Raw genomic sequence first — 280,888 nt, 5'->3', positions numbered from 1 at the left:
AGGGCACCCACTGCTGATGACAAGAAATCCTTCTCCATCTATCATTTGCCTGCTTTAGCCATCCAAGAGCTCTGCATTCCCAGATATGGCCACAAATCACAGCAGAATATTTTGGCCTTAAGAAGCAGTTGACCTTCTGCTTGTTTGGGACGTGTTGTCTCTCTGATGAATCACTGCCTGCACTTCCTTCAGGCAGGGAACTAAAACTGCCTAGGAAATCCTGCACTTGCAAAGGCAAGGAAACAACTTTGCAGGGCCTGGGAGAAACTGATGATTCAAGCTGAGCAAAGGATGAGAAAGCTCTTGTGACAAAGCCTCGACGACCCCAGCCCTCGCTCCTCCCGTTAAATACCAATCCCTCTCCAAAGAGTCTTCAGAAACAAACTCTGGACAGCCATGTGAGCTTCAAATTATTATTTTTCTTTAATTGTGGTGGTTTTACATCTTCTTTGGTGTGAGGAGGACCAGCTCCCACCCAAAGACAGAGAAGAACAGGATTTTCTGACAAGCTCACAAGGGAGGTCAATTGGCAGAAGCTTTTCAGCCTCGTAGGTCACATCTTTTGCAGTGCTACTTAAAACTGCTGAAGAGCAAGGTGCCCTTCAAACCAGCATCATCTCCCCCAGAGAAGGAGACTTCACAACCCCTCTGGGCAGCCTGGGCCTGAGCTCCAGCACCCTCACAGCAACTAAGTTTCTTCTCATGTTCAAATGGAAGTACTACTGTCAACCTCTCGCTGGCTCCTAATCACCACCCCTCAGGAAATGCTAATAACAGCCTTGCCTGCATTTGCAGCCCTGCTAGCACAGGACAGCCCCTTTGGAGCACAGAGTCACTCCTTAGTGGTTGCCCAGGGAGGTGGTGGAAGCCTCATCCCTTGAGCTCTTTTAAGGCCAGGCTGGATGTGGCTCTGGGCAGCCTGATGTAGCGTGAGGTGTCCCTGCCCATGGCAGGGGGGTTGGAACTGGATGATCCTTGAGGTCCTTTCCAACCCTAACAATTCTATGATTCTATGACTCCATGACCTTAAACCTTATCCAACAGAAACACTTCTGTGATCCCATGGCTCTATAGAACCAGAGAATTGTTTAGGTTGGGAAAGCCCTCTAACATCAAGTCCAACGGTTAACCTAAGACCACCATGGCCGCTAAACCATGACCCCAAGTGTCATGTCCAATGTTTCCTGAACCTCTCCAGGGATAGTGACTCCACCACCTCCCTGAGCAGACTGTTGCAATGCCTGATCACTGTTTCAGCAAAGATATTTCTCCTAATATCCTGGCTCAATTTCAGGCTATTTCCTCTCATTCTATCATCATTACTAGGGATTCCTTGCAAGCTCAGCTGCCACTTCGCTTTACTTCTGCATCCAGCATCCTTGCCATCTTCCCCCTATCTTCTCTGGCCTTTTTGCATTGCCCAGGCCGGTCACAATCCATGTTTTCCTCTCCAAGACTGTCAGCTATTGTCCCTGTGCCAGAAGTGCTGCTACAGTTTACCACAGCTCCACATCTTGGCTCTTTGCCTGTCACTGAGCTGCTGGAGCTCACGTGGGTTTGTTGGTGAGCACCTTGAGAAAAATCTGGAGCAAAGGAGCTGATTTTATCAGCGCTACCCCAGAGGGCTGGCTGCAGAGAGAGAAGTTATCCCTGCCTGATGCTGCTGCAGATGAGTTCTGGATGAATAAACGCTGAGGATGAGCCCTCACGGATGGGAGCCTCAGGCTGTGCTGCTGCCACAGCAAGCCCCAGACACGGAAGGGCTTTGGGCAGTGGGAGAGCAGAGAGCGGAAAGCTGCTGGAGCAAGAGGCTGCTGGCATCTTCTGCCAGTGCCCAGGGACTGGTGAGGAGCAGAGAGAGGATCTCTGTCCTTTCTCAGCATTTTCTGAGCTGTGAGAATCAACCATAGAAGGGTTTGGGATGGAAGGGACTTTAAAGATCATCTAGGTCCAACCCCCCTGCCATGGGCAGGGACACCTCACACCAGCCAGGTTGCTGTTCAGCCTGGCCTTGAACACCTCCAGGGAGGGGGCATCCACCACCTCCCTGGGCAACCTGTTCCAGTGTCTCACCACCCTCACTGTCAAGAATTTCTTCCTAATATCCAGCCCAAGTCTCCCTTCTTCCAGTTCAAAGTCATTCCCTTCATTCTATCACTTGTAGAAAGTCCTTCCCCAGCTTCCTTCTAGGCCTTCTTCAGGTATTAGAAGGCCACCATAAGGTCTCCTTGGAGCCTTCTCTTCTCCAGGCTGAACAGCCTCAAGTCTTGCAGCCTGTCCCCATAGGCCAGGTGCTCCAGCCCTCTCTGACCATCTTCACAGGCTCCTCTGGACCCACTCCAACAGCCCCAGAACTGGACTCAGTGCTGCAGGTGGGGTCTCACAAGAGCAGAGCAGGGGGAAGAATCACCTCCCTTAACCTGCTGGTCCCACTTCTTTTTATGCAGCCCAGGATAGGGTTGGCCTCTGGGCTGACAGAAGGGTTTCTGAGTTGCCCTGACACACCTGCCTGGATGAGAGATGTTCCACTGGGCTGACTTTGGGGAATGTCCTCTTTGGGACATTGCATCTTGTCATTTTGCCAAGGCATGTTGCCAGCTCTCCTTCCACAGCCAGCACCAGATACGACAAAGCTGGTGGGGGACAGTTCAATCTGATGTGGGTGCTGTATCATGGGTAAGAGAGAGCTGTGGCTTTCATGGTCTCATCACAACGTGGAGAGTCTTATGTACAGAGCAGAAACTGGTCTCCACTACCAAGTCTGCACAGAGCCAGTCCCTCCAGGAGCATAAGGGGGCTGTGGGGACAACAGGCATTTGTTGGTGCAGCTGATGTGATTCAGCCTACACAGAGACTTCAGGGTGAAATGAATCATCCTGAAGGTGTCTTTCCATTTACATCAGCTACAGAGAAGCCTCCCCCCCACCTACCCTCCAGATGCAGAGGTCCATGCTTGGGCAGATGGATTCCATATAGGGGAGGGCTGCTTTCCCAGTATAACTTAGGTATTTGACAGCAGAGACTCAGGCAAAAGTCAGCTGAGCAGAGCAGAGATCTTGCTTTTCCAAATGCCTCTGCCAGTCTGGCTCAGCACCAGGGCATTTTGATGCTCCTAAAATGCCTTCAAAGCACAGGCACAGAGAAGTGGGGACACAGACCCCTTTTATGATGCTTTCCTTTTCATTCAGTTGCTGAGCTCAGACTGTGGCTTCAGCAGGCAGGAAAGAGAGAGGATCCATGACCATGGTCGGCTGCTTTAAACACAGCAGACATGTCCACATAATGTCATGCTTGCTGCTTGAAGCCCAGCAGGTCAGATGCAACTTCTGCTCCAAACCAGCAAGGGAGATAGAGTAGAATAGAATTAACCAGGTTGGAAAAGACCTTTGAGATCATCCAGTCCAACCTATCACCCAGCACCATCTGATCAACTAAACCATGGCACCAAGTGCCTCATCCAGTCTCTTCCTAAACACCTCCAGGGATGGTGACTCCACCACCTCCCTGGGCAGCACATCCCAATGGCCAATCTCTCTTTCTATGAAGAACTTCTTCCTTACCTCCAGCCTAAACCTCCCCTGGCACAGCTTGAGACTGTGTCCTCTTGTTCTGGTGCTGGTTGCCTGGCAGAAGAGACCAACCCCCACCTGGCTACAGCCTCCCTTCAGGGAGTTGGAGAGAGCAAGAAGGTCTCCCTTGAGCCTCCTCTTCTGCAGGCTAAGCAACCCCAGCTCCCTCAGCCTCTCCTCCCAGGGCTGTGCTCCAGACCCCTCCCCAGCTTTGTTGCCCTTCTCTGGACACCTTCCAGCAACTCAACATCTTTCCTAAACTGAGAGGCCCAGAGCTGGACACAGGACTCAAGGTGTGGCCTAAGCAGTGCTGAGTACAGGGCAGAATGACCTCCCTGCTCCTGCTGGCCACACTGTTCCTGATGCAGGCCAGGAGGCCATTGGCTTTCCTTCTTCTCCTTGACCCCAAAAGAGCAAGGCACAGCTCCTGTTCTTGGCTCTTTCCTGCTTCTAGGGAGAGAAAACCCCCACAGTGAGCATCTCTGCATCTTCAGCCTTGATTTAGAGGAAGACAGGTTTCTTCAGCCCCAGAGTTTTACCGCCCAGCATGTGCCAGCAGCCGGGCAGAGCGCGGTCCCTCGCCAAGGTCACCCCCAATCGCCTCCGCCGCCTGCTTTCATGTCTCCACCTGCTCTGGCAACGCAGCTGCCTGGCAAACGCTGCCTGTGAGCAGGGCCAGCGCTGGGCTCAGCAGCAAACACGTCACAGCTCTCTCCCCCACCGGCAGCAGATCTGTCCCCCCGCACTCGGGGATCCGTGATAAGGTTATCGCTGCTGGGGCACGCGGGGGAAGCCTGCGCCTGCTCCAGGACCAGCTGGCTGAATGTGCTGCCTGCCAGCCTTGTGTTTGCAGAGCCCAAACCACAAACCCCTTTGCTGAGGGTTTTAGGTTTGGTGAGTTTGGGGTCAGGGCTCAGCACCAGCAGGTTTTAGGTTTGGTGGATTTGGGGTCAGGGCTCAGCACCAGCAGGTTTTAGGTTTGGTGGGTTTGGGGTCAGGGCTCAGCACCAGCAGGTTTTAAGTTTGGTGAGTTTGGGTTGGGGCTTGGCACTGGTGGGGTTATGTTTGATTTGGGGCTCGGCACCAGCAGGTTTTAGGTTTGGTGGGTTTGGGTTGGGGGTCTGCACCAGCAGGTTTTAGGTTTGGTGGGTTTGGTTTGGAGCTTGGCACTGGTGGGGTTTAGGTTTGATTTGGGGCTTGGCACCAGCAGGTTTTAGGTTTGGTGGGTTTGGGTTGGGGGTCTGCACCAGCAGGTTTTAGGTTTGGTGGGTTTGGTTTGGAGCTTGGCACTGGTGGGGTTTAGGTTTGATTTGGGGCTTGGCACCAGCAGGTTTTAGGTTTGGTGGGTTTGGTTTGGAGCTTGGCACTGGTGGGGTTTAGGTTTGATTTGGGGCTTGGCACCAGCAGGTTTTAGGTTTGGTGGGTTTGGTTTGGAGCTTGGCACTGGTGGGGTTTAGGTTTGATTTGGGGCTTGGCACCAGCAGGTTTTAGGTTTGGTGGGTTTGGTTTGGAGCTTGGCACTGGTGGGGTTTAGGTTTGATTTGGGGCTTGGCACCAGCAGGTTTTAGGTTTGGTGGGTTTGGGTTGGGGGTCTGCACCAACAAGCTTCAGGTTCGGTGGGTTTGGGCTGTGGCTGGGCAGTGGTGCTGCCTGCCTCTGAGGACTCCTTTGGCAGGGTTCATTCTGGGCCAGGCGAGCCCGCTCCCCGCAGAGCTGCACATGTGCTGGTGTTGGCAGCAGCAAGGGGCAGAATGGCCTCAAACCGACTTGCAGCAAGCAGAGGAAAGCAATCGCAAATGACAGGCATGACTCACGGCCGTTTCTCCTACTCCGGGATGAATTCCAGCGTAATGAGCTGCAGCCAAACCCGGGGCTACCCAGGCCCTTCAGACTCCACTTCCCACAGCCCTAACGAGCGTTCAAGAGGCAAGGGAACGGCACCTTCAGCTCCATGCTTTTCAACACAAGGATTTCACTCTCCTGTCATGTTGCTTAGCAGAAATTGCCACCCTCAAACACTATCATTTACTGCACAACAACGGGGCTACTGACAGGTTTTCCAGGGGTGTTAAAAGAAGATAAGGGCAGCATCCTGGGGTGCATAAACAAAGCCAGTGTGGCCAGCAGGTCGAAGGAGGTTCTCATCCCTCTCTACTCTGCCCTACTGAGGCCACATCTGGCTTAGTGGGTCAGTTTTGGGCTCCCCAGTTCAAGGGAGACAGGTATCTACTGAAGAGAGTCCAGTGGAGGCTACAAAGCTGCTGAGGGCACTGGAGCATCTCTGTGAGGAGCTCCAGGGTGTTGAGCCTGGAGAAGGCTGGAGGTGAGGAGAAAGCTCTTCACAGAGAGAGTTGTTAGCCTTTGGAATGTGCTGCCCAGGGAGGTGGTGGAGTCCCCATCCCTGGAGGTGTTCAAGTGGGGATTGGATGTGGCACTTGAAGCCACGGTTTAGTAGTCATGAGGTGTTGGGTGACAGGTTGGACTTGATGATCTCTGAGGTATTTTCCAACCTTATTGATTCTGTGATTCTGTAAGAGCTCAGATCCCCCAGAGGGGATCTGATCAATGCTCAGCAAGACCTAAAGGATGGGCAGCAAGAGGATGGGGCCAGATTCTTGTCGGTGGTGCCTAGGGACAGGACAAGGGGCAATGGACACAAACTGGAACCCAGGAAGCTTCCATCTGAACCTGCTGAAAAACTTCACTGTGAGGGTGCTGGAGCCCTCTCCCAGGCTGCCCAGAGAGGTTATGGTGTCTCCTGCTCTGGAGAGATTCCAAACCCACTCGGACTTTGTGATCCTAGGCAAGCTGCTGTGGGTGACTCTGCTTTAGCAGAGGGGTTGGACTACATGACGTCCAGGAATGGCTAGGGGAGAGCAGGGGACAGCTGGGTTTATGTCGGGCGGTTTCCTTCACTTCCACAGCAGCTGCGTGCCCGGGGACCAAACCGGCGCTCCCGGCGCTCTGTGCAGCACGCAGGACAGCCGTGGGCGCCCTCAGCAATCACTGCCCATATGTGTGTGCGTGCGCTTCCCGCACCCTGCGACCGCCGCTGCGGAGCCGGGACCGGCGCGGCGGAGGAGGAGCAAGCTGGCAGAGGGGCGGACCCCATGCTGCCCCCTCCCCGCCGGCAGGTGGCGCCCTCCCGGGGGACGCACACAAGATGGCAGCGACGGCGTTAGCGAGAGGCAGCGACGGGCCCCTCTGACAGCGCTGCCGCCATGTTGGTGAGGGCGGGAGCGGCGGCAATAACGGCCCTGCCCGGGCTGCGCCGGTTGTGGCGGGGCGGGGGGAGCGGGGCCGCCGCCTGCTTCCCGCTGAGCCGGGCGCTGCTGGACGTGCGGGGCGCGGAGGCCGCCGTCTTCCTGCAGGGGCTGCTCACTAATGACGTCACGCGGCTGGTAGCGGAGGGCGCCCCCCCCGCGGCCGGTGGCTCTCCCCCCGCGGCCGATGGCGCCACCGCGGCCCCGCCGCGTGCCCTCTACGCGCATGTGCTCAACGTGCAGGGCCGCTGCCTGTACGACGTCATCCTGTACAGGTGAGACCAAGCGGAGGGAGCGGGGGAGGCCGGGCGAGGCCACGGCGGGAGCGGAGGGGGGAGCGCGTCGCGTTGCCGTGGGAACAGCAGCGGCCGGCCTTGGCGCGCTCGCAGGCCGGGCCTGGCGGCGGCCGTCTCACAGCCCGGGTTCTGAGGCATTTCTGCCTTGTCTCTACAAATGGGTCAGCGAAAAAGCGCGCTCTGCGCCTTTCTCATGCCTGGCTACCGGCTCTGTGTGCTACCCAGCAGGAAAGGCGGGTAGGGAGCTACCGGAGAGACTCCAGCGGAGGCTACAAAGGTGCTGAGGGGGCTGGAGCTGCTCTCTGAGGGTTGGGCTACAAGGCCTTTACAGGTATCTTCCTGTGGATGAGCAGATGTGGATGTCCCCTCCCTGAAAGGTGTTCAAGGGCAGGTTGGATGGGGCTTTGAGCAGCCTCCTTTAGTGGGAGGTGTCCCTGCCCATGGCAGGAGGATTAGAAGTAGGCTCAGGGGAGACCTTCTTGCTCTCTACAGCTACCTGAAGGGAGGTTGTAGCCAGGTGGGAGTTGGTCTCTTCTTCCAGGCAACCATCACCAGAGCAAGAGGACACAGTCTCAAGCTGCACCAGGGGAGGTTTAGGCTGGAGGTGAGGAGAAAGTTCTTCCCAGAAAGAGAGATTGGCCATTGGAATGTGCTGCCCAGGGAGGTGGTGGAGTCCCCATCCCTGGAGGTGTTCAAGAGGGGATTGGATGTGGCACTTGGTGCCATGGTTTAGTAGTCATGAGGTGTTGGGTGGCAGGTTGGACTTGATGATCTTTGAGGTCTTTTCCAACCTTATTGATTCTATGATTCTGTGACCTGTTTCTGCTCCAAGTTGAGGAGAGGGAAATATTTACTAGAAAAGAGTGGGATGGGTGGCTGAAAAAGTGCAGGTATTTGCACTCTGGGGAGCTGAGTGCTGCTCTGGTGCACACCAGCAGCCTTTGGGGAGATTTCCCAGATGTCTGGACTCATTCCAGGATGAAGATAAAGCGTGCTGGCTTCCGCTGCTTTGAGGGTTTGTTTTCCTGACCTTGTAGGTGTTACTTTTTTTAGGCTTCACCAGAGTGCAGAAGAAGAGCCACACATCCTGCTGGAGTGTGACAACGGCGTGCTGGAGGCCCTACACAAACATCTGAAGCTGTACAAGATCCGGAGGAAAGTAAACATCGCTCCTTGCCTTGACCTCTCTTTGTGGGCTGTCCTCCCCAGGGAGGGGGCTGGAGACATTGCCAGTTCCCTCACTCAGTGTGCAGACCAAGCTCTGGTTTTAACTCCTGACCCCAGAACAGAAGTCATGGGCTGGAGACTGATTACAAAGAAAGGGGCAAATCTATCAGAGATTATCCCTGGAAGTCATACTGGAAACACTGAGGATTACCACAGGCACAGGTATAAACAAGGTAAAGCCAAGTCCTGTTTTGTACTCTGTGACACTGGATTTGATGCATTATCACAGTTCCATTGTATTACCAGAGTCCAGAAACTGATACAAGACAGAGGAATTGAATTGAATTGAATTGAATTGAATTGAATTGAATTGAATTGAATTAACCAGGTTGGAAAAGACCTTTGAGATCATCCAGTCCAACCTATCACCCAGCACCATCTAATCAACTAAACCATGGCACCAAATGCCTCATCCAGGCTCTTCCTAAACACCTCCAGGGATGGTGACTCCACCACCTCCCTGGGCAGCACATTCCAATGGCCAATCTCTCTTTCTATGAAGAACTTCTTCCTTACCTCCAGCCTAAACCTCCCCTGGCACAGCTTGAGACTGTGTCCTCTTGTTCTGGTGCTGGGTGCCTGGCAGAAGAGACCAACCCCCACCTGGCTACAACCTCCCTTCAGGGAGTTGTAGAGAGCAAGAAGGTCTCCCCTGAGCCTCCTCTTCTGCAGGCTAAGCAACCCCAGCTCCCTCAGCCTCTCCTCACAGGGCTGTGCTCCAGACCCCTCCCCAGCTTTGCTGCCCTTAAAGTATGAAAGCCACACTGCTATGTCTCAATGTGCTTAACTTGCTTAATTAGTATATCATGAATATTTAATATGTCATACTATCATCCCTGGGGACACTCAAGGTCAAACTTGATGGGACCCTGAGCAACCTGATTGGAGATGTTGGATATTGGAGATAATTGGAGATGTCCCTGCTGACTGCAGGGCGGGGTGGACAAGATGACCTTCAAGGGTCCCCTCCAACCTGATGCATTCTATGAATAATATGGAGAATATATAATTTTATTTGCTACTTTGAGGCTAAAAGTGATCTGGCAGTTATAATTCTGCCTGCTGCCAGGAGCAATATTTGTGTACAGTTTCCTATGACTAAGACTTTTGGGCATTGGGTCAGGAATGCTCACAGCAAAAGAGAACCAAGATCATTCCTTTTCTTACAGGGAAGCTTTTTGTGGTTTGAGTCATTGTGATTCTTTGGGCATCAGACACAGTCTGTGTGTTTCCCATGTTGCTAAGAAAGGAAAAGGAAACACCCCAACTGGCTTCCCTTAGGATGAAGGACTGGATTTGCAGAGTTAACTCAGAGGCCAAGGGGTGGGTGATTGCTTGAAGAGGGGACTTGGTGCTGGGAGTCTCTGTGCCTGCACAGGGCTCCCACTGATTTTACTGTGTCCACACAGAGAGTGGATTAAATTAAATCAACACCTGAAAGGTGATGGTCCTCTGCTTAAACCTGAGTCCATCAGGTTCTGTAAAGCAAGCTGCTAATGGGGCAAACTGGGCTGGACTGCAGAGCTATGCTGCCTCCCTTAAACACCAGCACTGGTCTTGTTGGGCTGATGTGGAAGGCTGGGTCCAACACTCCACTTAAAAAAACCCAACAACCTGGTTTTGTGTCATTGGTCAGAAGAAGAAATACTTGGTCAGACATTTGGCATTTTGGGCTTTGACAAAGACAACTTAGGTCCTTTAGCTCTGAATAAAGTAGCTTACTGCAGTAACCTCGTGGGGTGTGGGTGAGAGATTTTGCTGTTGGCATTGCTGTGTGTTGGTGTCTTTGTAAGGGAGTGTGTCTAAATGATTCTATGATGCTGGAGCACTGGGAAGGTCAGTACTTCACCCAGCTTCTTGTGTGGGTCCTCTTGGTTTTGCAGTCCCCAGAGGAAGCATTTCCCAGGTATCTTAGCCACTGAAAGTCTTCCTGCGTTCACCCCTCGCTTTTGCTCTTTTCCTAGGAATTCCTGAAGGTGTGAAAGATCTGCCCCCTGGGGTAGCCCTCCCACTGGAATCCAACCTGGCCTACATGAACGGTGTCAGCTTTACCAAGGGCTGTTACATTGGGCAGGAGCTGACAGCCAGGACCCACCACGTGGGCGTCATTCGCAAGCGCCTGCTGCCGGTGCGGCTCTCGGCTCCTCTTCCCAGGGACAGCACTCCCGAGGGGGCTGAGATCCTCACCCAGGCAGGAAAGTCGGCTGGCAAGTTCCGTGCTGGAAGAGGTGAACTTGGCATTGCTCTGCTGAGGTTAGCCAATGCTAACGAACCTCTCAGCCTCAACCTGGCAGGGGGCAAAGTGAAGCTCACTGCAAGTATTCCCCAGTGGTGGCCAAAGAATTCGGGTAAATAAATGAGGGATGCATTGCACATTCGCCTTACTGAGAATAGAGTTTTGTGGGGTGAGTTTGGGAAGGCAGCTGTGCCCTCAGGTGCTGCTTGTGGTGTATGATGGGGAGGGGGCATTACAGGATTCCTCAGTTTAGGACTGAACAGCAGGAACCCAAAGGTTTTGTGTTCAGAACAACCATTTTGTGGTGCTCTGTTGGGTCTTGTTCATGGACATCATGCTGCTCTTGCCTTGCAGATGATACATACTCAGGCTGAGGTGAGCAGATCACTCCTTGCACTGAGCTGCTTCTTAAACTTGCTGATTCTTGAGGTTTGTTCCTCCCACTCTAACTGCTGATGGTGTTCAGGAAGAGGAATACCTGGTACTCTGCATTTCAGACTTGGATTCCCTGGTGGGAAAGCTCTCAAAGATCCTGGTTCCCTGGTTCAGCACCAGCAGCAGCCAGCTCCTCTGGCACACCTGACCCTGGTCCTGCACACTTGCTTCCTTAGATAGCCATTTCAGAGAGGGAAGTGCTATGCTACAGAGACAAGGTTCACTGATGCCTGCCCTGGGTGACAGTTGTGTGGGTGTGCTGGTGCTTGGCAGACAAATCTCTCGGCAGCAGCATGCCCTCTGGTTGCCAACAACAGTTGAGGGGTGGATTATATTGTTTTTGGCATCAACTTCTTTGTTTTTTCATCTTGTAGAAAAACCTTCTGCACTTCCCTGAAGCCTTTGGCAGGAGTTACCCTGCTGGTAACTCCAGCCTGTACCTCTCTTAGACCTTTGATCCATCCCTGAGCTTTTAGCTGCCGTCCCTGGAGAGAGGGGTTAAAGCTCCTGGCTAAGCCTGAAGTTCCTGAGGGTTTTCACCCTGCTCTGGTGCTTCACCACCATGATTGTTCTGAGAGCTCTTTGTATACAAAACCTTATCCCTTCTGCTGTCTCTAGCTGAGGTTTTCTCCATCCACCATCCCCTGTGGGTCTTAAGAGCAGCCCACTACTTCAACATTTCTTTGCTGCTCTTTCTGGCCCCTGCTCCTCTTCTCTCTTCACACTTGCTCTTGCTTCTGCAGTGTCCCTCTTTGCTTCCTCAAAGCCAGCCAGCTCTGTGCCTCCTCAGCCTGCAGGGATTTCCAGGAGCCCTCTTGGACTGGGATGTGTGTGTGTAAGGGCATGATGAGAAAGGGAAGCAGGCAAGATCCCAGGCAGACTGAAGTAAAACCCTCTTGTGTGCATATTTGTGACAAAACCATCCAGAGCAGGTTATGCCACCACTGTGGGAGGAGTTTACCTGTGAAAAATGCTCATATTGGTTAAAACCTGATGCTTGCTGTAAAATGAGTTTGTGAAGTATCTCATTAAAAGTTGATTGTAATTTAAATGTGAGTGGTGGGGCAGAGGTTTTATTTGCCTTGTGTGAAAGGACACAACAAAAGAAATACTTTGTTGGCTTGCTTGCTGACAAGAAACATATCTCACAGTGTTCATCACCCTTTGGTCAGCTCTGAGACTGTTGGCCAAGTCTTTGTGAGGGAGAAAAATAAACACTAAATGAAGTGCTTCATCCTTTCTGAGTCCTTCAAACGTGACAAAGGTGAGACTGTGCCACCTGTGTTGACACAAGGAGCCTCCTCTCTGCCACCCATTGTGCAAAGCCTCCTCAGAGCAGTCATGTTGTACTGCTGTGTGCAGCCTGAATGAGCACCTTGCTGCTTCTGTAAGGGGAAGCCCTGCGTCTCTTTTTCCTGGCACACACATTTGTCTTCTTAACACATTTGAAAGGCTTTTCCTTTGCCAACAGCTGCAGGTTACAAATGAGGGTGGTTAGACACAAAACACACGTTTGGGTTGGTTTTTCAGAGGTACTAGATCATATCTGGAGGAAGGATGTGGCAGGAACTGGAGAGGGCAGCCCCAGTCTGTGCTATCCATTTTTGTTCTCCCTCATAGCCTGCTCCATTGTCAGTGGCTTTGGCTGGGAGGACAGGCTATCAGCTCTGTTGGTAGGAGGTTGGGTTTGCAGAGGTGTGTAGAATCATAGCATTGCTTTGGTTGGAAAAGACCTCTAAGATTTGAGGAGTCCAACCATTGCCCTAACACCACCCTGGCCATTAAACCATGTCCTGAAGTGCCATGTCTACACATTTCCTGAACCCCTCCAGGGATGGGGACTCCACCACCTCCCTGGGCAGCCTGTTCCAATGCCTGACCTCTCATAAAGCAATTTCCCCTAATATCCAACTTAAACCTCCCCTGGTACAATTTCAGGCCATGTCCTCCCATCCTATCACTTGATACCAAGGGGAGGATGCCTGGGCAAGCTGCTGTGGGTGATCCTGCTTTAGCAGAAGGTTGGACTAGATGAGGTCCCTACCAACCCTCCCCCAGTTTGTGATTCAGTGTCAAAAGGAAGTTGTACCAGGGGAGGTTTAGGTTGGACACGAGGAACGATTTCTTCTCTAAGAGGGTTGTCAAACCCTAGACCTGACTGCCGAGGGCGGTAGTGGAGTCCCCATCCCTGGAGCAATTGCAAAGCCACGCAGATGTGGTGCTGAGGACCGTGGTTTGGTGGTGACCTGGCAGTGCTGGGTTAACAGCTGGACTCACGGCTGGATGCCCTTCAACCAATACCCTCCTGTAACTCCATGCCTCTGCGTCGCTGCCTCAGTCTCCCCTCCCCGCTACAGCATTTCCCCCTTCCACTCCGCCGTGGTTCACCTTTCCCCGTTCCCGCTCCCTTTCCCGCTCCCGCCGCGGCTGGCGCCCGAAGCGGCGCGGAGGAAGCCGACTCCGCTCCCGCCCGGTCGCGCCGCCGGTAACGGCCGCGGGGCGGGGGAGGCGCAGGGGGTAGCAGGGCGGCGCTGCGACTCGCACCGCCCCCTCCCCTGCGGCCGGGAGGGCCATAAGATGATGGTGGGTAGCAATCAGCCTCCAGCCCTTCAGCCTGGCGGGGCTGCCCGGGCAGAGGTGAGGCGGTAGGGCTGGCCGCTGCTGGGATGGGGCTGGGGACACGGAGGAGTGAGAGAGCTGGAGGCGATGCGGTGCTTCGCTTCTCTGCCCTGCGAAGAGCGGAGCAGCGTCTGCGGAGGGAGGGGAAGCTGCGTGACCGCTGCTAGAGTAGAGCTGTGTTAATAAAGGAGGTATCTGCGAAAGTGGGAGGCTGTCGTCCCGTTCCACTGCTGTGCTATACGCAGCCTGCCAGAGGTCTGTGTGTGCTGGGAAGTTAAAAGCGCCCTGAGCCCTGCTGACACACCACAAATGAGTGAGAGCGGTGGAGTAAGGAGGTGTTGGAGCTTGAAATTCCAGTAGGCTTGGACAACCTCCCTTGGCTTGGAGGGGGACTGGACTTGATGATCCCCAGAGGTCCTTTCCAACCCCTATCGTTCTGTCACTCTGAGGCTGCGAAGGGGAATGGTTGGTTTCATTGGGGGGGGGGGGAGGGGAAGTTGTTTTCTTCTCTTTCTTTTTGGCCTTCTTTTGTCCTCGTTCCTGATCTTTTTCTTTCCCCTTCTCGTTTACTGGAAGCATTAATCTCATGTTTGTTTTATTTGGGGCGGGGCAGGATTTTTTGTGGGGGTGCCTTTGGTTTCGTTTAGTCGGGTTTTGCTTGGTTGGGGAGGAGAGGGCTTTGGGTTTTTTTTGTTTATTTGGTTCCTTTCTTCTTTTTGTTTGTTTTGGGTTTTTGTTTCGTGTTGGTTTGTGTTCTATGTCTGTTTCCTGCCGCTCTAAACAAGCACAATTGCCTTGGTGTGGTGATGCAGGAAGGATGACTGCTAATCCTTCACTCTCCTCTATAAACATGTGATGCTGAGTGCTTAAATCACTGCAACGATGCTTTCCCCCTTTTTTTACCGTCGACACACTCGTTTTAAGTGTATCACCCTGTTTTACATGTATCACGACTCTAAAGGAATTCACTGTGTCCAGCTGGATGCTGAGGTTGTGTGCGAGCTGCCTCTTCACAGAGTGGCTTGAGGCTTTAAGAACTCCTTGGGAGGTATTTGAGGCTGAATCTTTCGACTGTGTTTGCCCACTGTTAGCGTCTGGCCGAAACCTTTGAAATCTTTAGGAGGTATGCAAACACTGGACAGCTGGGGGTCACAAACCAGGGTGTTCTTCACAGCCTGCTTTTCCAGCAGCATTGTTGTCTCCAGCGTTCTCAGGGTGGAGGAATCTTGGCAGCTTTTGCCCCCTTGTTCACAGCCACTGCAGCTATTCACATGCACTGGGGGCATGTTCCATGTTACTTTGAGAGGAGAACCGTAGTTAACTCCTGGCTACTTTATGAGCATATTGTTGGGGCACAGTCTCTGCTGGATGGTGACAAAGGTTGCCTGGGAATCCAGGTACACGTTGGACTTGATGACCTTTGAGGTCTTTTCCAACCTTATTGTTGTTGATTCTGTGAAAGAGAGATGCTACATTTTGACTTCAAATGGTTCTCTGTTTGCCTGTGAGGCATTTTGCTGTTATGTGGAGGCTGAGCCCTTCAGAAGAGGTTGTCTTGTTCCTTCTGTAGCACACTGTTCTCCAGCTAGTGGAAATCACTTATGCTTAAACTGTCTATGTGGGTGTCTATCTGGATTTCCTCTTCCCCTCTGTCTTGCCCAGGCCAAACCAGTGTGGAATTCTGCTGTCAGACTTCATTCCATGCTACTGGGGTCTGCTCATCACTAAAATTATTGCACATACTTTAGTACTGTGCTGTCACAACACTGGAAGTCACAGAATGCTTTGGGCTGACCTTAAAGATCATCTAGTTCCAACCCTCAAACATCACTTGGAGAAGAGGAGGCTCAGGGGAGACCTTGCTCTCTGCAACTCCCTGAAGGGAGCTTGTAGCCAGGTGGGGGTTGGTCTCTTCTCCCAGGCAAGCAGCACCAGAACAAGAGGACACAGTCTCAAGCTGTGCCAGGGGAAGTTTAGGCTTGAGGTGAGGAGAAAGTTCTTCACAGAGAGTTGTTAGCCATTGGACTGTGCTGTCCAGGGAGGTGGTGGAGCCACCATCCCTGGAGGTGTTCAAGAGGGGATTGGATGTGGCACTTGGTGCCATGGTTTAGTAGTCAGGAGGTGTTGGGTGACAGGTTGGACTTGGTGATCTTTGAGGTCTTTTCTAACCTTATTGATTCTATGAGAACTCTTGTACTGTAAAAGGTGATGATGTTATAGTGGTCAAACTTTCCTTGCTGGGATGGTTTGGGGAAGTACACAATCACCTGAGAATAATTGCTTAGTAATCACTTCTTGAGTGTAAAGGAGCAGTTCAAGCCCTCCCACAGACTTCTTTGCCATCTGATAAGGGCTTTCTGGCTGAAGAAAGCAGCTGAGCTGTGTTTCCCCTGCTGTCCCCGCTAGCCCCCGCATGCAGGAGCGCGTTCCTGGCTCAGCGTTTGCAGTCCTGCAACCCCAAGCCCGTAGCTATTGCACAACAGAGGAAAGACTACAATTCCCATAGTACTTCCACATACTGGTACTCCAGTGACATCAGACATTACATGGCTGAGACTGGTTGTAAAGCAAGAAGACCAAAAATGTAAGCTTTGGTGTTTCTTTCACTTCTGTGGCAGGGCCTTTGGGCAGTGCGAGAGCTTTGCTTGCTTAGGGGAGGATCTCGGTGGCTGCAGAGGTGTTCGCCAGGTCGTGTCGCTGCAGAAATCGTGAGGTGACATTTAAGGGCAGGCAGTTTGTGCTGTTTCTCGTAGTGTTGGTGCAGCTGAGCGACTCCTCCGTCTCGTAACAGCCGTGTGGAGTAACCGCTTCACGCCAGCGCTGACACTTGGTCTCGGGGGGCTGCCCCCCCGCCCTCAGCCCAACGCCTGCTTGCCGCTTTTCTGCCCTTTTGGGTTTGTTTGGGGTTATTTCTTGTCCTGCAGCTTCCCGGGGTGGAGGAGAGACGCTCTCCAGAGCCTGGCAACAGTGTGCGCCTAGTAACTGGGGTGTGCAGCCTGCGTCCCATGGCAGGGGAGCGGAGGGAGGTGCGGCGGCAGCGCTGGCTCAGCACGCTGCCCCGGGCTGAGCGCTGCTGCAGTGCTCCGGGCTGGCACCTGGCAGCCGCCCTGCTGCCCCGCTGGCCTGTGTCGGTGGGAGGAATGCGGGCAGGGAATGGCTGGTGGGAACGGCGCTGCAGGTTTGTCTCGGTGGAAGTTGATTTCTCGTAACGGGAGGAGGTTTCTGTGTTGTGGGTTTGGGTTTTGGTGTTGTTTCCCCAGCGTCTGCAGTAACACTGATTTTTCCGGGATATAAGCCGGCCGAAGGCTTTCTGCAGGGCGATAGTGGCTTAGGCTGCTGCGGTGCTGTAGTTTAAAGTTAGTGTAATGATTTATTTGCCTGCTAGTGCCCCCAAGCCTTTCAAGTCGGCGCCTGACAAACACATAGCTCTCCAAACACGTCTGGCTCTCCGCGTTAACCAGCAGCCTCCTCATAGGGACAATGAGGAGAGACTTGGGAAGTGGATGGGAAACTTGGGAGCACTTGCAGTGGTGCTTTCTCCGAGAAAGGTAGTAACTGCTCGAGCGGGTAATAGATTCCCTTTCTGTTTCCCCTTCAGAAACAGTGAGGCTGTTTGCTCACTCGGCAGTCTTGAAGGCAGTTACTTAGTGCTTGAATTTCACAAAGCAAGGAGCTTGACAAGTAGGGCAAAGTAGCTTTTCATCTAATCGTGGTAGTCTCACGATATTAATATCCAGATGTCTTCATAATGATATGTAATGTACAAAATGTATTAAAAAAAATCCTGTTTCTTGGACCCCATGTGCTGTTTTGTAACTTCAGGGAGCTTGTTTTCACATGCTCAGTAACTGTCCGTTTCAGCCTCTTTTGTTTGTTTGCTCCCAAAGAAGACATTTCCGATGTAGGGGAGTTTTAAGTGGTGCTGGATTGTCCATCTGTCAAAATGAGCCCGGAAAAATGCTTCTAACTTGAGTTGGAATTCTGTATTCCTAAACAAAAAGCTTCCCTGAGAGTGCATTAATCCAAATAACCCTGGTTTGGCAAGGACATCGTCTGCAGTTTGTGCATCTTGGCTGCCTTTGGGACATTTCACTCTGAAGTGAGTGGAAGTTCAGTTTAAACTCTTGTTTGTTTAAGAGTCCTTCGTGTTTCCCTGCTCTGTTGGGAGCAAAGTGTTGCACGTGGTAAGAATGTTAACTGAAGGTGACTATGTAGAGGAAGCTGGCATTAAATTCCCTTTTATTTCCATGGAGCCTGCACTGAACACAAATAAGCCTTCCAGATACTTACACATGTGTCTGCTGAGTGGATGTTTTGAATCCTGGAGTGCCAGGTGCCTTTTGCCACCTTGCCCTCAGCAGCCCCAAACTGGAGCTTTTGGGTAGTGACATCTTGCAGCTGAGCTGTGTTTGCTGTTTGTACAACTGACAACAGCTTGAAGGATATGTTAATTTATGTTTTTTTGTTTAATTGGGGATTAATTAAGGTCTCCTGGCTTATATCAAGGAGAAGCATTGTGTGAAACTCCAGAGGAAGGGCAGCGTGCAAAAGTACTTGGAAACAGTAAGGCTTAGGTGTTCCAAGTGGCTTTGGGCCACAGTTAAGAATGAGTAGCTCTATCTAAGACTACCCCTAAAAAACCAAACCCAGAAATTGCTGACTTTGGGAAGGCTGAAGTGAAGGTAACTGCACATAGGCAGCCACGGGTCCTGGTGGTTCAACCTGTGCCATGTGGCTTCCCAAGTGCTTACTGTGCTCTGTTTCTTGTCCTTGACAAGAAATTGATCTGAGTGTTGAGGAAATGCTCTGTGTGTTCCAGGAGGCTCAGGAAGAAGTACCTCACAGGGGTACTACATCAAGGGTAATGCTTTGTGAAGGTGGAGTTGAGGAGCAGGTTGAAATCTTTTTCCCCACCAAACTCTGTTGTCTAGCTTTGTAAAGCAGATCGACCTTAAATCTAGAAGAAGTTCAGAACAGGTGGGCTGCAGACAAGTGTGGATCTTTCAGACTTAGAAATTCTCCCTTTTAACCTCATTCTGGAACTTGTAAACCCTCAGGTGGCAGATTTTTAGGCCTTGCTCAGGATCTCCCTGCAATATTAAGGTCATGCTTCAAACCATTCCTTTTCCTGGAGGATTAGATGTACTGTAGCACGTGGAATTGCCAAGCCTGTGACGTGGTGACCCTGCCAGGATGCCATCAGTGTGTGTGTATGTGCACACTGTGCCTCTCTGAAGTGCAGTGTAAATCCGCCTGAGGATGCCACTGTTTGTGTAGCTCGGAAGAAGAGCCATTCAGATCAGCAATGCTACCCTGAGCTGGTGAGGAGTCACTCAAAGATGGGTTTCATCTTCACTGTGGCTTCTGTTTCTGAGAAGTGCAAGAAGGTGGTGGTGGAAAGTGTATCTCTGCCCGTATATACATACATGGGGAGAACATTGTCCCTGCCCTCAAGGGTCAGAAGACACCAGAGTCAGTGTGGTGCTGGGAGGACTCTCTGTTCACAAGGTTCATTCAGAGATTGTAGTGCTAATTCAAAAAGCCTTTCTGGGAAGATGAGTGGCCTTGGCACTCCTAAGGAATCCCAGGGAGATTGCACTCCCCCACCCCCCCCCTGCCCCCCCAGATATTGAATGGTTCTGGTTTTGAGGAGTCTGTCATTCCTCCAGTAAGCTCTGCATCATCCACCAAATCCAGTGGAACTGGGGTAGAGATGGGCGGATGTCTTGGTGGGAATGAATTTCTGTGCTGTGACAGCTGACAGCCTCACAGAGGAGAGGTCCTTACAGAGAGAAAGGCTTTAAGCATGGCCCAGTTGTCCAGTCACATAGTGGGCTCTTCCCTGGGAGAGCAGGGAGGGACTGGGAGAACCAAGAGAATGCAGTTGGAAAACTGCTGTTGCTGTTACAATGAGCTCGGGATGGGACATGGACATGTAGGAACCCATCAGTTTTCCTGACTGCTGGAACAGCCTCTTTCCTTCAGATGCTGTGCTGTGGTCATTGATCTTTTTGCTGAAAGTTCCTTTTGAATGACACAGAAGAACATAAAACTCTTTAGACATTCAGGCTGTGATATGAAAGTGCTCTGTGGGAACCTCTCTTTTTGTCCACGTAACACAGCGCCAGCTGGCAGCGCTGCTTTAACTAAAGCTTCTACCAGGGCTCTAATGTGGCACCCTTGGATCCTGAAGATATCCCAGAAAGCCTTTCCAGGAATGAATTATTTACCAGCAGTGCAATAAGCACGTGTTTGTATCAACTCCTAAAAGCTAAGTGACAGCCAGAGAAAGCTACCACTGCAAACCCATTTTCTGGAAGGGGGTACATTGCCCTGGCACAGAGGTAAGGCCTCTGGTGAGCAGCTGCATGAATGTGAAGCTTAGGCTGGACTCTGCCACGGGTGCTAATGCAGCACCTGCAATGCTTTGGGATAGAATAGAATAAACCAGGGTGGAAGAGACCTTCAAGATCATCGTGTCCAACCTATCATCCAACACTGAAGTGTCCCATGGCTTGAAGTAGTTCCTGTTTGGAGATCAAAATGGATTGTTGTTTGAACTTTGAGATACCTGCTGATGCTTTGTCAGATATCAGCTAATGCTCTGTGAAACCCACTTTGAAAACTGTCAGTAGTAGTCACAAAGACAGTGATTAACCCACTGGGTATCACTAAGTCTGCTTTGACAGCACAGCTGATAAATCACAAATAGCTGAAAGCTCAGTGGAGGGTGGTGGCTTACTTTGCCAGTAACAGAAGCTATGAGTCTGAAGATGGAGTGCAACACTCAAATGGGGACAGTCCCCAGTGCCTGAGGTTTGTTTGTCCTGTTATGTGATAGGGGAGGATGTTCAGGTCTGTGGCAGGTGTGTGCAGATGAAGAGAATCGTGGGGTGAGCTTATGTACTGGCGTGGCTGATGTGGACCTCTGTGATCATAGAATCAATAAGGTTGAAAAAGACCTCAGAAATCATCAAGTCCAACCTGTCACCCAACATCTCATGACTACTAAACCATGGCTTCAAGTGCCATGTCCAATCCCCTCTTGAACACCTCCAGGGACGGTGACTCCACCACCTCCCTGGGCAGCACATTCCAATGGCTAACAACTCTCTCTGTAAAGAACTTTCTCCTCACCTCCAGCCTAAACCTCCCCTGGTGCAGTTTGAGACTGTGTCCTCTTGTTCTGGTGCTGCTTGCCTGGGAGAAGGGACTTGTGTACCTGTGTGTGACAGGATACAGCTGAGGAGAAGAGTCCTTCCAGGCAGTGTGGTTCTGGCTGCATGTCCCTAGATGCAGAGTTCTTCTGGGACTCTGTGGCCTGTGGTCAGCAGCTCTTCTGTGTGCTGAGCTGGTCTGCCTTGTGGGATCTGCCAGTGATAACATCTCTGCTCTTCAAATGTGTAAGATGTGGGTGGTGCTGGAGGAGCTGTGGCTGGTGTGAGATGGTGGAAGATAGAGGCAGCTAGAAATGAGTTTCTTGCATTGTACAACTTTGACAACTAATTTTTTTTTCTTCTCCTTTTTAATTGCTTTTAAATAGGCAAAGCCTGTCCTTGAGAACTTGAATTTCTGCTTGGGTGGCAATGCTGCATACTTCAGAGAAGGCAACTGGTGGACTGATAGCAAGGACATGGTCAAAGAAAGTGCCGCCTCTGGTCGTTGCAACTCACAGGTGAGTCTAAAAAGAACATTTACTTAGATGTAAGAAATGTTTGGTTTCCTAACTCAATGTAGTGAATAATCACAGTATAACTGAGGTTGGAAGGGACCCCAAGGATCATCAAGTCCAACCCCAGCTCCCTCAGCCTCTCCTCACAGGGCTGTGCTCCAGACCCCTCCCCAGCTTTGTTGCCCTTCTCTGGACACCTTCCAGCAACTCAACATCTTTCCTAAACTGAGGGGCCCAGAACTGGACACAGGGCTCAAGGTGTGGCCTAAGCAGTGCTGAGCACAGGGCACAATGACTTCCCTGCTCCTGCTGGCCACACTATTCCTGATGCAGGCCAGGATGCCATTGGCCTTCCTCCCTGGGCAACCTGTGCCAGGCTCTCACCACCCTCATGGGGAACAACTTCTTCCTAACATCCAGTCTGAATCTACCCATTTCTAGTTTTTTCCCCATCCCCCCCAGTTCTATCACTCCTGACGCCCTAAAAAGTCCCTCCCCAGCTTTCTTGGAGCCCCCTTCAGATAGTGGAAGCTCATATTTAAGCACAGAAGTGAAGTTCTCATTCAGCCTGGAGGTCTCTTTCAGTAGGTGAAACGCCAGACTCCCGCTTGGGAAGCGCTGAGTGACGAGGCTGTATCCAGGGTACACGAAGTACCTCCTCTGCTGAGCTTTAGCCACATTGTCCTGCACAGCTCACATTAGCAGTGATTAATGGCTCTGAAAATAAAAGATAAATCCATTACTTACAGGTCCTATTTTTAATCTGTGCAGGAGCATTTTACACTCCAGCCCAGGAGCATAACTTATCTCTGTGTGTTGCCTCCTAGTAGACTAAAGGAGACCAGAGCAGGGGCATCAGCATGTGCTTGCTGATAAGTACTAAATGGTTGCTAAAATGTTGGCCTTGCTGCTTTCCTAAATGATACTTGGGTGGATTTGTGTGGGGTTTAGGAGTTCTTTGTAGGAGACAGTTTGGAACTCGCTCTCCTTCCCTTCTGCAGTGTTAAGAGTTTACCTGTAGCACGGATTTAGTCTCTGACCAGGAAGTTAGAATAGAATTAACCAGGTAGTTGTAGAGAGCAAGAAGGTCTCCCCTGAGCCTCCTCTTCTCCAGGCTAAGCAACCCCAGCTCCCTCAGCCTCTCCTCACAGGGCTCTCCCCTGCTTTGTTGCCCTTCTGAGGTGGCAGCTCCCCATGTTATTTGTATCTATTGTTTATTCACTGAATAAATGAATTTTCCTAACAGTCTTTTCTGGACCAGTACATCAAGACAGATTCCTTTCCCTCTCCACATTTTGCTCTGTGAGGCTCACAAATGTCTCTCCCTGCTTACTGTGGGCTCTCTGTTGGAATACTGTGTGGTGATTTCAGGGATCCAGCTGGGATAATCACTCTTCCCTTTTTCTCCAGCAGCCTAGAAGATTTGGAGCTTGTGAACCTGGCTCACAAACACCTACAATGTGAAATCTGTAGAGAACTCCTCTAGTCGTGAAGTAAGTAATTGGCATTGCTTGTTTATTTTTTAGGAGGTGAGAGTCTGTCTATTGTGCCTGAGGTGAGTCTGCTGACACCTTGTTTCTTCCAGCTGTTACTGACTGTGGCTTTTGGTCTAAATTCCCCTTCCTGATATCTTTCATGAATTAAACTCCTGGGTACTAAAGACTGAAGAAAAAAAAATACATTTACTGTGCTTAGATTTGCCAGATTTGGATGATGTTGAGGCAATGGACTGCATCCTGTGGTCATTGCTATGTCTCTGAACATGAGCCAGCAGTGTGCCCAGGTGGCCAAGAAGGCCAATGGCATCCTGGTCTGGATCAGGAACAGTGTGGCCAGCAGGAGCAGGGAAGTCATTGTGCCCTGTGCTCAGCACTGCTTAGGCCACACCTTGAGTCCTGTGTCCAGGTCTGGGCTCCTCAGTTTAGGAAAGATGTTGAGATGCTGGAAGGTGTCCAGAGAAGGGCAACAAAGCTGGGGAGGGGTCTGGAGCACAGCCCTGGGAGGAGAGGCTGAGGGAGCTGGGGTTGCTTAGCCTGGGGAAGAGGAGGCTCAGGGGAGACCTTCTTGCTCTCTACAACTCCCTGAAGGGAGGTTGTAGCCAGGAGGGGGTTGGTCTCTTCTCCCAGGCACCCAGCACCAGAACAAGAGGACACAGTCTCAAGCTGTGCCAGGGCAGGTTTAAGCTGGATGTTAGGAAGAAGTTCTTCCCAGAAAGAGAGATTGGCCCTTGGGATGTGCTGCCCAGGGAGGTGGTGGAGTCACCATCCCTGGAGGTGTTTAGGAAGAGCCTGGATGGGGTGCTTGGTTTAGTTGATTGGATGGTGTTGGGTGATAGGTTGGACTGGATGGTCTCAAAGGTCTTTTTCAGCCTGGTTAACTCTGTATTCTGTTTCATTTTTCTGAAGGGAAGCTCAAGATACAAGAGGAAGGGGTGGCTTTTAAACATGTGATATTGAAGGTACTTACTGCTCTTTTCAACAGGTAAATAGCAAGCAACACAAAATGGATGCTCAGTTGTTTTCCCCATTGCTGGGAGGAATCAGTAGCACGCCGCCTCCGCTGGAGTCCTCCCGGCTCTACAGCGACTGGGCAGCACGGGAAGAGGAGATCAGCTCCAAACCTTCCTTTCAGGACTGCTCAAAGAAACGGTATGAGCGTTCATGGTGGTGTTCTGCAGCTCTGGGATTGTTATGGGGCAGCAAAAAGGGGATTCTGGGTCTTCTCTAGGAAGGGCTTGTGGGATAAACTCTGCTGTTTGGGGCTGTTCAGCCTGGAGAAGAGAAGGCTCCAGGGAGAACTTATATTAGCTTTCCAGTACCTGAAGGGCCCTAGAAGAAAGCTGGGGAGGGGCTTTTTAGAAGGGCTTGTAGTGGTAGGTTAGGGGCCAATGGCCTCAAGATGGATGAGGGGTGTTTTAGACTGGAGAGTAGGAAGAAATTCTGTACAGTGAGGGTGGTGGAACACTGGAACAGGTTGCCCAGGGAGGCTGTGGGTGCCCCCTCCCTGGAGGTGTTCAGGGCCAGGTTGGATGAGACCTTGATCAACCTGGGCTAGTGAAAGTTATCCCTGTTCATGGCAGGGGGGTTGGAACTAGCTGATCTCTAAGGCCTCTTCCAGCCCAAAGCATTCTGTGACTCTATGGTAACTGGAAGCTCAATGCATTTTCTTTGATGTATAATAGTTATTATTGAGGCTGGGGAAAAACGTTGGTGAGGGGGCTGTGTAGGTGTGTATTTGGATGTTAAAAACATGCTAGAGTTTGGAAAGAATGCTTCATTTAGGAAATGAAATGGGGAAGTGCTCTATGGAGTTGAGAACTCCTGCAGGAAAAAGCCCCTCTCCTTCTGTGCCTCCTGTCCCTCAGTGCTCAAGATGATCCTGCTGGATAATGTGGAGTATTTCCTGGAACATGAACAAGGCAGACTGCTGGGCACAGGTCGAGTGCCAGTGGTGCCTCTGCCACTTCAAGCATAAATCTCTAATACAATAGAGCTCCTCTTGAGCATACACCAACCTCCTCTCTTACTGTGCCCTTGATATAATGCACTCAGATTTGACTTTATATTAAAAACTTTGCAGGTTTGGATGCTGAATGAAAGCCAAAGTCTTTGTTACTTGAATCACACAGCATTTTTATTTCCCTGGAGAAACCACTCTGCTCTAGTCTTGACTACTGCAGGCACATCTGATCAATCACTCTTAAAAGTGCAGTAGAATGATTAAAGGTCCAGATAAGGGCAGTGAGGCTGGACAGGGGTTTAAAAGCTTTTCTGCCACTGGAGAGCAAATTAGACTCCCCTTCAGCTTGGGAAGTCAGCTCTGCAGGGGAGGGATTTCTGTGAAGTCATTAGTGGTATGAGGATGGCAAGGAATGGGGAATGATTAGAGAAACCAGGGGAAACCACTGAAAGAGTTGGTTCTCTCCTTCATATTGATCATTTTATGGCTTGTGGACAGCAACTGAAATGGTAGCATTACAGCTGTTCCACCTTCATAGAATCAGTAAGGTTGGAAAAGACCTCAAAGATCAAGTCCAACCTGTCACCCAAGACCTCATGACCACTAAACCATGGCACCAAGTGCCATGTCCAATCTCCTCTTGAATAGAAGAGTGTAAACCAGGACTTTGTACTGGGATTCCCACTCTCTCCATTCCATCTTAATGCCAAGTGCTGGGGACATAATGCTGCCTTTTGGGGGGGGCTGGTTAGCACAGCTTTTGACACTGATGCTGGTTGTGAGGAGGAATAGCCCCCTGCACCAGTACAGGTCAGGGGTTAACCTGCTGGAAAGCAGCTCTGCACAGAAGGGCCTGGAAGTCACAGAATCACAGAACATTAGAGGCTGGAAGGGACCCCTGGAGATCATCAGGTTGAACCCCTCTGCCAAAGCAGGATGCCCTTTTGCCTCTTTCCTCCTGAGCAAACTTCACTTATCCAAGTTCAACTTGTTTGTTTGTTTGTTTTCAGGGCACCAATTAGCCTGTCGTACTCTGGCAATGCCCCTGATATGTTTGGGCTGGTTTCAAGCATTTTAGAGGAGCCAAGCAAGCCAGAACCAGTTACAGATTGGTAAGCTCCTATATGTTGCATGCTGCTTTTTGCCCCCTTTGTCACACAGATCTGATGCATATTGGAGGCTATTACAAGGAGTTGAATGACAGAGGTCTGATAAATCCCCTTGAACTGTGGAAGTGTTTTTCTTCACATCAGTTGCCACTTAAAAAAGCAACCAATTGTTAGAAATACATTTGCTGATGTCTTCCATCAACCTACAACATCTGGGGGGGGAGGGAACCCCAAACATCTCATTTTAACCAGTTGGGAGCTCGCTGAATGCAGTTGGATCTCAGTTATTTAGGTTAAGTGGATCTCAGCTCTTTGGGTCTCTTTTGGTTAAGTGGATCTCAGCTCTTTGGGTCTCTTTTGGTTAAGTGGATCTCAGCTCTTTGGGATATACACATCAGAGAGCAGCCTTGAAGGACAGACTTCACCCAGTGCTTACTCAACTGTAGCAGGAATATTCCCCTCCAAGCTGATGTGTGGCTGTGTCTGGTTAGCCAAGAATGGGGGAGGCCTTTGTGGGTGGAATAAGCATGACACATGAATTGTTTTCAAGTAAGAAATGATTTAAATCATTGCAGCAGGTTCCTTGAACTTCCTTGCAGGAATTCTCTTTCAAGATTGTTTCCCCCAATATGGGCACCTGATCTTGGAAGCAATGGTGAATTCTCAGGGCTCCCTTCTAAGCACTCTAGTGAAAGCAAAGATTTTTCAGACCTGCTGGGCACACAGAGCTACTATCAGGAGCACCTGCAGAAGTCTCATGATGTGGAGATGTTGCACAGAGGTTTGGAAGACCTTCATCTCATAGAGTCTTGGCTTTCCCCATCTGGCACTTGCACTCAGCCTGATCATACTCTGAAGGACTGTTACCCTGACAGTTCCTCTTTGCTAAGTAACAGCATGACTCACCAGGAGGGGTTCTTGTGTCCCAGTGCAGACTACACTCAGCGCCTGTGCAGCTATGACCACGTGAGCTTAAATGGAGACTATGAGAAAGTGGCTTCCAACTTCAGTGTTTTTTCTTCTCAGAACACAATGAAGGATGGCACTAGCATTCAGAAAGAGTACTGGAAGATTGAAAGAACAAGAGGCAAAGCTCTGCAAAATGGTGCTCAAGAACAAACTAAGTATTCCTGCGATCTTCCCAACCAGCCTGGTGATAACTCTTGGGATAAAGTGTCCCAGGACAACCACTTCTTCTCTAAAAGATATGAAAACTTAACAGCTGCACATAAACTGCAGCCATTAGTTCATCCCTCTCTCTGTTTTTTCAATCAACCCTCTAAAGATAATAATTCCTCTGGAGGGACAAACAGGAAACCGCAGGATACCCACGTGCAAAATGGTCAGCACAGCTTTACTTTGGGGGATGCTTTTAATAACAATGAATGTAAGGTCCAGGCTAGTCCTAAAGAATGCTCTCCTCAAGTCCCTGAGTATGATTTCTCTGCCAAAAATGTTATGCAATGTGGGAATTATTCATCACACCAGGGACGTGTGTGGCTGGAGGGGAAAAGTCCGCAGTCGTCCTCAGGGGTTTCCAGCATGTCCAGTGGCTCTCCCACCCATCAGTCTGTGACACAGTCATCCTACTACTCACAGATATTACCTGTCCTCCCTCCAAGGAAAGATGGAAGGTTACACATGCCAAATGGTGTTTCTAATTGTTCAGGAGTTCCAAATTTCACCTCAGCAGCTCAGAGGCAACTGAGAGCCTTTGGGCAGCCCCAGCACAACTCATTGCCTCCTAAGAGGGGGCAGCACAGTAAACTCCGCAGCGGTTTTTCACCCGACTGGTTAATGCAGAGGAATGCTCTGAGTGAAGACTTGGAAAAATACCACAGGTTTCCAAAAAAGGAGACCCCAGAGAATAATAACAGAGATGACAGGAGAGGCAGAAGGAATTGGGTTCCTCAGCTCGGCTGCACAGCCCCGAACCGGCAGCAGCCCATCGCGTTCCGCACAAAGCAGGAGCAGAGCGGCGGTAGCGTGTCGGACTTCCTCAATCCCTCCTTCCTTCCTTCTTTCCCATTAATGTCTGATTTTAAACAAAACCCCAAGTTTCCCCCATTTAACCACCACCTCTTTTCATCAGCAAATAACTTTGGGTTTCCTCCATCACCGTTTCCATTCTCGGAACTGGTTGACCTTTTCCGTTACGATGACTTCAACCACTTGGGTCCCTTCATCAGCGATCTCTTTGGTGGGGAAGTAGCTGCTCCTTACTTTGCCTTTCCAACACCATTGAACAAGTACAGACCCCCAAGGAATCGCAGTGGGCCTGCTAATGAGCTCCACCTGCGACTGGAGGAGTGCTATGAGCAGTGGAGAGCTTTGGAGAAGGAGAGAAAGAAGGTAAAGTAACTTCCTACCTGCGGTGGTGATCACAGTTTATAGAGCATCATAGAATCAATAAGGTTGGAAAAGACCTCAAAGGTCATCAAGTCCAACCTGTCACCCAACACCTCCTGACTACTAAACCATAGAATTGTTGCAGGTGGAAGAGCCCTAAAGGAGCCCTCAATGTGCTGCCCAGGGAGGTGGTGGAGTCACCGTCCCTAAAGGTGTTCAAGAGGGGATTGGATGTGGCACTTGGAGCCATGGTTTAGTAGTCATGAGGTGTTGGGTGACAGGTTGGACTTGATCTCTGAGGTCTTTTCCATCATTACTGATTCTATGATCAGGAGCAACTGTCAACCTGACACCACCATGGCCATTAAACCATGGCCCAAAGTGCCCTGTCCACACATTTCTTGAACACTTAGATCCTCTAGGCTCTCAGATAAGTCACTCCTTGAGTAGGTGACAATTCTTAGTTGGAAACACCTAGAACACCACCTACAACATCTGCTTGGAGTATAACTCTTGTGTTGTTTGGCATGTCTGGTTTTAATCCGTGGGTGCTTTCAAATTCTGACCTCCCATCAGGCTGGGACTTGGTGACTGGGGAACACTCTTCTGCAAATACAGAAGTAAATACATGCAGTGCAGACCTAATTGTGGCCTTCCAGGATCTGAAGGGGGCCTACAAAAAAGCTGGGGAGGGACTTTTGAGGGTGTCAGGGAGTGATAGGACTGGGGGGGATGCAGCAAAACTAGAAATAGGTTGATTCAGATTGGATGTTAGGAAGAAGCTCTTCCCCATGAGGGTGGTGAGAGACTGACACAGGTTGCCCAGGGAGGTGATGGAAGCCTCATCCCTGGAGGTGTTTGCAGCCAGGCTGGATGTGGCTGTGAGCAACCTGCAGTGGTGTGAGGTGTCCCTGCCCATGGCAGGGGGGTTGGAACTGGCTGAGCCTTGAGGTCCCTTCCAACCCTGACAGTTCTGTGATTCTGTATCAAAATCCTAAACAGGCCTCGAGGTACAGGTTGCAGCTCTGTACTGGTTTAAAGCATTTAAAGTATCTGTGTGATTTTTTTTCCCCCTCAGACTGAAGCTGAGTTTGCAAGAAGCTTCCCAGGGAAGCGTGTGTCAAGCTCAAACACCACTCCTGTGTCCCGGCTGCCTGCGAACCCATCCCGAGTCGATCGCTTGATTGTCGACCAGTCACGGGAGCAAGCCAGGGTAAGGAGGACTTGCTGTTGTCTGGGGAGGAGTAACCCTCTGCACCAGTGCAGGGAGAGGGTTAACCTGCTGTGAAGCAGCTCTATGGAGAAGGATCTGGTAGTGCTGATGGACAGCAAGTTCACCGTGAGCTAACAATGTTCTCTTGTGGCAAAGAAGGTCAATGATCTTCTGGAGTGCATGAAGTAGAGTGTGGCCAGCAGGTCAAAGGAGCTTCTCCTGCTCTGCTCTGCCCTAGTGAGACCACAGCTGGGGAAGTGAGTCCAGTTATGGGCTCCGCAGTTCAAGAGACAAGGAACTACTGGAGAGAGTCCAGTGGAGGCTGGGAGGCTGCTGAGGCACCTGGAGCAGCTCTGTGAGGAGCAAAGGCTGAGCAGGAGCCCCCAGAGGGGATCTGGCCAGTGCTCAGCAGGAGCCCCACGCTTGGGGAAAAAAGGATGGGGCCAGACTCTTGTCAGTGGTGCCCAGGGACAGCACAAGTGGCAATGGGCACAAACTGGAGCCCAGCAGGTGCCATTTGAACATGAGGAGAAACTTACTTGCTGTGAGGGTGCCAGAGCCTTGGCACTGGCTGCCCAAAGAGGTTGTGATTTCTTTTCCTCTGGAGAGATTACAAACCCACATGGGCACTTTGATCCTGGACAACCTGCTGTGGGTGACCCTGCTCTGGCAGGAGGGTTGGACTGGACGATCTCCAGAGGCCCCATCCAAACTCCACCATCCTGTGACTTCATGTAAGCCTTCTTGAACTAGAATTCTTGTGTTTCATTAGTTTGGGGTTTTTGGAGACTTGCCAATGGTCTTGGTGCTTTCACTGTCTCTGGCAGGTGCTCACTCTGATAGGGAAGATGGAAAGGCTTTGTGGGACCCCTGTGCACAGGAACATTTCCACCGCTCTGCAACAGCACATGGAAGCCATTCAGGTGACGCAGGCCAGGCGCAAGGATGAGATCATTAATGCTGCTAACCCCCAGAGACAGGGGGCACCCCGTTACAGTAATGAGAAAGGTAACTGCTTCCCCTTCCTCTGGCCTGGAAAGCTTTGTCAAAGATGTAATTGTGAAAATGTTGGAAATGGGCAAACTCGACATCTAGAGTCCTAGAATAGAATTAACCAGGTTGGAAGAGACCTTTTGAGATTACCAAGTCCAACCTATCACCCAGCACCATCTAATCAACTAAACCATGGCACTGAGCACCCCATCCAGTCTCTTCCTAAACACCTCCAGGGATGGTGACTCCACCACCTCCCTGGGCAGCACATTCCAATGGCCAGTCTGTTTCTATGAAGAACTTCTTCCAAACCTCCAGCCTAAACCTCCCCTGGTGCAGCTTGAGACTGTGTCCTCTTGCTCTGGTGCTGCTTGCCTGGGAGAAGAGACCAACCCCCACCTGGCTACAACCTCCCTTCAGGTCTTGTAGACAGCAATAAGGTCTCCCCTGAGAATCCTTGAGGTTGGGAAAAAAACCCAACCCTAAACCCAGCACTACCAAGCATGCAACAATTATTGTGACTTCAGCAAGACAGGTTGGTAAGTCTAAACCTGTTACTTCTTACAAGACTTTTCATCCCTTCAAGAGATCTCCTGTTCTGCTGTTTTGTTACTAAATACTTGGAAGCATTTCTATCCTGACTAAAAGGAGAGCTGTAAAAGCTGTTCTGTGGTATTCTGTTAAGGTAAGTAGTAGTTGTACTTGCTTTTAAGCAGGTTAAATTTCTCTTCAGCTTATAAAGTGAAAGGAAACAAAAGTAGTGGTGCTGTATTGAATGGTAATACTAAGGTATGATTGTGTACCTTATTTAAGTGATAAAACCAGCAGCAATTGCATGTGATGATTCTCCACTTCTGTGGAAGTGAAGCCCTGCAGCATGCTGCCCAGAAAGGTTATGGAGTCTCCTTCTCTGGAGACTCCCAAGTCCTGTTGGGATATGTTCCTGTGTGACCTGCCCTAGGTGATCCTGCTTTGGCAGGTGGGTTGGGCTCTATGACCTCCAGTGGTCCCTTCCAATCCCTACCATTCCATGATTCTATGACTGCTGATGGAATTCAAGCAGTGCAGCAGAGGACACAGCGTTAGCACTTTGTGTAGCAGTGATGGTTTGAACAAAAGGGTAACAAGGCTGGTGAGAGGCCTCAAGCACAAGCCCTAGGAGGAGAGGCTGAGGGAGCTGGGGTTGCTTAGCCTGCAGAAGAGGAGGCTCAGGGGAGACCTTCTTGCTCTCTGCAACTCCCTGAAGGGAGATTGTAGCCAGGTGGGGGTTGGTCTCTTCTCCCAGGCAATCAGCACTGAAACAAGAGGACACAGTCTCAAGCTGTGCCAGGGGAAGTTTAGGCTGGAGGTGAGGAGAAAGTTCTTCCCAGAGAGAGTTGTTAGCCATTGAAATGTGCTGCCCAGGGAGGTGGTGGAGTCACCATCCCTGGAGGTGTTCAAGAGGGGATTGGATGTGGCACTTGATGCCATGGTTTAGTTGTCAGGAGGTGTTGGGTGACAGCTTGGACTTGATGATTTTTGAGGTCTTTTCCAACCTTATTGATTCTATGAAATCATCCAAATGTTGGGGGTTGTTTTTTGCTGTTTCCACGTTGCCAGCTTGCCTGCTGCTTCACCCTGGGGTGTGTGTTTCTGTTGTAGATGTCCTGGCTCTGGCGGCTGCCATCAGAGAGCTGGCTGGCTCCACACGCAAGGCTCGCACCGCCTTGTGGTGTGCCCTGCAGATGGCCCTGCCGAAGAACTCCTCGAGCCCTCCGCTGAAACAGGAAGCTGTGGAAAGGGCTTTGCAAGAGCTTTGTCCTCCAAACACAAGCACACAAGAGAAAAGCTGCACGGAGCATGAAAACAAAGGGAGCAAAGAAGAAAAATCCGAGGAACCCGCGAAGATTCTGGAATAATCGCAACTAATCATGATGCTATGAATGACAATAGTGATGATGAAAGGGAGACGGAAGGGCAATGCTGAGGATGGGGAGGGAAGGACGAAGTGCCCTCCGCAGTGCCATGGAAGGTGTTTTTGACAGGTTATCAAAAAGCAGAGGGGTTGAAGTAACTGACGGGGGCTGTGATGCTGGTGTCGAGAAACACATCTTGTAGTAGTGTTAATGCGATGTTCATATTGCTGGTATTCCGTGTCTGCTGCCTCAGAGTGCTGCTATTAGGAGGAACTAAACAGTAGCTGAGCATTTCCTTGTGTGCTTCTACAGAGCTAAGTATCAGCAGTCAAGTCAATCCGTGGCCTGAGAAAGCAGAGGGTGGTAGAACCTCATTCTCTTCTCTTCTTTGGTGAACGACACTATGTAGCATACTTCTAAAATCCATTTGAAAGGAATTTTGCACTTGTTCAGGGCTTTTTCCCCCCCCCTTTTGTTTTTGCACCGTTCTAGAGCTCTTTTAAGTGCCAAAGTGATCACTGAGCAGTTTGCCTTGCAACGCTCCAAGCCAGAGCAATCCACGCTCCTGTGTTGTGGTGATGGGGCATTCAGGTTACCTCCAGCGGCTGAAGAGGAGTAACCGGTGGTTCCTGTGGGTTGTGCGAGATGCTTCGGCAGTTGTGCAGTTCGGTTGCTAACCGAACCGGTGTCAAAGGAGCTTTCCTGTAGCATAGGCCACTTAAAACAGCCCCCAACCCCCAAGGAAAAAAGGTTTGGTGGGCGTGCAGCGAGTTCTGCCCTGCAGGAGATGGGAAACTGTCACTCAGGATTAGAAATGAGGTTTATTGATTCCTCAGTGGGTGGGGGGAAAAAAAGCCCCACCAACCTGTGACTGTAGAACATAGTATGCACTTGATGAACAAATTAGTCCTTGTTGTTTAAATGTCACGTCGTGGTACTATTAGCTGTTCAGAGGGCAAACCCAAAGCCACCAAAACATTCCATATTTATTTTGAATGCGTTTGTTGAATGTTTATTTAAGGTCCTGTTTCAGCAAGGTGGAGTCGAATCTCTTGCCAAACCTTCTGAACTGATCCAATGTAAGGATTTACTCAGGAACTCTGTATATTGCTATACAAATATACACAGAGAGGGGAGGGAGGAGGGGAGGGGGGAAAGGGGGATGTTTGCAAAAACACTGACTACTAGGTTACCAAAGCTCTTTGATTCTTTTTCTTTGCATGGAAGATTTAATGTACTGAATTGCTGTTAAGGAGTCGTCTTCATTCTGTGGCTTCGACAATCAGAAGTGTTTAGGTGTTGGGGTGTGTGTGTGTGGGGTGTGAGTGTTCAAGCTGAGAATGAGGAGAGGATCAGTGATTGCAGTTGTGTTCTTGGGGCACTTATAAATGTTTTAATGCTGTAACGACTGTCTTACTGTTACATGTGCTGACAACCAAGTCAGGTTCTTAGGTATCAATGTATTAAGAAGTGGCTGTGGGGAGCAGTTACCTCGAAAATGAATTAACTTGGGGATATAGAAGTTGGACAAGACAAAAAAATCACATTTATTTTTGTCTGGAGTTTTTTTGTCTTGATTTTTTTTTGGGGGGGGGGGTGATTATTTGGGTTTCGTTTTTTTGGATCTTAATTATTGAGGTTTTTTTTTTTGGGGGGGGGTTGATTATTGTTTTTCTTGGGGTGTCTTGATTATTGGGGGTTTGGTTTTTGGGTGTCTTGATTATTGGGGGTTTGGTTTTTGGGTGTCTTGATTGTTACTCTTTCCCCCAAACGTTCTGTGGTGTTTGCTGTTGAATTCGACATTTTTGTGGGGTAAAATAGGTATAACTGTGTCCGTAGGATATGTACCTGCCAAATGTCCTAAGTGCAGGTCTGTAGCTTTGGGGCTGTGGATGCCCCTAGGGCAGCGGTAGTCTCGGTAGTGCCATCGCTAACTGCATAACTCTGTAGCAAGAAGTCACACAAGCCTCGTCGTAGTCCACTGAATTAAGCTTAAAACCAAGGGGCAGTAGAAATGAGAATCTTAGTGTAGCAAGATCATGGCGTGTTGATTTTTTTGTGTGTGTGTGTGTGTGGTGGTTTTTCCCCCTAAAGAAAGTGAATTCAACTTAAAACACTATTCCCAAGGCTAGCCTAAAAAGCAGGACGTGGGGAGAGTTATTTGAGTGTGTGTTCCCTGCTTGCATTTGCAGTTTATTTGCACAAACTCGATGATGATGATGATGATTTATTTTTTTTACCAAGAAGGTTAAATGTGCATTCGTGAAACTCATGAACTCCACGGTTTAAAAGGTGGAGCCTGCAGTATTTCGGTTAATGAGTAGGTTGGAGGGTTAATTACCCTCACTGCGTTGACAGGAGATCAGCATTTGAAAGCCTTGCTCAGCTTTTTGTGTTTACAGAGCCCTGGGAGTCCCGCGGGACTGCTGCCTGCTGGTGAAGGGCTGGGGCGTGGTAGGTCCTTGTCGAGTGGCTTCTGTGTTAATTATTCTCCTGCAGGAATGTGGTCTTAATGGGCTCCCCATAATAGAGTTAATGTGCCTTTAACAGTCTCCTTTTCCAGAGCTGGTGAATCGCTGCCTGCTCACTTCTGTTTCCATCGGCGGTTTAAAAAATGCACTTCTTAGGGCGGGCTTGCGGCGAGGCTGCTTTTGACTCTAGCAAGCAATTAGCCTCCGCTGCTCCTGCTGTTCTCACTTTGCTGTTGGACCGTTCCGTCTTGGGCTCTGCCAGAGTGAAACCTCCTGGCTGTGTGTGGAGAGCTGCCGCAGGTCAGATGTGTTAGGATCAGATTGCCCTTGTCACGCCGCGCAAACGCCGCCAGCTTTCACTCCGCCTTGCTCTCTTCGCTGCAGAAACTCTCGAGGTCTTCATGCCAAAATGGTTTTGTGTCCATTTCTTTAAACGGTTTGATTATGGACAGCATTTTACCTGCAATGGCAGAAGTCCTTCAGAATGCTCCAGCTCTGTTGTTCTGTCACAGACATTTTTGTACTGCAGGAGAAGAACCCACTGGGTTTTGTTCCATAGCCACCTGGGCTTGCAGCAGCTCAGTTGCCCTCAGAACGTTGTTTTAGCTGCTTAGTGTTTCATTTGACAATAAGGTCAGCGTTTTGTGAGTATTGCACTGAAGTGTTTTATGTGAATGAGCATAATTCTTCTGGGTTTAGGGACTGATCTAGTCACTTTTTACTGTCTTCGGTGGAAGCAGAGTGTTAGATCACAGTTAAGCCAGAGAAGTAGTTTTAGCTGGGAGCTGGGTTCGATTTAGTTGGTTTGATTTGGGGTTTATTTATTTATTTGCCTTTTAAATTTTATTGTAAAGCCTCCTCCTGATTTGTGGATCAGGTAAAATTCAGTTGAATTCCTCTTTCTCTTCCCCCAGCTTTGAAATTGAATTTCTTCCTGGTTTGATTTATGCAGTTTACATTTTGGGGTGAGGTGAGGAGGATCACAGAGTTGCAGCTGCTCACAGTAGCTGCGGTATTAGATGGCTACAGTTAAAGAGAGCAGGTGCCCTGAGTGCCTTCCCATGTCAAGGTCATTACCAGGTTGTATGTTTTGGTACTTGCTGGAGAGTCTTTGATGCTTTAAAAATCCCAAACTGGTAGTTAAACATGCCATGGATTTAAGAATCTCAACTCTTTCTCTGGAGGCTTCTGGTGATTCAACCTTCTCGACTCCCAGAGGGGAAGCCAGTGTGAGAGCAAGAAGTTGTTATTCTGGTCATAGGCTTGGGATCTCTGCTTTTCTTCTGTATCCACAGGGTCCCTCTGGTGATCTAAGTTAGCCTGGTGGTTTCTGTGTGAGCTAAACCTAAGCAATAGGTGTAACTTGGTCACTGTTTTTTCCCAACAGCCTACAGGGAGCTTGTCTGGGTTCATGGTGCCTGTCTTGCTGTGGCCTTTCCAGGAGCGTGTATAAGACTGTCTGAGGCCAAACCACTGCTGCTGGGTTTGGCTTTGTCCTTTCCAAGCTGGCTATTCTTTGCTTTTGGTGTTTCCTCGGGCTGCAAATCTCCCTGACTTCATTTGGAAGTCATTTGCCTCACAGCTTGGAAGAAGCTGCTGCTCTAATCTTCATCTTAAATCTCTTCTCATTATCCTTGTTACCTTTTCTCCCTGGAGAAGTAAATGAATAGTAGCAGGTTGAGATTATGCTAGAGGGAGGCTTTGCTGAAGGGCTTCCTGTTTTGGAGAAGTGTGGGGATACTCCAAAGTGTTGTAGCTTTCCTATGCACCTTTGCAGAAATGACCCTGAGCACAGCTTCCTGAGACTGTCTGATGTGGGGAGAATAAAGCAGGAGAGGGCAGCTGAACACTGAGCCCCAGTGGACAGGTCCCTGCTTTGTGCTCAGAAGGGTGCGGGCGGAGGGGCCAAGGGTCTCTCTCCTTATGCTGTTTGCCTTTTCCCCATCTCTTGCTCACACATGCTGTCAGGGGCCACTGCTGAGAACTGTGGCAGAGTTGGTTTGTTCTCATCCCTCTCTGGTAGCCATCCTGCCACCCTCCTACCTTTTAATCATCTAGAACCGAGCGGTGGACCAGCTTGAGGGGCTACAACAGGGCTTGGGAACAGCTAGGTCAACCCAGTGGGGTCAAGATCACCATCTCTTGCCTCTCAGCTGCTGTCAGGGAGGGAGAAGGTTGGATTTAGGCTTTCTGGAATTAAAGTGACAAAGGACAAGGAGAACTTGGCAGAAAACTTCAACCACACTGTTTAAATACCGTGCTTCCTCAGCTGACAATGCTCAGCTTTGCTCAGTGTGATGCTCTCAGATACACAATATACACTAGGCCCAAGCTCTGAGTCTGTTGGATTTTTGTTGGTGGTGTTTAAAAGCTGTAAAGATTGTGCACACCCCAGATCTGTAGCCTATATATATACATATTTCTCTAAAAGTTGTTTTTTCTTTCCTCCATCCTGTTTGGGAGCTGTGAGATCCAAATGCTGAGTGTTGGAGCAGCCCAAAGCAGTGGGGTTTGGAGTTTTCTTTTCTTCATTGCTTTGCCAGTGTACAATGACCATAGTTGGAGCATTTAGCTTTAAATTCTGCTTTATGGCCACAGCCTTCTATAGATTTTTGTTTGTTTGTTCTAATAGTCTTAAAATGGATAAAAACTTGAGCTGCTGATGGCTTAACTCTTTGTGATTGTGGATGGGAATGCTGCATAGCTGTGGATATGAGAGCAGTGACATAGGACTGTATTTGTTATTGCTGCTCTTTGTATAGAGGTGCACTTGCAATCAGGCTGCTGAAGTGATGGGTGAGTCCTGCTCCCACTGAAGCCAGCAGCCTTCACAGCTTGCTGTCTTTCTCTGGCTTGCTTGTGTTCCTGGTGGGGTATCCCAAGTTAGGTACAAGCCTAATAGCTCACCTTGAACACTTCCTGCTAAGAAACTCCAGCAGGACACATTCCCAGCCTTCTACAAGGCTTCTCACTACATCAGCAACAACTTGGAATGAGCAGAGTAATTCTGCTTTCCTTGCAAGCTGAGGAATGTACCACAGGAACGTTGGCTGATTGAACTGGTGGCTTTCTGAGAACTTTGCACCTTGTCTGACCTGCTTTGGTGGAAGGGCAACCTTACCCATCCCGAACCCTTGATGTCTGTCTTATGCCATTTGCCAGTCTCAATCACCAGCACTGCTTGGATTTGTAGAGCAGATGAAAATCAGGATTCTCTCTCTTTTCCTTTTTGTAGCTATCACTTTATCATTAACTTTGGTTCCTAAACCAATAACAACTTTGCCAATCAAGCTGGTCAGTTCTGTCCAATGGAAGGTCCTTCTTTCTCTTCATTAGCAATACTGTAATCAGAGGTGCAAAAAATAAGATGCATTTAATGCCTGTACTCTGTGCTGTTAGAAAACCTATCAGGAGCAACTCCTACAGAAATCAAGGAGCTGGAGCTCTAAATCCTCTCTGCCTGTTTGCCACATGAGCTTTAATGAGGAAAATACTTCTCTAGTGTGTGAAATGCTTGTTAGAGGCTAGATCAGGATCACCTTAAAATCATGGCTTTACACATTTTTGAACTGTATAGAATACAGCCAATGTAAAAGGTGTTGCTGCACAGGTGTAGTTGTTTGGGGCTTTTTTCCCCCCCACAGGATTAGGCTGTTTCCAATATAGATGGGGAAAATAAGTTTCCTTTTATTTTTTATGGGAGAGGATAGGATACAAAGATGACTAGTGTCTATATTTTAATATCCTCTGTGGTGTCTGAAGTGTCTTTGCCATGTCTGTTGGCCCAGCTCATCTGCTGCAAACCGTATCTGCTAAGTGAAATGGTCCTGAAGGGGGGTGTAGGGAGTTGATCCCTCCGGCAGGCCCGAGGGGAAGGTGTGATGGTGTCATTTAGCTTCAACAAGTAAAAAGGGCACTTGTTGCTTGCACAACTTCTTAGCAATTAAGTAGCTGAGGCTTATTTAAGTATTTCTGTGACACAACTGTGGCTGTCTGACCGCTGCAAAAATCCTTCTACCTCTTGTGCCACACTCCTCAAGCTCTCCTCTGCAGATCTCTTCGGGCTGTGCTCTGATGCCACGGGAGGTCAGCACATCTTAACTTGTAGCTTCCATTTGCTTTTCCTGGTTTCTTTTGCTTTTCTGTCAGGGTTGGGTTTTTCTTTGGCTTGGTTTGGGTTGTTTGTCTTTTGTGGAACACCGGGATGCCTTGTGGCTGGGGCTCAACTCCCTTCACCCACCCGGAGTCGCTTCAGGCACACCCCGCGCACCAACACTTTGCTTTCTGTTTAGCAGAAGGTACAACAGCAAAAGCAAAAAGCAGCTCTTAAGTTTTGTGTGATGTGTGTCCAAGTCTCAGAACTAGGAGAATTCTGTGAGCAATCATGGCCAGTGTAATTTTCTAGTATTTTTATGTGTGTGATGGATTCCTTTTTATTTGAATAAAGCCTGTGTTGTCTGTATGGCCCTGACCGACAGTTACCACTTCAGTTCCACTCCCACTCTTTATCAGCTGCTCTTCTCCACGTGAAATGACCTGGGGTTTGTATGTTCTGCCTTGAACAAGATGTGGTTTGTGTTCTGCTTTCAGGCAGTTACAGAAATTAAAGAGTCCTTCATGTTTTGTGAGACTTGGTTTTGTTGCTTTGGCAAAGGCTGTGGGAGAAGAAGGGGCAGCTTCAGTTAGCGTTTGCTCTGCTTGGGTCTGAGGGGGGAATAGCATGAAGGTTGGAAAAGACCTTCAAGATTGAGTCCAGCTATAACCCAACTACCCTGACCACTAAGCTATATCCTGAAGCACTACTGCCACACACTCCTTGAGCACTTCAGGGATGGTGACTCCGCCACCTCCCTGGGTAGCTTGTGCAATGCCTCACCACTCTCTCAGTAAAGGAGGTTTTCCTAATGTCCAATCCAAACCTCCCCTGGCACACCTTCAACCCCTTTCCTCTTGTCCTATCCATAGTTACTTGGGAAAAGAGACCAACACCAGCCTCACTGCAGCCTCCTTTCAGGTAGCTGTAAGGAGCAATAAGGTGTCCCCTTAATCTTCTCTGTACTAAACAACCCCAGATCTCTCAGCTGATGAACTCCAGAGCCCTCACCAGCCTAGCTGCTCTTCTCTGGACATGCTCCAGGACCTCAATGTCTTTCCTGTGCTATGATGCCCAGAACTGACCTCAGTCCTCAACCTGTGGCCTCACCTCAGATGAGTACAGGGGCACCACTCTGCTCCTTCTGTGCTGTGGGTGCACTGATAATAGCTCATAAATTCATGAGTGCCAAAACCATGAAGTTCTCTGAAAGGGTTAAACAATAAGTTAATGTCTAATGGCAGCACAGGAAAATGCTGCTCAGTTGTGTGAAGGGTTGGGGGATTACTGGGAAGCACAAGTGGGGCTGGGATCAGCACCACCTGACCACTTTGAGAAAGGGCAAAATCCATCCTGGGATGTACAAAGGCAGCAGTAGGCAGCGGCATGTCCCAAGTAATCCCTCTGAGCTTCCCGGGTACAGCAGGAGCCAGAGGGATCTGCTGGGGTTTGGTCCTTGCTCTTCAAATGAATGTTGACAGCTGGAGTAGGTCCAGCTGGGAGTGACAGAAATGATCAGCGGGTCACAAAAGAATTAGGGACGTTGGGGCTAGAGATGAGCAGGCGCAGTGGCCTTCAAACATCTCCAGGCATCCAGCCAGGATGGAAGGGCACCCTGTGCCTTTCCTGTGCAGGGTACAGAGGGTTAAATTACAGGAGGGAATTTAGGCAGGAAAAGATTCAATGTTGAGAGCAGGGAGACAGAAAAAGATGTAAGAACCTCTGTAAGCTGCTTTTGTGGGAAGCCTTTAGCAGCAAGCCAGGCAAGCAGGTCTCACCTTGGCCTTCTGGATGAATATTGCCAGGCATATGTAACATTTTTTTCTTATAAGGAATTTGCTCCCTCACCTTAGGAATGCTTTAGGGAGCTGCTCTCTTGAGCCATCTGAGTCCAGCAATCAGTTGCCAATAGTCACTGAGCTGCTCATCATGACAGTGATCAAAATGAGCCTGTCATGACCTGGTAATTCTAGTACATACAGCTGGCCCCTTCTATACACTTAAAAAGCCCACCCTAGGAGGTTCATGAAGAGTTGTTTCTGAGCTCTTCCTTGAGGACAGTAAAGTGTTGAAGGAAAGACACTGTTTGCTCATTTAATCCCATAAGAATTCAGCTCATGCCTCTGGCAATTGCTCTGCCCCACAGCTTGGTGGATCTCTTTGTGCAGGGAAGCAGCTGAGGGAGCTGGGGTTGCTGAGCCTGGAGAAGAGGAGGCTCAGGGGAGACCTTCTTGCTCTCTCCAACTCCCTGAAGCCAGGTGGGGGTTGGTCTCTTCTCCCAGGCAAGCAGCACCAGAACAAGAGGACACAGTCTTAAGCTGTGCCAGGGGAGGTTTAGGCTGGAGATTAGGAAGAAGTTCTTCATAGAAAGAGAGATTGGCCATTGGGATGTGCTGCCCAGGGAGGTGGTGGAGTCACCATCCCTGGAGGTGTTTAGGAAGAGACTGGATGAGGCCCTTGGTGCCATGGTTTAGTTGATTAGATGGTGTTGGGTGCTAGGTTGGACTGGATGATCTCTGAGGTCTTTTCCAACCTGGTTAATTCTATTCTATCAGCAAGGAACTCTGTGCTGGGGATGATGAGGAACATGTAATTTGCTTGGGTTTCCTCCAAATGGGACAGGTTTATTCCCAGTTTCAAACCTGAAAGTACCCAGCAAGACTTGATAGGAAAGAATGCCTTTTTGTGTTCAGCCTGTGCAATAGGACAAATGAGCCTAGAAATGAAACCCCATGGCTTCAAAGATGTGGTGAGTTTTGTTACTGGCAGCACTTGGGAAGTCTTTCCCTGGCTTTGGAAGGTCTTTGCAACCCTGGTGGTAGGTATCTGCTACTGTACCTGCAGCTAAAACTTGAAACTGTCTTCTGCAGGTAAAGAAGAACACAGGATCAAAGGATGTTAGGGGTTGGAAGGGACCTCAGGAGATCATGGAGTCCAACCCCCCTGCCAGAGCAGGACCAGAGAATCTAGAACCTTAAACTTTAAACCATATTTGACAGGCAAGAACCTAACAGAATTACCAGGGGCTCTAAAGGGGAGGTGAGTTTCACAAAGATACCCCTAAACATCAGATTTATCTTTCTCCTTATATATATATAGACTGGGGGTTGGACTTGATGACCTTTAAAGGTCTCTTCCAACCCAAATTGCTCTGTGCTATTAGGGCATTGGATGGTTTACTTCATGTGGCAAAACAAAACACATCTCCAGTGAGGGCACAAAGTAGGTTGAGCAGGGGATTTGAACAAGACTCAGCAATTCTCCAAGTCAAAAGTGGTCAGATGCAGGTCAGGTTTTAAGTGGCCTGGAGAGGGAGGGCAGAGGGTGTTTGTGAGAGCTGAATGTTTTGGATCTTGTTTAGAGTCCTTGAGGATCAGATCAGGCTTCCAACACACCCTGTGCAGGGAGTTCAGATGTCACCTGAGATCTAAGCATCTTCCCTCCCCCACCCCTCCCCTGCTATATTTTGCCCACTCTGGGTAAATTCTGATCCTATTCAGAGTCAAAAGGAGTGGGGAGCACGAGGCAGGGATGTGGCACCTTTCTGCAGGGCCTCAGATTTGGTCTCTGGTGGCCAGCAGGTGGCTTTATGGTTAGATTGGAGAGGTGGCTCCTTCCATCTCCCTCATCACTGTGGCAGCAGCAAGCACTGCCCTTTCCCTCCCCTCTTGGGAGATGTTGGTGTCTTACACTTGCTGTGGCTTTTCCATCACTGGGGCAGTTGTCCAGCAGGTGACAGCCCTACTCTCAGCAGGTCACTGCACAGGATGAAACCTGACCTGCTTCTCCACCAAACTATTGCTCAGCTTCTTCCTTGTAGAGAAGCAAGCCCCAGTGCTTCAGTGTCTCCTGTTTGCCAGCATCCATGTCCTTGATCGTCTCATGGCATCAAGGTAACAGTGTCCTCCTGAGCTCATTGCTTTTCATCCTTGTCACTTTCTTCTGGAGCTCTGCTTTCAAGGAGGCTTCACTGGCACTCCTATCGTGCTGGATCCCTTCAACTGTTTGTTTCAGTAGCCAAGCACTTCATGAACCCAGTGCAAGATTTGGAGGCTTCAAGACTCGAGATTCCTCGTGTGTGTGAGGCAGAAAGAGCTTTTCCTCCGCTCTGCTGATGAGACACTGCAGCTGCTGTGTCCCTGTCGTTGGTCAGCCCTTGCTTTCAAAACCCTGAACAAAACTCTGTTTTGCTCCTCTGCTGCTGTTTCTGTGCCCTGAAAGGTGAGTAGGCTCAACACACGGCCGTGTCTTCAGCTGATCCACACCTCCAGCCTCTCCAGCACGTTGTCTGCTTTGTTTACTGCCATAAATAAGCCTATCTTGTAGTTCACTGCTGATAGCCGCCCGGAGGTGAAGTGATTGTGGGGGGAGCCTGCTGGGCTCTGCTCCAGCTCCTCTGTCATTAGAACAAGTGACTTTCAAATACTCTGATTGCTGATGAGGGCTGGTGGGAGCTCTGTGCTTAGGAAACTGTTTAAAACAACAGAACAAAACCAAACCAAAGCAGTTTTCCTGGTAAGTAGATACAATATGGGCCTGAGCCTCCGAGGTGGGCAACTGGTGCTGCTTTTGCAGATGCTTCAGATTCATGCTGCAAAAACTTAGGAGAGAGATGTTAAAGTTAAGACAAGGAGAAATAGACTTTGGTTTATTAACTTGCCATTTATTCACCATTGTATCAGCTCTCCATGGGAGGTTATAAATAACCCCACTATTGATCTGATGCCTTTGGGAAAGAATTCCTCCCTAAAGTGATGAGAAGTTGGCAGCTGCCTGTCTCTGAGTCCTCACCTCCCATTTGTCCACTTGGCTTTGGGATGGACTCTTTGAGGAGCAGTTCTGGCCCACCCTGTCACCGCAGTCTGTCCCCTTCACCACCAAACACGCACATCTTTGAGGGGTTTTTCCTCCCCCTTGTTGCTGGACTGTCCCAGCCAGTCCCTAAAATGATGCCCTTTTGCCCCTCTCCTGCAGGAAACTTTATCTCCCCGGTAAATGACACCCGGAGCTATTTTGGAGCTGGGCTGCAGAGGGAAAGCAAAGCACGTCAGCAATTTGACTGGAGGAGGACAACCCAGAGGAGGGGTGGGGAGGGGGGGGTGGGCCTGGCACAGCCTAGCCTCAAGCAGCAAAGCCACAGCCGGGGGACTCGGGGGGACCTTCTGCTGCACGTCCCTGCATCGCTGGGGTTTCTGTTTTATTTTCCCGGAGGGGAAAGGGGGGCTGGGAACCAAACCCAACATGGTGTCCCCATGTCCTCTGCTCCCCTTTTGCCCCTTCCCCCTTCTGTCATCTCAGTAGGAATCGGCTTTTTCTTACCCTGCCCAGAGCTTTGTTTCTCCTCAGACTCTGACGAGAGCCCAGGTAAGACCTAATCCTTCAGCTCAAGAGAAGTGGACTTGGGGATGCTAACAACCAGCAGGAAGTGGAGAAGGTTTGTGGTAGCTGAGGGAGGGGTGAGGTGATTTCTGTCTCGGTGTTACTGTGCTGGAGGATGTCTTGCTTTGTGGAATTGCTTGAAGATGAAGCCATAGGTGCAGGTAGTAAATCCATCCTTCTTCTGGGCTGACCTAACTAGGGGCTGTTCTGCTTAACTGCTCCTGGCCCTGTTAGTAAAAGAGCAAAGATCACCCTCTGGATGAGGGGGAAAACCAGGTTTCAAGCTGTACTTGATGCATTTTTAATCCCAGATTAGACATGGCAGTGTGCATGGAGAGCCTGGGGGAAAAAAAGTATTTCTAATTCCTGTGGAGAGGAGGCAGCAAGGAGTGTTTAAAAGGTTTTATTTCCAGGACACAATCTGAGTGCTGCTTCCCTCCCCCCACCCCCCCAATGCTTCTCTCCTGCATCGATACCGGTTCACACCACAGCCCCCCACCCTCCTCGTGTTTCTACAAATGGCTCTGAGGAGAGATGGAGAGAGATGGAGCTCGACAGCTGAGGCTATTTTCAGCCCTACAGCTCAATGGGGCGGAGTGGCTGTAATGACAATGACGTCCACTTGGTAAAATACAAGGGCTTAGCTTGGAGCCTCGCTGCTAATTGTCACTAGGGGAATTCTTTGTCCCTGTGGGAGCTGTGATCCTGCAACACCCTGGGGTAGGAAATCACACGTGCTAAAGCTGGAGGCAGCTTCCAGCTTAATGTAAGGGAGTTTCTTCTGATGATGGAAAGGAGTTGGGATGATTTGGTTCAGTGCTGGTAGGAGCTCGTTTTATTTGGGCAAGGGAAAAAAGCATGGAGCTCTGGTGAGGCCACACCTCAAATCCTGGGGTCGGTTTTGGGCCCCTGACTCCAGGAAGGACACTGAAATGCTGGACCATGTTGAAAGATCAGTGAGGAAGCTGGTGAAAAGTCTGGGGCAGAAGTCATGTGAGGAGTGGCTGAGGGAGCTGGGGTTGTTCAGCCTGGAGAAAAGGAGATTTATGTGAGTGGAAGATGGCCTGACTGCTTGCCTGCTGGTGGGCACAAACCAGCTGACTTCTTGCTGTTTCTTGTTGGAATTTTTTGGTGGTTTGACTCTTCTTTTGTTTGAACATGTGAAACTATTCAGGTTAGTTGATACAGGGTCGATGCTGGGAGGATGAGGTGGTGCAGGTCCCTTCCTAACCAACTTGTGAGTGTTTAGCCCTAGCCTGAAGGTCGGAAATTAAGAGTGTCTTGCCTTGAGCTCAGTCAAGTTTTGGCTGAGGGCTGCTCAGAGAGTCTAACACCATGGCAGCCAATAACCCTTAACATCTCCCCTAGACTTTGGCTTATTGTGGAGGCAACGGGTGACAAGGAATGAAAATGAGCCTTGTTCTGAAATGGTTTAGAAGCTTATTGCAGTAGGGTTAGTCCAGTGCAGAATGATGGAATGGTTGGGGTTGGAAGGCACCTGAAAGACCATCCAGGTCCAACCTCCCTGCCGTTGGCAGGGACACTTCCCACTAGACAGTTAGATCAATGCAGAGTGATAGAATGGTTGGGGTTGGAAGGCACCTGAAAGATCATCCATTGGCAGGGACACCTCCCACTAGACCAGGCTGCTCAAGGGCCCATCCAGCCTGGCCTCCTGGTGTATGGAGTCTTGTCTGTCCAGCATCTCCTGCAGCAGGAGGAGGTCAGTCCTCCAAAGCACCACGGGAAGCTCTTCCATCATCAAATGACCTTTAAGGATGCCAGAATCTGTTGTCCCTCACTGATGAGGAATTTCGAGTAGCCCAAGCTGAGCTCCAAGGCCAGCTCCTTGGTGACAGATACCCTTCCTGCTCTGATGAAATGGGTGTCAGATAAATTCTGCCATCTCAGATTAGTGCAGCAGAGCTCTCACTCTGCTTACACCTGATTTGGAGATGCAATGGGCCTGTAGCACTGGCTGTGCTGGTGTGCATTTCACCCCTGCAGTGGGTGCTCTGGTGGCTTGTAGATGTCCATCAGTGCTCATCTGATGTCACTGAGCTTGCAGCTGACACGAAATAATCTGCACTGTTTCGAAGTTGTCCATTCCCTGGGAGGCTGTTAGAAGTATCAGGGCTGCTGTTTCCCCCTCAGTAGAACTTTAAACATCAAAGGAAATCTGCACTGCCCATCTGATGACCCATCCACTTCCCTTCCCACCCACAGATGCCATTTCCTGATGTTTTCAGAGGGAACAACACATGCAGATAGTCATCTAAAGGGCACTAATCCCTTGATTCTTATCGAGAGCTGCTGCTGCAGTGGTGCTCTTTGAACGCTTGGGAAGCAGAGATGGGAGGTTCCCTGTCAGTCTTGTCTTTCCCAGCAGGAGAGGTAGGAGTGCAACACCTAGCAGCTGGCATTCTTGAGGAAATCTGAACTCTGAAGGCAAGGAAGAGACCCCAGATGAAGCTTGCTGGGAGGTTGTAGCCAGGTGGGGGTTGGTCTCTTCTCCCAGGCAAGCAGCACCAGAACAAGAGGAAACAGTCTCAAGCTGTGCCATGGGGAGGTTTAGGCTGGATGTTAGGAAGAAGTTCTTCCCAGAAAGAGAGATTGGCCATTGGGATGTGCTGCCCAGGGAGGTGGTGGAGTCACCAGCACTGGAGGTGTTTAGGAAGAGACTGGATGGGGTGCTTGGTGCCATGGTTTAGTTGATCAGGTGGTGTTGGGTGCTAGGTTGGACTGGATGATCTCAAAGGTCTTTTCCAACCTGGTTAGTTCTGTTCTGTTCTATTCTGTTCCATTCTATTCTCAAAGAAAGGGCAAAAGAGGATTGAGGACATGAGCAAGCAGGCATGGGATAGGTCTTAATGTGGTGTTGGAGAGGACCTCCACGCTCCAGCTCTATATTTACTTCAGTGGTCTTTATATGGACTTCAGTGGTCTCTTAGGTTTAGGTTTCTATCCCTGCAGAGGTCTTGCATCCTCAAAGTCTCCAGTCATGCAAGTGTGCAACTTGTGGCCATGTTTGTCTTGGGAATATGTTACTAGATGGATCTTGTGGTGCTTTGTGCTCTTTGCACAGAGGCACAGGGGACAGGGTTCCCTTGCAAACCACTGAATTGAAAGGCCTGGGCAGAGAGCAACCTTCCACTCCTGTCCTCTCTCAAGCCAGACAGTGTCACCACAGGCTGCTGACTGCTTGGGGTGCAGTATGCCATGGTGTGGGACCTCTGTCTTCTCAGAGGGTGTGAAGGCTTTCCAGATGCAGGTCAGCATTTGTAAAGCAACATGGAAGAAGGGCAGTGAAGATGGTGAAGAGTCTAGAGCACAAATCTCGTGAGGAGTGCCTGAGAGAACAGGGGTTGTTTAATCTGGGGAAGAGGAGGTGGCAGGGAGACCTTCTGGCTCTCTCCAAGTCCCTGAAAGGAGACTGGAGCCAGGTGGGAGTCTGTCTCTTCTGCCTAGTAACAAGTGACAGAACAAGAGGAAATAGCCTCAAGTTGTGCCTGCAGACATTCAGGTTGGATGTTAGGAAAAAATGCTTCCTTTAAAGGGTTTTCCAGGCCTGGAACAGGCTGCCCAGAGCAGTGGAGGAGTCCCCATCCCTGGAGGGATTGAAAAGCCATGGAGATGTGATGCCAAGGGACATAATGCAGTGGTGGGCAGTGCTAGGTTGAGGATTGGACTCGATGACCTTACAGGTCTTTTTCCAACCTAAATGATTCAATGGTTCTATGAAACCAGCCCATCAGCCAGCACAGCACAGTGAGCCACAGGAGATGGAGAGAGTGATGGCACCACCACCAGGGCTCTGTCAGGATTCTGCCTTTCCTCATGACTGGCATGAACTGCAGTAGTCTGTGCTTGTTCCCACTTTGAGGGACTTGCTTGCAGGAGTAGGGCAGAGATTGAAAGTGGTGAGGACAGGAGTGAGTAGGAGCTCTTGACCAGCTGCGTGGGTCCTGGAAAGCAGTTTGATTTCTTTGCATTCTCTGACATTAGCACAAAGTTGTGCCTCTTTCCCCCAAAACACAGACCAGTGCAAAGTTACAGAATCAGTTTGGTTGGAAAAGACCTTTAAGATCACCCAGTCCAACCATTCCCCAACTCTGCCAAGTCTGGTGCTACACCATGGCCCTTGGCATCACACCCCTGTGTTTTTGCAGCACCTCCAGGGGTTGGGGATTCAACCACTTCCCTGGGGAGCTTGTTCCAGCCTTTGAGAACCGTGAAGGAGTCGCTTCAACCTAAACCTCCTCTGCTGCAACCTGAGGCCATTTTCTCTCATCCTGTCACTTGTTACTAGGTAGAAGAGAGCAAGCCCCACGATATTTGAATGAAAATAAGGACACACATAAAGTGACAAGTGGCTTTGCTGTGCTCAGAAATACCCAGATGGGAATCATCTGCTGCAGATGATTAATCACAGAAGGATTATAAGAAGGAATATGACACTGGTGGATGTCTGAGATTAATTGGAAAGGGCATCTGCATTGACGAAGTTTATTCATGCTTTGTGGCTGCTCCTGCCACTTCCAAAGGAGCTGTCCTGGCACTTGCAGAGTTACTAATTTATTGTATTAGTTTTTTTCCCCAAGTTTGAATGTACTTATTAAAAATATCAATTGATCACAGGGTGTCAGAGGTTGGAAGGGACCCAAGGAGATCATTGAGTCCAACCCCCCTGCCAGAGCAGGACCGTACAATCTAGCTGAGGTCACAGAGGAACACATCCAGATGGGCCTTGAAAGTCTCCAGGGAAGGAGACTCCACAACCCCTCTGGGCAGCCTGTTCCAGTGCTCTGAGACCCTCACAGTAAAGAAGTTCCTCCTTGTGTTGAGGTGGAACCTGCTGTGCTGCAGCTTACATCCTTTGCTCCTTGTCCTCTCCCAGGGAGCAAGTGAGCAGAGCCTGTCCCCTCCCTCCTGACCCCCAGCCCTCAGAGATTTATAAACATTTATTCCATCCCCTCTCAGTCTTCTCTTCTCCAGACTAAAAAGCCCCAGGTCCCTCAGCCTCTCCTCCCCAGGCAGTGCTGCAGTCCCCTAATCATCCTCATAGCCCTCTGCTGGACCCTCTCCAGCAGATCCCTGTCCCTCTTGAGCTGGGGAGCCCAGAACTGTAAGGATTATTCTCATTCTTTGCTAAATTGATGAACAAGTTGCATTTAACAGCCATATAAAATCTTGCCCATTCAGTAGGTCCAGGAGGCTCTCCTCTCCTAAATTTGTTCATCCCCCTGGCCTCATGGGATGCTTTTTATCCCCTTTCAAGTTACAGAAGTCATGCAGCATATCTAAACTGCTTGATCTGTCTTAGATACAGGAGTAGGGAACCGATCATGCACCTGGCCACTGGGATCCTGGGTAAGATGCTGTGGGTGCCCCTGCTTTGGCAGGGGGTTTGGACTGGATGATCTCCAGAGGTCCCTTCCAGCCTCCACCATCCTGTGGTAATGATCATAGAATCAATACGGTTGGAAAAGACCTCAAAGGTCATCAAGTCCAACCTGTCACTCAAGACCTCATGACTACTAAACCATGGCACCAAGTGCCACGTCCAATTCCCTCTTGAACACCTCCAGGGATGGTGACTCCACCACTTCCCTGGGCAGCACATTCCAAGGGCTATAAACTCAATGAGGTTGGAAAAGTCCTCCAAGATCATCAGGTCCAACCTGATAAGGACAATGAAGCTGTGCCTAGACTGTTCTAGATGGTAGATACCCTGACACCACAGCAGAGCACCAGTGCTTTGCCTGCACCACCTGAGCTGCTCTCTCTCTTTACATTTACCTGTCTTCCTTTCACCCTGTAGCAACCCAAGATGGATTACAGCTCCTTCAGCGGCGTCCCCAGGTTCCTGACCCGGCCCAAGGCGTTCATGGTGTCAGTGGGGAAGGACGCCACCTTGAGCTGCCAGATCGTCGGGAACCCCATCCCAGTGGTGAGCTGGGAAAAGGACAAACTTCCAGTGCAGTCTGGGGGGAGGTTTAAAACCACAGAGGATGGAGATCTCTACAGGCTAACCATCTACGATCTGAGCCTGGAGGACAGCGGCCAATACATCTGCCGGGCCAAGAACACCATCGGGGAAGCTTTCGCCGCCGTCAGCATCAAAGTGGGAGAGGAGACCACGGTGACCGAGTCGGCTCCCTACTTCATCCAGAAGCCCTCCTCCATCAAGGTGACGCTGGGGGAAGACGCCATGTTCCGCTGCAAGGTGCAGGGCAGCCCTCCCCTCTCGGTGAACTGGGAGAAGGACGGGAGGTACCTGCGGAACCGAGCCGACGCCGGCCGCTTCCAGATCGAGTCCGCCGGGGAGTCCAACGCGCTGACCATCCAGTGCGCCCGCCTGGGGGACAGCGGCACCTACACCTGCCGGGCGGAGAACCTCATCGGCGCCGCCAGCGCCTCGGCCGCGCTGGTGGTGGAGACGCAGGGCCCCTCCAACCCGGGCGGCGGCCCCCACTTGGACGCCAGCTGCGGCAAGACGGCCTCCTTGCTGTCCCACCTGCAGAAGAGGCGGGAGGAGATCCGCAAGATGGACGTCTCCCACGGGACCCTCGACCACCCTTACTCCGCGGCGGAGGGGCTGTCCGGCATGGGCTACGGCCTGGCCCGGGACTACGAGAGGGCGGCCAAAGCGGGGCGCAACGCCACCCTGGGGGCCTTGACTCGCACCTGCAGCGTGACGGAGGGCAAGCACGCCAAGCTCAGCTGCTACGTGACCGGGGAGCCCAAGCCCGAGATCGTGTGGAAGAAGGACAACCAGGTCATTCTGGAAGGGCGGCGCCACGTCATCTACGAGGACGACCAGGAGAACTTCGTGCTGAAGATCCTCTTCTGCAAGCAGGTGGACAACGGCCTCTACACCTGCACCGCCTCCAACCTGGCAGGCCAGACCTACAGCTCCGTGCTCGTCACCGTCAAAGGTGGGTGCTGGCCGTTCTCACCGGCGTGGGCGAGGGCTCGTTGAGACAGGGTGAGAGGGAATCAGCACAGAATCAACCAGCTTGGAAAAGACCTCAGAGATCATCAAGCCCAACCTATCACCTAATAACTAACACCTCCTGACAACTAAACCATGGCTCCACGTGCCACATCCCATCCTTCTTTGTGCACCTCCAGGGATGGTGACTCCACCACCTCCCTGGGCAGCACATTCCAATGGCCAGTTACTCTCTTTGGGAAGAACTTTCTCCTCACCTCCAGCCTAAACTTCCCCTGGCACAGTTTGAGACTGTGTCCTCTTGTTCTGGTGCTGCTTGCCTGGGAGAAGAGACCAACCCCCACCTGGCTACAACCTCCTTTTAGGAAGCTGTAGACAGCAAGAAGGTCTCCTCTGAGCCTCCTCTTCTCCAGCCTAAACCTACCCTCTGCTTCTCTTAAAATCCAATGATTTTAAGCTTGAGGAGGGTAGGTTTAGACTGGAGTTTACAAGAGATTCTTGACAGTGAAGGTGGTGAGACACTGCCACAGGTTGCCCAGGGAGGTTGTGGATGTCCCTGCCCCTAGATGTGTTCAAGCTCAGGCTGGATGAGGACTTGAATAATCTGTTCTAGTGGGAGGTGTCCCTGCCCGCAGCAGAGGGGTTGGAACTGGATGATCTTTAAGGTCCTTTCCAACCCAAACCAATCTATGATTCTATGAGGTGCTTGCAAGGAGACAGGCAAGGCACTTCTGAATTGGGGTGGGAGCATGAACAAAGCATCTGCCACCAAAACTACTGCAAAGGAGAGTGGGTTAGATGTGAATGAAGACCTCCATCTATAAAAGGGTTTGGGCACTGGAAGATTTGACTTGGGAACAGTTTTATCACCAGTCAGAGACAGATGAAGTAGAGCTGGCTAGTTGTGGGGCAGATGGAATGAAGCAGATCTCCAGAGCTTCCATCCATTCTGGTTTCATAGCAGTTCAAGAGATCCATTTCCATTCTCTGGACCAGTGACTGCTAAAGCCCATCTTATCCTCCAGACTTTCATCACATCTGGGTTTATGTTCATCAGAGGGTTTAGTCAAACTGGCACACATGTGCCATCTAAGCAGTAGTAGAGGAAACTCCTCCTTGCAAGCTGAGCACATCCCTTGGGGACCTACTCCAACTCCAGTTACAGTCCAGCTCAGTTTTCCTGTTCACAGTGACCCACCAGCAGCCTTGTTCTTGCCAGGCTTTTCAGCCTTCTCCCAGCTTATGTTGCTGGCTAGCCTCTAGTCCCTGCATGCCCCCAGAACTCTACCTGGTCTGGGATGCTGCTGTTGGCTGTAGTCACTGGTGAAGGACTTGCTTTCAGAGGGTCCCTCCACACTGGTGGAGGTCAGACCACATTCCTCAGAATGGTGACCAAATTGTGATGTGCATTTTCACAAAGGGGGCTCTAACCTTCCAAGCTGCTCTCCAGTTTGGCAAGGTTACAGCAGACAGTTTGCAACCCAGGGAGCACCTCCAAATTAGCTCTCAGATGGAGAAGCCTTTACCAGTTAAGTGTCAAAATGAGTGTTTTTTGGCAGCAAAATAAACAAGGAAGCCAAATGGGTAGGAAAGCTCTGAGTTTCATACTCAGTTTAAAGACTCTCAGCTTTGGTTTTCTGCTTTCCCTTTTCTGGACCTCTCTTTTCACACTCACTGTGTGACTCAACCCCCCACATCCATCAGTGACACTTGATCTGTGGAACTCACTGGCACTTGTCCCACTCATTGCTATCCCTTGGAGGTGCTGAGTGGTGCTGGGAAGGGCATTTGTCCTCTTCCATAAAGCTCTGATTACCTCATGAGTTGGGACTCGGAGCTGAAGACCAAGGCTGGCCCTTGGGTGGTTGTTCACTTTGAGGGTGGCTCAAACTCTGTTACTTGCCCAACACCTGTCTTGCAAAGACAAACACCCTCCCATCTGCCCATGCTTGTTCCAAAGCTGATGGGGAAAGCATGTGAAGCAGCAGGCACCGTGGGGAAAAGTTATTGATCAATGTCCATTGTCAAGAGACACCAGTGAGTCAGAGTGGAAATGTTTATGGTTTGTTTCTTTGTTGTGCCACAGCATGTTGGGCTTTCTGACCAGGCCAAGGCTGCCATGGAAAATCTCTCTATGGTGGTTATAATTAGGCTCTGAATAATGACCCTCCTTGGTGTCACCAGAAGTCCTTTTTAGCCCTTCAAAGAGAGCCCAGAATGTTATAGCAGTGATGGGAGCTTTAAATTCTGTTGTTTGTGTCACTGGTGATGCCATTAGCTCATCTGCCACTGGGTTTAGGGAGCTAGGTCATCTTGCCACACAGCCTTCTCTTTGCTCAGTCATGCAGAAGAAGCCTCATTGTCCAAGGAGCCACTCTTGGTGAGCAGCACTGCTGTGTGGGGCTTTCTGCCTGGGACACTGCCTCTGTCTCGGGCAGCAGGGCAGACAAGCTCCATAGGTTTAAACATGGAACCCACAATTCCAGTGCAAGAGTCTGAGTGAGACTCCCAGAATGGCTTGAGCTGGAAGAAGCCTTTAAGATCATCCAGTTCCAACCCCCTTGCCATGTGCAGAGACACCTCCCACTAGAGCAGGTTACTCAAAGCTTCATCCAGCCTGGTCTTAAACACTTCCAGGGACGAGGTCCCCACAACTTCTCTGGGCAACCTGTTTCAGTGTCTCAACAACCTCATAATCAAGAACTTTGTCCTAATGTCCAATCCAAATCTAACCTGCTCTAGTTCAAAGCCATGGCTCCTTGTACTTAGCACCACATGCCCATTGAGTTAGTCCTTTTCCAGCTTTCCTGTAGGCCCCCTTCAGCTATTGAAATGCTACTCTGAGGTCTCCCTAGAGAGTTCTGCAGGCTGAACAGCCCAAACTCCCTCAGCCTGTCCCCTTCAGGGAGGAGCTCCAGCCCTCTGATTATCTTTGTGGTCTTCCTCTGGACCTTCTCCAACAGTTCCACGTCCTTCTTGTGTTGGGGGCCCCAGAACAGGATGCAATATTCCAGGTGGGGTCTCACAAGAGCAGAGTAGAGGGGTAGAATCATCTCCCTTGACCTCACTTCTTTTGATGCAGCCCAGATGATATCTGTGTGTCTTCTGAAAGTAATACTAGTAAAGACTGCCCAGTCCAGCATCCTGTCAGAAAGGTGGTTCTAGCTCTCTCTCAGGGTATAGAACTGGGTATAGGTCAAACCTCCTCTAGAAAGCCTCCTGTATTCTGTCAGTCTGCAGCCTAGACACAGGACCTCTGCTGAACTCGCTCCATAAAGATCACTGAGCTAAAAAGAGAGGTTTCTGAGCTCTTCCTCGATGAGATGCAATGGATCAGATGTAAATCTCAAAGGAGGAGCTACAGGGCAGAATGTCAGCCTCACAATTAAGGAAAACCAGGAGCTGATTCCTCTGATTTGGAAATCATCTTTGTTAGGCAGAGGGAATTCTGGTGTCCAGAGCAGGGCTGAAATGACAAGCCACACACTGAAACCTGAGGTGTGGAAGAAGTTATGAAACACTACCCAAGAGCAAACCTGTATGCCAGGGGAGCTTTAGACTGGACATTAGGAACAGTTTCTTCCCCCAAAGGGTTGTGAAGCCCTGGCCTGGGCTGCCCAGGGCAGTGGTGGAGTCACCATCCCTGGAGGCAGGGGGTTGGAAGCTGTGGAGATGTGGTAGAGAGAGACATGGTTTAGTTGGTGAGCTAATGGGTTCAGTGGTTGGACTTGATGATCTTCAAGCTCTCTTCCAACCCAAAGGATTCTATAGTTCTAGTGGTTTGGTTTTTGGTTGTGGGGGTTTTGTTTGGTGGGTTTCTCCCTTTTTTCCCCAAACCAAAGAGCAGAGGGGATGGGAGGAACACAAATAACCAACTTAACATTCCTAAAGGCTTTAGAGATGTCCTGAGGCCACGTGTAAAGCTAGTGAGAGCAGTGTACAAGCCTCCATCCCTGGGCTTGGGCCAAGCAATGTTCATCTCAGTCCCTGAATACAGTAATCAGATACTGTATGAAAAGGTTAAAGGTTGCACGCCAAACAGGAGAGAGACTGGAAAAACAGACTGGGGCTGAGGCCACTTTATTCCTCTGAGCTGAAGGGATTTTAGATGACCATTGTTATGGCAGTCACATTTGGGACCTGAACTAAAACAGGAGGAATGTGGAGGAAGAAAGGAAACAGGGAAAGCACAGAAACTAGGAGGAGGACCAAAGGCACAAAGTGCTGGAAGCTTGTCCCTGCATTTCTAGCTAGCTCCCTTTGGAAGGATTCTCCATGTTCTTAGTCTCACTGGATCATATTTGTGAGGCAGAGGGAAAACTTGCCTCTGGAATAATAAATGAGAACAGCCAGGAGAAGGCCAGGACCAGACAAGAGGAAACGTAGGCGAGTGAGCAGACCAGGTCAAGCCTTGAGAAGGTTAAGAAAACATTGGCTTCTTTGCAGGCTGTTCCTATTCTTAGCAAAATATGTGTTAGCAGGGCCTGCTTTTAAAGACAACATCATCTTGTTGCTACTTTGGTTGGTGTGGACCAAACAAAATGCCTGTGATGTTCTGGGGAAATATGTTCTCAAGACAAGCAGCCAACTTCGTGTCTGATCTAAGCTCCTGCAGTTTCCCACTGACTCCATGAGCTGCTCTTGCTCCCTGCTCCCTCAAGCTTTGGCTTTGCTGTTTCTGCCTCACATTTTTTTCCCAACAGGCAAATTTTTGTGAGTGATTCTATTGCACTGCTTAGTGACTGTAAAGGGAGTAGGGTTAGTGACCTGGCCAGCTGCTCCAAGGCTGGGAGTACACTGGTGTGCTTCTCAGGTGCATCTCCCGTTTCCTTCTGGCCTTTGGGATGTGTTCTTGGTGTCTTCTCAAGACTCTTTCCTATCTCACCCAGCAAGACTGCATCCAGCTCCTGAAGGCTGGCATCCTTCTGATGAAGGCTTTCTTGATCTTGCCCTCTTGCTTGTTTCCATGGCATCAGAATTATAGCTGCTTCACTCCTCCTGGCCACATGAGTTGCTTCCAGAGGAGATATTGGTGTGGGCTGCCCAGGGAGGTGGTGGAGTCACGCTGCCCTGGGAGGTGTTCAAAGAACATGTGGGCATGGCACTTTGGGATGTGGTTTAACAGCCATGGTGGTGTAAGGTTGACAGTTGGGCTTGATGACCTTGGAGGTCTTTTCCAGCTAAAGCAAGTCTGTGAGTCTCTATGGAATTCCCAGGCAGAATCTGAGTTGCCTGTTGGTTAAAGCAAAATGGGTATTTGACATAGGGAGTGTGGGCAGAGCAGGTCTCTGTAACCATAGCCCTTCAAGGCAAGAGGTTCTGGCCTTGAGTTGAGGTGCATTGAGTCATCACCAGGTTGATGTGGTGAGCTAGAGTGACCTTCTTCTTTCTGAAGGTATTGTATGGGTTCCCAGCCAGGTTTTAATCTTGAGATACAACCAAAGCAGTAGATAGCATTGCTCCCCCTGTCAACCCCTTACAGTCTGATATCTCTATCCAGGCTGTGCTCAGCTAGAAATGGTTGGAGGTGTTTATGTAACAGCTGCAACCATGGCTGTGCCAGGGCTGGAATGAATGACCTGCAGAACTGAAGGCATGAGTTTCTAGGGCCTGAGCTCATAAAAGAGCAAACCAGATCGAAGACAGCATCCTCCTGTCCTAGTGGTGGGGAAGGAGGTGATAGTCTCAGAGGCTAAGCTATGAATTTTGCAGAATAGAGGTTCCTGGACATCAAAGTTTGGATGTGGGATGTTTGAGGGCCTCAGTTTGTGTTTCTCCAGCCTCTAGAGCACTGAGTGGGATGTGTCACTGTGGGCATGGGTTTATATATCTATGACAAACCTAATCCTGTTTGGCTTTCAGTCTAAGACCTTCTATTACCCACTGCTAGTGACCACAGGGAATTACCAGCCTGGGAGGGTGAGTGGTCAGGGAGAGGGAGAATGGAGGCACAAAAAAAAAAGGCTGTGAGGTGCTGAGGAGTTCTTTGAAGATGAAGGTTCATGTCAAGATCTGATCTCTCATGAAGCATAAGTGGTGATGTATCACCACTGGCTAATCCAGACCCGAGTGTGGCATCAGTCCTGTGGCTGTGACCACTGCCTGTCCTCCTCAGTCCAGCTTCCCTTTCTCCAGCTGGGTGGAGAGGTACAAGGATGATTTCACAGCACAGCTGTGGCTGGAATTAAACATTGTTCTGTCTGTAAAATGTCTTCCCACACTTCCATGCAGCTGTTTTGCATGTTGGACTACATTCTTGTTTCTCTCTAAGCTGGAGCACTGCAGATCTGTTCCTGGAGGAAAGCAGAGGCAGTTGGGATGTCTGGGCTCTTCCTTTAGTTCTTATATTGTCATTGACAACAGCTGGTGAGGAGGATAGAAAACTCCTCCTTTCATCACCTCTGTGCTTCCCCCCACATCTGTAACTCTGTTCACAACCACTCCTCATGTAGGTGTGCTGAGGGATGTGGTTTAGTGCTGACCTGGCAGCGCTGTGACCTGATGATCTTAAAGGTCTCTTCCAACCAAAAGCATTCTGTGATTCATCTTTCTGGGCATTTTCAGATACCTTTGCTGAACTTGCTTCTGCTGAAAGACTTTTAGAACATGCCTGTACCAGCTGGCCAGCTCAGCTGCTCACACCCACCTAGAATTTCTGCCCTGTGCCTTCTCCCTGTGAGCAGCTTGTTTGCTCTTCACCCACCTGTAGCATCTTTAATGACTTGGATGTGCAGGGGCTGCTGCTGTATCGAGAGTCAGGCTGGTTGGCTTCATTATGTTGACTTCACTAAGTGAGAAAGTACAACACAGAGATGTTCACAAGGGCAGAACTGATTAAGGTGATGCTTCACCAGCTTGCTCAGGCTGCCTGGGATTAGAGCAAACTTCTCTGAGTGGTGTTGTGGGGCAGGTACTGCAGTTGGGGCTTGCTCATCTTTAGGTAGGACCTCAAAATTCTTCTTCTGGGATCCAGGATTGCTTTCAGATGACAGCAGAATACCTCCTGTAGTAGGGCTTGGGTGATAGTTCAGGACAAACCAATCTCATTCATGAGAACTGCTACTTAGTTTAGTTTTATTCTAGTGACTTACTTACTTGCATCTCCCACTGCAGACCTCCATAAACTCTGCTTTCTCCTTTCTGGGTTTCTCCTCTTAAGAGCCCTCAATACCCTTCAAGAAAAAGCTGACGGATCTTGAAGTGAGGGAGAAGGAATCTGCCACCTTCCAGTGTGAAGTGCCTGTTCCTAGCACGGAGACAGCTTGGTTCAAGGAGGAAACCAAACTCAGGCAGAGCAAGAAATACAGCATCGAAGAAGAGGGCACCTATCGCCGGCTCACCGTCCAGGACGTCACTGCAGACGATGATGCTGTCTACATCTGTGAGATGAAGGAAGGCAGCAGGACCATTGCAGAGTTGTCTGTCCAAGGTAAGAGGCAAGGTTGGCCAAGTCTCACCTGCCAAGAGTGTGAGTCTCACATGTGAGACTCCAGACTTGACCCTGTGAATAACATTCACCCCACACATGTGAAGAGCAGAGGATTCCCTCACGGTGTGAGAGGAGAGCCACCTGTGGACAGACAATGGGCCCCTGGCTCTCCTGCCAGGGTGTACCTGGGACACAGGATCAGAGAGCAGGGACAGATTGTGTTGCTGCATAAGCTGTGTCACCTTGTGGGGAGCTATGCTTCAAGGGGCTTCCTAGAAGGCCAAGTCCTTGAGCTGTAACCTAGCACTCTAGAATTTCCTTAACATGATCCCAAACAAGACATATGTCTCCTCCCACTGTCTTACACTTGTCTTTTCTGTGGCCTGGTGAACACAAGGGTGAATTCTGCCCAAGAGTGGTGTTGACTTCACTGGGAAGCTGATTTAGGAGTTGTGGTTTATGGTCCAATGTGTGGTGCAAGCTGCAGTCAGCACCACTGTGGTTTCAGACTGGAAACCAGATCCATTCTCTGGATCCCTGAGAAGTAACCAGTTGCTTACTGCTAACTTTGATGGAGGTAAAATCCCAAAGGCAGAGCAGAGACCTCCCTGGTTTAAGTCTGACCTGCTTTAGCAAAGGTTGGATGTGAATTCCCAGCTGCTGTGGGCAGCAGAAGCTGCACTGCTGTCAAATCTGTTCTGGGCAAGGCCACTTAGCTGGTGTTTACCTAACAACAGACTCCACAGGGTAGGCTAGAAACAGGAGTGGCTGCAAGCCAGACAAGACTGCTTTTCTCTCTTTGAAGACCACAATGAGTCCTTGGGATTGTCTGTTCTGTGTAACTTGGAGCCCAGGAATTCACTTAGGGCTGTCTGCATAGTGTCCACAATGTTTTGATTAGGTGGAGGAACGGCTGAGGGAGCTGGGGGTGTTCAGCCTGCAGGAGATGTAGAGAGGACCTTATCACTCTCTCCAACTACCTAAAAGGAAGCTGTAGTCAGGTGGGGGTCAGGCTCTTCCCCCAGGTAACCAGTGACAGGACAAGAGGGCATGGTATGAAGCTGTGCCAGGGGAGGTTTAGATTGGATATTAGAATAGAATAGAATTAACCAGGTTGGAAGAGACCTTTTTGATCATCAAGTCCAGCCTATCACCCAGCACTAATCAACTAAACCATGGCACCAAGCAACCCATCCAGGCTCTTCCTAAACACCTCCAGTGATGGTGACTCCACCACCTCCCTGGGCAGCACATTCCAATGGCCAATCTCTCTTTCTGTGAAAAACTTCCTAACCTCCAGCCTAAACCCTCCCTGGCACAGCTGGAGACTCTGTCCTCTTGTTCTGACACAGGAATCACTTCCTCACAGAAAAGCTGATTAGGCACTGGGATGGAGTGTCCGGGGAGGTGGTGGAGTCACCACCACTAAAGGCCTCGGGGAAAAGCTTGGATGTGGCACTTGGTGGCATGGTTTGGTTGATGTGGTGGTGTCAGATCATAGGCTGGACCCAAGGATCTCAGAGGTCTTTTCCAGCCTCTCTGTGATTCCGTGAGAGCTGTTGGCTACTCCTGTTGCAGTTTGGAAGGCCCTTTGCTGTCAGACTTCAGTCTCTGCTGCTCTGTTTGCTGACCACAATTGGTCTCTCCTTGCCAGGGAACATCATCAAAAAGCTGCCCCGGAAGACTGCAGTCTTTGTGAAGGACACAGCCATCTTCTGCGTGGAGCTGGACAGCGAGTGCCAGGAGGTGCACTGGCTGAAGAACAAGGAGGAGGTGAGAGCCGGGGGCCGCATCTCCATCACGCGCTCCGGCAAGCAGCACACCATGACCATCCGAGAGTGTGAGATGGAAGATGCTGGTGAGATTGCCTTCCTGGCTGACGAGAGCAAGACCACCACCCAGTTCACTGTGACCAGTAAGCTTCACTTCTCTTGGGCCTTGGGTGTTGTGTCTCCCCCAGCACGCAGGCACTGCGCCAGGGGAAGTTTAGTCTCAAGGAAGCTCTTCACAGAGAGAGTTGTTGGCCATTGGGATGTGCTGCCCAGGGAGGTGGTGGAGTCACCATCCCTGGAGGTGTTCAAAAAGGGATTGGATGTGGCACTTGAAGCCATGGTTTGGTGGAGTCACCATCCCTGGAGGTGTTCAAAAAGGGATTGGATGTGGCACTTGAAGCCATGGTTTAGTAGTCATGAGGTGTTGGGTGCTAGGTTGGACTTGATGATCTCTGAGGTCTTTTCCAACCTTATTGATTCTATGCTCCAGTGGTAGGACTGTTGTTTTGAGTACCATCATGGCAAGTTTGTTGTCTAAAGAATGCAGAAGTTTTTGATGTCTGCCAGGAAGGGCCAGGAGGATGAGCAGAGGGCTGGAGCACCTCTCCTGTGAGGAATGAGGGAGTTGGGGCTGTTCAGTCTGGAGAAGAGAAGGCTCCAAGGAGACCTAATTGTGGCCTTCCAGTATCTGAAGGGGGCTACAAGAAAGCTGGGGAGGGACTTTTGAGGGTGTCAGGGAGTGATAAGACTGGGGGGGATGGAGCAAAGCTAGAAATGGGTAGGTTCAGATTGGATGTGAGGAAGAAGTTGTTCCCCATGAGGTGGTGAGAGACTGGCACAGGCTGCCCAGGGAGGAGGTAGACTCCCCATCCCTGGAAGTGTTCAATAACTGTGTGGCTGGGAGGACCCTGTGAACTGATGCCAAACATAAACCTCTTGCTGTGTTCTTTCTTTTCCCCTGTGCAGCTCCCAAAAAGCCACCCACCCAAGCCCCAGCTGACCCTGTGGTGAAAAATAAAACAGAAACCTCAGTGACGCTAGCCTGGTCCCCTCCGAAGACAGAGCGTCCCATTCCCGTCGACGGCTACGTCGTGGAGCGCAAGAAGCTGGCTGGCTTCACCTGGGTCAGGTGCCACGAGGCTCCTGTCCCTGCCCCTGAGCTCACGGTGAGCAACCTGCCAGAGGAGGCTGACTATCAGTTCAGAGTGTCTGCTGTCAACACCTACGGACAGAGCCCCTACTTGGAGTTCCCCGGGAGCATCCACCTTGGTGAGCACAAACCCATCACAGAGTCAAGAAGGTTGGAAAAGACCTCAAAGATCATCAAGCCCAACCTGTCACCCAGCACCTCATGACTACTAAACCGTGGCTCCAAGTGCCATGTCCAATCCCTTCTTGAACAGCTCCAGGGATGGTGACTCCACCACCTCCCTGGGCAGCACATCCCAATGGCCAATCTCTCTGTCTGGGAAGAACTTCTTCCTAACATCCATCCTAAATCACAGGATCATCATAGAATCACAGGATACTAGAGGTTGGAAAGGACCTCTGGAGACCATTGAGCCAGAGCAGGGCCATAGAATCTAGGATAGGTCACACAGGGAAACTAAGAACTCTCTTTCCTGCACTTACTGTGCTCATTCCTCTTTGAGTTCAGGCTAGGGACTCAGTAACCATAGAATCAGTAAGGTTGGAAAAGACCCCAAAGATCATCAAGTCCAACCTGTCACCCAACACCTCATGGGTACTAAACCATGGCTTATCTGCACATAGGTGCTTTAAGTAGTTATTTTACTGTTTCCCACATCATGGAATGGTTTGGGTTGGAAGGGACTTTAGATGGGCTAATTCCCACTCCCCTACCATGGGCAGGGACACCTTCCACTAGAGCAGGTTGCTTAAAGCCCTGTCCAGCCTGGCCTTGAATGCTTGCATGGATGGGGCACCCACAACTTCTCTGGGCAACCTGTTCCTTAGTATAAACAATTTCTCCCCAAATATCTCATCAAAATCTTCCCTTGTTCAGTTTGAAACCCTTACCCCTTGTCCTGTCACTGCACTCCCTGATAAAGAGCCCCTCCCCATCTTCCCTGTAAGCCCCCTTTAAGGACTCATAGGTCACAGTAAGGTCTCTCTAGAGCCTTCTCTTCTCCAGACTGATCAACCACAACTCTCTCTGCTAGCCTGGCCTCACAGCAGAGTGCTTCCAGCCCTCCCATCATTGCTGTGGTCCACTATGGCTCCTCTCCAACAGGTCCCTGCCTCTGCTGTGCTGAGGACTCCAGAGCTGGCCCAGCACTGCAGGTGGGGCCTCAGCAGAGAGGAGAAGAGGGGCAGAATCTCATCCCTTGGCCTTGATCTCTAAGATCATCAAGTCCAACCTTCTATAAGGCTGCAGGATTTTTATCCTCATGTCCTGTTTTCCTCAAAAACCCTTGTTCCTGGGAAGAGCTCTTTTCCAGTGTGGCTGCCTTGTGTCCTTTGGTCTCAAAGGAAGATGTCATTTTGCTTCCCCAGAACCAGTCCTGGCTGTGAAATGTCCCCTGACAACCATTGAAGCTGTGCCTGGTGGTGATGCTGTGTTTACTATCGACCTTACAAAGACCTGTTCTGGCAATTGGTACCTTAATGGTAAAGTCCTGCAGGAAAGTGAGACCTGCATCATGAGGAGAACCCAAACCACTCACACCCTAATCATAAAGAACGTCACCAAGAGCCAGGACGGAGCAGAAGTGAAGTTTGTTGCAGATAACATTGACACCAGCACCAAGATGAGAGTGAAAGGTAACCTGGATCATTGACCTTCTTCCAGTCAAGGGGCAGCTGCAGTGACCTGATGATTAGAACTGAGGGTGGAGGCTTTCAGTGATGACCTGAAATTGCAGCAATGAACTCATCTGGTTTCTGATCATGACCTCACCATGGTAGCCCAGAGGTCAGAGTGAGTCAATCTAGCCAGGTGGTTGGTGTCTGAGCCAGCCTGCCCTAACAGCTCAGGAACTGCTGTAATTCACAACCAGTCAGTGGATTCTGGCACCTGATACAATAGAATAGAATTAACCAGGTTGGAAAAGACCTCAGAGATCATCCAGTCCAACCTAGCACCCAACACCATCTAATCAGCTAAACCATGGCACCAAGTGCCTCATCCAGGCTCTTCCTAAACACCTCCAGGGATGGTGACTCCACCACCTTCCTGGGCAGCACATTCCAATGGCCAATCTCTCTTGCTGGGAAGAATTTCTTCCTAACCTCCAGGCTAAACCTCCCCTGGTACAGCTTGAGACTGTGTCCTCTTGTTCTGGTGCTGGTTGCCTGGCAGAAGAGACCAACCCCCACCTGGCTACAACCTCCCTTCAGGGAGCTGGAGAGAGCAAGAAGGTCTCCCCTGAGCCTCCTCTTCTCCAGGCTAAGCAACCCCAGCTCCCTCAGCCTCTCCTCCCAGGGCTGTGCCCCAGACCCCTCCCCAGCTTTGTTGCCCTTCTCTGGACACCTTCCAGCATCTCAACATCTTTCCTAACCTGAGGAGCCCAGAACTGGACACAGGACTCAAGGTGTGGCCTGAGCAGTGCTGAGCACAGGGCACAATGACCTCCCTGCTCCTGCTGGCCACACTATTTCTGACACAGGCCAGGATGCCATTTGCCTTTTTGGCCACCTGGGCACACTGCTGGCTCGTGTTCAGCCTACTATCAACCAGTATCCCCAGACCTCTTTCTTCCTGCTGCTTTCCAGCCACTCTGCCCCCAGCCTGTAGCACTGCCTGGGGTTGTTGTGACCAAGGTGGGACAAAAAATCCAAACCAGACAAGCAGCTCATTATTGACATGAGTGTGAGGGCAGGAACAGGACATAATGCTTTGTCAGAGATCCCAGACTCTCCAGCAGGCTCATGTCAGGGACATCTTGATATAACTTGAAATAACAAAAGCTTTGCTCCTGCCAGGTGCTGCAGTGAGGTTTACCAACAAGAGCAGAGATGTAGAGAAGGTCTCTGCCAGGCTGCGGGAGGAAGCCAAACTTCTGGCTGAGCTCTCAGACACAGAAGCTGCTGTGAAGTGGATGAAGGATGGGAAAGAGCTCAAGGCCAGTGACAAATATGAGCTTCAAACTGTGGGGAAGAAGCATATCCTGAAAATCCTCAACACTGCAGCAGAGGATGCTGGAGCTTATGAGTGCACCTGTGAAGGGGATAAAATGGTCTATCAGCTTACAGTGAAAGGTATGTGACTGTCTGGGCTGCTTTGCTTTAGTGACTCTAAGCCTCCAGAGTCATCAAGGGATGGAAAGAGAGTGCTCCAGAGGCTGTGCAGGGAGTTTTGTGGTTTGGTTTGGTTGCTGTTATTTGGTTTTATTTTTCCCTTGCTTTTGTGTTTTCTGTCAATACCCTGATGAATAAGAAGAGATTTTTCCAAGGCACAGCAGCTGGCTTGCTCTGTGCAGGGTATTCAGATGGAAGGCTGCACAGAAAGACAGCTAAAGGTTCTTTTGTCTCAAAATTTGGTAGATTTGAACCAGTACTGTGTCATAGCTGCCTCCTTTGGTTATCCTTGCCTTCATGGCAGTCCCTTCCCTCCTGATGACCTGGTACCTAGCTAGTGGGCACAGCCACTCCCACAGCAAGACACAGAGTCTTCAAGCTTTGCACTGGAAACCAACAGTTGTAGACAGCAAGAAGGTCTCCCCTGAGCCTCCTCTTCTCCAGGCTAAGCAACCCCAGCTCCCTCAGCCTCTCCTCCCAGGGCTGTGCTCCAAACCCCTCCCCAGCTTTGTTGCCCTTCTCTGGACACCTTCCAGCAACTCAACATCTTTCCTAACCTGAGGAGCCCAGAACTGGACACAGGACTCAAGGTGTGACCTAACCAGTGCTGAGCACAGGGCACAGTGACCTCCCTGCTCCTGCTGGCCACACTATTGCTGATCCAGGCCAGGATGCCCTTGGCCTTCTTGGCCACCTGGGCACACTGCTGGCTCATGTTCAGCTGCTGTCAACCACTACCCCCAGGTCCCTTTCTGCCTGGCTGCTCTCCAGCCACTCTGAGCCCAGCCTGTAGCACTGCCTGGGGCTGTTGTGACCAAAGTGGATATCTCTCCAAGGGGATTGTCCAGAATGATCTTTAATTTCCTTTTTACACCCTGTAGTGACTTACTTACATTTTACTACTTATCTGCTCAAGATCTGTGAAAAAAAGTGTTAAAGACATAGCCACAAAGTGTCTCCCCCCTGCCAGTCCGAGGCAGCTCGCTGGGGCATCACCTGACGTGCAGGTCAGCTGTGTGTGGCACATGGGCATCACGTGGCTGCCAAGAGGCCACCACTCTGAGCCCTGGCTGGAGTCACTTGCTGGGCTTCCTGCCCAAAAAAAGCCCTGCTAGGAAAATGCACTTCCCATTTATCACTGCAGGCCCTCCCTGCCCTGCCACGAGCCCTCACGTGCCAGGCGTCCTCTGACACATGACCGCCTGCCTCAGAGCAGGGACACCTGAGGAGCTGCCTCCAGCCTGCTGGGGTTGTGTTTGGCACTCTGGTTTTCTGAGGAAGAGAGAAGTGCACGAACCAACTCATCTCCTTCTTCCTCAATCTTTTAGCCTGTGGTCTCAGTCCCAGAGGTGCTGGTGAAGTGGAGGTCTCAGCAGGGTTCGAGCCCTGCAGGCTTCATGGGCATAGGTGGTTGAGTAGAGGAAGGGGACTGCAGTGTTTTCCTCCTGCACTGTTACAAGTCATTAGAGAAACAAGTGGAAACAGGCTGGGGGAAAAAAAGCCAAACAGACAAACCCAACCCAAACAAACAAAGCCAACCCCAACCCAAACAAAATCGACCCAAACAAACAAAACCAACCCAAACAAACAAAGCCAACCCCAACCCAAACAAAACCGACCCAAACAAACAAAGCCAACCCCAACCCCAACAAAACCAACCCAAACTGACAACCGTACAAAAAGAAACAAACAAGAATCAAGTTCTCCATGGTTTAAATGCTTCACCTGCTCTGCTTCTCTCTGTATAAGAAGCTGTTGCTTCTTATAAGCAGAACTAGTAAAGCACAGTAAACAGGGCTGGTAGGGACCTGGAGAGGTCAGATGCAAACTCCTGTCCTTGCCAGAAGCTGATGATTGATCAGAGGCCCTTGAGGACCAGAGCTAAAGTGGCCCTTAAGTCCCTTTCCCTCTCCCCTCCCTTCTCCTCTCCCCTCCCCTGCCCAGAGCTGCTCTGACCCACGTGCAGGACTTTGCACTTGGCCTTGCTGAACTTCATGTGGTGCACAGAGGTCCATCTCTCAGGCTTGCTTGGAGAGCTTGCTTGCTTCATTTCCTTCCTAACCTCTCAGCTCTTTTCCAGAAGCCCTATTGCCCAGGGCTTTCTCTCCTCTGGTCTCAGCCTCCTGGGCTGTCTGTGTGCTCTGGTTCTTGAGACATCATAGTCAAGTGTATGGTTTATTAAGGCTGGAAATTTGTCTGCTTGTAATTAGATCCATAACTAAGCATAAGTATTTGGTCTTATGATAAATGAATACCAAAGGTAGGTCATAAAATCACAGAATGGTTTGGGTAGGAAGGAACCTTTAGAGGCGAGCAGGGATATCCTCAGCTGGACAAGGCGTGGTGACAGGTTGGACTCAATGATCTTTGAGGTCTCTTCCAACCGTAGTGATACTGTGAAGGCTGCTCAAAGACCCATCCAACCTGGCCTGGAATGTTTCTAGGGATGGGGCATCCACCACCTCTCTGGCCAACCTATGTAAGATGTACCTACTTAGGTCTCAGTGCATGCATTTGCTGATGGTCACACCATTCCTGACCACCACTGTGTGTCTGTGTCCTGTTTCAGCACTTGCAACCTTCATAAACAAAGAGAAAAGTGGAGGAGTTGTCAGGGCCACCACTGGAAAGCAGGCTGAATTTCTTTCTGAGACCTCTGAGGCCAACCTCATGGTTAAGTGGTACAAAGATGGCAAAGAGATCACAGCCAGCAAGAAATTCACGGTGGAAGATAAAGGAAAGATGCACAAGCTTGTGGCTTCAGCTGTGACAAAAGAAGATGAAGGAACATACACGTGCAAAATAGGAGATGACACTCTTACTTTTGATTTAAAAGTCTCAGGTAAGTTTGGGGTGCAAAGATTGGAGCAGAGTCTGTTAGAAACTCAGGACTTTTCTGACTGCCATCCACAGTTTATTGCCAGAGCTGTGACTGCTGTCTCCAAGCTGTGCCAGGGGAGGTTTAGGCTGGGTGTTAGGAAGAAGTTCTTCCCAGCAAGAGAGATTGGCCATGGGAATGTGCTGCCCAGGGAGGTGGTGGAGTCTCCATCCCTGGAGGTGTTCAGGAAGAGCCTGGATGAGGCACTTGGTGCCATGGTTGAGTTGATCAGATGGTGTTGGGTGAGAGGTTGGACTGGATGATCTCAAAGGTCTCTTCCAACCTGGTCTATCCTATCCTATCCTATCCTATCCTATCCTATCCTATCCTATCCTATCCTATCCTATCCTATCCTATCCTATCCTATCCTATCCTATCCTATCCTATCCTATATGTGCAGAGGATCCTGAGCCCAAGCCATGAGCTGTTTCTCTTTCCAGATGAAGCTGTTAACTTTGTCAACAAGCCCAAAACGCCTCCAGAGGTCTCAGTCAGTCCTTCTGACACCCTGGAGCTGGTGTGTGAGGTGTCAGCCGCGAGTGGAGCTGTGGTGTGGAAGAAGGATCAAAGTGAGGTGAAGCAGGACCAGAGAACAACAGTCATCTCCCAGGGGACGCACCGCAAGCTCATCGTCAAGAAGGTGACACAACAAGACCAAGGGAGCTACACCTGTGAAACAAAGGATGACAGAACAACATTCCAAGTCAAAGTCAAAGGTGAGAAAATGCTAGGAATGCCAAAACTAAAGAAACATTCACTTTTGGGTGGTATCTTACCTTTGGAGGATCACCTCACAGCCTCTCTGGGGTGAACTGTTTCAGCTGTAGGCCTTCATTTCTGGCCAGCTGCCCTATCAATGTTTTAAAGGTGCACTTTGGCTCCCATGTAACCATGAAAATTGAAGGGCAAGGATGGTGACTTGTGCATCTCTCTCAGTTATCTGGTGTGCCTGCAGAGAAGCTCCTGCAGAATCATAGTGTGAGGCCATAGCAGAGGTGCAAGGACAGATAAAAGGCAAGGAGGAGGTGCTGAAAGAGCTCTGATTAGATGGAGAATAGCTGAATGGCAATGATCCTAATAAAAGAAGTGGAACAGTTCATGGGTATGAAGACAGAATGAAGACTGAAGCTTCATTGACTGGAAGCTTTGGAAGAAGAGGGAGGAGGGTTCAGGTAGTGCATGTTGATGCTCTAAGACCCAAGTCCAAATCTGAGCTCAAATGATGATTTTTTTTTTACCTTTATCCCAGCATTCCCATGCACTTCTTCACTGTCAGTAAGATGGAGGTGAAAGTGCTTTCTTGTCTTTAATGGGCTACCAGGATCATAGAATTGTCAGGGCTGGAAGGGACCTCAAGGATCAGCCAGGTCCAACCCCCCTGCCATGGGCAGGGACACCTCACACTACAGCAGGTTGCTCACAGCCACATCCAGCCTGGCTGCAAACACCCCCAGGGATGAGGCTTCCAACATCTCCCTGGGCAACCTGTGCCAGGCTCTTACCACCCTCATGGGAAACAACTTCTTCCTAACATCCAATCTGTATCTCCCCACTTCTAGTTTTGCTCCATACCCCCAGTCCTATCACTCCCTGGAAGCCTCAAAAGTCCCTCCCCAGCTTTCTTGTAGCCCCCTTCAGATCCTGGAAGGCCACAATTAGGTCTCCTGGGAGCCTTCTCTTCTGCAGGCTGAACAACCCCAACTCCCTCAGTCTGTCCTCACAGGAGAGGTGCTCCAGCCCTCTGATCATGGTGCCACCTGGCAAGGGCAAGCACAGTGAAATAGGGTTGATAAAGAACTGGAGAAGACACTTGCCAAAAGAACCCAAGGGTGACTGCTGTGGCTTTCTTACAGAGACAGAAGACATGTTTACAAACAAGGAGAAGGTACAAAAGGAGGTGAAAGCTGCACTGACACAAAATGCCACCCTGAGCTGTGAGGTGGCCCAGGAGAAGACTGAGGTGAAATGGTACAAGGAAGGGAAACTGATCACTGCCAGCAAGAAGTTCAAGGTGGAGGCAGAGGGCAAATCTCGTCGGCTGGTGGTGAGTCAGCTGGAGAAGAAAGATGCTGGGGAGTACACCTGTGAGGCTGCTGGCCAGAAGCTGACCTTCAGGATTGATGTCACAGGTGGGAGACACATTTTGGTTGGTGTTTCATTGCCTTTTCATTGCTGCTGATTGTCTTCTGGAGGTGTTCAAGAGGGGATTGGACGTGGCACTTGGTGCCATGGTTTAGCAGTCATGAGGTGTTGGGTGTTAGGTTGGACGTGATGACTTCTGAGGTCTTTCCAAGCTTATTGATTCTATGATTCCATGTTATGATTCTATGATTCTTCTCCTGTTTTCTCTGTCAAGAGATTAGAAATGCTGTTAATGTGCCTTCTGATGCTGGTCTAAGCCATCATTTCAGTGAGGTTGTCAGGCAGATCTAGTGGTTGTGTGCAGGTATCCCAACACCAGGTTCTCAACTCCCTGCTGTCTTCTTTGGCCCAGATAGTGAATGAAGGATTTCCATTAGCAGGCACATTGGTCAAGGGCCTCTTCCAATCTGATCACCACTATTGCTGTGTTCCTCCTCTTGTTACTGATATTCTTGCCTCTTTGTTTCATCTTTTCTCTGTACTATGTCCTCCTTCCCTCCCAAAACAGGGAATTGCTTCAGCTAGTCCATAGTCTGGCTGTGCAAACATACAGAGGTGAGCAACAGTTCCACAGACCATGAATGTTTCATGGCTGATGGACAGAAATAGATACAGATAGAATAGAATTAACCAGGTTGGAAAAGACCTTGGAGATCATCAAGTCCAACCTATCACCCAATACCATCTAATCAACTGAACCATGGCACCAAGCCACCCATCTCTTCCTAAACACCTCCAGGGATGGTGAGTCCACCACCTCCCTGGGCAGCACATTCCAATGGCCAATCTCTCTTTCTGTGAAGAATTTCTTCCTAACATCCAGCCTAAACCTCCCCTGGTGCAGCTTGAGACTGTGTCCTCTTGTTCTGTCACAGATGGTTTGTGTTCAACAACCTGTCATCCAGCTCCTCCTCTTACCACTTCTTCCATCTGCTGTTGGATACCTGGTTGTGATGTGTCAAGCTGGTGGGCATGTAGTGATGGGACAAGAAGTGATGGCTTTAAACTGAGAGTGGTTAGGTTTAGGGTAGATGTAAGGGAAAAGTTCTTCACTGTGTGTGGGTGGTGAGACACTGAAACAGCCTGGCCAGAGAGGTTGTAAATCCCCCATCCCTGGAAGTGTTTGAGGCCAGGGACTTTGGACATGATCTAGTGAAAGGTGTCCTTGCCCATGGGAGAGGGGGTTGGAAGCTGATGATCTTTAAGGTCCCTCTCAACCCAATCCATTTTATGATTCTATGTTCCCCCCACCTTCTATGTGCAGTGTGGAACCACTGCTGTAGGTTACAGCTTTGCTACTCCCCATAGCACACACTGTAAGCCATCAGCTGCTGGGTGCCCACTCTGCATGGGGCACACAGGTTGTGAGTTGGGGCACTGGCTCTGTTTCATGAATTGTGCAGCTCATGCTCTTGGCTCAGGGAACTGCCAGTTTCAGTGGGGGCAGGGTTACAACAAGGCTAGACCTGAGAGGCATCGTTCAGAGAACATACAACATGAGCACTGGCAGAAAGCCCACTGGTATGAACCCAGTTCAGCTCAGCTGCTGAAACCAGCCCATACATTACTGCAGAGAATCTTAGAATCCTAGAATGGCTTGAGCTGGAAGGGACCTTGAAGATCATTCAGTTTCAGCACTCCTACCATGGGCAGGGACACCTCTCTCTAGACCAGGTTGCTTGAACCCTCATCCATCCTGGTCCTACACACTTCCATGCATGAGCCATCCACACCTTCTCTGGGCAACCAGTTCCAGTGTCTCACTACACTGCTCTGAGGAGTCAGAAACCACAGTAACTTGGTGCTTTTATGTTTGAATTCCTTTACCTGAGGGCTGTCCTTAGCTGTCTGCCTCAGAAGCCAAAGGATTTCAGCTCTCTTTCAATGCAGATGACCTCATGGCTGGGCAGGGTAAGGTAACACTGCTCCCCCTGTGTCACAAGTGGAGAGTCCTTGCCTAGCTACCGTTGCTGTATTCCTCCTGGGTACAGCTGTAACATGACATTGCAAGGCCAGCACTCCCTGCAAGATGATCCAGTGTGAAAGTCAGGAGGGATTATGAGTACTCAGAGGGGTTGGCTCTGCTGCTGCAGAAACCCTTGTCTCCCTGGAGCGTCCCAAAGCTCAGTGGCTTTCTGGGTTCTTAATTTATCCTGCTACCATTGCACTCAGAAGAGTTTGCAGGGCTCCTGTGCTCCAGGGCTCCACTGGTCACACAAAACCTTCCCTGCTTGAGGGCCACTTGAAGGTTAGATGCCAAGTGTTGAGTGTTGGGATGCAGCTATGGATTTGGGGCTTTGAGGGAACCAGGTGCTGCAGGCTTTGGGAATGAGCTGGATGTGTAGCTGAAAGGTCTGATGCAGCAATCTCATTATTTCAAGTGTGATGGTGCCAGTGAAATCCTTGTTTGAAATGGCCAAAGCCACATGTCCTGCAAAGGGTTTTTCATCCAGTTCCAGCAGGACTTCACTAAGCAGCTGCAGCTGGGGCTGGAAATGCTGTTTGACTATTTTAACCCTAGAACACATTTCTGAGGCAAAAGGCTGGGTGGTGTAAAACGCTTTGTGAGCTGATGAAAAGATTCAGTGACTTTCCCTATTGCTATAAAAATGGTTTCATATGAAACCATTATGTGGTCTAATAGTATGGTATAAGTATGGCTTGGATTAAACCACCAAAACCATTTCTATTAAAGGGCAGGAATGCAGAGGATGAATAACCCACCTGGGATACTCTTCCTCTGCCAACTGGTCCTTTCAGGTACAGCCCCCATGTACACATTTGGTTTGTAACTCACCTCTTTGGTGCCCATTCATGGCTCCTGTTGCAGACAGAAGCTGAGATGTTCCATATTTTCACAGCCCCTTTTGACTGTGAGCTGTGGTTTGAGCTGGAGCTATTTTAGCTCTCAAAATGCTGCTTAATCTGCAGTGGGTTGAGGTTTGCCTTTGAGGAGCTCTGCATCATGCAGTACAGGCCACGTCTGCTGCCTTGTTAATGACAACTTAATGACAATGAGACCTTCTTGCACCCCTTCTACAGCTGATGCAGCAGAGGAGCTCAAATTTAGAGTGTATAAAATGGGTTCCTGCTTCAGCTTGCTCCCTGCAGGACACTTCTCTGTCCATGGATTGTGCAGTACCCGTGGCCAGCCTATGATGTGGCTCCAGGGATTACAAGGAGTGCCATGGTCAGCAGAGTAGGAACATGACCTGAAGCCACCCCTACTCCTCACCCTCCCAGGCAGCTCCTGCCACTCAGAGTACAAACATGACAGAGATGGTGTGCAGAGAAGAGAGTCTTCAAGGAGGGGAAAAGCTCTCTGTAGGAGACTGCAGAGAGTGTCTGAGGGAGGCAGGCAGTAACTGCTTATGTTTTGAGGGTGCAGTGTTCTATGAGATATAAGCACCTCCAAAGCAATGCTACTTGCAAGACATGATCCTGTAGAACCTCTACACAAAACACATGTAGGATCTTCCACTTGCAAGCTATTCAGATCTTGTGTATTTCCCCCCCTAATGTTTCCCTATTTTAGAGGCAGAAGATGCTTTCATCAACAAGGAGAAGGTGCAGAAAGAGGTGAAAGCTGCACTGACACAAAATGCCACCCTGAGCTGTGAGGTGGCCCAGGAGAAGACTGAGGTGAAATGGTACAAGGAAGGGAAACTGATCACTGCCAGCAAGAAGTTCAAGGTGGAGGCAGAGGGCAAATCTCGTCGGCTGGTGGTGAGTCAGCTGGAGAAGAAAGATGCTGGGGAGTACACCTGTGAGGCTGCTGGCCAGAAGCTGACCTTCAAGGTTGATGTCACAGGTGGGAGACACATTTTGCTTCTCATCACATAAAGGTCCATGAGTTCCCTTTACTACAGAGCAAGATGAATCATGCTCTAGGCTCCAGATTCTCTGTAGCTTAGAACTTCACCGAGGAGACAAGCTGATAAAGCAACCAGCTTGTGTGAAACCAATGTCATGAAGGCCACTAACCACAGGTCTCTCCATCTGTGAGATGAATCCCACTCAGGCAGCCTTGTGGTTTTCTGCTTTCCCAGTAAACAAACACCAGGCAGCTTAACTGATGCTGTGCAGGGATAAAGGTAGGATCAGCCCCAGGTGTGTAGGACAGCACATCTGGAAAGAGTAGGAAACCTGAACTATTCAAGAAGCACTTAGATTGGAGCAAGCTTACATATGGGTCCCAGTAGAAAAGGAGATTGGGAGGTTGTTGGTGTGTTGTGTTATGGAAGAAGAAGTTGGCTTTCATGTGGAGAGGAGAAGAACCTTAACTCCTGAGGCCTGGATCCTTCTGTTCAGAAGTGGCTGATCTGTTCCCCTCAGGGTGTGCAGGGGATGATGTCCTGTCTGAGTGCATCTTTGCTGTGAGTGGGACTGTCCTAAACTGAGAGGGCTGTGGAGCTTGTCAGAGGTTCCATTTGGGCTTGAGCACCTTGCACAGTGTGTGGGTTTTAAATTGCTTCTCCCACTCTGCAGAAGCAGAAGATGCCTTCATCAACAAGGAGAAGGTGCAGAAAGAGGTGAAAGCTGCACTGACACAAAATGCCACCCTGAGCTGTGAGGTGGCCCAGGAGAAGACTGAGGTGAAGTGGTACAAGGAAGGGAAACTGATCACTGCCAGCAAGAAGTTCAAGGTGGAGGCAGAGGGCAAATCTCGTCGGCTGGTGGTGAGTCAGCTGGAGAAGAAAGATGCTGGGGAGTACACCTGTGAGGCTGCTGGCCAGAAGCTGACCTTCAAGGTTGATGTCACAGGTGGGAGACACATTATGCTTCTCATCACATAAAGGTCCATGAGTTCTTGCTACAGAGCAAAATGAACCACTCTCTAGGCTCCAGAGTCTGTGGAACCCAGATCTTCACTGAGTAGCTTGTGTGCATCCCCTGTCTCAGAGATGCCTGTAGCTTCATCTGTGAGATGCATCCCACTCAGCCATCCTTGCTGGCTTCTGCTTTCAGAGTAAAGGAAAATTAAACAAGCTTACATGTGTTATTGTGTTTGGTAGGTCCAAAGGTAGGGTCATCTCCCAGAGATGTAGGAAAATACATCTGCAATCATGCTAAAGGAGTAGCTAGACTGGCCAAGACTTAGGCTGGAGTCTCAGTGGTGGCTGAGGTGGAGTTCTTGTATGTGCACTACATTAAGGGACAAACAGATTTCCTGTGAATCCCTGGGGATGTGTAAAACCTGAACTTGTGAGGCATTGCTTCATTTTGCTCAGAAATGGCTGATGTCTTGTCCTCAGGCAGTACTGAAGGGCATGGCCTCTTAGTGTGTGGTGTTTAGCTGGGGGTGGGTGGGGGTGACCATTCCCAAACAACAAGAGCTGGGGGAAGTTCTTGTAAGCAGGACTTTGCAGCTGGTTGCAAACATGTTTGGCAAGAGTGAACACACCTCTGGTTTTTAATTTGCTTCTCCTCCCCCCCCAGAAGCAGAAGATGCTTTCATCCACAAGGAGAAGGTACAGAAGGAGGTAACAACTGCACTGTCAGAAAATGCCACCCTGAGCTGTGAGGTGGCCCAGGAGAAGACTGAGGTGAAATGGTACAAGGAAGGGAAACTGATCACTGCCAGCAAGAAGTTCAAGGTGGAGGCAGAGGGCAAATCTCGTCGGCTGGTGGTGAGTCAGCTGGAGAAGAAGGATGCTGGGGAGTACACCTGTGAGGCTGCTGGCCAGAAGCTGACCTTCAAGGTTGATGTCACAGGTGAGTGAATTTGCTGCACCTCTGGGTTCTATCCTGACAAAACTGCAGGAGAAGAAAGTGACTTTGGGATAAGATAGAATAGAATAGAATTAACCAGGTTGGAAAAGAACTTTGAGATCATCCAGTCCAACCTATCACCCAACATCATCTAATCAACTAAACCATGGCACCAAGTGCCTCAGCCAGGCTCTTCCTAAACACCTCCAGGGATGGTGACTCCACCACCTCCCTGGGCAGCACATCCCAGTGGCCAATCTCTCTTGCTGGGAAGAACTTCTTCCTAACCTCCAGCCTAAACCTCCCCTGGCCCAGTTTGAGACTGTGTCCTCTTGTTCTGGTGCTGGGTGCCTGGGAGAAGAGACCAACCCCCACCTGGCTACAACCTCCCTTCAGGGAGTTGCAGAGAGCAATAAGGTCTCCCCTGAGCCTCCTCTTCTCCAGGCTAAGCAACCCCAGCTCCCTCAGCCTCTCCTCCCAGGGCTGTGCTCGAGGCCTCTCCCCAGCCTCGCTGCCCTTCTCTGGACATGTTCAAGTGTCTCAATATCCTTCTTAAATTGAGGGACCCAGAACTGGACAGCCCATGAGGGCTGGCTAATTTTCCTTCATTAGGGAAACATGTTTCTAGGATGATGAAGATTTGGGAAGAACAGACAGAATAGGCTCCCAAAGTGTGTTTCCCAAGACTAGTTTTGTTTTTACTGGCACAGAAAATTGCTTTTCTTGGGGTTTTTTGGACAATGTAGTGCTAGCCCTCTTCCAGCATGCAGACTTCTTACAGCCTGGTGTGCTGCTGGACACTGGAATATGAGAACTTCTTTTCTGCAGGCCTTGGAGAATGCTAATGATGGTAATGAAAGCACCCTCAGGGCTATCTAAGCTGTTTTGGAGTACCTGCAAAGCAGCTCTGCACCTTCAGTCATGCAATTCAAATTATGCCTTCAGCTGATGGTGCTGGCAGGGAATGTGACTGGGAAGCCCAAATCCAGCAGGGCACTGGTGTGTGCATTTGGGAAGGCGTGTGTGTGTGAAAGACCCCTTCCCTGAACCTGCCCTTGTGCTCTCAGTTCCAGAGCCAGAAGATGCTTTCATCAACAAGGAGAAGGTGCAGAAAGAGGTGAAAGCTGCACTGACACAAAATGCCACCCTGAGCTGTGAGGTGGCCCAGGAGAAGACTGAGGTGAAATGGTACAAGGAAGGGAAACTGATCACTGCCAGCAAGAAGTTCAAGGTGGAGTCAGAGGGCAAATCTCGTCGGCTGGTGGTGAGTCAGCTGGAGAAGAAGGATGCTGGGGAGTACACCTGTGAGGCTGCTGGCCAGAAGCTGACCTTCAAGGTTGATGTCACAGGTGAGAGAAGATTCTTTGGCCCCCAGTTGCCATTTCTGGAACATCTAGAGAAATGAATATTATTATCTTCTATGTAAAATAGGATAAGGTAGTGAGATCCATCATTGAAAGCATTTGGTGCCTACCCATCTCTGCAGGAGCAAGCCCAGGGCTGCCTGGCTGCTGAAGAGACTGCAGCACTGCCCCATGAGGAGAGGCTGAGAGCCCTGGGGCGTTTTAGTCTGGAGAGGAGAACACAGAGGGGAGCTAATAAATGTTTATAACTATCTAAGGGCTGGGGGTCAGGAGGGAGGGGACAGGCTCTGCTCACTTGCTCCCTGGGATAGGACAAGGAGCAATGGATATAAACTACAGCACAGGAGGTTCCACCTCAACATGTGGAAGAACTTTTCACTGTGAGGGTCCCAGAGCACTGGCACAGGCTTGCAAGAAGAGGTTGTGGAGTCTCCTCTGGAGACTTTCCAGCCCCATCTGGATGCATTCCTGTGTGACCTGTGCTGGATTCTATGGTCCTGCTCAGCAGGGGGGTTGGTCTTGATGATCTTCAGAGCTCCCTTCCAACCCCTATCATCCTGTGATCCTTTGAAACTGTGAAAGTACTGACTGCACATCTCCATCCCCACATATTGGTGCAACCAGAATGTCTCTGCAGGGCAGCTGATTCTCAGTGAATTTCAGAGCAGGTCTGCAGTGGAGAGCAGTAGGCTGTCTGCACTCAGCAAAACACAAAACCTCACCACAGAGCACTTTGAATGTTCTACCAATGGCTTTAGATGTTTATTATCAAGTCAGACCCTTGGTTTTCAATCCTACCTGTAAACCATGATAAGGGCATTGGGCAACACACATCTTGGAGACACTCTGAATTTCTCTGTCTTTTCAGAGCCAGAAGTTGTCTTTACAAACAAGGAGAAGGTGCAGAAAGAGGTGAAAGCTGCACTGTCAGAAAATGCCACCCTGAGCTGTGAGGTGGCCCAGGAGAAGACTGAGGTGAAATGGTACAAGGAAGGGAAACTGATCACTGCCAGCAAGAAGTTCAAGGTGGAGGCAGAGGGCAAATCTCGTCGGCTGGTGGTGAGTCAGCTGGAGAAGAAGGATGCTGGGGAGTACACCTGTGAGGCTGCTGGCCAGAAGCTGACCTTCAAAGTTGATGTCACAGGTAAGAAACAACTGGTCTGAAGTACAGGAGAGGATAATAACTGTAGTAGCTGTTGCACAATGGCTCAGTTGCAATAGTCTGTAGGCTTCACCTGATCTCCTGTACCTCCTTGTCTGGACTTGCAGATGTGGGAATGTTTGTTTCTAGTATGGCACAAAGGCTGATCTCATTCTGTTTGAATTAAAAGAGGGGTTTGCATGATGATTTCCCACCACAGGATTGCTGTCAAGGACCCTCTTGGTGATAGCATAGCATAGAATGGAATAGAATAGAATTGAATTACCCAGGTTGGAAGAGACCTTTGAGATTTCCTCCACTCCTAGGCTCCTGCTTCCCTAGTTTCCACACTGCAGTTTGGATCCATAGAAGGGTAGATTCTGCCCAGTGAAGCCAACCTGTTTTGGCAGGTGACAGCCCAAATATTTCCCAAGTGCCTGCACAGAAATGTGCGAGCCTGATCTCATTCACTGCCTCAATCAATATTTGCTTCTTGCAGAGCCCAAGCCTGCCTTTATCAACCAGGAAAAGGTCCAGAAGGAGGTGAATGCTGTCCTGACAGAAAGTGCCACCCTCAGCTGTGAGGTGGCAGAGGACACAACCCAAGTGAAATGGTTCAAGGATGGCAAACTGCTGATTTCCTCTAGAAAGTTCAAAATAGAAACCGTGGGCAAGACGCGGCGCCTGGTGGTGGAGCAGCTGGAGAAGAGAGATGCTGGAGAATACATCTGTGAGGCTGCAGGCCAGAAGCTGACCTTCAAGTTGGAACCAACTGGTGAGCTCTCACCTAAGCAGCTCTCTGTGTGGCTTAGAGGAAAAAAAAAAAAAAGGAGGTTCCCTATCTAGTAGAATAGAATGGAATAGAATGGAATAGAATTAACCAGGTTGGAAAAGACCTTTGAGAGCATCGAGTCCAACCTATCACCCAACACCATCTGATCAACTAAACCATGGCACCAAGCACCCCATCCAGTCTCTTCCTAAACACCTCCAGGGATGGTGACTCCACCACCTCCCTGGGCAGCACATTCCAATGGCCAATCTCTCTTGCTGGGAAGAACTTCTTCCTAACCTCCAGGCTAAACCTCCCCTGGCACAGCTTGAGACTGTGTCCTCTTGTTCTGGTTCTGGTTGCCTGGGAGAAGAGACCAACCCCCATCTGACTACAACCTCCCTTCAGGTAGTTGTAGAGAGCAAGAAGGTCTCCCCTGAGCCTCCTCTTCTGCAGGCTAAGCAACCCCAGCTCCCTCAGCCTCTCCTCCTAGGGCTGTGCTCCAGACCCCTCCCCAGCCTTGTTGCCCTTCTTTGTGGTAAGGATTTGAGATGGAAGTTGTTAATTTTCCCTCTTTTCATGCCTGTCCTAGAACCAGAGGCTAAATTTGAGAACAAAGTTGTCCAGAAGGAGCCTCTTGTTGTTGAAGAACACGAGAGCATCACACTGACCACCTCAGTGACGCCTGAAACGGCTGCAGTGAAGTGGCTCAAGGATGGAACAGAAATCAAAGCGAGCAAGAAATATGTGATTAAGAGTGAGGGGGCATCCAGGACCCTGACAGTCAACCTGGCTGAGAGCTCAGACACTGCTGTCTACACCTGCCAGACAAAGAATGACAAGCAGGAATTCAAAGTGCAGGTGAAAGGTGAGGAGAGAGCAGCGCATGTTGTGTCCCAAAGCCAGCGGCTGTACTGTCTTGGGAGGTTGGAGGACACTGCTCTAAAACTGTTCCAACCTCAAAGCTTGAATTGGTGCTGCAGCTGCTGTGGCTGCCCCAGCAGAGGCCAGCAAAGTTCTCCTGCTCCCAAATACCCAATTGTAGCCTTTTGCTGGCTGCCTGAGGGAAGCCAGCCGCTGGCTGATGCTCGAGGTCCCTTCCAACCCTGACAGTTCTATGCTTCTCTGATTCTTATGATGATTTATTTACTACAGTTGCCCAGAGCCAGCTTCTTGGAACAGGCTTTTTACCCTTTCCTTTCTCCATATCTTTTCTCTTCTGCATCTCAGCCATCCCAGTGAAGTTTACCAAGAGACTGGAAGCTGTTCCTGCTGAGATTGGCGGCAGCATCTCTCTGAGCTGTGACGTGAGCCACGCCAAGGGGCAGGTGGTGTGGCGCAGGAACGGTGTGGAGCTCAGAGCCAGCAAACGCTTCCAGATTCACCAGGAGGGCGTCAGAAGGACCCTGACCATCACAGGCATCCGGGCTGAGGATGAGGGAGAGTACTCCTGCGAGTCCAGGGATGACAAGAGCAGTGTGACCATCACCCCCAAACGTATGGCTCTTGTGGTGGCAGTGTGGAGGGAGCTTTGGGGTTGTCCTCAGGCGTTGCACCTGGGGTGGGTTGAAATGACCCACCCCCACCCCTTCCCCAATGAACATTGCCAGACCAGCTCAGCTGGAAAGCAAATGAAGCTCTATTTGCAAGCAAAACTCCAATCCAGAAATAGGGAATGCAATGAATATGTACAACATACACAACAGTTACAGTTACAATTTACAAACAACACAAGAACCCCCCTGGACAAAACCAGGGTGTTACCAACAGCTTCCCCCTCCCTGCTCCCCTCCCTCCCTCTTGCAGTAAAGAAATCTTTCCTAATACCCAACCTAAACCTCCCCTGGTACACCTTGAGCCCATCTCCTCTCATTCTGTCACTCAAGCTGTGCCAGGGGAGGTTTAGGCTGGAGGTGAGGAGAAAGTTCTTCCCAGAGAGAGTTGTTAGCCATTGGAATGTGCTGCCCAGGGAGGTGGTGGAGTCGCCATCCCTGGAGGTGTTCAAGAGGGGATTGGATGTGGCACTTGGAGCCATGGTTTAGTTAGTCAGGAGGTGTTGGGTGACAGGTTGGACTTGATGATCTCTGAGGTCTTTTCCAACCATATTGATTCTATGATACTAGGGAGCAGAGACCAACACCCACCTCATATTGCATTTGAGGCTGGCTGGGATTAAGTATCCCAAATGTAAAATGGGATTTCCCCTCCCCCCATTTGTTTTTCTCTCTTCTGGCATCTTTATGCACCAAACTTAGTCATGGTAAACATGAAGATTCATTTCAGGCAGGCCTACAGGAAAGCTGGGCAGGAGCTATTTAAAAGGGGCTGTGGTGATAGGACAAGGGGCAATGGTTTTAAACTAGAGCAGGGTTGGTTTAGATTGAATCATAGAATCAATAAGGTTGGAAAAGACCTCAGAGACCATCAAGTCCAACCTATTACCTAACACCTCATGACTAACTGAACCATGGCTTCAAGTGCCATGGGCATAAGAAAGAAGTTCTTTACTGTGAGGGTGGTAGAACACTGGAGTGGGCTGCCCAGAGAAGTTGTGGATGCCTCATCCCTGGAAGCATTTCAGACCAGGCTGGATGAGGCTCTGAGAAACCTGCTCTAGTAGGAGGTGTCCTTGTCCATGGCAGGATGGTTGGAAATGGATCATCTTTAAGGTCCCTTCCAACTCAAGCCTTTCTATGATTCTATTGTGATCCTTTGCTGTAAGTACTGAAAAATTGGTATTGTCAATAAAATCATCCAGGCCTGTGCCTCTTTGAGGGTGTTTATGCCATACCTCTAAGTCATGCTCCTAAATGGTTTATTCCCATCCCTCAGCTCCCAGAGTGGTGAAATTCGTTACGAGTCTCAACAGCGTGGTCTCTGAAGAAGGAAAAGAGGCTGTCTTCAAGTGCACTGTCTCTCCCAGTGATGCTGTGGTCACTTGGCTCAGGAATGGAGTCAAGATTGAAGCCAGCAAGAAGTATGTCATCTCACAGAAGGACACCAACCACAGCCTCACCATCACTGACCTGACGCTGGAGGATGCGGCTGAGATCTGCGCCAATGCTGAAGGCGTAGAAAGCACAGCCAACCTCAGAGTCCGAGGTGAGAGGAGATAATGCCCCTTTCACAGGCTGCCAGGGGTGCTGGGGCCTTTGTAGACTAGACTGGACTAGACTAGACTAGAATTAACCAGGTTGGAAAAGACCTTCAAGATCATTGCATCCAACCTCTCATCCAACACCACCTAATCAACTAAACCATGGCACCAAGCACTCTATCAAGTCTCCTCCTAAACACCTCCAGTGAGGACTTTCCTGTGACTGATCATATTAGAGTAGGGAAATTGTGCCCAGTTCTGGGCCCCTCAATTTAGGAAAGATGTTGAGTTGCTGGAAGGTGTCCAGAGAAGGGCAACAAGGCTGGGGAGGGGTCTGGAGCACAGCCCTGGGAGGAGAGGCTGAGGGAGCTGGGGTTGCTTAGCCTGGAGAAGAGGAGGCTCAGGGGAGACCTTCTTGCTCTCTCCAACTCCCTGAAGGGAGGTTGTAGCCAGGTGGGGGTTGGTCTCTTCTCCCAGGCAACCAGCACCAGAACAAGAGGACACAGTCTCAAGCTGTGCCAGGGAAGGTTTAGCCTGGAGGTTAGGAAGAAGTTCTTCCCAGCAAGAGAGATTGGCCATTGGAATGTGCTGCCCAGGGAGGTGGTGGAGTCACCATCCCTGGAGGTGTTTAGGAAGAGCCTGGCTGAGGCACTTGGTGCCATGGTTTAGTTGATCAGATGGTGTTGGGTGACAGGTTGGACTTGATGCTCTCAAAGGTCTATTCCAACCTGGTTAATTCTGTTCTGTTCTCTTATAAATTCTGCTTTGTCTTCATTAAGTAGAGATGCCCAGAATGCATCTGGAGATACATGTGACACCATCTAAATGTTCTCTGAAAGCCTGTGCTCTGGATGCTCTATGTCCTTACCGACATTTCTTCTCCTTTGGCAGAGGCCTCAATCTCATTCAAGAAGAAACTGGAGCCCAGAACAGTCGAAGAAAGAGACACAGTGACCTTGGAGGTAGAGCTGACCAAGTCTGCAGAGGTGAAGTGGATGAGGAACAGCATTGTACTGAAGCCCAGTGAAAAAGTAGAGATCAAAGCTGAGGGAACGAAGCACACCTTGGTGATCAGGGACATCACCTTTGCAGACAGGGGCTTCTACTGCTGTGAGAGTCCTGATGACAAGACCCAGGCCAAGATCAATGTGGAAAGTAAGTTGAATGATGTCCACTTCTAAAATACCCTGAATAGGCTTTGGAGGTGGATTCTGGTCTCTTCCATTATCCCAATGACCATTGCCACCAGTCAGATGACTGAGAGGGGGTGAAAGCAAGGGCAGAGAATGGCCCTCATCTCACTCCACCAACTTTCAGGCATCTCCAAGCTTCTTAGCTGGTTCTTCTCTCTCCTCTGAAGTCTCTCACTCTCCAGCATGCTCTGTTTGTTCCTTTCTATGGCTTTTGGTGAAGCATTCCCTCCTTAGCCACCCATTGCCCTGGTGGTTCTCTGTAACCTACTCTTTCAGAACACCTCTGAGACAGGGTTAATAAAACTACAAGGCAAATCTTCTCTCTGAGGGTGCTGCCCTTCCAAGCAAGCTAATAGTGTCTTAGCTGTAGCTCTGTCCTTCTGTCCTCTTTCCATGATCATCAAAGGATAGATGAAGGTAGAAGATAGATGAAGCACTTAAAGACTACCTAATTTTGTCTGTAAAGTCCTTGCCACAAACTGGGGCTGTGTAGGGCATAAATAATAGGTAGGCAGGACCTTGATAACAGACTTCAAGCACCTGCAAGGCTGTTATAAGGTGAAGGCAACAATCTGTTCTCCAGGTGGAAATAATGGCAGGAAACAATGGACTTGGGCTGCAATGAGAGAGAGTCAGCTTATACAGTCAAAAAGCTTTTAATGCTTGGATGACTGAATAGGTTGTCTGGAGTGGTCTTGGGGTCTTCATCATGGGTTTGGGAAAAGGCTGGTGAAATACCTGCCTGGGATGATGCAGAGCTGAGTGTGCCCTACAGCAGGAGAGAACAGGTAGCTTTCTGATAGGCCCTTTAAGCACTGAAAGGCTACCAGAAGGTCTCTCTGAAGCCTTCTCCAGGCTGAGCAACCCCAACTCTCTCAGCCTGTCCTCACAGCAGAGGGTTTCCAGCCCTTCCACCATTGCTCTGGTCCCTTCTGGCTGCTCTCCAGCAGACCCATGTCTCTGCTATGCTGAGGACTCCAGACCTGGCCCCAGCACTGCAGGTGGGGGTCTCAGCAGAGTGGAGCATTGGGGCAAAATCTCTCCCTTCACCTGCTGGCCATGCTGCTTTTGATGGTCCTGATTTAGAGCTAGATTTGAGGTTTGCTCTCTCATAATTGGCAGACTGGGTGCACAGAAGATGAAGAATGCAGCAGTTCCACAGATGCAGTGTGCTGGAGGCATGCAGTGCAGTACAGGGTGCTTTGCTGCTCCAGCCTTTCTCACACCTTGCACCCCAAGGCACTTTTTCAGTCTCTAGGTGATTTTTATTCTCCTTCCAGCAAGATGTTTCAGCAGCTGGTGGTAGGTTGAGTTGCACCTGCTTTGGGGCACTCACTGTTGCTCATCACCAAATGGTGAACCCAAAACTGATGGAGCAGTGTTTGCATAGGAAGTAATTGGGCAGTCAGCTGTCAGCAGGGTTTTGTGCAAAGGGAGTCATGCAAGAGTACATTTCTGCCTGTCTGCTTTATAAACTTCCTTTGCTGAGGGAGAGAGAGAGGCTTTTGCTTTGTGCTGCCCAGGCACCCAGCTGCATTCTCATCACTTTACCCTTAGTGTCACTGGTAAAAAACCAGCTCCTCTGATGATGAGATAGATTCATGCAGTGGTGGAGACTCAAGGTGGTCATAGAATAGAATAGAATTAACCAGGCTGAAAAAGAACTTTGAGATCAAGTCCAAGCTGTCACCCAACACCATCTAATCAACTAAACCATGGCACCAAGCACCCCATCCAGGCTCTTCCTAAACACCTCCAGGGATGGTGACTCCACCACCTCCCTGGGCAGCACATTCCAATGGCCAATCTCTCTTTCTGGGAAGAACTTCTTCCTAACATCCAGCCTAAACCTCCCCTGGCACAGCTTGAGACTGTGTCCTCTTGTTCTGGTGCTGGTTGTCTGGGAGATGAGACCAACCCCCACCTGGCTACAGCCTCCCTTCAGGGAGTTGTAGATAGCAAGAAGGTCTCCCCTGAGCCTCCTCCTCTCCAGGCTAAGCAATCCCAGCTCCCTCAGCCTCTCCTCCCAGGGCTGTGCTCAAGACCCCTCCCCAGCTTTGTTGCCTTAGAAGGACCATGTTCAAAACCAGGGATTCAGCTCATAGTAGTAGGGAATTCTTTTTGTGTGTGGTCATCCAAGCCTTAGTTATGAGATGCAACAGGAAAGGAGATGCATAGAAGAGTCTCACTGGGCTAGGTGTATTTTGCATCCAAGTCCTCCAGCTGTGACAGCACTGAGCTCTTGCACTGCTTTACAGCAAAAGCAAGGTGCCATGGTTTAGTTGATTAGATGGTGTTGGGTGATAGGTTGAACTTGATCATCTCAAAGGTCTTTTCTAACCTGGCCTGGCCTATTCTATTCTAACCTATCCTATCCTATCCTAGACTCTAGAACTAGAGGCCAAAACCTGAAGCACCATTTCAGACATGTAAGCACATAGCCTCTTTTCAGTGAATGATTCTGTGGTTGGCTTGTTTGTCCCTGCTGAAGGCATCCATGTAAAGAATAGCAGCCATGGCCATGAACAGGTTTTGCCTCCTGCAAAGGTGGTTGCTTAGTTGAAAGATAGGAGGCAATTGTCAGGTACCTGGATGAGGAATGGGGAAATGATGTGTTTTGGAAGTCCTCAGGCTCTGTTTCACAGCTATTGGTGTGAGATCTCCAACTTGTCCTTGTTGTTTTTTTCCAGTGAGGCAGATCAAGCTGGTGAAAGGTCTTCAGCCCCTCCAAGTGTCTGAGAAAGGGACTGTCACCTTTGAGGTGGAGGTGTCACATGAGGATGTGGAAGGGACGTGGCAGAAGGATGGCGTCCGGCTGAAGCCTTCACCCAGTGTCAGCATTGGTGCTCAGGGCAAGAAGCACTCACTGACTCTTTCCTCAGTGACTCTTGAAGATGCAGGACTCATCTCCTTCAAAGCAGAAGGCATTCACTCTTCAGGGAAGCTCACTGTGACAGGTACATGAAAGTCTGTGTCTCTGGTTGGTGTGGGCTGTGGCTGTCTCCTCCTGACTCTCAGAGCTTTCAAGAGAGGAAGACATTTTTCTTGTAAGTGCACAGGCCATGGGGAGCACTGGGCAATCATCACACAATCACAGAAACATGCAGGTTGGAAAGGCCCCTCAGGATCACCAAGTGCAACCAAGACCCCTGCTCTACAAGGCTGAACTCTAAACCACATCCCCAAGCACCACATCCAAAGCACTTTTAAACACATCCAGGGTTGGTGACCCCACCACCCCCCTGGGCAGCATATTCCAATCCCTGACCACTCTTGCTGGGAAAAATTTGTTCTAATGTCCAGTCTAAACCTACCCAGTGCCAGCTTGAGGCCATTCCCTCTTGTTCTATCACTAACTACCTGTGAGAAGAGACCAGCACCAACCTCTCCACAATGTCCTTCTAGGTAGCTGTAGGGAGCCATGAGGTCTCATCAATAAGGTGTCCTTCTGATGTCAATGGGGTTACTGTAACATCATCATCATCATCCACAAAACAACTCTTGATGATGTGCTCAAAACAGGAGGATTTTGTTGGCACAAGGTTCATTCAACATGGAAGCTAGGCTGTGCCTATTCATTAGAGAAACGGAGGCTGAGGAGGGACCAGCTCACTCTGCAGCTCCCTGAAAGGAGGTTGGATTGGGGTGGAAGCTGGTCTCTTCTCCCAGCTAGCAAGCTGGGACAAAAGGAAACAGCCTCAAATTGTGCCTAGGTTGGATATTAGGAGAAATTTCTCGACCAAAAGCATTGTCCAACCCTGGGAGGGGCTGTGCAGGGCAGTGGTTGAGTCACCCTCCCTGGAGGGATTGAAAAGGTTTGTAGGTGTAGTGCTGGGCAGCATGCTTTGGGGGTGGATTTGGTAGTGCTGGGTTAACAATTGAACCTGATGACCTTGAAGGTCTTTTCCAGCCGAAGCAGTTCTATTAATCTGTGAATATTGTTTGAATCAGATGGTCCTGGAGACCTATTTCATCACTAACTGGAAGTTATCCTTTTTTTTTTTGCAGAACTGCCTGTGAGAATCAGCAAACCTTTGACAGACATCAGTGCAACTCAGAAGGACAAGGTCACATTTGAGTGTGAGCTGTCCAGGCCCAACGCAGATGTTAAGTGGTTCAAGGTACACCCTTCATGGATAGTGGCATTTCAATTCCTGACTCCTCTGGAAGGAAATGAGAGCTTTTCCTTTCACTTCCAGGGGATGAGAGTCTGAGCCTTTGCTGTGCACTTCCCCCCCTCATGTCCATTTATTTGCACAGCTCATCACAATCTGTGCTGTTTCTTTACTGGGTATGCTTACTGGGTTAAAAGCCAAACTGCTCTACCCTGCACAGAAGGTGAGCACTGCTGTTGCTAGTAACACAGTCCTGTGCTTGACCTCATGCCCAGAAGTTCTCACCCAAGGATTTAAAGCCTCAAAGGGAGCTGCTCTTTAAGATGCAGCCTCAATTCCCTTTGAACCTGACAGGCATTTTGGGGATCAGCTCAGGTATTTCATGTACCCTCCTTGAGGCTCAGCTGATCCTTCCCTTAAATGGGGCAGCATTTCTTCAAGGTAATGTTTGAAGGGCTTACTCCCTTACTATACAGCACCTTAAGCCTTCAAATCGGTGTCTGAGGTCGACCAAAAGGCAAGTGTGCTCTTCAGCCATTCCTGCTTCTTGAAAACTTTGCACTATGCTGAAGTTAAAGATCATCTGGTTGGAGATGTCCCTGCTGAGTACAGAGGGTTGGACTAGAATCATAGAATTGTCAGGGTTGGAGGGGACCTCAAGGCTCAGCCAGTTCCAACCCCCCTGCCATGGCCAGGGACACCTCACACCACAGCAGGTTGCTCACAGCCACATCCAGCCTGGCTGCAAAAGCCTCCAGGGATGAGGCTTCCACCACCTCCCTGGGCAACCTGTGCCAGTCTCTCACCACCCTCCTGGGGAACAACTTCTTCCTAACATCCTATCTCAATCTCCCCATTTCTAGTTTTGCTCCATTTCCCCCGGTCCTATCACTCCCTGACACCCTCAAAAGTCCCTCCCCAGCTTTCTTTTGGCCCCCTTCAGATACTGGAAGGCCACAATTAGGTCTCCTTGGAGCCTTCTCCTCTCCAAACTGAACAGCCCCGACTCCCTCAGTCTGTCCTCACAGCAGAGCAGCTCCAGCCCTCTGCTCCTCTTCATGGCCCTTCTCTGGACACCTTCCAGCACCTCCAGATGCTTCCTGACACAGAGTCTCCAGAACTGGACACAGAGCTCCAGGTGTGGTCTCAGAGAAGAGGGGGAGAATCACCTCCCTCAACCTGCTGGCTGTGCTTCTCTTGCTGCAGCCCAGGATCTGATTGGCTTTCTGGGCTGCAAGTGCACACTGCTGGCTCATGTACAGATGACCTCAAAAGGTGCCCTCCAACCCAAACCACTCTGTGATGCTAAGTGTCATCTTATGTTCAAGGAGGCACAGTCTCATGATGTGAGACAGGTGAATTAAGTCCAGAGCTGAGCATCTGCAGGTGTGGAAGAGTTGATGGTGATCTGGTTTGGCATTTTCCCTTCTAGGATGGGAAGGAGCTCCGGCCCAGTCAACAAGTGGGGATTGCTTCCCAAGGAAATAAGAGAAGCCTCATTATTCACAAGTGTGAATATGAAGACCAGGGCACCTACATGTGTCAAGTAGCTGAAGACAAGACCTCAGCTACGCTAAAGATCCATGGTACGTTTGACTCAAGTAGGAAATGTTATCTACTGCAGTAGCTTTGACTACACAGAACAAGTAGGACTGCACAGAACAAGTAGGGCTACACAGACATCTGCTCTACCCTGGCAGATGTTTTTTTTCCACAGCTGCATCTGAAGGGAGGTGAAAATGGGAGAGCTGAAGCACTTCCCCTGGGAGGATGGGCTGAGAAAGTTGGGGTTGTTCTGCCTGGAGAAGATAAACTCCAGAGGGACCTCAGAGTAGGCTTCCAGTTCTTAAAGGAGCCCCCAGGGAAGATGGGGAGGGACCTTCATCAGGGCAATGTCATGATGGGATGAGGAACAAGGATTTTAAGCTGCCAGAAGGCACGTTTAGATTAGATATTAGGATCACTATGAAGATGGTAAGACACAGGAACAGTTTCCTAAGAGAGGTTATGGGTGTCCCCTACCTTGAGGTGTTCAAGGTCAGGTTAGATGGAGTTTTGAACAACCTCATCTAGTGGAAAATGTCTCTGCCCATGACAGAGGGGTTGGGAGAAGATGATTTTAAGGTTCCTTCCAACTCAGACTGGTCTGTGATTCTGTGATCTGAAAAGACAAAGTGGCATTGTCCTATTTCTTACTAGATGCTGTCCTCATGTGGCCACTTAGGTTTACCAAGAACTTCACACACACTTGTTCTGTTCCACTGCTCTGTTGAACTCCTCTTTCCTCCCTGACTTTGTCACTGGGATGAGATGCTATTTGCATGCAGGCTGGTTTACATCTGAGCCCTGGTCCTGAGGATGAGTCAAAAGGCAAGGGCTGCAGTAGCACAAAATTATGAATTGGTTCTGATGAGTCAGTGCAAAGGTGCAGAGTTAAAGAGGAATATGCTGAGTGCAAGAGACTCTGAAGCAAAGATACAGCTTGGGCAAAACGTGTGGCAGATGTCCCTGTGGCTGATCCTGTCCAGACACACAACCAAGGATGTAAGCTTGCAGAGAAGTATGTGAATGTGACAGGTTTCATAGAATCAAAGAATGGTTTGGGTTGGAAGGGACCTTAAAGATCATCCAGTTCCAACCCCCCTGCCAGGACAGCTCCCACTACACTAGGTTGCTCAAAGCCCCATCCAGCCTGGTCTTAAATACTTCCAGGGATGAGGCATCCACAGCTTCTCCAGGCAACCTGTTCCAGTGTCTCACCACACTCACTAAAGAACTTCTTCCTAATGCCCAATCTAAATCTACCCTGCTGTGGTTTAAAATCACAGCCCCTTGTCCTGTCACTGCAGTCCCTTATAAAGATCTCATCTCCAGCTTTCCTCTATGATAGCATCCTTTGGGGTGCAAGAGACCTTTAAAGATCATCTATCCCAACCCCCTTGCAGTGCACAGAGACATCTTCAGCTGGATCAGGTTGCTCAGTTATTAGGACACAGGAGATGGGAGGCTTGTGTTTAGGAATCCTTGGCAGATTTTCACTCATGAATGTGTTTAACTTCTTCTGAAGCCTGTGTAAAGCTCTAGCATCCATAAAATCCTCTCCTGTAGCTGGTACTGTACCTCTAGGGTCAAGCATAGAATGTAATTACTATGTTGAAGAAGGAAACTGCCCAGGAGGGGATGTTGGTCTAGAATAGCACACAATCCCTGTGCTCTGTATGCAAGCATGCAGAAGGTGATCACACCAGAGCCAGGCATGATGAAGCTCAGGGAAATCTTCCTCTCTCTCATTTCACAGCCCGAGATATCAGGATTGTTAAACCACTGGAAGATGTGGAAGTGAATGAATTTGAGAGTGCATCTTTTGTCTGTGAAATTTCACATGATGAGGTCCAGACCCAGTGGTACAAAAATGACAACAAGCTGAAGGCTGCCGACAACATCAGGATGCGTCAAGACGGTAGGAGGACAGAGGGGCATCTTGTTCTTGAATGGGGGTGGGTTGGAGTAAGTGCTGAGAAGGAGGACTGAGAAGAAGGGTCTGACCTTCAAAATCAAATTAGGAAGGTTACCCTATTGTTTTGGAGGTGCAGCTAGGCTGGAACTGTAACATGGTGAGAACTTAAGGCAAATTCGGTGTTGTGACCCCATCCCATGCTACCAGCAGTGGGTAGGAAGTTGTATCTTCTGATAATGGGTGGGATCCTTCTCTTTCAAGTACTTCCCAGATGGTGGGGACCACATTCAATCAGTCCATGGAGGAGTTGAGGTTAAGCTATCCTTTGATGGAGGGATATAGAGTGGGAGTGATTTGCCTTGCTGCTGTGAAAGCAGGTGGTGAGGCACCGAAACCAGATGAGTGATGCTCAGTCTGCCAGCATGCCTTGGGGAGTGAAGCTGTTTGCCCAGGTCAACCTATGTCTGGTTGTGTCTCTGTTCCCAGGCAAGACCTATTCACTGACTTACACACGTGTCCAGGTCCAAGACGCAGCAGAGATCAAATTTGTAGCAGAAAAGGCAGAGTCTCGTGCCCAGCTCACTGTGAAAGGTAATGCTGCTTTTCCTGCCTGTGCTGCTAAACCTCTCTCACGCTACCAATCGACCAACTTCCCTCACTTCTAGCATGAAGAAAGTTAAACAGCACCCAGAGCTCTCAGGGCAAGCCCTGTGGGGAGAGGCTGAGGGAGCTGGGGGTGCTTAGCCAGGAGAAGAGGAGGCTCAGAGGTGACCTTCTTGCTTTCTACAACTACCTGAAGGGAGGTTGTAGCCAGGTGGGGGTTGGTCTCTTCTCCCAGGCAAGCAGCACCAGAACAAGAGGACACAGTCTCAAGCTGTGCCAGGGGAGGTTTAGACTGGATGTTAGGAAGAAGCTCTTCCCAGACAGAGAGATTGGGCATTGGAATGTGCTGCCCAGGGAGGTGGTGGAGTCACCATCCCTGGAGGTGTTTAGAAAGAGCCTGGATGGGGTGCTTGGTGCCATGGTTTAGTTGATTAGATGGTGCTGGGTGCTAGGTTGGACTTGATGATCTCTGAGGTATTTTTCAACCTGGTCTATTCTATTCTATTCTATTCTATTCTATTCTATTCTATTCTATTCTATTCTATTCTATTCTATTCTATTCTATGCCTCTGGAAGTTTCTGAGGCACCAGCCTGTAACTGTGAGGGCACCTTGCAGGGAGATGCTACTGATTGCTCAGGGTTTGTGTTTGTTTGACCTTTTCTTGTTTTCCCCTCCTTTTAGAGCTGCCTGTGAAAATTGTGAAGCCATTGAGGGATAAGATAGCCCTGGAGAAGCACCGGGGCTTCCTGGAGTGCCAGGTGTCTCGAGCCAATGCCCAGGTGAGGTGGTACAAAAGGGATGTGGAGCTTCACCCCGGGGCCAAGTACGAGATGGTGAGCGACGGAGTCTATCGGAAACTCATCATCAACGATGCAGGCTATGAAGATGAGGACACCTACACTTGTGATGCCTTGGATGACAAAAGCAGTGCCAATTTCTTTGTGGAAGGTAGGGAAGCTTTTTTTTTTTGGTTGGGGTTTTTTTTGCCCCTCTAGGATGCTTTGGAAGAAGGACAGGCTGGTCCAAAAAGCCCTTGTCGTTTACTTTGATAGCATAATACCACTTAAAATCTATTTAATAGGTTTCTCTCTCTCTCTGTCTCTCTCTCTCTTTCTCTCTCTCTATATATATATATTGGGATGGGCTGTAAGAGTTGAGATTCTTCACCCTGGAGAAAAGAAGGCTCTGGAGAGACTTCATAGCAGCTTTCCAGTACTTGAAGGGGGCTGCAAGAAAGCTGGAGAGGGACTTTTTACAAGGGCTTGTAGTGATAGGATGAGAAGGAATAGATTGAAGCTGGAAAAGGGTAGGTTCAGAGTGGATAGTAGGAAGAAATTCTTTATAGTGAGCTTGGTGAGATGCTGGAACAGGTTGCCCAAGGAGGTTGTGGATGTCCCCTCCCTGGAGGTGTTCAAGGCCAGGTTGGATGAGGCTTTGAGCAAGCTGGTCTAGAGGAAGGTGTCCCTGCCTATGGCAGAGGGATTGGAACTAGATGATCTTCAAGGTCCCTTCCAACCAACCCATTCTATGATTTTCATTCAGTGCTGATGTCTTCTGAAGGTCATTGATATTGCTTCCTTTTAGGACTTTAAAGACAGCAACATCTGCCTTTATGGACAGAAAATGACTACATGGTACTTTCTTCTAAGGACAGCCCTGTTCCAGAGCAGTTGTTGTTCAAAGCAGCTGTAGCTACCCCAAATATCTTCTGCTGTCAATACCTGCATTTTCCCTATTCCATTTTATATAATGCCAAGTGTTTTATATCAGAGTGGGAAGGTGACTTCAGAAATAGGACTTGGACTCAGAAGATCTGGATGCTCTTGTAGCAGTGTCACAGTCTCCCTCTCTGACCCATAACCAGCAGTAGATGTTTATGTTTATGCCAAAAAGGAGAATGTTTGAAGGCTTTTGGAGCCAATAAGTTCAGTAAAGGTTGTAGAAGTGTGCAGAATGCTGATGAGTGATTCCTAAATCCCTGCTCTCCTGTTCCTTCCTTCACCCAGAGCAATCCATTAGCATCATAAAGGAGTTGTGTGACGAGGATGTGACCGAGCCTGAAGAGGCCACGTTTGAATGCGAGATATCCATTCCATCTGTGAAACCTCCCAAATGGTTTCTGTGTGGAGAAGCCCTGCAGGCTGGCAGAAACATTATCATGCATCAGGAAGGCACCATCCACAGGCTGACCATCGTGAAAACCAGTGCCAGCATGACAGGCACCGTGCAGTTCTCCATTGGCAAGTCCAAATCCACAGCAAACCTACTTGTCAGAGGTAAGGTGTCCTGGCTTGGTTGCACCATGAAGAGATCCTCCCTCTCACAGTTCCTGGGAAGTCATTTTTTTCAGGCAGCACTGTCTAATGTGCAGGTTCCACTCTCTGGGGTCCTGGAAGTGTAGGTGTATGTGGAAGGTCTGGTCAATTCCCAGCTACCAGTTGTTGGTTGGAACGTTGGGACAGGCTGCCCAGGGAAGTGGTGGAGTCACCATCCTTGGAGGCACTGAAAAGAAGTGCAGACATGGCACTTCAGGACATAGTTGAGTGGGCATGGTGGTGTTGGGTTCATGGTTGTACCTGCCTGTCTTTGAGGTCTTTTCCAACCTTAATGATTCTGTGATTCTATAGATGAGAGATCCATGTCTTAGGAAAGGATTTGGCTGAATGAGTTTGGAGTGCCTGGTATTCAAACTGAGCCAAGGCTAGGGGTTTGGGTTGGTTTTTTTTCCCTTCTTGACTTTACCACAGAGGACAAAACAAAAGAAATTTGCCAGGAGAGATTATTTTGTCCCATTTCTGAACTGGACAAGTTTGACAGCTCATTTAGTTAATCTGCTTTGTCATTGCCTTGATCTGGGACAAAGCTTCGAGGCTTTATGTCTTCTGCTGTCACCATAGTAAATATCTCCAATCCTATTCTAAAGTCCTTGTTTTGACTTTTCATTTGCTCATACTTGAATACCAACTCTAATTAGCAAGCAATTCAGTAAGTATTGATCCATGCATCTGGTAGCTAATGTAAAGTTTTGCCCTGTAGAAACCAGCATTCCCTAGAGGTCATGATGTTGGGTTAGCTTCAAAGCCAATCAGTTCTGTAACAGAAACCCACAGCATCATCTGAGCAGTTCACAAAGCAGCTGGGAGTGACATACATGAAACAAACTGACATGAAATACAGACCAGAAACTTTCCTCTTCTTCCCATTCACCCTTTCTTCTTTCCTAACCCTGCTTTGCAGATTACCACATACAGATCACCAGGAAGCTGGAGGACAAGAGAGCTCTGGAGCGCCATTCGGTCATCTTGTCCTGTGACTTCAGGCCTTCTCCAAAGATTGTGAAGTGGTTCAAGGACCACACACCCATTGAGCCCTCTGAGAAGTACAAAATCAAGCGGGAGCAGCACTCAGCAGAGCTCAAGATTTTGAAGGTGAAGCCTGAAGATGCTGGTGTGTACAAGTGCAGGGCTGGAAACGCGGAGACTGAAGCCACCCTGACTGTTGAAGGTACAAATGGTTTGCAGCAGGGAGGTTTGCCTGCTGATGATCTGGATGAGGGGATTGAGTCCATCATCAGATGGACTGCAGATGACACCAAGCTAGGGCAGGAGTTGATCTGTTAGAGGGTAGGAGAGCTCCGCAGAGGACCTTGACAGGCTGGACAGATGGGCAGAGTCCAAGGGCAGGAGATTGAACACATCCAAGTGCCAGGTTCTACACATTGGCCACAACAGCCCCAGGCTGTGCTACAGGCTGGGGTCAGAGTGGCTGGAGAGCAGCCAGGCAGAGAGGGACCTGGGGATAATGGTTGATAGTAGGCTGAGCATGAGCCAGCAGTGTGCCCAGGTGGCCAAAGAAGGCCAATGGCCTCCTGGCCTGTGTCAGAAATAGTGTGGCCAGCAGGAGCAGGGAAGTCATTGTGCCCTGTGCTCAGCATTGGTCAGGCCACACCTTGAGTCCTGTGTCCAGTTCTGGGCTCCTCAGTTTAGGAAAGATGTTGAGATGCTGGAAGGTGTCCAGAGAAGGGCAACAAAGCTGGGGAGGGGTCTGGAGCACAGCCCTGGGAGGAGAGGCTGAGGGAGCTGGGGTTGCTTAGGAGGCTCAGGGGAGACCTTCTTGCTATCTATAACTGCCTGAAGGGAGGTTGTAGCCAGGTGGGGGTTGGTCTCTTCTGCCAGGCAAGCAGCACCAGAACAAGAGGACACAGTCTCAAGCTGTGCCAGGGGAGGTTTAGGCTGGATGTTAGGAAGAAGTTCTTCATAGAAAGAGAGATTGGCCATTGGAATGTGCTGCCCAGGGAGGTGGTGGAGTCCCCATCCCTGGAGGTGTTTAGGAGGAGACTTGATGGGGCGCTAGTGGCATCTGCTTGTGGCAAGGCTGGTGATGGTGCCCCTTGCTCTCCTACAGCCCGCGATGTCCAGGTGCTCAAACACCTGCAGGATGTGGAAATCGAAGAGGAGAGTTCCGCTGTTTTCTCCTGCGAGCTGTCCCACGACGATGAGGACGTGGAGTGGTTCCTCAATGGCACCCTCCTTTATACCAACAATTTCAATGACATCAGGAACGTTGGCAACTGCTACATGCTGACCATGAAGCAGGTCAAGCCTGAAGACGCTGGCACAGTGACGATGAAGTCAGACAAGGTGTCGGAGAGTGTGCGCCTGAAGGTGATAGGTAGGTCCTGCTCACACACCTCTGACAGGTGAGGTCCTGGTCACACACCTCTGATAGGTGAGGTCCTGCTCACACACCTCTGATAGGTGAGGTCCTGCTCACACACCTCTGATAGGTGAGGTCCTGCTCACACACCTCTGATAGGTGAGGTCCTGCTCACACACCTCCTGAATGTAAACCAAAGATGCTTAGGAGTTCTTACTGATCATATCCATGCAGCAATCCTGTTGGTAAGCTTCCCCTTTCTAGGGCCAAGTGCTGAGTGTGTGAGATGTGGACCAGTTTCTACTGTAGCAGATGATTTTTCTAGGGGAGGCTGTTTTGGTCTCCTGCCAAACCTTTCCATAGCTGTTCAGCAGCATTTTAGTTGCCAGCAGGATAGTCAAGAACAATTTCCTCTTTTTTTTGTAGGGCTTTCCAGCAGCCTATAAACTGTTGTTGCTAAAGATTTCTGTCTGCAGGAAGCTGAGCTTCAGTATACCTCCAGTGGTAGGGCACATCTTCAGTACACCAGGTCTGGAGCTGCACTGATTCAGCACAGAGAGAGCAGTTTGCTGCTGTCCTTAGTATGCCACATGGCTCCAGAGATGGAGATTCCTGAAGAACATTTCTGCTCCTGATGATGCAGAGAAGGGCTTCCTTAAATCTAGCCTATCTTGATGAGTAGCTACTCCATGGAAGTGTGAAGCTGTCCCTCTGGCCTTCACTACATGCCTGCTCCAAGCCCTGTTCCCTGTGATGAGATCTCCTTTGCCTGACAGATGCCCCAACACAGAGAAAAATATGTCCTTGCAACCTCACAGGTGCACAGTCATAAAGAGACTGCTGTTGTAGCACTGGATACCATTCCTTATCCATGGCAATGCTTCTCTCCTTCCTTTCACCCACCCATGAACAGGCTCTGGTTTCCCTAACACTCATTCCAGTCAGGAGGTGTGGGACTGCTTTGGGTTCTGCATCGGTATCAGCAGCATTGCAAGGGTTTCCTTCAGCTCTCTTTAAATATTTGGTAGCAGCTAAAAATGTCTCAGCTGACATATCCTGGTTGTGCTCTGTTTTGGCTGTTAACCTTCAGAGAAGCCTGCTGTCTTCATGAAGGCCTTGGATGATGTCTTTGGTGAGGAGCGTGGTGTGATTAAGCTGGAGTGTGAAGTCTCCAAAGAAAAGGTCAAACCTGTTTGGAAAAAGGATGGTGAGAAGATCACTTCTGGTGCTAAGTATGAGCAGATACAGACTGGGAAGACCCTGTGCCTCCTTATCCATGACCTAGAAAAGACAGATGCAGGCTTATACACCTGTGATATTGGCACTGATGTTGCCAAGTCGAAGGTCAGCGTCCAGGGTAAGTACTGTAGATGATGGACATCCAAAGAGTGCTGTAATTATTGGTGGGCTTGGTCACTTGGTCTCACAGCTGTTCCTTCTAAAGCCTCCCATTACAAGGTGGTGTCTGAACAAAGCCCAGTTACTCTTAAAGTACAGCCTGGAGCATTGTTGATGGTTTCACACTCACATTGATGAGACAAAATTTGAGTGTGTCAGATTTGAACATCAGGAAGCAGTTCCATTAGACATTAGCAAGAAGTTCCTTACTGTTGAGGGTGGTGAGACACTGCAACAAGTTGTCCAGAGAAGCTGTGGATGCCCCATCCCTGCAAGTGTTTAAGACCAGGCTGGATGAGGCTTTGGGCAACCTGATGAGGGGGTGTCCCTTCCAACTGAAGCCATTCCATGATGATTCCATGGATATTAGGTGGGGGTAGGATGGTAACAAGTGAACAAACAACCCATTTCTCATATCAACATGGAGAAATACCTCAGACAACATCCCAGAGGCTTCCTACCTGACCACTTTTCTCCCCTCTAGCTCATTGAGTCTTGACTTTTCTCCATTGAGTTCTTCACGCAGCCCTTCCACACCAATGCCCTTCTCTGTAGCTTTGTGGTGACTCTGAGTGGATAATGTTTGAGAAACCCTTCCCATGTCAGACCCACCTGTAAGGAATGCAGTGGTGTCTTCCCAGCTGAGTGGACAAACCAGTCTGATGAGCTCAAAATGTCCACACCCCTGCCCCTGTCATGGTACTAAGCCACTTTTTGTCCTCCAGAACTCAACATCGGCATCACCAAACGGTTGAAGAACACAGAAATCCAGGAGGGAGAAGATTGCACTTTTGAGTGTATTTTGTCCCATGAAAGCATTGATGACTTCAACTGGACACTGAATGGGAGCCAGGTGGAAAGCGGTGGCCGATTTGAAGCCTCCAACGCGGGGCGGAAGTACACGCTTCGCATCAGGGACGTGGCTCGTGGGGATGCCGGGGAAGTCATTTTCACTGCCCGTGGTCTGACCTCCAAGGCTTCTCTGGTTGTGAAAGGTAATGAGATCAGAAAGGCTCTGGGGGTTTGCATTCTTGGGTGTCTTTCCATAAGGTTATGTCGGTGAATCATGAAGGCAAACTTCAGTCGTGATCAAAATGAAGAGCAGCCTCTGCTGTCAGCCTCGAGGCACTGAGGTTTCTCCTTGGAAACAAGGGAAATGCTGAAATGTTCTAGAGATACTTGAGAAGTGCAGAACACACTGAGCTGTCTCATTGCACAGACAACTGCTACTCGCACTGTGTGCATGTGAGATAATCACCCAAGGCTCTCTGTGCAGTCAGCAGACACGATGACATCCCTTGAAATGGATGCCGTCAGGACAAGTCCTCAGGTCCTGTAAGCAATTGTGGTACCACAGAATGGTTTAGGATGGAAGGGACCTTCAAAGGTCATCCAGTCCAATCCCCCTGCAGGCAGCAGGAACATCTGCAACTAGATCAGGTTGCTCAGAGCCCTGTCCAACCTGACCTGGAGTGGTTCCAAGAATGGGACTTCTACCACCTCACTAGGTGACCTGGGCCAGGTCATCACCCTCAGTGCAAAACATTTCTCTCGTCTATCTAGTCTACTTTCTTCCTTATATCTGGCTTAGCATAATCCCTAATATCCACTGAAACTCCATAACTGCAATTACTGTGCACTGAAGATCTGATTTTCTCCACCTTTCCCTAGCCTGATATCAGCCATTCTGGACATTTGAGTTGTGAAAACCTTCATAATATATTGGGCATGATTTTTATTCAAAGTTCCCTTTGGTGGTGGTTGGTTGGTTTGTTTTGGTGGGGGGTGGTTGGGTTGGTTTTGTTTTGATTTGGGTTTGGTTTGGGGTTTGTATTGGCTTTGGTTTGGGGTTTGTATTGGCTTTGGTTTGGGGTTTGTATTGGCTTTGGTTTGGTTTTCTTTTGATTTGGTTTGTTAGAATCATAGAATTGTTAGGGTTGGAAGGGACCTCAAGGCTCAGCCAGTTCCAACCCCCCTGCCATGGGCAGGGACACCTCACACTGCAGCAGGTTGCTCACAGCCACATCCAGCCTGGCCCTCAAAAACCTCCAGGGATGAGGCTTCCACCACCTCCCTGGGCAACCTCTGCCAGTCTCTCACCACCCTCGTGTTTTGTTTTGTTCTGTTCCACTCTTCAGAAAAGCCTACTGAGGTTGTAAAGCAGCTGGAGGACAAAACAGCAGCAGCAGGACAGGACATCAGCCTGAGCTGTGAATTGTCAAAGCCTGAGGCCACCATCAGGTGGTACAAGGACGGCAAAGCGATCCGGAAAAGCCAGAAGTATGACTTGCACCAAGAGGGCACACGAGCCACTCTGATCATCCATGAGTCCACAGTCAAGGACAGTGGGGAATACACCTGTGAGACAGAGGTCTCTAAAACAAAAGCCAGGATCACAGTGCAAGGTCAGTGGAAGCATGCGTAGGGGACAGGGTGTACAGAGGTTGGGCTAAACATCTGCAACCTGGGGGAGATGCTCTTCTCTTCCAGCTCCCTCAACAGGAGCAGTTTTCAGTTTTCATCATGTGCCATGGATTAAAATATTAAAAAAAACCCAAACACCACAACTGTGAGGAACTTCAGCACCTACAAGTCACTGAAGTACCTCTTGTGCTGCTTCACGAGCCCATCAAAACTGGCAATTTCAATTAGTCTGCCTTGAACAATGGTGATCAGAGCTGCCTGGGCTCTGCAAGATGAGACCTCACCCACACCTGTGCAATGGCACTTTGCTGGAAATGCTCTGCCTCCTCTGTTTTGTGACAGCAGTTAGGATAGAATAGAATAGAATAGAATAGAATTAACCAGGTTGGAAAAAACCTTTGAGATCATCAAGTCCAACCTATCACCCAACACCATCTAATCAACTAAACCATGGCACACAGCACTCCATCAAGTCTCCTCCTAAGTACCTCCAGGGATGGTGACTCCACCACCTCCCTGGGCAGCACATTCCAATGGCCAATCTCTCTTTCTGGGAAGAACTTCTTCCTAACATCCAGCCTAAACCTTCCCTGGCACAGCTTGAGACTGTGTCCTCTTGTTCTGGTGCTGCTTGCCTGGGAGAAGAGACCAACCCCCACATGGCTACAACCTCCCTTCAAGTAGTTGTAGAGAACAATAAGGTCTCCCCTGAGCCTCCTCTTCTCCAGGCTAAGCAACCCCAGCTCCCTCAGCCTCTCCTCATAGGGCTGTGCTCCAGACCCCTCAAGCCCTGTGAGGAGAGGCTGAGGGAGCTTGAGTTGAACTTGGTAATCCTCTAAGATTCATTCTTCATCTGATAAGATGAGAGCAAACAGCCTCAGGATGTAATATGGATATTGGGAATATTTTCTTCACCCAAAGGATTATCAAGCTTTGGAACAGACTGTCCAGGGAAGTGGTGGTTTCACCCTCCCTGGAGGGATTGAAAAGCCATGTAGAGGTGGTGCTAAGGCACATAGGTTAGTGGTGGACTTGGCAGGGGTAGGTTAAAAGAGGTAGATTTGGTGATCTTAAGGACCTTTTTCAACCTAAATGATTCTATATTCTGTAATTCTCCAAGTGAGGGCAGAGGAGATTCCAGAGCACTCCATGCTCAGCACTTGTTTAGTTAACAGAGCTATTTATTTGTTTGTTTGTTTGTTTGCTTTTCCCTTCCAGAAAAACCTAATTATTTTGTCAAGGAACTCTCAGACCTGAAAGCTGATGAAAGTGGAACTGCAGTCTTGATTTGCCAGAGCGAGAGAGCTGCATCCTCTGTGGTCTGGAGGAAAGGCATTGCTGAGCTCAGGGCTAACAAGAAGTATGAGATCACACAGAAAGGACAAGTGCTCCAGCTGACCATAAATGACCTGGAGAAAAGTGACAGTGACACTTACACCTGTGACATTGGTGATGCCCAGTCCAGAGCCAAGCTTGTTGTGCAAGGTATGCATGGGATTGTGCAGCTCATTTCTCCAGCAGAATCCACTGTGTGCAGAGGCAGATCCATTTCATAGTGGTGAAAGGTCTGGAGCACAAGTCTGAGGAGCAGCTGAGGGAACTGGAGATGTTTAGCCTGGGGAAAAGAAGACTGAAGGGATACCCTCTGGCTCTCTGAAGGGAAATTGGAGTGAGGTAGGGGTTGGTCTCACAAATAACAAATAGGACAAGAGGAAATGGCCTCTGCTTGTACCAGGGAGGTTTAGGCTGGACACCAGGAAAAATTTCCTCCCCAGAAGGGTTGCCAAGCCCTGGAACAGGCTGCCCAGGGCAGTGGTGGAATCTGCTTCCCTGGAAGGACTTAAACACAAAGATGTGGTGCTGAGGGACATGGTTTAGTGGTGATCTGGCAGTGCTGGGTTAACAGTTGGACTCCGTGATCTTAAAGGTCTCTTCCAACCAAAATGATTCTATGATTCCATGGAAGCAGCAGATCCACTGATTTCTGGCTGTGTCTCACTCATGACTGGAGACACTGCATGTAGCTGGGGTAGAGCTGTGTACAGCAGCATGGAGCTGGGCACACAGAGCAATTTGTCAGCTTGAACAAGTTACACCCTGAGCACTTCGGATGCGATTTGAAACCTGAAAAGCTGGTGTGAGGAGAGGAAAAGCTGATGCTCCTGGGTGAACATGTGCTGAACAGCATCCAGAGTGCCTGCTATTAGAGGAGGGAAACATTCTGCCTCCAGGCTTTTCTCCCTGTCCCTTGGTGCCTCTTTCCAGTAGTGATTTTGAAGACAGTCTGGGTGAATGAGTGGTTCAGGGATCTTGAAGTGCTTAATGTCCCCCTGCAGCTTGGAGATGAGGGGTACAACCCAGGCTTCAGCTGAGGAGCTTTTATTGGATGCTATGAGCAGTTAAATGAGCTGTAGTGGTCGATGTTAAGAGCAGGGCAGTGTTGAAGGGGAAGGGGTGAGGTCTGGTTGTTGCTGTTCTTCACAGTTCCCTCGCTGGAAACCCAACTGGGAGGAAACCTTGAGCTGAAATTGGTGGGACAGCGAAAAGAGTAGGAGTACCAGTTCAAGATCAGTCACATGGAGATGCAGTGGTTCTTATTATTGTAGTTAGCTGTTAAAGACTAAAGGGTAAAGCCAGACTTGAGAAACAAAGTGTGCTTAGTCCTCATTGTGGCCTCCAGATCTGAGCTCCCTGGAGGTTTCTAAGAGCAGCTTTTCTGAGGGGAAGAATGCTTCTCTGTCACAAAGCTCAAGATAAAAGGGAAACCTTCCTGTGCTGGGTTTTGTAAGCAGGAGCAACATCAGATGTATCTTGGTGCACAGCAGTAGCCCTGTTGTATTACTTTATTTCCAGTCAGGTGTGTGCTTACCTACACCCACAAAGGCAGCTTGTCTGGGCTGCTGGGTTTGTTTCTGCTCACTGAAGCTGCAGTCAGGTGTTCTCTCCACTTCCCACTGTGTTTAAAGTTGGACTAAGCTCAAAGAAGATGGGAGCTGGGTGGTCCTAGTCCATAAAAGTCAAGCTATGCTTGCTCTAGAGAAACCAGAGGGCTTGTCATGGGAGGGATCATCTGCTCAGCACTGCCTAGAGCCCAGTGAGGCTGCCAGAGCTTCAGCCTTTCCAGGTAGTTCCCTTAGGAGAAGCTTTATAACCCTGGATGTGCATTGTTCTTGGTGCTTGTCCTGCTACCTGCATTCTGGTGTTTTGGAGTTGTCTTCATCATGGTTTGGTGTCTGTCCTGCATTTATTATCTTCATGTGGAAGGGGTTTTTTTGTGCTCAATAATTGTGCTCCAGTCTTCTGTTTGATGAATGTATTTCTCTCTTGGAATGCTCACATGGCAAATCTTGGATCTGTCCACCTTGCTTTTCGTGCCAGAAATGGAAGGTTCCAGTAATTGATGTGTCTATGTTCCTTTCAGGCCAGAGAGTGCTAATAACAGAAGACCTGGAAGATGTCACTGTGTTAGAAGGAGAATCTGCCATGTTCAGATGCAGAATCTCTCCTGTAGACTATAGCAAAGTGCAGTGGTTTTTGGATAAAACCCCTCTCCATACCAATGAACTTAATGAGATCCAGTTTCAGCCTGGTGGATATCACTTGCTAACGCTGAGAAAGCTCTCCCTGAAGGACTCGGGGGTCATTACATTTGAAGCTGGTGATAAGAAAACCTCTGCCAGTTTGGTTGTTAAAGGTAAATCAACCCTCCAAACCACAGGAGAAGAGAGAATGGGTAAAAACAAGTCTGGGTGAATGTGGGTAGGTGGAAAAAAAACAACACAACAAAAAGAAAGGCAAAGAAAAGAATAAAAATGCAACAAATTTGGTCCCATCGTATCTAGAGCTGTATGTGTCCAAGTGCAGCACTAACTGTGTGATGATCCAAGGGCTGGGCAATGCAAACTGTAATCTAGGACAACTCTCAGAGCGCTTGTTGGGCCTTAGATGGGAAGGTTATACTGCAGTGAGGGTAGATTGGATGCTCCTTGGGCCAAGCTGATAGGATGAGCAGAAATCAGTTAGTCCAAGGGGAGGGGAAAAAAAGGTGCAACCCAGAAATGTTTCATGTAGTTGTTATTGTTTGAAAGGCAACATCACATGTGGTCTCTGCTACTCTGCTGCTGAGGTTTTGTCTGGAAAAGCTGGTGGGGGTTGGTCTCTTCTCCCAGGCAACCAGCACAAGAGGGCACAGTCTCAAGCTGTGCCAGGGGAGGTTTAGGCTGGATGTTAGGAAGAAGTTCTTCACAGAAGGAGAGATTGGCCATTGGGATGTGCTGCCCAGGGAGGTGGTGGAGTCACCATCCCTGGAGGTGTTTAGGAAGAGACTGGATGGGGCCCTTGGTGCCATGGTTGAATTGATTAGATGGTGTTGGGTGATAGGTTGGACTCAAAGATCTCAAAGGTCTTTTCCAACTTGGTTAATTCTATTCTATTCTATTCTACTCTATTCTATTCTATTCTATTCTACTCTACTCTATTCTATTCTACTCTATTCTATTCTATTCTAAATGGAGTGTTAGTCTGCCTTGCTAAGGAGGAAATTAAATGAGTGACCAGAACTGGAGAGGTGTTTCCCTACCTACTGGAAACATGAATATTCCTCATTGCCCAGAGATCAGAAGCACAAAGTCTTCACTATGTTAGATGACATCCTCATTCTTTTCAGGATCACCACATTTCTTGCAAAGAACTTCTCATAGGATTCTATGATTCTATGTGGCCTTCCAGTATCTGAAGGGGGCTCCAAGAAAGCTGGGGAGGGACTTTTGAGGGTGTCAGGGAGTGATAGGACTGAGATTGGATGTTAGGAAGAAGTTGTTCCCCATGAGGGTGGTGAGAGCCTGGCACAGGCTGCCCAGGGAGGTGGTGGAAGCCTCATCCCTGGAGGCTTTTGCAGCCAGGCTGGATGTGGCTGTGAGCAACCTGCTGCAGTGTGAGGTGTCCCTGCCCACAGCAGGGGGATTTGAACTAGGTGATCCTTGAGGTCCCTTCCAGCCCTGACAATTCTCTGATTCTATGTTTTTCAATGTTTGAAAATTTGCCCAAGTGTTGCCAGGCTGCAGAAAGGCAAACAGACTCTTCCTGCAGGCAGCTGAAGGGATTTGTTTGCAGAAGGTTGATTCTTTTTGGTAGAACAAATTTGTGATGCTGTAGTACCACACTCAGGGTTTGGTCTCCTGACTGATTGGGCTATTTTGTATTAGAAAGCAGGAAGCCTGGGAAGATAAGACCTACCTTGGCTAGTTTAGCCATTGGTATCTAGCTTAGGCTACCTCTATAAGCTGTATAGAAAGACAAGAACCTCCAGAGAGCTGTTGATATTCTCTGTCCTAATGGTATATTTTGGAAGTGACTTTCTGGTCTCTGGAGATGTCATCTTCCAGTGGTTATAGAGAGACCCTGCATGACCAATCTGAGCTATCTGCCTTGATTTTAGAGGGGTCATGCTGATGAGCTGAGACCTGGCCTTGCTGGCTGGCTTTGATAAACCTGTATTGTACCTCACTTCATGCAGAATTGACTTTCCCATATTTGCTTGGAAGGTTCAAACTAATAGGCTCACATGAAAAAGGGCCTAGGAAAATCATGCCTCCATCTTATTGTGGCTTAATGAGATTGGAAGGAGTGACTCTGTTCCTCAGCAGGGACATTGTCTTCTCAGTTTCTCCCAGATGGCATTAGATGTTCACCAAAGATTTCATGGCATGACTGGTGCCTGCCTGAGGTCTTCATAGTCACAAAGCCCAAATGATTTGTTCCTGACCTTGAGCTGTAGTTTTGATATAGGTAATCTTGGCTGGTGAGAGGTTTGGAGCACAGCCCTATGAGAGAGGCTGAGGGAGCTGGGGTTGTTCAGCCTGGAGAAGAGGAGGTTCAGGAGGGACCTTCTTGCTGTCTGCAACTCCCTGAAGGGAGGTTGTAGCCAGATGTGGGTTGGTCTCTTCTCCCAGGCAAGCAGCACCAGAACAAGAGGACACAGGTGGTAAAGGTGAACAGAAGGTTGGGCTGTAGTTTTTCAACAGCCACAGGACAACTGCATCACAGATCAATAGCTGACTTGCATACTCATAAGATAGCAGAAGCCAGGAAGGGTTTGTTTATTCATTTATTTATTCCTTCCCCATGAACTGAGGGTAGAACACTTCAGCTGAGTTTCCCCCCACCAATAAGCACCTTTCCTACTCTAACTCACCTTAAAGCCTCAAATCCCAGGCAGCAGTGGAGCCTGCACAGGTATCTCCACAGGGATTCTTTAACACACTGCTGCTCTTTCCTCTCTGCCTTTGCTCTGTGCTGGTTTTAGGTCTGTCATTCATGTCAGTTCAAAATATGTTGTGGGGGTTTGTTTGGGTTGTGTATGCTGAGAAATCACTGGTGCTGGTTGTGGCAGCAAGTGCTTTGCCATTTCTGTGTCCTCTGTATTATGTGTGAGCTGACCTGAGCAAAAGCTTGCTGTGTTTTGTGCCAGTGGTCCAGCTCTGACCATGCATCTGCCACATGCTGCTTGTCCTTAACAGCAGGGTAGCATCTGCCACCAATGCTGATGGTGGCACCACTGATGGTAGCAATGGCTTCAACAGTACAGACAGTGGTGAAAAGGATGCTAAGCAGATGGTCTCTCATCTTGGTTTTTGCTGCTGTAGAGTGCTGGCAGGCAGATGTGACTTGTCAGAACCTCTTTGCTGGAGCTTTCTATTTGTGCTGTACCTTTCTATCTGTGCTGTTTGGTATCTTCATCAATGACACAGGCAGTGCACCCTCAGCAAGTGTGCAGGTGACTCCGAGCTGCATGGGGTGGTGATATGCCAGAGGGACCTGGACAAGCTGAATAAGTGGGATCAGGTGAACCTGCTGAGGTTCAACAAGGCCAAGTCCTACAGTGTCAGGAGAGTTCCCATTATTAATACAGGATGGGGCATGATGTGATAGAGAGCAGTCCTGTGGAGAAGAACATGAGGGTAGTGGTGATGAGAAGCTGAACATGACCCAGAGAGGTGATTCTGCCGCTCTGCTCCAGTGATATCTCACCTGGAGTATTGTGTCCACCTCTGGGGCCCCCAACACAAGATGGACATAGACCTGCTGGAGCAGGTCCAGAGAACAGCTATGAAGATGGTCAGAGGGCTGGGACACCACCTCTACAAAGACAGACTTGGGAGAATTAGGGCTGTTCAGTCTGGAGAAGCAGAAGGCTCCAGGGAGACCTTAAAGCAGCCTTCCAGTACCTACAAGCCATGTGGGGAGTCTCTCTTTCCAAAGGCTTGCAGCAACATGCCATGGAGCAGTGGTGTTAAACTAGAGCATGACAGATCCAGATTAGACACCAGGAAGAAGTTCTTTTCTACAGGGGTGGTGGAAAACTGCAGCAGATTGTCTAGGAAGGTGGTGGAGATCCCATCCCTGTAGACATTTGAGGTCAGGCTCGATGGGGTCTAGTTGAGGATGTCCCTGCTGACTGCAGTGGGGTTGGACTAGATGACCTTTAAAGGTCCTTTCCAACCCAATGCATTCTATGATTCTATGATCCCAACAGTCTGGAACAAAAAAGGAAAACATGATTTGCTGTCTGTGTGTTTCCTTCAGTGTGTTTTGGTTTTGTTTTCTTCTTCAGAACTGCCAGTTCTTTTCAAGCAAGAGCTCCAAAACGAGGAAGCTAAAGAAGGAAAACAAGTCAGGCTGAGCTGTGAGCTCAGCAAGCCTGGTACCCCAGTGAAATGGATGAAAGGAGACACTGTTCTCCATGCCAGCGAGAAGTATGAATTCAAGCAGCATGGCACTGTGGCAGAGCTCATCATTCGAGATGTCAAGTCAGTAGATGCTGGGGACTACACCTGCACTGCTGGGGGGCTGAAGACCACAGCCCAGGTCAAAGTGAACGGTAGGCAGAGGTGGATGTGTTGCCACCTTTCTGAATGCATCACTTAACAGAGCCTCTGCTTGAAAAAAAGCCATGCAATCATGGAATGGGAAGGGTTTGAAAGGACCTCCAGAGACTGAGTCCAACCCCACTGCCAAAGCAGGGGCGCTTAGAACACATTCTGGTGTGTCTTGAAAGTCTCTAGAGAAGGAGACTCCAGTGTAGCAAAATACTGGCTCAGAGCCCTGCAGCAGCAAGGAGCTTGTGAGGTGAGGATGCCTGGAGGACTCTGAAGGGGTCCTTGGCGTCAAGGTGAGGAGAAAGTTCATCACAGAGAGAGTTGTTAGCCATTGGAATGTGCTGCTCAGGGAGGTGGTGGAGTCACCATCCCTGGAGGAGTTTAAGAAGAGCCTGGATGAGGCACTTGGTGCCATGGTTTAGCTGATTAGATTTTGGTGATAGGTTGGACTGGATGATCTCAAAGGTCTTTTCCAACCTGGTTAATTCTGTGTTCTGTAATCCCTGCTTCTGTGTGCTAGCTATACCTGTCCTCTTCAAACAAGCCCTGGAGAACACAGCCACGGAAGAGGGGAACTCTGTCTCCTTGCGCTGCGAGCTCACGAAAGCTGACGCCACTGTGGTGTGGAAGAAGGGAGAAGCCACACTCCAGGCAAGTGCCAAGTATGAAATGAAGCAGAAGGGGACAGTGGCAGAGCTGGTGATTCATAATGCAGAGCCAGAAGATGCGGGAAGATACACCTGTGACACTGGAGACCAGCAGAGCACAGCCCAAGTCAAAATCCATGGTAGGAATAAGACACCTGCTTGTGACCCTTTGTTGTTGTTCTTGCCATGGTTCTGCTAACTCCTGCACACTTACAGTGGAGAGAGTGTCCAGGGGGGGTGAAAAAAGAGGATCAGTATAAAATGCAGCTCTGGTTGGGCCCATGATGTTCTTTATTTTCTAGGGTCTCATGTTAAAACTTATTAATCAGATCTATCTGGTACCAAGGTAGCTTTCCTGCTGCTGAAATAACTGTTCTGCTTTCTGCTCTGGACAGAGGTGCTCTACTGAGCTCCAAGAAGGTAAGAAGGGCCTCAGCTGCACATGTTGGTACAGAATGTGCAGTTGCCTTCTGCATTTTCTCAGCAAGTCTGTGACCATCAGCATTTGGGCAGCAGAAGGCTAATCACCTCCACACTGTAATTACTGAGAAATGATTGGTTTGGGTTGGTTTCCTCCCAAACTCACTGTGTGCTGTTGCAAACACGAGCAGAGGCTTGGGAGTGCAGGTAGGTCAGAGCTGCTGAGCTGTGCCAGGGTTGGTTTTCAGTCCCATGTGAGGTCACCAGCTGGCAACGATGCTCCCAAGGTAAAATGAGGACGCTTCATTCCTCAGCCGCCTCTGTGCTCATCAAGGAAGAGCTGAAGAGCCTGGAAGCTGTGGAAGGTGGGACAGCCACCCTGCAGTGCCAGCTGAGCAGAGAGGCCTCTGTAGAGTGGAGGAAGGGCCACGCTCTTCTTCGGCCGAGTCACAAGTACAGGATGAGGCAGGAGGGCGCCGTGGCCGAGCTGCTGATCCACGATCTGGAGCCACAGGATGCTGGAGACTACACTTGTGTAGTGGGGACCCAAAAAACCACAGCAGCCTTGGCAGTGAATGGTAAAATGTCACAAGTAACCTGTGCGGCTCTGCGGCGGTTTTGTCCTTCTCTTCCCTCCTTCTTTCTGTGCCCTCAAGTGTCTGCCTTCGTGTCCTGCTTCCCCATCCTTCCTCCTCCCGCTCGTCACGTTGCCCTGCCACTCCTTGCCCCAGCCTCCAGCTGTTGTTGTGCCCAGTCTTGTGTGTGCCCTGTTGTCTCCTCGCCTTTCCTCAAGGGTGCTCACGTGCATGCTGTGTTTTCCTGGATTAATAGGGAAGCCCAAGATTCCTTGGGATTTTCTGCAAAGGAGGGTTCCCCACCTTTAATGATGAGGATGTTTGTCATTTGGGTGCATGATCCCTGTCAGGATCTCACATACTCTGCGTCCCACAGCACAGTTTGCTCAGAGATGTTTTGTTACTGAAGCACGCAGAAGTGTTTAAGGATGAGGGTGTTGGAATATGGTTTAGGCAGCTGTACAATAAGTCACGATTCAGCCTCTGAGCAGAGATCTGGGCAGGGCCTTGGGCTGCAACCCCTTTTCGTTCTGCACCTCTCAGCCCTGCCAATCCGCTTCAAGAGGGAGCTGAAGAACGAGGAGGGCACGGAGAGCGGGACGGCCACGCTGCAGTGCGAGCTGAGCCAGGCCGGGGGCTCGCTGGAGTGGAGGAAGGATGGGAAGGTGCTGGTGCCAAGCAGCAAGTACAAAATGAGACAGGAAGGGCGTTTTGTTGAGCTGGTTATCCAAGAGCTAGACCTATCGGATGCTGGGAGCTATACCTGCGTGTGTGGAGACCAGAAGACCACAGCCGCTTTGACGGTGAATGGTAACCATTCTCCCCCTCTTACTCATTAAGCTCCAAACTTAGTGTATTTGACAGCATTTCCTGCTCACCTCAGGCTTGGTCACTGTGATTTCTTAGTGCTGTTGTGTTCTTAACAATGTGGTGCCAAAGAATCACCCTGCTAAAGGATAACACCTGCCTGGACACCGTCCTGTGCATCCTGCCCTAGGTGAACCTGCTCTGGCAGGGGGGTTGGGTTAGATGATCTCCAGAGATTCCTTCCAACCTCTGCCATTCTGTGATATTCCCTTGTGCCTTTCCCCCCCACACTTTGAGAAAGTACAACTATGCTGGATGCTGTTTTCCCTCATTTATTTCTCCCCACTTTAGGAGATTTTAGCCCTTTTCACCTGTATCCACCCAGCAGTAGTTCAGTTTTGGTTAAACGGACACTCTACAGCCCAGCAACTCACAGCAGATCCCAGGTGATTTTGATCCAGTGCTGATACCTTCTCTGTTGGTATTGCATCCTTCAGCCTTGCCCATCCTCTTCCAAGAAGGACTGTTGAACAAGGAAGCTACAGAGGGTGAGGCAGTCACTTTGCGGTGCAAACTGAGCAAACCGGCCCGGGTCGAGTGGAGAAAGGGGAATAAGGTCCTCAAGCCAAGTGACAAATACAAACTAGAGCAGGAAGGTCCCTTCGTGGAGCTGACCATCCAGGATGTGGATCTGGCAGATGCTGGTGATTACAGCTGTGTGTGTGGAGATCAGCAGACTGCAGCTGCCTTGGCAGTAAATGGTAAACAGCAACTCTCAGCACATGCCCTGAGCAAGCCTGTCTAACTCCAAGATCTCTTCTCCCTCTCTTTCTCCTGCTTCATCTGGCCCCTGTATACTTCCTATCCTCCCTCCTGCTGATTAATTTTTCTTTCCTCCTTTCCTTCTTTCTCCTTCCTTTCACCTGATGCCTTATTGGTGAGCTATTTGTCTTGCTAGGAGATGTTCCAGTGACAGGTAGGGTACAGATCCCCAGCTCAGCACAATCTCCCTAGTCCAGCAGGCCTGCTTGTTTAAAAGTTTTCCCATAGGGATGATCTCTGAGCTCTTTTCCAACCTTATTGATTCTATGTGATGCTGAGGGACAAGGTTTAGTGGTGACCTGGCAGTGCTGCTAATGATTGGACTTGATGATCTTAGAGGTCTCTTCCAATCAGAATGATTTTATGTTCCTATGAAAATGCTCTGGGTGTCATACTGAAGTATGGCCTCTGATTTCATCTCTTTGTCAACCCAGCCTGTAGACAGGCAGGCTTGCTTTTAAAGCACATTTCAAAGTGAGGACAAAAATCAGACTGAAATCTCTTTGAAATGATAGAGATCAGTAAAAAGTCCTGGAATGGGAAGGAGATCTTGTGGTTCCAATGGCATGCAGGTTCAGGGAGATAAGAGAAGGCAGCGAAGAGATGATGGGTCAGGCTTTCTCAGCTTTGATGCCCTGTCCCTGTTGCGTTTACTCTGCAGTCCTGCCTGCTCTTTTCACCAAAGCACTGACAGATGAAGCAGCCACAGAAGGCAAAAGTGTCTCCCTGCGCTGTGAGCTGAACAAGGCTGCTGCCAGCGTGGAGTGGAAGAAGGGCTTCAAGAGCCTCCGCTCGAGTGACAAGTACCAAATGAAGCGGGAAGGTCTCACTGCTGAGCTCACAATCCAAAACCTGGATGTGACAGATGCTGGGAATTATTCCTGTGTGTGTGGAGACCAGCAGACCATGGCAGTTCTAACAGTACATGGTAAACCAAACCAAACAAGACACAGTAACTCTCCTGTTCTCTCTGTTCCCTTGGATAGACCCCTGGTTACCATCTCCTTCCTACTGCCAGACCCTCAGTCACAGCTCACTGGTGCCGGTGTCAGGAAAGCTGGCACCCATAGCACTAGAAGGGTAGGATTATGCAAACTGAGAGTAGAGGCAAGCAGGGTCACTGCTGCAGTTTTCATTAGGGTCCATCATTTTACTTTTCCCATATAAACTCCTTTATCAGACTCCCCATTGTGCTCAGGGCCATTACAATTTGTTGTCTCATAAAGGGACTATGATTTAGGGATTTGAAGGTATCATAAAATTCCCAAAGTATAGTTGGTTCCCTGCAATCTCCTTCCCATACTTCATTCCTTGGACACTGAGGTGCTGTTATACATGCAGACCAGCTGTCATTGCCTTCAGTTTGTGTCCTGTGTGAAATCAGCCCAGACCTTCTAAGGGACAGCCATTCCCAGGGAGAGCTTTGATTTTTGCTGTACCTGACATGCTTGAAAGGTTATGTCAGTGCAGGTGGCAACAATCATCTCTGTTTTCCCACCATGTCTTGAAATGGATGATTTCATTTCAAGCTGGCATTTAGAAGGAAACTCCAGTGTTTCATTTAGGCTAACACACAGTGTCTTTTAGTTTGCTGAAGGGTGTGAAAACAGAACAAACATCCTCCTGTTATGGTTTAAAAAGTCATACAAGAAAACTCTTCTCCCCACCCTGGAATTTCAAGTCAGTGTTGATTTCTTTTTTTTGCTTGGAATTTCACAGGGGGTTGGAAAAAAAGGGGTTTAGCTTATTGATTCATGACTCTGTGTACAGGTAAAATACCTGTATGGATTGCTGCAAGAGGTGAATCCTTTCAAGGGTATTCAGCTTGTTCATCCATGACTCTGAGTGCATGTAAAATACCTTCATGGATTGCTGCAAGAGTTGAATCCTTTCAAAGGTATTCAGCTTACCCATTCATGACTCTGAGTACATGTAGACCACTTCTGTGGCTTGCTGCAAGCACTGAATCCTTTCCTGGTGAAGTCATTTCTTTCCTCATACTGATTCATGGATGTTTCTGAGGATCTATGTTCTTGTATTGATAAATCAGGTCAAGATAAGAGGGACCACGTAAGTTAAGCCTGGATGTTTGCTTTTAACTCTTTGGAGCACTACCATTCACTGCTCATATTGCTGTCCTTCAGCTTTGCCTGCCTTTTTCAAAGAAGGACTGAAGAACAGAGAAGCCACAGACGGTGGAACAGCCACTCTGCACTGTGAGCTGAGCAAGGTCGGCGTCCCAGTGGAGTGGAAAAAAGGGGGCAAGGTGCTCAAACCAAGCGATAAGTACAGGATGAGGCAAGAAGACACTGCTGCAGAGCTGCTGATCCGAGATCTGGAGGTGGAAGATACAGGAGAATACACCTGTGTGTGTGGAGATCAGAAGACCTCAGCTGTCTTGACAGTCCATGGTAAAAAAGCTGTTCTTTATTATGGAAGCAGTGTCTCAAGGAGATCTCTTCTCTCTGAGAGGTTTCTTTCTTACTTTGCTGTCCTCATTCTGCAGCATTTTCCCATTACTCTTTTTCTGGCTGGGCTTCGTTCCATCTGCCACCCACTGTCTGCTGGTTTGAAACAGGTGGCTTGATGGGAAAGTAAATGTGGTGGGTTGCAGTTTTTCCCCCTAACTGCCACAGTAGGGTTGTGAGAATTTGTCATCTTCATCCTCAGTTTATGAAAGTGAGGAAGGAAACCAGATGTAAGACAAGAGTGAGCAGACTTCCAGCAGCAAGCTTGCCCTCAAAGGGTTTGAACTGGTGTCTCCCTGGATTTCGGTGCTTAACTTGAAGGAGTGATCTCTAAACAGGCTGAGCTCAGTTAGCAAGAGGGTTTTTCCACCCAGGGGTGACCTGTCCTCCTCATTGGTAGGACTGTGAGACCTTCTTCCAAGGACGTGGTGCTTTAACAAAAAGCAAACCCAGACCCAGACTGTTCTGCTGTAGGTCCTGGCTTAGGGAGCATTTCTGACAGATTTAGATTCCTGTCTCTGCCAAGGTGAACATCAATGAGCTTTGGTTGTCTCTTCAGAAGCAGCAGCTCACATCCAGTCCCACCAGATGACAGAATGGTTTTTATTTGAGATGTATCTTAAGGATAAGATGTTTCTAAGGACAGGGGCAAAACTGTGGAGGCAAAATTCTCTTCTCTGAGATTTTCTGCATGCTTTTACTTCTTCTTTCTCTCAGTGCTGGCATCCAGGGCAATGACTTGCAAGGAAAAGTCAGGTCAGTCTCATTCAAGATGGGTGGTTTCAGGCTGAACTAGCAAGAGAGGGAATCAGATGGAAAGTGATGAGCATGCTGCATAAGGGTAGAAGCAAGTCATGGGGGCAATTATCCAGCAGTAGTTTTCTAACAGATGCAGTTTTCAAGACTTAGTGATCTGTCTTCCTTTAGTGGTGAAGAACTAACCTCAGGACATAGTCCTGAGTCCTTCAAGGTCAGTAGAAGCCCCATCCCTGGAAACATTCCAGGTCAGGTTGGATGGGGCTCTGAGCAGCCTGCTCTCATTGAAGATATCCCTGCTGACTGCAGGGGGGGTGGACCAGATAACCTTTAAAGGTCCCTTCCAATCCAAAGCATTCTGTGACTCTGTGGTTAATGCTTTTGATGTCCTCTTTGTTTACATTATGTCCTGTAGCTTTGCCTGCACTGTTCAAAAAAGAGCTTGTCAATGTGGAAGCCACTGAGAGCGGGGCAGCTCTTCTGCAGTGTGAGCTAACGAAAGCCACTCCAGTGGAGTGGAGGAAAGGGCAAAAGGTGCTCAAGCCTAGTGAGAAGTACAAAATGAGGCTGAAGGATGCCACTGCTGAGCTGACAATCCACAGCCTGGAGGAACAAGATGCTGGAGACTACACGTGTGTGTGTGGAGACAAGATGACTACTGCATCCCTGACAGTGCATGGTAAAGCACCCACGTTGAATAGGGATTTCCTGTTCTGTCATCGGGGATCCCATGCAGGATCACAAACTGCTCTTGATCCCATCTCTTATTTTAAGTTGTGATGACAGCTGTGTCAGCCACTGGGAATACCTTCTGCTGCAAATCCTTCTCTTAGAACTGACAAACAGCACCACAGAGTCCACTCTGTCCCTGTTCTTTCATGCTAGTGGGATCTGGGGGCAGATAGGGAGGACCCCAGTGAAAGCATCAATAGCACTTTCAGTGTTTTCATTAATTAATAGCACTGAGACTTCACGTGTGTTCTCTTGCATGGAATGAAGAGATGCTCTCTTATGGTAGCAGCTGAGAAAGACAGGTGAGAATGAATTCCAGGGATGCAGCTTGGAACTGTGAATAGCAGAGTGTCCATTTTAATTGTTCATCTGATGCTGCCTGGTGCTGTGACGTCTTGGGAGCAGTTTTCTCTTGTTAGATCTTAAAATGCCCTTGAAGCCTACCTTCCAGTACTGGAATCTGAGTTTTAAGAGCTAGTTGTGGTGTGTTTCAGACCATAAGGCAGAGGTGGCCCTGCAATCATTGTTAGTCTCTCAAGTGCTGAATATTCTTAAGGCTGTCCCTACTGACTGCAGGGGGGTTGGACTAGGTGGACCCTTTGAAGGTCTCTTCCCACCCAACGTGTTCTATGATTCAAAAAACTTGTAGTGATTAAAGGGTCTTAATCCAGTGGAGCAGTGAGGATGGAGTATTTCCCTGGTTTTAAAGTGCTCTCTCTTCACCTGTGATCTTCAGCCCTTCCTCCACACTTTATACAAGAGCTGAAGAACGTGGAAGCCACAGAAAAAGGCACGGCCACTTTCTGCTGCGAGTTGAACAAGCCTGCAGCCTCTGCTGAGTGGAGGAAAGGAGACAGAGCCCTGGAGCCAAATGACAAATTCACCATGAGATGTGAGGGCACAAGTGCTGAGCTGCTGATCCATGATTTAGACCTGACAGATGCTGGAGATTACACATGCTGCTATGGAGACCAGAAAACCACTGCTGCACTAAGAGTGAATGGTAAAAAATAAACACATCCAATTTAGTGGCTTGTTCTCAAACAGCTGCTGTTTAGGAGCATGGCAGTTTGGGCTTAGAAATTGCAGCCCTATGTCTGAGGAGTTGATAGCAAAAGGGGCTGGACATGGGCATAAATACATGGCCAGTATCAGACACCAATCAGGGGTTCACTGCAACAATTGCAGCTATTCTTCTTGGTTCCAACTTAGCTCTTTGATGCTCCTGTTCAGCAGTAGCTGCTCAAAAAGGTCAGTCATGTTATGGTTGCAAAGGTGTCACAGTCCTGAAGTTGAGAATATTGCAATTTGATTGTGAGATTCTCTATTTTACTTTTTTGTTAATCTAGTTCTCAGTGTTTCAGCTCAATTTGAGGGTCAAGTTCTATTAGGCCATTATCAGAGGAGGAATCTCTCAGGGAAGTGGGACTGGTGCCTCAGTGGTGGTTTCAGTGATGAACTTTTTCAGTAATGATTTGTGACTGCAGTAGAACTTAACAGGGCTTCACTTGGGCTTTGTTTTTCCTTTGTGCCAGAAAATACCCAAGGCAGGGCAGGGCTCAGCCTTGCAGAGTCTGAAATTGAGGCTGGTGTGGTTCTCCATTTTATGCCATAGACCACACCATAAAGAAAGCTTTAACTTGTGACCAAGGGTGTTCTCCTCCTTTCTGAAGTCAGCTTTAACTTGTGACCAAGGGTGTTCTCCTCCTTTCTGAAGTCAGCTTTAACTTGTGACCAAGGGTGTTCTCCTCCTTTCTGAAGTCAGCTTTAACTTGTGACCAAGGAGTTCTCCTCCTTCCTAAAGTCAGCTTTAACTTGTGACCAAGGGAGTTCTCCTTTCTAAAGTCAGCTTTAACTTGTGAACAAGGTGTTCTCCTCCTTTCTAAAGTCAGCTTTAACTTGTGAACAAGGTGTTCTCCTCCTTTCTAAAGTCAGCTTTAGCTTGTGAGCAAGGTGTTCTCCTCCTTTCTAAAGTCAGCTTTAACTTGTGACCAAGGGAGTTCTCCTCCTTTCTAAAGTCACCATCTCATGTTTCCCAGAGTGGTTAGCAGTCCTATTTGGTTAGGGAAGGCTTTGTGGTTGATAGACACAGCTAAATGGTTGCTTGGTCATACATTCTGATCATTTTGAACCCCTCAGCCTTGCCTGCACACTTCAAGAAAGAGCTGCAGAACGAAGAAGCCACAGAAGGTGGCACAGCCACACTACAATGTGAGCTATCTAGGGCTGCCTCTGTGGAGTGGAAAAAGAAGCACAAAACACTCAAAGCAAGTGAAAAATACACTATGAGACAGGAGGGTACTACAGCACAGCTGCTGATCCATGCTTTAGATGTCAAGGATGCTGGGGAGTATACCTGTGTGTGTGGAGATGTGAAGACCACTGCAGCACTGACAGTGCATGGTAAGGAAAGAGAAATGAGAAGTCTTTGTCTAATGTTTCTTCTGTTTTCTCTGGGAGCCTCAGTACTGCCTCACAGTATCTTCCTTCTGCGAGCTGGTCCTCCTGTCAATAACTAGGCATGGATGGATACTGCTGAACATCAAGGGGTGCTGGTTTTGGTGGCTAAGAACTGCATAGGGTGAAAATGTTTGCTCCTTTGTTTCTCAGCCCTTCCTGCTCTCTTCAAAGAAGAGCTAAGCAATGAGGAAGCCACGGAAGGTGAAGCGGTGACTCTGCGCTGTGAGCTGACCAAGGCTGCGGCAGTGGAGTGGAAAAAGGGACACACAGTGCTCAGACCTAGTGAGAAATACAAAATGAGGCAGAAGGATGTCACAGCAGAGCTGGTGATCCATAATGTAGATGAGAGTGATGCTGGTGATTACACCTGCGTGTGTGGGGAGAAGCAGTCCACAGCTTCCTTGGCAGTACATGGTAATAACCTATTTCCTCTCTGTGGCCTCACTATTGAGAGTATGCTTTGGGTTTGCATTCTTTTTTTCCCCAGGCTCATTTCCTCTGGCTCCATGTTCATTAGCTCTGTGTAGCTCCTGACTTTGCATGCCATGGGCATAAAAATTCATTTGCGTTTTGTGATGCAAGGGAAAAACGTTCATCCCATTTCCTAATACAAAGTGCTTTTAAGACCTGACCCCCAAAGTGGAAGTGAGATCAGGCCTGGAGATGGCTCCTCACTGCTCTCACCTCTCCTTCCCCACCCCTTGGCCATGTTTGCCTGGTCCATTTTAACCCTCTGTCCATTGCATCCTCAGTGCTGCCTGCATGCATCAAGGAGAGCCTGAGGAACGAGGAGGTGACAGAAGGCCAAGCAGCCACTCTGCGCTGTGAGCTGACGAAGGTTGCTCAAGTGGAGTGGAGAAAGGGAAGCAGGCTGCTCAAAGCCAGTGGCAAATACAAAATGAGACAGGAGGGCACGGTTGTGAAGCTGCTTATCCATGATACAGAGCTGAAAGATGCTGGAGAATACACTTGTGTGTGTGGAGAACAGGAGACGACAGCTGCCTTGACAGTGCATGGTAAAAGCCATATACATAGGGCTGTATTATTGGGGTTTCTCTCCCAGCTCATCACTGTTGGTTGTGTGCTCACCTGTGGCTGAATTTGTTCCTTTAAATTTGTCAAACTGTCTCCAAGATCTGGCTGCAGCCAAACTGCTTTTCTGTTTCTGTCTGTTGGTTTGTCCCAGAATGGTGAGGAAAGCAAACTCTTCCCACCTTCAAATGTTCTCCGTTCCTGTTGCCCTCCCATCACCCGTGTGCCACGTGTCATTTTTAATGTCCTCTGTCCATTTTGTGACCTTCAGCCCTGCCTGCAGTTTTCAAAGAAGAACTGAAGGACCTGCAAGCTGTGGAAAGCCAAACAGCCACCCTGCACTGTGAGTTGACCAAGGCTGCAGATGTGTCGTGGAAGAAAGGAAATCAAATACTGAGGGCAAGTGGCAAGTACATCATGCGGCAGGATCGTGCCCTTGCCGAGCTGGAAATCCGAGATCTGGAGCTGCAGGATGCAGGAGATTACACCTGTGTGTGTGGAGACCAACACACCACTGCTTCTCTGACAGTGAATGGTAAATTCATCTTGCAGATGCCTGCTCATCCCTAGTTTCTCTAAGACATCCTCTTGCTCTACAAAGCGGTCACCAACCAGCTTTGCCCTAGGAACTAGCTTGTGCTCAGCAAAGGACAACTTCATAGAATCATTAAGGTTGGGAAACTCCTGTAAGATCACCAAGCCTAACTCCCAAGCCAGCACCACCATGACCCAAGGGCCACTTTTTATGCAACACTTCCAGGCGTGGTGACTTCCCCACCTCTCTGAGCAGCCTGTTCCAATGCCTGGCCACTCTTGCAGTGAAAAAAACCATTCCCTAGCATCCAATCTAAACCTCCCCTGATAAACTCGAGGCCATTTCCTCTCCTCCTGCTGCTGGTTACTTCTTGTTCTGGCATTTAAGTTTGGTCAGATGCTTCTGACAAGGGAGCTGAGGACATCCTTCTGTTTTCATATTACCATGTTGTAAGATAAGGGAAGAGCAGCTAGGACCTGTTCTTGTCCTGTCCTCATGGAGGGTGGCCCTATGATAAGTTCTTTAGGTTGCAACTTGAGTTAATCAATCCTGTTGTACTTTGAGCTGTCAGCTCAGCAGTCTCTGCTGGATATGGTTTTGTAGATCATCATTAGAATAGAATAGAATTAACCAGGTTGGAAGAGACCTTTGAGATCATCCAGTCCAACCTATCACCCAACACCATCTAATCAACTAAACCATGGCACCAAGCACCCCATCCAGTCTCTTCCTAAACACCTCCAGTGATGGTGACTCCACCATCTCCCTGGGCAGCACATTCCAATGGCAAATAACTCTTTCTAGGAAGAACTTCTTCCTGATATCCAGCCTAAACCTCCCCTGACCACCTCAAACTCAATGGCTAAATTTCCTGACTTGGTCAGATATGAGCTCCAGTTCAGACTGTATGATGCTGATCACAGCTGCAGAGGTCTTGGTTTAAATACACTCTCTCTTGGCTTTCCATTCCCAGCCCTGCCAGTGGTTTTCAAGGAGGAACTGCAGAATGAGGAAGTCCAAGAAGGAGCATCAGTCTCTCTGTGTTGTGAACTAAGCAAGGCAGCTCCAGTGCAGTGGAAAGCAGGGTCCCAGGTGCTCAAAGCAAGTGACAAGTATGAAATGAGGCAGTCTGGCACCACTGCAGAGCTGGTGATTCATGGCTTAGAAGTAAAAGATGCTGGAGAGTACACCTGTGTGTGTGGTGACCAGAAGACAACAGCAACCTTAACAGTTCATGGTAAAAGTACCCTGTTAAAATTGATGACTGGCTCTGTAGAGAGACATCACTCTGGAATCCAGCTGTTTCTGCCCTGGATCAGTAACTTGTGTTGGTTTTTAACCCCTTTCTCTTCCTTTATGTATGGATCACTTCTTACTGAGAAAGAATAGCTCAGGGCAAATTTGGGGTTGTTATTAATCATAGAATCACAGAATTGTTAGGGTTGGAAGGGACCTCAAGGATCAGCCAGTTCCAAGCCCCATGCCATGGCCAGGGACCCCTCACACTACAGCAGGTTGCTCACAGCCACATCCAGCCTGGCCTTCAAAACCTCCAGGGATGAGGCTTCCACCACCTCCCTGGGCAACCTGTGCCAGTCTCTCACCACCCTCATGGGGAAGAACTTCTTCCTAACACCCAATCTCAATCTACTCACTTCTTCCCTCCCCTTTAAAAAAGAGAAAATGAGATGTTTCTTTCTATCCAGGTCCTGTTTTGAACACTTCTATTTCCCACCTCTTTCTCCACCCCAGCCCCTATGGTTTGCTTCAGCTAAGCACAGTTTTCTCCAAAGCACACAAGTATGTTCTGATGAGCATTTGTCCATGTTGCATCCTTCAGCTCTGCCACCACTCTTTAAGGAAGAGCTAAAGGCTGAGGAAGCAGAAGAAGGTGCAGATGTCACCCTGCACTGTGAGCTCACCAAAGCTGCTCCAGTAGAGTGGAAGAAGGACCAGAGGATTCTCAAAGCAAGTGGAAAGTACAACATGAGGCAGGAAGGGACCAAGGCAGAGCTGGTGATTCATGGACTAGCTGAGGAGGATGCAGGAGACTACACCTGTGTGTGTGGAGAGCACCAGACTACAGCTGTCTTAACAGTACAGGGTAAAAACCACCTTGACCTCCTATTTCCTCACTGGAAATGTCTGTCCTTTACTCTCAGGTGTTCCATTTCCCATGGCTGTTTGCTCAACCTCATTAACTGAAATTCCCACCATTTGAAAGTGTTCCCTGCCTTTGGATACCTGCAAGCTGTCTCCCTGGGCAAAGTCTGCATTTCCTCTGTGCCACCCTTCTGGGTTTTTCCCTTTCCTTCGACACAAACCTGCTGCCCTTGCATCTTTCCCTTCCTTCATTCCTTTCCCAGCACATAAACCCATCATTCTCCTGTCTCTCCTTTCCTGCTTTTACTCTCTTAAGGCACAAATCTGTTTATTCTTTGCCATGCCTTTCTGGAATTCTTAATACAGAGAACTTCAATGCACTTTAGAGTGTATATGAAAAAGCACTATCCAGAGTAAGGCTGTTGGGTGTCATTTCTGTGCTGAGTTCTGGTTATCTTGGCTTCTGTACAAAAGAAGGTTTGCACTGGGAGACTGATAATTTTTTTTTTTAAAGCAGGACAGAATAAATTCTTTCTGTGACCTTCTGATCTTAGTTTCTTGGAAGAACCAGTTTGCTGCTCAAGCAAAACTGGTGCTTCAGCTTAACAGTGCTGGAGATGGGAAAAGGGCCACATCAAGTAGGCTAAACCTGGTTTTGCTATGGAGTGAGATGCTAAGTTGGAGAGCTGAGACATCCAGTCTTGTTAATCCAGTGGAATACCCAATTATCCCTCCTAGTTCATCGAGGGATATAGCATAGAATCATGGAATACCAGGTTGGATAGGACCTCAAGGATCACCTAGTGGGAAAAGCACAGCCTGTGTGGAGGTCACCAAGTTTATTTCAAGGACACAACTGCAGTGCATGCTAGAATTATGCTAAGTGAGGAAGAATGTTCAGAGGCAAAAAGAGAGGATCTGAAGATTTTCTTTGGGGTCAGGAATGAGCCTGGCTGAAGCTTTGCAAGGCTATCTGAAGGAAGAAGGAATGATGATGAGTAAGGAGCTGAACCAACACTCAGAGCTCATCAGGGCTGCTCTGTGAGTAGGACTAAAGAGCAAAACAGCAGGAATTTTGTGGAAGAGACCAACAGATGTGTGAACCAAGTTGCTCAGAGATGATAGTCTTAGTTCTTACATGGAAACTGGTAGCAAGCAGGTGGAAGTCTTTGGAGGACAGTGCAGTTTTGCTGATAGCAAGCCAGCATAAACCCAATAGGATTAGGAAATGTCTTCCAACTAGGATGCTTTGGTTTCTCTTTCCCCTCCTTGTTGCTGATGCCCACCCTTCCATAACTTTAGCGGCTTTCCCTGTCACTTCCCATTCTCACCCATCCCTGGAGATATCCTCAGCTTGTAACACTTTTTACCTGCATCCTTCAGCTGTGCCTCCAGTTTTCCAAGAAGAAGTGACCAGCAAGGAAGCAGTAGAAGGTGGAACAGCCACTTTGCACTGTAAGCTCAGCAAGGCTCCTGCCCATGTTCAGTGGAAGAAGGGCCATCACATCCTCACCTCAGACAACAAGTACAGCATGAGACAGGAAGGCTGTGTTGTGGAGCTGGTGGTTCATGATTTAGACTTGAGTGATACTGGAGATTATACCTGTGTGTGTGGAGACAAGACCACCACAGCCACCTTAACAGTGCATGGTAAAGTAATCCTTGGGACTGAGGTCCTCCAAACCTCAGACCTGCCCAAGTCTTTATTGCTTTGGTCTGTTCCTGCTCCTTTTCTGTTTCCCTGGGCTCTTGTGTTCCTTTGGACTGTAGTTATGTGCTTCTTTCCTGTGTATGAACTGGGGGAAAAGTTGCCTGGTTGGTGTTTGTCCTCCTCACTTGTGTTTGGTTCTTCTTGCTTCCCTTGCCCTGATGCATTGTGCATGGAAGCTGAAGGAGATTTTTCCATCATGTTCCAGTGACCTGGATCAGGGCTCAGAAGTGTGCCATGCCTCCTCTGCCCCAGCACCTCATCTAGCTGCTTCATAAGGAATGTTCACAGTCTCTCTGGTAACTCTTTTACTCTTCAGCACTGCCTCCAGAATTCAAGCAAGACCTAAAGGACCTGGAAGCTGTGGAAGGTGGGACAGCTGCTCTGTGCTGCGAGCTGACTAAACCTGCTGTGGTGGAGTGGAAGAAAGGGCAGAAGGTGCTCAAAGCCAGCAGCAAATACAAAATGAGCCAAGATGGTGCTGTTGCAAAGCTGATTATCCACGAGCTGGATGTGGAGGACACTGGAGATTACACCTGTGTGTGTGGAGACCAGCAGACAACTGCTGCTTTGACAGTCAATGGTAAAAGGAAAATAAAAAAGGAGAGTTGGGTGGAGGGGAAGCTAACGAAGTTCCATGAGGGCAATGCTGGAGCCCTGCACCTAGGGAGGAATAACCCCCTGCACCAGTACAGGTGAGGGACTGACCTGATGGAAAGCAGCTCCATGGAGAAGGACCTGGGAGTCCCAGTGAACAAGTTCACCATGAGCCAGCAATGTGCTCTTGTGGCCAAGAAGGCCAATGGGATCCTGGGGTGCCTGGAGAAGAGTGTGGCCAGCGGGTTGAGGGATTCTTGCACTTTGAATCTAGAGCATTGAGGTGTAGAGACGTCTGCCAAAAAGAACCCCAACAACCCTTGGTGCTTGGTTGTCTTTCTGCTTTCTCTTTCCCAACCCCCAACTGCAGCATGTTTCAAGTTCTATTTCTGTTTTATAGCCCTCCCAGCACTTTTCAAACGAGAGCTGCAGAATACTGAGGCAGAAGAAGGTGGCACAGCAACACTGAGGTGTGAGCTTACCAAACCCAAGGCTCCAGTAGAGTGGAGGAAAGGAGATGTTACTCTCTACCCTGGTTTGAAATACGAGATGAAGCAGCAGGGCTGCACTGCTGAGCTGGTGATTCATGACCTAGGACTGGATGATTCAGGAGGGTACACCTGCAACACTGGCCACCAGCAGACAGCAGCGGTGGTCACCGTACAGGGTAGGCAGAGTGCTGACCCTTGGCTCAATAGAGATGAAGTGAAAGGAGGATTTCTCAGGCATCTCTGCAACCATTTGTTGGTTTTGCTGCTGGGCCATGCCAGCATCCATATCCTAGTTGACCATGGCACATGGTCAGGTTAGAAAGGTTCTTCCTGCAGTCTCTGGAGTGGCTTTCAACATCAAAGCAATTAAATGTTGACAGGGTGGAAAAATAGGAGGAACTCTCTTGCCCTTTGAGAGCAGGAAGGGTGGCTGCATATGGGAATGCATAACAGAGAAGAAAGCAGGAAGGCTGGTGGTTAAGTTGGCTTGTTGGCTTCAGTAGGCATAAAGGATGCTTCACTGGGCACAATGCCTGATTGGGATGACAAGAGATGCAGCATTTGGGGGACAAAGGATTTCTGTGACATGTGAATGTGCTGTATTTTCACGTGAGGCTTTGAGCCTCAGGCTTAGACTTTGACTGCAGACAACTGCATCCACGTGTTTTCCTCCACCCCTTCTACCTGAATTGCCTGAAACCTGCATTTCCCGTTCCTAGCCTGAAATCTGAATTTCCTCTTCCTAGCCTGAAATCTGAATTTCCTCTTCCTAGCCTGAAATCTGAATTTCCTCTTCCTAGCCTGAAACCTGAATTTCCTCTTCCTTGCCTGAAACCTGAATTTCCTCTTCTTTGCCTGAAACCTGAATTTCCTCTTCTTTGCCTGAAACCTGAATTTCCTCTTCTTTGCCTGAAACCTGAATTTCCTCTTCCTAGCCTGAAACCTGAATTTCCTCTTCCTAGCCTGAAACCTGAATTTCCTCTTCTTTGCCTGAAAGCTGAATTTCCTCTTCCTTGCCTGAAATCTGAATTTCCCCTTCCTAGCCTGAGATCTGAATTTCCTCTTCCTTGCCTGAAATCTGAATTTCCCCTTCCTTGCCTGAAACCTGAATTTCCTCCTCCACTTATCATTTTGTTGTCATCTTTTACTGTGCTGCCTCTTTGTGTGTGTGTGTGTTTTGGATGCTAAATTCCTCTTCTCTGCGTTGGGGCAAATTGCTCAAACACCCTTTGCTTAATGTTGTCAACTGCCAAACCTTTATTAAGGAAGAAAGGTCCACGTGCAAGAGCACATGTCCCAGCGAGCCTTGACTAAATCACCCATAGCTGGCGTGGAGGCCCTTCCATAAACTACTCTGAAAAACACTTCCCTTTCAAATTTTGCAGCACTGCCTGTCACATTTAAGCAGCCCCTACAAAATAAGGAGTCAGATGAAGGAAGCACAGCTACGTTCTGCTGTGAGCTGTCAAAACCCAACGTTGCAGTGGAATGGAGGAAAGGAGGATTAGGGCTGCGACCCAGCCAAAAATACGAGATGAGGCAGAGGGAATGCCTGGCAGAACTCTTAATACATAATCTCAAACTAGAAGATACAGGAGAGTACAGCTGTGACTCTGGGGAGCAGGAAACCAAGGCATCTTTAAATGTGAAAGGTAGGTGCTGTGAGCTGGCTCCTAAAGATAAAGATACAGAATACAGAATTAACCAGGTTGGAAAAGACCTCTGAGATCATCCAGCCCAACCTATCCCCCAACACCATCTAATCAACTCAACCATGGCACCAAGTGCCTCATCCAGGCTCTTCCTAAACACTTCCAGTGATGGTGACTCCACCACCTCCCTGGGCAGCCCATTCCAGCATGCAAAGCAATGGCTTGAATATGAATATTTTAAGGTAGATGTGGTGCTGAGGGAGAAGGTTTAGTGGTAACCTGGCAGTGTTGGGTTGCCAGCTGGACTGGATGAGCTTAAAAGTCCTTTCCAACCAAAATGGTTGTGTGATTTCTCTCTCTTTTTTAGGGTTTGGCTTTTGTTTTGTTTTGTTTTGGTTTAAATTCAGTGGCATGGGAGAGAGTGGCTCTTCATTGACTTTCAGCTTCTGTGAAGAAATACTTTCTAGCTTCATGGCTGGGGAGAGGGTAAAGAGAACAATGTCTTGACTTAGCATCTGGGCATTTCATGTGGCAGGTTTCAGTATTGAAACCCAGCTCTTCCTCCAAATGCTGCAAGATGACTGACAGCAACCTTCCTAATCATACAATCAATAAGGTTGGAAAAGACCTCAGAGATCATCAAGTCCAACCTGTCACCCAACACCTCATGGCAAACTAAACCATGGCTTGCTGGTGCAGCAAGGCTGCCCACAGAGTTTTGAACTTCTTTACCCTTGAGGTTTTTGTTTGATGAACTGAAGGAGAAGTTTATAGTCTTCAACCCTGGGAAGGATTGGAATCAAGGAACAGAGGAGATAAATGTTAGAGGTGTGCATGGCTGCTTCTGGTGCAGCAGGATGATCCACTGTCTCCAGGGAGATTAGAAAACATGGATCCTGCCTAGGAATATAGCACTTGTATCTTGTTCTCCAAAGTGGTATCCTGCCTGTGCTAACCAGGACTTGACCCAGGCTCCAATCAAAGCTCCTATTCCTTCCTTTTCTCCCCTTCTAGCTCTGCCAGTTCTTTTCAAAAAGGAGCTCAAAGATGAGGAGGCAGAAGAAGGAACCTCGGTGAAATTCCAGTGTGAGCTGACAAAGGAGGATGCGACAGTGGAGTGGAGGAAAGGCACCATGGAGCTCTTCCCATGCTCCAAATATGAAATTAAACTGAGTGGTCACACAGCTGAACTTGTGATTCATAAGGTAGAACCAGAAGATGCCTCTGATTACACGTGTGACACAGGAGACCAGCAGAGCACAGCAGCCCTCAGAGTGAATGGTTAGCATTGCATCACGATGGAACAGAGGGTGAAAGGGAGGTGTGGTCTTGGGAGAAGGCAATTCTTTTATTTCTTGGGGAATAAACCTCTCCAAAAGATAAGATAATGAAGAAAACAGGTGGCCAGCCATAAACCAGCCTGTAGAAAAGTGGAGCTTGCAGGGCAGGCTTTGTGGAGTGGCTATTTGAGGCTGTAAAGCACGGTGCAGAGCGTACAGGCCCCTTGCTCTGATATGATAGAGGCAAAGAACTGCACCATGAGGACTTAGAAATTCTGATAGACCTTTGGTTTTGGCACTTTGCATTCATTGCTGGCTTAGCTGGATCAATAACTAATCACAAGTCATCTCATTTCAAAAAGATTGACCCTATCCACATTTCACTCTGCCTTCTCCTGAGGCTCCTGGGAACAGGAGGTTTAAACAAACCAGGGACAATGCCTCTGATCAGTCACCATCTCTGAAATGTTTGTGGTCATCTCAAGCTGTTGGGTGGAATTTGTGGCTCTGGTCTGAGCCACAACTTTTCAGACTTCATCCTCTTGGCTGAATCTGACCTATGAAGTAGCCGCTGGGTCAACTACAAGCCCTGTGCTTGCTTTAGGTGTACCACAGTGGGGTTCAGGCACAGGAACCACAAGCACTGAGATTCTTGTTTGCTCACACATGGATGATGAGAGTTCTCTTCTCATTTGCATCAGTGTCAGGCTGTTGTCTGAGCTGCTCCATGCCCTGCTTGGCTAAATGTGGTCTGTTTGTGTGTGCATTGTCTGGAAGGACTCCCTGTTGATGGCCTGGGGGGTTGAAAAGAGAGCAGAGATCAGAAATTGGCTTCAATCTTTATATCATTGACAGCATTGGAAGCCAGGAGTTATTTAACACTAGTTTTAATCAGAAAGTAGCAAATGTTGCTTAGCCAGAGTGTGTGTGTGTGTCTCAGAGCCTCCAATATCTAGAGCAGATATATAGAAGGTGTAATCATAGAATTGTTAGGGTTGGAAGGGATCTCAAGGATCATCCAGCTCCAACCCCCCTGCCATGCTCAGGGACACCTCACACCAGATCTGGTTGCTGAAAGCCACATCCAGCCTGGCTGCAAAAACCTCCAGGGATGAGGCTCCCCATATCCCTGGGAAGCCTGTGCCAGTGTCTCACCACCCTCATGGGGAACAACTTCTTCCTAGCATCCAATCTGAATCTCCCCATTTCTAGTTTTGTCCCATTCCCCTTAGTCCTGTCATTACCTGACACCCTAAACAGTCCCTCCCCAGCTTTCTTGTAATGTGGATCATAGACTGGTCCAGGCTGGAAGGGACCTCCAAAGGTCACCCAGTCTGACCTCCCTATAGTCAGCAGGGACATCCCCAACTAGGTCAGGTTGCCCAGGGCCTTGTTGAGCCTCACCTTGAATCTCTCCAGGGAAGAGGCCTCAACCACCTCCCTGGGCAACCTGTGCCCTTGATTTTATGGGAAGTGTATATTTGCAGAACTCCCTGATCCTCTCCTCATCTGGTTGTGCAGAATGTAGGTCTGTTTATGGAGGGAGAAAAGGGTTCTTACTGTCATAGGACCATGGAATGCAACTTTGCTCTGCAGCAGCAGCCCCCGCGGTGCCTGGGGCTGAGCCGTGCAGACCTGGCGTTCAAAACCGCTTCTGGATTAATTGCTTTTCACTTTGCAGCCATCAAACCCCGGCTGAAGCAGCAGCTGAAGAATGAAGAGGTGGAAGCAGGAGGGACAGCCAAGCTGCGCTGTGAGATATCCATTAGCAAAGCAGAGGTGGAGTGGAGGAAGGATGGAGTCCTCCTGCAGGCCAGCTCCAAGTACGAACTGCGGCAGGAGGGCACCGTCCGTGAGCTGCGTGTCCATCACCTGGAGCCCAGTGATGCTGGAGAGTATTCCTGCAAGGCTGGGGATGAGACCAGCTCTGCCAAACTGACTGTGACAGGCAAGAGACTTGTTGCTTGGGGCAAGGGGATTTTCGCTTTGAGGTGCTAAGGTTTGCAGCCTTGGTGCTGCTGTTGTGATAAATGATTGTGCCAAAGGATTGTGACTAACACAGAGCATAGGAAGGGCATTGTGGAAATCTTGTGGCCAATGAATGCACCAAGGCAAAGACTCGCTTGGTAAGCAGCAGAGGATGTTGATGAAAAGCTGGATGTGAGCCAGCAATGTGCACTCACAGCCCAGAACCAGCCCTGTCCTCAGCTGATCCCCAGCAGCATGGGCAGCAGGTGAAGGAAGGAAGTTTGCCCCTCTGCTCTGCTCTGCTCTGCTGAGACCTCATCTGCAGTGCTGGGGCCAGCTCTGGAGTCCTCAGCACAGGACACATGGAGCTGTCCAACTGGGGCCAGATGAGGCCACAAGAATGATGGAAGGGCTCGAAGCCCTCTGCTGTGCAGCCAGGCTGAGAGAGTTGGGGTTGTACAGCCTGAAGAAGAGAAGGTACCAGGGAGACCTTCTGGTGGCCTTTCAGGACTTAAAGGGGGCAATCAGAAAGCTGGGGACAGACTCTTTAGCAGGGTCTGTAGTGACAGGACAAGAAGTGATGGCTTTAAACTAAAGAGGGAGATGTAGGCTAGAGGATAGACTTACAGTAAGGGTGATGAGACTCTGGCCCAGGTTGCCTAGAGAGGCAGTAGAAGCCCCATCTCTGGAATCATTCCAGGTCAGGTTGTCTGAGGCTCTGAGCAGCCTGTTCTGCTTGCAGATGTCCCTGCTGAGTGCAGGGAGGCTGGACTAGATGACCTTTAAAGATCCCTTCCACCCCAAGCCATTGCATGACTATCAAGAAGCAGCTGTACTTTTTGCCTCACGGCTTGCAGCACTTGCTTGACATCATATAGATGTGAGGGAACAGATGGCTCACCCCCAGCTGCCAGTCACGTGGCAGCTGCAGCTGGCCTTAATGTCCTTACAGACAGAACTTGCTTCCAGGTTGGACCACCAGTGTGGAACGATCACTGCTAGCATCTCTACAGGCTACCCAGTACTACAGCTACTCTGCACAGCTGCACCACTTTTTGTGCAGTGGTATGACTGTACTGTGCTTGCTCAGATGAGGGTTGGGCTGCTTCCCTTTTGGTACTTCCCAGCAGAATCAGGGTGCATGCAGCTTCTGCCTGTTGCAGGTTGTCTGTGTGATCCTTGCACAGATTTGCAGGGGCTCAGGCAAACCGCAGCACAAATGCCCTGTGCTCACACTAACCCAGAAAGTCCTGCTGAGAGCCAGCCAGGTCACAGCCAGCTGGGATTGCCAGCATGGAAGGCATCAATTCTGCTTGCAAAATGCTGGGATTGATGTCATTCTGTGATGATGTCCAAGCTGCAATGTAATAAGTTTTGAAACCCTGAATTTTGCTTGGAGGTTCTTAAAGCTCAGCTGGAGGAGGAGCAGAGCAGCCTGCTGTAAGCCTGCTGGCCTCTGCTGTGAGGGAGCAGCTAACCTCCAGAAGTCTCCAGCTTACACTAGTCAGTGTTCCTATGCTTTGAGCCATCCTTTGCCCTTCATGGAGTGATTAATGAGGGACTGTTTGCAGAGCCTGACGTGACCATCGTGAGTGGCCTGCAGGACATGGTGGTGTTCGAAGGGGACGATGTCACATTCCGGTGCCAGGTCTCTCATGACAATGCAAGGGATGTGGAATGGAAGCTGCAGGATGTTGCTCTGCAAAACAATGAAATGAATGAGATCTCAGTGGAAAAGGGGAAGATCCACACCCTGACCCTAAGGAAGGTGACCGAGCAGGACATTGGCACCGTCGCCTTCCGAGTGGGACCCCACACGTCGACAGCAGAGCTCACAGTTAAAGGTGAGGGCTCTCTGTGGTGTGGGAGAGGAACAGGATTGGTGATGGTTTTGCTTATGCTAGTAGCAAATTCCAGTCCATCACTCACCCCTTGTCAGCTCCTGTTAGCAGGGTGCTTGTCTTTCAGAGGGTACAAGATGCACTGAAGTGCACTTGTAGACTGTCATCACCAGGGCTAAACAGTGGAAATGTCACCAGGGTCCTGAAGCTAACTGGTTTATAGAGAAATGACCAGGTTGGCTCCAGCAGATGGGATGATAGATCTGTAATGTTCATTGCTTCCACTTGCCCTTCTCTTTCTATCATTCCCTTCTTTAGAGTCTGTCTTTCTCTACACTCAGACAAATATCCTTCTCCTCCTCTCTGCTGGTTTGGTCAAACTCCCACTCACCCAAACCAAATCAAATATCTGTAAAGGTTTTGCTTAGTACTTCAGCAACTTCAACAAATATGGGAGTGAGTTTCATCCCAAATCCATTCACGTGTTTTAACCCTCAAATATAGAACACAGAGGTTAAAGTGAGTTTTAATGCTTAAGTGTTCAGCTCAAGCTTTAGCACTGCAGGGAAACAAGATCTAGTGAGACCCCACCTGCAGTGCTGGGTCTGGCTCTGGAGACCTCAGCACAGGAGACAGGGACCTGTTGGAGCAGGTCTAGAGGAGGCCACAACAATGATGGGAGGGCTGGAAACCCCTTCTGTGAGGACAGGCTGAGAGAGTTGGCAGTGTTCAGCTTGGAGAAGAGAAGGCTCCAGGCAGATCTTCTGGTGGAGAAGGGGGCAGTCAGAAAGCTGAGGACAGACATTTCAGCATGACCTGTTGTAGCAGGGCAAGAGGTGATTGGTTTAAATAAAAAGAGGGAGATTTAGACTAGGGAGAAAGGAAAAAATGTTTACAGTGTAGGTGATGAGCCCCTGGTCCAGGATGCCTAAAGAGGTGACAGATGCCCCATCCCTGGAACCATGCTGGGTCAAGTTGTTTGAGGCTCTGAGCAGCCTGCTTTTGAAGATGTCCCTGCTGACTGCAGGGGGGCTGGACTGGATGACCTTCAAAAGTCCCTTCTGTGATAAGATGCAGGTGACTGTAAATGCCTTTGCTACATTTACAATTTCAGTGCCACCTCCAGTCTTCAAGGAGAAATTACAGAGCATAGAACTTCAGGAGGAAGAAACAGCCACCCTCTGCTGCGAGCTCTCTCAACCTAATGCTGCAGTGAAGTGGAAGAAGGGTGCCCAGGTGATTTCCTCGAGCTCCAAGTATGAAATCAGGCAGGAGGGAACGGTCCATACTTTGAAGATTCATCACTTAAAACCAGAAGACTCTGGCAAATACACCTGTGACAATGGAAATGAACAAACAACAGCCACCATCACTGTTAAAGGTAGGTTGGTTGGGTTTTTAAGATGACAACATAGGATAGGATAGAATGGAATAGAACAGAATAGAATAGAACAGAATAGAATAGAACAGAACAGAATAGAATAGAACAGAACAGAACTGAACTGAACTAGAATGGAATAGACCAGGTTGGAAAAGACCTCAGAGATCAAGTCCAACTTTATTCCCCTTCCTTAGCTTTATTCCCCTGTCCTTGGCTTCAGATCTACTTTGCTGGCATAAAGCAGCTGAGTCTTTGCTTTCAGAAGTTAAGTCTTGTGGGGTTCTGAGCAATGAGCATGGATGGATGCAAGCACAGTAACTGCTTCCACAGTCCTGGACCCAAGGACCAGTTTCTGCTCACTCAGGAAACCAAAGCTGAAACTAAAATAAGAGTGAGACTTTATTTTTGGATGCTTTGAGCTGTAGTTTCACCTGGGGAAATGGTGCTCCAAGAGTCAGCTGGGCACTCAGCTCCAGCTGATGAGTAAAGGCACCTAAATAATTCTAGTTCCTAGGGTTTTAAAACTAGCTGCAATGTGGCAGTATACCAAATGTTCACAATCTATTTGGGAACAAGTCCTTTGTGGTCCTGGAAATCCACCACTTTAGGTTTTTAAGGGATTTTGGGGTCGAGTTTAAACCAAATCCGGAATGACACCACGAGGCTTGGTGGCACAGCAATGAAACAGCACTTGTTAAACCTCTGATTTACCTTGGTTTAGCTTTGCCAGCAACCTTCACAAAGCCACTCCAGAGCCAGCAAGCTGAAGAGGGTGGCACCGTCACTTTGAGCTGTGAAATCTCAAAAGCAAATGCCAGTGTGCAGTGGAAGAAGGCCGGGGCAGTGCTGCGACCCAGCAACAAGTACAAGATGCATCAAGCTGGATCGGTGGCTGAGCTGACAATTCACAACCTGAGTGCAGCTGATGCTGGGGAGTATGTGTGTGACACTGGAGACCAGCAAACCACTGCAGCTGTGCTTGTGAAAGGTGGGGCTTGGCGTGGGGAATGGCTCTAGAGAGCTCGGTACAGCGGTAGGGGCACAGGGTTAAGTAATTTGATAGCTGGACATTGTCCTGTGCCCAAACTGAGTCACAGGCATCTCAGATGAGAGTGATTGGGTTCCTCATCACTAGAAGTGTTCAAGGCTGGGTTGGATGGGGCTTTGAGCAGCCTGGTCTAGTGGGAGGTGTCCCTGCCCTTGGTGGGGTGTTGGAACTCGATGATCTTTAGGGTCCCTTCCAACCCAAGCCATCCTGTGATCCCCCACGTGGGCACACACAGAGATCCATTATGCATCTGTACAAACCTAACCTGTTGCTGCCTGCCTGTGTTAATGCTTGGCACTGCTGGTAATTCTTTCAAATTCTCTATCACTGTGGAGAAAGAGCATAAAGAAATGTGTAACCCAGGAAGCATCACTTGAAGGTAGATACCCAATTCTTCTTGTCCTTTCCATAAAGAGCCACCAGCAACCATTGTGGAGATGCTGAAGGATGTCACTTCACATGAAGGAGAAGATGCAGTGTTTGAATGCAGGCTGTCCAAGGAAACAACTCAGGATGCCCAGTGGTTCCTAGGAGATGTTCCCCTACAATCCAATGAAATGAATGAGATCAGAGTCCAAGGGGCACATCACACTTTGATCCTGAGGAAGGTGACGTTAGAAGACTGTGGATCTATCAGTTTCAAAGTCGGGCAGCACACTTCTGTGGCACAGCTAAAGGTGCAAGGTGAGCAACCTCCTAGGAAAAGGGACTGAGGGAGGTACTGGTAAGCACTGTCAAGAGTGCTTTAGGTCCTGGAGAAGTATATTTGGAGGGAGGAGACCTTGGAAATTTGGGGAGATTCTGTTAATATAAATTAGGCATTTAAGAGTTGGATATGTACCTCTGAGCTAGTCATTGCACTCCTTTTTATAGTCCATGGAGTGAAGCAAACAAACATCCTTCAAAGCCCAGCCAACTTGTCCTGAAACTAGCAGCTAAGATAAGTCAGGATCAGTGCTGAAGAACATCAGGAGTATGCTCTGAAGGAAACTTCTACTTAGGATGGGTTTAGAGCATATTTACTCAAAAGAAAAAACCCAAACAAACAAAGTCCAACAACAAACCACCCAAACCAAACACCACCACCTCCCCCCAGACCATCCAGCCTCCCTGAAGAACCTTTCCAGTAAGTTATAGAGGATGATTTTGAAAGCTGGGCCACGTCAATGCCTTCACGTGTTTGCTCCTCTTTGACCTGGTTCAAAGCGTAGCTAGAGGCACCCAGTTCTGGTCTGGTTGCAGCACTGTTGCTATCCTCTTCTCCACAGCTGCTCCAGTTGCCTTTGTAAAGGCACTCCAGAGCTTGGAGCTGCAGGAGGGTGGCACAGCCCATTTGTCCTGTGAGGTGTCCAAGCCTGATGTGCCAGTGGAGTGGAAGAAAGGCACATCCCTGATCCACTCCAGTCAGAAGTGCAGCATCAAGCAGGAGGGGAATGTCCACACCTTGGTCATCCATGACTTGAACCCTGCAGACTCAGGGGAGTACAGCTGCCACACTGCTGATGGGAAGACCACTGCCAGGCTTGAGGTGAAAGGTATGATCTCCTCTTCTGTCAGCATTGGTGAGAGGTGTGTGTGTGCCAATTTTTGGAGCTCTCTAGTTCAAGACAGACATTGAAGTAGTGGAGCAAGTGCAGCAGAAGTCACCAAGCCTGTCATGGGGCTGGAGCACATAAAGTGTAAGGAGAGGTAGGGACAGGTGAATTTGTTCAGCCTGGAGAGAAGGTTGAGGGAAGACCCCACTGATATGTGCAGTTTCTTAATGAAGGTCTGCAGAGGAGGGACAGAGAGACTTTCCATGGTGTGCTCAGCAAACAGATGAGAAAACAAGTGCAAGCTGCAGCAAGAAAAGTGCACCTTAGGAAAAAGGCCCAGACTTTCACAACAAAGGGGTGGTCAGATACTGGGACTAGAACCCAGAGTGGCAGAGGAATCCTTACCCGTGCAAGACCTCTAGAGGTCCCTTCAGCCTTAGTTATTCTGTCACTGATCCCTGCCTGCATGATCTTAAGTTGTGCCTAACATTGCAGGGGTTGTTCACCCTGGAGAAGAGAAGGCTCTGAGAGAGAGAACTTCTTGTAGCTTTTCAGTACTGAAGAGGTCCAGTAAGAAATCTGGAGACAGAGTATTGAGCAGGGCCTGTTGTGACAGGACAAAGGGTGATGCATATAAAAGAGGGAAGATTTAGACTAGAGAGAAGGAAGATTTTTTTACAATGAGGATGACAAAACATTGGCCCAGGTTGCCCAGAGAGATTGTAGATGGCCCATCCCTGGGACCATTCCAGGGCAGGTTGTCTGGGGCTCTGAGCAACCTGTTCTAGTTGCAGATGTCCCTGCTCTGACAGGAGGGTTGGACTTGATGATCTCTGGAGGTTCCTTCCAACCCCTAATATCATCTCCAAATAGAACAGAATAGAATAGAGTTAACCAGGTTGGAAAGACCTTCAAGATCATCCAGTCCAACCTCTCACCCAACACCATCTAATCAACCAAACCATGGCACCAAGCGCCTCATGCAGGCTCCTCCTAAACACCTCCAGTGATGGGGACTTCACCACCTCCCTGGGCAGCACATTCCAATGGCCAATCTCTCTTGCTGGGAAGAACTTCTTCCTCACCTCCAGACTAAACCTCCCCTGGCACAGCTTGAGACTGTGTCCTCTGTGATCCTGTGAACTTTTCTCCCTCCTCCTCCTCCTCTCTTTGGCTTAGGTGTAGACATTCCCACCCCTGGCAGCTCTCCCTAGATAAATGCATCCAGCACTGTGCACGAACTCCCCAAATGGCATTATCAGTACCTTCAAAAGAAAGAAACCCCTCATTTTCTGTTGTTTTTTTAACTTCTGTTTTCCCCTTTGCACCATTCCCCCTCCCCAGCCCTGCCTGTGCTTTTCAAACACTGGCTGAGGAACGAGGAGGTGGACGAGGGGCGCACGGCCGTGCTGCGCTGCGAGCTGACCAAACCCAACGCGCCTGTGGAGTGGAGGAAAGGGGATGTGGTGCTCCAGCCAAGTGACAAGTATGAGATCCACCAGGAGGGGACACAGGTTGAGCTCTTCATCTATGATGTTGAAGCTCAAGATGCTGGTGACTACACCTGCGACTCGGGGGACCAGCAGACCACTGCATCCCTGCAAGTCAAAGGTAGGAGAGGCCTTGCTTGAAGGCAGAGATGTTTGGACTGTGGCTGTTCTCCAGAGGGGTCATAAGGAAGGTTTATCTCTGCATTATCATCAACAACACTATCTGGGTCACAGAGCACTGGAGCAGTGCCCAGAGAGGTTGTGGAGTCTCCTTCTCTGGAGACTTTCCAGCCCCATCTGGATGTGTTCCTGTGTGACCTGGGCTGGATTCTATGGCCCTGCTCTGGCAGGTGGGTTGGACTCCATGATCTCTGGAGGTCCTTTCCAGACCTATCATCCTGTGATCCTCTGAACTGCAGTAAAGGGTTTGGTCATAGAATGGTAGAATAGTCTGAGTTGGAGGAGACCTTTGAAAGTTATCTAGTCCAACCTCCCTGCAGTCAGGTTGCTCAGAGCCCTGTCTAACCTTGCTTTGAATGGCTTCAGAGGTGGGACATCTACCAACCCTTTGGACAACCTGCATTCTTCAAAGAAGAGTTTAATGCCTTTCAAACCAAATTTTATCTCTGCAGTTGCAATTTTGATCTCACTGTGAGAGCTGGGAGCAAAACTGCAGCTGCTGCTAATTGAGGGTATGTACAGGAGCAGAAAACTTGCCTGCTGCCTGACCATGAGGGGCTGGAGAATTTCACCATACCTAGAGCTGGACCTTTTTAGATGGAGCCTGAGCAGCCCAAGGTTTATGGCTTTTTTTTTTTCCCCTAGTAGCTATATTTTTCTTAATAGCTTTATTGTTATTTTTGTATACTGATCTTACAGTTTTATCAATTTTAAAGAAACACAACCATGCTTTTAGATCCTCAGTTTAGTCCCCATAACCTTCTCCTGCTCCAGGTATGTGGTTTCCAGCCACTAAATAAATTCTTCACTGTGGAGGTAGGGAGCCACTGGAGCAGGTTGTCCACAGAAGTTGTGAGTGCACCGTCCCTGGAAGTGTTCAGTGCAAAGGTTTGATGAGGCTTGGAGCAACCTGCTCTAGTGGAAGGTGTCCCTGCCTGTGGCAGGGGGATTTGAACTGGATGACCTTTAAAGTTCCTTCCAACCCAGACCATTCTATGATTCTATGAAACATCCAAATGTTGTGACTGGCACTGTTGTGCCTCTCACTGCTTACACTGAAAGTGCTGTGTATGCCACATGCCACTCCTTAGAGGTCTTCTGGTATTCCTTTATGCTGCAGCAGTGAACTCCACCTCTGTGCCATCATCTGATCCCTGTGAGCGCCTGGCTGTGGCACAACCCAAAGTCCTGCTGTGGGCTTGGCATTGCCACCAGGCTAGCTGTGGTTCAGAAAGATGGGAACTCATGGCAGGGCAAGAGGTGATGGTTTTAACCTAAAATAAGGGAGAGTCAGACTAGCTAGAAGGAAGAAATGTGGTGAAACACTGGCTCAGGTTGCCCATCTCTCTCAGGTCAGACAGGGCTCTGAGCAACCTGATCATGAGGTCTTGGGTGACAGGTTGGACTCGATGATCTTTGAGGTCTTTCCCAGCCTTATTGATTCTATGATTCTATGTCCCTGCTGACTGCAGGGGGATCAGACTAGAGGACCCAAAGCACTCTGTGAACTACCAGGCTGGGGGAGTTGCAAGCGAATTTCTCACCTCTGAGCTCTGTCAGTGATGCAGTTGCTTCTCCACCACAGTACTGCCTGTGCTCTTTAGTGAAGAGCTGAAAAATGTAGAGTCTGAAGAAGGGGGCACAGCTGTCTTGCACTGTGAGATCTCCAAACCCCATGCCCCTGTTGAGTGGAGAAAAGGAGGGGTGGTCATTCAGCCCAGTGACAAGTACGAGATGAAGCTGAGAGGCCACGTTGCTGAGCTGATCATCCATGGTGTAGAGCCTGATGACTGTGGGGATTATACCTGTAGCACTGGATTTGAGATCACCACAGGTTCTGTGTATGTGCAAGGTAAGGTGAAGGGTGCTGGAAACGCTGTGGTTTTTCTGCCTGGATCTCTCCTTCCAAGAGTCTTTGACAGTAACTGGCCAAACTTCTCTCAGGTACAAGCAGGGGAAAGTCCATTCATTCCTTTCCTGTTTTCAGTGATCCAGGCTGAGCTTGGACCAATGTTTATAGGCTAAGGTAGTTCACAGTACTCTCCATGCTGTGTACCACAGCAGGAGGTGGTACTGCTGTAAAACTCTTTGCTTGGAAGTGGCTGTAAAAAAAATACTGAAAATCTTGAGGCTAGTGCTGATTACAACTTCTAGCCCTGATGAACTTCTTACTGCTCTTTTAAAGCACCCCGAGTAAATGTTCATTTCCTGAGCTACTACTCTGCCTTGCACCTCATCCACCCTCAGTGCAGATGGTTGCAACACACAAGGAGAGCCAGTCATGACCTGGCCATGGAGCAGAGTTTCCTCCCAGTGAAGGTGTTTGCAGACACAGACACTGCACTTGGAAGCAGGTGAAGGCTGAAGGGTGATTTCTTAATCCCTCAAAGAGATTTACAGCTGGTTTTTCCCCCCACCCCCCTCTGGAACACCATGGGAAGTTTAACTCTCCCAGGCAACATTCCCTGTTGGTCAGGCTAGCTCTGCAGGAAGCAACATGTGTGTGTTTTTGCTTGTGTTCTCCTTTGGCACCTTCTCTTGCTCTGTTGTGCAGAAGAAGCAGCAGTCATAGTTTGTGGTTTAAAGAACACAGATGTCTTCGTGGGGGAGTCCGCCACGTTCACCTGCGAGCTCTCGCACCCGGGCGTGAGGAACGTGCAGTGGTGGCTCGATGGATCTCCCCTGCACAACAACTTTGTGACTGAAATCTCTGAGCAGGATGGGAGGATCCACACTTTAACCCTAAACGATGTGGCCTGCCATGACTCAGGCACTGTCACCTTCCGAGCTGGCTCCCTAATATCTTCAGCTAAATTATTAGTCAAAGGTATTTTGTGGTTAGAAAGACCCCCGTGGCCACCTCTGGACTTGCTCAGTGCACTAGTGCTTCTGCCTTCCAGGCTACCCTTACTAAATCCCAGCACAGTTCCTCTGTATCCTGCAACCCTCCACTTCTGCCAGTCACCCATGCTTACCCCAGGGGTCTCATTTGTACAACAACCACACTGAGTTTCTGAGTGGTTCGGGTGAGAAAGGGTTGCAGGGTCAGGGCTGCTGCTTTCACCTCTCTTCACCTGACATCTGAGTAGAGCTGAACCTAAGCCACTGTGAGAGCACATGAGTGTTTTTACCCCCTCTTCAGCTGTTTTTCTAATACCACAGCAGCTCAGGCTGCCTGGAGAGGTGGTAGATGCCCCATCCCTGGAAATACTCAAGGTCAGGTTGGATGGAGCTCTGATCAACCTGATCTGCTCAAAGATGTCCCTGCTGGCTGCAGGGAGATTGGACAAGGTGGCAGATAAAGGTCTCTTCCAACCCAAAACATTCTGTGATTGTGTGCCAGCTACCACTGTGCTGCCCCATAGCCAAGCTACCAGCACTGAGCTCATTATGCTCCCAAGATAAGACTTTGAGTTGTTGTGTTGATGGCTCCAGATTTCTTCATGGAAAACAAAGGGTTTGGGGTAGCACAGTGACTAAAGGAGCCTCATTTATTGACTGCCATAACAGTAATGGGCATCACTGCACTAGCAAAGCCTTCTGGTCTGTTGAATAAATGATATTCTTATTTGGTAAGGGTAGCCACATGCTGCAAATAACACTGAGCTCCAGACTTGATCCAGAAAGCTCCCTCACCTCCAGCCTCTTTACAGCCACTGGGGGAAAGCTGCTATTTTTCAGGCTAAAGTAACACTTGTTCCTTGCTTGGAAAAGGGATTTGTCTCTATGGAGAGAGAAAGGGTTAAGAGTTCTTTATTGAAATCTACCCCCAGGCTGTAATTGCCGTGATGGGAATGATCCATAGCACGGAACTGCAGTCAGGGCTTGACGCCTCCTTCTCTGCAGAACGTGTCCCTTGCACAATCAGACAATTTAACTCCCTGCAAATCACTCCTTCCTTGTATCAGAATGAGGCAGCAGCACAGGGTGCAAGCCCCATAAAGCCCACAGCCCTTTCTCTCGGTCTGGAGTTTCACATTTTCAGAGGCAGAAGCTGGTTCTGAGCTCTTCAGGCAAAGAACTGCAGGGCACCTAAAATGTAAATTAAACATAAATGCCTTGTTAGGTGCTCTGCTCAGCTGAATGAAGGGCTCCTGGGTTTTTAGTCCACAGAATTAGAGCATCACTGATGTGGGAAGGGACCTCTGGAGATCATCCAGACCAAGCCCACAGCTCATGCTGGTACCTACATGTGAGGGGAGGTGTTTTGTGCTTCTGCTGAGACATGATTTCTTTGTGTGAACCTGAACCACAGGTAAGCTAGTACGTGGCTAGAATTGGATCAGGAGGAGAGACGTATTTGAATAAAACCCAGTTGCATTGTGCTCAGTAAATTTGAGTAAGAAAGCAAAACACTAGGAAGATTCTAACTGTGAGTCTGGTAACAGCCAAGTTCCTACACTTGATTTTGTCCAGAAATGGAAAAGTAGATCTGTCTTTGAATTAGGCATTTCCATCCATTTAGCTGTCCATGGCTTGCTCTTCATCGAGGAACAAGCTGGCTTTGTCTCTGTTCCATGTGGCCCTTTCTCCTGGTGTATCACTGGATATATTCTAGAATAAGTGAAATCTCATGGCAGATTTTCTTGTTGAGCCTTCACAATGCCATTGCCCTACCTTCACTCATGGCCCACCATGATGGCATCTTCATGCATGGGCAGAGGGGGAAAGAAAAAAGCTTGAAGAAGCTGCCACCTTCTTCTGCTCCCCTTTGGCAGGGTGAGAATTACAGGTTCCAGGGTGGCTACGTGCTGGTTCCTAAGTCCCAAGGAGCTTTCTGCCATTCAGCATGGGTGAATAGGGCCACAAAGGTCTTCACCTAGCAGTGGGAAAGAACAACAGGTCAGTGGAACCTTCTCTGGGACCACGAGGTGACGTTTTGCTGTGAGGAGTACATCTGCATCTTAAAGGGGATGGCAGTGTGGTCCCCACCTGCACAGATACCTTCTTGCTTTCCCAGTCCCTCCATGAGCTGCCATTGATGCCTCCTGTCCATAAACCCACATGCAGACACACAAGGTGGTAGAGGAGCCTCTGAGAGCAGGATCAAGGCTTGCAACAACTTTCCAAAAGACTTACTCAAAGCTCTTTTTGCTTCCCAGGGTCTGAAAGTAGCATCCCAAATCCTCAAGCTGATGCACCAGTTTCAAGGGGACCATTCAGGACAGAGGTCCAGTGTAGTTTGTTCTAGCTGGCTTCTGATCAGAGCACTTCTTTGAAAGCTAAAGACTGGTATCAGCTTTCTCTTACTATCATCTTTTAATGTCCCACTGTAGCCCTATCAGTCTGGGGGGACAGCTGACGTAGTTGTGCTGAGAAAGGTGTTGCAGAGAAACTTCCACTTTCAGACTTCACTGAGATTTTTCTTTTCAGCCTGTGTATCAAGCTGTATGAAGGTGGTCCAAGTGGCTCACAGCTATGGTGCTCTACAGCTGCCTCCTGAGAAGCAGAGCTTGTATTTTCAAAGAGAGACTGGATGCTTAAAAGCAGCCTTGTGGATTTCATCTTCAGTGATGAAGCTTCTATGATCTGCATATCCAGCTGCTCCCAGCATCTTATGGGCTCTCAAACTGAAGTTGCAATTTGATGCTGCATCTCTAGATCAGCTACTGTCAAGGAAATTACACTGTTTCACCCTGGGATATATTTTTGCTGCAGAGGAACACATGGTTAATGAAAGCAACCCTCACAACAGCCCATCCGCTGCATTTCAACACCTCAGACCTGCCCTCCTCTCCTCTGGGAAACAGAAACATTTCACATACAGTGCTTCCTAGTCTAGAGGGTCTCAGCAGTGTTGGGAGGGTAATCAGTCCTGGAGGGAATCTTAGCAGATGTTCTGCAGAGGAGTTCACATTCAGGGCTGTTACAGCTCAAGCCTTACTTGCTGGTGGCTCATTTTCCAGTGTGATAGCTATGCTCTAACGTGTGGGCTTTGCTTCAGTCCTGCTCGGTGCTGCCAGAAGCACAAACTAAACTGCTAACCCCTGGTGTGCCCAGCCATCTTCCTGCTTGCACTGTCACACTGCTTGCTCAACACAGGCCCTGTGCTTGTCAAAAACAGATCTCTAAGTTACCATTTCCATGAGGATCTACTAACGCATGTCCTTCCTGACGTGTTGGTTAACAGATCCGACCATTGAAGTGGTCAGTCCCATGCAGGACATAACTGTTGATGAAGATGGCACAGCAGAGTTCATATGCCAGTATTCTAGGCCAGTGCACGCCATATGGAAGAAAAATGATCAGGAAATACATGCAGATGGGCAGCGAGTGATTATCGATCAGGACTGGAATGTGAGCATGCTAAAAATTAAACCCACGGTCCCAGAAGACTCTGGCATCTATTCTTGTGAAGCTGAAGGCACTCAAGTGATGGCTACCCTTGATGTTCAAGGTGAGGTCTTCCAGCCAAAGAGGAAGACTATGATGGGTTCCAACTAAAAGAGGTGGAAAAAATTCTGGCAGCACTTGACGATAAGAGCCACATCAGATCCCAGCTCTTTGGTGTCCACTCCAGTGCTGCCAAGCGATAAATGGGAGATCATGGGAACTGAATATGAATCTGAGCAGCATTTCACTGGAGGTGGTAGATGTCCCATCCCTGGAAATACTCCAGATCAGGTTGGACAGGGCTCTGAACAACTTGCTCTAACTGAAGATGTCCCTGCTGACTGCAGGGGGATTGCGCTAGATGACCTTTAAAGGTCCTTTCCGACCCACACCGTTCTATGCGTGCATCACTTGCACGTCACACCTCTGCAATGAACTGCAACGTCATTGCAGTGGGATGTGTGCTGCTGAACTGCTGTAAAATCACAGATGCAATGTTAGGACCAAAGGAATGACAAGAGTGGGGTTTGCTGCTACAGAATGCTTTCGATCTCACCATGTGCCTTAACCCCGAACGGAGAGTGTGAAATTCCATCTTGTTCTCATCTAAGCTACAGCAGCCTGGCTTTTGGCTTCTTTCAAGTGCTGATTGCTCAGGAATTGCCTTCTCACTTGGCACCAGCATTTGTGAGGGGCCTGAGAAGCAGTAACAAAATATTAACAATAAGCTTAGAATTTTATACTGATGGTCCTGAGGTTTTGGTTGGTTTGGGTTGGGGTTGGGTTGGGTTTTGGCTGGTTGGTTTGGGTTGGGTTTTGGTTGGTTGGGTTGGGGTTGGTGTGGGTTGGGATTTGGTTGGGTTTTTTGTTGGCTTTTTGTTTCTTTTTGTTCTTCTTTTTTTTGGGGGGGGGGAGGGGTGGTTGTTTGGGGTTTTTTGATTGTTTTGTTTGGGTTATTTTATTGTTGTGACTGATTTTGGGGTTGGAAGTGTTCAAAGTCAAGCTGAGTGGAGCTGTGAGCCACCTGGTAGAGCTGAAGGTGTCTCTGTCCACAGCAGGGGGTTGGACTAGGTGATCTTTCAGGTCCCTTCCAACCCAAACCATTCTATGATTAATTTTTTCCCCTGATGTGTATGGAGTTACCACTTTTTGGCCAGCAGATGAGCAAGAGTTCTGATTTGGTTTCTGAATCTTGGGGTTTTGTTGGACAGTTCCTGCTTAACCAGAAGAGCAGGATGTTATTGGTTATATTTTTCTTACCTCAATAAGCACTTCCCATTTTCACAACTTAAAAAGGTATTAATGAGTAGAGTCTCAGAGCAGCCCAGAGGAGGCACAATTTGCAGCTGACTGCTTTTTTGTAGTTTGGGGCACCAGTGCCAACCAAACTTATGCATTCTCTAGGGATTTACAGACCTTTCATTGCTCTCCACAAGTGTGGCTATTGTAAAATACATCATGTTGGGGTTCTTGTAACTTCTGGTTATTGTTGTTCTTCATGAGGGTGATGAGACAGAGGAATAGGTTGCCCAGGGAGGTGGTGGAAGGCTCATCCCTGGAGGTTTTTGCAGCCAGGCGGATGTGGCTCTGAGCAATATGATTTAGTGTGAGGTGTCCCTGCCCATGTCAAGGGGGTTGGAACTGGATGATCCATTTCTGGGCCCCTCAGTTTAAGAAGGATGTTGAGTTGCTGGAACATGTCCAGAGAAAGGCAACAAAGCTGGGGAGAGGTCTGGAGCACAGCCCTGGGAGGAGAGGCTGAGGGAGCTGGGGTTGCTTAGCCTGCAGAAGAGGAGGCTCAGAGGTGACCTTCTTGCTTTCTACAACTACCTGAAGGGAGGTTGTAGCCAGGTGGGGGTTGGTCTCTTCTCCCAGGCAACCAGCACCAGAACAAGAGGACACAGTCTCAAGCTGTGCCAGGGGAGGTTTAGTCTGGATGTTAGGAAGAAATTCTTCCCAGCAAGAGAGATTGGCCATTGGGATGTGCTGCCCAGGGAGGTGGTGGAGTCACCATCCCTGGAGGTGGTTAGGAAGTGACTGGATGGGGTGCTTGGTGCCATGGTTTAGTTGATTAGATGGTGCTGGGTGATAGGTTGGACTGGATGATCTCTGAGGACTTTTCCAAGCTGGTTCACTCTATTCTATTCTGTCCTTGGGGTCCCTTCCAACCTTGACAATTCTGTGGTATGAAAACTGATGCTGGCCATATTATGATGCTTGTGTAAAGTGTATTTACTCATCCCTGCATTCCCACTTTGTGCATGCAATTTATCCATCTAGCTGCTCTAACACAAATTATATTCCCATGCACCAGCCCCTGACTAATTTTGCATCAGGCTGCTTGCCTGTGTACAAAGCCCATTGATGCATGACTGCAGGCAGATGGAGTGTGTTTGTGGCCACACACAACTGTGGAAAATAAACCTTGTGCATCACCACTGAGCTTTTGTAATACTCCAGCAATTTACTCTTCCAAATATTTGTGATGCCTGTTTGATGATTTTGTTTGTGTGTTTCCAGACTTGTAACCATGCTGTTAACTCAGACCACAGTCGCTGTTGTTTGGCCAGCTGTAATCTTCTCCTGCATTTGCTTTGCATGCAAGACACTGAAATGTCATCATGAGCTACCAGTGGATTCACATCTCCCCAGTTAGGACGCTAATGACACTGCCTGGGAGATGTAAAGGAAATGTTTCCTGCTGTGGCACAGAAGGAATTTGATTTAACTTCAGCTTCCTGAGCCATCCCTTCTCATCAACTGTTGATTCATTTAAAACACCAACATTTTTTCTCCTCTGGCTGTGAAACCAGAAGTCAGGTTTCTGGAGGGAGTCTGGATGAAATGCTGGAGGTCCTAGAGGTTTATATAGGTTTTAAACTATCTCACTACTCAAAATGGTTTGAAATACAGCTTTGTGTTGAAACAAATAGCTAAACCTATGAGCATAGCCCATCACCATCCACACCTTTTCCACTGGCTTTCCAGCAGTGGGAATCAGCCAGTGCACCAAGGCTTGTTAGTATTCAGAGCTGCATGGCCAGACAAATAATGTTGCTCATTGTCCTTCTTTGGTAGCCAAGAACAGCATTGTCCAGGGCTTGGAGAATGTGGAAGCTGTGGAAGGAGGGGAAGCCCTGTTTGAGTGCTACCTTTCCAAGCCTGAGTGCTACAACTACAACTGGCTGATTGATGATGAACCTGCCAAGACTACAGAGAACACTGAGATGGTGTACTTTGAAAATGGCCTCAGGCATATCCTGCTGCTGAAGAACCTGACACCCCGGGATAGCTGCAGGGTGACTTTCACGTGCAGTGATGCGGTGACCTCAGCCTTCTTGACAGTGAAAGGTAACTGAGGAACTTGTGCATGGGATGCCTTGAATTTCTGACTGGAAAGGGCAAACAAAGCAGGAAACAGGAGTGGCAGAGAGGAAAAGTTGCACGTGTTGGTTACTTCTTACTTAAATCTTCTACCCACACCATAAATGGATGACATCTTACCCTTGCCTTTTTATCCTCCTCCATGTGCTATGGAATGGAGATAACATCATCAGCTGGCACTGACTCAGCAGCAAATGAGTTGTGCTGCAAATGAGTTATCCTGCTGAGTTGTGTCTATAGGGATGTCAAGGCTCTAGAGATGAGAGTTAGAATGGCAACAATATTCTGAGTTATGCATTTCATGTTTTTACTGGAGACCACTGTGAGGATCTGAAGTCCCAGAACAACCATTCTCAGTCATCCATGGTGACTCCATTGTAGTGTTCTGCTACTTAGGAAAGAAAGAAAGTCCTTCCTAAGCTGGCATTTGCTGCTGAAGGTTTTGGAAAGTCTCAGTCCCTGCTGATGCCTTCTGTTGTAGTGCCACATGGAACTTCCCTTTTAGTGATCTCCTTGGTCTCCGAGGTCTGGTGGTCCAAAGCATCAACACAAACACTCACAGAATCTCTCTCCTGTGTTTTATTCTCTAACTGAACTTGGAGGTCTCTCCCAAGCAAAACTATTCCACTATTCTAACTGAGGGGGTTTGATTACCTGTCTTTATCCATAGGGTGGCGCCTACAGATCTTGCAGCCCATCAGAGATGTGGAGGTCTCTCCAGGGCAGAGAGCTACATTCAGCTGCGCTCTAAGTGAAGCTGTGCCAGCTAATGAAGTTACCTGGTACAGTAACGATGCTGAGATCCAGTCAGATGAGGACTGGGAGATACAAGCAGATGGAAACAAATACACACTTGTTCTTAAACAAGCCCAGCCACATCATTCTGGAGAGGTGACCTTTGCTTCCAGGGAAGCCATTTCATCAGCCAAGTTATCTGTGATAGGTAAGTGGCCGTTGCTCTGGCCCAGTGGCACTTGAAATCTCAGACCTTGGTACTGAGCTGCAACACTGAGTTTTCTAATCTTTGTGTTGATTCTTTCCTCTTTGCCTTGCATGCCTCAAACTGTTGTTCTTAGACTGAGAAGATGCTGCTGGGCCACTTGTCCTTTGACCAGAAATAGTCCACCTCATCAAAAGAAAATGATTGTGCTGCTTGGGAACATAGCTTAGTGGTGGACTTGGTAGAGTAGGCTTGATGGCTGGACCCAAAGATCTTGAAGGTCTTTTCTAACCTAAATGATTCTACAATTCCAAGCTAAACAACCCCATTTCCCCCCAGCCACTCCTCCCAGGACTTGTGATCTAGACCCTTCACCAGCTTCATTGCTCTTCTTTTGACGTGCTCCGACAAGTTCCTCGATAACAGCTTTGGGTCACTGTTATTCTGCATGGGACAAAGCTGTAGGGGGAAAAAAAATCATGCTAATATGTGACATTAAGTGTGTGAGATGACAGTTGGAAAATGAATGCTTGTCATTAGCAGTGTAGGTCTGGGCAGACAAAGGAGAACTCAGTGGTGCACAGGTATGTCTCACGGTCGTGAGCATGTTCTTGCTCAAGTTTGCAGTGAGATTAGAATCTGTTGTGCTTCCTTCTCGTTGCTTGTAGAAGGCTCTTGGTTGTTTTGGTTGCAAAGCATTATTGCTTATGTCATACATCATGGGACCTCTGTTGTGCCTTCAGCCCACCCTGATCCACCTGAGGAACCAGAAGTTCTAAGTAAGACCAGTCACTCTGTAACTCTGTCTTGGTGCAAGCCGTTGAGCGACGGCGGTTCTGACATCCTAGGCTACAACGTGGAGAGGAAAATCCCAGGTCTTGGCTGGCAGTCCTGCAGCAAGGGCATTGTTCCAAACATGGAGTTTGTGGTGGACAATCTCAGCCCAGGTGAACCCTACAGGTTTCGAGTCTCAGCTGTGAACAAAGTGGGGGCCAGCGAGGCAGTGCACTTCCCTCAGATGGTGCAGCTAGGTGAGAACCAAGAGATGCCCCCAGGGAGGACTGCAAGCGGCTGCAGACCTTGTGTTTCGCATGGCATGCCTGCTTCACCCGTTCCAGGCATCTCCTGGAAGAGTTCACTCTCTACAACGTCTTTCAGTGCTTTGCTGCCCACACAATAGAGGAGAAAGAGCTTGGAAAAGTTGTTCTGGGCTGCCATGGGCAAAACCTGCTGCCTTGTTAGTACTCAGCACTTATTTTCTCCAAACTCCATCAAGCTGCCTTGCAGTCTGCACTGTATCCATGTGTGGTGGGGTCACCACGAGTTCCTTTTCTGGTGGACTTTGGATGGAATGAGTGAAGAGGAGCATGTTGGAATGCATTTGGGGTGACTGAGACCCTGGTGCCAATGCAGTGTGCAGGGCAATGTTGTCTTCTTCACCCATCTTTCCCTCTCATATTATTTGGATCTCTTTTTCCACACACCCCCCCCCCCAAAGAAATACTGGAGGACACAGTTCCTGCTGTCTGTTGGTGAAACTTTGGAAGCTACGGTGGGATGGAGAGCCCCTCCCTCAATCTTTCTTTTCTTGCAGCTCATTCTGTGATAGCTGAGTGCCCAACAAATTCCTTGAGGTGAGTCTCCTCACCTCACTGACATCTGCAGCGGGGCAGATGATGCTCAGGAGTGTGCTGTTTTGGGGAGCTCAGCTGTGTGCTCTTCCATCCCAGTCAACATCTTCTTGTTCAGTGCATTTGTCTTGACTCCATTTTGGGTATGACAGCCATACAAAGTCCTTCCAAAGTCAAGGAGATGCAGAGAATTTTGGCTTTTTAAACTCTTTATTCTTTTTGAGCAAGTGTAAATATTTATTATTATGGATTTATTCTTCCTTTCATGCCTGAGTCAAACACCACTTTTAACTATGGCTTTTCTTTTTGTATTAGTTTCACTCTTTCTTTCTCTTCTTCTCACTTCAGAACCACTTCACCTCTAACCCTTAAGACCTTCTAGAATCTGTAGGACTGCTTGAAAGCTGGTGATGGGTAAATGAAGATCAGCAAACACAGCCAGGAATGCGAAAAATGCAACCACTTTTGCATGCAGATGTGTCGGTGGAGCTGGTTTCACTGCTGGGAGGGCTTGCAAAGTTAGATGTATTCTTTGGAAGTGCAAACTTTGGGTGCTGCCACTTGTTTGGTTGGTTTGGTTGTGGTGGTGGGTTTTTTTTCCCCTTTGGTTGTCTACAACAGCTAAAGAATCTATGAGTGAAGGATGGGATGCTTGGGTATTTGACAGAGTGCTGTCGAGTGCCTTAAAGCCAGATGATGACATGTTCTTTCTGTTAATTGTGGGTTTTTTGGGTAATTGCAGAGCCCTCAGTTACAGTCAGCCATCCCTTGGTGGGAGGATCAGTTGCAGAAGGGGAGGTGGCTCGCTTGGAGTGCAGCTTGTCGAGTGAAACTGAAGAGGGAGTGACGTGGTTCAAAGGAAAAGAGCAAATAAAAGCTGGAGGGAGATACGAGATCCGGTCTGATGGAACAAAGCAGATACTCATTATTCATGCCTTTAAACCTGAAGACCAGGACACATACACCTGCATGGTTTCTCCTGAAGTGAAATCTGTTGCCAGCTTGTCTCTTGAAGGTAGAGAGCTTAATCTTGTGGTGTTAAACCAGTTCTGCTTATGGACATCCAAAGACAGCTCCACAGCTTGGACTGGAATTCATTTTCTTTTACAAGCTGTGTCTGAAGTCCACAGAGAATTGTTGTCTCCCTGGCAGATACTGCTCAGTATGTTTCTGAATCCCTAAAAACTTTGAGCTGCTCAGAGGAGAATTTTTTAAGCCTGATATTTAAGGTGGGATGCAGTTCTTTCTGCATGGCCTTCTGCTGTCTTTTGAGAGGTCTTAAGGGTATCTCCCTTGGTCTTCAGCTGCCACTTGAGGAAGGGAGGGCTTTCTATGTTCTGCATGGTATCTGCTGGCCCCTGCCCTAGACATGCCAGATGGCTTTAGCTCACAGAGCTTAGGAAGCTGGATTTTGTCCCTGTAGTGGGATTAGTGGCCCACACAGGTATCTAGCACTGTTGAGGCACATCAGGATATCATCCCATGCCTCCAGCTCCTTCTCTGCTGAGACCCAGAGCCCTCATAGTTTCTGTACATTCTCTGAGAGCCACATGTGGATGTCCCAGACATCCTGGAGCATCTCAAAAGGCACTGGGCAAAGGCAACTCAATGTGTCACAAAGGTGGAGTCACAGCCTTCACACTTAGATATACCTAACCTGAGGTATGTACCTCTATATGAGGCGAGAGTCTCAGCTCCCATTATGATCAGTGAAGGGCTAAGTTAGTCATTGAAGCCCTGTCTGGCTGTAAAATAGGATGAACCTGAAGAGCTTTCCAGCTCCACTGACAGTCTTGACTGGATATTCACCAACTGCAACATTCAAAATGGGTAGAAATTGATTTATTGGGTTCAGATTTGCAAGGAGTAAAATTGTTTGGCCACCTCTTATGCACATGTATGGAATCACAGGATGCTTGATGTTGGAAAGGCTTCTGGAGATAGTGCAGTCTACCTTCCTGCTCAAAGGAGGGTCGTAAACTGCCCCTGACCAAACCCAGCTATTAATTTCACATGATATTCTCAACAGAATGCTTACTTAAATGCCCCTGATATGCCTCTGCCCAGGCTTTAGAGTGATGTGTCCTTGTGCTTTCTCACTGTTTAGTCACAGACTTTGCTTTTTAACATCTTATCAACTTAATTCTCCTCAGTTCCCACAGCAGCAATGCTCAAAGAGATCGCCAGGGAAGCACCTGCTGCAAGCCAACCAGAAGAGATGGTGGATGGCCATGTCCAGCCCAGCTTACCCCCTGAAGCTGCTCAGGAGGGAGACCTTCACCTCCTGTGGGAAGCCCTGGCCAAGAAACGCCGGATGAGCAGAGAGCCCACCTTGGATTCCATCAGTGAATTGCCTGAAGAGGATGAGAAGCTTCAGAAGCTGAGGAAGGAGGAAGCAGAGATGTCTCATTATTACTCAGAGGAGTACTCAACATGTGACGAGCTGGCTAGGACCGGAGAAGCGGATTTCTCTTTCACGAGCTCAGATGATGAGTCTAGAGCTGGGACTCCTTCGCTCGTAAACTACCTCAAGAAAGCTGGGAAGAAAAGTATCAGTGTCACTAGCAAGGTGCAGTCAGGCAAACTGTGGAAGCAGTGGGAGAAATCCACCGTGGAGACCGTGGTGGCTGCCCCAGCCGCTAAGCCAGCTGAACCAGAACTGCCGGATTTAGACGATCCTTCCATGAACAAGGCTGCCGTGAAGATCCAAGCTGCCTTCAAAGGCTACAAAGTGAGGAAAGAGATCAAGCAGCAAGAGTGCCCAGTGTTCACCGAGACCTTCAAAGACTTCTCCGGGGAGCCCGGCAGCACTCTCCACCTGGAGTGCGTGGCCCACAGCAAGAGCGACATGAGCATCCGCTGGCTGAAAGACGGCCAAGAGCTTTCGGACGGCCGCTACTACCACATAGACAACTACAACGATGGGACCTGCTCGCTCATCATCACCGGCCTGGACAAGAAGGACGCAGGCAAATACACCTGCGAGGCCTCCAACAAATTTGGCAAGGTTTCCCACAGCGCCAAGGTGGTGATTGGCGCTCAGGAAGCTCAGGCCCTTCACAAGGAGCAGCAGGCCAAGCAAAGCGCTGACAGCGAGACGGAGAGCTCCTCCGGCAGCGAGCTGGACGACGCCTTCCGTAAAGCAGGAAGGAGGCTTCACAGACTCTTCAGGGCCCAGATCTCCACCCAGATCTCCGACGTGGAGGAAGAGCTCTTTGTCAGCGCAGACGAAGGGGACATAGAGGTGGTGGACCATCAGACGTACCGCGAGGACGACCAGTACATCTACATCAAGTTTGAAGTCCTGGCCGAGGCCAGGGGTGCTGCCACGCGGTTCAGGGAGATGTTTGGAGCGCTGGGAATCCCTGTGGAGATCGACATTTTGGAACAGGGCCCGAAAAAGATCGAGCTGCGCATTGGGAAAGCAACACCACCCACCCACGGGAAGTTCGCACCCTCCATGGCGAGGCCTCCACCACCTTTGCTGACCTCGGATACAGGTGGGTGCAGCAACCCTATTTATGTTTGTGGAAAAGAGAGTGTGGTGGGTTGAGATTCCTCCCCCCCGCCCCCCCCAAAACATTAACTTTGCCAGACCAGCTCAGATGAAAGCAAAGGAAGCTGTAGAATCATAGAATCAATAAGGTTGGAAGAGACCTCAAAGATCATCAAGTCCAACCTGTCACCCAACACCTCATGACTACTAAACCACGGCTTCAAGTGCCACGTCCAGTCCCCTCTTGAACACCTCCAGGGATGGTGACTCCAAATACATGTAGAATACAGATTTAACCAGGTTGGGAAAGACCTTTGAGATCATCCAGTCCAACCTATCACCCAACACCATCTAAGCAACTAAACCATGGCACCAAGCACCCCATCCAGTCTCCTCCTAAACACCTCCAGTGATGGTGGCTGCGCCACCTCCCTGGGCAGCACATTCCCATGGCCAATCTTTTCACAGGGTCATAGGGTGTCAGGGGTTGGAAGAGACCCAAAGAGATCATTGAGTCCAACCCCCCTGCCAGAGCAGGGCCATACAATCTAGCTCAGGTCACAAAGGAATGCATCCGGATGGGCCTTGAAAGTCTCCAGAGAAGGAGAGTCCACAGCCTCTCTGGGCAGCCTGTTCCAGTGCTCTGTGACCCTTACAGTAAAGAAGTTCTCCCTTGTGTTGAGGTGGAACCTGCTGTGCTGCAGCTTACATCCCTTGCTCCTTGTCCTCTCCCAGGGAGCAAGTGAGCAGAGCCTGTCCCCCCCACAGATGAAATCTCTCGCTCTGCAATTAAAAATCCCTAGAAGCCAGAAATTGTCAGGCACTGGGCAGCAGAGCTCTTAGAACACAGCTTTGAACACAACCAAGCTTTGCTTTTCCTCTCTCCTAACAATCCTGACTTCAGCTCCCATGTTCATGACTGAGCTCCAAAACCAAGAGGTCCAAGACGGCTACCCGGTCAGCTTTGACTGCTTTGTGGTTGGCAAACCACTCCCCACGGTTCGCTGGTTCAAGGATGGGAAGGCCATTGAAGAAAATGATCATTACATGATCAATGAGGACCAGGAAGGCTGCCACCAGCTGATCATCACAGCTGTGGTCCCCACGGACATGGGTGTTTACCGTTGCCTCGCTGAAAACAACATGGGAGTCGCTTCCACCAAGGCTGAGCTTCGCGTGGACTGTGAGTCTCCCCATCACTGTACCCCAGGCAAGGGAAGGGTCCTGCTGAGAGATGGAGAGAATTTTATTTTCTAGAAAAACATGATTTCCTTTTTTGTTAATGCATGCATTGTCCACAACATCAGAGAGTCATGGAATTGTTGTGGTTGGAAAAGACTCTTAAGATCATCAATAGTCCAACTGTTAACCCAACACTGCCAGGTCACCACTAAACCATGTCCCTCAGGTGTGGGTCTGCAGGGCTTTTCGGTTCCTCCAGGGATGGTGACACCACCACTGCCCTGGGCAGCCTGTTTCAGGGCTTCACAACCCTTTTGGGGAAGACATTTTTCCTAATATCCAACCTAAACCTCCCCTGGCACAACTGGAGGCCATTTTCTCTTGTCCTGTAATTTGTTTCTTGGCAGAATGGACTGAGCCCTACCTTGCTGCAGCCTCCTTTCAGGCAATTGTAGAGAATGAACAGATCTCCCCCCAGTCTCTTTTTTTCCAGACTAAACCACCCCAATTCCTTCAGCAGCTCCTAAGAATTTTGCTCTAGGCCCTTCACCAACTTTGTTGTCCTGGTCTGGACCTGCTCCAGCTCCTCAATGTCCTTCTTGTAGTGAGGGCCCCAAAACTGAGCCCAGTATTCTAGGTGTGGCCTCACAAGTGCTCAGTCTAGGGGGACAATCCCTGCCCTGGTCCTTCTAGCTACACTATTGCTGACACAAGCCAGGATGCTCTTGGCTGCCTTGGTCACCTGGGCATGCTGGGTTTCACTGTGAACCTCTCAAGGCTCAGAGCGAAGCACTGTGGCATCCTCCTGCACTGGCAATGTGAAATCTACCTGCCAGAACAGTAGGGAAACTCTAATTATGGTAAGAAAAGCAATTTCAAACCTCAGATTACATCAAACACTTCATTTTTCATTTAACAGTGACCAGCACTGACTATGAGACAGCAGCAGATGCAACAGAGACATCTTCTTACTACAGTGCCAAAGGTTATATTTCAAGGTAAAATATTGAGCTCTAGCTCTTTGTTACTTCTGACTTGAGAAGGTCAATAGGTGTGTTTATGCCAAGCCTGGCTGTCCTCTGTCTAGCAGGATCAGTTTAATGTCCTAAAGGAACAAATGAAGCAGCTGAGGTGCAATAACTGCAAACACTGGACATGTATCATGTGCAGACTTGCTCTGGCTGCCTTTGGGTGAGCCTGGATAGTTCTTCATGGTACCACTCTGTTACTTCCGATGTCAAACAGTGCTGAACCTGTTGTCAGCATGACAAAACCCCACAGACTGAATTAAGCTAGAACTGGAGATTCTGAGTCTTGACTCCTTTCTGGCTTGCTGACTTTCTCCTTTCTGTTTCTAACTGCTTCTTAGCCGAGAACAGGAGTCGTCTGCCTTTGAGGAGGAGCAGTTGCCCCAGATATTTGATGAGCTTCATGATATTCATGTGGCACCTGGAGCATCGCTGGCTAAATTTCACCTCAAAGTGAAAGGTGAGGAGAGCTCTGAGGGTTGTTCCTGTCTGGCTGTCAAACTGAAGTGTTGGACGTGGTTTCCTGATGTTCTCTTCTGTAGCTGTGATCTCAGCCCAAGCATCTTGCAGCATGCTAGCAGAAACCAGCTAGAAGAATGTGTTCATGCTGATGGACGTTGACTTTTGCAGCAAATTCAGGCAGATTGGGTGTCTCATTCTGTGTCCATGTCTCCAAGCAGAAGTTTCTGTAAGCTGTGACCTGTAATTCTATGAGCACTTTGGTTATGGAGGAGAAATAAGCAATAGAACAAAGTAGTGAGGGTGGCCTTTAGGGAAAGAGTCCTGGGTTTGTCTTAGTCTAAGATGAGGTTGGTGCAACAACCTAAAAACTGCAAAAACATTTTCCTCTTGTTGACTGTCTGGGATGGGGACAGGTAGGAGTTCTCCTCTTTGATTGCTGCCTGTAAGTAGGATGAGAGCTGCTTGGGCCTCAGCTTTTCTATTTGTGTACATTGCAAGTCAGACACAAGTGTTCCCTTTCCCACCTGGAAAGCTTTTCCACATGCAGCCAACATGAGAAGTGCCAGAACTGAAGAGGCAGAAAAGCCTTTTAGCGGATAAACAGCACTTCATGACTTTGCAGCCGTTCCTAATTGGGTATATTCTGGCAGCATCAGCCCTGGGAAGAGCTGAGGATTCCTTGGCTCTTACTTAGAAGGACCTGGCCTGTTGGGAGATGCTCCCAAACTGATGTTGGGAGATGCTTTGAATTCTGCATGCCTGTGTCTCCTCACAGGGTACCCACAGCCTCGTCTCTATTGGTTCAAAAATGGACAGCCCTTGAAGCCCTCAGATCGCATCCTGAAGACTGACAAACGAGAATTCCACTCCCTGGAGATCCGAGACGTCACCAAGGCAGATGCTGGCCAGTACTCCACCTTTGTCATCAACAATGCTGGCTCTGCATACTCATCAGCCAGACTGGTAGTCAAAGGTAGGCACTGGACTCTCTTTGGCTCTTGCTTTCCTCTGTTCCAGTGCCTCTTCCCATTTTAGCCCTCCAAGGTGAGCCGAGTGAGGTGGGGAAGTCTGTAGCTGAAAGATGACACAGCTCAATCTTGGTTTCCCTGTCAATGTGCTGTGTCTCCTGAAGGTGAGGCATGCCACCTCTCTAATGATTGATGTAACTTGAATAATTGATTAATTGATGTGACTTGACAAAACAAATCCTCCACTGGATCACAGGATGTTAGGGGTTGGAAGGGACCTTTGAAGGTCATCGAGTCTTTGCTCAGTTTCTTTATGTACTAAACCAGTCATAGAATCATAGAATGGTCCAGGCCAGAAGGGACCTCCAAAGCTCATCCAGTCCAACCTCCCTGCAGTCATCAGGGACATCCCCAACTAGATCAGGTTGCCCAGGGCCTCATCCTTGATATCTCCAGTCTTAGAGAACTTAAATTTGGGAGAGAAGGGAGGATGGGACAGCTGATTTACTCATGTGCTAAACCTGCTGGGAATCAGTGTTGGTATGACTGAACTTCAACTGTATCCAGGACCATGGAATCTAGCAGTGGAACACATCCAGATGGGTCTTGAATGTCTCCAGAGAGACTTTCAATGGATGATCCTCTGGAACATGTACATTATCAAGTTACCATTTAAAAGGAACTTTGCAGTGCATTCTTTAACCATGGCATGAGTACTGGCTAAATACTCCTCCTGACAGTTATTCATCTTTCCCAACTGCTACTGAAATATTTCACCTCCATCTGGGATCAAGATCCTTTGTTAAGTAATGAGCTATGTGTCTGGAACAAGCCCAGGCTGGATGGGGCTTTGAGCAACCCGGTCTAATGGATGATATCCCTGCCCACAACAGGAGGGCTGGAACTAGATGGCCTTTAAGGTTTTTTTCCCAACCCAAACCATTTTATGATTTATAAGCATCCATTTCATTCTTGCCCAACATCCTTCACTTTAATGCTTCATCTCATTAGTACTGATGGCCTCTGCTACTACCAATTCTCCCATTCATTTCTCAGTTCTCTCTGATACTAACAATTCTCTGGCACTAACAATTCTCTGTAGTCTCTCCAGCAAGCAGTGATCCCCTGGAGTCACTCTTATTTATGGACACAAAGGTATCTGTACTTCTCATTTTGGTTTTCCTCCTTGTGTTACAGATCCTTATGAGAAAGAAGAGCCAGCAGACACAGGTAAGAGAAGCTGTGGCAGGTGATAACAGAGCCCTTAGGAATGTTTGTTAGTAGCCTAAGCTCACACAGCAGGGGTCACACCATGAGTCATCAATAATGTCACTTTCAGATTCCCGTGAGCAGCTGATCCCACCCAGGTTCTTGGAAAGGTTTACTAATAAAAAGGTGAAAAAAGGTGCCAGCATCACATTATCTGTAAAAGTGGAAGGTAAGTGGATAGCTACTTTGCCTCTCTGCCTGACACTTAAAAACTTCCTAACATCATGACACATTCTGGGCTCTCTGACCCAACTCATTGTAACCTCATCTCCTGTATCTGAAGTCTGGGGCTCTACTCTGTGAGACTTTTTATGTGCCTTACACAATAGCATCTTGCTCATCTGCAGCTCTACAGCCCTGTGTGTAAAAACAGGGGTAACAACACTTCCTACTCTTATGAAGATGTGTTGATTAACAGTTTTGGTCTTACAAAATGGTTTCATGTTCTTTGGAGTGTGCTGCAGAAAGCTTTAATGCCCCTTTGTTATGCATCTTGCCTGCTGTTGTTGGGAAAGCATCAGGAAACAGATCAAAACAGCATTTATGCACAGCATGGCTCCTCACTGTAAGGAAGGAACACCACTAGGAACCTTAAAGCTCATTGCATTGGCTTTCCTTTAGGACATCCACCACCAGAAATTACTTGGCTGAAAGAAGAGTCTCGAGAAGGCATCCTGTGGATCAAACCAGAAACTCCTGGGTATAAACTTGCCAGTTCAAATCTGCATCACAGTCTGATCCTGCTGGATGTTAAAAAGAAGTACAGTGGATCTTACACCTGCATTGCCACCAACAAGGCTGGCCAGTCCATCTGCACTGCCACCCTGGAAGTCGCAGATGGTAAGTCTTTGTGACAGCACAAGCACTCTGTGAGCCTTTATACAGTGCCCAAGAGAAAAGCAGCCATGACTGATAAAGAAAGGAATCAAACCACAACTGGAAGCAAATGCATTTGCCCAAGATTAGCCATGGCTCTGCTTGCTCTTTACTACCATAGTTAGTTTAGGTTCTTGTGTGAGCTTCGATCAGTTTAGGTTCTTGTGTGAGCTTGGATCAGTTTAGGTTCTTGTGTGAGCTTGGCTCAGTTTAGGTTCTTGCGCTTAGTCTCTTGGATTAACAGCAGGCTCTCTTCTGCATAAAGAGAAGACAGGTCTAAGAGACAACCAAATTCTGCAGGAAGGAAAAGGACAGGAAGAAAGGCAATGCAGAGGAACCAGAAAAAGTCACCCTTTGAAAAATGGTTTTAAGTGCTTCACTCTGCTAAGGTGTTTTGTATTATAGGTTTGCCTTAAAGCAGCTAGAATTATTTGATTCCCCCTTTGCAGAGCTTTCCAAGGCCCCTTCCCACACAATTGCTTCAGTAAGATGAAGGACAGGGAAATACAGACTGGGAGTAGGGGCAGCACTGTGAGGGACTCCAGTTTTCTGACATCCCATACTTTTTCTGTACTAAGAGACACAGGAGCATAGCTTGAGCATTTCTGTGGTGCAGTTTTACATCTCTGTGAACAGGGAGAGGAACAAAATATTTGCATCATCTGAGGGGGTTGTATGATATTCCCAGGGCAGGAGCTGCCAAGAGGGGAGATTCAGCATGGCAGTGCTCCCAGTATGCACTATCCTGCATTAAATACATTTAAACCCCATTCTTTTCATTCTCTGCTCTAATTATAAACCCTCATCTCACAGTGAAAGAGGCTGCAGTTCTGACCCAGGAGCGTGTGATGGTGTCAGAAGCCATCATGACCACACTGGGGTAAGTGGTTGGCTGCCTGTGCTAAAGTGGACCAGTGCAGGTACCACCCTGCAGACGTTCCCATGGGTCACTTTTAGGCAGTGTTTACTTTGAACACCTTCTGCTCATGTCTCACACAGGCACTCTGATGCAATAGGAGCACATCTCTTGGCAGGACCACAGCATTTGGTGTCCAAGAGGGGACTGGAGGTGGCACTTGGTGCCATGGTTTTGTAGTCGTGAGGTCTTGGGTGACAGGTTGGACTTGATGATCCTTGAGGTCTTTTCCAACCTCACTGATTCTATGATTCCCCAGTCCTTGGTTTCCTGAGGAAACCACTGGAAACTGTTGAGCACTAGCTCACTGTAACCTGGCCAAGACTTCAGATTCCCACTTGCCATAGTGCCTCAAACTGTACTAGCTTTATTTCAGAGTCAGCAGAGATTAAAGTCCCAGCAGAACCAGAGAGATGGAGGCTGCTCTGTTCTGCAGCCTGCTCCCTGAGCAGCCAGGTCTTCTCAAGTGAAATAAAAGTCAGGAATAAAGAGAATTCTCAGATAGCATTAACTCCTAAATTAAGGCTTAAATCCTGAAGATTAAGACCTCCCCCAGTGTTTCTGTGCCTCTATGAGCCAGATGGCCCAGTTCTCGTGTTGGCCTTGGCGAGTATCACCTGCCAGCAGCTGTGGCCCAAACCAGTGTCCCAGTCTAGATATTCCCAGCCTTCACACAGAAGGTGTGAGAGGGATGAGGTGTTTCTCATTTAGCTCTCCTTACTACACATTTTACTTTAACTTTTAACTCTGTTTTACTCCTCCTTTTCCAGAGATATTCATCCCTCTGAAGGAAGAGAAGGTAAGAGAAGCTCTCTCATCTTTCCTGCTCCTACCCCTCACATCTACAGCTGAGATTGGCTGTGTATTTCATGATGACCACCTACTTCTGCCCTGTTTTCCTGGAACTGTCTGAAATGATGGAGCTTTACAGGGCTGGTCTCTGTTCAAGGGTGAATTTTTGGGGGGTGAAATGTGAGCAAGCATACTTTTAAGAACAGGGGAAGTGACCAAAATTAGAGATTCCTTCTCCAGAAGGAATTTATTACTCAAACAAGAGCTGGCTTTCCAATGACACTGCCTGCTTAATAACAAACTCTCTCATTTGCAGGAGACCTTGAAGCTGGAGTGCCCAAAACCCCTATTTCATTAGCTGATGTAGGCTCAGAGGAGTTCTTCCAGAAACTCACCTCTCGTATCTCAGAGATGGTGTCTGCAAAAATCAGTCAGGGTAAGGAACCTGGCAAACTCACTTTCATTGATGTGGAACAATGTGTAACTTTTATTTAGGCATCACTGGGGCTTACTCCAAACATCAGTGAGATTTGTAAAGCAGGCATTGAGACAGTCATCCTGCATAAGCGTTTCACACTTTGCTGCTGCTCTGCTTTTTCAGCTACGCTCCGAGTGCCAGGTGCAGAAAGCGATGATGAGTCCAAAACTCCCTCTGCATCTCCTCGCCATGGACGCTCCAGACCTTCATCCATTGCTCAGGAGTCCTCCTCTGAATCTGAAGATGGGGATTCCAGAGGAGAGGTGTGATAACTTTGTGGACAAGTTTAATAAAGGGAGGGGAGGGGAGGGGAGGGTAGAGTAAAGTAGCGTAGAATAGAATAGCATAGAATTGAATTGAATTGACTAGATTGGAAAAGACCTTTGAGATCACCCAGTCCAACCTATCACCCAACACCATCTAATCAACTAAACCATGGCTCCAAGTGCCTCACCCAGGCTCTTCTTAAACACCTCCAGTGATGGTGACTCCACCACCTCCCTGGGCAGCACATCCCAATGGCCAATCTCTCCTAACATCCAGCCTAAACCTCCCCTGGCACAGCTTGAGACTGTCCTCTTCTTCTGGTGCCGGTTGCCTGGGAGAATAAAACCATTTCAGGACCATCATTTGCTTTGCTTTAAAAGAAAATTTCACTGGTTCATGATGCCAGTCCAAAACATCACTGGTAGTGCTGAAAACATGGCCTGAGCCTCCTAGAGAATCCTAGCTTTCTGCTTGCAAAAAGCAAACTGTGATTCTTCTTGCTGTTCAAGGGCTGGGAGGAGAAACCTTTAAACATTGAATAGATAAGCTCTCATGCTCTGCTGCTGTTGCTGTACCCTGGTTTCAGAGCTCCAAGTGACTGTCTGTCCTTTCCTGCCTGCAGATCTTTGATGTCTACATGGTCACAGCTGACTACGTGCCTGCTGCTCCTGACAAGGAGGCCATCACTTTGAAGGAAGGTCAATATGTAGAAGTTCTTGATTCAGCTCATCCTCTGAAGTGGCTGGTCAGGACTAAACCCACAAAATCCAGCCCCTCTCGACAGGGCTGGGTATCTCCAGCTTACCTGGATAAGAAATTAAAGGTGAGGATCATGCTGTGTTTGGTTTTCATGGGAAAGAAGGGTCTTCTTCTGCAGCTTTGAGCCACCCCTTTTGCAAGGAGTGGTGGAGGAGGAGCTTGTTGAAGGTGTCTGTAACATGACTGGACATTTTGGTGTTCTGATTAGACAGCACTGGATGCACTGAGCCAGACAGATGCTCTGATGAGACAACACTGAGCTAGATTCTATGGTCCTGCTCTGGCTTGGGGGGTTGGACTCGATGATCTCCAGAGGTCCCTTCCAACCCCTAACATCCTGTGAACATTTCTCTGTGTGTGCAGGTGGGGGGCTGAGTTCAAAGGACCAATCATCCCCCAGCAAAAAAAAGAGACCCCATGCTGGTTTAGGAATAGGTGAAAGGGGCTGTGAACACACAAGGGACATTCCTCAGTGTGCATTGACAATGTTAAAGAATAATGTTTTATTCTTGTATTTTAGTTGTCACCAGAGTGGGGAACAATGGAAGTTCCTGAGTTCCCTGGAGAGTTTGTTACTGAAGATGAGTATAAAAGGAAGCTAAGGTGAGCTGCTGTCATCTGGTATTTGCACCTTGGGCTTTTTCTGCCTTCTGAACTAAGGTGAATGCTGGCATCTACATCCCCCCAGTCAGTCACTGGTTTTGTTCTGCTGAGTCCTGCCACTTCCCTGCTCCTAAATTCAAGCAAGCTCATGATTCTCTCAGACTTGTCACTTCTTCACTTTGATTGATTTTCCCCTGTTGATTTCAGCCTAGAAAAATCTCAGGCAGTCTAAATCATGAGGTGACCTGAAAGAAGGAATTTGCATGATGCCCCTCTGAAACCTGATTTCCCCCAAATCATAAACTTCAGCACCTTGGTGCCTTTGGGTGCCCCAATGTTGGAGGAAGTCTCAACATGCCAAGGATAATTGTGGTGTTCTTTGCTTTCTTTTTGCCTCTTTGTCTTCTCCTCAGTGTTCTTATTCAAGAGCTGTTGATCTCAGAAGAGGATTACATTCAAGATCTACTGTTCCTCCAGAATCATCACCTTAAGTTCACTGAGACCTGTCCCAACGTCCCAGGAGCTGTTGCCAGTCAGAAATCCACCATCTTCAGAAATGTTGATGACATTGCTCACTTCCATTCCAGGTGGGCACTCCCATGCAGTCCAAGGAGTGGCTCACACACCTCATGTCAGATGCACTGTGAAGCACTGGCAGTACTGAAATGCCAGGGCTGAGCAGCCTCAGTTCCCTCAGCCACTCCTCACAAGGCTTGTGTTCTAGACCTTTCAATAGCTTTGTTGCCCTTCTTTGGTCCCACTCCAACACCTCAGAATTTAGAATTAACCAGTTTGGAAGAGACCTTCAAGATCATCCAGTCCAACCTATCACCCAACACCATCTGATCAACTAAACCATGGCACCAAGTGCCTCATCCAGGCCCTTCCTAAACACCTCCAGGGATGGGGACTCCACCACCTCCCTGGGCAGCACATTCCAATGGCCAATCTCTCTTTCTATGAAGAATTTCTTCCTAACCTCCAGCCTAAACCTCCCCTGGCACAGCTTGAGACTATGTCCTCTTGTTCTGCTGCTGGATGCCTGGCAGAAGAGACCAACCCCCACCTGGCTACAACCTCCCTTCAGGGAGTTGGAGAGAGCAAGAAGGTCTCCCCTGAGCCTCCTCTTCTGCAGGCTAAGCAACCCCAGCTCCCTCAGCCTCTCCTCCCAGGGCTGTGCTCCAGACCCCTCCCCAGCTTTGTTGCCCTTCTCTGGACACCTTCCAGCAACTCAACATCTTTCCTAAACTGAGGGGCCCAGAACTGGACACAGGACTCAAGGTGTGGCCTGACCAGTGCTGAGCACAGGGCACAATGACCTCCCTGCTCCTGCTGGCCACACTATTCCTGATGCAGGCCAGGATGCCATTGGCCTTCTTGGCTACCTGGGCACACTGCTGGCTCATGTTCAGCCTACTATCAACCAGCACCCCCAGGTCCCTTTCTGCCTGTCTGCTCTCCAGCCACTCTGAGCCCAGCCTGTAGCACTGCCTGGGGTTGTTGTGGCATGGGGTCAGTGTGGAGGCATTGTGAAGTTTAATGCTAGCATGGCAACATGCCTCCTTTCCTGCTAACCTGAAATGTCCTCATTCAAAGATCTGGTTGCTGGGGCTGTGTTTTAGCCTCATTCCATCACCTTCTCCTCAAAAGTGCTTTTTTTTCCTGTGTCTCCACAGTGTCTTCCTCCGAGGCTTGCAGAAATGTGACACTGATGATGATGTGGCCATGTGCTTTATCAAGCATGAAGCAGAGTTTAATAAGTACATCCAGTACCTGGTGGGAAGGGTACAGGCTGAGTCAATTGTTGTCAGCAAAGCAGTCCAGGATTTCTACAAGGTATAACAGGAGCCAAAGTGCCTGCTGAACCCCCTGCATCTAGAAATGGAGATATTAACCACAAATGTGATGAATCCTGACAGGATTATTAGATGTTTTTGTGGGAAATCACTCCTAAATAGAATGCTTTTGTATTCAGTGCCTAGCTCTTCCTGGTTGGTGCAGGTTCCCATAGGCATTTCATGGAATCATAAGAATCAATCAGGTTGGAAAAGACCTCAGAGCTCATCAAGTCCAAGCTGCCACCCAACACTTCATGACTAACTAAACCATGGCTCCTAGTGCCACAGCCAATCCCTTTTTGAACCCCTCCATCACACAGATAGGGATGTGGCTGTGATTATGTAACTGTAATAAAAAGATGGTTTGAGGTCCACCACCTTTGTAAGACCAAGCAGCATCACATAAAATATTAGTGTAGGAAGGGCAATCCTGTTTCTCCTCCAGCTGATTGATGTTCACTAATGAAAACACACACACAACACTGTAGATGGATGAGCACATGCAAGCTCATGGATTCCTTGAGCATGAACCCTGTCTCCATCTGATAGCCCCTGCCCAGATCCTGAGCACTTTTAGCCTCTCTGTGAACCTCCTACTCACCAGCTAGTCCAGCTCAATGCTTGCCAGAAAGCTCACACCCACCCTCAAATTATCAGCACAACCTCTCAGCTTCCCTAATATCGATGCCTGGATCTTGGGCCTCCTACCTGCAGCTAGTCCAGCTTGAAGTTCGCTGGTGAGCTGCACACATTTGCACCCAAGTGCATGGGGTCACTGGAAAGGATAAACATCAAGTTCAGTGTCTGATGTCCTAGCACACAGACCCCATGAGCTGACCTATGAACCATTTTATGCCCATTCTAGATGACCTTCAGAGGCCCCTCCCAACCTCAGACATTGTGGGTTTGGATGTTCAATACAATACTAGCCCTGTGCTTTCCACTCCTGGTGCCGGTGCCAACACCTTCGCTCGCTCTGGTTGCTGGTGTTGCAGACGCACAGACCTCTCTTGACCAAGGTCTGGCACCAGTTGCTGGCACTGAGCTCAGTCTCTCCTGCACTCACACTAATCTTTGCTGTCACACCATCTGGTTCTGCAAGCTTTGGCTCATGTTTCCCTAGCATCAGTCATGCACTGGAAAACCAGACAAATGCAGCAGCTGGGACAGTCATGGGACTGTTTTGGTTGCAGAAGATCTTTAGGATCATTGACTCTTGCAGTCTGAAATAACAACTAGCTGGGAAAGGATGGAGAAGGCTTACAGATGTCCAAAATATGGGGCAGTAAGGTCTGCAAGAACTATCCAGCTTTGGCTCTAGTGTCTGTGAACAAGCATCACAAGAGTATTTCCCAGGGGATAATCTTTTCCACTGCCATTTATAACAACCCTTCCTCACTCTTCCATGTGTTTTCTTTTTTCCAGAGATACACAGATGAATTTTTAACTGGTGAAGATCCTTCACAGCCACTTATCCCACCACTGCAGCACTACCTGGAAAAACCCATCAACAGGATCCAGCAGTACCAAACTATAATCAAGGTGAAGTGCTTTAGTGACATGCTTAAATCTGATAGCTTCATGTTCTGCTTTGTGTGGACAAAGGTTGCCTTTTTTTGTTTCATGCTGCTTGGGGTCCTTCTGATCCCACCACAACTAACAGCTGCTTGAGTAAGATAGGCAGGAGTCATCACCAGGGATGATGCTCTCTGAGTAGTTTTGCAAGTGTAAATCCAGGTAAACAATCAGAGTTTTCAGCCCCCTTGATGCTCAGCAAGAGTTCTCTGAGTGAGCTTTTAACACATATAACTAGATATAAATACATTAATATAGATCAAGATGTAAATAGATGTAAATACATAAATAGATACAAAGATGTAAATAGATGTAAATACATGAATAGATAACAAGATATAGAATAGAATAGACCAGACCAGGTTGGAAAAGACCTTTGAGATCACCAACTCCAACCTATCACCCAACACCATCTAATCAACTCAACCATGGCACCAAGTGCCTCATCCAGGCTCTTCCTAAGCACTTCCAGGGATGGTGACTCCACCACCTCCCTGGGCAGCACATTCCAATGGCCAATCTCTCTTGCTGGGAAGAACTTCTTCCTAACATCCAGCCTAAACCTCCCCTGGCACAGCTTGAGACTGTGTCCTCTTGTTCTGGTGCTGGTTGCCTGGGAGAAGAGACCAACCCCCACCTAGCTACAACCTCCCTTCAAGTAGTTGTAGACAGCAAGAAGGTCTCCTCTAATCTCATCTTGAAGACCTCCAGGGAGGGAGCACCCACAGCCTCCCTGGGCAACCTGTTCCAGTGTCTCCTCACCCTCACTGTAAAGAATTTCTTCCTTATCTCCAGTCTCAACCTCCCCTCTTCCAGCTCTCAGCTGCAACTCTCTCAGGCTCTAGCCCAGACCACAAATGAAAGTTTCAAAGAAGCAAGGATTTTTTTTAATGGCATTTTTGTGGGAATAGTCAGAAAACAATCTCTGAAGCATACCTGGAGTATTTGCTCAACTTTGCTGTGTAATACCAGTTTGGGAAAGGAAGAAAAGCCAGACTGGGCAGTCAGGGAGCCTGCAGAATGGGTAGGAAAGAAGAGACTTCAGTAGCTAAAAGCACACCGGGGAAAGATGGGATAAAAGTGGCCCAGACTGGGAGAGAGAGTGAGAAACTCTTTCACTGTCAAGGAAATGTTATTGGGTTGGGGTTTTTTTGGGGGGAGTTGGGGACAGGCCAATAACTTTTTGTTGTTCATCTACAGGAATTGATCCGAAACAAAGCAAGAAACAGCCAAAACTGCACTTTGCTGGAGCAGGCTTATGCCATTGTGTCTGCACTCACACGGAGAGCAGAAAACAACCTTCATGTCTCACTCATTGAGAATTACCCAGGGACCTTGGAAAGCCTTGGGGAACCCATCCGCCAGGTAACTGGAATTTCTCAGTCGGTGCCATCCGTGCTGCTGCTACTTCTAAGCAGCCCTTAGGTCCTACAAGAAGGTCCTTTAGAAATCATATGTGAAAGGGAGAATGGGCTGCATCAAAAGATAGGTGCCCAGAAGGTCAAGGGAGGTCATTCTGGCTCTCTGCTCTTGGGAGACCCCACCTGGAGTACTGCATCCAGCCCTGGAGCTGCCAATACAAGAAGGACATGGAACCCTTGGAGATGGTCACAAGATGATCAGAGGGCTAGAGTACCTCTCCTGTGAGGGCAAGCTAAGGGAGTTGGGGCTGTTCAGCCTGGAGAAGTCTTCCAGGGGGACCTTATAACAGCCTTTCAGTACCTGAAGGGGACCTGCAGGAAAGCTGGAGAGGGACTTTTCATAAGGGCATGTGGGTAATGGTTTTAAACTAGAGCAGTCTCAGCATCCTCACTGTAAAGAACTTCTTTACATCTAGTCTAAGTCTCCCCTCTTTTGATTTGAAACCATCACTCCTCATCCTATCACTACACTCCCTGGTAAAGTGTCCTGCCCCACCTGTCCTGTAGAACCCACGTCACTAACATGTATGTGTAAGGAATGTCCTGCCCTGGTGAGGAGGCAAGTGGCTGTGTAAAGGTTCTGCATAACACACAGGCTATCATTTTCCATTCTCATCACTACTGGTGGAGCTTGCCTGCTTGACGTGAGCTCTGTATTTTCCTGGCAACAAAGAACACCATTTAAAGGTCAAAGTAATGACAGCCACTGTTGGTGCTGTCAGTCTGATGCATCAGCTTTAGCACTGGAAGCAATCTGCTCTGCTGCAATAAACCAGAGGCACACAAAGTGGTGATGCAACAATAAACATCTGGCATCTCTTCACTGAAAAATCATGGTGAGACATCATTGTGGTAAAAATCCCAGAGGTCTCACAATGTGCTTTTCCTTTCCTCTCTTTCCTTTTCTTTTCATTATTTTCCTTTTCCTTTCCTTCTTTTCCTTTCCTTCTTTTCCTTTCCTTCTTTGCCTTTCCGCCTTTGCCTTTCCGCCTTTGCCTTTCCGCCTTTGCCTTTCCGCCTTTGCCTTTCCGCCTTTGCCTTTCCGCCTTTGCCTTTCCGCCTTTGCCTTTCCGCCTTTGCCTTTCCGCCTTTGCCTTTCCGCCTTTGCCTTTCCGCCTTTGCCTTTCCGCCTTTGCCTTTGCCTTTCCTTCTTTTCCGCCTTTGCCTTTCCGCCTTTGCCTTTGCCTTTCCGCCTTTGCCTTTGCCTTTCCGCCTTTGCCTTTGCCTTTCCTTCTTTTCCGCCTTTGCCTTTCCGCCTTTGCCTTTGCCTTTCCGCCTTTGCCTTTGCCTTTCCGCCTTTGCCTTTGCCTTTCCGCCTTTGCCTTTGCCTTTCCGCCTTTGCCTTTGCCTTTCCGCCTTTGCCTTTGCCTTTCCTCCTTTGCCTTTCCTTCTTTTCCTTTACTTACTTTCCTCCTTCTCTTTTCCTGTTTTCCTTTTGTTTTTCTTTTTCTGTTTCGTTTCTTTCCTTTTTTTTAATTATTTTTTTCCTATCAGGGCCACTTCATTGTGTGGGAAGGAGCTCCAGGAGCTAGAATGGCATGGAAAGGACACAAAAGACATGTCTTCCTCTTCAAAAACTATATTGTGATCTGCAAACCAAAGAGAGACACAAAGACAGACACCTACAGTTACATCTTCAAGAACATCATGAAGGTCTGATCATTCTATCCTCACCCACAGCACCTCTCTGTCATCAAGGGCTTCATGTTTATGTCCAGCTTCTGGTCATCTAAGTGGGGCATCTCACTAGTGCTGTTGTGCTGTTCCTGGGCCCAACAGTGCTACACTGTAGGGTTGCTGTGTCCCATCCCTGGGATATCCTTTCATGCTGGCTGCTATGTTCCTGAAATCACAGAAAGTTAGGGGCTGGAAGGGACCTTGAGAGATCACCTAGTCCAACCCCCCTGCCAGAGCAGGATCACCTATGCCAGACCACACAGGAACTCATCCAGGCAGTCTTGAATATCTTGAAATGTGATAATTCCGCCCAGGAAAATGTCTCTTTGGGAATCAGAAACTCAGGTAGAGCAGGGAAAGGATGGCAAAGTGACCCTGATTGCTACTCAGCCAAAACCACACTGCATTGCTCACAGGGTCTTAAAAACTCTTTAAAAATGGTGTAAATTGTTCCTTCTGCTGTTGGAGCATCTCGTGTAGCTTTAATGGGAATGGCAGACCTCATCTCCACTGAAGAGGGCACACACTGGTAGCAGGACACTTGCTGATGTTTAAGAATTGTTTCCACTCAAACCTTGACTGAAGATGGAGTATTGTGTGCAGTTCTGAGCTCCCTAGTCCAAGAGGGACAAGGATATACTAGAGAGTGCCCAACACAGGCTGTGAGGGTGATTAAGGGGCTTCAGACCTCTGTCTGGCAAGGAAAGGCTGAGAGACCTGGGGCTGTTTAGTCTGGAGAAGAGCAGCCTGACAGGGGATCTCACTGATGTTTACAAATACCTGAGGGGTGGATGTCAAGAAGGAGCCAGGCTCTTTTCAGCAGTGTCCTGGGATAGAACATTGGGCACACAAGATGGTGCTCACGAAGTTCCACCTTGACATAAGGAAAAACTTTAGTGTGAGGGTGCCATAGCACAGCAATAGGCTGCCCAGAGAGGTTGTGGAGTCTCCTTCTCTGGAGACTCCCATGACCTGTTGGGATGTGTTCCTGTGTGGCCTGCCCTGGGTGCTGATGCTTTGGCAGGGGGATTTGACTCGATGATCTCCAGAGGTCCCTTCCAAACCCTACCCCATGCTTCTCTGGTTCTGGTTCACAAAGGCTAAGCCCAGCTCTGAACTGTCCTAAACTCCAGCATTTCAGCTGTGGGAAAGGTTGTGGCCAAAATTCAGCCCTAAGAGCATGGGGTGCCTGTTGAGTTTGGTGTCCTTCTCTCACACAGCTGAACAACATAGATGTGAACGAGCTGGTGGAAGGGGATGACCGAGCCTTCGAGATCTGGCACGAGAGGGAGGACCTGGTCCGCAAGTACCTCCTGCAGGCGCGCACCGTCAACATCAAGAACTCCTGGGTCAAGGACATCTGTGGCATACAGCAGCGGATCAGTGAGCCACTCTGGAGTGAGTATGGTGCAAGACAGCCCAAGCCTCAGAGTATTGTGTCCAGTTCTGGGCCCCTCAATTTAAGAAAGATATTGAGACACTTGAACGTGGAGGAGAGGCTGAGGGAGCTGGGGTTGCTTAGCCTGGAGAAGAGGAGGCTCAGGGGAGACCTTCTTGTTCTCTCCAACTCCCTGAAGGGAGGTTGTAGCCAGGTGGGGGATGGTCTCTTCTCCCAGGCACCCAGCACCAGAACAAGAGGACACAGTATCAAGATGTTCAGGGGAGGTTTAGGCTTGATCTTAGAAAGTTCTTCACAGAGAGTGACTGCCCATTGGCTTGGGCTGCCCGGGGAGGTGGTGGGGTGATGTCCCTGGAGGTGCTTAAGAAAAGCCTGGATGAGGCACTTAGTGCCATGGTCTGGCTGATTAGTTAGGGTTGGGTGATTGGTTGGACTTGATGATTTTGGAGGTCTCTTCCAACCTGGTTGATTCCATGATTCTGTGATTCAGTACCTCCAGACTTTGAGGAAGAGCTGGCAGACTGCACAGCTGAGCTGGGAGAGACAGTCAAGCTGGCTTGCAAAGTCACAGGAGCTCCCAAGCCATCTGTCAGCTGGTACAAAGGTATGAGCAGCAAGTCATGGGACTCATCCTCCACGTTTGTTCTCCATCTGTATTATTTGTGCTAATTGGTTTTGTGTAATCTAACAGTCTAGAGATATCCTAGATGCCTAGAAGCAACCCTGTAGAGATGGACTTGTGGTTGCTGGTGGATGAATATGGACCAGCAATGTGCGCTAACAGCTCAGAAAGCCAGCTGCATCCTGGGCTGCACCCCCAGCAGCGTGGGCAGCAGGTGGAGGGAGGGGAATTCTGCCCCTGTGCTCTGCTGAGACCCCACCAGCAGTGCTGGGGCCAGCTCTGAGTCTCTCAGCATAAGAAAACCATGGATCTATTGAAGCAGGGCCAGAAAAGGCCACAAAAATGATGTGAGGGCTGGAAGCCCTCTGCTAAGCTATTGGGGCTGAGAGATTTGGGGTGGTTCTAGCCTGGAGAAGAGAAGGTTACAGGGAGACCTTTTTGTGACCTTAAAGGGGACCTGCAGGAAAAACTGGAGAGGAATTCTTTATCAGGGAGTGTGGTGATAGGATGAGGAGTAATGATTTTCACTGGAAAGAGGGGAGAGCTAGATGAGACATTAGGAGGAAATTAGGAGCTTCCTACATTTCACAGGAAACAGCTTTGCTCTAAGCTCACACCTTGGAAAGATCTGCTCTGCATGTTTGCAGTCTCTTTGGAGGTGTTTCTTGACTCCTCAACCAGAGCTGTAACTGAACAGCTCATACTCTGGAAGAATTTAACCTTTAAAAGAGGACTGATGGTATATATGCTATATGTGATACATGCCCAGAGGATATTTTGCAGAGATCTGGATGAAGATGAAGAGCTCATGCATCAGCTACTAACATCCACTGCCATAAACCAGATACAACTCAGTCCTCTCAAGCCAACAAAAAAATAAAAAGCTGGATGAAATTCCCAAGGAGAAAGCATTAATGATACTAAACTCTTCATGAAGACCTTTTGTCCTCTATGTCTTTCAGATGGGAAGCCTGTGGAGGTGGATCCCCACCACATTATAATAGAAGATCCAGACGGCTCCTGCACGTTGATCTTGGACAACCTGACAGGCATTGACTCAGGGCAGTACATGTGCTTTGCTTGCAGTCCTGCTGGAAATGCCAGCACCTTGGGAAAGATCCTTGTTCAAGGTAAAGTCCTTCCACAGATGCCTTGCTTTGTAGGGGTCTTCTGTTGTGGTGGCTTGAAGTTGTCCCCCCCAACATGACATTGCCAGAGCAGCTCAGTGGAAAGCAAACAAAGCTGTGTTTACAAGCCCAACTACAGTCTGGAAGTATGGAATGCAATGAATATGTACAAAACACACAATATTTACAGGTGCTTACAATTTATAAACAACACAAGAACCCCCCCTTGGATAAACCCAGGGGGCTACCAACAGCTTCCCCCTCCCTGCTGCCTTCCCCTGCCCTGTGCAAGGCAAAAGAGTGCTTGTTGAGCACTTGGCCAGAACAAAGCACACAGCCAAGGTTAGCAAGCCAGCAGAAGCCCCAGCTAGAGTGAAGAAGCCCAAAGGAGAAGGACTTGATGTATACAACTGACTTTATGTTGGTTTTAAGACCAATGGGGTTATTTAGACTTTCTCCTGCAAGGCAAAAGAAAAGAGGGAGAAGAGCAGAGAGTTGCTTGTTAAGCACTTGGCCAGAAAAAAGCACACAGCCAAGGTCAGCAAGCCAGCAGAAGCCCCAGCTAGAGTGAAGAAGCCCAAAAGAGAAGGACTTAATGTATACATCTAACTTTTATGTTGGTTTTAAGACCAATGGGGTTATTTAGACCTTCTCATTATTTTCCCTTTTATATCCAGTGGTAATTTATTTACCTTCTGCCACTTTTCACTCAAGATCTGTGGAAAATCATCAGCCTGCAGCTATGTGATACCTTCCACAGGAATATGAAAACATATTAAAACCTCCCAGAAATTCTGCACAGCACTTTGAAAAACCCACAATTATTTGATGCACAGCTGTGCTCAGCTGTTCTTAGGTCCCAACATTTGGCCTTTTCCTGTCTTGTTTGCAGAGATAATGAGAATTGTCTGGTGAGGGGCCCTCCTGTCCCTCCTGTCTGCTCACATTTCCAGCTCCTAGCTAGGTCTGTGTTTGCTTTGCAGTGCCCCCACGGTTTGTGAACAAGGTCAGAAACGCCTATTTTGTGGAGGGTGAGGATGCTCAGTTTACCTGCACTGTGGAAGGAGCACCAAGGCCTCAGATCAGGTCAGTTCTGCCAGCCACACCTGGAACAAATCCTGCTTTCCCCATTGTGCATGGTCAGAAGAGCCTGCTGCCCTATCTTTCAAGGTTATGACCTTGTCTTCTCAGGGCTTTCCACCTTGGCCCCGTTGTAATACTGACTCTTCCCAATCCCTGCACTCCTGAGATCCTCAGCAACTTATTCTAGTCCACATCTGAAATGAAATGCCTGCAGATAATCCCTGCCATGGGATTGCAACCAGATTCCCCCACCCTGACAACACTTTATCAGTCCTTCATCCTTCTTGAATTGATTTAGTCAGCAGCCAGTATGGGTTATTCAGGCAAAAAAAAAGAAAGAAAAAAGCTCAGCCTATCTTCTCCTGATTTTAAGCCCTTTTCCCTGCATTGACTGATGAGATTGCATGAGAAGAACCTCATAAATCTCTGCAGTTTGGGATCCATGTGTGATAGAATAGAATAAACCAGGTTGGAAAAGACCTCAGAGATCATCCAGTCCAACCTAGCACCCAACACCATCTAATCAACTAAACCATGGCACCAAGCACCCCATCCAGGCTCTTCCTAAACACCTCCAGGGATGGTGACTCCACCACCTCCCCGGGCAGCACATTCCAATGGCCAATCTCTCTTTCTATGAAGAATTTCTTCCTAAACTCCAGCCTAAACCTCCCCTGGCACAGCTTGAGACTGTGTCCTCTTGTTCTGGTGCTGGTTGCCTGGGAGAAGAGATCAACCCCCACCTGGCTACAACCTCCCATCAGGGAGTTGTAGAGAGCAAGAAGGTCTCCCCTGAGCCTCCTCTTCTCCAGGCTAAGCAACCCCAGCTCCCTCAGCCTCTCCTCCCAGGGCTGTGCTCCAGACCCCTCCCCAGCTTTGTTGCCCTTCTCTGGACACCTTCCAGCAACTCAACATCATTCCTAAACTGAGGGGCCCAGAACTGGACACAGGACTCAAGGTGTGGCCTAACCAGTGCTGAGCACAGGGCAGAATGACCTCTACCCACCTGTAGACCTGTATCTTGCAGGATCCAAATATTTATCTAATGATGAACTCCTGAGCTGGTTGCCCACTGGTCTGGCAGCTGGATCAGTGAGCTGAGGACTTCTTGGCAACACATTTTGTCTTCTCCTGTCTAATGCTCAGTGTTTTCTATGTGCAGGTGGTACAAAGATGGTGTACTCCTGACAGACACCAGCAAATACCAGACCTTCAGTGAACCACGGAGTGGCATGATAGTCCTGGTGGTCAAGAACCCTTCCAATGAAGACATGGGACACTATGAATGTGAGGTAAGATTGGAGAGTGATAAAGATCTGCCACCTGATAGGATATGGGTTGGAGAACTCATTGTACTGGGAGGTATCCATTGGGTGGGGACTAGTGGCTGAGGAACTGCTGCTGCCTGGCACATAGAAAAGAAGTTTAAACAGAGTCAAATTCTCCTGAAGCATGGATTGTCAACACCCAAAAGCTTAGAATATTCTGATCTGAGGGTTTGGTGGCTCAAGTAATAGTTGAGTAAGCTCATCCTGCAGCTTAGATCCAGATCTCTGGAGGAACCTCTTGAAAAGTTTAGGTCTAATGTGATGCTTTGTTTCTGGACCATCTTTAAATGAGGACAGATGGAGATGGCTACAAAGAAACCATCCAAAACCAAAAGAAAGAAATGAAATCTAAAGAGAAGCATAAGCCACTGAAATTCCTATTCAGCAAGCATATGTGAATGTATCTGATAAATCAAAAGAAATGGTCTGTAAAATGTTTTCCAGTAGCCAGTCATGGTCTGTGCACTGGTTGTAATAAAGTAGTAATAAGCTCTCAGGGTTTGGCAATAAAAGCAAGCTGCCCTTGGGTTACAAAATGAGCATGGGTCAGTGCAGCTTCCAAGCCACTCCACAGAGATGTTTAGGAAGCTTGATTCGTTAAAATATTTCTAGCAGAACTTCAGCAAATCACATTGCATTGCACTGGCCATTGGCTAAGATCCCCAAGGTCTAGGATCACCTTGGCTGAGTAACAGTAGATGAATGGATGATAAACAAAAGAAAGTTCTTCACAGAAGGAGTTGTTGGCCATTGGAATGTGCTGCCCAGGGAGGTGGTGGAGTCACCATCCCTGGAGGCGTTCAAAGAGGGATTGGATGTGGCACTTGAGGCCATGATTTAATTAGTCCTGAGGTGTTGGGTGACAGGTTGGACTTGATGATCTCAAAGGTCTTTTCCAACCTTATTGATTCTATGATTCTATGAAAAGCCCCTTGTTAACTAGCACCTAAATGCCATGCAGCAGGAATCTGGCACAGAGCTACCTCAAGGCTGAGTCCCAGGCTGCAGAGCAAACTGCAGACAACCAAGTTGGTTGATGTGTCCTAACTTTGAGCAAGTCACAGAACTGGGAAAGACCTCTAAGAACATCAAGTCCAGCTTCCTATCCAACAGCTCCACGACAACTAGACCATGAAGTGCCACACCTATTCATTTTTTGAACACATCCAGGGACAGTAACTCCAACCCCTCCCTGGGCAGCCTGTTTCAAGGCCTCAATGCCTGACCACTTTTGCATGAAAGAAATTCTTCTCAATATCCAACCTAAACCTCCCCTCTTGTAGCTTGGGGCCATTACCTCTTGTCCTGTCATTAATTACTTGGCAGAAGTTAGTTTCCAAGTTAGTTGGAGATGTCCCTGCTCACTGCAGGGGGACTCCATGACCTTTAAAAGACTGGATGACATTTAAAGGTCCTTTCCAACCCAAAGCCATTCTATGATTCCACGTTTCTGTGAGCTCCACCGAGCAGCCACGTGTTCACTCAAGCTCCAGCTTGGGTTTGGGGTCCCACCTTCATCCATTGCTGTTGTGGTGCAATTGCAGTGAGTTTGTAATGTGCAGTGGGAAGGCTTCATTACACAAACCCACCCTGTGTTTCATTTGGTGCTGCATCGTTCTCTTTAGCTGATGAACAGATTAGGGGTTGCAAAATGTGGAGCAGAACTTTACCACCACACTGCTGCAGCCCTCACCCAAGAGAGGAGAGGAGACCAAGCCATCACAATTGAAGGTATGACCCTTGACCAGCTATGTAAGTATGTCAGTGAACTACTCTCAAACCACCTCATTGAGGATCTTGGAGGATATTTGCCATCTTATCCATGTTGGTTGTTGGTGTACCTGTATCTGTCTGTCTCTCAAGATGTGAATGGGTATACTGCAGCTCAGCTCTATACCCATCACCATCTGCTGATTTCCAAGCCTGGCAAATCAGCTTCATCATATAATGTTCAGAAAGGGCATTATATGATAAAGGAGGAGCAAATGAAGGGTATGTCACACCACCACTAGTGCAAGAAAGATGTTTTTATTCCTCTTTGGAGACTTGTGAACGTGTGTCAGCCTGGTAGAACCTGAGTTACCTGCTCCTGAGAGCAGTCAGGAGCCAGCAGGGAAAGCTGCAGGCATATTGTGAGCATTTCTGAAATACCACTGAAGACCACCTGGAGTGACTGAGAAAGCAGAACTGACAGCAGCTCACCTTGAGCACTCATAAGCAGCTCATCCATCATCTAGGGCTCTTCAGGTATTAGACAGCACAGAGTCACACAACCTGTTCATTTTTTTTCTGCATTTTGCACCTGAGTTGGTGAAACAACTCATTGAGTTTTGCACCTATTCAGCAACACATCTTTTCCTTAATATCTTGAGGATGCCACTGCTTAGTTACCTTCATCCCAAAGGGATTTCCACAGGTAGTGTGTTAGACATGCTTCTTGTAAACCCATCACAACTCAGTTTAGATCAGTGGCAGCATCACCATGAGGAACATTTCCTGGCATAGGGAACTGGTTCTTTGTGCATCTCAGTAGTGCCTTTGGCTGGCTGAGCATGGGCCAGGCAGTGCTCCCTCTCTCAAACAGTTCCCAGCAGTGGTTCAGGACACAATACAGCAACAGGAACTGCCTAGGTCCCTTCAGTACCAGGCCAATCAGATAGCTGGGGACAGACTTCAGCAGGGCCTGTTATGACAGGACAGAGGGTGAAGGTTTTACACTAAAAGACTAGAGAGAAGGAAGCCATTTTTTATGCTGAGGGTGGTGAAACACTGGCCTAGGCTGCCCAGAGAGGTGGTAGAAGCCCCATCCCTGGAACTATTCCAGGTCAGGTTGTTTGGGGCTCTGAGCAACCTGCAGGTGTCCCTGATGACCGCAGGGGGATTGGGCTGGGTGACCTTCAAAGGTCCTTTGTAACTCAAACCATTCTACAATTCTTTGATTCCACAAGTGTTTCAGCAGAATAAACCTTGAAGTGTTTGAATACTTTGTCCTTGCTGTGCCCTGAAGACAGAAAAATAGGTTGCATGAAGGATGTAGAGGAACACAAACAAATCTCTGCTAGGGTGGAGAGAAGTCTTGATGAAGTTCCCTTGGACCGAGGCAGAAGGTGTTGTAAGAACACACAAGAGTTGTCCAACAGCATTAGGAGCACTGCTCAGCTCTTGGGGTTGCAAATGTGTGTGCTCAGCCCCAAATTCCTTATGTGCTGTTATTCTCTCAGTCATAAATGAAAAGTCTCATGAGCTTGGTTGAAGAAATATGATTGGAGTTTGCCTGGAAGCTTCAGAAATGTTACGAAATAGTTTTTGGTCCATGATGTGCAATTGCTTGAACTTGGTAATAGGGAAGGGACTAGATCCCTGAGGAGGAGCAGAGGGAGAGCTGCTTCAGGCCAATGGAGCACAGACAGAGCAGGCTCACCCATGGAGCAAGAGGATTGTTCTGAGCAGAATCTCACCAGGGATGCATTGGGCAGAATGACCTTGACCGAGGAGGGAATTCGTTGATTTCCTGGGAATCAATAACCACCTTTGATCCACCAGTGGAAAAATCAGGTTCATCTGGCAAGGAACTGGAGGACAGATGGATCTCATGAAGGATTTCTCTTTCCATCCTTACAATCCTTTCCATTTGTGAAAAGGGGATTATTTGTAACTTCACCAAGAGGACAACATTACTGCTGTGTGGTACTATTACAACAGAAAATAGATGACTGTGTCTGTTTCCTAGCTCACCTGCACAGTGGGACTAAGTTTTGCCTGATTTATCGTTGGTTCTGTTAAATGACCATTGTCAGAGTCTCCTGAGGCACCCAAGGGGCTTTAGTTGCCACTGTATTCGGGTTTTTTGTCCTCCTGCCTGTCTGTACTGTTTATTATACTGAATCAAACCTACTGTCACAATTTGGGATACCATTAGTCCAGTGGTTTTGTGAGCCCTGACCTGCAATTAGTGATGGTCCACAGCCCAACAAACACCATGGGTCTCAAAACATCTTGTCATAAGGCTTAAAGTCACACTATGGGAATGTACTGATCTATTGGAAGGCCAAATCCAAAAAGGACAGTAACCACTGGACTTAACAGGTCCCCTTTGTGAGCACCCACAGCTTGGGCTGCAAGCCTGAAATGCTGAGATCTGCCTTCAGCCACCCCTGGCTGCTGCACTGAAGTCAATAGAGAGTTGCTTTTAAAATCAATGTGGGTTTGGGGTTTTTTTCCCCCCTGTGGATATTGGAAGAATTTTAGACCTCCAAAGAAAGCCCAACCCAAACCACTGCAACCAGAAGAAGATTCTTCTCTTTGACTTCAAATTGACTGTCTGCTTTGCACCTTGCTGCTTAACCTACACAGGGCAGATCTGGGCTGATGTGCTCTGGCATCCCTGTTTAACATCTTCCCGTTGCAATTCATTCATCCCAGGCTCACTAACTTCTAGATTTTTAAGGAAAAGCAAAGCCCAGTGGTTTTGAAAGGTGTTGCATTTCCCCATGGATGGGCAGGTCCAGGAGGTATGAAGTAGTTGATTGTAAAAGGAGGAAATCAGCTGCACAAGTGGAGGTAAACAAAGCCAGAAAGAAAAATACCCAGAATAGTCACAGCCAGGCAACAGGAATCTCTTTGTAGTCTTGCCTTAGGTCTCATGCAGAGCTTTGGGCAAGTTTAGTTGCCTCTGGTAATACCCTGCTTACAGGGAAAGGCCAAAAGGCTCTGAGATTGGAGCTTGCTGTACAACATTGGAGCTCTTAGTGCTACCCTTTTAGTGAAGAAATACGGCATAGGAGTTTTGTCCTCTGTTAGTTTCCTGATTAGGGTGATGAGTAGGATATTTACCTTGTTAGTTTGATTCTGTTATCATGCTTGGTTAGTCTCATTTTGGGGCTGGCCACGTGGTTGTCAGTGCAAACTCAAGAGGGCCACAGCCTGCCCTTACAACCACTTCCACCACCACAGGAGTGGAGCCTTGCAAAACACTCCCATTTCGTTCACAACATTCAGTGTCATGTGCATGAAGTGCTCATTTTCAGTTGAGCTTTAGCAGTTCATGCCAGATTTGTGCATCCCCTGGTGAGGGCTAATGTCTGAGGCAGAGCAGGAGAGAGGTGGAAGCTGAGCAGTGCTCCTGTGCTTTGTGCCAGGCACGGGAGAAATAGAGTTTGTGCTTCTGTGTGTGGAGAAAACAGACTTAAAGCTCGTGAGAAAGGCTATAAACCACCTCTCAGCCATTCAGAGCAAGGAGAGCTGAGTTGTCCTAAATGTTTCATCACTTGTAAGTCAATGACTTCATGTATTAACCAAAGGGGAGTCTAGTCCTAGTGAAGCCCTGGCTGATCCTAATGCTTACAGCTTTTAACCTGCTTATCAGGGGCTCCTGCTTGGCAAAGCTGTTTTCTTTTTCCTAAAATGCTGTTGAACAAGTTGAAATGATAAATCTGCTGCTAAAATGGATGCAGAATATTTTCCTCTCAGTGAAAAAAAAACAAAACAACAAAACAAAATAAGAGGAAAGGAAAAAAAAGCAACCAAAAACCCTCCAAAAACCGAGGAAAAACAACCAAATTCTCTCATCCTACTTTCATGTGGTTCTATCCTTCATATAGGATTGCTCAAATCCTCCCTCACACCTTGGCTAGCACACATAAAACTGAGCTGTCATGCACTAAAAGAAGTCAGCCAGGCCCCCTGTACTCGATGTCATTTATGGCTTTCTCATCTCAGGCCTGCCAAAGTTTGGGATACTGAATCCCTTTGACATCTGCTGCCATGGATGTCTGGGAGAACTGCAAGGACAGGCATTCACAGGGTGAACAATGAAGAGCCTTCCTCCCAGGGACACTGGGAGCTTTCACTAAATCCAGATTTAATTATCACCCCAGTACAGCTGCCAGCTCTATAAACCACCTTTGTTTAGGCAGTGATAGGGCTAGGGGGAATGGAATGAAGCTGGAGGTGGGGACATTCAGGCTGGAGGTGAGGAGGAAGTTCTTCACCATGAGAGTGGTGAAGCCCTGGAATGGGTTGTCCAGGGAGGTGGTTGAGGCCCCATCCCTGGAGGTGTTTAAGCCCAGGCTGGATGAGGCTCTGGCCAGCCTGATCTAGTGTGAGGTGTCCCTGCCCATGGCAGGGGGGTTGGAACTAGATGATCCTTGTGGTCCCTTCCAACCCTGACTGGTTCTATGACACTAGGTGCATCATGAAATTAGCATCTAAGCACAGCTGTTAGCACAACTATATAACCCACCTCCATCGAGGTGTATCAGGGAATGAATTCCCATCTACTCCACAGCTGATGCTCTTGGTGCTCATGGATGAATCTCCTGACAGCATTTGATGAGGTTTTTCTGAGAGTTAGGTGGACATTTCCTCATTTTGAGTTAAGGGCTTTAAAATTCAGGGAGAATATCCACCCTGGGTGCAGTGTTCCAGCACTCAGTTCATCTTCCACCGCTGCATAATTATCATTCCACCATTTTAAAAAGGTTTTAAAGAGATTTAACGAGGGACAGGCAAAAGGTTATGTTGCAGTTCTGTTCAGAGAATAGAACAGAATGGAATAGAATAGAATGGAATAGAATAGAATGGAATAGAATAGAATAGAATTAACCAGGTTGGAAAAGACCTCTGAGATCATCCAGTCCAACCTAGAGAAAGAGTTGAAAAGCATTTTGCCATTTCCTTACCCCATGCACTACAAACCCTAATTTCCAAGCAGATTTTTCTTTAAACCCACCAAATTCTGCAGTAGTTCCTTTGACTCTGTTGGAAATGGTCCCCCATTTGGACATGCATCCACGAGGCAAGGCTCTGCAAAGGAGAGACAGAGGTCCAGGTGATCATTAACATCCACATTAACACAAAACTCTTTTTCATTAGGAAGGGATTTCATCTCTTACCTAGAGGCAGAGTAAAAACCTTGGAAGTTAAGGGGAAGGGAAATTCAGTCAGAGTATTCCATCTAAGATTGTAAAAGTGCCTTTGATTTTGCAGGCAGTGCAGTTTTGGGACACTCTCAGCACTAATCCTCAGCTCTTTAACAAATGAGACAGAAACTACAGATTCCCTGGGTGAGAATTGTTTGGGATTTTAGGTTTTATAGACCTTCCAGTACCTGAAGAGGGCTCCAAGAAAGCTGAGGAGGGAGTTTTTACAACAGCATGTTGTAAGAGGATGAGAGGGAACTGATTCAAACTGGAAGAGGGTAGGCTGAGACTGGATATTAGAAGATTCTTTACAGTGAGGGTGGTGAGACACTGGAACGGGTTGCCCAGGGAGCCCTCAGGTTGCCCTGTGGATGCCCTGTCCCTGGAAGTCTCAGCTTGGACAGGGCCTTGAGCAGCCTGGTCTAGTGGAAAGGAGGTTGGAACCAGAAGATCTTTAAGGTCCCTTCCAACCCAAACCATTTTCTGATTCTGTGATTTTTTTTAAGCTGCAGTTCACTTTTAATTGTAACAACCAGAAATTAAGCAGAGTTTATTATAGGCTGTCTGGAAGATTGCAAACCAATTGCTGGACAAATGACTTTGAGGCTAAATTAAGGGGATTGTAGAAACTTTGCTAGTTGGTTTCTTCCTTTTTTTAGTACAGAAAAGTGAGACTTGCTTGTTTCTTCTAGACCTCAAACAGGCTCAGCAGTTCAGGGTGTGATCAAAACAGTCTGGTTCAAAGACTGTCTTCATTTTCTCCTGGCAGATAGCATGGGGAACCTGCCTAAAATCTCAATTAGCTCTTCAGATGGCATCTTTCTTATTATAAAAAGAAAAAGATCTCAATTTTAAGGAGTACTTGCAAAATCACTTCTTTGGATCTTGATATGCATCAAGTTTGCCCTGGGACAAAGGTCAGGGAAAACTGCAGATTGCAGCAGAAAAGGAGGTGGAGTAGGAACAGGCATATCACAGCAACCTCCTGGGTTCCCTGGGGAGGATTTTTGAGCCAGTTAATATATATACACACACATAGAGTGGTGATGATGAGTTTAGTTTTCATTGTTATCAAGTGGAATTTTGCATCTAGTCCACAAAAGCTTGGAAAGCATTCAGTCTTTGGGGAAACTGGTTTTGTTTTTGTAGTAAGTGAAACCAGAGTGCAAAGAATTTCAGCTCCCCAGCATGTTCCAGGTCTCAGGGTCTCTCATACCACCACTACCTTTTCATAGGAGCTAGCTTTGACCTGCCACACGTGGCAGAATAAACCCCTTTTGCTCTCCACACAATACTTTACCTCAGAGCTAAATCAGGCACCGTTCAGGGAGCCCTCTGAATTCTCATTCCTGGTCAGCAACACTAAAGATGATGCTGGAAACAACCACAGAAAGCATGGATGGGATGGTGCAGTTGTATATCTCTTCCTTTATGTCTGTTTCACTCCAGTTTATTCTGATTAACTGAGCAAAGTTAATTTAATCATTTCAGCTTTTGCCTTTCTTTAACCCCATGCTGTTCATACTGTTTTCTTTGTAGTCACTGAACAAGAGACTAAAGTGCCCAAGAAAACCATCATCATGTAAGTGCTGATTATTACTGTTTGTTTTGTTGGGGTTTTTATTGTTGGTAACATTTGTGTCTTGCCTTGCTGCCTATGCATGATCCAATAACAAGCTTGTCTTTATTGGCCATGCAAGTGTGTTCATCCCCATCCCACCACATCTCATGGTACTCTGTGCAAAGTGACCACCTGAAAAAGAAAATATCTTGCTAGATAGTTCAAAAAATAGATATAAAATAGCAGCACTGAGGTTAGACACAGCCTGGGGCAGATTGTTTTATGCTATTCCATGTGGGGAAAATGTCACTGAATGGAATGGAAGGGAATAGAGTAGAATGGAGTGGGATGGAGTGGAATGGAATGGGATGGGATGGAATACAATGGAATGGAGTGGAATGGAATAGAGTGGAGTGGAATGGAATGGAGTAGAATGGAGTGGAGTAGAAGAGAATAGAATGGAGTAGAGTAGAAAATAGAAGAGAATGGAGTAGAAAATAGAAGAGAATGGAGTAGAAAATAGAAGAGAATGGAGTAGAAAATAGAAGAGAATGGAGTAGAAAATAGAAGAGAATGGAGTAGAATAGAAGAGAATGGAGTAGAATAGAAGAGAATGGAGTAGAATAGAATTAACCAGGTTGGAAAAGACCTTGGATATACTGCTGGAGTTGCACAAAAGTTCAAGAAGGCAAAGTCTGACTCTCAAGGTTGGAAAGAAATCAGCTTTGAGAATGGGCTACCTAAAAAAAATGTACCAAATTACCAAGCATCCCACAGCTCACAGTGACTTCTCCTGGTTTCCTACCCTAAATTCTTCAGGAAGGCCTTTAATGATCAAACAGAAGGAAGGAAGATGCACATTTGCCTCCCCTTCTGTCTCCACGTGTTTGATATGGTATTTTGTCCTCATAGTGGCTTGGGCTTTGGGGATACTTGGAGCCTGGTTTATGTTGGTGCCCATAAGATATTAATGGCAGCAAAAAGCTGTAGTTTCTCACTCAGCTGCAGACCAGAAGCTCAGCAGCCATTACAATCCCTAAGGTATCTTCTTGGGTTTATTAGGAATACCTACTAAAGTTGTTTTGTGTGCTAGAAGGGGGACACTGTCCTTCTGTGGTAGGCCTTCAGAGCACCTCCACACTATTCAAATCATGTCCTGTTGGTAGTAGGTGACTACAGAATGGATATTTGGGGACAGTGCATTCCCTCAAGAGCTGTAATGTTGCTAAAAATCAGTCCTTGACTTGGATATGATGCTCCTTTTGCTGGGTGGTGAGGAGAATGTGGGAGATAACAACTAAGATATAGTTAGGAGTTGCTTACTTTTTCTCTGTTACTGTTTCCTATGATGATCATTTGTTATGATCCATGCACTTAGCACATTTAGACCTGTCCCCCTTCTTTGCCTTTGCCCTTCTCTCTTGCACATCAGTTCAGTTAACACCTCTAGACTTGGCCTTAGACATTAGACTTTTTTTCCCTGTAAAGACAATTCTTCCTGCACCATCTCAAGGACCAGGAGTCAGGCACCAGTAGGGTAGCTAAATGGAGAAATACTTTGTTGTGTCATGTTCAGAAACACCAGAAGGAGTCACATAGAGGCAGACCCTATCTAAGGCTTAGAAAATCTCATCTACCTCCACATCTGTGCCTGTAAGTCACCTGGAGAGATGCTGTTAATTTTCATCTCTCCACAGCCAGACAAGGGTCCTCCTTTTCCTTTCATGATTTCAAACCACAAGCAGTGTCATTAATAGCAGTTGATTAAAGAATAATGAACAGATACTAAATAGTTCTGGATTTCTGATGTGTGAATCCCATAGGCTAATTCTTTGGGCAGCTCAAGAAATGATTCCTAAGGTAAGGGTGGCAGCCCCTAAGGAGGTTGGCACATCTGTGAGTGGGATCTCAGGAGAAGAGACATTCCCTTCCTTTTGCTAGAGGATGAAGTCATTAACTTATTAGAGTGGTCCTTAGCTGGAAGTGGTCAGAGAGCAGACAAGCCCAACATGGGATGGTGTCCAGGTCATATGGACATAAGCTAGTGCTCTGGGGAAAAAGAAATCTCACTGTAGTTGATCTAGTCCTGGATTTCACCTCATCTTCTAAGAGAGAGAGTGATGGTGGAAAGAAATGTGTTCTTCTCCCAGTCACCCAGCACCAGGACAAGAGGACACAGCCTCAAGCTGTGCCAGGCTGGATGTTAGGAAGAAGTTCTTCGCAGAAAGAGAGATTGGCCATTGGGATGTGCTGCCCAGGGAGTTGATGGAGTCACCATCACTGGAGGTGTTTAGGAAGAGCCTGGATGGAGTGCTTGGTGCCATGCTTTAGTTGATTAGATGGTGTTGGGTGATAGGTTGGACTCAGTCATCTCGAAGTTATTTTCCAACCTGGTCTATTCTGTTCTATTCTATTCTATTCTGTTCTAAATCTGATCTCCATAGAAGGCAATACCAGTGTCCAAACATGAGAAACTTGGGAAAGGCTACAAGATATCTTGGAGGATTAGCCTTTCATGATGGCTCGAAAAATGGAATGGGAGGAACAGGGTCTCCTTTCACAAAGACTCCTTCCACTCTTCTCTCAGTGCAAGAGCTAGAGGAGAGCTGGCTGGGGAGCAGAGCTGGTGACTTTCAGCCCTACATGGCTGTGACTAGAGGCTGGGGAAGAAAAAGAGAAATGAAAAAGCTATTGTCCAGATTCATAATCCTAGTTCAGGTCATTGCCTTCACCCTTCAGTTAATTCTTTTCAGGGACACCCCACACTCATTTAAAAAGGGCTGCTGCTGCCCCTACTTGAATAAGCAGCACTTTTACATTGACTTTGGTGAAGCCAAAGAGGCTCAGGACGAGGTTGAACTCCTCAAATGTTTGGATAGGGTAGGGTAGGATAGGATAGGATAGGGTGGGATAGGATAGGATAGGATAGGATAGGATAGGATAGGATAGAATAGATCTTTGGGTGAAAGCTCTGTGGGTCCAGGGCAGCACAGGTGGTGGTCAGCACCAGCACATGAGATAGAGCAGCATCCAGGAGAACACTTCTCAGCTGGACATAGTGGTTGTATGTTGATGAGCTCAAGGGGGTTGATGGAGCTGGGGTCCACCTGGGGGCAGGGGCACTGAGGTTGTCCCTGGATGTGCAGGTGAATGGGGCTGGGCATGTGGGGGTGTGTGTGGGGTGTGTATCCCCTCTGAAATGACAACGCTTCGCCGCAAGCTGGAGCGCTCACAAAACTAACCCCCAGCCCCCTAGCACCTAGACCGACCGTGGCATGTGCTGATGGAGTGTGGCTCCCCCCCCAAAAAGAGTTCTCATCTTCCTGCCAACTCCATTCCAACCCTTTCTGTCATCAGAGAGGAAACGATAACCACTGTGGTGAAGAACCCGAGACAAAGGGGAAGGGTTTCTCCTGCACGCTCTCCTTCACGGTCGCCCTCCCGCTCCCCGAGAGCGGAGCCGACTCCAGAGCCGCTGTATGTCTCAAAGATCAGGCAGCCAGTCCACAGATACGAGCAGGAGGCAACACCCAAGTCAGCTGTCCCCATGCTGTTTGTCACAGAACCAGAGGACAGGCAAGGAGCAGCAGCTGGAGCTGTCATCGCAGAGACCAAAGTGGGTGAGGAAAAGCCCAAATGGGTCGAAGTGGAAGAAATAATCGAATTCAAGGTGAAGAAATCACCAAAACCTGCAAGGAAAAGAGGCTCTTCCCCAGCAAAACAAGAAAAAGATGATTCAGGGGTGTTAACGTTCACTTTTCCCAGCCCAAGGCCTGGGCGCTCCCCAGAAGATGACCCAAACACAAACAACTCCAACAATAAGTTGGTGGAACAGTCAAAATCTTTGCCCAGTGATGGTCTCCCTGAAGCTGATATCCAGCCCCTGGTGTATGCAGCTGAGCAGGAAGGAGCCCAAGTCAGCAGCGAAGATAGAAGCTCCCCATGTGGACCGGAGCAACCAGGAAATAATTCATGTATGGATTATGGAACAGAAGGAAAGAGCTTCCCACAGGAGGCAAGTGCTCACCAAGGGTCAGAGGGCTCACCACCACTGCTTGCCTGCAGGGGTGAGCCTTTGGTGTTCAGTATTGAGACAGCTGCTCCAGGCCAGCACGAACTTCTATTCTCATTAGTGAGTCCAGAGGTTGAGGAAGAGGTAGAGGAATTGGATGAATCTTGGCCCGTTGAAGAAGGGGGACCCGAAGTAGTGCAAGATGTCCTCACAGAAGAGGATAATGTCATGATAGTTGATGAACCAGAGGAACTACAGACAGATGACATTAGCACCCGGGAACACAAGATCCTAACCCACAATGGCAAAGTATTGACTTTGGAGGACCTTGAAGATTACGTTCCTGAAGAGGGCGAGACCTACGGGTGTGACGGTCAGAGCCACGCAGCAGAGAAGCCCTGCGAGATCTCCGTGCTCCAGACAGAGATCAATGAGCCCACGGTTGGGAAGCCAGTGCTGCTCAGCCTGGGCAGACCTGTGGTGCCCGAGCCCAGGCAGAGGTTTTTCAGCCAGTTTGAGGAGCACATTCCTGGGGGCGTGTTCGTGTCGGCATCCAGAGTCACCGGCGTGCAATCTGTGGGCCCCTCAAACATCTCTTTCCACGTGAGTGACGCCTGCGTGGCAGGAGTGCATGCAGCCACGGCAGCAGCTGCCCCTGCTCCTTCCTTCACAGTGAAGCCCTCTTTCTGCACCGAAGTCCAGCTCTCAGCAGACAACGGACAGTCGAGCTTTAAAACCGAAGTTTCCACCAGAACCCTCAGCTACGGGACCGTTGGCGAGCCTGTCACCTTGCACATCAGCACAGAAGACCTCTCCCAAAGCTGAGGAGATGCAAGCATCACTTTTAACACAACAGAAAGCAGTGTTTCAGACAAAAAAAACCCCACCAAACCCACACCACAAAAACAAACCCCAAAAACTAAAACTATTGCAAATTGTTGTAGGTGAGAGGACTTGGCGGCAAAGAACTCGAGGTGATGTTGTAGGAGGGAATACCTGCGAGGAAAGTGTGCTTCAAGACACTATGTTGAGCTTTTCCAGTCTTAAAGGGAACATGTCTCTCAGAGGAGTTTGCAGTTTTGAAAGTGGAAGGTGTCCCTGCACATGGTAGGAGGGGTTGGAACTAGATGATCTTTCAAGTCCCTTCCAACCTAAACCAGTCTGTGACTCTAGGATTCTATGGCACCTAAAGGGCAAGGGGCAAGAGGCTGGGGCCATTTATCATTCCATAGCAGAGCAGGGAAGGGAGGTTTAGGAAAAGCCTACAACAGGAATCTCAATGCATAAGTGATTTTTTGTTTGTTTGATTTTTTTTTTTCTTTTCTCCATGAACTCAACAATCCTTTCAAGTGCCAATTTGTGCATCATGGTGTGGCAAGGAGGTGGCAGTGTCCGAGGTTTCCAAGCAGCCTTCAGCAGCCCAGGATAGGAGGATCGTTTCCAGCTAACGTGACCTCCTGTGGCTGTGCGTGCCTGAAGGTCATGAAGCCTCACCACTGCTTTGGCTCTGCCATGCACTTGTGACACCATTCAGCACTCTCAATGTTTCTTCATAAACTTTTCAGTGTCCTGGCTCCATCATTTTAAACTTCTGCCCTGGAATGAGACATACAGAAAACACTGCATTTGCTAGGGACGCAGAGGGCTGCTCAGCCCTTTTGGCTGAAATCCTGATTTGACTGAAGCCAGCGGTGAAAATCCCCCTGGCTTGAGGAAGCAAGGATCTTGCTGCTTGCTTCTGCTTTAAGTAGAGAAAGACCACCTTTAAATGACTGCTGTTTTTCATGTCCACTTCCTAGCTGCCTGAAGGTTTCATGGTGGATGAAACCTACCTGTGGCTTTAGAAACCGTATCTCTTAAAACATAGATTTACTTAAGGTGCAACCAAAGATTAAAGTGCTGCACAAAATTACTGCACCTGCAATTCAATGCTAACATATGCCAGGAACCACAAACGTGGTCCTTGCCAAGAAGTATTACTGGAAGGAATATTCTCCTGCACCTGCCAGTGGTGAAACATTGCTGTTAACAGGTTGATGGCTGAGATCTCCCCTGTGTGCTCCAAGAGACTGACCACTGGGCAAGGCAGCAGGAGCACAAAGAGAGTTTTCAAATGAATAAGCAAAGAGATCTTTACCATAAATGCCTGGTTGGAAAATACATCTGTATAAAATATACTGGGCTGCTTGGAAGCAGTGCCCATTGCAATTGCATCATGTTACTGTAAGCATATATCTGGAGCTGCCTTGATAGAGGTGCTGCCTTCTCTGGAATTCCTCTGAGGCTTGGCAGCAGGAGCGCTGAGTGAGGGGAAAGCTAAGATGCACTGAGCATAGCCCATTCCTGTTGGCTTCACCCAAAATGGATGTTGCACAGACCTTCAACAAGTTTCTCAGCCCTGGAGAGTAATGAGCTTGTGAATCCCAATATTGGTCACAGCTGAAGTCAGCTGGAGTTTGGCATTGATCTCAGTAGGACCAAGCATGGCCCTCTCCGACAGGGATAGGGGTTGAAAAGTCCCAACACCTTGTCCCACCTGAGTTGTGTCATGATAGAAAATGTTTCAGTTTAGATGGTGTAGGGAAAGCAGATTTGGTCAGACACAGATGGATTTTTAACCAGCACAAAGAGAGAGGATTGAATGAGTTTCTGCCTTGGAATTGTATGTGTGATGTTGCCCCAGCGTTTCCCAGCTGAGTGATCTTGTGAAGCTTGTTCTGGAGTCCTCTGGGCAGTATCGCTGCTAACAGGGACTGACTTCCCAAAAACAAAGGTGCTTGTAGAAAAACAAAACATTTTTTTCTCTTCCCATCTGTGGCTGCACCTTGATCATGTGCTGATTGGAAGGAGCATATTGATTTCACAGCCTTTTACTTTCAAGGTTGGTGTGATATCCTGTGCACTACCCTCACCCTACAGAATGCTTTGCCAGTGACGCCATGTGGTGAGAGAAAGCCTCTTTTATGTCATTCTCCCATTTTTTTATACCATCTCCTTGGTTTATACTGTTAGTTTTATAATTAAGCAATATGATGGACATGTATTAGTGCTATTTTATTGTATTTTACTTTGGTCATATATTGCACTGGAAAGCAACAACATACAGCAAACCTCTTTCCTTTTCTATCGGGCCTGCTTCTGATCTCAGTCACTCCAGCCTCAATCTAGAATAATTCCACAGAAGTGGATTCGATTCAGATTTACAAAGGTACTGCTGAGAAAAGAACTTGCTGTAAGGCAGTCCTCAGAAACACCATATCCATCCTAAAGACGTGAAAGAAACGTGGAGGCGCCACCTGTTGTGGTTCGTGCTCTGTTTTGCTAGGTTAAAAGGTTGCAGTTCAGATGGAGGTAGAAGAAATAACTATCCTTTGATTCATTAGCTCAAAGCAATTAACATCTGTTTACATTTCCTTTGGGATTTTAAGGGGGGGAGAAAAAAGAAAGAAAAATCAAAACCAAATCAGTCAAAAAGGCATTAAACAAAAATCCTATGCAGGACTCTGCTCCAAAAAAGGTGAAAGGTTTATGAGAGGTTCATTGCATACACTTGCAGGATATTTTCCTAGAGGTTAAAAATGATGCTTGTATGTGATTAAACTGTGTAGATATCTCATGAGACATGTGGGGATTCACCTCCTGTGGCTGAAATGCTACAGCTGTGTCGAAAACTATTTAACACAAAGAACGTTTGACTCCAATCCCTGCAGGTAAATGGGTTTTAATCAAGTGGAAACTTCAGTTTGCTTGAGGTACAAAAGGGTTAAAAAAAAGGAGAAACACACCCCAAAAAAATCAAAATGAAGATATGCTGTTAGATGCTGAGTTCATATCAATAAATGTCTTGCATCAGCTGTCATTGACCTCCTTGGGTTTCTGTGTTCTTCTCTATTCACTTGGTTGTCCGTCAGCTCATCCACTGATGGCTTCAGTGCATTGACTTCAGCAGAAGCTGGGTTGCCACCCAAGAACCTGAATGCAGTTGAGTTCTGGCTCCCCTTTTGATGGGCAGTTTCAGAAGTGCTGAAAAGGAAGAACTTGTTCTTAGGGATATTTGCAACTCAGATCTGTGAGTCAGTACTTGTGAATGGTGCTCATCCTCTTGGGTCCTTCTTGGACACCGAACTGGAGCTTCACGATCCATGTCAGTCTGGTGTTCCTGCTCTTGCCTCAGGAGATGGGTGGAAAGGTTCATGGCTGAGATTTTAGAAGTAGGACAAAGGCTGTCCATCACTGAGGTGTTAGTTTGACATACCTCAGCTAATATTTAGGCTCCCCAGACTCACAGTGTGTAACCCCCCTGAACAGGGAGGAAAGTGATGGTTATTAACATAACGGGAGAGACTTGTGGGTATATATAACCTGGATATACATTACACCCCTGGATATATTGTTCTCATTGTGAGAGACCAAGAGTGCTTCCTGCCTTTCCAAACAGTTCATTTGTTGGCAGCTGCCCAGCTCATAGGAGAGCACCAGTAGGCAGCAATCCCAACAGGAACACCAGAGAATCAAAATATTTATGTGGAAGAATATTTAAAGGTCTTCTACCCAGCCTAGGGCTGTGTGGGGCACTGTGAGAGCAAAGTTTGCTCTTTGCATCAACAACCCCCCAACTGAAATACTCCCTCTGCTTGGAAGGGCTCAAGGCCAGGCTGGATGGGGCTTTGAGCAACCTGGTCTAGTGGGAGATGTCCCTGCTTGTGGAAAGGGGGGTTGGAACTAGGTGATCTTTAAGGCCTCTTCCAATCCATACCACTCTGTGATGCTCTGATAACCACTATGCCACATGTGGAGACATGGAAAACAGAAATCAGGTGAGAAGTCTGCAAAGGGGGCTGATCCAAACACAACGTTCAGCTTTACCTGCTGAGGTCTGGCATGTACATTTACTCTTTTAAGGCTGGCAAAGGAGCAGAATCAAAAGAGCCTCAGGACGTGCTCCAGTGCCAGCGACACTAATCAAGTCAGGGTCATTTGTGTGCCAACTGCTCGTGGTTTTATTTCAGCACACGATTGTTTGAGTCTGCAGCCTTGCTTGGCAAGCTCTCCCATCATGAACATGATGAATGGTTTTAATCTGACATGCACTTTGTCTGCATTTATGGTTACCTGAGGGGTTTCCTGGCTACCATCTGTCCTTTTGTAGTGCCTCTTCAAGATGTGAGGAAGGAGACTGGGTGAGATGAGCTGCTGAGGTCCTATAGTCCCATCTTAGCCTAGCTTCTTCTGCCAGCACTGAGTGGGGATGAGACCATGGTATTTGTCTCCTGGGTGGCCATTCTGCAAAGACAGAAGCTTGAAAATCCATTTTTCTCTGTGGAAACCTTTTGTTCCTTGAGGCAGGAGTTCTACCCCCCTGTGTATCATGCTTCCCTATGCACAACTGCACTACTGTACAGGGCAGGTGATTTTGCTTCTAGAGTATCTTGCAAAGGCTTAGTCCAGTGCAAATTTTAAAGCCTCAGGTGCCCCAAAGCTCAGTGAGAACATTCAGACATTGTAATATAGGACAAACACATCACTCTAGAGCAAGGAGGAGCTTGTCTGCCATCATCTCAGCCTTATAGACTCAGGAAGCAGGACAGACCTCTCTTCTCCAGCATCCCTGTACCTGCTAGTGAGCAGGCTAGTACCTGCTCACTCTCCTCCTCCCCTGTGAGCAGGGAATGTTGTCCTTGCACACGGGGTCTGTACTGGTGCAGGGAGTCACTGCTGGGTTCCTTTGACTGATCTTAACAAGGATGTTTTTGACAGATGAGCCAGTGTAAGGCTGAGCTGGGAGATGGAGCCTTTGTCCTACTGTCTGGAGAGTCTGAATGTGTGAGCAGTGTGGCACAGTGTCCCCAGCCTGGTGAGATATGTCTTCCCAAAGCCTGTTCTGTCAGCCTTCTTATTTTAAGTCTTAGCTATGTTCCCCTTGCTGGAGCGACCAGTTCTGCATCAGCTCTCTACTCTAGAAGGGGAAAACCATACCACTGAAGTATTTCCATGGGTTGGCTGCTGCTGCTGTTTTCCTGTTACCCTGGAGAGAGAAAAGCTGTTCTTCTTGTCTGTAGGAATGACTTCCTCACAGCCAGAGATGGAGACTTCTGTCCAGGCCTCGCTTCAGCGTGCTGATAAAGAGATCAAGACAGCTCTAAGGAAGCTCATGGACTCGGCATCACTCCTGGTGACTCTTCCCCCAGGCATGCAAGGAGGAGCTGATGGCCTTGGCCTTTATGGGTCCATTCCTTCAGAGCACTCAGAAAGAGCAGCCAGGTCCTCTGTGCTAGTTCATGAAGCCAGTACCCAAACCCAGGCTGCTGGAGGGCATGGTAGGTTTGGTGTGAGTCTGGAAGATGTCCCATGGGAGTCAAGAGAGATAAAAATATTCAATACATCAATAATGATATTTTTTTCCCTTAATTTTGTGTTTTGTTGGGGTTTTCTTGAGCAACTGAAGATTAAGAGGACATTCAGACCCAAAGCAACATGGAGCTGTGGGTTGGGATTAGGCTGACCACAAGTTTGGGCAGATCTTTCTGAAAACAGGAGGTGCTTGGAAACTGTGTCTAGGTTCATCACCTGCCAGAAATGGAGGGATGGGATTTACTCCACCTTGGAGCTTTTGACCTGGACTGTGGTTGTTTTGGGTGGAGAGGTGGGGTGGGATCCCTCCTTTACATTTCTGGAAGTCATTTGTGGTTTGGGGTTTGTTTTTCCATTTGGAATGGGTAAAGGAGGTTGATTTTCTGTTATTGTTGGCCATAAACAAGCTGGAAGTGTGTTTAGCACTCCTGTGTCAACTGTCAGAGGCTTTCTAAGACACTGAGTGCATCACTTTCACCTTTCTACCAGCCTTGGTAGCCCCTTAGCAGTTTACATGTGATTCAAAGCCATGAAGTGTGGGACTGTGTCTTGCTAGTAGGAGAAGTCTTCTGTCTCTGCTTTGTTTTTACTGTGAATAAGAGGCAACCCTTCCACTCTTCCTTCTGCTTCTGCCATAACAACTTGTGTAAGCTGCCTCTGTGTCAGGTCAGACTAACTGTCCTCCAGCAGTACTAACTTTAAAAGGATAATGTCAAATAGCCCTCAGCCCTTAACCTCCAGGTGCTGTTTAAAGGAAAAAAAGATATTCCTGTCTTAACTTTAAGAAGGACAGAAACATTTCACAGGATGCCAGGGGTTGGAAGGGGCCAAAAGAGATCATCAAGTCCAACCCCCCTGCCAGAGGAGGACCATACAATCTAGCTCAGGTCACACAGGAACACATCCAGATGGGTCTTGAAAGTCTCCAGAGAAGGAGACTCCACAACCCCTCTGGGCAGCCTGCTCCAGTGCTCTGTGACCCTTACAGTAAAGAAATCCCTCCTTGTGTTGAGTTTCATGGAATCAGACCCAAAATTTAAACATGACAGGATTTTAAACCCTTTCCCCCCATTTCTAATAGAAAATACTCTTAGAGTGATCCTCTGATGAAGCAGGATGACTCAAAATTCTTATGCAAATAAGTGAACCAGCAGAGCATTGCCTTAGTCTCAGCTACAGAGACAACAGAGCAGTGAATGAGATGGGTTTGCTGTCCTTTCACCTGAGAAAACTAAATGTGTTAGTAACATGAGAAATGGTTTTTATCAGGTGGAGGCTTGACAGCTTCACATGCTCTGAACGAAAACAAGGCAAGTCTTTCAATAGCGCTGGCAGTGGCAAAGCAGAATCCCACCTGCCTGGGATCTCTGCCCCTGCCAGGAATGCCTTGACTAACCATGCTTCCCACCCCAAGAGAGCTAATTTCTGTCATTTCTAGAAAACCAGCCAACACCAAGCATCCCTTGAGTGCTCCTCAAAAAGGCTCTTCCCAGTGGGGAGAAGATTGAACCTTTTCTCCTCAGATGGTGGTCAGTACCAAAAGACAATCAGGCACTTGGGGAATGGCAGAGCAAGCCAGTTTTGGAGGATGTATCTGAGTGCATAATTCATAATAAAAGCTGAACAATGCCCAAAGTGTCATCAAGCTGCACCACCTTTGTTTCCTTGTTCCTGTAAGCCCCAGATGTCAAATCTTGTTCCGGTGTAGCTGGGATTTGTGCAGGGACATTTCCAAAGAGCCCAACAGAGATGCACCGTCGCTGATGTTAGAACATCAGCAGGTCCTCCATATTAGCATACCTCAACACTACCTGCATATGAACTGTAGCCCCAGCCAGGGCCTGCCTTGACCACCAGTTTGCAGTAAGCTCACTCATGTCTCTGATGCTGTCTGTGATTGCACCAATGAGCCACGAACTACTCCTGTAACACAAAGTTTAATCAAAGCACTCATGTGCATGAAGCTAACACTGGACATCTGTGGAGGTGCTGAGGGACATGGTTGAGGGACATGGTTTAGGGGTAGACTTGGCAGTGATGAGCTAATGGTTGGGCTCAATGATCTGAGAGGTCTCTTCCAACCTAAATGATTCTATGATTTCATCATAGCCCGGAGCTGGAACTCAAACATCTCCTGTAAGGGATGTATTGAACTCACACTGTCCTTCCAGTCATCCTATTTCTTCCTGTCCCTACTGACCACCTCTCCTGTTTTTGTCTCTGTGTGCTTCCCTACAGCAAAATTAGTTTTGCCCAGCCAGCAGTGTGACATCATTCAGTCTCTGTGATGCTATCCAAGCCCTTTGCTTCATATGACTGTCTCATATGTGTGATATGGGCCAAACTCTCCTCTTAGCTTCAGTGACTGCACTCAGCTCAGGCCAGGTGGACTTTGTTCTGACACAAAGCAGACTACAGATGGCCCCAAAGGTTTGCTTTGGGTTTCAGATGTGCTGTCACAGGTGATGTGTCTAACTTGCCCTATTTCTGCTGCCAGAGAAAGCACAAAGGCAGATTCCAGATGAAGAACCAAGGGTGCCAACAGCCAGCCCTAGGCTTTCCCGTGAAGAAAGAGCAGCTGGAGATGACAGCACTCAGGAGCGCACTGTTCCTATAACCAGGTAAACCCCAGCTCAACAGACAGATCTCACAGAGTCACAGAATGCTTTGTGTTGGAAGAGACCTTAAACAATCATTTAGTTCCACCCCTGCTGCAGGGGCCCCTGGGCAGGGACACCTTCTGCTAGAGCAGGTTGCTCCAAGCCCCATCCAACCTGGCGCCGAACACTTCCACTTCCAAAGGACTCTGATGCAAGAGAGCAATTTCATGGTGTGGGGGAAGCAGGTGGGGGCTTGAAGTGATTCTTGTAGGTTTGTTGTTAGTTTTAGAATCCTGTTCACACAGGCATCGTGCAAGAAAGATAGAAAAGCTTGGAGGGAATCCCCCCCAGAAAACCCCAAATTATTCTTGTTTTAATTGTAAGAAAGACATTGAGTTGCTAGAGTGTCTCTAGAGAAAGACAACAAAGCTGGTGAAGGGTTTGGAGAAGAAGTCTTATGAGAAGCAGCTGAGGGGAGTGGGGTTCTTTGCTCTGGAGAAGAGGAGGCTGAGAGGAGACCTCATTGCTCTCTACAACTACCTGAAAGGAGGATGGGGTGAGGTGGGGGTTGGTCTCTTCTCCTTAGTATCAGGTGTTAGAATGAGAGGAGGTGGCTCTGAAATTGTGCCAGGGAAGATTATGAGGGAAAAAATTCTTGCCTGAAATAGTGGTCAGGGATTGGAAGAGGTTGCCCAGGGAGGTGGTGGGGTCACCATCTCTGGAGGTGTTCAAGAAATGCGTGGATATGGCACTCTGGGACATGGTTTAATGGCCATGGGGGTCCTAGGTTGGACTCAGTGATCTTAGAGGTCTTTTCCAACCAAAGCAATTCTACAAGTACAGAACAATGGCAGGGTGCAATCCCCTGTCCCTGTAGTTGTATTTAATTATGTAATGACCTTTTCTCTTGGGCTTCATTAAAGCACATCACCAGCCCCGGGGGCAGGAGATTGGTACAGAAGAGAAGGAGATGTGGTCTGGGATGTACACAGTGAAGTTTATATTGAGACTACAGAAAGAACTCGTGTGTATAAGACTGAAGAGAAGACCCCAGCAAGTAAGGGAGAACCTTGTTTCCATTTCCCCTGTCTTCCCATGGTTGTCTTTGTCTTCTCTGTCGGTGTTCTTTTGAGTACTTCCATTCCTTGAGTAGCAACTGTTAATTAAACAGAAAGTGTAAGAGAGAAGCATGAAGATAAGAAGCTTAAAAGTAATGCTTGTATAAGGAAACCCAACCACACTGCTGTGGTATCTCCTGACTTGACATTAAGCCAATGATCATCCTAAATGGCCAGTCCTAAAAATCCCCTTTGAGTCACTCCACCTCATAAAGTCCTGGCCCTGTGCACACAGCAAACTCTTGTGTCTCACCAGGTCCTCCCTACATGCAAGTGACGATAGAGGACGTGCAGGTGAATTGTGGGGAGCGTGCCAAGTTTCAGGCAGTCATTGAAGGAACCCCTCAGCCAACTGTTTTGTGGTTTAAGGTAAGCACAGATTTTCCCCTGGATGAGAGAGAGCCCCATAGCAAGGACTTCTGTGGGGAATTCCTTCTGCTCTTTCATCTACACTGGTTCTGGGTCCCATCTATAGATTTTGTTGCAACCACCTCCCATGCATCTCACTTTGTGTTGGCTCCAGTGTCACTGTGGCAAACCTTCACAATGCACACACTCCTCCTGTCCCTTTATTTGGAGCATTTGTGAATATATTAAGCAGCACAAGTGCCTAACCAAGCTGGAGACCAGGCAGGAGCCCTGGGCTCACTGCTCAGGCATGGCGTGCTGGGAGAGCCAAAGAATAAACCCCACAGCCCTGGTGCCCCTCCCAGTCCTCCTGTGAATAGGTTATGGAACAAAAGATTGTTGGGTAATGTGGAAACAGGGAGACATGGAGGCCTTCTTCAGCCAGCATTTTTCAGTGAGGTCTGTTTGCTTTAAGATAGCTGTGGTCCTGTGCCTCATTTTGTGAGGAGAAGCAGCCTCTGTTTTCACGTTGGGGTTTATTTCCCAGTGCCAAAAATGTCCTTTCATTCTTTCAGGGCACTTCATTGCTGACAGACAGCAACAGGGTCCATCAAGGGAAGGAAGGAACAACATATTTCTTAGTTGTGGACAATGCTGTCTCAGAAGATGGTGGAGTTTATACCTGTGTTGCCAAAAATGCAGGAGGGGAGGTTTTGTGCAAGGCAGAGCTGGTTGTGCGTGAAGGTAATGTTGTGCTGTCAGCTGCTGGAATTGCTTCCACAGCCATTGCAATGTGTACTCTCTTGTGCTCACCTTCTGGTACCCATAAGGTATCTGTTCTGCATTCCTGTGTAGCTTTTGTGTGTTTCCAGCATGGCAGCATCCAGTGTAAGAGCAAGTGACCTAATGGCCTGCAGTCATACATAGGCAAATGAGAGTTTTGTTTCCCCTTTCTTCATACACGTGATGAACTGGCATGGAAATGTGAGGCCATTTCCTCTCATTCCATCACCTGACACAAGGGAGAGTAAACTGACCCCCAGCTCACTCCAACCTCCTTTCAGGTAGTGGTAGAAAGCAATGAAGTCTCCCCCCAGCCTCCTCTTCTCCAGACTAAAGCTGCATCCCCGAAGCTTCTCTCATCAAACAGCTCCACTGCATTCTGTGCAGAAGTTTAGAGCCCCCCTGTAATTCTTCAGGCCTTATATTGTCCTGTAATGACTTTGCATGTTCCCAGTGAGGCACTATTGTCTGAATGTTAACACTGATATTCTCCTTCATTCCCAAAGCTAAGAAAGACCAAGAGGCAAAGAAAGTGGCCACCAGGAGAAAGCTTCATTCCCTTTATGAGGTTAAGCAGGAGATTGGAAGGTAAATGAATTCCCTAACTTCACAGAACCATAGAATCATCTTGGAGATCATCAAGTCCAACCAGTAACTAACTCTACAAAGCCTGGTGCTAAACCACATCCCTCAGCACCACATCTCTGCAGCTCTTAAATCCCTGCAGGGACAGGCATTTGACCACCTCCCTGGGGAGCTTGTTCCAGGGTTTGAGAACAGTTCCAGTGAAGAAGTTTGTTTTAATATTCAGTCTAAACCTCCCCTGGTGCAACTTGAGACCATTTCCTCTTGTCCTATCACTTGAGACTTGACCCCACCTCACTACAACCACCTTGGGAGCTGTAGAGAGTGAGAAGGTGTGGAGAAGAGCTTCAAGCTCAAGAGCCATTAATTCTTTCTCTTCAAACCCAACAAGAAGGTCTCCCCTCTGCCTCCTTTTCTCCAGAAGTAACTTCTGGAGAATATCTCCTTCCCCATCTGAGCTGCTGAGCATGTGTAACCAGGAGCAGAGGTGGGGCTGGCTATGGAAAGGCCTGAAAAGATCGAAGTGCTGGTAGAAGTGGGAGATCATCCTATTGAGGTGTGCTGGAAACCTTTCCCTGAGGTTTCTGACAGAGGATGGGGAGAGCCCATGCAGCACATAGGTCCAGGTAGCTCCAACCAGAAAAAATCCCAGCCAGAGGCCGGCAGGACAGGTGCCCACGTTTGACATCTTGGCAACGGGCATCACAAGCAGCGTGTCCATCCCAGGGATCCAAGAGCATCAGCCTTTGTCTGCTCAAGGCTGTAGCCCCCGAATGAGCTCCAACTCGGCAAATGAAGCTAATTCGCTCCTTAATTTTAGAGACAGCCAGGAGAGGGCAACAGCACCCCGCAGACAGGAAAATGAGCTGCCTGTTGTTGGAGAGCTTAAGCCTTGAGGAGCAGCAGGGAGCTGTCAAAGCCTGGGACACGGAAAGGTCTACACCTGCTGCGCAGAGGGCTTCGAACCAAGCTCTGAGCAGGGCTTCTCCTTTGATTTTGACGCAGGGGCTGCTTCAGCTTTGTGAAACGAGTTGTGCACAAGGGGAACAGGGTCTCTTGTGCCGCCAAGTTCATTCCTCTGCGAAGCAAAACAAAGGCTCGAGCTCACCAGGAGAGGGACATCCTGGCCTCGCTGTCCCACGACAGGATCACCAGGCTCCTGGATCACTTTGAAACGAGGAAAACGCTGATTTTGATCCTGGAGCTGTATCCTTTCATAGAATCAACAAGGTTGGAAAAGACCTCAGAGATCATCAAGTCAAACCTAGCCTAACATCTCAGAACTAACCCATGGCTTCAGTGCCACGTCCAAGCCTTTTTTGAATACCTCCAGGGATGGTGACTCCACACCAGGAGTGATACCATGCTCTTGCTTGTAGGGAGCATGACAGGATCACAGGATATCAGGGGTTGGAAGGGACCTCCAGAGATCATTGAGTCCAACCCCCCCCCCACCAGAGAAGGACTGTAGAATCTATCTCAGGTCACAGAGGAATGCATCCAGATGGGTCTTGAAAGTCTCCAGAGAAGGAGATTGCACAACCTCTCTGGGCAGCCTGCTCCAGGGCTCTGTTACCCTCACAGGGAAGAAGTTCCTCCTCATGTTGAGGTGGAACCTCCTGTGCTGGAGTTTATATCCATTGCCCCTTGTTCTACCACAGGGTGCAGCTGAGCAGAGCCTGTCCCCTCCCTCCTGACCCCCAGCCCTCAGATAGTTATAAATATTTCTTCAATCCCCTCTCAGTCTTCTCTTCTGCAGACTAAAAAGCCCCAGGGCTCTCAGCCTCTCCTCCTAGGGCAGGACAGGAGCACAGGTTCAGAGAAGCCTAATCCAGCAAGAAAGACATTGGTGCAGCAGAGACTGCACTGAATTACTTGCAGATCACGTTGTCTGAGATCACCTCCCAAATCCTGCTGCTACCTGGACAGAGGTGGTGACAAAGTGAAAAACCAGCTTGTAGCTGTAGTTCTGTTTGCCCTTAATGCTCCTGGCAGATGCTCCAACGAAGAGCTCCTTGACCGCCTGTTCAAGAAGAGCGTCGTCACTGAAGCAGAGGTAATCTGCCTGCCTCAGCTGAAAACCCAGAGCTGGTGGCTGCCACCAGAGCACCTTCCAGCTGCATTTTGCTTTGAGGACTGTCTGTGATCAGTTGGTAATCTGTCAAAACAGAATCAGCCCTTACAATGTGTTCCCAGCAGCTTTCACTGCTTAGCTGGCTCTTTTTCTGAGAGGGTTTTGACCACCAGCATTGCATTCAGCCCCATACAGATGCTCTTTGCTCTGCTATCATCCCTTCCTTGCTGTCTGTCACCTGCAGCTCCTGTATCTTCACTTGTTTAATGAAACTTTATGCCCTCTTCACAAGTGTACTCCCAGCCACTCCTTTGCAGTCTCCAAACCAAGGGCTGAACCCTACAGTTTCTGAGGTTGTTTTTTGAGATCCTTAGTGCTCCTCCAAGCTCAAAACGTTTCACATCTCCCAGCTAGCAGGCAGATGTCCCATAGCTATTGCTAAAATGGATTGTTCTTTGGGGTGCTCAGGGATGAACATCAAAGAATCATAGAATGGTTTGGTTTGGAAGGGACCTTAAAGATCATCTAGTTCCAACCAACCCAGCATGGGCAAGGACACCTTCCACTAGGTCAGGTTGCTCAAGGCCTTGTCACAGAATCACAGAATCACCAAGGTTGGAAGAGACCTCAAAGATCATCAAGTCCAACCTGTCACCACAGATCCCATGAATAAACCATGGCACCAAGTGCCACGTCCAATCCCCTCTGGAACACCTCCAGGGACGGTGACTCCACCACCTCCCTGGGCAGCACATTCCAATGGCTAACAACTCTCTCTGGGAAGAACTTTCTCTTCACCTCCAGCCTAAACTTCCCCTGGTGCAGCTTGAGACTGTGTCCTCTTGTTCTGGTGCTGGGTGCCTGGGAGAAGAGACCAACCCCCACCTGGCTACAACCTCCCTTCAGGTAGCTGTAGAGAGCAAGAAGGTCTCCCCTGAGCCTCCTCTTCTCCAGGCTAAGCAACCCCAGCTCCCTCAGCCTCTCCTTGTAGGGCTTGTGCTCGAGGCCTCTCACCCAACCTGCCCTTGAAGTTAAGTAGTTCAGGAAGTTCACTCTAGCCCTATTTCTAGTTCAGCCTCTCCCTCTCTCACAGATTAAAAATACTGGTGGAATCAGGGACTTCCTTCCTTACTACTAATGTTCAATACTTGTCATCAATTCCATTTTTTCAGGTCAAATTGTATATCAGGCAAATTTTGGAAGGCATCAAATATCTTCATGAGAACAACATCCTTCATCTGGATATTAAGGTAACATACAATGGCAGGCCTAGCTTATCACAGCCTCTCTTCAAATTATCCTTGCAACTAAAAATCTTGCCTGATTTCAAGAAAAAGAAACCAATCCTCCTTTTAATTTTGTTTCCTTTGCTAGCCACTGAACATCCTCATGGTTTATCCTGAAAGGGAAGATCTTAAGCTCTGTGACTTTGGATTTGCTCAGAAGATCACCCCCTTGGAGCCTCAGTACAGCAAATATGGATCTCCAGAGTTTGTTGCCCCAGAAATTGTTTCTCTCTCCCCAGTGTCAAGAGCCACTGATGTCTGGTAACCTCTCATCTTTCTAAAGAGCCTTTTGCCTCAGCTGCCCTCAATTTCCATTTACTGTTAATAAGTAAATGGAGCAGTGATGATAAACCGAGAGTGAACGCTGAGAGCCCGAACCCCATCAGGGCTCTTTAAAGCTCCTTCTGTCTGTTTTATTCAACCCTAATTGAGCTCTGACAGCTAATGAATGCAAAGGAGCATCTCAGAGAAGATGATCTTCATTAGAGGCAGCAGCTAGGGAGGGTGATCCTAAGGGGGCTTTCTAGAAAAGGCAAACAAACCTCCTCTTCTCTGTTTGTGCTTTCAAAGTGAGGAATGAGTTGATGATTATTTTTTAACATGCTAAAAGGAGGGAAAAAATTGAAGGTGGAGAGCAGCAGCTCTTGGGATTTGTTTTCTTTGGAAAGAGGAGGAGAAGAAAGAGATCCTACTGTTCCAGGGTGTCTAGTGGCAGACAGAGGGACTGTGTGATGGACAAGTGGTGATGAACACCTGACATTCTGTTCCCTCTCTCCTCAGGGCTGTTGGAGTCATCACATATTTAAGGTAAAGAGAGCTTCTTGGAAACACTCACTTGTTCCTTTGTCAGTCAGGGCCCTCCAGTACCTTCTGTGAGGATTCTGAGTGAAGCACTGAGTCCTTCTATAATGAGGGCTATTTCTGGTGTGGTTTTCTTCTTTACTCACTCTTTCCTGCTTGCCCAGGGCTTTGGTTGTTTTCCCTGCCCTGTTGTCCCTGACCTGAAAGCTGCTCTCCTTTTAGTTAGCAATGAGAGTGGTGGAAGAGGTTAAGCCTCCTCCTTGCTCCTACTGTAGCTGTTCCAAATCAAACCCTTTGATATGGGGATAAATAATTCAGTTAAGTGCCATGTGATGCTGGGTTGAAAGATGCTCTGCTGGTGGATGCATTGCTCACAAGCACTGCAAGTCCTTCACACATGGAGATGGAGTCCCTCAAGCATTTTGTGCCCCATGTGAGCATTTGCTCTTCTGTCATCTGAAGAGCAGACAGAAGTCTAAAGCCTGTCTGCTTTTGTTTCATGTTCAATAAATCAGCCTAACATGCAAGTCTCCATTTGCTGGGGAGAATGACAGAGGAACCCTGCTCAATATCCAGAAGGGGGAAATTTCATGGACCATTCCTGACGTTGTTCACTTGAGTGAAGATGCAAAGGACTTCATGCAAGGGATCCTGCGGCAGAACCCCAAGTGAGTGCGCCGCGTTTGCGCTTCCTAGAGCCAAGACCTTGGTGTCTCAGCAGGCAGATCTCAGCTCATTAGGGCTGCACTTACTTTGAAAACCAGAAAACCAAGGGAAGTGTGGTGTGCTGTGCTCTAATTCTTCTTGATTGTTCCCCATTATGCCAAATGGGCTTGTTCCTGGCACGGTGATGCCCTCATTCCCTGACTCCTCCAGGCAGATGAGTTTCTAAACTGACAAAGAGAAGTGGGCAGAGCAAGGACTGGAACAGAGAGAGTTTTATGAGAATTAAATAATGTTTACCACATCCATTAAGCAGTCTCAAGTACAAAAGGTGACTGGAAGGCATGTTAGCAGGCACTTGCTTTTGAATTTCATTTCTGTTCTGTCTGCCTGCTGCCAAAGCTGTTTTTCCTCTGACCACCTACAGAGCCAAAGTCATTCTTAGGGCTGCTCTCCTGCCCTTGAGCAGGCTCCCTACAGAGTGCCATGGGGTCTTCCCAAGGATCTGCAGGGTTTGGCAGACCGGAAAAGGAGGATTGCTTCACCTGAAGGGCAGGAAACCTTTCAACCTTGGGTTGAAAGCCTCTTTCTGTTTTGTTTGTCAGCTACAAGACAGCAGCCTAGATAACAGCAGTATCAACAGCCCAGTGACAATACAGGCTGGGGGATGATGGGGTTGAGAGGAGCCCTGTGGAGAAGACTTGGGGGTGTTGGTAACTGAAAAGCTGGACAAGATCTGGCAGCATAGGGTCACAGCCCTGAACCAGCTATATCCTGGGCTGATCTCCAGCAGGATGGGCAGCAGGTGGAGGAAGGGGATTCTGCCCCTCTGCTCTGGTGAGACCCCCATCTGCAGTGCTGGGGCCAGCTCTGGAGTCCTCAGCATTAGAAAGACACAGACCTGCTGCAGTGAGGCCAGAGGAGGCCACAACAATAGTCAAAGGGCTGGAAGCCCTCTGCTGTGAGGCCAGGCTGAAAAAGTTTGGGTTGTTCACCCTGGACAAGAGAAGGCTCCAGGGAGACCTTCTGGTGGCCTTTCAGTACTTAAAGGGGGCCATCAGAGAGCTGGGGACAGACATTTCAGCAGGGCTTGTTTTGACAGGACAAAAGGTGATGGATTTAGAGAGATTTAGTGAGATTTAGATATAAAGAAGACAGTTTTTACACTGAGGGTGGTGAGGCCCTGGCTTGGGTTGCTCAGAGGTGGTAGATGCCCCATCCCTGGAACAGTTCCAGGTCAGGTTGGTTGGGGCTCTGAGCAACCTGCTCTAGTTGAAGATATCCCTGCTGACTGCAGGAGGGTTGGACTAGATGACCTTTAAAGGTCCTTTCCAACCCAAACCATTCCATGACTCCATGCACTGAAGTATGTCTTTGTGTCCCTGTGAAGCAGGCACCTTCAGAAAGACCCTGTGGTTGCTATCAGAAGTGGCTTGCTACTAACCCAGTGATCTTTTCTCTTCTCAGAGACAGGCCCAGTGCTTTGGATTGTCTTTCCCACAAGTGGTTCATGGTAAGTTTGTCCTGCTTCTTTATTAGTCAAATGGGAAGAGACTTTTGTGGGGGCAGCTTGCAAAGCTGCTTGGAGTTATTTGCTGGTTGATATTTTTCCTGTTGGTCTCCTACTTTCTGTCCTAGAGAGGAGCTCAGACATGGCTCTCCAGAAAGTGGAGACCCATTGGTGTTTACATGCCAGGATACCTTTCCTTTCAAAAGATAAAGGTTACCACTGACTTGAGAAGAGCCAACATGTCTGGATGGAAAGTGTGGCTTTGCAGAGCAAAGCTATGGCTGATACTCTGATGCCTTAACTTGCTAGGGAAAAGAGCTAAACATGAACCAACAAGATAAACAGGAGTTTAATGCCATGCATTGAACAGGGCTTGCTTTTGTCAGTGAAAAGCTGAGACTTCCTCACAAAGGGGCTGTAGCCTTTGGTCTGTTGGAACTTTCCTAAATGAAACTTCTGGGAGGAGGGAATCCTTTAAAGCAAAACCAAACCCCAAACCAAACAGCTTCTCTGGAATTGATGTTTTTCCTCTCCTTCCACCTGGCAGCATAATGTCCCCCTTGAAGCAGCTCATTTCATTAATACCAAGCAGCTCAAGTTCATTGTGGCTCGGAGCAAGTGGCAGGTGAGTTGGTCTTAATCTATGCTGAGTTGTTCACTTACATAGATAGAGATTTGTAGTTACATTTGCATCCTTTAGCATCCTGGTTGGGACAGTGAGAACAGCAGAGATCTCAGCTTGGTTATGGATGGAAAACAAGCCCAGGAGGGAGGGGTTGATGGATTCTAGACTTCTGGTGCTTGGAATCATCTGGTCTAATGCAGGTGCACTCTAGGTACCCTGGGCTGCCTTTGCAGTTGATGCTGGGTTATAGACAGGACCCAGGAAGATTCCTTTATTCCTGAAGTTCTCTGACATAATCAGATTGATTGCATTCTGAAGATGCCTGTTCCTCTCTGTGGCAGTGCCCAGGAGAGGGGAGCTGCTCAGCTTCAGCTGCAAGTTCACACAGGCCAGAAGTTAAAGCAGGTGAATCCTACCTCCTACAGTCTGGTAGGGTCCTCCCTTGGCCTAAGTCACTGTTGGTTGGTTGTACTGCAGTCAGTGGATTTAAGGCCATTTATCCCAGCTAGGCTCTCCTCTGATGTCTGCCATTAAAAACTCCTTTTTGATTTGCTTTGAGTGGACAGGTTGCCTTTGAAAATCTCAAGCAGGGTCCTGCTTCCCAATTCACAACAGCAAGTAAGTCCCATGAAGTCCATATGGTTTCACCTCTGTGAAGGTGAGGAGAAGAAGAACACTTGGAGAGCAAATGAGCTCTGGAGTGAGGATATGTAGCAGAGGGTGGCAAGGTGTCATTAAATCAGGAGGTGTGGAATTTAAGAGCACAGAAGTTCAGTTTGGTTTGCTTGCATTACTGTTCTCCTACCACATTCCCATCTGATTGTGCTGCATTTTGCTCTTCAGCGCTCTCTGATGTGCTATAAATCCATCCTGGTGATGAGGTCTATCCCAGAAATCCTGGAGAGGACTCATGACAACACCTCCCTGGCCATCTCCCGACATCTCATTGAAGAGAGCACGTCCTCCAGTACCAGTGGCTCCTCTTCAGACAATGAGAACTCTCACTTCCCCAAGAAGAGGCACTTTGGCTCCACACCTGAACTGCATTTGTCTGTATTTGATGCACCAAGCCATCAGGAGCCTCCACAGCACGCCAGTGAAGAGGAGAAGCGCTCCAAAATCCCAGTCCCCCCGGTAAAACCCATGAGAAGGAAGTACGCTGCAGCGAAAGCTGAGGTGGGGGACAAATCACCTACAGAAACCAAGGAGTTCATGGAAAGTATCTTAAAGGAGAAGGAGGAGAAAGTCCACCCCAGACTTGGAGATGAGAGAGGGGAGCAGTCCCAGAGAAGCAGTGCTGCTGAGCCATCCACATCACATCTGTGCCGGAAAGAAGAACCAGGCACGGTTTTATCCGAGAAGGACAGGACTGAGACGCCTGGGGATGGGACAGACAAGCCACCTGTCTTTGTTCCTAGACAGAGTGTCATCAAAAGCACTTTCTACAGCCAAGCAGCTGAGATACCTGCAAAAGGCCCTTCCTCACCAGGCAGGGAGTTCAGGAGGCACTTGGACAGAGCCAGGAGGACTTTCCGGAAAGCTGGATATTCCAAGGTGCCTCTCAGTGGTCTCCGTGAGCCCCTCCTAGAGCAGTTTGAACTGGAAGAAGAAGAAGAAGGAAAGTCTGGTGAGGATCACAGGGAAGGGCTGCTTGGCTCCTTGACCAAATCAGCCTCATTTGACACTGCAAGGAAACCGCCACATCCTGCCATCGCTGGCGCCACCCGAAGCCGTTCCCTGGATGACTACAGGCTGAGAGCCTCAAGGTCACTGATGGAACAAGACATTTTGGAGGAAGACTGTGATATATTGTCACAGGAAAGCTGCCCTGAAGGCAGTGACCACTGTGACACTTCTGCAGGGCCTGGCAAGGGATGTTCTGTAGACACTTCAAAGCAGGAGGACTTTAGGAAGGTCAGCAAGGAGTGTTCAGAAGAGCAGTGCTCTCCTTCCACACACTGTGAGGGTGATGGGTGCCCAGCTGCCCTTGTGCAACATCTAGAGAGACTTCCAGTGTCACCTCACAGGAGTGAGAACAGGAAACATCTACTGAAGAAGTCAAAAGCTACTTACATTGAGGACGAAGCTGAAGATCTGGACGGCATAAGCCCCATTCCAGCTGCCCAGTGCTCAGATGTAACTGCATCATCAGCTGAAAAACCTGAAAGCATGGAGGATCTATGGTCTCCTGGCAGTGCCTCTGACACTGCTTCTCAGGAAGGGAAACATTCCACTCCAACTTCCACCCAGTCACAGACCACCTCCAAGTCAGCCCCTACAAGCAAGGGAGGTGTGTGTCTGCCCCAGGAGTCTGCTCTCAGTACTGACATCCAGCCAGATCCAAAAGGTGGGAGCTCACTGATCAAAAGGCCAGCCCCAGTCCCCCCTCGGAAAGACAAAAGGCAGAAACATTCACATGAGAAAACTGCTCAGAGTGTTGCCAAGTCAGACCTCATGGAGCATGAAAGCTCTGCTGTTTTAACAGGGCCACAAACAGAAACTGATTCACTTCTGCCGTGTGCAGATAAAAGTCAGGAGCTTCCTGGTCAAAGTGTTCCAGCAGCTGCTGCCTCAGGGGGCAAACAGCCAGGTACTCTAACTCCTCTGCATACAGCTGATGAAGATGCTCAGCAGAAGATGAGGACCTATAAAGAGGTGAGATCTGCCCTCCCAGAAGATGGAGGACCGAGTGCTACAGGAATCGCTCCGTCATCAGCTCCTGTTGGAAGCCAAGCACAGAAGGCAGCTCCTGTTCTCATAGGCACAGCAGCAGCCACCCCAAAAGGAGGGCATTTCGTGGTTCCAAAAGCCCTATCATCAATGCTGACTTCAGTCTCTGATGGAGCACAGGGGGCTGGAAGGGAGCAGCCGGCTCACAGCAAGGAGAGGCTTGCTGCTCTGAGCAGTAAAAGCTCAGCTGTGGCAGGGGTTGTTCCCAGGTCGGTCCGGGAGGCTGAAATCAAGGCAGCTGAGCCCCAGAGGATGTCTAAGGGCAGTGGCAGAGTTTCTTCTGCTGATCTGGAGGCACACCCTGTCCTAACTGCTTCACAACAAGAAGAGTCTCCAGCTTCCATGTATGAGCTAGAGCCTGAGGACCGTGCTGAGGTTTATGGTGAGGGAAGAGGAGTTGCCTTAGAAAGTGGAAGCTGTGCTGCTGGAGAAACTCTCCCACCTTCGCTCCGCAGGGGGCAGAGACAGGAGGTCTCACAACACAGGTCTTCTTTTTACAGTGATGAGGAGTCTGCTGTGCTGGAGGGCCTAGTGGATGAGATGGTTTCCCTCTCTGAGGAGATGAATGTTTGGGCAGAGTCAGTTTCTGGGGAAGAGGAGCGCAGAAAGCACGTCTCCCCTCTCACAGAGAGGTTCTACAAAGGCCAAGGTAGCCAAGAATCCATGGACACCTCATTCCCTTCTGTACAAGGTAAAAGAGGAGAAGTCTCCGAGCTGGATGACCTTGCAGAGCCCCACCTTGTTGTGAGTGAGGAGTCAGGGGCGCTGGAAGGGCAGATGGCTCCTCAGGAATGCGAGCATCTGGAAGACTTAGCGTTTGAGAGCTGTGTTTCAAGCATTTCCTCAACAGAGAGCTTGGACAGTGGAAGAAGAGCCAGTCAGCTGGCAGTGAGCAAGGCCACTGGCAAACACCCAGAAGTTTCTTTGGTGAAAATCAAAGATCTCTCAGATGAAACACCCAGCCCTAGCAGTGGAACTCCCAAATTTGACATCTCAGAGGTGGAGCCTGCCTACCTGAACTTCTCTGACTTGTATGACATTGTCTACTTCCCCTTTGAATTTATGAGCTATAGGAAGCCTCAGCCCAAACCAACCAGCCGGAGGTTTATCCCTTTCAGTGAAAGGGCAAGGTCACCTCCTGCAGGACATCTGCATAAGGATAAAAGGCTGTGCATCAGAGAAGAGGCAGGAGACAAGAACAGGAAGAACCAGTTGGAAATATCTGAGGATTCAAAAGCAGCTAACTTACTGGCCATGGGGAAAGGGTCAGAGGGTCACAAAGAAATGTATGGCCCCCAAAAGGACTCCGGTGGAAAGCAGAAAAGCTCCATCCACAAGCCAGGACTCTTTAAGCCATATGCAAGGTCTAACTCGATGGAGCAGTCAGTGGAGCAGAGTCTGAAGAAAAAAGTAAAAGCTTCTGTTGCCCACATTTCAAGAATCCTGAAAGGAAAGATATCTCCTGAGCCAGAGGAAGGTAAACATTTCACTCGGTGCCTTCACAGAGCTGCTGCTCTTTGGGCTCTGCTCAGCCTGCCTTTTCCTTTCTCCCTGCCACATCCAAGGTTTTGGTTGGACCCTCATTGCAAAACTGGCAGTGGCAGGTTATGAAATGAGTGGTTTCCAGCCCCACCACTAGCTCCTGGCTCACTTCAGCATAGCCAGCTGGGTTAATCTGCTGATGGAAGTGGCTTGAATTCCCCTGCCTGAGTTTGCACAAAAGCAGAGCAGGGCTGCATGACACCTTCCTTGCTGCAGTTTCCTCTGCACTTATCATCTCCCCATGGTAAATCTTTAAGGGGGAAGTGCCTGGGAGAAGTTAGTGAAGTCATCCTGGCTACTTGAATCAATGAAACTGCACAACAAAATCTGTTCTTTCTTCTCTGCCCTCTCTAGATATGCCCTGTTCTTGCAGGACATCCTTCTGTCTGGACAACCTGATAAAGTTGTCCCTTCTCACTGCAGGAGGGTTGAACAAGATGACCTTCAAGGGTCTCTCCCAAGTCAATGCATTCAATGACTCTAACAGCTGTCACAGCCTTCCCTGTTGACTGAAGGCTTGGTAATAAGGAAACCTGTGACTGCTGAGCTATTTGTGCACCAGCAGCAGAACTGTCTGCTCTAAATGGTGCCCCAGGGAGAAGGGTGGCCTTGAATGACTTCTCATCCTCTCTTCAAAACAGAGTTTGGTGAGCTGGGAAGTGAAGCAACAGAAAAGGAGCTGCTAATAGGGGCTGAAGGATCTCTGAAGAAGAAGTCAGCCCTCTCTTCCTTCAAGTTACCAAGCCTCATCCCAAAGGAGAAAGGTATTGCCATTGCAGAAGCCAACAGTTGGCTTTATCATGGAGTGTCACTAATGAATGACATTGCTGTCAGTTTCCAAGGATGGATGATTGTCTTGAGATGACCTTGACCAACTCACACAGTAAGAGCCAGGCTCCTCTGTTTACAATCACAGACATGCCCTTGCTAAAGCTGTCTTCTCTTGGCACTGCTTGCAAATTCAAGGAAGCCACTGCAAAGGAGTAAAAAGCTGTGTGTAAGCTGGAAAGAGAATAAATGAAGCATCCAAAGTTAGGTTGGCAGAAGCAGGCAGCCATGAAACCATTCACTCCAGTCCTGCATCCGTGCATAAGGCACAGATATGAGCTGTGAAAGGAAAAGTGGGGGGGTAGCCCCAAATGCTGTGTCAGCAAAGCTGAACTTCCTTCCCTCAGCCAAGTTTCACCTTGACTCTAGCAGGAACATTTTCTGAGGCCAGGTTGATGTCCCAGTGTTCAGCAAAGCCCTGGGAAGGCCAGCTGAGTGGCCAGGCATTGGAAGATGCTGCCCAGGGAGGTGGCTGAGTCGTGACTCCTGGATGTGTTTGTAGTCAGTTAGATGTGGTGCTTAGTGGTGAACTTGGTAGAGTAGAGTTAATGGCTGACCCTGATGATCTCAGAGGTCTTTTCCAACCTGAATGATTCTATGATTCTGTGATCCCTGAGTCCAACCATTAACCCAGCACTGCCAAGTCCACCACTAGACCACAGCATCCCATCTACATGTCCTTTAAATACCTCCAGAGATGGAGACTCCACCATTGCCTGAGCATGAACCAGAAATGTTCCTGAACCAATGAAAGATGCTCTCTGATGTCCTATGTGCACTTACTTGCCACACAGGCCTCCTGGCCACCCTAAATCACTGTTTTTCCTCTTCTTTGCAGCACCTTCATTCGTTGAGGAGCTCATTGACCAGGCTGCTGCTGTGGGGCAGTGCGTGACGCTGTCATGCCGGACAGCAGCTCACTCCTCCCTGCACGTCAACTGGTTCAGAGGTGACATTGGCATCTCCCTAAGCAGACCCTGATCTCTGGGACAGAGGTACAGGGAAGGGTTTAGATACACTGGTGGCTTTGCAGGGCACTTATCTCTCCTACCTTCTGCTTTTCAGATGGGATGCCTGTCCAGAGCAGCAGCCGGATCCTCATCTCAGGCACACTCAAGAACTTCCAGCTGTTAACTATTCTCTCTGTCAGTGCTGATGATTTTGGCATCTACACTTGTGTGGCCACAAACTCCCTGGGCTCAGCATCCACCTCTTGCATCATAAGAAAAGCAGGTGAGAGAAGCAGTAGCTGCAGAAGTAGGTATTACAAGTACTTCCACACAGAAATGACTCTCAGGGTGCCAGAGCCCTGCAGCAGGCTGCCCAGAGAGGTTGTGGAGTCTCCTCTGGAGAGATTCCAAAGCCACCTGGACATTGTGATCCTGGGTGAACCTGCTTTAGTGGGGGGTTTGGTGCCTTCCAATGCCCACCACGCTGGGGTTCTGTGACATGTGACCTACAAACAGCTATGAGGTGAGCCTGGAACTCCAGAGCTTGCCAGGTCAGAGGCAGAAGCTGCCTGTTGGAACTGCTCTGTGACATCATTCTGCAATGTCAGCAGAGATTTCTGCAGAGGTTCAGTGGACAATCTCTCCCTTGCCTGATGCAGTTCACAACCACAGCCCTTCCTGTCTGGCAGTGTGGCACATTTTGCAGGGTTCATTCCCTCTTCTTCACTCTTTGGTCTCTCTCCTGGCTTCTGAGCCACTCCAGTAACCATGTGGTTCTAGAGCTAGACTTCAAGATCTTAATACTGAGTTTAAATTAGGCACAGTTGAATTGCTGTCCCACCAGATGTCTGTGCATGTATATAAACATGCACATGTAGCTGCAGTTTGAAATACATGTTCAAACTTTCAGCAGGGCCTGTTGTGACAGGCTAAGGAGTGTTGGGTTTAAACTAAAAGAGGGAGATTGAGAGTAGAGAGAAGGAAGACGTTTTTGACACTGAAGGTAATGAGACAGTGGCCTTGGTTGCCCAGAGAAGCTGTAGATGCCTTACCCAGATCAGGTTGGCTGGGGCTCTGAGCAACCTGCTGTAGTTAAAGATGCCCAGATGCCTGGACTAGATGGGCTTTAAAGGTCTCTTCCAAACCAGTCTGTGGTTCCACAAATCTAGAATGTATTCACAGAAAAGCTACCTGTAACTGGGAAGTGCTGGGTGTAGAGCTTTGTCTCACAGCAGTACTACTGCTAACAGCCACTGGATTTTGTGTCTCAACAGAGGTTCCTCCCAGCCCTCCACCCCCTGACATTGTGGATGCCTATGAGGATGGAGTGCAACTGGTCTGGAAACCTGTGGAAACCAACATTCCCATCCATTACACTGTGCAGTGCAAGAGTGAAGGTAAAGTGGAGATGTGCCCTCACACCTGGCAGGGACCATCCCTGGGTGTATGATCTCTTCACCAGCTGGCTGTTTTGTTTGTATTCAGAACCAGGCTGACTTTGGCTCCCCAGCTTGGAGGTAGGAATGAAATCATACAGATGTCATTCAGCCTTCTAGAAGTTAGACAGTGTGCTGGAATACTCAGATAAAGGCTTTGTGACAGCAAAGCAGGTCCCATGGAAGCCATGACCAAAACCTTGAAGAGCAGCAGCAGAAGACACAGGGCTGGTGGCAGGCTCACAGTCCTGAGCACCCAGATTGCAGTCCTGGCAACACCACACACTAATAATGCCAAGCAACAACGACCAGCAGACAACTTCAACCTCTCCCCAGGCTTTCTGTCTGGTCTGTGGAGAAAGATGGTCTCTCACAAAGGCCATCCAGCCTCTGCTGGACAGCCATGCTGTCTTTTCCCATTGAGCTTAGGGCAAACAGCCAGGACAAGATGACAAAAGTTTGGCAAAACTGCATCATCTCTTTGATGTTCTCTTCCCAGGCTTGGTCCAGAGCCTGATGGAGCCAGTGGATGTTTTCTTGTTTAATTCCACACACTTTGAATCAAATCCCCCAAGCCAGTTCCATCTCTCCTGGGACTGTTTTTGCTGTTGTTATTGTTATGAATACTCTATCTGACAGCAGCTTCTGCTGCAGTCACACACACAGCCCTTGGGATGAAATTTCCCCATGTTCCTTCTCTTAATTCTCTACCCATACATGAACTCCTTTCAAGGGTTAGAGCTGGGCCAGCCTCTAGACAAGTGACAGATGCTCCACGAGCCACTCTCCCTTCCCAAAGGAGAAGAGAGAGGGAATGAGGGAGAGAGACTGATGTGTTGGAAGTTATACTAACCCAGCTTTCATGACAATAACAACATGAAATAGATACAAATAGATGCAAATCAATGTTGAACCCAACCCCAGCTGGCAATGATGTCACCAGCACCACCGATGCTGTGGGCAGGCACTGGGGATGTCCCAGACTGGACTCAGTGCAGATGGAGCTGGATTCAGGAATACAGGATGAGGATTAAAGGCAGAATGAACAGAGTCCTCCTCAGGCACCAGTCACTGAAGAAGAGGTTTGACCCTGGTGATCCCTCAGCTTGATGCTGAAGATGACATCCATGGGATGGAATCCCTTGTTGGCCTGTTTTGGGTCACCTGTCCTGTGCACTCCTCCCTGCAGATGCCACCTCTGACGTCTGGCACCGCAGCATGGGGCACAAGATGTGGCACTGCCCTTGGTCTGCATAGGAGCAAGTTTAAGCCAGAGCCTTTCAGCAGCCCAGCCCTCGGCAGGAACTCTCTCTGTCAGAGTTCTCCCTGCTAGAAGCAGCCACTGGCTGTGCAAAGCTGCCCTGAACTTCGGCAAGTGCCCTCACTGAGCAGAGGCTGAGCTGAGAAGTCAAATCACCGACCAGAATCAGTTCTGTTCTAGCTCAAACCAGGACAGTTTCTTCCTGGATGAACATGAGAAAGACTTTGGGGAGGATACAGGAAGAAAAACAGGAAACAGCATCTACAGCCTGCCACTGCATTCTGTGTACTTGGCAGGAACATGCAAAGTCCTGCTTTGCTGAACACAGAAGGATTAAGGATTGACAGCAGGCTTTTGCTTGCTGCTTCTGCCAACACTTTTCTCTGTTTCTGAGCTGTATCTGCTCCTTCATACACATACAAACCCCTGTAAAGTCAGCCAGTAGCCTAGTTTTTCTCCATCCCCCCCCAAGTCCTATCACTCCCTGACATTCTAAAAAGTCCCTCCCCAGCTTTCTTGTAGCCCCCTTCAGATCCTGGAAGGCCACAATTAGGTCTCCTTGGAGCCTTCTCTTCTCCAGACTGCACAACCCCAACTCCCTCAGTCTGTTCTCACAGCAGAGCAGCTCCAGCCCTCTGCTCATCCTCGTGGCCCTTCTCTGGGCACCTTCCAGCACCTCCAGATCCTTCCTGTACTAGGGGCTCCAGAGCTGGACACAGTGCTCCAGGTGGGGTCTCAGCAGAGTGGAATAGAGGGGGAGAATCACCTCCCTTGACCTGCAGTCCAGGCTGTGATTGGCTTTCTGGGCTGCAAGTTTCACTCAGCTGGCTCATGTTGAGCTTCTCATCCTAACCTATCCTCTGTCTTTCTTTGGTTCAGATGGGGAGTGGACCACTCTTGCTTCTGACATTGCTGACTGCTGCTATGATGCCAGAAACCTCTCCAAGGGGTTTATCTACTGCTTCAGGATAGCCTGCACCAGCAAAGCTGGAATGGGCCCTTACAGTGAGCCATCTGCCAAAGTGAGAATCACTGGGAAGGATCAAATGGGTAAGAACAAAAGCCAAGAAAGCACTGGGGAGGGCTGGATTCCTCCTTCAAAACAAGTGCTGCTCTTTTGGAAGCTCTGAATGTGGCTCCAGACATCAAGAGCAAGTGGGGGCAGGAGTTGATCTGTTAGAGAGCAGGAGAGCTCTGCAGAGGACCTTGACAGGCTGGACAGATGGGCAGAGTCCAAGGGCATGACATTGAACACATCCAAGTGCCAGGTTCTACACTTTGGCCACAACAACCCCATGCAGTGCTACAGGCTGGGCTCAGAATGGCTGGAGAGAAGCCAGGCAGAGAGGGACCTGGGGGTAGTGGTTGATAGTAGGCTGAACATGAGCCAGCAGTGTGCCCAGGTGGCCAAGAAGGCCAATGGCATCCTGGCCTGTATCAGGAACAGTGTGGCCAGCAGGAGCAGGGAAGTCATTGTGCCCTGTGCTCAGCACTGCTTAGGCCACACCTTGAGTCCTGTGTCCAGTTCTGGGCTCCTCAGGTCAGGAAAGATGTTGAGATGCTGAAAGGTGTCCAGAGAAGGGCAACAAAGCTGGGGAGGGGTCTGGGGCACAGCCCTGGGAGGAGAGGCTGAGGGAGCTGGGGTTGCTTAGCCTGGAGAAGAGGAGGCTCAGGGGCTCATTGCTCTCTACAACTACCTGAAGGGAGGTTGTAGCCAGGTGGGGGTTGGTCTCTTCTCCCAGGCAAGCAGCACCAGAACAAGAGGACACAGTCTCCAGCTGTGCCAGGGGAGCTTTAGGCTGGATGTTAGGAAGTTCTTCACAGAAAGAGAGATTGGCCACTGGAATGTGCTGCCCAGGGAGGTGGTGGAGTCACTATCACTGGAGGTGTTTAGGAAGAGCCTGGATGAGGCACTTGGTGCCATGGTTGAGTTGATTAGGTGGTGTTGGGTGATAGGTTGGACTGGATGATCTCAAAGGTCTTTTCCAACCTGGTTAATTCAATTCAATTCAATTCTATTCTATTCTGTTCTACTCTACTCTACTCTATTCTGTTCTACTCTACTCTATTCTACTCTACTCTACTCTACTCTATTCTATCCACACAATTTTAAAATTCAGAAGCCCACAACCCCACAGCAAATCCATCCTTGCAGCAAAGGAAGCATCCTTCCTGCCAAGAAGTAAAAGGATGCTCTTACTGGAATTTCCTCCCAGAGGAGAGGATTAGTCTGTAAAACTCAGTTCACAGAGATATTTTTAACTCACCCTAAATCCTCTGCTTTCCCTTTGGCCCAGGATTCATTAGTGCATTTCAATGTGCTCAGCATTTCCAAGTTGGAGCTTTACTGGGTCAAGAGATGTTTTAATATTTCAGGCAGCACTCAGACACACACAGCAGAACCAGAGCAACAGGTTTCAGCTGCTGCCCTGAAATACCCAATTAAACAGAAGCTTCTAATTCTTTCTTGCCATGCCCTGATGACCTAGAATCATAGAATCAATAAGGTTGGAAAAGACCTCAGAGCTCATCAAGTCCAGCCTGTCACCCAACACCTCCTGACTAACTAAACCATGGCTCCAAGGGCCGCATCCAATCCCTTTTTGAACACCTCCAGGGACAGTGACTCCACCACCTCCCTGGGCAGCACATTCCAATGGCAAATTAATCTTTCTAGGAAGAACTTTCTCCTCACCCCAAGCCTCAACTTCCCCTGGCACAGCTTGAGACTGTGTCGTCTTTTACCTAGACAGGCTGAGAGAGTTGGTGTTGTACAGCCTGGAAAAGAGAAGGCTCCAGAGAGACCTTCTGATGGCCTTTCAGCACTGAAAAGGGGGTCTGTAAGAAAGCTGGAGATAGACATCTTAGCAGGGCCTGTTGTGACAGGACAAGGGGTGATGGCTTTAAACTAAAAGAGGGAGATTTAGGCTCAATAGAAGGAAGACATGTTTCCAATGAGGTTGGTGAAACACTGTCCTGGGCTGCCCAGAGAGGTGGTGGATGACTTCTGTGAGAAGATGAGCACCAGTGGCTGAGATGTTTGGTATGATAGCACACAACACACAGCCCATCTTGTATAGTCTAGAGTGGTCACAGCAGGGAATTTATGGGTGGGCAGTGCAGAATCTGTTGCATTCAAACAGCCTGGGCTGGGAGACAGCTGGAGACTCACCTGCAGGAAGCTCTGTTGCTGCCTTTGGGGTTCATAGATAGTGGAAGGTGGCTCAGAGAGGCTTCAGTTTTCCCTTGTACTGTGGGACATGGGTTTATGGCCTTGGTGCCCTTAGGCTGCCAGTTAGACTCAATGGTCTTAGAGGTCTTTTCCAGCTGAAACAATTCTATGTTTCTATGTAACCCCTGTGACTTTTTCTCTGCAGAGCTTCATGCTGCAATACAGAGCTCTCCATCAGCTGCTGCTGAAGAAGACAGTGAAATAATTGCCCCATCTGAGCCCTTCCCAACCTACCAGACCTATGCCTTCCAAACAGAGATCAAAAGGTAATGAATCCAGCAGAGCTCTCAACCAGCCAGGGGGAAATGCTGGAGTTGAGGACAGTCACTTTCATCAGAGTGCTGCTCTGCTGGTGATGCTGGAAACATCTCCACAGCAGCATACATGAGCCTGAGATCATTGGCTGAGTGACCTTCAGCTTGGTTTGGTAGGATTCAGCTGTGGATTTTCTAGGAGAGGAGGAGGCTCTGTGCTGAGCATCAGGACAGTCCCTTGGGATGCTGTGAGGTGAGCCCAGAGCTAGCACAGGATCCTCTCCTTCCTTCGTCAGCTTTCACAGCTACCACTTTCAGACTTGGGGTTGGGATTCAGCTTTCTCTGTCTAGAAGATAGGCATCAAGAGGGGGCAGTTCTCTTGCTCAGGCCCGAATGAGCCACCCTCTCTCTCTCCAGAGGAGTTAAGGTCTCACTCCTGCAGTGCAGAGTGACTGAACAATTTAGAGACATGGGAGGATGTGCAAGGGGTGATAGTAGACTCAGTAACTCAGCATTGGGTATGGGTGAAAAGCACAGCGTGGGACACTGGTGGGTTTGGAGAACAGAAGCTCCTGGCTCTGGCAGGAGCAGCAGAGAAGCTTCACTTGCCCTTTGTGTTCCTTGGTGCCAGGGGCCGCTTCAGCATCGTCCGCCAGTGCAGGGAAAAAGTCAGCGGCAAGGCTCTGGCCGCTAAAATTATCCCTTACTGGCAAGAGGACAAGCAGACCGTGCTCCTGGAGTACCAAGTCCTGAGGAAGCTTCACCACACAAACATAGCTCAGCTGAAGGGAGCCTACATCAGCCCACGGCACTTAGTGCTGATCCAGGAGATGTGCGTGGGCCCGGAGCTGCTCCACTCCCTGGCACTACGGTAACCGCGAGGAGGGGGAAAGGCTTCTGCAGCCAGGGCTGGGGCAGGAAGCAAAACACTTATGGCAAACTGGAGCATCTTGCACAGGTGGCCGAGAAGGCCAAGGGCATCCTGGCCTGCATCAGGAACAGTGTGGCCAGCAGGAGCAGGGAAGTCATTCTGCCCTGTGCTCAGCACTGCTTAGGCCACACCTTGAGTCCTGTGTCCAGTTCTGGGCCCCTCAGTTTAAGAAGGACATTGAGACACTTGAAGGTGTCCAGAGAAGGGCAGCAAGGCTGGGGAGAGGCCTCGAGCACAGCCCTGGGAGCAGAGGCTGAGGGAGCTGGGGTTGTTTAGCCTGGAGAAGAGGAGGCTCAGGGGAGACCTTCTTGCTCTCTCCAACTCCCTGAAGGGAGGTTGTAGCCAGGTGGAGGTTGGTCTCTTCTCCCAGGCTACCAGCACCAGAACAAGAGGACACAGTCTCAAGCTGTGCCAGGGGAGGTTTAGACTGGATGTTAGGAAGAAGTTCTTCCCAGCAAGAGAGATTGGCCATTGGGATGTGCTGCCCAGGGAGGTGGTGGAGCCATCATCCCTGGAGGTGTTTAGGAAGAGACTGGATGGGGCCCTTGGTGCCATGGTTTAGTTGATTAGATGGTGTTGGGTGATAGGTTGGACTGGATGATCTCTGAGGTATTTTCCAACCTGGTTTATTCTGTTCTGTTCTGTTCTATTCTATTCCCTGGCTTCTGCCAGGACATCGTACTCAGAAGTGGAAGTCCGAGACTACCTGTGGCAGATCCTCAGTGCCATTGAGTACCTCCATGCCCACAACATCCTGCACTTGGATCTCAGGTCTGAAAACATGATCATCACTGAGCCCAACCTGCTGAAGCTCCTGGATTTTGGCAATGCACAGTTCTACACACAAGACAAAGTTATTATCATGGACAAGTGCATGGACTATGTTGAAACCATGGGTGAGTACAGAGGTCAGGCACTGCAGCCTTGGCCTTGCATGCCCTCTGTGGTAAACAGAAGGACAGACAGAGCAAGGCAGCAGTTGGCCCCAGCATGCACAGTCTCCCAGATGCTGCCCTCCAGTAACTGAGTGTGTGGGAGCAGGTTGTGGTGACAGCCACCTACAGATCAGTGAGGCAGAGGCCATGGCCAGCACCTCTCTGCCTGCCATCCACACCTGTCCAGAGCTTGAGGACATAATATTAGGACATAATATTACTGCCACTGGGCCAGATGTTCTCCAGGTTTCATTGCAGTCATCACCCATGAGGGTCTCCTAGCTCAACCAGCTCCCTGCTCTAGAAGCTGCTTCCTTTTCACTCCTGGTAAGGTAGCTAAGCATCCACTGCTTTTGTGCTGTTCTCACACCAGTTTGCTTCTCTAGCTCCAGAACTGCTGACAGAGCAAGGAGCCCTCCCACAGACCGACATCTGGTCCGTTGGAATCACAGCCTTCATCATGTAAGTCAGTCTCTCCTTCCCTGCTCTATGGGAAGCCTTAAAAGTGAAATAGCAGGGTCATCAGCCAGGGGAGATGCATTGACTCAGACATGTAGCCTCATTTGTGCCCCCTCTCCTTGGCAGTGGCACAGAAGGCTGTCTAATGGAGAGTGTGGAGCTGGCTGCACACTGAGACACTGGCACAGGTTGCCCAGGGAGGTGGTAGAGTCCCCATCCAGGGAACCATTCCAGGTCAAGCTGTCTGGGGCTCTGAACAATGATCTGAAGATGTCTAGTCCCAGCAATGTCATCATGCAGAGCAAAGAGGTGGTTTTATAGCACAGCAGCTGTGGGTGTTCCTCACTCAGCCTCATCTGAGAAGCCCTAACGTTACCAAGAACATTCAAATGCCACCAAGTGGAAAAGCAACTGCAGCCATGAAACCCACTGCAGAACTGTACCATTTGAGGGTTGTTTTCCCATATGATATCCCTGTGCATCATGGTTGATATAAGACTTATGAGGAGAGGCTGAGGGAGCTGGGGTTGCTTAGCCTGCAGAAGAGGAGGCTCAGAGGAGACCTTATTGCTCTCTACAACTACCTGAAGGGTGATTGTAGCCAGGAGGGGGTTGGTCTCTTCTCCCACGCAACCAGAACAAGAGGACACAGTCTCAAGCTGTGCCAGGGGAGGTTTAGGCTGGAGGTGAGGAGAAAGTTCTTCCCAGAGAGAGTTGTTGGCCATTGGAATGTGCTGCCCAGGGAGGTGGTGGAGTCACAGTCCCTGGAGGTGTTCAAAAAGGGATTGGATGTGGCACTTGGTGCCATGGTTTAGTGTCAGGAGGTGTTGGGTGACAGGTTGGACTTGATGATCTCTGAGGTCTTTTCCAACCTTATTGACTCTATGATTGTCCTCTCAGTGCTGGGTGGGGACTCGTGGGAAGAGGACCATCGTGAGCAATGCTCTTCATGCTGATCAGTTCTCTTCTCCTGGGGCAGGTTGAGTGCCAACTACCCTGTCAGCTCAGAGGTACCCTGTGAGTTCCTGAGGACGGCCAGGAAGGGCAAAGTGAAGCTGACGCGGTGCTACGCAGGCCTCTCCGGGGGAGCCGTGTCCTTCCTCCAGAGCACACTCTGTGCTAATCCCTGGTAAGAGGATGTCACTCACTGCAGATCCTTCCTATTGCCCCTTCCTTCTCTCCATCTGCAAGGAACCTCCTCACCCAGCACGGATCCTCCACTGACCTTCTCACCCTCTTCTGTCCCAGGGGAAGGCCATCAGCCTCAGAGTGCCTTCAGAGCCCCTGGCTCCAGGAGACAGGTTTGGACAACAGGCAGCAAGCACTGGTCACCTTCCCAACCACTAAACTGAGGAATTTCCTCACTGACCGGGAAAAGAAAAGGGGCCTGCTGTGCTCCAAGTATGGCCTCATGGTTGCACAGTGATGTGGATGCAGTGACAGACATGACTTCTCTTCTTCTTCCCTTCTGCACTGAGTGTTTGGTACCAGATGGTTCTGTCAAGTTGCTGTGTATCAGCTGAGCTGGGGTAACCCCTCTCTGTGAATGCCTGAGCAAATTAACCCACACAGGGGCATTGCCACAAGGTAAGAGCAGAAACATGGACTGTTGATGGGGCTCAGCTGACCAATGGGAACTTGACAGGACGTGTGTCACCTGGCTGCACACTCTCTCTAGACCAACCAGGGACAGCTCCCAGACCCAAGCAGGTTTGCAAAGCCTTCCCTGAGGCCAGAGAGATTCCATGTGTGCCAACGCTGGGCACTGACTTCTGCCTCCAACTTCAGGACATGATAACCTAGACATGCTTGCAAGTGCAACACACTGCCCCACAGCAAGGTCTGACTGACTGGGGGGCTCCTCACCTGCTTCCAATCCAAAAGAACTCAATGACCAGTTATGAAGGGAAAATAGGGAAGAATTTAGCACTTTTAGGGAGCTAACATTAGGCAGCAATGTGTCTTCAGGCTTGGGATGTCAAGGTCCAGCTAGATGAGGACCTGAACAATCCAACCTGAGCTGACAGCTGACCTTACTTTGAGCAGAATGTTGGTCTAGAGACCTCCTGAGCTCCCTCCCAACCTGACTTGTCCTGTCTATGTCTTTGCCAAGTGCCAGACACAAGGGTGGAGTGGTGGTAGTCTGCTAGCATCCATCAGCAGCCAGGCTCAGTATGTCACTTACCTGGCCAAGCTCTCCACCATCCCCATGTGGGAATAACCTGGCCACCAGCCAGTAAAGGTAGCATATGCAATAGTGACCATGACTTCATGACATGCTCATGTTGTACCACTGACAGCTTTTGCCAGTTTGAAGCTGGGCTCCTCTGTTCTGGAGAGTGCAGAGGCACATCCACAAGAAGATGTGGCAGCAGCATCACCAGCAAATACTCTGTCATTTAATCCTTAAAAGCAATCCTGATCTTTTGGCCTTCCTCTTTCTCCTTCAAATTCTGCTTTCCTTTGCAGTGGGTGGTGTTAGCTGTGTCACTGCTTTGTGCTTATAACCTCAGTGTTCCTTTGAGTTTCTCTGAAGTGAATGACCTATCTATCAGTTTCTTCTCAATGATATATCAGTTGGCTTCTTCTCAATGATACATCAATTGGTTTCTTCTCAATTGTGATGAGCTGCTTCAATTCTCCTTACAAGCAGCAGTAAGCAGAGGCTTTCTAAGAGCTATATCTGGCTGTGTTTAGGGGAACAAAGGGAAAACAGTTCCTAATGAGCTACTAGAAGTGATGCTGTTTAACTGGGGGTGGGCTTCTCCAACACCTTTAACTCCAAACCTGGAAAGAGCAGCAGCAGAACTTCCCTTGCAGAGTGTGCAGAGTAGGAATCATGACTGAGAGCAGAGGAGCTCTCTCTGTGCTGTGGAGAGCAGACACTGACTGTAAAGATTTGAATGTCAAAGTGATCTTGTCTTCACTATGCACTACAGGAGAGAAAACCAAGGGTTCAGAGCTAGGCTCCGTGCTCAGTTCTCTTGGAGAACAGAGGAGTCACACGAGACAGACACTGCCATGAGCTCTGTCCTCCAAGAAAACCTTTCAAAACCTTGGACTCCTTCCCACTTGACTTCACTTTACAAACCCAGGAAGGTTTCTGTGGGCACAGGCTAGTTCTTTACTCTTGCTGGTGCACTTTAGGATGGAAAGCTCAGTGCTAGGGCACAGCCATCTAAGCATGACACTTAACTGCAGATTAACTCATGTGGAGCTTTCACACCCTTCCATATATGACTCAAATGAAGTGATTTCATCTGTCTTTGCTTCTCACCACTGCAGGCCTTTGAGCATGTCTGAGGTCTTTCACAGACTCAATACTGTTTGGTTAACTAAACCATTCTGACAAGGAAGTAAAGCCAGATTTTTCTGCTGAATCATTGTCAGTGTCCTTATTTTTATATCCTTTAACCAAACCCAGTCCATGTTTGTGCAGCACCCATCCCTCAACCCTCATCTCTGACCTGGGGTCTCTGCAAGGGATAACCATGAACAGACACCATGCATTAGCAGGGAACAGCCTCCTGCAAACCACCTGCACAAAAAATCCTCTTGCCTTGCAGTGAGGACATCGCTTGACCAGGATGTCAATGTGGTCCTGACCTGCCCAGCTATCCCAAGGCATTCATGGGTTTGGAGCTTGCAAAGACCAAACCACCGACCAGTAGGTGGGTAGCAGAACAAAGAAATGAACCCATGGGTGACACAGAGAGAAGTCATGAAAAGGTACTGAGCTGAGGGGAAGATTAAATGTGCCAGTCAAGCCTTGTGCAGTTACAGGTAGTTTTGCTTTCCCTTGGCTCTGCCACAGCTGCTTCACAGTTTCTGTCTGAGTTTCCACCACCACCAAGTCTAGGCTAGTGGCTCAGTCTAGCAGTACAGGATAGTTTGCCCTTGACATACAATTACAACATTACTGTCCTCTGCAAAACAAAGCAGAAGCCAGCTTTGATGCATGGCCACACGTGGAAAATGTTTGAGTTTCATTCCTTGCTCACGCAGAACCTCCAAAGTCCAAGGTCAGTGTTAAAGTCAATCCACTGTCTTCTGCACAGGGGAGGCTGTGATTTAACTTCTGGCAGGAGCAATGTGCCAGAGCTCTCATTTTTGAAGGGAAAAAAAAAAGGCAAAACAGAACTTACAGAGCAAAGTTTTGTCCTGCATTGGATCCAGTGGATAAACCAGAGATATCTGGGGCTCATAAAGTTGCAGGGGCTGCAGCTCATAAGGGATTGAGGTTGCTTCCTCATGCTCTACTTTGGTTTTCTAGCTTGTTTCTATCATTCCACCTCATTCCTTAGAGCTTCCTTGGGCCTTTGCAGGAGACAGAGACTACATTTGGAGGGGAGGGTGGCACTTTCCAATAGGTATCTTCTGGGAACGCTGTCAAGCTCAAGCCCATGTTCAAGCCTTCCAAACCAGGCCATGGAGACACTGAAAAACTGAAAGGAAGAGTGGATGCTGGAAATGGATCTTAATTTGGAGAAGAGGAGGCTGAGGGGAAGCCTCATTGCTTTCTGCAACTCCCTGAAAAGAGGTTGGTATCAAGGAACTGAATGAGAGGAAATGGTCTGGAATTGTGCCAGGGCAGGTTTAAGTTGGAGATTAGGAAAAGTTTTGTTACTGAAAGAGTGGTCAGGAACTGGAATAGGTTGCCCAGGGAGGTGGTGGAGTTTAATAAGACAATAGAGCAGACTGTGATGGTCAGGTGCAAGGTGTGACCAGACAAATGTCCAGACCAGCTGCCTATTTACACACAACCAGCCCTTTTTATCCTCTTACCTCTCTATTGTCCTCCCCAAGTCACCTAATTCCCTTCTTTTCCCACTTTTGGTTCCTTTCCTAAACATCTTGCCATAAATCCCATTGTGTTCTTCCCCTGCATACCATAAGATGTCCCTCCTCCATTCACAGCCATCCCCCTTAATCCAGATGGTGATCCAGGGAGCTGCTCCCAATGTCACATCTTGATGAGTTTTATGCCAGAACCACGGGGCTGATGGCTCCACAGGGACAGTTCTGGGAGGGACCTAAACAGAATGCCCATTCCTTGGAAGTCCTTAATTTATGTTGCCACCTGACAGTATATCCCTCTGCTCAACTACCTGAAGGGAGGTTGTAGCCAGGTGGGGGTCGGTCTCTTCTCCCAGGCAACCAGCACCAGAACAAGAGGACACAGTCTCAAGCTGTGCCAGGGGAGGTTTAGGCTGGATGTTAGGAAGAACTTCTCAGAAAGAGAGATTGGCCATTGGAATGTGCTGCCCAGGGAGGTGGTGGAGGCACCATCACTGGAGGTGTTTAGGAAGAGACTGGATGGGGTGTTTGGTGCCATGGTTTAGTTGATTAGATGGTGTTGGGTGATAGGTTGGACTGGATGATCTCAAAGGTCTTTTCCAACCTGGTTAATTCTATTCTGTTCCATTCCACTCCATTCCATTCCATTCTATACTCCTCTGGGCCTCTGCAGATGGGCTTTGGATGGGCTGAGGACCCCTGTGATGGTTCTAGGAGCAGCCTGTCTCTCTTTGCTCCTCTGTGGGTGTGCAGATGAGCTTTTATCACATAACCCAACACCACAACAACCAGAGAGGCAGAGCAGCAATACAGGTGAAGGAGCTAAAGAAGAAAGTCCCGGCAACTGCTAGGCAGTTATCTGCTATCAGCGCTGGCATTGCAGGGATCAGATAACCAGGGGATGACACCGTTTATTTCACAGATAAGAGCAGAACAAACAGCGGCAGAGGGACTTGCCCCATCAGCAGCGCAGCCGGTATCTGAACTGAACGTCACGAACAGGCTGCATTGTCCCAAACCCCCAGCGGCTGGCGTCTATCTCCGGGATCTCCTCTTCTCTATTGACCAGCTCCAGGTCATAGTGCCTCAGCATCAAGAACGCAAACAGTTTCACTTCAGCGGCGGCAAAGAACCGCCCGGGGCAGATGGATACTCCTGCCCCCCAAGGCATGCTGAAGTATTTCAGCCTCTTCCCGTCTCTGTAGAACTCTTTCCTGGTGCCGTCCGGGTTTACGAAGCGGTCGTACTTAAAGTGGTGAGGCTCGGGGTGGACCTCTGGGTTCATCTGCACCGAGAGATGTGGGAACAAAGCCACCCTGTCTCCCCGGCGCAGAGTGTACTCTGTCCCGCTGCTCGTCTGGAGGCTGATGTCCTGCAGGACAGCTCTGACCAGGATTGGGGCTGCAACCAGCCTCAGGGTCTCCTCCAAAGCACTATCCAGAAGAGGACAGAGGTTTAACATGTCTCTGGTGACGTTAATTGGTGGGCTCCCCGGCTTCACTTCCTGGCTGCTCTCCCTTGAGACTTTATCTATCTCATCCTTCACAGCCTTCATAGCTTCTGGGTGCTTCATTAGATACAAGAGGAGCCAGAAGGCAGTGGGGCCAGTATTGCCCTGGGACGCCCAGAGGAGCATGAACATGAACCGATCCCGCATGTACTCGGGGACACCATTTTCCACCAGAAGTTTGTCTTGATCACTTATCCATCCACTGATATTGTCCTTCTGCCAGCACTTCCTCACAGAGAGCACGCTCCAGAAGAGCCTCTTCAGGCGTTCAGCTTCTCTTTTGTCCTTGGGAGAGAGCATGGCATAGGCCAGCCGAGGGAAGAGGCGGTCGTACTTCCGGAACGCGCGGAACAGCCGGTTGGAGTGGATGCGATCCTGCTCGTTAGCTCTCTCCTCGTCAGCTGCCCCTTGGTGTGGCTCAGTGCCATACAGAGCCAGGTACCCAGCTCTGAAGACGATGTTGTAGCAGTAGTAGAAGAGGCTTTCCTCTTGCCACGCTCGCTTCTCCTCTCCCGAGCTCACTGGGGGAAACATCAGCTTCTGGAAGTTGTCCATGGTGGCTTGTATCAAGACACTGAGTCCATCTCCCGTCAGATGCTTCGTGCTCGAGTCATGCACTATGTTGTGGCTGGCTGCAGTGGCCCTGTAGCCAAAAACTTGCAGCACCAGTTTGCTGGCAAAAGCCTTGAAGTCCAGTTTTGATCGTGATGCCCTCACGATGGTCCCAAAGCAGAAGGGGTCCAACACAAAGGTGAAGTAATGGCCACCGATCAGCACTGTGAAAATATCCCCATGCTTTCTCTGCATGCCTTGGAGAAACCCAGAGCTGTCTCTCCTGAAATCCAGGGCATAACCCAGCCAGGGAATGGTACCTTTGTCCAGAGGTGGTTCATCAGGTCTCCGGCTCCGAAACGCGCCCACGAGGTAGAGCCCACCGAGAAGTGCTGCCGTCAGGGTACACAGGAGAATCACCCAGAGAGCCATGAGAGCTCTGCACCCCTCCAGGAGCTTGGGCTGGAGCTAGACTGGGGTAGGAACGTGCTTTTTATTCCCATCTGGCAGCTGATACACAGACAGACAGCTGACAACCTCTGCCCCTGTTGGCAGCAAGTGTTTGGCTTTCCCATTCCTCCCTTGATGAACAAACAGAGGTTTTTAAGGTGGAATCTGAGAGTCACAATGTTAGAGGTTGGAAGGGAACTCAAAAGATCTAATCCCCCTGCCAGAGCAGAAGGTATGTTGGGATCAGTGTTTGGAGTACGTTGGGTTTGGAGTTACTGGGTTGCTGCACAAGGTGGAATGGTTTTGGTGTGTGCTCTGCAGCAGTTTAAGCAAATTCCTTTCTCTAGGTGGCAGGGAGCCCAGCTTCAGAAAAAGAAGGTTCAGAGAATTTCATTCAGTGACTTCTGCCTTTCAAACCAGGCTATGGACACACTGAAGACCTGAAAGGAAGAGTGGATGTTGGAAAGGGATGCTAGTTTGGAGAAGAGGAGGCTGAGGGGAGAGCTCCTTGCTGTCTGCAATTCCCTGAAAGGAGGCTGGAGTGAGGTGATCTGTGCCTGCTCCCTAGTATCAGGTGATAAATGAGAGGAAATGGCCTGGAATTGTACTAGGGGAGCTTTAGGTTGGGTATTAGGAAAAAAAGCCTTTCCTGAAAGAGTGGTCAGGCATTGGAACAGGAGTCACTGTCCCTGGAAGTGCTTGAGAAATGTGTGGACACAGCACTTTGTTGTGATGTTAGGCTGACAGTTGGACTTGATAATCTTAGAGGCTTTTCCAGTTGGAACAGTTCCGTGATTCTATGAAAAGCTGCTGGAAATGAGCTCAGGATTGAGGAAAGTGGGTTACAGCTGAGCTAATTTGGTCTCAAGAGCCCAGAGAAGGAAAGGTCTGCAACGTTTTGATGTTCTCCGACACAGGGTACCCCACAAGTACTTTGCTGCTAACCCAAACAAGAGCAAAGCAAGAGAGGTCTGCTTCCCCCAGGAGTGCTGAGGGTTTGAATCAGTTGCATTTGCTTTGTAACAGATGAGTTCAGAGTCTTCAGATGGCTAAACCCACTGCCTGACTGGAGAGCACCAGACAGACTACAGCACTTTCTTCTGTCCAGGTGCTCTGCAACTGCAAAGCAGTTGTGTCCCTTTCAATCAGTGGAGCACCCCAACCTGTCTGCTCCCATCCCTGTTTCTGGCATTCTCCCTACTGCTTCTCAGTCCTTTCTGCTCCCCAGTCCCTTCTGCTCCCCATCCTCCAGATGGGGGTTGGGGATGATACCAAGTACTTTGTGCCCCATCCAGCACCATGCCTCTGGGTGCTGCCATCCTCTCATCTCAGAAGGAAGAAACTTACACTGAAGGTGGCAAAGTGTTGGCCCAGGTTGCCCAAAGAGGTGGTAGGTGACTCATCCCTGAAACCATTCCAGGACAAGTTGTTTGGGGCTCTGAGCAACCTGCTCTAGCTGCAGATGTCCCTGTTGACTGCAGGGGTGTGGACTGGGTGAGTTTTAAATGTCCCTTCCAGCTCCCAATACTCCATGATTCAATGATCTACGCAGCCAGTCACTGTAGCCTCTGCCCTGGAGGCTGGTGCTTGGACCTCACAGCACCCTCATGCAGACAGAGAGTGACACCATATGGAAAGAGAGTAAAGAAAAGGTATTTAATAAGGTGATAGGGCAGATTGTTGTGAGCAGGCACAGGGCTTACACACAACCAGCCCCTTTTATCCACCCCCCTCCACTTCCTTCACCTTTGCCCTTTCCCTGAGCATCCCATCAGAAGTTTCACACAGTCCCATGAGTCCTCCTCTGTATGGGATCACCATCTTCATTTCTGCTTCCCAGATGCTCTCCTCTTTCACATTCCCTCCCAGTGACCTGACCCATGGAGTGAAGGCCACATCATAGCATCAGATAAATATTGATTTTTGCCCTCTTTTTTTTTTTAAGGAAAAAAAGTCAGAATAAATATATATTTTTTTAAGCCTCATAGTTTTGGAAGCAAACTGTAGCAATACTGGCAAGAAAACTAACAGCAGTGAAAACAAATCCACCTTCCCAGTTCAACTCAGAGCCCTGCTCAGCCCAGTGGCCTGGCCTAGCAATAACAGTAATGTGCTGCATGTTTTCTCTTGAATTATTAATCTTATTTGCACAGTCCTAGGCAACCCTGGTGCTCAATAGGTTTCCAGTCTGGAAAGGGCCCATTTTTGAGGTTCAAGAAGTGAATAGTACCATTAAATAAATGTCAGCAAACTAATATCCTTGATCTTTAAAGCTGCACTGGGTAGCATGGATTGGCTAAGAGCTCCTCTGCTTGAGGCCATGCTCTCATGCTGTGATGTTGCAAAGCCAAGATGTAAGTTAATGAAGGTCTCTGTGGATCTTTCTTATCTCCTCAAACCAGCTCTTCAGGAATACTTCCATCACTGTTCTGCTGAGCCCACTTTTGTAATCCTCTTCACTGGTTCTCACTGGTTTGAAGTCTCTCACTGATCAAACTGATCTCAAATCAGCTGATGATCAACTGATGTCCAACCAAGGATCTCCCCCTCAGAAAGGCAGTTTCCTGCTCAGGAGGCCTGAGTGTGGCAGAGCTCATTGTAAGAGAGAAACCCATCACTGGTCAGACAATCCAGCTGAAAGGTGCCTGGTTCCTCATGTGGTCTCTTCTGGTAGAAAAAGGGATGAGCCCAGTTGGTCACATCAACCTAGAGGAAGGCAAAATGCTGGAGATGCAAAGGCACCGTTCAGGCAGGGCTTCTGACCCACCCACATGTGGCTGATAGATGAGCAAGGCAAATCCATTCCTCACAAGCTGGAGAGATAATGAGATCACTCTCCTCCACCAGACCCTTTGGGATCTAGTGGGGAAAGTTCTGCCCAAGTTTCAATCTGCCTTTTAAAGGCACAACATCTAGACAAAGCTTCTCCTTCATCCACTCACATACTCCAGAGAGGAGCTGGGTTTCTTCCATGAGCATAAAGCCAAGACAATCCTGTTAGAGTAATTCCAGTTACAACAGAAAAAAAAATCTCAAGTACATTTTTTCAACCCCAGTGTGGAAAATCCTTTGCCTTGATGCTGGCCCTATGATGGAAAATCTGGTTACCAGTGCTATGAGCTTGCACCAGCTCCATCATAGGGCCAGGACCAGTAAAGTTCAGCATTGAGGGCATATCTGAGGCGTAAATAAGGTAAATAACAGACTAGAGTAGAATAGACCAGGTTGGAAAAGACCTTCAAGATCATCAAGTCCAACCTATCACTCAACACCATCTAATCAACTAAACCATGGCACCAAGAGCCTCACCCAGTCTCTTCTTAAACACCTCCAGGGATGGTGACTCCACCACCTCCCTGGGCAGCACATCCCAATGGCCAATCTCTCTTGCTGGGAAGAACTTCTTCCTAACATCCAGCCTAAACCTCCCCTGGCACAGCTTGAGACTGTGTCCTCTTCTTCTGCTGGTGGTTGCCTGGGAGAAGAGACCAACCCCCACATGGCTACAACCTCCCTTCAGGTAGTTGTAGAGGGCAATAAGGTCTCCCCTGAGCCTTAATGGTGATGCTAAACATTTGTGATGCTCAGCATCTCTATCTCAGCTGCATATCTGCTGCAAGACTGGCTTGTCTCAGAGGGCTGGATGTCAAAGAAAGCTCTTCTCCTGAGAATGGCCTGAGGGATCTTCCACAAGAATAACCTGAAAGGCTTTTTCACAAAAGCATAGAGCAAGGGGTTGAGACAGCAGTGGACAAAGGACAAACTCTCCGTGATCTGCATGGCATAGTCCAGCTGCCTACTGCTTTCGCAGCTCCTGATCACACCCACATCTTGCAGGGAGTGAAGGATGAGAACAATGTTGTAAGGGGACCACAGGACAAAGAAGACACACACCAGAGTAAAGACTAAGCAGAGCACTCTCCTTGAGCCAGGCACCTGAGACCTGGTGAGGACACAGGCGATGCGGGAATAGCAGAACACCATGAAGAGGAATGGGACAAGGAAACCCAAGAGGTTTTGGATGACCCGAAAGACAACTCTCCAAAACAAGTGTTTCTGGCCATAATCATGGGCACACAGGATGGTTTTGTTGTGGATTTGCCTTGTGCTGGTGAAGAGGCCATCAGGAACAGCGAGAAGCATGGAAAGAATCCATACCACCAGCACGATGAGGATGGACTTCCTTCGTGTCATGGCGCTGCCAGGAGAGCAAGCATGAACCATCTGCAGGTACATGTCCAGGCTCATGCAGCTCACAAGAAAGACACCACTGTAGAAACTCATGGTGTACGTGGCATTTAAGACAGGGCACAGTATGTCCCAGGTGACCCACTGGGAAATGTACAGAGCCCAAAAAGGAAGGCTTAGTAGCAAGAGGAAGTCTGAAAGCACCAGGTTCAGCAGATACACCTCTGTCATCTTCTTCTTCTTCTTGATGTACGTAGCGAGGACGAGAAACAGAAGGACATTCCCAGCCAACCCGACCAGGAAGACCACGGTGTAAAAAGATGGCAAGAAGGCTCTGCTAAAGGAGAGTACATCTTCTTTTGTGCAGAGGCCATAGAGCACATAATCCTCCTCATCCAGGTACTCATACAGGTAGTCACTCGAATTGACAGCTTCCAGCAAGGGGTCAGCCATTGGTGTTGTCACCTTTGAAGTTGAGTTTGACAAGTGGCCACCTAAGAGCAAAAGCACAGTGAAAGGAATCAAGAGTTAAGAAGGACATGGAGACTCTTGAACATGTCCAGAGGCTGGGGAGAGGCCTTGAGCACAAGCCCTATGAGGAGAGGCTGAGGGAGCTGGGATTGCTTAGCCTGGAGAAGAGGAGGCTCAGGGCAGACCTTCTTGCTCTCTACAACTACCTGAAGGGAGGTTGTAGCCAGGTGGGGGTTGGTCTCTTCTCCCAGGCAACCAGAACAAGAGGACACAGTCTCAAGCTGTGCCAGGGGAATTTTAGGCTGGAGGTGAGGAAAAAGTTCTTCCCAGAAAGAGAGACTGGCCATTGGAATGTGCTGCCCAGGGAGGTGGTGGAGTCACCATCCCTGGAGGTGTTCAAAAGCACCAGAATCAAATCCAGAATCACCAAGGTTGGAAGAGGCCTCAAAGATCATCAAGTTCAACCTGTCACCACAGACCTCATGACTAAACCATGGCACCAAGTGCCACATCCAATCCCCTCTTGAACACCTCCCAGGGATAGAGGTACAGGTTTAGGTGGAAGGACAGTGCTGGAGTTGATCCTGCAGGAGATGAGGAGAGGATTGAAATCTTGCTGATGGAGGAGAGTGAGGGCTGGGCAGTTGGCTGCTCCTCAGGACTGCAGGCTGGTCTCATTGTTTGGACAGCTGCAGCCCAGATTTCAGGAAATGGTGACTGATTTGGAAAGCTTCCTACTTTGGGAGTCTGATTTTTCAGAAAGTAAAACCCACATGCAAGAACACAAAAAGACTTTCTCTTTTGCAAACTCCACCTAAACTGGGCAATGGCTGTCACGGAAGAGCCTGTCCCCTGGAGTGGGACATGGGATCTGCCTGAGCCACCTCCCCTGGGTGAAGCTGTGGACATACCTGTTGTGGTCTCACGTCTGAAATTGATTAAATACCCATCCCAGGCAGTTCCAGGCAGCTGAAAAGAGAGGAAAATGTGGGTTGGGCTGGACTGAAATGTTTTCTTGCTGACTCTCAGTTTAGAATAGAACAGAATTAACCTGGTTGGAAAAGACCTTCAAGATCATCGGGTCCAACAATGCAAGTGCTGCAGGGCACTTCAGACAGAGCAGCCACAGAGAGCAGAGATCTGCCATGGAAGAATGCCACCATGCTACCTTTTGTCTTCCCCCCCCCCCCCCCCCCCCCCCCTTTTTTTCCCCTGTTTCATATTTGGAGGAAACTCATCCTTAGCCTTCAAAAGGAAACAAAAGCTGCCCACCAGCGCTTCTGATCACAGACACACACAGCAAGACACCCAAACACCTTCCCCCCCACAAAACCTCTGCACCTACATCCCCAAAAGTCCCATTTCTGGGTCTCTCCCAGCACACTGAGACATCTTTTCTCCCTCTGCCCTGCCTTTTCCCCCTTCCATATCAGGCTGGCACTGGCATTCACATCCCACAGCTCACAGCAGAGAATAGATGAACGCAGTGTGGGCTGAGCTCAGAAATTAATCCCAAGCCTGCCCCAGCTCTGGTTCCCTTTCAAGAACAAAAAGGAACCTCTCCATGTTTCTTGTGCAGCTTTGCCTACAAGCAAGAAGCAGAAAATGCACTTACAGGAGCTGCTTCTCCTGTTCCCATCTTCCTGGAGGCTTGAATCAGACTTTTAGGAACTTCTTTTACTTGTGTAACAGCGTGGGCAGGAAATGTGAGCTCAGTGTGACCTCTCTGGTTTTGTTTTGCCTTTCCTGGCATTGGTCAGTGGGTGACAGCATCTTTGTGCTGTGTCTAGGCATGTGTCCACCAACATCTACATCTGGTGCAGGAAAAATTTCTTTACAGAAAGAGTGGTCAGGCATTAGAACAGGCTGCCCAGGGAGGTGGTGGAGTCGCTGTCCCCAAAGGTGTTCAGGAAACATATGGAGAGGGCACTTTGGGACATGGTTTAGTGGCCATGGTGGTGTTAGGTCTTAGGTTGTACTTGATGATTCTATGGATAAATATATATGGGCAACATACACATCAGCAGAGAGCAAGAAGCTGCTCATGAAGCCGAGACACCAGACACAGCCAGAGGGCAGCTACAGGTGACAGCAGTTTCATTAGCCCAGCAGTTACTATGAAGTAAGTTTGGGGTTTTAATTGAGTTTCTCCCTTGAAGCACATATCGCACAGAGATGCAGGGAATTAAATGCACCTCTGAGAGTCACTGCAGAAAGTAGCCTCCACTGTCATTTATTACAAGGTTTTAACTCAATTTGGCTGCTGATAATTGCATAGATTTATTTTTTTTCTTCTTCTTTTCAGCCTCTGCAGAGCCCTAATGGCTTTGGCAATTAAAATAACCAAATTAGATGTAATGAGAAGCACATTTAAGGAGATAGAGCAATAGTAACAAGCGGTTATCTGAGTCACTTTCCTTTATGCTGCCAAAAAATGTTGTGCAGCGGTAGCAGACTGGCCCTGCAAGGAGCTCTGCCTCCCACCCTGCTCTGAGATGGGGAAATGGCAAACACTGGACCAAAGCACTGAAAAACCAGGCAGGGTTTTTGGAAGAAAGGCCTTTTCTTGGCTGTTTTGCTTTGATAAGCTGCTCCCAGGAGACAGGGCTAGGCAGCAACGGGATCCCAGGGCGGGTTCTACAGAACCACATTATCTTCTAGTTAGTAAAACGCATTTTGGGGTGAAACAAGTTGCCAAGTTCAACCCGAAGTCTCCACGTTTTGCAGCTATGAGGAGTTTGTTCCCTGCCGTGCGTGGGTGGGAAAACGCACTCATTTGCAGGCAGGGCTGCCGGTTTCGAAGGTTTCAGGTGCAAGCATGGGCTGCGGGCAAGGACTGCACCCAGCGGCGGGCGAGGGCTGTAAGCAGAAGTTGAGGGCGAGGACTGAGTGAAGGGGCTGCGAGGACAGATTGCAGGCACAGGTTGTGGGCACAGCTTGCGGGCTGGGGCTGAGGCAGAGAGCAGCGGCCGAGAGCAGCACTGCAGGCCGGGGCTGCGGGGACGTGTCGTAGGCACAGGGTGCAAGCTGAGGGCAGAGGTTGTGGAGTAAGGCTGCCGGGGGCAGGTTGCAGACAGCGCTTGCACACTGTGACAACGGGACCGAGTGCAGGCCCCGCCTCGCAGCGCTCCCTAACGGCGGGGCAGGCCAGCAGCCGCCCCCTCTTCCCGCGGCTCCGCGCCCGCCGCAATGCAGAGCCCCGGGCCGTGACGTCAAGAGCCACCGCTTCCGTCCCCGCCCGCATCAGTAGGCCGTGTCAGCGGCCGCGCCCCGGATTGGCTAGCGGCAGAACGATCGCGCTCTGGATTGGCTGGAGGCGCTACCGCGCTGCCCGCTGGAAGTTGTGGTGCTCCGGCCCGGCCTGCGGGCGCCGCGGACGGGGGGCGGAGCGCACCCAGCCAATAAGGCGTGGGGGCGGGGCGAGGCGCGGCAGATGCCGGCCGGTGTCGGGAGCGGGGAGCAGCAGCAGCGTGGTGAGTGCTGGGCCTCTGCGGACGGGCATGGGGGAGCCAGGAACGGAAGATTTCGGTGCCGAGGCGAGAGCTGAGACGCAGGGAGGCAACGATGGTGTACGGAAGAGCACCAGGGACAGGTCTATAGGCAGAGGCCCTATGTGGGTGGAGACGCCGGGGCCCAGTGTAGGGCGGAGGCCTCGTGTGGGGTGTTTTTGACCTGGTGCTGGAGTAGGGCAGGCACCTGCTGTGGGTCTGGGCAAGGGGAAGGCAAGCTAGTGGTGCCCCTGGCCACCTCCTTATCAGGAGGGTCACTGGGACCTGTTACTTTCCCACTCTTTCCTCTGCCCCGTGCTCACCCCAGCTTCCGCGAGTGCTGAAGGTCACAGAAACCTTTTACGATGGAGAAATTGATTCACTTCTTGGTATCTTGTATAAATCTCACCTCTGTCTGTCTCCACCTCTTTCATCGACGGGGTGTTCTCATGTTTCCCTCTCCAAGTGAGCTAGACTAAAATATAACTTCTGTTTAGCAAATCAGAGTAATTGCAGCAGGCACAGAGAGCCCGAATCTTATGGCCTGCAGAGGAAATACTTTGTAGTTCAGTTCACAAACCTCTCAGTGGGCTGTAGTGTATGGGCCCAAAGTGCTGCGTAACCAGGGAGCACAGCTACGTTTGAAGTATCTTTTGCCTGGTGTTAAATTAAATTCCTGGTGGTTTATTTTGAGATCTTGGAGTAGCTCCATGTGAGGGCGAGCTGTATTTTGCTGCTGAGGGCACTGGTGGAACAATAGCAGTAGAGAGTTTTCTAGAGGAGACCTTAGTGATGTTGCTGAGCTAATTGTGCTGGCAGAAACAGGCCATGGTTAAAGGGTGGTGTTTATGCTCGGCACTGGTCTAGGGGCAAGCTGTGATGGGGACAGCAGGACAAGCTGGCAGGTTGTGGTGGTCTCGCTGGGGGTGGCTCAGTGAGCATGGATGCTGGGTGGATGTTGCTGGGGTGTTTTTTACCTCGGCGACAGGTGAGAAATGACCTCTGGTGCAGTGGAAACTCTCCTTGCTCCCTCCATGCATCCTCACAAGAGTCTGCACCCCTCAAAGGCTCCAAGACTTGCTCCCACTCCTCAGCAGTAGCCATTTTACACTCTGTGTTCTCCAGCGGGAGTCTGAAGCGTGTTGGAGTGGTGGATGAGGCTATAGTAGGGACTAAGAAGCTGCCAGGTAGGGCTGACCTTCTGCAACAGCTCCCACTTTCCACCCCCAGGGGCTTTGGTTGCCGTTCTTGGAACGGAGTAAAAGAGGAGGAATGAACTTTTCTGAGGTCAGGGCTGCTATTAAAGAACAGCCTGTGGAAAGCAAAGTGGTCTGGATGGAAGTCCTGAAAGGAAACATGGGCAGTGACCAAAACTTCTGGTGGCTTCTTGGTGCCCGTGAGCATGGAGGGAGAAGTGGGATGTGAAAGATGGCAAAAATGTGTTGCTTTGCTACTGTTTGTGTGTCCTGTCCTTACACACTCTGGTATGCAATGATCTTGCTTCCCAAGACTTCACCTAAGTTAAATCATCTGTAGGTACCTCATCAGCTCATGTCTAGCTCCTGTGGTCATACTTTACTACATGGGCATTTGTCACTGGTGGAATATGAAAAGGATTTTCTTTGTCTAAAGTTCTCTTAACTTGGTGCTTCTGAAAGCTGAAGAGAGACTCTTTGTCTTCACAGCCACCATGTCATCCAGCCAGGATTCTGTTCTCACCGAGTATGAGTCTGACTCCAGCCAGACCTCAAAGCTGTTAAAGAAATTTAAAGAGACACCATTTGTACCCATTGGTAAGTTGAAGGATGAAGAAGTGTGTTTACATAGTCCTTCCTCTTCACGGGCAATAAGCACCATTACTGCTCACTGCCTTCCTGTGAACAGGAAATTGCTTTGAATTGACTTCCCTGTGCAGCACCCTGTGCAGTGCCAGCAGCACTCCTCCTGCCTGTATCAGTGTTTGTTCTGCCTGAAGCAGAGAAATCAATGAGGCCTGCTCTCTGAAATACATCACTCAGAACCTGCAATTCCCCTCAAAGTCCAAACCAAACAAACCCTGACAGACTGCTTAGGTGAGCTTAGGAAACATGTTCAAGCAATACTGCTGGGTGGTAAGGAGTCTGCTTGGAAGCTCTTCTGCAGTGTAGTGATCCCACAGTTCCTAGTAACCACAAAGTGGTTAACAAGTTAACAAGACAGAAATATCCAAAATACAACCCAGTTGCTAAAACCTCACCATCTCTGCTGACATTCCTTAAAGTGTGGGGTTTAGTAGGTTTTTTGGTACCCCAGTTTGAGGCAGTTGAAGTTCTCAGCCTCTTTGCTGAGACCCAAAAAAAGCTGCTGAGGGGAGGATGGGATCAGTCACGTTCCTCCTGAAAACTTTCCTCTGATCAGGAACTGACACAGGACAGTTTTGATTTCCAACCACCTTAAATGGAGAGCAGTCAGGTCATCTGGGGTGAACTGCCCTGGTCTTTTGCCAACAGATATCTGTCACTGGTATCTGTGGTCTCAGGACTTTGTCCTCTGGCTTAGTTGGATGTATTATAACCTCCTCCAGTTTGGGTTCTTCTGAGCAGATTGCCAGAATTTACCTTCAGCCTGTGCTGGAGCTAGTTTGAAGGACCTAAAACTCTTAATTGGTGTTTAATGAAGGTAGCTTCATTAAGTGGCTCACACACCAGTGAAGTCAGGGCTCGCAGCTCCACAAGTGGAATTGGTAATCCTCCTGTTCAGGGAGACAAGCTGTCTGGGCTCTGGTCAGTAAAATATACAAACCACTTAAATGGTGGCAGCCTGCTTTGGACTACATAAATAATCAGTGGATGGAATGGGCAATTCAGTGCATTGCTGCTCTGTGCTCTGAGAGCAGCAGTGTACACATACTGGAGCTGGCACAGCCTTTGGGCTGTTAGGGACAGGCTCTTGGTCCTTCATGAGAGAGACCTGGCTGAACCCCTGTCCCCACAGCCTGGGACAACTAACATATGACTTGTCCTGTCACAGCAAACCTGGCCAAATGTGACAACACTCAAAATAGCAACCTCATCAGGCTGGGGGTGTGTCAGGCTGAGGGTCTCAGCTGTGTTCTTGGGTGTGAGCTGCTGCCCAGGAAATGATGCAAGCAGTGCTTGTGCTGTCTGAAAAATAGCCAGCAGACTGACACCTTGAGCTCTTGGTGTGGCATGGAAATACCTTGCTCTTCACTGCACTGACTTGGGCAAGAGACCTTCTCACTCCCCACAACTACCTGAAAGGAGCTTGCAGGAAGAAGGGGGTTGGTCTCTTCTCCCAGGTAACAAACAAAAGGATCAAAGGAAACAGCTTTGGGTTGTACTTTGGGTTGTTGGGAGGTTTCAGGTGGATATTAGGGAAAACTTCTTCAGTGAGAGTGGTGTCAAGCACTGGAACAGGCTGCACAGGACAGTGGTGAAGTCCTCATCCCTGGAGGTATTTCAAAGCCATGTAGATGTGGTGCTGAGGGACATGGTTTAGAGGTGACCTTGCAGTGCTGGGTTAACTGTTTGACTCAATGACTGTGACAGTCTCTTAACAACCTAAATGGTTCTGTGATTCTGTGATGTGATGAGATGGCACTTAAATGGAAACAGTAGAGAGGCCACAACTTGCCATCTACACAAACAGTGATTAGAACAAAACAGGATCAATCCCAGGTTACTTTAAGTGGTTCATGTCACACATTTCAGTAACATGGATCTTGACCCAGAAGGATGCTTCCCTTGCCTTGTAGGGATGGCTGGCTTCACCTTGGTGGTTGGCTACGGGCTGTACAGACTGAAGCACAGAGGCCAGATGAAAATGTCACTTCACCTGATTCACACACGTGTGGCAGCCCAGGGCTTTGCAGTGGGAGCCTTAACATGTGGTACGTATCAAACGTGAAACCCCTCAGCGCTAGTGAGTGGCAGGGACCTCTCACATCCCTTCTCCTGGTGGATAATACAGTGAGCATGAAACATCCCTGGGGTGCAGGTGTCCTGGCCTTTATTACTTCAGGCTGGTTATGGTGGTTATTGGTGTTTGCTGAGCCTTTCTAGACTAACATGATGGTCAAGTACATGTATTTAATGTTAAACTGCACTAACTTGGAGAGAAGAAGCTGCCACTTTTAAACAGAAGCCTGTGAGCTTCTGCAGGTGTTGAAATGAGAGGCAAAGGAAATAAAAGACTATCTGATTTTAATACTTCTTGTTGTGTTTGTTTAGTGCATTAGAAAATCAGCTTGTGTAGACTGTGGTATTATGTATTTTATAGCTATGTTCAGGACTGGAATTGTGTCCTTGAATGTCCTCAGTGATTTGTACATCTCGGTTACCTCTAAGTATTGCAGCTGTGTCTGTGTGTACACGTGTGATCCATGGAACACAATCTCTCCTGTATTCCTAGAAGGTGCAACAGAAAAGCTTGACTTTGGCTGCAAAGCAAACTAGAATTGGCTTGGGAGCTGCATTTTCACGCACAGTACGCTTTCCTCCCCACTTTCTCCTGTGTATGGAAAATACACACTGAAAAATACACATGAAAAAAATCCACCAAAAGAGAAGGGGAAATGTTATTGATGAGACTGTAACTAATTATTCACATTTTGAAACTCATTATTTCCTATTTAACCTATCTTTGTGCTTATACTCGTGTCTTGTAGGTGTGCTGTATTCAATGTTCCGGGAGTACATCTGGAATCCCAAGGAGTAACTGAAAGCTAACTGAAATCCCTGTCCTGGTGGTGACCTGTGTGCTGCAGCTAGAAACCTCCTATCGAGGGGTTCTTGAGGAGGTGGGGGGGAAAAAAATACACATTATTAGCAAATTGCCCTATTTTTGTGGATGGTACAGTGTCTTGAAGCTGGCAGCCTAAATGGTTGTGCACTCTGGGAGCGAGTATCAGGGTCTGCTTTTAGCGGATATAGTAGAATTCAATCCCTTTAACTTCCCCTCAGCTCGGTCCTAAAATTGATGACTTCTTTTGCTGCTGTTGCCCAAAACCCTACACAAAGTCTGAACTAGCTTCTGTCAGGCCTTGGGGGGAGAACATTAGAGGCCACGCCTGTAAGATAGTGTTGCAAAGGCTTCGCTGTCATTTTCTATCCTGTATATTTGTCAGCCTCCAGCTTTGTGGTTTAGAAGCTTCCAGTAGCACTAAACAACTTCTAAAATGTTGAGAGATATAAAGATCTACTATTTTTTTTTTATTTAAGGCATTTAAGGTGTGTTGCAGCTATTTAAATGTTATATTTATTCATTGTTAATGAAGACACAGCCTCCCTATTTTTACTACAGATTTTTCACAGATTCTTGGATGACTCTCTATTTTGTAACTTTTATTTACAGTGTTCTTCTGAATAACATCTAAATGTAACATTTAAAATACATATGGTGAAAACCCAATCTCTATTTGGTGTCCCAGTGCTTTTAGTTGAAGTATACAGCCTGGCTCTGATTTCTACAGTGTCATTCCCCGTGGAAGTTTAAAACCATTCAAATCTGAAAAGCCCCTGCCCACTTGATGAGGTGTTAAAGCCCTTCTCTGTAATTTGCCACTGTTAATTCACACTCAAACCCCCCTTGTATCTCCAACAGCAGACACAAAAATAAATGTGTTGATAAAGACAATTTGTAAAACCCTCATTTTCTCTCCTTTTAGCTTGCATTCCATAGTGACAGTATGATGTCTCTTTGTAACAATTACTGCAAGGTACATACTGCACCTGACACTGTAGAGAGCAGTGGGAGATATGAAGTAAGAATAAACATGTGAGCACTAGAGATGGTTAAGTGTTTGGATGTGGATGTCTGGGGGGGCAGGCATCCCCTTGTGCACGCAGCCTCCGGCAGAGGGATACGTGAATAAAAATCATAGAATGGTTTTGGGTCGGAAGTGACTTTTCAAGGTCATTTAGTCCAACCCCTCTCCAGTCTGCAGGTACATCTTCAACTGGAGCAGGCTGCTCAGAGCCCCTAACAGCCTGACCAGGAATGGTTCCAGGGATAGGGCTAGGCAAGAGGGTGTGCTAAAAGGTCTGTCCCAATCTTCCTTACGGGCCCCTTTAAATACTAAACAGCAATTTAGGTCTCCTTGAAGCCTTTTCTTCTCCAGGCTGAACAATAAAAAAAGAGAGCCGCTGGAAAGAGCACGCCCGGCCGGGGTCACCCTGCCGCCCTCTGCTCTCCCCGGAGTGCAGCTACAGAGGACACGGGGAGACGCCCTTCCGGCGCGCAGGGCCCTTTTCCCTTGCGCAGCCCGACTCCTCCCGGCGTGGGGCGGGCTGAGGAACGCCGAGGGGCCGGCCTTTCTGCGCGAAAGGAGGGCGCTGCGGCCGGGGGTGCACGGCGAAGGCGGCTGCCGGGAGCGGCTGTCGCGGCGGCGGCCGTGGCGCGCGGCTGGCGGGAAGGCGCGTGCGCGGCCCTGCCCTTCCCCTGCCCTTGGCTCCGTTGCTATGGGAACCGCGTCGGGCCGCGGCCGGGCCGGCGGCGGCACCGGGAACCGGCGCGAAGGGCGGCCGGGGGGGACCCTCCCGTTGCCCTCGGGGCCGGGGAAGGCGGTTTCGGTAGGCTGGGGAGGGGTGGGCGAGGTGCGGGCGAGGTGGGGAAAGCTGTGCGGCCCCGGCAGGCCCGGCCAGGCTGCAGGCAGGGCGGGCGGTGGAGGCGAAGAGAGGGACCCCTCCGCTCCCCACGCAGCAGTGCTGCGGCAGATGCCTCTCTGCCTCGTTTGGAGCGGGTGCCTGTTACAGAAGGGTCCAAGAAAACCCTCCTACCGAGTCGTGAGGCTCAGACTGGACCCCCTCCCTAAATTTCCTTGCAGAGGGGAGACCAGGTGCGACTGCGTCACGTCGTAGGTCCAGGCTGTAAAGAAGAGTTTGGACTCCAGGTTTTGCCACAGAACGCGTTTACTTCAGCTCAGGCTGGGTGCCTCTGGACAGGGACCCTGAACAAAGAAAACCCTGAGCAATTATCCCCTTACAGCCTTAAGTTCTCCACCCCTTGCACAGTAGCTCAGTATTAATACATGAGCCTGGGGTCTTCTTCATATAAACCCTTTTTCTGCCTCCAGGCTGGTGGTTGTTGCTCTCAGCTTGAGGATGCAGCTTCTGCTGAGAGCTTGGCTGCCCTATTTTTCACAGGATGCAGGATTGGACGTGGCACTTGGTGCCACGGTTTAGTAAGTCATGAGCTCTTGGGTGACAGGTTGGACTTGATGATCTTTGAGGTCTCTTCCAACCTTATTGATTCTATGTTCTCAAGGCCTCCCTGAGTGCAGCTGCAGTTCACTGCTTGTGGCCTAAGGCTGCGGTCAATCTATCTGCTCAGGCTAAGCAAGTGACTCACACTAATCGAAGCAAACAAGTTTAAATGTAACCTTATTTGAAGCAATTATGAAATTAGTATTCCACAAGCAAATTATGTTCATCCCCAGGAGCACCCAGGTAGGCTAGAGGGCTAAAGGCTGTCCCCAAGCCATCACTCATAGCCACGAGACCTGTGGGGCTCTGCAGGGGCACTGAACTCTGCTCTTTGCACCTTTTAGTCCTTAAGGCAGCTTGTCCACACCCATGGTGGCCAGAGGTGAAGCAGCTGGCAGGGTTTCTCTGTCAGCAGCTTCACAGGACATGACTCCATGGGACAGAGAAAGGGTCACAAGGTGTGTCACGGCACTTTATCAGGGTGATTGCTGTCCTAGTGCAAGACAGGGCCTGTATTAATTACTCAGCAGAGGGTGTGCCTTTGGAAATGTTGCTGATTGCTTTTCCTAGACCAAAGGTGCACTGGATCTCTTTTTTTACCGATGGTAAATGTCAAACAGAAGGAGAAGGAGCTGGAACACATCAGAAAACAGATGGTCTTTAGTCATACTGAGTAAAGCTCTAGACATTTAAATGGGCAGCACTATTATCACTTTAATGTTATCACTTAATGCTCAGAGATTTGGGGGAAAGATACAAGCTGCACTCTTGGTGTCTACTGCCCCAGAGGAGCAGTAGGATAAACAGATCTTTCTTCCTCTGTCAGTCCCATGCTAACCCCAAAAGGGGGGAGCTCTGCAACCGTGGGAAGGAAGCCTGGAGAGCTGCAAATAGCCTGTGTTCCCTTTAGTCAGTGTAATGTTGCCATGTTCACTTGGACTTGACCCCAATTTGCTCTGCTGTAGAAATGTTTATTTAAACAGATCTGTTTAAAACATCTTAAAATGTTGCTTTTAGAATGCTAGGGTGAAACAGACCCAAGAACAGTTTGAAGACTGAAAGCTGTTTATGGGCAAAGGCACTCGGAGCAAGGCAGTAGGGCCGAAGAGCGCAGTGGCTGAGGGGAGGAGGTGGCAGGGAGATCCAGCAGAGGTCAGGGAGGTAAAACTGAGAAGCAGCTGCTAGGGAAAGGATGGTTTTTTTGTCAAAGCAACGTTGATCTCTGCTCTCTGTCACTTTTTTGTTTTCTTCTTGTTATGCTTTTAGTAAACAATGGAGTCAGACATTAAAGTGAATGAATATTTTACAAGCCAGTTTCAGGCTTATCAAGAGCAACAGCAACAGCGGCTGCAAAGCCTCATGGAGAGGAAGAAGGAAAATCAAAGCAGTGATAATGGCAATGCAAAGGAGACCTTCAGAATCCCAGACCTGGACCTGTTTGAAACAGAAGAAGTGTGTGAAGGTGACAGCAAAAGGTAAAGGTGCAGCACCACCAACATTACTTCAGGAAGTGTCAGGGGTGTATTTTGTATCTGATCTTAAGTTCATGGAGCACTTTCTGTCTTCACAGAGAGCTTTCATTATCCCAAGAAGACTCTTTCTGTCCTTAACGTTTAGCCTCAGAGCATTGTGAGGTGCTTTGTATTATCAACATTTCAACACATTCACCATGAGCCAGCAATGTGCTCTTGTGACCAAGAAGGGCAATGGTCTTTTGGGCTGTATTAAGAAGAGTGTGACCAGCAGGTTGAGAGAGGTTCTGTTTCCCCTTTATTCTGCCCTAGCAAGGCCACATCTGGAGTACTGTGTCCAGTTCTGGTCTCCTCAGGGAGACTGACAGGGAACTGATGATGGGTTGGAAGGAACACTAAATGCTTCTTTGAAAACAGCATTCTGGATGCACAGGTTGTCCAAAGGGTTGGTAGATGTCCCATCTCTGAAGATATTCAAGATAAGGCTAGACAGGGCTCTGAGCAACCTGCCCTAGGTGCAGATGTTCCCACTGACTGCAGAGGTATTGGACTAGATGAGCTTTAAAGGTCCCTTTCAACCCAACCCATTCTATTCTTTCAACTCAACCCAAACTGTTCTATTACCTTTTTTATTCAGTGGCACTGTCTGCATGTGACATGGCAGGTGTAGCAGCTTTATCTGGGTTGTCCTTTGCTTATGTACCTCTGGATTCAGCAGAAGAGTATACACTCTTGTCTGGGCAGGCTTCTGGAAGGGATTCACCAGGGTGTTCTTTGCAGTATTCCCATGACAACTCATTAGAAACTTGTTCCAGCATAACAAGGCTGAGTATGTGCTGCAGTGGCAGTGATTTCAGCACATTAGTGTTGTTTGCAGCCATTCCCCTCACAGAAGTCACCCTTCCCCTGAGCTTTGGGAGTTCATTTTTCCTTCCTCCCATCCTACTCCCAGGTTTTGTTTAGGCAAGTGTTTAGCTGACATTTCTGTCTTTCTGGTTGTTTTTTTTCCCCCTGTAGCTTTATCCCCTCTGCTCTGTTTGCTGTATGTAAGATGAAGAGATTCTCCTCATCATGTGGAGAAGCTGTTCACAGCTTTGGGAAAGGCACCTGAATTTAAGCCTGCTCATTTGAGGCACTGCTCATAGAATAGAATAGAATAGAATAGAATTAGGATAGAATAGAATTAGAATAGAATAGAATTAGAATAGAATTAGAATAGAATAGAATAGAATAGAATAGAATTAACCAGTTGGAAAAGACCTTCAAGATCATCAAATCCAACCTATCACTCAACACTATGTAATCTACTAAACCATGGCACCAAGTGCCTCAGCCAGGCTCTTCTTAAACACCTCCAGGGATGATGGCTCCACCACCTCCCTGGGCAGCACATCCCAGTGGCCAATCTCTCTTGCTGGGAAGAACTTCTTCCTCACATCCAGCCTGAACCTCCCCTGGCACAGCTTGAGACTGTGTCCTCTTGTTCTGGTGCTGGTTGCCTGGGAGAAGAGACCAAGCTCCACCTGGCTACAACCTCCCTTCAGGGAGTTGGAGAGAGCAAGAAGGTCTCCCCTGAACCTCCTCTTCTGCAGGCTAAGCAACCCCAGCTCCCTCAGCCTCTCCTCACAGGGCTTGTGCTCATAAGCTTCACCTGGCTCTGTTTTCTTGCACCAGAGTAAAAAGGGTTTCCTCTTTTGGCTGACTTTCCTCTCTTTGGCTGAGCCACTTGGGTGGAATCCATTGTGGAGTCACTCTGGGGTGAGATGGAGAAGTTTCTCAGAGGAGACTCCCTCTCTGTGCAGTCAGGATTTCTGCCAGCCTGCTCTAAGTGCCTTTCCACAAGGTTTGGAAGACAACTGAGGAGCACATCACTGATCAGGTGTGTTAAGAGCTTAGAACCTTTTCTCATGTTAATTCTCTATTAAAAACCTTTTTGGCCTTGTATCTCTTAATGAGATCTGCAGAGTTTTGTGGCTCACTTTTATGAGTGGTACATGTGGGAATAACTTGGTTTTGCCTTTTTCCCACTCAGCCTGCTGCTTGCTTTCTTCTCCTTTGTAAACAGCTGCCTTTGATCTCCCTTTGATTTCAGCTTTGAAACAGAAGTGCTCTTTTTAATTATGGGTTGTGAATCCATAAATGGACTGTGCTGTTTGTGGCAGTGCTCTAAGAGGTCATTTATTGTGACATGTACATATGGAGAGTGCATTTTAAAAGCTCCAAAGTCTACCTGGATCAAAAAGGTTGCTGAAACTTCAGACCAGGAAAGGTTTAGGTGACTGTTGAGAGAGCTGACTTGTCTGGCTGTGGATATCTCCATGGCCACAGGGACATACTGTAACATCTGGGCTGAGATCATCCAAGCTGCCTACTTCTGCTGTAGTCTGACACCATGACAGATTAGTCACCAAAATGTAGACATCCAGGGTCACACTGCAGGTAATAAGAATCTAGTGGTCAGTTCTTAGCTGTCTAATGATATCTGAGGTGCAGGGGTGTATCAGGAACTTCCATGTGGGAATGATAGGCACAACACTTCTTCCCAGAGAGAGTTGTTGGCCAGTGGAATGTGCTGCCCAGCGAGGTGGTGGAGTCACTGTCCCTGGAGGTGTTCAAGAGGGGATTGGATGTGGCACTTGGTGCCGTGGTTTAGTAGTCAGGAGGTGTTGGGTGACAGCTTGGACTTCATGAGCTTTGAGGTCTTTTCCAACCTGGTTGATTCTATGATTCTGTGAACACAGGACACCTGCACCCTTCAGCAGCAGCTAGGGGATGGGTGAGCAGCCCAAATGGCACCTCTGTATGGGTATGTGAACTCAGTCTTCTCAGCAGTGTGCTTAGTGGCAGTTAAAGAAGTGATTCACATCAGCCTCAGTTGGCAGCTGATCTGTAGGCAGTGCTGGGTGCATTGACAGGACCTCCTCTGACTTTGTTCTGCTGTGCATTTTGGTTGCTGCTCACAGAGAGACCTGTATCTTGGTATGGACCTCACCTTGACACTCAGATGAAGAAATTTCATCTTAAGAGACTCCTAGGCAAGCAGAATGAGAACCACTGAGTTGAGCCAGCCAAGGCTGCTGCCACAAACATGTTTAGGAAAGAATGTCAGCTTCTCTTAGGACATTTGGTTTCCTCTCTGGGGGATGGAGATTGGTTCATTCCTGTTCTGAAATCAATCATAGAATGGCTTGGACTGGGAGGGGCCTTTAAAGTCCAACCCTCCTGCAGTCAGCAGGGACATCTTCAATTAGAGCAGGCTGTTCAGAGCTTGTGCAGCCTGCTCTTGAAATGGTGCTGTCTGGAGCAGTCTGGCTGGAGGGTATGTCTGAGGTTGGAGGATGTGAAATGCATAGCATTGGCTCTTACATCCACAGTAGTGTTCTCTGAGATGCTCTCAATTCTCTGCCTGGGCCTCAGAAGTTTCCCCAAGAACCCAGCATTGTGGCTGCTGGCCTCACAGGGAGCTCAGATCATCCTGGGGCATTTCAAATTGATGCTAGAGTGCCCATAATTGAATTTTGCCCCTGAGGCCTTAGCTTCTAGTTTTTGCTTTCAGAGGAGCCATCATGTAAGGATAGCAAAGAGATTAAAGTTCTTAATTCTCTGGCTGTCTTAGAGAGATGAAACCCATAAATGTTAGTAGATGTACTGCAGAACAGGAGAGGCAAGGCTATTTCCTCTGTGCAGAGGGCTTTTTGATAGCCTTGGTTGCTAAATGAATGCCAAAAAGCACCAGTAACAATGCAAACTGGTGCCAGTCCATCCTGGTGGGGTTCCAAGACATTCAGATTGAGGCCATAGGAAATTGGTCTTTTGTGAGTGGCTATAAAACATTCCTTTTTAAAGAAAGAACCTCCAGGAGCAGCTTTTGTGGCTGAAGCTCTGGTGGCTTTTATTAGCTTCAGTAAGTACAGAAAATAAAGCCTGAGTGTCAGAGATGCTGACTGGTGAGCCTGCCTGATTTCCTCTGAAGAGCCAGGTAGGTAAAACTGAGGGAGATGAGACTGCTCAGTAACCTCAGGAGCACTGGAAGTGTCCCAGTTCTCCAATATTTTGCCCCAGACAATGCAAGGAAGGGCAGAATTTGTTTTAAGAGAGAAGAATGAGTAGATCAGCTCATCAGCTTGTGGTCTGATCTGAGGGTTAAGATAGACTGCCTAATGCAGTAAACTCACTCCTGGTAACCTCAGCTGATCCAACCTGCAGACATTTCATTATGTCATTTCTGAAAGCATCTGTGAGAAGCACACTGACAGTGACACTTGCCTTTGTGGTTTATTTATTCACAGATTGCTTGAGGCTGAGAACAAGCTGCTCCAGGATCAGCTCCAAGTGGCCCAAGATGAGAACTGCAGGCTGAACAAACTGGTGACAGAGAAGGAATTTGAAATAAAGCAGCTGCAGAAGAAAGTGCAGGACAGATTGGCTGTGTCAGGTAAACCCAGTAACTTTGTGCTGGTTGGAGTGTTTCCTTGGTGCTGCTGACAAAAGAGGTCTGATGACAGATCCATTGTGAGCTCCTGGCAGTGAAATCCTCATGTGACATCTCCTTACCTTGCTTTATGGTAACAAAGGAATATCTTGGGCCTATTGTAGTTGCCTCCATTTCCACTCCTGTGATAAGCTTCTGCTGGGGAGAATCAAAATTCAGCTCTAAGCTGAGACTTGGCCTCTGTCAGCTTGCAGTGCTTTAGAGCAGCACTGAAACCACTTGGCTCTGAGCTTTGAAAATACTTGGACACCTGGGTATAGGTTGGGTCACCACCTAGAGCTGCCACTCAGACTGCCTAGAGGAGCAGCTGAGGGAACTGAGGTGGTTTAACCTGGAGAAAAGGAGGCTCAGAGAAGACCTTCTGGCTCTCTACAACTCTCTGAAAGTAGGTTGGAGCCCAGCTGGGAGTCAGTCTGTTCTCCCAAGAAACAAGTGACAAGCACAAGGAGGAAACAGCCATTAGGGTTCCCCAATAGCACAATGCCCAGGCAGCTTTGGAATCCCTCTGGAGAAGGAGACTCCACAACCTCTCTGGGCAGCCTGGGACAGGGCTCCAGCACACCAAAGAAGTTTCTCCTTATGTTCAGATGGAAGTTTCTGTGTCACTGTTACTGATAATTCTATGTCCCTTAAGTTTAGTGCTCTCTTGAGATGTTCAGTGATCTCTGCTCCCCACAGGTGTTCTGCAGACTTGCTGTTACTGGCACTAAAAAATGATGATTCATAGAAATCATACTTTAGAACACAGTCAAGGAGCAGTGCTGCAGCTTTCTCTGCTGGACAGTGTTAAACTCCTCCTTCAGGCTCCTGTCTGCCTCAGTGGGGCACATGCAGGGTGCTATCTGAAGGCAAAGTCCAGCTTCTGAAGTGGCTTGGGTCTCCTTGGAAAATCGAGCCCTGCAGACTGCACCTCCTCCACTGGGTGCCACTGTTGTTCAGGACAGCAGTGATGGCCAGGAGAAGTGGGAAACAAGCAGTGAGCGAAGTTAAATAACACTTAAATTGAATTTTAACTGTTGAACCACCTGCAGCTTGTGTGTAGGAGAAATGAGGAGCTCCTCTGTCAGGCCCAGGAGCCAGATGTGCTTCTCTGGCTGAGTTATGCCAGCTTGCAGCAATTTGACTCTTGCCTCTGCCTTCCCTATCTGTTTTGTGGCAAGACATTGCTTGGGAATGAAAAAGCTTTAATTAAAGGAGTGCAGTTAAATTGAAGACTATCAGATGGAAGCACCAGCCTGGCTTTGGGTGAGTTCAGTGTCTCATAGAGTGGTTTGGGTTGGAATGGACCTTAAAGATCATCTAATTCCAGCTCCCCTGATATGGTCAGGGACATCTCCTGCTAGACCAGGCTGCTCAAGTCCCCATCCAGCCTAGCCTTGGAAGATTCCCCAGTTTCATCCTGTGATCCTTAGCAGCCATTATCTGTTAATAATAAATAAAGACTATAATGAAAAGTAAGGCCAAAGGAGCTTCTAGATGAGAGGGGAAACACAAAGCAGCTAAATCACTAAGAACATAACAAATCCATGTTTTCTGCAAGGTTTTCAAATAGTGGTGGAGAATGAGACTGTGTTCTCAGCTATAGTCTGTGTAGCTTCCTCAAGGTCCCTTGGGCTTTTGTGGCATTCAGAAGTCCTGTAAGAGTCACCTGTCAGCCTTGTGTCTCCCCCCAGCTCTTCACAGATGCCAGCAGAAGAGTCCTAACTTCAGAGCTTTGAAGGAGGAGGAGGAAGGAGTTAAAAAGAATGGCAACAGCCAAGTCTGGTACTCACAGATAACACCAAGACTTTGCATTCACTGCTGAGCTGGAGGTTTCTGTGGACACTCTGTGCAACCCTTGCTGATTTTTGCACTTGTGTGAGGACTTTTCTGCACCTGTGTGACATCAGCAAGAGCCAAGTGACATACAGCCCAGTCCTGGGGATTGCTCCATTGGTGGCACTAAGCAAACCCTCCCTGATGAGGGGGTGAATGAAGTGTCCACTGAAAAGAGCAATTACAAGAGTAATAGAGTAAGGCTCCATGTATAATCTCCAGGGACACATAAATAGGCACAATGAAATTTCCTGGCCATTATCCAGGACCTAACTCTAATGCTGCATCTGACCTTTCAGAACAGATGGCTACAAGAGTTTGCACCTCTGTTTCTGCAACTCTTCCAGTAGTAAACAGTGTGGCCAGCAGGAGCAGGGAAGTCATTCTGCCCCTGTACTCAGCACTGGTTAGGCCACACCTTGAGTCCTGTGTCCAGGTCTGGGCCCCTCAGTTTAGGAAAGATGTTGAGATGCTGGAAGGTGTCCAGAGAAGGGCAACAAAGCTGGGGAGGGGTCTGGAGCACAGCCCTGTGAGGAGAGGCTGAGGGAGCTGGGGTTGCTTAGCCTGGAGAAGAGGAGGCTCAGGGGAGACCTTACTGCCATTGGAATGTGCTGCCCAGGGAAGTGGTGGAGTCACCATCACTGGAGGTGTTTAGGAAGAGCCTGGATGAGGCACTTGGTGCCATGGTTTAGTTGATTAGATGGTGCTGGGTGATAGGTTGGACTGGATGATCTCGAAGATCTTTTCCAACCTTGTCCATTCCATTCCATTCCATTCCATTCCATTCCATTCCATTCCATTCCATTCCACTCCATTCCATTCCATTCCATTCCATTCCATTCCTATTCTACTCTCTTCTAAACAACCAGTGTAAAATAGACTGTTGCCTTTTTTTCCTGCAACATGCCTCAGAAACCTGTTCATAACTGTCCTTCACAGTGATGAGCAAAAACACCTCTGCCTTTTCTATGTAGCAATGTTGCCTGGAGCACTGTTGCAGCCTTCTGAAGACTTGTGGCTGTTGCTGAAGTGTAAAGTGTGCCTTTGCTAGCCACAATGTGATGCTGAGTCAAAGGATCAAGTGATCCAGCTGGAACCACTGGTGCCTCTTTTCCCTCACTTGCTCATTTAAGTGCCTGGCACAGCTCTGAGAGAAATGGATTAGACAATAAAAGTCCATTGTGTGCTGGACAGGGAACAAAGCCAGCATCCATCCTGCATCTTGAGTGTAAGATCTGTCCTTTCCTTTTCTGTGTGCTTTTCAGGGGCATCTGGTTTAGCTGGAGATGTTGCAGCTACAAAAATAGTTGAACTGGCCAAAAAGAATCGTGAGATAACTGCTGAGACTGAGAGTGAAAGAGCCAAAGTGAAGCAACTGAGCAACAGAGTCAAAGAGCTGGAGAGAGAAGTGAGCAATTTTTCTTGTTCTCTTGTTGAATATTGAGACATAGCAACCCAGCAACCCAGCAGGCCAGCCTTTGGGGTAGAGGAGCTGGGGAAATTCGGTTTGCTTCATGTTCCCATTTTGAATTTGATCTTGCATCCTCCTTGACTTGAGGTCTTGTCATTTCTGCCCATGACAGGAGAAGAGGGATGTGTGCCCTTAGCTGCTTTCCCCTTTGCAGAAAGGAGGAGCTAGGAAAGGCAATCCATAAGTCAGAATGAGCCATGAAATGCCAGCTGGGAGTGTTCACTTGTGCTTGAAGCACAGAGGCTTTTCTAGCAGGAGGGCAGTGATATTTGTCTGATTTGGTTGGGGGTTTTTATCCTTTTCTTTGGGATTTGGGTTGTGGTTGTGTGTGAGGTTTGTGTGTGTGTGTGAGGAGGAGCAAATTCCATACCATGATGTCTCACATTCCCACCTCATTAATACCAGCCATGAATTAGGACTCCATTCTTCTAAGCTTTAGTCCTCCACATAAGGAAAGATGGGGTTTGGCCCAAATTCTTCCAGAAGTGAGAGAGTAACAAACCATATCATACATAACACCTTGAGTACTGTGTCCAGTTCTGGGCCCCTCAGTTTAAGAAGGACATTGAGACACTTGAATGTGTCCAGAGAAGGCCAGTGAGGCTGGGGAGGGGTCTGGAGCACAGCCCTGTGAGGAGAGGCTGAGGGAGCTGGGGTTGTTTAGCCTGGAGAAGAGGAGGCTCAGGGGAGACCTTCTTGCTCTCTCCACCTCCCTGAAGGGAGGATGTAGCCAGCTGGGGGTTGGTCTCTTCTCCCAGGCAAGCAGCACTGGAACAAGAGGACACAGTCTCAAGCTATGCCAGGGGAAGTTTAGGCTGGAGATGAGGAGAAAGTTCTTCCCAGAGAGAGTTGTTAGCCATTGGGATGTGCTGCCCAGGGAGGTGGTGGAGTCACCATCCCTGGAGGTGTTCAGGAGGGGATTGGACGTGGCACTGGGTGCCATGGTTTAGTCACGAGGTCTGTGGTGACAGGTTGGACTCGATGATCTTTGAGGCCTCTTCCAGCCTTGGTGATTCTGTGATAAGGCAGCCAGGCTTCACTTGGGCAAAGTCATTTTTCTGGTTTAGTTGACCTTTTTGCTGTGTGCTAACCTTTCACAGGAATGATTTCCCTCAGGTGACTGCTGAAATGAGCATTAGGTGCCCTGGTGCCAGTGCTTACTTTCTTCACTGCTCCTCCTTGCACAACTCTGTTAAAATTTTGGGTCATTTTTAATGCTTTTTTTTTTTCCCCTTGCACTTTGGAGACATCACTTCAATGGATCAATTATGTTTATTGTGCTGACAAACAGGTTTTGACTCCATCCCTCACAATCACTCATCATCATTAATTATACACCTCCCTGAATTGTCCCCTAGCTACCTGAAAGATCAAGAAGTGGTAGATGAAATTTAAACATTCCCATCCAGAGTGTTTCTGGTCAGAAGGGTCTTGTCAAACAGTTGGCAGGTTGGTGAAGAAATATCAGGGGGAGCTGGGGGAGCTACAAAATCACACAAGGAGGAGAACAAGCCATGAATAATTTCAGGAAAAATCAATTTGGTTTTAATCCCCTCCTGCAGAAGTGTAATGAGCATCAGTCAAACAGGAGTTTAAAATATTGTCAGCTATTGACCCAGAGGAAAAAGGACCACAGACATCTTAGGAGAGGAAATCAAACTCAAAGCAAACAAGGGGCAGGAACTGCTGCTCAAAGCAGAGGTGGACACTTTAGATATGAGCTGACCTGTCTGTAAGACACCATCAAACTCAAAACTCAACACAGCAACCTGGCTTACTGTGGTAAAGATGAGCCCCAAGGTGAACTCCACTGAAAGCATGCCCTGGTCAATGGGCTGGGTTTTCTCACTCCCTTGTTTGAGTTGGCTTTTCTCTAAACTTAATGGTCACTGGCTGAGTGTGTGGATTGTACTCATGCAGCAGAACTTTAGATATGAGCTAACCTCTCTGTAAGACACCAGCACCATCAAACTCAAAAGCAAACACAGCAACCTGGCTCATCTGAGGTAAGGATGAGCCCCAAGGTGAACTCCACTGAAAGCATGCCCTGGTCAATGGGCTGGATTTTCTCACTCCCTTGTTTGAGCTGGCTTTTCTCTAAACTTAATGGTCACTGGCTGAGTGTGTGGATTGTACTCATACAGCAGAACTACCTAAGTAAAGCAGTGTTTGGCAGTGGGAGGTATCTATGTAAGATGTTGAGTGATGGAAGAGAAGAGCTGTCACAAACAGGAGCCTGCAGTGATACTTAAGCTAAGTTGGGTCCCTGTCTAGACACCCTCATCTTCCTCCATCAATTGCAGAAAGAACCAAGACAACTGAAGTGTGCAAATCAGTTGCAACATAAAAGTACAATGTGAGATCTTACTTGACCTTTCAGACATCCCTTGAGGGCCATTGGATTTGACAGGATCTGCAGTCCTGTTGCAGCAGCTGAAGACCTCCTAGATACCCTCAAATGCCTCCCAAGGGACTAGACAGCTCTGAGTGGACAAAACCAAGTCTGCAGCCAGTCTGTCTACTTGATGTAGTGTACACTGGACTCCATTCTTTGTAGAGATACCCACCCTGAAAACAAGGAATGTGAGAGTCTAAGCTGAGTTTCATCCCTTGTGCCCCCTTCTAGATGCCTAAAGCTCTGCAGAATGAACTGTGATGATGTGTGTCTCAAATGCAGCACAACATGTACTTTGGCCAGTGGAAAATGCTGGGTTTCCATAATTGTTAGCTCTTGTAAAAAACAATGAAAAAAACCAAAGGGAAACATGTACATCCTAAGTGTTTTGGCATGGCTGTGCTCCCACAAGCAGAATGGAAGGTGTGGCTGTTGAGCAATCCCTTAGCAAGGGGTGGCTCCTGTATACAGAGACTGAAAGTGGATGTTTGCAGAAGGCTTCCTTAGAACTTGACTCAGCAGCTGGCAGCACTGGCTGAAATTTGTCATTCTCAGTCCATTGAGTAGAAGAGTTTATGAACTGGACAGAAAGAGTGGCCTAACCACCCATTAACTGGCAAAGAAGGGGTGACATTAAAGATGCTTCCAAGTTACACTCTGCTTCCCCAGAGATCTCTCAAATGAAGAAGCTCTTCCTTAAAGTCTTCTTTTAAGGCAGGTGAGGAGTCAAGGTTTTGCAGCCACCTCAAAGGATGAGTGCTCTCAGCCCTCTAAAGCAACACTTTCTGGCCTTTCCAGCTCCAAATTCACTGCACCCCCATCCAGTCAGATGTCTTTGCAACCTCAGTGCAGGACATGATTCAGAGCAGGAGGGGCTGCATGTCTGCCAGCTTTTGTGGTGGCAAGAAATAGGAGATGTATTCTCCACAGGTTAAGAAATGCTACCTTAGAGCTACCAGCTAAAGAGCCTTAACCCCATCACTAAATCTCAGCTGCAGGACATTAGGAGGTCACTTCTTTTACATTCCCCTGGTGAGCAGAACTGTGTGCTTTTTATGAATGATTGCCTTGACAAGTGGGTAAACTGGCACCCAGATCTGTGTTGGGCTGGGCTTGCATTTATGGGTATATGCACACACTTCTGTTAGGAACCTGTGGTGAGAAAATCTCCCACAAGTCTCCACACCTGATCACTGATTCCATCTCAGCAACTCCAGAGACATTTTCACTGATGTTATTCCACAGCAAACCAACACATGCCTCTTTGGGAAGCGTTTTAGGGGGCAGTGGTATGCTTTCTTACTGGCTGTCTTTCAAAAACAAAGAAAAAGAGAGGACACAGTCTCAAGCTGCACCAGGGGAGGTTTAGGCTGGAGGTTAGGAAGAAGTTCTCCACAGAAAGAGTGATTGGCCCTTGGAATGTGCTGCCCAGGGAGGTGGTGGAGTCACTATCACTGGAGGTGTGTAGGAAGAGACTGGATGGGGTGCTTGGTGCCGTGGTTTAGTTGCTTAGATGGTGTTGGGTGATAGGTTGGACTTGATGATCTCCAAGGTCTTTTCCAACCTGGTTAATTCTGTTCTGTTCTGTTCTATTCTATTCTATCCTATTCTAAAATGAAGTTGTTGAGGGCTTTCCCTGAAAGAACTCAACATCCATGTTGTACTTCTTTGCATACAGTCCATGCTCTTTGCTATATTCATTCTAGAATGACAATGCTCTTTTTGTTTCCAGCTACAGACAGCCATGGAGAAAGTACTTTCATGTGGTGGTGATGGAGAAATCAAGCAGTCAGCTGTGAAGCTAGCAGAAGGGAACTTGGTATGACTTGTAACTGAAGAGGGGCAATCAGCAGCTGATTGACACTTAGTTGTCTCCTATTGTGCAGTCCTTTCCTTGCAACAAGAGCTTCTCACCAGTTTTGTGACCGCATTGCTCTGTTTGTACTTTACCTATGACCCCCAAAATTAGGCATTTGCATGAGCCCAGAGGGGGGGAAAAAATGATTCTGTGATCCTGATGGATCTGTGGGTCTCAATCACAGCAGTTTTTCCCCGAGGATTCTGTTCTTACCAAGCCTTTTTTCTTTCCTCCTGAAAGGCTGAAAGTGCAGAGGTGAAAGCGTTGCAAGAAAAAGTAACCGCAGCCAACTTTAAAGTGATAGAGTATCGCAACCTGCTCCAGTCTGCAAAGCAGGAGCTGAAGATGACCCAGAAGGTACTGCTGCATGACAGTGTGGCTGGGATCCTGTGCACAGTGTGGGTTTCTGTGAAATCAGGAGGCTTCTTTTGAGCTTTGATCAGCCTCTATGGAGTATTCCAGTGAACTGTAAGGAGCAAAACACAGACGTGGATGCAGTGGGTGCAGAATGATGGCATCATAGCATTGTTTACATTGGAGCAGACCCCTGAAGATCACTGAATCCAACTGTAAATTTAACACTGCCAAGCCCACCACTAAACCATGTCCCTCAGCACCACATCTACGTGGCTTTTAAACCCCTCCAGGGAGGGGCCTGCCACCACTTCCCTGGGTAGACTGTTCCAGGCCTTGACAACCATTTATGGGGAAGAAATTGTTCCTTGTGTCCAACCTAAGCCTCTGCTGGCACAACTTGTCCTATCACTTGTTCCTTGGGAGAAGAGACCAACCCCCACTTCACTCAAGCATCTTCAGGAAGTTGTAGAGAGTGAGAAGGTCTCCCCTCAGCTTCCTTTCCTCCAGGGTGACCAACCCCAGTTCCCTCAGCTGTTTCTCACGAGCCTTGTGCTCTGGACCCTTCACCAGCTTTGTTGCCATTCCTTGGACAAGCTCCAGCACCTCAATGGCCTTCTTGTATTGATGGGTCCAAAAGTGCACATGGGTACAGAGTTCAGCTTCATGACTGTGTCCATTATATGGATACAGACTCTTTAATATTTGAAAGTCCAGGGTCAGCAAACCAGGCTTGTGCTTGACTAGACTGGACTAGAATTAACCAGGTTGGAAGAGACCTTCAAGATGATCGCATCCAGCCTGTCATCCAACACCACCTAATCAACTAAACCATGGCACCAAGCACCCCATCCACTCTCCTCCACTGATGGTGACTCCACCACCTCCCTGAGCAGCACATTCCAATGGGCAATCACTCTCTCTGTGTAAAATTTCCTCCTAACCTCCAGTCTGAACCTCCCCTGGCACAGCTTGCAACTGTGTCCTCTTGTTCTGGTGCTGGTTGCCTGGGAGAAGAGACCAACCCCCACCTGGCTGCAACCTCCCTTCAGGGAGTTATAGAGAGCAAGAGGGTCTCCCCTGAGCCTCCTCTTCTGCAGGCTAAGCAACCCCAGCTCCCTCAGCCTCTCCTCCCAGGGCTGTGCTCCAGACCCCTCCCCAGCTTTGTTGCCCTTCTCTGGACACCTCCCAGCAAGTCAACATCTTTCCTAACCTGAGGGCCCCAGAACTGGACACAGTGCACACCTCCAGGGCCATTCCTCTTTTCCACTGCATTTAATTATGAATTTACTTTTAATGTGGGCTTCAGTCCCATGGCAGTCCATGGGATTAAAAGGAAGAGACTGGAAGTGAAGCACATCTCTAAGTGTTTGTTGGGGCGCCAGGCAGGGTAACCTTTTCCTCCTTTGATTCACGACGGGCTGTTAGAGCCTTACTGTGCGCTCTGATTCCTTTGGTTTCATTACTTTGTGCAAAAGACCTGCAATGCAGATCAGAGTAGAGAATATGCTCCTAAAAATAGAACACTGCTGACCTTTTTATAAATAATTTAACTGCTCCTCATACTAACTTTAGCTCTCCTTAATGTGGCGGCGGCGGCGGAGCTGTGCGAGAGGGATTGGCTCCCTTCCTGATTGCAAGGGGCTGCATTAAGACAATAGCTCTGCTCCTCTGTACCTCTAGCTAAGTATCCATTGCATCAAAAATAATGAGGGGTGCTGAAAATCATTAGTAATGCTTAGTAAATCTTGGTGAGGAGTTTGAAGTCTGCCGCCCTACTCCCCCCCCCCTTTTTGTTTGTGGTTTTTTTCTGACAGTGGGCTGGTTTGGCATACAGAGAATGCAGTTTGGCACTCTCCAGAGGCAGGCAGGAAAACAGGGGCTCATGGTTTTAAAGAGGTGAAGGACAAGGCCCTGTGGCCCTGCAGCTGGGTTGGGACAATCCCCATTATCAGTGCAGACTGGGGGATGATGAGATTGAAAACGGCCCTGCAGAAAAGGGCTGGGGGATAGTGGTGGATGAGAAGCTGGACATGAGCCAGCACTGGGCACTTGCAGCCCAGAAGGCCAATTGTGTGCTGGGCTGCATCAAAAGAAGTGTGGCCAGCAAGTCAAGGGAGCTAATTCTGCCACTCTGCTGTGCCATGGTGAGACCTCATCTGGAGTGCAGTGACCAGCTCTGGGGCCCCCAACACAGGAAGGACAGGGACCTGTTGGAGCATATCCAGTAGAGGGTTACAGAAGGGCTGGAGCACCTCTCCTACAAGGACAGGCTGAGAGATCTGGGGTTGTTCAGCCTGGAGAAGAGAAGGCTCTGGGGAGACCTTATAACAGCATTTCAGTATCTGATGCAGGACCACAGGAAGGCTGGGGAAGAACTGTTTAGAAGGGCTTGTAGTGATAGGATGAGGGACAATGGTTTGAAACTGGAGCAGGGTAGATTTAGGTTGGACATTAGGAAGTTCTTTACAGTGAGAGTGGTGGAACACTGGAACAGGGATGTGGTTGGAGCCTCATTCAAGGTCAGACTTGATGGAGCAACCTGATCTTGTCCAACGCCCTGCCCGCTTCAGGAGGCTTGGACAAGATGACCTTCAAGGTTCCTTTCCAGCCCAATACATTCTATGATGCTGTGTGACAATGCCCAAACTTTTCAAAACACCAAACCATTCCTGTTACCCCTTACCTCCAAACCATCAGCAGGCTGTATTGTAATGGTCAGAAAGAGCTAACTTCTCATGGAATACTACATAGCAGATCCAGGCTGCTGTGCACAGATATCTGCAGAGCTCTGTGTTTACTGCTAGGGGGCAGCTTCTCCTCCCCTCTCCCCAGTGCATGTATTTCAGCCTAGCCTTACTGATGACATCATTCCCTTTTCCATAGCTTTTAGCAAATGAAGTTGGTGAAGATGTGAATATTCAGAGTCTCTTGAGCAATTCTGGCAGCTGGCGTGGACGAGCTCAGCAAATTCTTGTTCTCCAAGGCAAGGTGAGTTAAAACCCTGCCTGGTGTCAGCTGGGTGCTGGGATGCTCCATCCAAGTATAGATATTGCTCCAGTTTAAGGTAAAGACACTGCTAGTCCTGAATGAAGTATTTCTTGACATCTGTACCTGCTTCTGGGGTGGGTCCCAGTACAAACAGTGTTTGCCTCAACTACAGTCTCAAGCTATGCCAGGGGAAGTTTAGGCTCAAGGTGAGGAGAAAGTTCTTCCCAGAAAGAGTAATTGGCCATTGGAATGTGCTGCCCAGGGAGGTGATGGAGCCACTGTCCCTGGAAGTGTTCAGAAAAGGATTGGATGTGGCACTTGGAGCCATGGTTTAGTTAGTCAGGAGGTGTTATTAGGTAATAGGTTGGAGTTGATGATCTCTGAGGTCTGTTCCAGCCTTACTGATTCTATGATACATGGCCAGTCTTCCCTGTGCTGGAAAGAGCAACTCGTGGAAGAAAACACTTTATGGTCACTTTTGTAAGGTTTTGGGTGTGTTTGTGTGTGCACATGTGGCAATGGGCTGTTCCATTTTATCAGAGTTCCTGCAAGCTATTAATTAGTCCATTGCAAACCTGCAAGCTTCAGCATTCAAGCTGGGAATCTTTACCATCTATGTGAAAGGAGAGAGTTCAGTGACCTTGAAGAGCCATGGCAGCCTGGTTAAAATCCCAGGATGCTTTGGAGGTATCTCCCTCCACTGAGTACCGAAGGAGCCCTGTCAGTCTCCATGCTCTGACTCAGACACCTTTGTTCAGTGCCAGCAATCAGCTGGGAAGAATTGAGGCCAGATAAGACTTTTTTTCAAGTTGTTCCCTTAGGAACACCAGTAAAATCTTTAACTCTTGAATCTTCTGAAGGGCACAGTCTAGCTGAAATGTCAGCCCCAGACAGGGAGGCAGTTTTGTCTGCATCTTAAATAAAACCTCTCTCAAGACAATTGGATATATATTTGTTCCCCCTGGTTTTCTGCTCTTTGATTTGATGCCAACAAGCTGTGATTTTTTTTGCACTCTAATTGTCTGAAATTGTTAACCTTTATTTTCCCTTCAGCAAATTCCATTTCCTTTCTGTTAGAGCCCTGGCTGGGATTTAGCTGTAGACTGTACATGCTTTAATGTGGAAGTTTCCTTCTGAGCCAGTCTCCTCAGGCCCCTTCTGCAGTCAGTGGGGATCTTGTAAATACAGTCCCTGGATCAAAAGTGTGGCAGGTTGCAGCTTATCTTAGAAGACACCTCCAGAACAGGGCAGAGGAACTGTGCTGTAGCAGTGCCCACTTCACAGAGTCACAGAATAGTTTGGGTTGGAAGCAACCTTGAAAATTCACCTAGTCCAAGCCCCTGCAGTGAGCAGGGAACATCAACTAGAGCAAACTTAAGTAGATTCCTTCTACTAGCTAAAAGCACTCTGCAGGGAATTGCTGAGATGCAGGGGTTGAGTTCACCTGACTACACAGAGGTGTCTACTGCCAGATGTAGGGCGTTGCTCTGACCTAGTTGTCCCTCCAGTGCAGGATGGATGTCTTGTAGACCCTGTGCCATATATGCCTCCCAGCATGTCTAAACCAGGGCTGGGTACCTGTCTTCAGGTTGATGAACTGTGCCTTTGATTGTGGGCATCCTGGATGGTGATTCTGCTAAGGCTCAAGATGCTTAAATGTATGTGGGTGAGTGGGTGTCTGCCCTTTAAGAGGGGATCTGAGATGTTATTCAGTTGCCCACCCATGTTTAGTGGCATTCAAATACTTCGGAGTGTCTGCCTGGCCTCTGCATGTAGAATAGAATAGAATCAAATCACAGAATCACCAAGGTTGGAAGAGACCTCAAAGATCATCAAGTCCAACCTGTCACCCAACACCTCATAACTAAACCATGGCACCCAGTGCCATGTCCAGTCCCCTCTTGAACACCTCCAGGGATGGTGACTCCACCACCTCCCTGGGCAGCACATTCCAATGGCCAACAGCTCTCTCTGGGAAGAACTTTCTCCTCACCTCCAGCCTAAACTTCCCCAGGCACAGCTTGAGACTGTGTCCTCTTGTTCTGGTGCTGGTTGCCTGGGAATAGAATAGAATAGAATAGAATAGGGCACAGATCACTCATGTGTCCTGAATTTCCTGTAGGGCTGATGTCACATCTCCCTGCACAGATGACCTAGGCATCTGCAGGGCTGTTAGCAAAGTTACATTTCTAAGGTCACTGGTCTGTATTAATTAGCCAAGACAATGCCAAGAAGTAAGATCCTGCTGCACTCTCAGTTTGCTTTGGTTGTGTCCTCTTTGGTGCTGGATCACTGTACACCTAGTAAAAACTCTGCAGGAGTTGTCACTATTGTCCCTTAGGTTCGAGAGCTGGAGAGTCAGCTGGCTCAAAACAAGAGCAGAACATCTCTGAGTGAGCTTGATGTGGACTTGCTGGCACTTAGTGACCCAAGGAAGCTGTCACCCCAGGAGAAGAACTTGTTGAAGATTCGCAGCTTGGAAAAAGAAAAGAAAGAAGCTTTGGAGGTAAAACCCTGTGAGCTGACAGAGTCCTGTGTGGGTTGGGTGGAATGGAATGGAATGGAATGGAATAGAATAGACTAGGTTGGAAGAGACCTTCAAGATCATTGCATCCAGCCTATCATCCAGCACCACCTAATCAACTAAACCATGGCACCAAGCACCCCATCCAGTCTCCTATTAAACACCTCCAGTGATGGTGACTCCACCACCTCCCTGGGCAGCACATTCCAATGGGCAATCACTCTCTCTGTGTAGAATTTCCTCCTAACATCCAGTCTGAACCTCCCCTGGCACAGCTTGAGACTGTGTCCTCTTGTTCTGGTGCTGGTTGCCTGGGAGAAGAGACCAACCCCCACCTGGCTACTGCCTCCCTTCAGGTAGCTGTAGAGAGCAAGAAGGTCTCCCCTGAGCCTCCTCTTCTCCAGGCTAAGCAACCCCAGGTCCCTCAGCCTCTCCTCTCAGGGCTGTGCTCAAGGCCCCTCCCCAGCTTTGTTGCCCTTCTCTGGACACCTTCCAGCAAGTCAACATCCTTCCTGAGCTGAGGGGCCCAGAACTGGACACAGGACTCAAGGTGTGGCCTAACCAGTGCAGTGTACAGGGGCAGGTACAAAGTGTGTATCCAAAGAGGATGAGTGATCATCTGGTATGCCACTTCCACTTACTATACCCTCCCAGGTGATGTGTGGTGCTCAGCAAAGCAGCTGGGGCTCGGTGATAGGCTCTAACCCTCATTTCCTGTCTGTTTGCATCACTGCAGAGACTCACTGGGGAACATGATGCCCTCCAAAAGAGCCACGAGGAAGTGAAAAATAAACTGGAGGCCTCAAAAGCCAGGAACAAAGTGCTGTGCAGTGAGGTGAAAACCCTGAAGGGACAGATCATAACCCTGCTGGAGAAAGGCAAACATGATGACGAGCTCATCGACACCTTGCTGGTACAGGCTGACTCTTACCATCGGTCCCAGCAACCTGCAGATCAGCCCTCTTTCTAGAAGTGGGGAAACATGATGTCACTTAGTGACATGATGACACAGACAGCCTTAGGGCATACAGGGGCCTGATGAACCAGGCTGTGACAGCCAGAGGTCTCCTAGTCAGCTGAAGCCCTTCATTTGGGATCCGATCATGCAAAGGCTGTTAGCACCAGGCGGGATGCAGTTGCAGTTGTAGTATCATAGTATCAGTCAGGGTTGGAAGGGACCACAAGGATCAGCAAGTTCCAACCCCCCTGCCATGGGCAGGGACACCCCACACTAAATCAGGCTGGCCACAGGCTCATCCAGCCTGGTATTAAACACCTCCAGGGACGGCGCCCCAGCCGCCTCCCTGGACAGCCCATTCCAGGGCTTCACCACTCTCATGGTGAAGAACTTCCTCCTCAAGTGGCTCTGAGCTGCAAGTATTGAAGGAAACATTTTGCAGAATGGGATTGTCTAGGAGGTAGAGGAAGGGCTTCATTCCTGACCCAGAGGCTGGACTGTATCCACTGTTCTGCTTTCAGCTCCATTGGGAGGTTTTTCTTAGCACACCTGCAGTCTTACACTTTAATTTGGTGTATTACACAGCCCCAGCAAACCAACCTGAACTATGAGTACTAAACCTTGGGCACATTCACTTGCAGTAGTTGGAGCTGAGAGGATTTGGCCTCTTCAAAGCCAAGAATATTAGAAGGACTCAAGATGCAGTTATGCTGAAATAAATGGCTGCTCTTCTGGTCTTGCAGGACCTTTTTGTCTGCCATGCTTCTAAATAGTCTTCCCCAGTTACAATAATAAACAACATTTAAAAATAGAATGTTTGGTGTTGGAAGAGACCTTTAAAGCTCATCTAGTCCAAACCCCTGCAGTGAGCTGGGACATCTTCAACTACATCAGGTTGCTTAGAGCCTCAGCCAACCTGACCCGGAGTGGTTCCAGAGATGAAGCGTCTCTGGGCAGCCAGTGTTTCACTCTCCTCAGCATTAAACATGTCTTCTTTATATCTAGTCCAAATCTCCCCTCTTTTAGTTTCAAACCATCACCTGTTGTCCTGCCACAACAGGCCCTGCTCAGGAGAATCTTAATCGTTGTGCACCACACTGAAGATCTCACCCAGTGTTTGTCTTTTGTCAGAGCCAGCAGAAGCAGATGCAGGAGATCTTGCAGCGCCTGAGCCAGCAGGATGAGAAGTACAAGGAGCCCCAGCAGATGTTGTCCCCACACTTCAACAATGAGCTTCAGAGATCAGAGTGCCTTATAGAGCAGCTCAGGCAGGCGTTGGTTGAACGAGAAGCGAAGGTGAAGGAGCTGGAGGAAGAAATTGCACAACTCACACTTCAGGTCAGAAGAAATGAGCTTTGTAGTCATTTTAGATCTGCTCTTCCACTTCCTTCTCTCTCTCTTTGAGATGGTTGCTGGCTTGCTATCTGCCCTACTGGCACTCTCCTGATGGAATGGTGCAGCAGGAATTCTCTCCTGTGGCTCTTCAGTTTCTTTCTGTTGTATATGGCTTTTCTTCAAGCCACTTTAAGCAACAGAAAACAGAAATGCCAATCACATCCCCATGTGGCTTCATCACAAGGCTGTGCCACATGTCTGACAGCAAGGGTTGGGCTGCAGTAGGGACTTCTCAGCATTCAGCATCCTTAGCTGCTGAAGGAAGCAAGGAAGCAAACATAGATGAGGCCAACATCAGCAGACTGCCATCATACCCCTCATGGGGCGATGGGAGCCCTAGTAAGTTCGCCTCCTCTACTGTAAACCACTTCAAGAACTTGCTCTCCCTCAGATCTCCAGGCATTTGGAGATCTGGATCTGATGGGTTTCAGACAGATGGAAATTTCATGGTGAAGATGAAAGAATTGGGAAGGTTGGCCCTTTGTGGACTAGCATGGTAAAAATGTTTTCACCTTTTATGGTCTAGTGTTGCAAGCTGACACCGTTGCCAGAGCACAGGCATAGGAGTGGAGAGCCAGTCCATCAGCCTGCCAAAAGCTTTGTTTCCATCCTGCAATGGAGAGAAACAAATGAACACTTTCTGAGGAGGTCCTATAAAACCAGAAGTTCTGGCAGGCTTGAAGCGATAATCATAAGCTGCTCATTAGGCATCAATGCTGCTGTTTTCCTTTGAACTGTGTAATGGCTGTTATAACCTGCTCCAACATTAACAGAGGGAGCCTGCCCATCAGTGGAACTGTCCAGGAGCTGCTGATCCACCATCACCTGAGCACTCAGAAGATCCAGGTTTTACTCTGCATAGTCCTCTGGCATCGGACAGCAGTCAGGGCGGACGGATTGGATCTGCTCGGTAAGGAGAGCCTGGTGTCAGTGTTTGAAGCTGGTGTGAGTTATTCAGAAGCATGGTCTTCCCAGACAATGCATCAACCCACAAGTGCTGTGTGCTAACAGCTCTGGCAGCCTGTTTACAGTAGATGGGAATCTCTGATCACATTATCTCTTGGACTTTGGTCCTGGAAGAGAGAAGGATATACAGACTTGTAGGCATGACTACATTTGGCATGGTGGTAGTACTGCTAATTCTCTTTCTCCGGCTCAGATACTGTTTATCTGCTTATCTTAACTGCCTGTGATTCTTCTCTCTTATGATAAACTGGGCTTGTAATGAGCAGACTTCTGAGAGGAGGTGGTGAAATAATACAAACCACCATTTTAGGTAAGCACTAAATCACTGGCACGTTATTTAAACCACTGCATAGGCTTTGACTAGGATTTCCTTGCAGAGATGTTGAAAGCTCACCACATTCTCTGTTCTTCACCAACACCCTTTTTAAAACCTCACTGAGGACCATGTAAATTACCCTTAATACAGCAGTAAATCTGGTTCTTGTTGACACTGAGGTGACTCTTGGTCACTCTGGCTGTGTAAAGGCACCATAGTAGCAGAGCAGTTATATCCTTTCCAGTTAAAATGCTGGGTTTGTTGTAAAGAGTTCATGGGCTAATCAGCAGTGAGGATTTGAGAGTGTCTTCTGAGGAAAGAGGACATTTTTCATCAAGTTGCCACTGATTTCTTCTGTGTCATTTTAACTTGCCTGCCACATCACTTTAGGCACTTAACTGGGCTTTTAAATGGTCAGGTGTATCCCTGGGTCTACACAGAGCATTAGTACAGTTTAAGGAAAGTTCTCAGTGTCTGAGTCAGAGTTAAAGCATCCTTGATTTGAAAGTTTCAGTGTCTCCAGTACTGTGTCCAGTTCTGGGCCCCTCAATTTAAGAAGGACATTGAGACACTTGAATGTGTCCAGAGAAGGGCAACAAGGCTGGGGAGGGGTCTGGAGCACAGCCCTGTGAGGAGAGGCTGAGGGAGCTGGGGTTGCTTAGGCTGGAGAAAAGGAGGCTCAGGGCAGACCTTCTTGCTCTCTACAACTACCTAAAGGGAGGTTGTAGCCAGGTGGGGGTTGGTCTCTTCTCCCAGGCAACCAGCACCAGAACAAGAGGACACAGTCTCAAGCTGTGCCAGGGGAAGTTTAGGCTGGAGGTGAGGAGAAAGTTCTTCCCAGAGAGAGTAATTGGCCATTGGAATGTGCTGCCCAGGGAGGTGGTGGAGTCACCATCCCTGGAGGTGTTCAAGAGGGGATTGGATGTGGCACTTGGAGCCATGGTTTAGTTAGTCAGAAGGTGTTGGGTGACAGGTTGGACTTGATGATCTTTGAGGTCTTTTCCAACCTTCTTGATTCTGTGATTCTATGATTCCACTGTTGTTCCCTCCTGACTGACTTTATTCCCCCACCTCTCCCTCACCTCCTGAAGAAAATCTGTATTTTATCCACTGTTTCACTTCATGTGTCTGCTGGCAGGAAGCAGGAAGGCAGGTGGGCCAAGTGAGGTTGGTTAATGGCTTTGTAGAAGCCACTAAGTGCAGCACATGAGTTACTGCCTGGATCCATGTGGCTGACAAAGCTCTGTCACAAAAATAGCTGACGTGTCAGGTGGGCAGTGGGCGAGTCTGAAAGCTGCAGGAGCTGCTTAGAACTTGTTCAGGAGGCCCCCCTCATTCCATTACCTTTCATATGCTGATGAACTCTCCAGTCCATTTTACTTTAGTGAATCATCTTTTCCTATCAGGAAAGATGAAATGGAGAATGCTATAAATAGGAACTAAAGCCCCTTGGAGATGTCAAAGTGAAAATCTGCCTTGTTAGGCTGGGCCACTTCTGTCATTATCAACCTTAACTTGATTTCAGGATTAACCACTCCTAGCCTAGAAGGCAGCTCTGCATGTTCCACAATATGAAGGCTTTATTCTCTACTATCTGCAGCCTAAAGACAAGGGAATGTGGGCTAAGTCTGGAGAGATCTGCCTTTAGGCAGCCAAGCTCAAGTTCAGAAACAAACACACATTAGAATTTTCTGTCCCAAGCACAGGTTGAACTCACCCAGACTGGAAGTGCCATCCCAGCAGCTCGCTGAGCAGAGGGGGTAGTGAGGTGGGGGTTGGTCATTTCTCCCTGGTAACAAGTGATAGGATGAGGAAATGACCTTGAGTTGCACCAGGAGAGGTTGGATATTAGAAGAAACTTCTTCACTGAAAGGGTTCTCAGGCACTGAAAGGGACTCCCCAGGGAGGTGGTGGAATCCCCATCCTTGGAGGTGTTTAAAGGACACAGAGATGTGGTGCTCAGGGACATGGTTTAGCACCAGACTTAGTGGACTTAGGCAATAATTGGACTTGATCCTAAAGGTCTTCTCCAACCAAAATGATTCTGTGGTACTCTAGTGTTCTCAGCTGACTCCTCCTCTTACACTAACAGGCCTGACAGATTTTTCATGAGCATCTCCACACAGGAGAGGGGTTCAGAAAACTGGCATTTGGAAATAAAAGTTGTGCCCCTTGTTGCAGAACAAGGATTCTGTTGGTTGTGAAAGCAAAGCAAGATGCAAACACCATCAAACAGCAGCAGTAACCTGGGCTTGCCTCTCACCCTCGTGGCTGAAGGTGGCAGATGAATGCTTCGTGCACTCAAGCGAGGAAACAGAGCAAGGGTGGCTGCTTGTGTGGCTGCTGGCTCAATCAGGGCCAAACAGGGTTAAGAGTCCTTCCTGCTCCTGAATTGCTCTGTGGCTCCTCTGTGCCATGGAGCTCCACAGTGCTAGTGTGGAAGGGCAGCAAAATACCCAGGAGTGCAGAGGTCAAGCACTGAGCTGTGGTTTATGTTCACAGGGGACACAAGGTGCGTTTGCACCACCCTTTGGGGACAGGGAGCAAGCTGAGCTATTGTGTATGCTGTGCCTGTGTGCTGCCCACTTAGGAGGCTCTGGGAGTCTTTTCTCTCCAAGGCAGCAAAAAGCAGAGACATTGGAAAATGACCAGAGTTCTTGCAGAGCTGCCCTCTGCAGAGCTCAGTGCTTGACAAAGCTTCTCTCCTCCCAGCAAAGTGTCCAAGATGGGCCACACGCTTGTGGAGTCGGCAGCTACGCAGCCCTCTGCTCTTGGTAGTAACTTCACACCTGGAAGGTATGTACAGAAACTTCACCACAAACCAGAGAGGGTTCCTGCCATGCTCTGCAAGCTTCTGGCAAGCCTTAGAATCACAGAATGGATTGGGTTAGAAGGGACTTTTAAAGACCATCTAGTTCAGCCTCCTGCAGTGAGTGGGGACATCTTCAGCTAGAGCAGGTTGCTGATCAAGGCTTCTGTTTGTCTACCTTGTTTCTGTAACAAACAGCTGCTTTCACCACCCTTTCTACCTGCTGCTGCCAAAGAGCTCTGCCACAAGCTCTGCTGTCTACCTGCTGTCTTAATTTTTGAATTGATTACATGTTTTACAGCCCATAAATCCCATTTTCCCCCACTTCACTCCCAGTCACCCAAGATTTCTCCTGCTTTTTGGGCTGAAAGAGATCTGAATACTCCTCTGAGGAGGGGTCAGAGAAGTCATGAAGAACATAATAATGAGCTACATGGGAAAACTGCCCCTTCCTTTCATCACATCTTAGGCACAAGAGCAACCATTGTACTCTAGTGCTGCCTGAAGCCTTTCAGTGGGAGAAAATCGACAGCCTGTCATTTAATAGCTTAGCTTTGCCCTTTGGACAATCCACATGCAGACTCCTCTTACTTTGGCAGTAGCCATGGGAGAAGATTTGGAGAATCCACATGCAGGCAAACTCCTTTTGCTTTGGCAGTAGCAATGGGAGGAGAGTGAGAGAGACTGAACTGATCAGAGGTGGAAGTTTGTTCTCGGGGTGATGGGAAGGGAAAAACATCCTTGCAAAAGAAAAGATCTCTCTAATGAAACTGCCTCTTTCTGTCCCATTTATTGCAGTCTAGAGAGTGGTGCTGGGGGGAGGTGGTGAGCCTGGCCCTGTGTTCTGCCTTAGGCTTCTAACAAGTGTATTTTGATATGGTTTTCAAATCCTGCCTTTGTTTCATTTCTTTCATTTGTGGAATGGGAAACAGAGTCTCTGTGCTTCTGCTGCTTTCAGGCTCTCTGGCACTGGCAGCCAGGATTTGAAAGTGCTGCAGATGCAGATCGTGGAGCAGGAGGCTTTCTGCCAGGCTGCTGAAGTGGAAAGAGACAAGCTCCTGGAACTGGTCTCTGTGCTGCAGAAAAGGTAGTGCCCCTCTCTGCCAGACTCCTCTGTGGGATGCCCTGCTGGAGGTGTGTGAGAGTCTACAGCGTGCAGCACACTACACCATGCACTGCCACTGAGATCCCTGCCTTAACCCAGAGGCTTCCACATTATTTTGTCTGCTCAATTTCCCTGCTTAGCTGATGACTCATTTTTTATTTCATGATTATTATTACTCTTTTAGAACAAAGGGCAGATAAAATGGAGTCATCTTCATGCGTCCTGCTCCCAGATAAAGCTAGAAGCCCTGTATTTATATATGTGTGGTGATATTTAGGCAGCAATATTATTCATCAGCAGTAAATACTGTAATTATAGTTATAATCTGACTGCTGTGCCAAAAGCTTTTCCCATTCTTTTAAGCCTCACTCCATCCTCTTCTAAATGAATTTTCTTCTGGTTTAGCTGAAGCAGAGTGGTGATTTTCCCCTTTTTTTGTGTGTCTCTCTCAATTATTCAGTTCAGTCTAGGATGGTATTTAAAGCCAACTGTATTTCAGGGCAGGGGAAGCAAAATCTTTTCTCTTTTGATCTGTTTTACCTACTGCTTCCCCCCCACCCTCCCCAGTTAGAGAATACATATATTTGATTTGATTCCTAAACACATGTTCCAGCTTGTGGGATGATGTACTTTTATCTCTCTGGTTTGGTTACACTAGGCAATGGCTTCTTACTTGCTCTATTCCTTCCCCCACCCCTTTTGCTCTGTTCTTCCCCCCCTTTTTGCTCTGTTCTTCCCTTCCCTTTTTGCTCTTTTCTTTCCCTCCCTTTTTGCTCTGTTCTTCCCCCCCTTTTTGCTCTGTTCTTTCCCCCCCTTTTTGCTCTGTTCTTCCCCTCCCTTTTTGCTCTGTTCTTCCCTTCCCTTTTTGCTCTTTTCTTTCCCTCCCTTTTTGCTCTGCTCTTCCCCCCGCTTTTGCTCTGCTCTTCCTCCCCCTTTTGCTCTATTCTTCCCCCCCCTTTGCTCTATTCTCCCCCCCCCTTTTGCTCTATTCTCCCCCCCCTTTTGCTCTATTCTTCCCCCCCCCTTTTGCTCTATTCTTCCCCCCCTTTTTGCTCTATTCTTCCCCCCCTTTTTGCTCTATTCTTCCCCCCCTTTTGCTCTATTCTTCCCCCCCCCTTTGCTCTATTCTCCCCCCCCTTTTGCTCTATTCTTCCCCCCCCCTTTTGCTCTATTCTTCCCCCCCCTTTTGCTCTATTCTTCCCCCCCTTTTTGCTCTATTCTTCCCCCCCTTTTGCTCTATTCTCCCCCCCCTTTTGCTCTATTCTCCCCCCCCCTTTTGCTCTATTCTTCCCCCCCCTTTTGCTCTATTCTCCCCCCCCCTTTTGCTCTATTCTTCCTCCCCCTTTTGCTCTATTCTTCCCCCCCTTTTTGCTCTATTCTTCCCCCCCTTTTTGCTCTATTCTCCCCCCCCCTTTTGCTCTATTCTTCCCCCCCCTTTGCTCTATTCTTCCCCCCCTTTTTGCTCTATTCTCCCCCCCCCCTTTTTGCTCTATTCCCCCCCCTCCTTTTGCTCTGTTCTTCCCCCCCCTTTTGCTCTGTTCTTCTTTTGCTGTGTTCCCCCCTGGTTAACATTTCTCCCTTGTCTTACTTTTGCCCAACAAAATCAATCACAGTCAGAAAAATACCTTTTTTTTCTGTAATTTTTTATTATTGCCCCTGTGGTGAAAGTAGCATCCCCAGTGCTTTTGAGGCCTAAAGCCTGGAAAATCACCCTGAAGGAATTTTATTCCTGTTTGTAAGCCTGGAGGTTTTAATAGAGCTATGCAATTAGAGGAGGGTGGAGGTGTGAGTGATAGCTGAAAGGGGGCCATCATGGAGATGGGGTGGTGAAGAGCACAGAGCCAATGAAATGCACACTGGCTTGTAAAATGTGCCATGGACTGATGATTCAGCAGCTCCAGTTAGCAGACATTTATCAAGAGCTCCTGCAGGTAAAGTAAATTTTGTGTGGCTGCCTGCAATAACTCTTGGAAGACCTCAAGGTAATGGAACATCCAGTCATATATCAGCAGGAAGATATGTTAAGGAATCAGGCATTTCTCCTCTTCCTTCCCCTGTTGGAGTGTGGGTCAGCAAAGCTCAAGTAGCATATATAAAGCTTAAGCCCAGAGAGGGGCCCTGGGGATGGCACCTGAGTGGCATTTGCCTGCAGCAGCTGCTGGAGTTTTGGTGCTTCACAGTCGCTGCAGAGCAGAGCGAGCGGGGAGAAGGTACTGACAGGTCTGCAGGATGGAGCCCTGCTGGGGGAAGAGGGGAGAGCTGGAGGAACATTTGAGTTCTTCATATTGGCAGAAGATTTAATAAACCCCAACTGATCTTGTCATTTTTCCTCTGCTGTTGGTCTGGTGTGGCTGTGTCTAGGGCAACACCTGGTCAAATGACAGTTTAGTGAATTCAGAACCACTGAGAGCAATACAATGTCTCTTAGCATGTCACCAGCCTGATAATTCACTGCCACAGGAGGTCAGGGGCTTGCCTGTGGCTGCATTTTTAAGGCAGTGGTACAATTTTATTATAGTTGTAATATTTTTCTACCTATACCAGCCAGAAGGGAAACAAGACTAATGAAACCTCTTGATTCAGGGGCTAATCAACCCATGGGGTCAAGAGGAAAATTCTTTCTTTCTGCCCCATCCACCACAGGAAGTCCATTCAGGTTTCTCTCTGGCTTTCAGCTCCTTTAAATCATTAGTTATCAGGTGCTGCCCTGCAGGAGGTGCACCACTGGCTGCCTCTGAGGGCACATAGCAAATGTGTGGAGTGAATTTTCCAAGGTGTTCTTTGGGGTGAATGAAGAGGCACTTGGCTCTGCACTGCAGAACCGAACCATCAGTTTCTTTTCCACTTCCTTCCACAGGTAGTGTCCAATGGCCAAGTTTATTAAAAGCACCATCAGGTTTCTCTGCTTGCTTGCAGGTGACTGACACAAAGCAGCTAAATGCTAGGCAGTGGGTTTATAAACTGTTTTCCTTCCAGGTTTTCCCAGTGTGTTTCAAAGCCATGCAGTTTGTGATTCCTCTCCTAAAAGAGCTCTCCTCAACAACCTGCAGCTTGCCCTCTTCTCTGAGCAGTAAATTCACACAAGTAGGCAGTGTTAAGGGACCCAGGCAGCCTCCACTAATGAACCCATTATTTCCAACTGCACTCATTAGTTAATTCTGTTGTGGAAGTTGGGAGGATGTCATCTGGAACAACTGCTCTGGGAGTTCTGCCTTTGGACGTGCAGAGCATTCTCCTGCTTCCCTCTGTCGGGAGCTGCGCGGCATGGAGCAGGATTCAGTATCAAGACTGATCCTTGTAAGGTAGTCATGACATAAATCAGCTGAACTACTTTTTTGTTTGGTTGTGGATTTTTTCTGCCTCTCAGGGTGGAGGAAGGCAGTGATCAACTCTTGGAGGCTGAGAAGAGGCTTCAGGAAGAGCAGCAGCGACGGGTCATTGTGGAACGGCAGCTTGAAACGCTGCAAGGGGATCCTGGGCGGAACACGAGTGGACAGAAGCCACAGCTGAGGAGCAAAGCAGGTGAGGTGGAGCATTTGACTACAGCTATGTCCCCACCTCAGTGGTTAACAGATAGCAAGAACATTTTTGGTTCCTATCTACCAAAACTTCAAGTGCTTGACCTTCCACATGGTGATTTGGACCTACTCGGGCTGGTGGTCCGGTGGAGGCGAAGTACTAGCCCCACTTGATCCAAAAGGATTTTGCCACAGATCTGATTCTGCCACAGCTTTAAGTGAGTCCAAGGCTTTGGCAAGGTGTTGCTTTGATGGGATGACAGCCTACAGAAAATCCTGACCCTGCTCCTCGTGGTCACCATGCCCACTGCTGCGTTCCCTTTGCCCTTCCGCCCCGGGGATTCAGCTGAAGGTTAAGAGCAGAAGGAAAGGACGCATCCCAATTTAAGACCTGTCAGTGCCTCTGAAAAACTATTGCTGGTGATGAAGTAATTAGATCTGCTGTAATTTATTATCTCATGAACGTGCTAATCTCCTGCTATAAATATGAAAGCCTCCCTGGCATAGTTAGAGGAGGAGAGAATTCATGGTGGATGTGAAAGTTTTATTTCCCTGATCGGCTCCTTTTATGGCCTAAGGACTCTGATTCTGCCAAGTGTCTAAACCAATCAAATGGCAAATATTCTTAAGGAAGCTTTTTGCAGTGGTTTCCCTTTTTATGTGTATTTTCACAAAGTGAAAAGACTTTAAGTGCCAGGATGGGAACGAGCAGGCAGGAGGAATCCCAATGTGGCAAATACTTGGATGCCATCGGGCTGAGTTACAGTGATCAGAGAGGTCACCAGCCTCAGCAGAGACCTTTGCAAGCTCTTGACCTGCTCCACGCTGAAATGCATGGTCTCAGGTCCTAAGAGGACTGCCCTGCAGCTCAGCAGATTCTGTGCATCTCCCATCATCCTGCTCTTGGTCATATGCATGTTAGACAAGAAATTCTCTCTGGAGCAGGGCACTGATGCAAAAGGATTGGAGGCTGCTGTTCACTGTGCTCTCAGTTTGTGCAGGAGAGTCACCACTCTAACAGCTGCATGGGGTTCAGACCCTCGAGGGGCAGTCATTCACCCACCCAGCACAGAGAGAGATTTAGGTTTACAGGAACAGGATTCAGAGGAGACTTTATCCTGAATGATTGCTTCAGGCCTGCTCCTCTCTATGAAATATTACAGAGTCATAGAATGATTTGGGTTGTTATGAAACTTTGAAGGTCATCTAGTCCAATGCCCCTGCAGTGAGCAGGGTCATCTTCAGCTAGATCAGGTTGCTCAGAAACTCATCATCCAACCTAACCCTGAATGTTTCCAGGGGGCTGGGCAATCTGGGTCAGTGTTTCACCACTCTCAGTGTAAAAAATATCCTCCTTCTCTCTAGTCTAGATCACAGAATCAATGAGGTTGGAAAAGACCTCACAGATCATCAAGTCCAACCTGTCACCCAACACCTCATGACTACTCTCTCATCTTTTAGTTTGAGACCATCACCCCTTGTCTTCTCACAACAGGACCCACAAAAAGTCCATCCCCATCTCTCTGCTAGGCCCCTTTAAGTAGTAAAAGGCTACAAGAAGGTCTCCATGCAGCCTTCTCCAGGATGAACAGCCCCAGCTCTCTCAGCCTGTCCTCATAGCAGAGGGGTTCCAGCCTGTGGTCATTTTTGTGACCTCCTCTGGCCTCGCTCCAGCAGGTCCATGTCCTTCCTGTGCTGAGGATTCCAGTGCTGGACACAGTGCTCTAGGTGCAGAGTTCAACTGAATTTTGGAGGTCTCAGGCTTTTACACAACTTAGTGAAGAACTGATGTGTTGATCTATGATCATACCTGCGCTCCACTTAGATGCCTTCTGCAACTGCACAGTGACAAGGTGCCCAGGTGCTGAGCCATGTTGGTCCAGTTGTTGTGCTGCAGTAGCTGTTTGGTAACCCACCTCTGGGAGATGGGCATTTCATAGCTGGGGAAAATGGGCTCTTCTTAACCAATGTGACAGGTTTCTCTTACTAAATATTTAGTTCATTAGCCCTGCTTGCTTAAGGACTAAAAGCAAATGTCAAAAAGGATTGGCAGTGAGACTAAGAAGGAGAAATCCTCTCTGAATCCTTGAGCAGGTAACTGTTTCACCACCCTTCTTTGAAGAGAGCTCAGCCCCAAACTCTGTGGAGATAGAATAGAATTAACCAGGTTGGAAGAGACCTTTGAGATCATCCAGTCCAACACCATCTAATCAACTAAACCATGGCACCAAGCACCCCATCCAGTCTCTTCCTAAACACCTCCAGTGATGGTGACTCCACCACCTCCCTGGGCAGCACATCCCAATGCCAATCTCTCTTGCTGGGAAGAACTCTCTCCTCACCTCCAGCCTAAACCTCCCCTGGCACAGCTTGAGACTGTGTCCTCTTGTTCTGGTGCTGGGTGCCTGGCAGAAGAGACCAACCCCCACCTGGCTACAGCCTCCCTTCAGGGAGTTGTAGAGAGCAAGAAGGTCTCCCCTGAACCTCCTCTTCTGCAGGCTAAGCAACCCCAGCTCCCTCAGCCTCTCCTCCCAGGGCTGTACTCCAGACCCCTCCCCAGCTTTGTTGCCCTTCTCTGGACACCTCCCAGCAACTCAACATCCTTCCTAAACTGAGGGGCCCAGAACTGGACACAGGACTCCAGGTGTGGCCTAACCAGTGCTGAGTTTGTACAAGAGGCAAGTCTACAAGTCTGTGCTATACTTCTGCAGCAGAGCATGTAGGTTATCTGAGGGCTTTCATAGCAGATAGTTGAGGAAATCAGGAGTGAAAAGCTTGAGTATAAAATGGAGCCTAGAGAACCTGCTAATTAACATAATATTCTCCTTTCTTTCTGAAAGTGCAAAATTGGAGAGAGCTGAGCTAATTGCTAAGCTGGTGTCTGGCCTCTTCATTTCAAGGGAAGGCAATAATGATGCTGCCTAGCTAGAAACAACCCAGTTGCTTGTTAAAATTATTCATGCCTTTTGGTGCTGGGGGTTCTGGGGGGTTGATTTCTTGTGGGTTTTTTTCCCTCTCTCTTTTTTTTAAGTCTTTTTATCCAAATTCCTAATTAGCAAAGAATAATCCCAAGGGAGAGTAGGTAAGTAACAGCAGGTTTTCCTCAGCCTTGTAAAGCACACCAAAGATCAAAAGCATTTCTTGGTTACGCAGCACAGCCTCTTTTCTCCCATGGTTTTGGCAGAGTCCTTTTGCTCTCTGACCAGGTTCTTTCAGAGACTCCACATGAGGAGTGTTCAGTGGTTTAATACTGAGTTTACTCATTTGAAGGTATTTGATAGGGGGTTTTCATTTGGGAAAGTGATACAGCAGTGTACTGCACAAATACAACACAGCAGCTGCAGTGTGCCAGGTCCAGGGAGGGGATTCTCCCCCTCTGCTCTGCTCTGCTCTGGTGAGACCTCACCTGGAGTACTGCCTCCAGTTCTGGAGCCCCTAGTACAGGAAGGATCTGGAGGTGCTGGAAGGTGTCCAGAGCAGCGCCACGAGGATGAGCAGAGGGCTGGAGCTGCTCTGCTATGAGGACAGACTGAGGGAGTTGGGGCTGTTCAGTCTGGAGAAGAGAAGGCTCTGAGGAGACCTAATTGTGGCCTTCCAGTATCTGCAGGGGGCTACAAGAAAGCTGGGGAGGGACTTTTGAGGGTGTCAGGGAGGGATAGGACTGGGGGGAATGGAGCAAAACTAGAAATGGGGAGGTTCAGATTGGATGTGAGGAAGAAGTTGTTCCCCATGAGGGTGGTGAAAGCCTGGCACAGGTTGCCCAGGGAGGTGGTGGAAGCCTCGTCCCTGGAGGTGTTTGCAGCCAGGCTGGATGTGGCTGTGAGCAACCTGCTGCAGTGTGAGGTGTCCCTGCCCACAGCAGGGGGATTTGAACTAGGTGATCCTGGAGGTCCCTTCCAACCCTGACAATTCTCTGATTCTGTAATTCACAACACAAAGCTGATTCTCATCACCAGCCTAGATGTTCACTCTCCTGACATCGGTGTCCTGAGTTGCCAGGAAGGAACATGTGGGATGAAACCAGGTCAAACCCATTTTCTTCAAAGCTGATTTTGCTGACTGTGTGATTTTTGTCCTCTTTGTTGGGCTGAACCACATCCACACTTCCCTCATGTTGGTGTGGCTGGCTCTGTTGATTACTTTAGAGAAGGTCATTTACATCTCCTCAGCTGATTCAGCCATTTCTCTACAGCAAAGGCCACCCTCCAGCCCCCTGGGTGCTGGGATAAGTTCAGCATCCTCTGCTACTGGAACAGGTTGCCCAGAGATGTGGTTGAGGCCCCATCCCAGGAGAAATTTAAGGTCAAACTTGATGGGGCCCTGGCAAACCTGATCCAGTTGGAGATGTCCCTGCATGCTGCAGGGGGTTGGACAAAATGGCTTTCAAAGGCCTCTTCCACCCCAATCCATTCTGTGCTTCTGTGCTGTAGCTGTGGTCACTTCTTGCATTCCTTTCTGAACTTCTCAAGCACCCCATCCCTGCCTGTCTTCTCTGAGCCTGTCTTCCATGTTAGGGATTCACTGCTCAGTTGCAGATTTTTGCTTCTCTAACCCCAGCAGAAAATCAGAATTGTATTGTCTCTGTAGCCCTGAAGACATCAAAAGGGCAGGAGTGATGTTGCCATGTTTTGGGTGGGCCTTTTAGGAAAGCATTCCTGATTTAGAGCCTTAGTTGGAAGTCATGTTGAAGTGCTTTACTGCTTTGTATTCTTTACTTCCCCTGTGTTGTGTTTGTGATGAGGATCAAAATGCTCTACAAAAGCTGTTCCAGTGTGTGCCTGATCACAGGCACTGTGGAAGCAACAGTTGTCATGACCTTAAGTGAAACACAGAAACAAGATAACACCAAAATAATCCTTTTTCTACTGCTTCTATAACCTCTTGGTTTGGCCACTGAAATAGTTTTGGATTATATTAGTTCTTCTCTAAATAAAATGGTTTGTGTTGGAAGAGGCTTTTAGAAGTCATCTGGCCCAAGCCCCTGCAGTGATGCTGCTGCATTTAGCTCTGAAATGCAAGCTCACCATGGTTTCCTTTTGCTGAAAGCAGATTCAGATCATAGGCACTTCATCTTCATGGGTGTCCAAAGAACTTGCCAGGTTCCTTAGATGGTTGCTTGTTTCACTAGACCCCCATTTGGTGATTCAATCTGTAGGCCAGGCTGCCAGTCACTCAAGACTCACCTTGCATGTGAGTGCTGGGAAGGAGCTCACTGCAGCCCACCTGCCCAAGCTGCCTCTAGAGTCACAGGTAGTTACTGAGCACAAGGTATGGGTGCCCTTCCTCCAGGCTGTGTTCACAGCATCACAGAAGGGTGGGGGTTGCAAGGGACCTCTGAAGACCTAGTCCTACCCCACTGCTAAAGCAGGGTCACCCAGAGCAGGTTTCCCAGGATCCCAGCATCCAGGAAGGTTTGGAATCTCTCCAGAGAGGGAAACTCCACGGCTTGTCTGGGCAGCCTGGGCCAGGGCTCCAGTGCCCTCACTGAAAATAAGCTTTGCTTTGTTTAGTGGAACTTACTGACTTCCACTTTGTGCCTGCTGCCTCTTTTTCCTGTCACTGGAAAGGGTCTGACCCCATCCTCTTGCCCCTCACCCTTTAGTTCAGCACTGCTCAGATCCCCTTGGGTCTGCTCTTCTCCAGGCTAAACAGCCCCAGGTCTCTCAGCCTTTCCTCCTCAGAGGGAGGCACCAATCCCCTCAACATCTTCACAGCCTCCACTAGACTCTGACTCTCCATTAGCTGCCTGTCTCTCTTGAACTGGAGACAGCAGGTCCAGCGTTACTGCCAGCAGCTAAAATTCCCTGCTGTCCTTTTAGCACTGGTACTGCCTGCTCCCACTCCTCAGAAGTTAAAACCTATCAAGCTCTCAATTCTACAAGCACTCAGAGATGCTGAGAGGGTGCAACTGTTCAGCAACACAAAGCTCAGCCAAGGAAGATACCTTTCTGGTTTACCTTTCTGGGGTTCAATTATTTGTTGATTGATTTTCTTTTCTTTCCTTATGTGCTGATTAGAAGCTTATTAGTGAAAAATGAAGTTATGGCCTTTAACCACACAGCTCTGAAGAGCACCTTGGTCACCTAATGCTATTTTCTGCCTCAAAGAGGGAAGGGACAAGTGGTGCCTGCTCTTTCTCACGCCTGTCATAACATGACCAGAGAAAGAAGATGCCTTGCAGGGTTTTCTTCCCCAGCGCTGCAGCACTGTGCTCATTTGCTTTGAAGCTCCCCAGCTCACATGAAAGTTTTCCTTTTGTTTCCTGATAGGCTTGTGACCCAGCTGGAGGAGAACAAAGTTCTGAGGGCTGCTTTGGAGACTACTGTGAGAAAGAAAAGAAGGAAGACTTTAAACTGTGGCAAGGCACAATGGACCGAGTGAAGGATATCTTTTTACAGGCCATTTGGCAACAGAAACAAGAGAAGAGTTAAGAAGATACTCAGAGTCCTTTGGTCTGCAAAGCAGGGAGAGAGCCCAGGCATCCTGCCCACCGATTGAAATGCAGTGGCAGGGTAGTTTTGCAGGCTTGGATCATGCTGTTTCTTTAGGGTTTGCAGCAGAGGATGAGAAATGGAGATGGAATACATCAAAAGTGAAGGTTTTGCACATCAGCAAATCCTGCCTGTAGGAGTTAGCAGGCAGCTGGCTCTCAGACTGCACACACCATAGGGCTGGTGCAGTTTAGGAAGCTGCAATTCTGCAGTTTGGGCAAAACCTCTCCAGTCTCAACAGAATTTTCCTCAAGGGGGCTTGACACTCAATATGCTGCTGCCTTTATCAGCTCCTGAAGGGATTTGTTGTACACAAGTTATTCCAGCTCCTTCCCAAAGTCATGCCAGGAAGAAATAGAGTTCTGTTTTTATCAGCACACCAATGCCCTCTCTGTCTCAGGCTTCCTGTAGTACTGAAGTGCCTAGAGAGTGGCCTAGCCTGGCCTGTGAGTGTCTGCAGGTGAACTGTGGTGGGGCTCCTCTCATCATCCCAGCCTGTTCCTTTACTTGACTCTATTAGCAGCAGGGTTCTCTCAAACTCAGTGGAATTCCCCCTGCAAGGCAGACTGTGCAGATTGCCCCTGCAGTCAGACCTACCTTAAATTCAGCTCATTCCATACAAAACTTGCCATCCAGGTTATGAATTCCCTGTTTGTGGGTCTCTGCATTCATCCATCAGGCAGATCTTGTTCTTGCTAGGGTGGAATGCCAGCAGAAGGCAGGCAGGTCCTCGCTGCAGTGGTGGGGGGACTTTGGGAGATGTTGGAAGCCTTTGTATCTCTGTCCTTTCCAACTGCAGCGTGGTGAGAACACCAAGTGCAAGCTAATAAGGCATTAGAATGCAGGGAGCTTGCCTTGGGGATTACTAACAAATGTGGAGGGCTACCCATTTCTGCACAGTGCTGCTTTGTTTCCCAGTTGAAGGTCTTGAAAGCTGCTCTTCTTTTTCTGCTGTGCTTTGTCAGCCTCTCTGAGTGGGATGTGCAAAGTGCAGCAGTGCAAAGTGAGTTGGTGGAAGGGCAAAACGCCACTGTCCCTTTCCCCAGGACAGGGACTGTGTCCTGGTTCCACTTGTGCTGGGATGAGGCAAAGTGGGAAAGAGCAGAGTGGGAGTTACTCCAGATGTGGCAAGGGTGGTGTCATCCCTGTCCTTTTTCCTGCTTAGCTTCAGAGATGTCTCTCTGCAGACAGTTCCCAAAGTCCCTGGTGGAGGAGTCATGGAGCTGAGGCTAAGCTCTACGCCTGAGAGCTAACCCTCCTGGTACTTCAGAGTCCACTCCCCTTGTTGTGGCCTATAGCTCAGCACAGCTGAGTGTCTCTTGCAAAAGCCCAGCTCACTGCCAAGTTCCCCCTGCTCACCAGGCCAGTAGCATCAGAGGAAAAGCATCTTCCAGCCTGTAATCCTCCTCTAGAACCTCGAGGAACCATGAATCCTAGATGGAGAGACAGACACAGTCTCAGCCACGTGAGTCTCACCTCTTCAACTCTGCCCTGCAGATTCTGCAGCATGGTGGGGTAGAGTGAGCAGAGCAAAGGGAAGGGATCAGCCCACCTCCAGCAGGTATTTTAAGGACCTGGAGCAGCAAGGGAATCACTCTGAGAAGCTGCCTGAGCTGTGGCAGAGGTGTGGAGGTTTTGCTGTGCGGTGGCTGCTAAATTCAGCTGCAGCTTCTGATTTCACCTATGCAGGAGTGTGAATCTATAATATTTTCACCTAGGTCCAGGAGGGGCAATCTGCCATCCTCAGACACAGCCACTGTTTGTCCCCTGTCCTGTGACAAAGCAGTGGAGATCATCTCACTCTGCAGGAAAACTCTTCCTGGGGTGGCTGTGGCTCAAGCCATGAAGCACAGCTGGGAAAGTGGGAGTGCTGTATGTTCCAGAGCACACATGGCTCACCAGCACATGGTGCAAGCCTCTCCCCAAGTGCTGCAACACTCAGTTTCTCTCAGGGTGTGCTTGGTTGGGGGCACACAGGAGCATTTTCCCTCTCTTAT

The 280,888-nt window shown here is 48.7% G+C and overlaps 8 protein-coding genes across 8 annotated transcripts; 6 read left to right on the top strand and 2 right to left on the bottom strand.

The window, feature by feature from the left end:
* The first annotated feature begins 6,702 nt into the window (after nucleotides 1-6,702).
* On the top strand, nucleotides 6,703-11,354 carry IBA57 (iron-sulfur cluster assembly factor IBA57). Its single transcript, XM_054171265.1, has 3 exons — nucleotides 6,703-7,107; nucleotides 8,182-8,528; nucleotides 10,320-11,354. Exons 1-3 carry the CDS (start codon nucleotides 6,791-6,793, stop codon nucleotides 10,709-10,711), a joined length of 1,056 nt encoding a protein of 351 aa, XP_054027240.1. The 5' UTR covers nucleotides 6,703-6,790; the 3' UTR covers nucleotides 10,712-11,354.
* Nucleotides 11,355-16,650: 5,296 nt separating this feature from the next.
* On the top strand, nucleotides 16,651-32,390 carry LOC104298098 (uncharacterized). The gene is made up of 10 exons (XM_009898135.2): nucleotides 16,651-16,850; nucleotides 17,533-17,546; nucleotides 18,923-19,059; nucleotides 21,189-21,320; nucleotides 23,799-23,965; nucleotides 25,787-25,888; nucleotides 26,485-28,237; nucleotides 29,313-29,447; nucleotides 30,275-30,455; nucleotides 32,082-32,390. Exons 1-10 carry the CDS (start codon nucleotides 16,651-16,653, stop codon nucleotides 32,336-32,338), a joined length of 3,078 nt encoding a protein of 1,025 aa, XP_009896437.2. The 3' UTR covers nucleotides 32,339-32,390.
* Nucleotides 32,391-44,013: 11,623 nt separating this feature from the next.
* Nucleotides 44,014-186,881, top strand: OBSCN (obscurin, cytoskeletal calmodulin and titin-interacting RhoGEF). Its single transcript, XM_054171381.1, has 94 exons — nucleotides 44,014-44,263; nucleotides 50,100-51,216; nucleotides 58,393-58,662; nucleotides 60,317-60,577; nucleotides 61,401-61,703; nucleotides 62,952-63,218; nucleotides 64,380-64,655; nucleotides 67,264-67,536; nucleotides 68,013-68,288; nucleotides 69,426-69,701; nucleotides 73,250-73,525; nucleotides 74,203-74,478; nucleotides 75,154-75,429; nucleotides 76,500-76,775; nucleotides 77,659-77,934; nucleotides 78,431-78,706; nucleotides 79,296-79,571; nucleotides 79,934-80,200; nucleotides 81,536-81,805; nucleotides 82,692-82,955; nucleotides 85,684-85,950; nucleotides 87,002-87,114; nucleotides 88,541-88,694; nucleotides 90,407-90,568; nucleotides 91,052-91,156; nucleotides 91,852-92,118; nucleotides 93,177-93,446; nucleotides 94,408-94,674; nucleotides 95,575-95,841; nucleotides 96,917-97,183; nucleotides 97,950-98,219; nucleotides 99,363-99,629; nucleotides 100,867-101,133; nucleotides 103,070-103,342; nucleotides 107,261-107,527; nucleotides 108,046-108,312; nucleotides 108,907-109,170; nucleotides 109,711-109,977; nucleotides 110,472-110,735; nucleotides 111,458-111,724; nucleotides 112,941-113,207; nucleotides 114,436-114,699; nucleotides 115,489-115,755; nucleotides 116,892-117,155; nucleotides 117,363-117,626; nucleotides 117,965-118,228; nucleotides 118,516-118,779; nucleotides 119,753-120,016; nucleotides 120,620-120,883; nucleotides 122,266-122,532; nucleotides 122,910-123,173; nucleotides 123,588-123,854; nucleotides 125,064-125,330; nucleotides 126,345-126,611; nucleotides 128,292-128,558; nucleotides 130,150-130,422; nucleotides 131,534-131,800; nucleotides 132,522-132,788; nucleotides 133,263-133,532; nucleotides 134,117-134,383; nucleotides 135,728-135,994; nucleotides 137,639-137,905; nucleotides 138,608-138,880; nucleotides 142,184-142,450; nucleotides 145,465-145,737; nucleotides 146,441-146,713; nucleotides 149,084-149,356; nucleotides 150,495-151,841; nucleotides 152,742-153,020; nucleotides 153,939-154,017; nucleotides 154,389-154,507; nucleotides 155,285-155,482; nucleotides 156,675-156,707; nucleotides 156,817-156,915; nucleotides 157,368-157,586; nucleotides 158,436-158,502; nucleotides 159,309-159,337; nucleotides 159,647-159,766; nucleotides 159,932-160,071; nucleotides 160,698-160,898; nucleotides 161,355-161,437; nucleotides 161,851-162,024; nucleotides 163,114-163,273; nucleotides 164,701-164,817; nucleotides 166,051-166,215; nucleotides 167,766-167,924; nucleotides 169,169-169,346; nucleotides 169,838-169,951; nucleotides 170,932-171,099; nucleotides 172,080-172,182; nucleotides 173,342-173,471; nucleotides 175,133-175,238; nucleotides 181,967-182,009; nucleotides 185,346-186,881. Exons 2-94 carry the CDS (start codon nucleotides 50,109-50,111, stop codon nucleotides 186,823-186,825), a joined length of 24,183 nt encoding a protein of 8,060 aa, XP_054027356.1. The 5' UTR covers nucleotides 44,014-44,263; nucleotides 50,100-50,108; the 3' UTR covers nucleotides 186,826-186,881.
* A 3,908-nt stretch (nucleotides 186,882-190,789) lies between these two features.
* On the top strand, nucleotides 190,790-205,696 carry LOC104298111 (obscurin). The gene is made up of 8 exons (XM_054171282.1): nucleotides 190,790-190,817; nucleotides 194,849-194,972; nucleotides 195,875-196,008; nucleotides 196,326-196,438; nucleotides 196,993-197,161; nucleotides 204,077-204,122; nucleotides 204,667-204,744; nucleotides 205,588-205,696. Exons 1-8 carry the CDS (start codon nucleotides 190,790-190,792, stop codon nucleotides 205,595-205,597), a joined length of 702 nt encoding a protein of 233 aa, XP_054027257.1. The 3' UTR covers nucleotides 205,598-205,696.
* Nucleotides 205,697-225,061: 19,365 nt separating this feature from the next.
* Nucleotides 225,062-226,736, bottom strand: LOC104298110 (5-beta-cholestane-3-alpha,7-alpha-diol 12-alpha-hydroxylase). Its single transcript, XM_009898147.2, has one exon. The coding sequence runs from the start codon at nucleotides 226,592-226,594 to the stop codon at nucleotides 225,062-225,064; it is 1,533 nt and encodes a 510-aa protein (XP_009896449.2). The 5' UTR covers nucleotides 226,595-226,736.
* A 3,362-nt stretch (nucleotides 226,737-230,098) lies between these two features.
* Nucleotides 230,099-234,515, bottom strand: ACKR2 (atypical chemokine receptor 2). Its single transcript, XM_054171281.1, has 2 exons — nucleotides 234,374-234,515; nucleotides 230,099-231,294 (listed from the first exon to the last, which is right to left on the bottom strand). Exons 1-2 carry the CDS (start codon nucleotides 234,513-234,515, stop codon nucleotides 230,180-230,182), a joined length of 1,257 nt encoding a protein of 418 aa, XP_054027256.1. The 3' UTR covers nucleotides 230,099-230,179.
* A 170-nt stretch (nucleotides 234,516-234,685) lies between these two features.
* Nucleotides 234,686-239,803, top strand: HIGD1A (HIG1 hypoxia inducible domain family member 1A). The gene is made up of 4 exons (XM_009898134.2): nucleotides 234,686-234,744; nucleotides 236,445-236,552; nucleotides 238,514-238,648; nucleotides 239,426-239,803. Exons 1-4 carry the CDS (start codon nucleotides 234,705-234,707, stop codon nucleotides 239,473-239,475), a joined length of 333 nt encoding a protein of 110 aa, XP_009896436.2. The 5' UTR covers nucleotides 234,686-234,704; the 3' UTR covers nucleotides 239,476-239,803.
* Nucleotides 239,804-243,219: 3,416 nt separating this feature from the next.
* Nucleotides 243,220-279,256, top strand: CCDC13 (coiled-coil domain containing 13). Its single transcript, XM_054171280.1, is given in 16 exon segments — nucleotides 243,220-243,436; nucleotides 247,723-247,868; nucleotides 251,006-251,148; nucleotides 255,339-255,425; nucleotides 255,705-255,821; nucleotides 258,705-258,809; nucleotides 261,151-261,315; nucleotides 262,070-262,246; nucleotides 263,423-263,629; nucleotides 264,460-264,596; nucleotides 267,681-267,764; nucleotides 268,736-268,864; nucleotides 272,250-272,404; nucleotides 274,298-274,307; nucleotides 278,670-278,733; nucleotides 278,736-279,256. Coding segments are annotated over 16 exon segments (2,025 nt in total). The 5' UTR covers nucleotides 243,220-243,233; the 3' UTR covers nucleotides 278,832-279,256.
* Nucleotides 279,257-280,888: the final 1,632 nt, after the last annotated feature.

Source organism: Dryobates pubescens, chromosome 21, assembly GCF_014839835.1.
Source record: "Dryobates pubescens isolate bDryPub1 chromosome 21, bDryPub1.pri, whole genome shotgun sequence".
NCBI classification, from domain to species: domain Eukaryota; kingdom Metazoa; phylum Chordata; class Aves; order Piciformes; family Picidae; genus Dryobates; species Dryobates pubescens.
Note: the sequence above shows the minus strand (reverse complement) of the source record. Positions and strands in the feature narration are given on the sequence as shown.

What these genes read in the sequence shown, in the direction of transcription:
- OBSCN (XM_054171381.1), top strand. Translation starts at nt 50,109, where the DNA reads ATGGATTACAGCTCCTTCAGCGGCGTCCCCAGGTTCCTGACCCGGCCC. An exon ending in ATTCAAAGTGCAGGTGAAAG is followed by an intron (nt 79,572 to 79,933) that starts GTGAGGAGAGAG and finishes TCTGCATCTCAG; the next exon opens with CCATCCCAGTGAAGTTTACC. An exon ending in AGCCACCATCACTGTTAAAG is followed by an intron (nt 131,801 to 132,521) that starts GTAGGTTGGTTG and finishes ACCTTGGTTTAG; the next exon opens with CTTTGCCAGCAACCTTCACA.
- LOC104298110 (XM_009898147.2), bottom strand. Translation starts at nt 226,594, where the DNA reads ATGGCTCTCTGGGTGATTCTCCTGTGTACCCTGACGGCAGCACTTCTC.
- IBA57 (XM_054171265.1), top strand. Translation starts at nt 6,791, where the DNA reads ATGTTGGTGAGGGCGGGAGCGGCGGCAATAACGGCCCTGCCCGGGCTG. An exon ending in TACGACGTCATCCTGTACAG is followed by an intron (nt 7,108 to 8,181) that starts GTGAGACCAAGC and finishes TACTTTTTTTAG; the next exon opens with GCTTCACCAGAGTGCAGAAG. An exon ending in CAGGCACAGGTATAAACAAG is followed by an intron (nt 8,529 to 10,319) that starts GTAAAGCCAAGT and finishes CTCTTTTCCTAG; the next exon opens with GAATTCCTGAAGGTGTGAAA.
- LOC104298111 (XM_054171282.1), top strand. Translation starts at nt 190,790, where the DNA reads ATGTGGAGACATGGAAAACAGAAATCAG. An exon ending in CGCACTGTTCCTATAACCAG is followed by an intron (nt 194,973 to 195,874) that starts GTAAACCCCAGC and finishes GCTTCATTAAAG; the next exon opens with CACATCACCAGCCCCGGGGG. An exon ending in TGAAGAGAAGACCCCAGCAA is followed by an intron (nt 196,009 to 196,325) that starts GTAAGGGAGAAC and finishes GTGTCTCACCAG; the next exon opens with GTCCTCCCTACATGCAAGTG.
- HIGD1A (XM_009898134.2), top strand. Translation starts at nt 234,705, where the DNA reads ATGCCGGCCGGTGTCGGGAGCGGGGAGCAGCAGCAGCGTG. An exon ending in CGGGGAGCAGCAGCAGCGTG is followed by an intron (nt 234,745 to 236,444) that starts GTGAGTGCTGGG and finishes TTGTCTTCACAG; the next exon opens with CCACCATGTCATCCAGCCAG. An exon ending in AGTGGGAGCCTTAACATGTG is followed by an intron (nt 238,649 to 239,425) that starts GTACGTATCAAA and finishes CGTGTCTTGTAG; the next exon opens with GTGTGCTGTATTCAATGTTC.
- LOC104298098 (XM_009898135.2), top strand. Translation starts at nt 16,651, where the DNA reads ATGGCAGGGGAGCGGAGGGAGGTGCGGCGGCAGCGCTGGCTCAGCACG. An exon ending in CTGGTCGTTGCAACTCACAG is followed by an intron (nt 21,321 to 23,798) that starts GTGAGTCTAAAA and finishes TCTTTTCAACAG; the next exon opens with GTAAATAGCAAGCAACACAA. An exon ending in TGGAGAAGGAGAGAAAGAAG is followed by an intron (nt 28,238 to 29,312) that starts GTAAAGTAACTT and finishes TTTCCCCCTCAG; the next exon opens with ACTGAAGCTGAGTTTGCAAG.
- ACKR2 (XM_054171281.1), bottom strand. Translation starts at nt 234,515, where the DNA reads ATGCGGGCGGGGACGGAAGCGGTGGCTCTTGACGTCACGGCCCGGGGC. An exon ending in CGAGGCGGGGCCTGCACTCG is followed by an intron (nt 231,295 to 234,373) that starts GTCCCGTTGTCA and finishes TTTTGCTCTTAG; the next exon opens with GTGGCCACTTGTCAAACTCA.